This window comes from Indicator indicator, chromosome 26 (genome assembly GCF_027791375.1).
Source record: "Indicator indicator isolate 239-I01 chromosome 26, UM_Iind_1.1, whole genome shotgun sequence".
Lineage (NCBI taxonomy): Eukaryota > Metazoa > Chordata > Aves > Piciformes > Indicatoridae > Indicator > Indicator indicator.
The window spans coordinates 6,569,597-6,857,954 of record NC_072035.1 but is presented as its reverse complement, the minus strand read 5'-3'; the positions used below and the strand labels follow the sequence as shown (position 1 = coordinate 6,857,954).

The following is a 288,358-nucleotide window of genomic DNA, read 5'->3' as shown; positions in this document are numbered from 1 at the left end:
GCTTTCACATGTTCTGTTTGTTGAGCAGCACTTGCTCACTATGGGAGCCAAGGGAAGTGTCAGCAGTGTTAACATCTTTGTTTTGAGTACCAGTGCCTTTTTGTATGATAGCTTATGATGAATATGTGCAAGACAGACGTGTCCAAACTGTCCCACTCCTCCACACACATGAGGCAAGACTTTAGGAAACTCTTCCATTATGCTCTGGTATGTCAAAAGCCTTCCAAATAGTCCCATAAATAACTGGCTCTTGGTGCTGCAAAGTGAGAGTTCTGAGAAGAAAGAAAAATACCACAAAGCAAGCAAAGAAGTCCACCAATAAAGGAAAGTTTGCAACTAGGGGAGACAGAAGTTTCCTAACTTTGTGGCTGGCTGCTGTACCCTGTTCTGCATCTCCACACACCACTGGCAGTGCAGATGGCAGCCTGCCTGTATGGCACATGATCAGCAGGGGGCACATGTACAGCTGGACATATCTGGCACGTTTGAGTTTGTCCTTGCCAGCTAACCAAATTTTTTGAGCCAATCTCAGAGTTATTTCACAGAAAATAAGGATCCCTTCTCTCTCTTTGCTTTCTTCACCTTATGACTTCACCATGGGAATATGGCATAATGGAAATATATCCTTCACACCCCTCAGAGGTGCCAGGAAGCCTTGGGGTCCTAGGAGAGGCAGGCTAAGTCATGAAGAGTTGCTCAGACTGTATCATGTGCATAGAATAGTTGATGAACACTGCTTCATTTTCTGCAGCTTTTTAAAGGTCACATACCAGACATTATGCAACTGTGGTGGTAAAAAGATCAGAAATGCTCTGACACTCCTTTGATCTGTGACCCCTCATGGACAGCAAGCCTTTAACACAGAAAAATATGCCATATCAGGAACAGGGTAGTCATCTAAGCTATGTGATCCAGAAGTCACACTATACCTAGAAGTACTGATGTTGTGTCTTCATCCTGAGAAGAAAACTGCCAGTGTAGCCTGAATTGGGTATTTAAATACATTTAGTTACATCAGTCCAAAAGATTAGATCTTTTGTCTTAGCTCATACTAATTTGGGACTGCTCTAAAAGAAACCAGGTATAAACCACTGCCATTTCAGGGGTATAGAACATCATTATTTCATCTTCTCTCTCTCAAAGCATGAGCACAGATAGTACTGAGCTTGCAGAGGGCAGTGAGCAAAAGTCTACCTATATGTGAAGGGGGGAAGACTAAAACAAAAAATCCATTTTGAGTTCTTCTCTGTTAACACTTTTACCAAGGTTTTTTTCCCTTATAGAACAAGTAGACAAAATGTGATGACCTCCTGAGTAAATTAATTCCATAAACTGACAATAAAGTCAACAAATTCATGCTTCTTGATGCTCGTTATATATGAACAGCTTTTTATAACAACAATTAATTTTATTACAAAAGGAACAAGCTTACAAAAAGGGCAGAAACAAAATTTTATTCCAAATTAGCTCCTCTGCCATGCAAAATAATATTTCATATGCTTCCTTTGAATGCTTCCTAAATGCTGGCCCTACATCTCTCTGTCACAAAGCAGCTACCAAAGAACAGCCTTAATTTTCCTCAGGAGCAATGAGAACTACATAGATTTGAAATAAAGGGAAAAAGTTATGAACTAACAAATATATACATATGTGTGTATGCATATGTGTATATGTTTAGAGAACCTCCCTAAGAAGTTACTGTCAGTTGGGAGGACAACATGTACAACATTATATTACTGCCTTGGGTAAGAAATACATTTTTCATGTCCAGAATCCCAAATCTGGGTCTGGGGCTTGATTTTCACAATCTGCAGCTGACTCTTGTACTCTTTATTTTTCAAATATTGGTGAAGCAGAGAGATTTCATAGTTCTTACAGACAGACTTTATATCACAGACAATTCATTTTTTAATTGAAGATCAGTTACCTTCACAAACCATTGGAGAACATAATTATTCCTGTCTCTAATTCCTGTTTTGAACCAGTAAACACTCCTGAAAATGAAAATCAGGTTTTCTCACAGAGCTCACAGTTCAGGCAGTCTGTATTGTGACACTAAAAATGGCAGCCAACACCTACAAATGGTGTAAGAACTTTCCTGAACACACATAGGAAATTTCTTTTCCCTTATGTTCCAACTTTTCTATGCCTAAGAGGAAACTGTTTAAAATCAAATGAATTATTAGTAACTTTGAATTGTGTAGGTTTGGGTGGCGTGTTGTCTAACAAACAATAACAAGGTGCTTAACAAGCAGAATAAGTACCACCAAAACCCACTTTAATGCAGGAGAAATAAATGCAAATATTTACCTTTTGGTGTTTCATTGGCAGGAGAAACATCACTGCATGGCTTAGCAAAGCATGTACGTATAGGGTAGTAATAAGCAGGGTTAGGAAATACAGAGGATTAGTTCAGGTGTTCTCCAAAGCTACCTAAGAAGCTGAACTTTTGAATCTATAAAATCAGATCAGACATCTTCCAAGACACGTTTTTATGAATGCAATGGAAATGGGAAACGTTGTGGCTAAGACAAAAATACTGCCTCCTCCAGCATGCTCAGATTTTTATTAGTTGTTCTGATCATGATCTCTGAAGTCAAGAATGGCAAGCAGAAATAAAGGGAGAAAAATGAGCTCACCAAGAAAGAAACTTTTATTACATCCATGCAGGAATGTTATTAAAGTGAAGAAACCGGAGGGAACAAGAGCTTTGAGCTATGATACTCTTTTCTGTATAGCTGATGAAAAGAGAGAATGAAAGGTCAAACAATTCTAATTCTCCTCCCTGAAGTTAGTCATTCTTCCTGTTGTCAGTGTTACTCTGCAGCCTACCTGAGCAAAGTCAAGACTGCATCAGTTCATGGCTATAGCAAGAAAGAATGCATTAAAGGGAAGAATAAATGCATTTGTACATTTCCATTTTGCATTTCCCCGAAATGCTGACAGTCTAAAAACCAAACCTCATGCCCAGGTCAGACTTCTCTTGGACAAAACAAATGCTATGAAATGTGGGAAAGAGTCCAGGTTTGGTGGTTAGTCCATCCAACACTTCCCTGGGCAGTGGATGAGTGCTCTGAGCTACTCATTCCCCTTGCAGAGACACTGCATGCTATATTAGCCCAGCTGCTGTCCCACCTTTCTTTTCTACCCCTTTTCCTTTCTACTCCTTTTCTTTTCTTTCCCCCCATACTTCATACTACATTCAAGAAGATTTAGGAAAAGGTACAGGGTACATGACTAAGAGAGCAAGTGTGGAATCCCTGCTCAGTGAGAAACCATGAGGAGCTATCACCTTCACTTCAGCAACCTAAGAATTCCACCCAAAGCCTCAGACCCACACATACAAGAATGAATATGCATTTTAGGTGTAATTTCTAGGATTTTGTGATGGCCTAAACCAGCTAAGTACAAAGGGTTAAAAATAAATAATTAGTCAGGGAAAAGGGAAATGTATTTTAGGTTTTTTTTTAATGAGCTGTATGGCTTCTGAAGATAAAATTGGTTTCAGAACTTAACATTTCAGTGTCACAAGCATGCTGCTGAATTTCCTTTCTGTGGAACATGAAATTGTGGGTAGGCAGCTGGAGAAGAAAACACAATGTTGCTTCCTTTCCATATTCATGATAATATTTGTCATAATAATTTCGTTTTGTTTCAGTAACAGGAATGTTGGTGTTTTTCCATTTCCCCAATGCATTTCCATTTTCACACTTCCCCATCTAACATTAAATATGTTGAAAATGGTGCCAAAATATTCAACAACATTGAAAGAGCAGAGGAGAAATAAAATTATAGTCACAGATTTCATTTCATTCCTTTTTCTAAATTAATCAATATTTCATTTTCCACTTCTTTTCTAGAGAACTAGCAATATACCCCAATGAACCTCCACTCCCAAATATGAAAATTTGACAGGTTGAACTTGAAAATTTGGTTTAGCAAATAGACCATCTTGAAAATGAAACCATGGTTATTACAAGCAGTAATCGTCCCCACAAGAACAAAAGAAAGAAAAACAATTAGATTTTGTCACATCGTTCTACCACTAAAATATCTCCAATCTGAAAGATTTAACAAATCATTTCAGGTCACCTTGCCACTGAAAACACAGGAAGATTGTATCTCAGGGTTACTGACTCTGGGCAAAGGTGTGACAAAACCATGTTCATAATCATGATTAGGTAGGGCTTTTTTTTTTTTTTTTCCTTTTCTGCTCCAAAACACATTCTCCTCTCTGCTGCTATAAAGCAAAGACCATAGTGACACTTGCTGGTGCAGGAAGGAGCCTGAAACAAAATGCAAAAGGAAGCAGAGCAGACTGCAGTTGTTTTTTTATTCATATATTCTCTTGGGGCTAAATGTTCTGAGGATTCTGTTTCTTGCTTGGCAGATCAAGAGATGTACAACATGTAGAGGTAATTATTCTTCTCCCGATCTACCAGTGTTAGCACTGAAAGAGCAGCCTTGGCTATAGCAGGAGCAGTGTGCTGCTTTGCTAAACTTAGTTGAGTCTATCCTCTCTTTTTGTCCCCTTTTAAAAAGATATCTGAGGAAGAAAAATACCCTGTCCCTTTGCCCTCCTCCTCTCTTACCTGCCTCTCAAATGGCCCAGTGCTCCTTAAATAACACTGAGTAGCGATAACCTCTCCTTTCAGTGAAAAAGGGTTGGTAATTTCCCTGCCTAAATAGATACACTGTAAAAATCCATTGCCCTCTCCATCAAAAAAAAAAAAAAGTCCTTGCAAAGCATTAACTAGCTTTAAAATATTCTGATTCATCTGAAAAAATAAAGGAAAAGGTTGTTTAAAAATGTAGGGAAGTATATAATTCTGGTTTGTGTCAATACTTTCCAAATGAAAATGATTTGACTTAGTGAGTTTTGTAGCTGAGGCAACTGGACAAACTTAGCATGAATTCGTAATTGCAATCAAATGTGTTGTGAATTTACACTGAAAAATGTATGTCCTGAGATAACTGACCAATGCTAGCTGTAACACTATTATTATGGATCAGTTCTAGTTTTTGGAATCATAGAATCATTTTGGTTTGAAAAGACTTTTAAGACCATCAAGTCTAACCACTACCTCAGTCTACCAAGTCAGCTGCTAAAGCACTCAGTGCTTGCCTTAGCACAGATTACTGACATGGACACAGGGTAGTAACTCTGCTTTGTCTTGTTACAGCTAACCAACTGTTCAATATCCATGCCTGAAGGAATTAAGAATCTGCTGCTCATCCCTATGAGCTCCTATCTCTCCTTTCAAGCTTCTATGTACATCAAGTAAGATCCTTTTGGAGAGAGGATGGATAGTTTCTTTGGAAGCAAAATATGCAGTTTTGAAGCTTATTGAAGTCAGGATGTGTAGGACAAAGAACAGCAAATTCTAGTCACCACTGAAGGGTTGGCACTGATTGAGAAAGCTGTCAGGTATGAGCTCTCTGCCAGCTCTGTGGTCACTCAACTCAGAGCTCACTGTGCTCCAGAGAAGTCTAGTGCACTAAACAACTTTCAACTAGAACAAATGGAAGAATGAAATGGACCCAGGCCATGGCAGCTGCATCACAAATGGTCCCAAACAAAGCCAAGAGACTCTGTCATCAGCAGTGTTCCCATTTGTACCAGTAAAAGATTTTGAAGTATAACAAGAGACTATAGCAAATTTAGATTCTGCAAAGAAATTAGTAATTTGAAAGTAGACTATGACCAGAAGTGTATTTTTTAAATGGAGAATTCTTAGTGGTATTCTTTCAAACATATTCAGAGGAAAAAAAGGTGCAATGACTAAATCTTCTATCAATGAATTAGGAAAAAAAAAAAAAAGAAAATAATTATAGGGGATAACAAAGGTCAAAAAATACAATCTTCAAGACTACTAGAACTAGGAGTGCAAAATAAAATTCCTTCTGAGCAGGAGTGGGCTCTGCTCTTATCCATTTTTTTAAGCCATTTGGCCTTCAAGTGAATATACTATTAGGAAACCCCAAGTTATTTATTGGACTTGCAGAATGTAGGGAATCTCTTTCCCTATAAGTCTATAATTATGTCTTTATTTCCATCATGATCCCACCAGGAATACTAAATTCAACTAAATATAATTGAATTTTATTTTTTTTTAATTGTGAAAAAAAAAATTTGGGGAAAAAGATCATTGAAATATAGACTTCTAGCAAAACCAGAACAGGGGTCTTTCCTTGCAAAATACTTAAGAGGAAGACAAACACTGAAGTTGGGATGACATATTAGGGAATTATGAATAAATTATGTTCTCAATATAATGACATTGAGGTTGCAGAGAGCAGGAGTAGAGGTGAATTTGATGTTGAGAGTTTAAATAATTTGCTTGAGGTCAGATTGCAGTTCTGTGTCAGCCCTGAGATTAGAAGCCAGGAGCTATTAAATTCTCTCACTTGCCCTCAGGCTCCTAGACTAAGGGATAAAGCTCCCTGCAGGGAAGAATATTGGGGAAAATAAAAGAGAGAGAGAAAGAAGACTTACTCGGTCAGTACTGGCCCTAGAGTAAGATTTTTACACATGTATTATCACCAATGTTTCTCTGTCCTTCATGTATCCTTCTTGACCTCTGACTGACAGAATTACTGACAACTTCTCAAGAGCCATCTGATCAAAACTCAGGATCTTCTGGGGGCTGGGAGAAGGGGAATCAGCATTGGCTTTACGACTTCACCCCCTGCACCTAAGACGTTTTAGTGAGCTGTCCCTGTTAGCAGCTGGTGGTAGAGCCACTGGCAGCCTGACAAAGGCAATAACAAAAAAAGGTTCTTCTTTCCAGTCATTAGATGAAGGTAGAACACAGGCCACCAAATCATAAAGTGCTCCAGCCTCCCACATAACAGCACAGGGAGGCGGAGGCTGCGATGCGTTTCAGTCTAGCCCTTTATTATTGCATTTAGCTGTCAACACTTCAGAGCAAATACTTCCAAGATTTTCACCAGCCTTTGACTGCATTATTGTTTGCTCTTATAATGCTCTCCTTCATGAAAAGAACATGCTAGTGTATGATTTCCCCCTTCATTTTCAAAAAGCTTTCCTTAAATTCATGGAGCCCAGGAAGGAAGTCAATGTCACCAAGCACCCTTGGGATACCCTCTTGTCCTGCCTTCTCCAAGCCTTTCCACTACCCCTAGGGCCCGTGTAAGGCATACTACTTTTAACACACTTCACAAGCACTGAGGATTCGAAGGGACTAACTTTGAGGCAGATACTTTGCAATGAGGTAAACACCTCAAATGCAGCCCAAAGGGAAAGGACAGCAGTAAATCCCATCTGAAGCTATCTTCACTCTGTACAGCCCAGTAGCTCTAAGCAATGGCTATCACAGGGAATAGCACCAGTTCTTGAGTAGTTGGCTGTGGTTACAGCTAGATTCAGGAATTAAGAAACCACATTCTTATCCTCACCAATTTGAAACTCTGCATTAACATGAAACCTTTCAGAACAAGGACAGTCTTTTGACTGTATTTGAGCAGTTCCTATGCAACCACAATGATGATTTGGCCATTTACTGAGCCCCCTATATTACACTGCAATACAAAAAGTATTAAGTATTTATTCCATTTTCTCAGCATTATATTTCCCTATGCTTGAGTACTGTAAATGCAAATGATAGGTGTATGAAAGCACTAAAACATAAACACAAATACAATTTCACCTTAAATCAGCTAGGGTAAGGTGGCAGCAAAAACCTAACATATTTCAAGACTAAATTAATTAATGACTGAATGGAAAGAGGTTTTAGTCAGGCTGCAATACTAAATATCCTTACACACCTTTAAATACCTAACATTAATTACCACAGCCCCTCTTAGTACAGCATCTGTGGTCATATTTACAGAGATTTAAAGGCAGATATTGCACTAAATCCTCTGCTACTGAAATGAACAGAAGTATGCCCACTGATAGCAACACTCAGTAATGCTTGTAGTTTTTCTGTTTTCAAACAACAGGTTTGGATCTGGCCTGTTGCAAATGAGTTGATTTCACTTCTATCAGCAGAGTTTGGCTATTGAAAATCATAGATGGACTCACAGTTTGGTGTGTTGGTGCTCAGGGTCCTATACAAGAGTCACATTTTTTTCCTTCAGATGGGTTTTCTCAGAAGTTGTTAGGCTCAAGTGTATTCATTAAATAAGGAAATGATCAAGTTAATATTATTGTTAGCTTTTAACCATGCAAACACAGTTCAAGTAAAATTGGGATTTACAATAGTGTGATCACAATGTCTCTCACCTGGTCACTTACTCTGCCACAAAAAGGCTATTTAAAAATCACTGATCGTGCTTGGAGTATGTCTACCTTCCTGACCAAAAGCTGGACTCAGTTCTTTGGATTTTGTTTTACTTTACTGACAAATGAAGAACAACTGATCAACAAAGACATTCTTTTTACAGTGTTTTTTTTTCTTTTTTCCATATTGTAACAACTGAGAAAAGAACATCCAAAATCTGTCACAAAAGATAAAACAAAGTTGTCGCTGAAAATTAATATGAAGCAGCAAATTGGTAGGAGGAATAAATACTTCTTAGACCTAAAAATACCAGTGCAATGGCACACTGAAACTCTATTTTTAGTTCTACTTTTAACAAGCCTGCCTCACTGTGCTTAATAATAGCAAACTAGATCTCCAGGGTAAGACATTCAGAAAAATTATTTGCAGCATGCACTTCCAGAGCAGAAAAGCCTACATCTGTGAATCTCTAAGTTGTTATTAAACTTTTGCTGCCTTTTTAAAGAAAGGGCTTTAAAATACATTTCCTTTATGTGCATTCCTGATTTCTCATAGCAAGTGAGGTTTCTATGTAACCAAAAATCATTACGGCGTAGGCAATTTCAATGTCAGAGTCTTAATGAAAGCTGGTTTGCTTTCATTCATGCAAGTGTGAAATAAACACAATAAATTGTTGCTCATGTAAGGGAAAAAAAAAAGGGGGGGGGGATTTTGAAATTAATTCAGAGTTCGATTAAATATCTTTTATCTCTCTTTTGTAATAAATAGCTGCTTATGATCAAGTCAATAGCAAGAATGAAATCTTCTGAGCTTCTTTGAAAAATCTATATCCAATTCTTAAAAATCCATATCCAATTCTAAATGCATTAGACCACTGGAGCCTTGTCCTGGCTTAACCAGAGAGAAGGAAAAGTCTCATCTGCTGAGCTATAAGAGCTTTTAACTTTCTCTCTTTGGGAATTAGATGAAGCTGGATATATTTTCAAGGTTCTTCTTTTATCCCTTTGCAGTAGCTAATAAAAACCGAAACTGCACACAGTGAAATACACCCCCCTGCAAGGATTATGTTTTTATGTTCTACAAGGACTTCCAAAATGGAGTGAAAGAACATCTCTATGCATCTGTGTAGACACACACAAATTTTCTACCTGTATCCCAAGCTGACAGGATAGAAACCAGACAAGGCATGTCACTCCAGCCCAATGTGACTTGAGGACCTGTGGTGGTTTGAAACTGTCTTTTTAATTTTTCCTTGCAAAGTTCAGAACAGAGAAAGTGAAAGAATGTAAATAAGTCACTATTGGGTGTAAGAAAGCAAAATAACGATTGTTCTAAACACTTCCATTGGATAGATAGAAATGTTTAAGAACTATTACCCAAAACAAAGTAGGCATTCGGCACATTCTGCGTTCGGCAGTGGGGGCAGTTGCTGGGCTGTCTGGCTGCTGTTTCTTCTTCTCTTCTGGCTGAAGATAACACACTGACCTTGGCAGCTAAGTTAACAACTTTCTGCTCTAACTAAACTCTGCTTCTCTGTCCAGGGGGGTCTGGGGGGGAAGCTCCTGGGAGAGGGAGGCCCCTTTGGGAGGGTCCCCTTGGGGGGAAGCAAAGGGAGATCGGTTGTGCTTTTCTGTTGATTGTATATATTTGTAAGTGTTGTGAATTTTGTATATTTATACATATTCATTGCATTTCATCTGCTTGTAAATACAGCTTTTCATTTGCTTCCAGACTGGGCTAGCCTGGTTATTGTCGGTGGGGGGGGAATTTCAGCTCACACCGACACAGGACCCAACCCTCAGTCCTTGTCATTTTGTTGCACACTCCTCTGTTGGTTTCACTCCTGGCAGACCTTTGGTAGAGACGTACAGATGCAAGGCTGAAGAGATGAGAAGATGCCAGCACTCTGCCTACAGAAACAAGAAAAGGGAGGAAGGTGGAGATAGCAGCGTCAGCTGTGCAGGTTGCACATTGGGTGGCTTACCCTTCTGCCTAAGCTCATACACCCAGCCTTGCAGCACTGCTCATCAGCCCAGAACAGCACTGCACAAACATCCAAGCCAGAGTTGACACTCCTATCTGCACCTCTTGAGCATCAAAGGGGTGATTTTGCTACTGTAATCTCATCTCAATTCACTTGGAAGTGCTGAATTGTGTTGCTCCCAGAAAGAGCACTTTTTCAAACCAGCTTCCTGCAGTCTAAATATATTGCTGCTTAAGTGTGTGTCCAAGTACTGGAACATAAATGAAGCTACACTGGCAGTAGTTACAAACATGCATTCAAATCAAACACCCTTGTTTATTCATAACAGACCAGGATGTACAAGTGGCCACGTGAGTTAACGGAATGATATTGTGGAAAGACTCCTTTGACTTACTCAACTAGTGTTTATCAACAACTGAAATTACTCCTTAACATGAAGGACAAATGTCAGAAAGATCATCAGTATTCAGAAAGATACATGCACCCTGGAGGCATTCTTTTCTAAGAAATTCTGATCATATTAGGCATCTTAGAATTCTTGCCACACTTTCTATCGTATCTCTACACAACTGGTTTCTGAAATAATGTGTTATTGTTTCTCTGTCTTTGACTATTGGAATTTCTGGGATTTGTCTGAAGAGCAAAACAACAAAGCAACAACACAAAAAAGAACTTTGGGTGCAAACTTCTGAGCAATTGATGGCTATTGCCACAAGTTTTGAGGCTGAAGGTTTCCAAGGCAATTTATCAGCAAATGGGCAAGCCAGATTCAATAGCCTAATACTTGCAATATGTAGTTAACCACCATTTAAATCTGACTGACATCCTATGAATTCTGGAGATTTCTGATTGCTGTATTTTAATAACAGATATTAGGAGTACACTCCCATGGAAAATTACTGTCTTCTCAGCTCTCACCCTCGTGTTTCACAGCCAGTGGTTGAATTGGTCAATACTTTTTGGATTTGAGGGCAACTCCAGCTTTTACTATTGTGACCATAGACGTATTTTGAGAAAGAATTTACTCACCACATGTAAGAGGGTGAGTAAAAAATAGAGTCAGAGCAGGACCAGATGAAAGAAGAGTCAGAGATCCATGGATTGTGAGATCCTTACACAGTCATCCAGCAGGATAAAACCTCTACAGAAGGGCTCTGCAGTCTCTCCCCTACTACTACATCTCAAACTGCAACAGCAGTGAAGCACTGGGTCATTTCAGAGCTGAATCTTAGCTCCAGCAGCAGTCAGTGTCAAGCTGTTATCTGGGAGTAAGTTCTGTGTCCTTTCTGCTGGAGATAATCACCTTCCTGTAAAGAAATCTCTGTAAAAAAATAAGATACAGAGAGGAAATGATATACTTAATAAAAGTTTTGGATGTGTCATTTTTGCTTACCAAAGAAAATTACAGAGAAAAAAAAAAAACAAACTGACTGCTGAAGGGATTGTTCAAATGCTCATTAGCATCAAGCAGATTTATTTGAACAGATAATTATCCTCATATTGTGCTTTCATCACTGGAATTGTTTATCTTAAACTGTCAAGCAGCCGTTCTCAAATTTTACTCCTCGATGCGTTGAAGTTTCTTTTATGGTTGGAAAAAACAAAAAAAAACCAAAACAAAAAAAAAAAAGAGGATTTTTTTTTTAACCCTGTTTAAAGTCTTGCATGAGACTTTTGAGTTTACAGGAACATTGAGGCATTTTCATTTCAGATGTTATGAAGAACTGAACCTATAGGTCCTCCCATGGGAAACACCACACTGTTTGAGCTTCTCTGATCTGCTTTCATTCGTTCATTGTATTAGCTGGAAGGCACATGTATGTGTGTACACAAAGGAGAAGGTGCAACTTACAAGAGGCAACTTCTTTACTTCCAGAAGCTGATTATGAAGCTGACAGTCCCTCAACCTTCACTTTGGCTGTTGCCATCAGTATGTTTAGCAAATCAGTCTATTTGCAGTTACAAGTGATTAGAGCCCTACATAAGATAGATAGCAAATTGCTATGCCTAATCAAAACAAGCCAACCCATGCCTTTAGGCTACTCTTAATGAAGTTATCTGTTGCTAAAGTAAGCAGTTTGACAATATATGTGTCCTTTTAATTTTCTCTGGCTGCCAGTCACCTTTATTCTATTCTACATACTGCTCATCCACAGTAAGTCAGTTTTGTTAGCCAGTATAAATACATGTTTTCTTCAATGGCAAATGACTGAATGATGTCCAACCCTTGTTCAACATTTGATCTTTAACTATGTAAGTCTTTGAGAAATAGAATAAATTGTGGGGTTTTTAAATTGCATTCCCACCTTTCTACCTCACACAGCAAAGAGCAGAAACACTTTACAGGCATGTTCCAGGCAGATTTGCAAGTATTTCTATAGAGAACCACTGCATAACCAATCCCAACAAATCCTGAACAAATCAAAATTTTCATAATTTACCCCTTCCCTAACTTCAGCTACATGAACTCCTACAGAATTTGTTAACATGGAGAGCATTTTGGTCTGTGACTCATAGTCAGTAAGGTGTAGAGAACTATGTCTACTTACAGCACTTTCATGTAGTCCGCCTGAGAATATAACAGGTGATAGGGAAAAAAATTGTTGACCAAACTTTGCCAGGAAAGCAAGGAAAAAGAAGGATGAACTCCTATGCACTCTCTGTCTCTTATCCTCCTAAACTCCTTATTATGCATTTTCCAGTATAAATCTTCAGTCTTGAGTTTAAATTTCCCCCAATTTTGGATAGCTATCCTGGTGAATCTTAGCATCCATGTAGCTGTCCAGCATCCAAGCTTTTCAATCTAGTCTGCTGCTTGCTGTGAAAATAGATGCCTTACCTTAACGATAAAGGCTTTTTATCTTACAGCAGACATCAAATCCCATGGAGGAAACATGCAAAGATACACTAGCACCTTATAAAGGAGCATGTGGAGATTGACATTTTATCATTTCATATCCTGAGCAAGAAATCTTTACAGATCTGAGAGCTGACAGTGGCTACTGGCCCTAGTACAATTGTTATTGGCACCAGCCTTCAGACAGGGATGTAGCCACACACAAAAGCTGCCCTGTTGCATGAGATTGTAACTTCAGCTCTGATCAAAGGTCAGTCACAGGAAGTGGCTATCCTAAAGGGAAATAAATCAGGTGGTTTAACTCTACGGAGGAGAGTAACTTGCTTTATTAACTGTTGTTTTTGAGACTGCACAGGCAGTGCTTGAAAAATGAAGTGAGGAGGCTGTCTGTGTTTTGCATTATAATTCAATTTAGCAATACCACACACACACAAAGCTTTATTGCTAATGGATGCACCAAGCAGACCTGACTGCTCTACAGCAAAACAAAGAGCTACACATCAACAGTAGGCTATCATTAGCAGTAATGTTATTCCAAAGCGTGGCATATCTGTCAGGCAAATGCAACTGCATCTGACATCTACCATGGTTCTATTTGCCTGGCTGAGAAGATAGGATGCAAATTGAGGAACATCTTTTTTGGGCATGTGATGGATCATCCTCAACTATATTCCTATTTCCTGATACACTACAGGATCATACAATGGATAAAAAGTTAGACAACATTATGATCATGTTGGTTTTCAGTACTTCTGAAATTTTACATTTCTTCTACCTACAGCTCATTTCATGGTTAAGAAAATGATAGTGTTCCCAGAGAGAGGTATTTCCATTGCTAGAACAGAAAGAAGTTGAAGTAAAACTTCATCCTATGGAGATTCTGTCTTTCCCATTGACACTATGTTGGCTGAAATGGCTCACCTATCAGAAGATAACAGTTCCAGAGACATACAATGTGATACTTTTGCCAATGTCCTGATCAGCTGATAAATTATCTCACATATACTAGAACTGTAGCTGGTTGCAGGATTGTGGGAGATCAAGGAAGAAACAAGGTAAAGAATGAGTTTAATGGATCCACCAAAAAAATGGAATAAAAACCACCATGTTGCAAGCAGCAGGGAATACTGTGAGAACTGTGGTCATAGAGGAGTTTGTCAGTCAAAAATAAGCCCCTCCAATTGAAATGTAAAATCCTACACATCAAAAGAGGGATTAATATTCAGGCAACAGGACCTGACAGCATATCAGCACAGCACATGCAGAAAATTTAATGTAGGACTAGTGTGCATGTCTTCTGCATTTAAAATGAAAATTGAGAGGTATGGAGAAGAATAAGGCTGCTTGAAATTTAAGTGTTGTATGGTGAGTAGCAATATGAACACCTTCATGCCTGAGAAAGCACAATTTGCCAACACTCCAAAGAGGATCACTATGTATTTAGCTTGGACACTTGCAGATACAAAAATATTTATTTCTCAGTGGATAGTATTTATTGTATTCCAGTGCTTTGCAGTGTGAAAGAAGCACACCAGATCTTATGTGCAGTCACAAGTTTCTCCAAAGCTTTGCATGCTGACTTTAAAATGATGGTTTATACAATGTCTTCACAGCTCCAAAACAATCAAAGCTTTTAGTCTGCTTGCTCAACTTGCAGAAGGCAAACAGTTTTGCAGCTTTTGACATTCACTTCAGTTTCCATACATATTACATTCTCCTGAATCATACCAGGTGGTCTATTTCTGGCTAACCAGAAAGGTCTCTTTCAGTAAGCTTCACATCCAAACATGGATCTCAGCTTCCTTTAAATGCATTGGAATCTGAAGACAGACATTTCATTTGGGCTTCTAGGGCATTGCTCCAGTTAGGAAGTGTTCTGTCACTGGTTAGTACAAAGCAGCCTTTGTACTTATTGGTAGCATATTCAGCTTCCAAAAATGAATGTGTTGCAGCTGACCATAAGCATTTCTCCAAAAGCAAACTGCCATATCAGCAGGTCATCAAAAGTAGCAAGACCATTTACAACAGCACCATCTGGTGTCTCTGAGTGATTTTATAGTTATTGTGAGTGCAGCAGATTAAAGAAGTTAGCACAAAGAAATTAACACTGTATGAAACAGTCCTTTCCACAACTCTGTCCCAGCTCTCCACAATGAACAAACAATATTATTTGCTTCTTTCCCTGTGATCTCACAGTTGTCCATAGCTGATGAATTTAGAGTTTGCTTTGTTTTAAAAAGGGGGCTGATTTCTATTTTTTTGCTTGCAATCAAACTTGGGCTGCATGAGAGACATCAGGAAGCTGCCTTTGCAAATCAGTTTTACCGTGTTAAAGGTACATCTGGAAAAGTTGCCAGCCACCCACTCTCCTGCTTGGCTCTTTCCCAGAGCACACCTGCAAGTCCTTGCACTTTCAGAATACAAGAAAGTGTTTTTCCCAAAGGATGCACAGCTGAAATGCAGCAGATCATAGTGAACTGGACATTAGACAATGCTAAGGAAATAATTCTGTAGTTCTCAGGCAGAGACAGTGACCTTGGAAAAGTGAGCTCAGCACTTTAGTCTTCTCTGCTTGTAATAGCATTATGCTTTGTTAAGTGTGTGTAGTATCTCATCAAATGGGGACCAGCCTGTTAGAGATATGGACAACAACTTTACCTCTTTCTGAGTGTCTCCTGTGACTCAACTCTCAGAGAGCACTATTCTTGAAATTAATCTTGAATGCTCTAATTAGAACGGTAGCAGTTAGAGCAATCTCTAATGGCTACTTCAAAGAAACAATTACTGTCTTTATTATGATAACCCTGCAGATGAGATACTACAGTTGACAAAAGATTATTAAACAAGTTATTATTCAGTCAGTGACTCACTTAGCCAATAGCTTGTACATGTAGTGATGAAAGCTATCATGTCAGCAGTTAGTGTTGTAATGCAGTGGCCAACTTTTTAATACTTTTTGGACAGTGCCATATTGCAACAGATTATGGTTTCTTTTAGTAAATCATTGGTAATTCCACTATAATTAGATCCTCCTAAGATTGTAGAAGGTGTGATTAGCATACAGAATTGTAAACCTTTTGTTTCATTTATCACAGGAATTAGCATAGATAGTCAGAATTTACGACAATGGGCATTAATTCCCAAAGCAAAGAACTGAGTTAATCCAATTTGTGTCTCTTTATAGACATCCTTGTCAGTCAGCCAGAGATGTGACTTTAGAATAAGCAATGTCAAGTCTATGCTAAAATCTGGAAAAAAACATCAGAAGGAAAAATTAAATTCTGTATTTCAGTGCTCAGGAATATTGGAAGGAGCAAATAAAATCGTGGAAGGAAAGGTGGAAGAAGGAAACATTCAAAATAAATTACATGAGTGAGCAAGGGGTAAGACTGCAAACAGTGCACAGATTCTCTTTCTAGGAGGAGTGAGTTACAGGGAAATGACACTGCTCTGGTGGAGTTCATATTTTGATTTCACTTGCTTGTCACTTGGTAAATTTAAACACTGAGGACAACAGAATCTGGCATATAGTTTTCTCCCAGTTTGTGAGTACTGTGTTCTGATGGTCACAGTGTCACAAGTCTCAGTTATGTTAAATTAGACTAAAACTATATTGGGCTATTCTTTTGCAGCAACAACATTCATATCTTAATTATGCATCAGTTAGTCAGAAAGCTCAGATGGTCTGAATTTTCTGAACATTTTAGTAAAATACAGAACACAGGAGAACAGCAGAGTCCTCTATACCCTGGGCCAAGTATCAGTGCATCAAAGCCTTCCATCCCATAAAAGACAGTGACACATTTGTTTTCCTCAAACCATCTCTTGAAGTCTAGTATACCAGTCCTGATTCACATGGTTTCTCTAGAAGAAGCCTGAGCCTAAAGGGGACCAGACTAGTACAGCCATCATTGCAAGGCATTCAAGTTGTTGGGGGTACTGTGCTGCAATAAGAAGACTTTTGGACAAGACAAACCCCTTAACATTTATGGCCAACAAATTCTCCATAGCACTTTACTAAGGAAGACATGGAAACCTTACTGCTTTGCCCAGTTTTTTCCCTTATCTGTCTAACTCCCACTGCAGGTTCACAAAATAAGGGTAATCTTTTCTTGCTGTCCTCTACTGTTGCTTGTCCCACTGTAAGCAGTGCTATTTGGGCTAAATACTTTTTATTTCTACAACCCTTGGGTTATATCTATTTATACAATATCTTGTCAAGAAAGGCACTGGAGGAAAATAAGGATATTATCAAAAGACTACCTAAACCCAGTTTGCTCAGCTCTTCTCTCTAGGGACAGTGATTTGAACAAGTGAAATTTTGAATTAGTGTTGTTCATTGTAACTTCACTGGATAGTTCATTTTCCCCTGCTATGGATAGCACAAAGATACTTTCAAAAAAGACAATGCACCAAGTTTTCTAATCATTTTCTTATACCCTGGTGACCATTTTCTAACAGAACTGAAGCATGGGCTATGCAGCTAAAGTAGAATAGTCTTATAAAAATGTTAGCTCTGTGGAAGCTTATAATAACAATACTGAAATAATTACATGATGGAGAACTCACTTAGGAAAAAAGATGCATTAAGTCAGAGTGCATTAAGTCAGACTCACTGTAACTTCCAAGAAGCTTCAGGTGAGAGAGAGTGATCTATAGTTTTGTATTCAGGAAAACAGAGGCTTCTATAATAGCATCATCCAGTAGATTCAACAACAAACTTTAAAAATCATGTGATAAAGATGAAATCATTGATGTTTGCTTTACCTCATCTCACGTTGGCTGTGTAATTGTAATAGTCATACTTGAGATTCTCTAAATAGATCACTTATGAACAAAGCCTAAAATCACAGAAGCAACAGTGTAACAAATCTAAAAAGTCATTTTCTGAAGTCTGATGTCCTTCAATGCTTGTTTCACTTGAGAGTGTGCTGTGTGGGCAAACCTCCATTCAAGTGCTAGTTTATATTAACAGACTGTATTGGATTCTCAAAAGGAGAACATGGAAAGCTCAGCTGCATACTTCATTGGCATTGTCATGGCATTACCCCATTTCAGCACTGTAAGATTGTAGTTTAGTATGTGCTGCTATCAGTGCTAGACTGGAAAGACTTCTGTTGATGCCCTGTAAGGTGTGATCATAGAATTATAGAACCATAGAATGGTCCAGGCCAGAAGGGACCTCCAAAGGCCATCTAGTCCAACCTCCCCACAGTCAGCAGGGGCATCCTCAACTAGACCAGGCAGTCCAGGGCCTCATGGAGCCATACCTTGAGTATCTTCAGGGAAGGAGCCTCAATCACCTCCCTGGGCAACCTGTTCCAGTGTTCCACCACCCTCATAGTAAAGAACTTCTTCCTGATAATGATGGTAGCACAAAGTCTTGGGTTTTTAACACAGAGATCTTCAAATTGCTCCATGTAGACCCTGATAAAATAAACAATTCTCTTTAAGTGATTTCTTTCTCTTCAAATAGCACTATTTGCCTCTTTCTAATTGAAGGTATTTGTGAAATGAAGTGAATGCTTTGCCAAAATGACCCAGTGACTACCCACATTCTTGCTATATTCACTTATCCTTCCATGGGCATCATCTATCATCTGGAGAGAAGCTCACAATAACATTTTATCTTCACCTGTCTTTAGTTACTTTAAAAGGTGTGGTGAATGTGAGACAAAAATCCCCATTAAAAACGTGTTAAGTATCTTGAACAAATTAAGTGCTTGTGCCTAAGAATCCAAACCCCTGCATGGTGCTGAGTTATCACCAGCCCTTACCACAGAGCTGTTTCTCATTCATAAAAGATCTGCTTAGAAATTCATGGCACACTTTGGTCCATTACTGTTAGAAAGCCTCATGGTTATTGAGTGTTGTCCCTCCTCAAGGTTATGTCCTTACAGAGGTGTCAAGCCCGAGGTACTTACTCTCCTAAGCAGAAATTTGGCAGTATGCCCTCTTGTAGCTGGGTAACAGCTCCTGGGTAACCACTGGGATTACTTCAATATGTTCAACTGGGGTTTAGTTACTGAAGGAGTTTTTAGGATCCTTTCAATGAGATCCAAATCACACTTATTTAATAGCAAAATATTATTTGTTCACTGATACAAAGACTTCAGGACTAGTTGTCAAAGCAATTTAAAAAAAAAATAAAAAAGTCTTTCTTTTATATGCATGTTCCCAGACTAAACTTCCACACTATAATTTACATAAATCCAGATTAGTCTTCCTCTCAGGAGGAACAGCCTGCGTTGCTTGCAGCACATTCATTCTGTCTGTGAGTCTTCCCAGCCTGTCAGTTCTGTAATTGACACATTCTGGGAAACCTCTCTTGGCTCACCCAAAGCTCCCTCTTTTTTCTAGTTCTTTGAGGTTTTAGGTTTCTTTGATCCCCCACTTAGCCTTGGGAAGAGTACCCATTCTAGCCTGGATGGAGCCAGCTCATTAGCTTTTCTCCAAATGATGACCCAGCCGTTATTATCTTAACCACTTTGAAGCCAGGTATCTGAAGCTATTCTTATCTGTGTCATTGTTTTACATTTCCTCTTTGCTCCTTAACAGCTTCTTTATAGTCTGCTTTGATTTAACTCTTTCCATGCTTGTAGGAAGCAATATCGAATTGAGTAGGGAGAAGAATTAACCAACCGAACACACAAAATATATTCCTGATGAGAAAAATATGTTTTCTTTTTTTCCATCACCTATTCCATCTTCCCTCTGTAATGATGAAATCAGATAGGTAGGGGGAAGTGCTTAATGATTAAATTGGGCTACATCTGAGATTGGACAGGTGATACTCACAAGCTAGAAGACCAGAGTGAGACCCTTTTGTTTTTTGCTGTGTACATACCTGTGTGGTCAAATTCTGTGGTCCCTCTTAAAATATTGTGAAACTCTTATAAAGCCACAATCATCATGCAAATCATCAATTAGTACATTTCCTCTAAAATTCCCAACAATTGACTAATAATGTTAAGGCATTCTGAAAACCCCCAAGATCTCTGAAGTAACTACAGCCAATTGCCATGTTATCTTTAGGTGTGAGGAGGGCATTAGTATATCTAGAACACTGTCACTGTTGTTGTTCTAGATAATGTAATTACAAGAAACACGAGTTATTTTCACAGATCCAAGCTAATTAAAATTAAATGTTCAAGTTCAAGAACAGTTCAAGAAGGGCAGGGAGCTACTGGAGAGAGACCAGTGGAGGTCCATGAGGGTGATGGGACAGGAAGGGGGCAGAAGAGTCTCTCTTATGAGGAAAGGGTGGAGCTCTTTAGTCTGGAAAAGAGAAGACAGAGTGGGGATCTCAGAAATGCAAATAAATATATAAAGGGTGGAGGCTGGGAGGATATGTCTGGGCTCTTCTCAGGTGTGGCCACTGATGGGACAAGGGACAAATGGTGCAACCTAGAGCGTAGGAGGTTTCATTTGAACTTAAGGAGAAAGTTTACTTTGAGGGTAATGAAGCACTGGAAGAGGCTGGTTCTTACTTTCTTATTTCACATTCCAGTGATTAGTGCAGGAATGAAAACCCAGATTATCCACTGCTTGTTGGGACAGAGCTGATCTACTGCTATGAAAGTAGCTAAAAGGTGTGTGGAATATAATGGAATATTTCTGTCATCGCTAGGCAGAAGGCTGAACCTTCTACCATCTCCAAATCAAATCTTTCTACTTTGTTATTTTAGCTCTAGATGGCCATAGCTTCATTCCTGCAGAAAAATAAAATACAGATGTAACTACAGTAGTTTTTCTGAAAGGGATTTTCCATCTAGAAAATAAGGTAACAATTTCCATATTTCTTTGTTACTGTGTCCAGTTCTGGGCCCCTCAATTCAAGAGAGATGTTGAGGTACTGGAACATGTCCAGAGAAGGGTGACAAAGCTGGTGAGGGGCCTGTAATGCAAACCTTATGAGGAGAGGCTGAGGGAGCTGGAGTTGTTTAGCCTGCAGAAGAGGAGGCTCAGGGGTGACCTCATTGCTCTCTACAACTACCTGAAGGGAGGTTGTAGCCAGGTAGGGGTTGGTCTCTTCTCCCAGGCAACCGGCAGCAGAAGGAGGGGACACAGTCTCAAGTTGTTCCAGGGGAGGTATAGGCTGGATATTAGGAGGAAGTTCTTCACAGAGAGAGAGATTGCCCATTGGAATGTGCTGCCCAGGGAGGTGGTGGCATCACCATCCCTGGAGACATTCAAGAGAAGACTGACTGAGTCACTTAGTGCCATGGTCTAGCTGACTGCTTAGGGCTGGGTGATCAGTTGGACTGGATGATCTTGGAGGTCTCTTCCAGCCTGGTTGATTCTATGATTCTATGATTCTATTTTAGGGTCAGGTGAATGGATGCTAAGAATAGGCACAAACGTTTTCTCTACTGGGATAAGATATCAAACATGATTTTAGTTTAAATCAAGGTAATTTTCTTGATAGCTTCAACAAATTCAGGACCAGTCCCCTTTCTGGAAAATTTTACATATTGTTTTACGACTCTGTTTTTAGTACACGTTGAGGCCCATTGATTTTTTTACAGCTGCCATTATGGAAAATAAATTCTTCACTAATTATTCTGTGGGTGGGTGTGACTACATGAGTTCCATATGTTAAAATATTGCCTTAAGAGAAGTGTGGAACATAGCACAACTTGATTAAACGTGCTCCTTTTTTGATGAATGTGCCCTTCCCTGTACATCAGACTGGGACAGAGGGCTGCCTGAATGGCAAATTACTGTCATCATCGTGCTAGCTAGTCATGAAGAAAATGGCTTTCTGATTTCACTAATTTACTTTTCACTCTGTTCCCAAATGACAGATTTAGTTTATCATCCCATCTTAGTTCTGACATGTTTTCTTCCCCCTGTGGATTAAGTGTGTTAGTTATGCAACAACTGCCTGGAATTCCTACAGTGGTTGAGGTCAAGATTCAAGAAGCTTTCTGGGGCTAGGTAGAGAAGACAGAATATCAACTTTCCGCAGGGAATAACTCCAGCAGATTGTCTCTTTTGTAGGGATAGCTTCAGGAAAATAAAAAAAGTAAGTAATGTATTTTGTTGTCCAAGGAAAGAGAAATCACTAGGATTTCAAACAGAGAACTACCTCAATTGTCTAAAACATGCTTAATTCATCCTGGTCCTCATGCCTCTCCAAAAGAAGATAACTACTTAGCAACTTTCTCTCTTCCCCAAAATAGCTTTTCTACTCTTGCTGGTGTTCCATCTATACTTAACTGACATCTCTTCCCAGCAGAGCTCCCATCTAATGTAATATCTTTGTTCTGAGATTGTATCAGAAATCCACGAGGGATTAGCAAATCACAGGGCCAAATCTTCTTGCAGTAGATAAAATGTCTCACTGATTTCAGTAGGCACCTAAGTAACGTCTGCAGTATTCTTCACTGTTTTGGGGGAAGTGTGAATTTTATTTACAAGACTAATTTCCAGATAATGTCTATAGATAACTTTACATTAATGGTCAATAAATACATTCCTGAGTCCAGTCAGATGATATAAACCAACATTATTTCACAGATTTCCATGGTCCATGGCTAGAAAGGAAGAGGGCTAGAATAGTTTAGTTCACTTAATACTCTATGAGAATATACCTAATTATTATCATGGTGGTAGTTATACAAGGCCCTCCAGATAAGAAATTAGGACACATGCCACAGAACCATGTCTGAAGTGCAAACATTTCAACAACAGCTTCTCTTTAGTCTGTAGTGTTTTCTCACCCCTTTGCTTCAGTTTTGATTTGCCCACAATTAATTAATGACCTTCAGCTGGATCCTCTATCACATTATACTTAATCCATGACCTCTACCAGATGTTAGCTCTACCTTCAGCAAATGTATAGTTGTTTTATTCATGGATAATACCCTTGTAGTAATAGGAGAATGTAGACTCCCTAGGAAATATGTTTTCATTACTGAGAATTGACTTTTAGACACAAGGACAGAAGCGCACAGCATTCAAACCCCTAGTTTTAAACACCTAAAAGGCCTTTGTCAAATGCCTATGGGCATGAAGTAGTATTTGCACCTTACTTACAACTGTCTTGTCCAGTGTCTTCTCCAATGTGTTAATGGCTCAAACAATTCAATTTATGTACGAAAGTTCAAAGTGGAAAGTAGTTTCCTTTGAACATAAGCAGTACTTTTTCTGGATCTATTAGGGTATAATGCAAGTGCTTCAAATGAAGATATATGAGGAAATCACTAGTAAGAGTTCATTAAATTCTTTTACTAAATACCAAACAATCATGTTTAACTTGAAGGTTTTCATGTTCAAAGAGATGCTACTTTTATCTTCTAAGTCTCTATAAAGAATGGTATGGGAGAAAAGGCTCCAGCAATGGACCTTCCCTTTTCTTTAACTAAAAGGACAGGAAAAATCCTTCCAGACAGAAAAAAAATCCTTCCAGACAGAAAAAAAATCCTTCCAGACAGAGCTTCTTTCCCTTCTTTCTTTCTTCTACAGAAAAAATATGCATATTTCAACACATTTTCTTTCACACCTATCAGGAGATGGCTGTAACCTATCAACATGTGGTTTGTTGACTGAAAAATAGTTACTATGGCTAATTAATTTTCATAACAAAGAAACAAAGCAGATAAATACTGATTTGGGAATTGATAATCATGGAATTGTAGAATCATGGAATCATAGCATCATAGAATAGTCTGGGCCAGAAGGGATCTCCAAAGCTCATCCAGTCCAACCTCCCCGCAGTCAGCAGGGACATCCCCAACTAGATCAGGTTGCCCAGAGCCTCCTCGAGCCTCACCTTGAATATCTCCAGAGAAGGGGCCTCAACCACATCCCTGGCAACCTGTTCCAGTGTTCCACCACCCTCATAGTAAAGAACTTGTTTCTAACATCCAAGCTAAATCTGCTCTTCTCTAGTTTGAAGCCAAATGATGTCCAGTTATTCACATTTAGAATTCTGTTTTCAGGGTTCTGCACATGAGCTTGTGCTGTAGGAAAGACACAGCTACTTACATACTTTATCAATGCAGGGAATTTGTGGACTGTTTTGCTGTTGGATTTAACTGGGAATCCCCACTAACTGACAGGTGAACATTTTGAAAATGGCTGATTCAACCCTTCATCAGCCTTTTCTGGATTAGAATGGCATTAAGACATAGTAAATAACCCCCTCTCAATCTTAGTGGACCAAAGCAGGAGTTACACTAGTACTTGCATCATAAGCATGACACCTTATAAACCATTTATTTAACAAGCTGTAATAGAAAGAAATGTAGAAAGAGTGAGTTGTCCTGTTGTTCATAATTCCATGAAAAGAATTTTTTAAACAATGTGAGCACATACTTCTTGTTCTGTCTTTTAATATATTAATATTTGCAAGTGGAATACTCAAGAAAAACTAATTGAGAAATGCTTTATATTTCTTATCAGTGTCCAAAGATTTTAGGAGCTGGCCCTAGAATATGGGATTTGTCTACTAATAAATATCAAAGGACTTCTTTTCACAGCTCTGTTAAATGCTAAATATTCCCATTAGCTGAAAGTATATTATTTTGCATCCAGCAGAGTGTTAACCTTTTAGCTGTATGGAAACAATAATAAATCCATTCTTTTCTAACATGGTTTATAAGGTAAAGATGGTACTTTAATAAATAACAGTGACCTCTTTATTCAACAGTACATAAAATATAACTAGAATTTTGTTTAACAACTCGTAACAATAATTCCTTATTTTGCTACTTTTTTTTTAAAGTAATTCCCTGACCTGTTGTCACTAGTATCCATAACATACTTATGTGTAATCCTTAAAAAGTGAGATTTATCACCATGTCTTTGAAGCACAAAGGATCACAAGCCTTTTTCCTGATGGCTAAGATATATTTTTTCGAGTCAGTGAGCAATTTTTAAGTGTTTCTTTTCTTGTTCACATACCAGCAATGTCATTGTAGTCTGCACACAATAATTTCCCAGTGCTCACTATCTGTGGACAGCTGTAGGATAGGATCAGAAGGCAAGGGAGATCTTTAAGCCTGTACTCTTAGTGATTTGCCTGAGCTGTTAGCTCATGAGCTTTTTGTGAGCTATGAACTAAAAAACACTGTGCTCAGAATAACTGATGACAGTGGTATCTCAGATATTACCCACACCTCTGGCAATTACTGACTGCTTTAAAAAGAAGTTTCTCTATTACAGAACTAAATGTATTTTCTAGACTGACCAGAAGCTTCAGGTAATGCCAACAGTGCAATAGCTGCAAAGCATTTTGCAGAGCAAAACTACTTGCAGAAAGGCTTCCACAAATAACACAAAGATAAGACAGAGGTCAGACACATCTTCTTGTCCATGTGAAATTACCTAGGGATAACAGTTTTCCAGGAAACGGTTCTGAAGTCTGCGTAGTACAATGAAAAAAAAAATTTAGTTGACTGGGATAAACTTTGGGCAAATACTGCTGACCTATAGTGTCCATGTCAGCAAAACCACATTTAGGGACTGATGATAAAGGTACCAGGCTTTAAACACAAGAGCTGAAGGAAGAGTGTCTATGCTTGTTTCATTTGGAAGCCATCCTGATTCTAGATTGTTGATAAAAGCACACAGAAACACTTCTACCAAACCTGCTGCTATACCAACACAAAGTGGACAATTCAACTTGCCACTTACCCAGTATTGAAACTGGGAAAGAAAGGGAATGACAATGGCTTGAGGCAAGCCAAGGGCTGGTTTTGTATATTAGTTCACCACAAATCAATAACAAACTTTAGCTTTTGAAAACTGGGAAGGGATGGATACACTCATTTTAATAGTCCCACTTTCTTTGGAGATGGGGAGAGGATTCCAGTCCAAGCCTCCTGCTGCTCTTGCTAGTGCAAGATACAAGGGAAGAAAATTAGTAAAATGGGCATCTACAGTGATGTTTTGGAAATCAATGTTCGTACATTATCTGATTGCTGAATTCTTCTGGCCTCTCTGCAGCTGTGGTTCTGTATAAAAGCAGCTAAGCTGCAGTGTTATGAGCAAAGGTTTAACAAATAATAGCCTAGAATCTATTTATTTCCATCTGCAAATTTATACATCTTGGTATTCAAATTTGCATAATGAGAAGTATATTAGAATCCAGATGTTCATCAACTTAGATATGTATTCACTCTGTCGAAGGCATGAATTTTGATGCCTCAGCTACAAACCTGATCTCATGTTCTTGAAAGTCAATGAAAATTTTTCCATCCATTAAGTGAACTCTGTCCTGGTCTTCTAGGCTTCCAAAATTCCACAATTCATTATTTGAAGACTTTTCTTCAGCAGCCACTTTTCTTAAAAGGCTGAGTAAACTATCTATTATCCAGCAGTGAAGAAAATAGCATAGAAGAAGCTGTTTCCAGTCCAAAACCAGTAAATAATCTCACATTCCCCAAGAAACTATTTCAGACTTCCACTATTTTAGCTCCAAGGAGGCAAGCCAGGCTTTTGGATGTGCCCTTGCACTTGAAAACAGGGTCAGGTTTCTCTCCTTGTGTGTCAGTTTTATCTGACATACTATGTGATCTTGTAGAAGGTTCTTCACATCCCTGTTTTTCCTTTACTTTTCACATTTTTTAATTTGGCCGTAAACTCAGTTTGACAACTGCCAGCTAAAGTGGGACCTGAGTATTGGTCAGGACCTACTTCCACCTTCAAGAGTGAGACTGGATCAGTACAAAGATTTTACATAATTTGTTCATGCAATGATGAAATTGTTTTTGTCCTCTTCCCCACTATCTGAAGACTGTAAGGATTCACTTTATTTTTAACAAAGTCTGACACTTGGCATATCAAAGTATACTCAATATTACAAAAGATTCATTTTCACTTTGTCCCAGAGTAGCAGGATATCAGCAGCAGGGTTTTCAGATTGTTTGACACACTTCTGGTTAGAGGTTTTTTTCTTAATGCACCTTTACAGACTTTATTAAGATGCAAGATTGTGTCAGTACTTACTAATGTTATATTTTTTTCTGTTTCCAGATGCATATGTAAGTTTTCTGTGTTTCTTTAATAGAAACTCATAAAGATGACAGCATGATGACACTAAAGGCATTAGAGCCAAAACTGTGGATGCAATTACATGGAATGAATCAGAGAGTGGGGGGTTGAGTGAAACAAAATAACACACCAGAGTGAGGAGATAAAATGCAAACTTAGATGCTAACAGAAACAAGAACTCTGGGATGTGGTATCTGTCTATATCTGGAAAGGAAGATCTGGAAAACAAATCCAAAAGAAAAATCTCTGGTTGTGCAACAGCAGAAAAAGGAAATTGTAAAGGAAATAAAAAAGAGAGAGAGAATTGCAGGTTGATAATGCTCATTCACAGAGTAGCAAACTGCTATCAGAACTCTACACTTGCATGAACCAAGGGTTAACTGGGACAGTATGAGGTTGTTTGCCAGGTGTTCAGGTTAAAAATACACCCAGAACCTTTAAACTACAGATAAGAGTAAGTCTAAACTGTTATTCTGGGTAGGTAGGGGCAGCATTAACTATTTCATCTCATCTAGCTCCTTTTCCCATATCTCCTTTCCCCACTAGAACAGAACACAATGGCCCCAAGTTCATTTTCTTGGTCAAACCTTGGAGAACCGTAAGTATTATTTGCATTAGACACTCCTCTCTGCTTGCAGGCGATAGGCTGAACAGGACTTTCACTGGCATGGAGTACAGTCTCCTACTCCAGATTATGGTTCAGACATTTGGTGCATCTACTCAGGATTCCCTTCTGCCCTTTTTTGCCTCCTTCACCTTCTATTTGCTAAACCCCAAATTTTTCTTGCCAGAAATTACAGCAAGAGCTACATGACAACGTCAGTTCTGTGCGGCTGAACAAAAATGGTCCTTGAAGATAATTTAATCGTAGCATGAGGATCAGAGCATGGAAACCTTGGGGATTAGTGTTTCCAAGCAACTCTTGAAACCTCAGATTTGGACCATTTTAGATTCTGCATTTTCCCAATTCATACTAGAGAGAATCTTTTGTAACCTCTTTGGTAGTCATAAACTGTGTAGAATTCCAGTCTTGGGACACAAGGCAGAAGTTGATTCTGATACAATGCTTGATCAATTCATTTATATGTTTGCACAGCTCTCTGTAAAAATATTTTGCCAGCTGTTTCAGCCCACTTTTGATTTGCCTCTGTGTTACTAAAAAAAACCCAAACCAAAACATCCTTTTAATATCTTTTTATACATGGAATGATACCACTGTTCTGATTTTGTATATTCTGCATGGGTGTAAAATATTACATTAATTATTAGATAAGCTGTGCCTAGTTTGAATTTCTTCAGCCAGAAAATATTGTTTCTCAACAGAGTAATTAATGTTAACATAACAAAACTGCACTTCCTCATCATTTTTCTAATGGCTGGTGCTTCTGACGTGACAGAAAATGACTGCATATGGACAAATACAAGCAAGCTTCCAGTTGTTTAAAACAACTCTCTCAGCTAGCATCTGAAAATGAATGGAGCTTTTTAAAATACAATTCTTTATCTGCAGCTGTACTACAGGGCCCTCTGCCGTGCAATTCATGGAAATAATGGAATAAACATAGCAGGTCAGAAAATTATCTTCCCATTAGTTCTAGTGGTATAGGCTGCATAACTGACACGTTAGGTTTTCACTATTGTTTGAAAACCTTTTTGGGAGCAAGTGGCAAGTGGGCATTATTTACCACTCACTCTGGGTTCCTAACGAGGTCAGACAGATCGCCTAACCCTGTCAGGTGGCAAAGCCATCTGGCTCAATCTCAGATTGATCTGATTTCTGTTTCATAAACTGAACTCCACAGTCCCTTGAAAGAGAGACAATAACCTTTTCAGTGGCCTGAGCCCTTTCGCCCTTTGTTTCTCTGTTTAAATAATATATGTCTCTTTGGTCTTTTGGCAAGAATGCTTGACCTTGTAAATGTGACCATTCACAGGGCTCTGTAGTACTGGAATGTGCTTTCACAATACTTGGAGGCTTCTTTATACTATCTAAGGCAAATGTTTGTTTATGAAAGTTGAAGTAAAACATTTACACGATCAAAAGAGAAATGAACAAGCACCTGGAATGCACAGTAAAAAGAGCTCTCCTAAGAGGAAACTTCTCTTATTTCAGCTACTGTTCTGAATCCAATTAGGACAGATGAAAACATTTCACTCACTTTACTCTGAAACTAAAATAAAAACAACAGGAACTAGAAGGGGGCAGAAAAAAAGGGAAGGGGAACAGAAAAAAGACAATGTCCTAACTAATTCTCTCTCCTTTTGTATTTGTGAACTGCTGATACGTTGCTGCCAATGGTTATATTAGTTCTTTATAACAGCTGAAGAAAGGACTCTTTTGACCTCTCCTTGTGCCCTGGGGTACAGTTCCACAGTACTGCTGAGGCAGCCTAACAGCTTGCTGTACCTGAAAGGGATAGAACTCTTTCTTCTTCCCTTCTTCTCTGCTTCTTCCTTCTCATCTGCCTGCTCACAGCCGTGTCTCCCTTGCACTGGCTATGGTGCTTTTTCAGAATCTTCACTGAACTGATTTAATTTGTCAGCCAAACAGGAAAGAATTTCTGTTTTCTTTATAAGATCTTCTTTTTCTGCTGCTCCTATGAGCTGAATCATTTCAGTGGGGGGGAACTGAACATCAGCCTGAGTAGAAGGGAGCCAGGAGACACATGCAGTGCAGAGGTAAAGAAAAGCAGTGAATCTGTCACAGAAATGTGATGGCAAGACGTGAGGAGACAAGACAGTGACTGCTGCAGCTGCAAGGAGGAGCTAACCCTTATGCCCTCCTTCCTGATGCCCTCCTTCCTGGGATAAGCTCCCACCACTCACTCAGCCTGAGCCTTCCCCCTGCTGTAGCAATAGCTACGTAGCCATAACCAAAGCAGGTGGCCAGACTGGGGTCTTCTGTGGCACCTGCAGCAACCAACAATCTGTGGCTGTAGGCAGTTGCTCTGCTTAGGGCCAGCCATGCTCAGCAGCTTCAAGGTGTATTCAGCAGCTTCAGGCCTAGTACTGTACACATTAACAACCTCTCACACAGACAAACTAAAGACATATTTGAATAAGCATCCTTTGCCTTAGATAACTCCGCAGGTCTCAAGTTCATGTCACAATCTTCCAGCTGTGAAGGAATACCAATTGCTGCAGACTTCATCAGCCTTGTCTTTATATAGCCTGTGTACAGCTGAGAAACTTGTTTGGCTACAGATACCACCTACTACAGTCTCCAGTGTAAACCTATAGCTTTTGCTTTTCCTCTTTAAAATATTGTTCTGTCTGGTCACTGAGTCAATCCACCAAAATTCTCCCTCTCTATATATTTCTCTACCCTTTTTTTTCCAGTGTTAGAGCCAATTAAATGTCTGACCTAGAGGAAAGTACATAACTATCTTTGAGTCTGAATAGCCTCTCACTTTGAATGGCCATTAAGCTTCTTAATAAGGCACTGTGGATAATATTAATCTCATCTGGGGTATCTTAAAAGGTATAGGCACTTTCACTATCATAAATTAGACCAGATATGATTTCCTTTCTCTCATATGACTATTTTATGTGATTGCTGTTATTGATATTAAGCAGCTATGTAAATGCTCATACTGATGGCTTAAGCAGGTTGGGATTTTTTCTCTCTTCTGACACTATCAAGCACATTCAGTTTGTTCACTGAAATAGAGTTCTGATATTCCTAGTACTTCAAATTCAATCTGCATTAAATAAAATTCCTTTGTAATATGACCAAATTGTGGTCTGGGAACCACACGTGCAGAATTTGGAAATTACTCTCTCTAGTGTTGACAACTGCCAAGGCTAAGATACAAAGCTGGAAGATGCTTAAAAGCAATCATGCTCTCTACCCACTATTTCTTCATCTGAAGTATGAAGTTCTTCACCATGAGAGTGGTGAGATCCTGGAATGAGTTGTCCAGGGAGGTGGTTGAGGCCCCATCCCTGGAGGTGTTTAAGGCCAGGCTGGATGAGGCTCTGGCCAGCCTGATCTAGTGTGAGGTGTCCCTGCCCATGTCAGGGGGTTGGAACTAGATGATCCTTGTGGTCCCTTCCAAGCCTGACTGATTCTATGATTCTATGAACTTAGTCCTAACTGCTACAGTACCTGCGAGCTTCACAACAGAATCTCTGCAGTACCTGACAGGATAAGGACAAGCTATTACTTACTATAATGTAGAGAAATGTTTTGCATCAAAAGTAAAGACCAGGCTCCTTTAATTTGGAACCCAAATGGAACTGAGATGCTGAAATATTGTTTTAAGCTTTCTTTCCATCAAACCTTTAAAATGAACAGAACTCAGGAAGCTAAGAATAGTGGACAAAGCGATAAACCAACAAGATTAGTGTCTAGTTTGATTTGCACATCCAAGCAGTGGAATAGGAAGCTCATCAGAACAGGATTTTTAAACCATTGTCACCAATCAGAAGAACACTGTAACCTTTTGTGAACTAAGTGGCATAGGTCTGTTAACTAACTAATATTCTAGAAGACAGAGAACACTTCAGATTTGCTACTGTCCTAGCAAGTCAGGAGGTAGATTCCACAGAAATTTTGGAGAACAAGATTCAGACTGCTACTTCCAGGAGAAAGGAAAGGGCATTGAAATTTTCTACTGTCTGCTCTGCTGAGCAAAACCATCCCACAGAACAGAGCAAAGTCCTGCACAAAAGATACAGGCATGTTATTTATAGACAGGTTACAAGTCTGCAGTTGATTTTGCTTCCTTTGGATGAAAGTTACTGTGTTTTGGACAAGAAATTGCATTTGACATTTGAAATCAGAACACCGATCGAGTGTTTTGAAAGGACAACACACACTTTTCTAGCAGAAGAATACAGAGAGGTCCAATTCCTAAGCTGCTCGTTGCAAGCTTCTGTGTCTAAGACTTCTAGAATAGAGTTTTGCACCCTGTCTAGTTCAAACATAGTACAACAACCTGTAGTTGCCAATGCAATATAATAAATCTAATAATAAACGACTACTAAAATATATTCATGTATTGTGCATATTACTATTGAAACTATAAAACAGGTAATAAAAATAACAGTAAAAACACTTTTAATGCTAAAATTGACTCTATTGTATTGATAATAAAATCAAAATGTTCTAGCATGCTGTCCTATGTAGCTTTAAATGAAGCCTCGTAATAAAATTAGGAAAGAGAAGCAAAAGCTCTCACGTGTTTAACTCAGAAGCAGCTGCAGCAAGGGATTCAGGTTAATGTACTTGATAACTGATTCAACTAAATGTTAGATTTACAAATTAAATTAGCTCATAAAATGCAGGAATTTTTTCTTTGGGGGGGGGGAGTGGGGTGGTGTTTTTAATGAAATATTTTCCCAGTTATTATGAACCTAGGAAGTCATTGACAAAGAAGTTCTGTGCTATCTTGTGTGTGCTTCAAAGTAAGGCATGAGGAATAGCTGTATATTGTTACAAGGCAATTAGCCCCAAAATAGAGTTCTCTGATTTATTTGGATAAAAGGTGGCTAATACTCTGATGAATGAGGGCTTACAAAATTTTTTCTACTGTTGTCATTTCAGATGCTGTCAATATAAATCTCCTGTGGTTTTCTAATTCTACTAATCTCTTCCCCCCTCCAACAGTGGGGGTTGCCCCTTATTCATAAGGGCAATTTTAAAATTGCTGTCTTGCAATTGTACAGAATAGCTCTTTGGCCTTGCACTAATTAAAAAATTAATGAAATTCTTGATTTACCTTTACATTATTGTTCATCATTTAAATCATTTAATCATCTTTACTGCAAACCTTAATTTAACCATTGAATGTTCTTACCCTGTAGCTACTTCTGATGGCAACAGAGGTAAAATGTAAGATTGTCTCACTGAGCAGTTTTAATTTAGGATAATATGTGTTTGAACACAGCTGAGGAAATTTGGGCAATTCCTGCTTTGTGAATGAGGGGGTAGGAGGAAATGGGGAACAATACTCCTGATATTATATAAATCACTAAGTCAGCCATTAGCCAAGATTTTTGAGCAGATAGTAAAATCAAGGACACTTTAAAAAGCTCATCTATGAGTCTTTGTTTTACAGAGACTGCTTTTTGGGTTAGCAGACAAAAATTATTTCATGTGTGATCCATTTTGGGCATTAAACATGTGAGCTATAGTTTAATAGAAAGATAATTTGCAACCTAAAATGCTGAATTTCCATCTTGATGCTAAAGACAAAAGTCCTGTTCTGAGAGTGTGACATCTTTGACATTCAAGAGTTAAACAAGTATGTCTGCTTTGCACATGGGCCCTATTAAACCATCACTTAGAAGTCTCACAGTTTGCTGAATGGATGCAGCCTAGATCATGAAAGATTAGCTGTAGAACTAGAAGTTCAACCTATTTCTCTCTGGGCATCTTTAAATTTCTTTTCTACTAACTGCTGTTGGCAAAGATGTTCAAGAAAAGCAGCGAGCACTGACAGTGGAGAGCTTTCTGCCTTGATCTGCTCAATCTAAATAAAACACATTGCTTCAGGAAATTGAGCTCCTTTCTATAACCACAAAGTCTGATGTATCTGCTACTAAGGAGGGAAGTGCAGACAGACTTACACACTACCTCATGAGTTCCTATTGATCTCAGGGGATGTTATGGAGCGCACGTCCTAGTTCTATGGATGTCAGAGGATACTAAACTGTGGTCTTCAGGCCACAAATATTTAATGGGAATGTAATAAATAGTTTGTGGCTCATCTGCAGAGTCATATTGCCTTTCATTTTTTGTTAAAAATCTCATTATGGTGATAGTGATGGTGGTTTCTGCAAGAGATGCTCAGGGCTTATTGTAGACCATTGGTTCAGAGGTCTGCTTCTCTAAAGCATCTTGGGTTAAGTTCTTCCCCCACTTTAAACTCCTGCCCTTAATGCCAATGATTTCCATGGCATAGGTGACATTTACAACTCTAAATACCAGCAGGTTCCTTCTGGTTCTGCCAGTTCATGCAAATGACTCTGGAAACATATTTACTAGGAGCTCAGCACCGACAGTTACCACTCTTTTCTTTTTGCTTCTTATAAAAGAACTTAGTCATTTTTAGGTTTGCATAACAACATAAAGCTATAGAATAGTTTAGATTGAAAGAAACTTCTGGAGGTCACCTAACACAAATCTCTGAGACATGAGTCATATCAGAAGTTATTTCAGTGTTTCTGCAGAGAACTGGAATGCCCTAGTAGAAAAGCTTTGTAGCCTCTTTCATGCCTGCTAATTAATTAATGTGTAACAAAAATGCTGAAGAATGAACCTCAGTAGTGAATTTGAAAGTATTTCACTTTCTGGAGACAGTCATGTCTTAGGTCTACAAAAGTTTCATTTTATGGTATGATTTATGCACTAGGAGGAAGATTCTGAAAGTAAACAGGGAAGTCAAAATATAAAAGAAAGTCTGTGGGATCTTCAGAAGAACCAGGAGGCTGCAACCCTTTCTGCAGCATGTGCATATGCTCCTCAAAATCTGTTTAGATTGTTACCATAATCCATTAAATGCCTAAACTGTTTTTTTTTTAAATACTTTCCTAGTTCTGTTTGGCTTTGTTTTGAACCTGTCCTAACACAGGCAAGAGACAGCATTCTTATTAAACAGACAGCTGTATCTAAAATATCATTACACATCCATTTGTTGTCAGTTTCCTTCATATGATCAGGAAAACCCCAAACCAATCCCTCAAACAAAGCAGGCAGAAGTAACATCTAAAAGTTCCTGCTCTTGGCTAGATTATTATTTAATTGCATCTTTGCCAATTTACAACAGTTATTGGCCACAGTAATCAAACAGCTCCTTATGCAATTTGAAGTATTATATTCCTGCAAGAAGTATTTGTTTTGCAATGTTTTCTTTCTAAATAATATGCATTAGGTTGGAACATTATCCTCATTAGCCTAGGGGACTGCTGAAAAGCAGCAGTTATATGAAAGATTGAATTTCAGCATTTCAGGTCCTGTTATGCTAGGTAATTAAATGAGAACTTCTGCTAATTGTACTGAATCAAAGCCTGACAATGACTAGGAAGAAATGCCATGTTCCATTCATTAAGCAAGGATAATATGCTTGTTATGGCCAAATAATCCATCATGGTCGGAGCACGATCCGAAAATTGTTTATCTGTATGCCACATTAACGAGACTTGGCGCTCTCCTATTGCTCCTGAGCACCAGCAGCACAGGAAAAGCACCGGGAAGAGCAGGATGCAGCCCTGCTGCTGCGGGTCCCCCCGGCGCGGAGCACGAGGGGGCACTGCTCGCCCTGCAAAGCCTCCGCTCGCCCGCGGCACAGCAGGAGCCGTGCTGGGAAACCCCCATCCCAAACCCTGGGGCTGAACTCACTCGGAAGAGCTTAGAGCTTAAATCCTCCTTAGGAGATATGTCTCTGAACTCCGGCTCAGATGCTGTCCCCTCGGTTATGAGTGTTGGAGAGCACGCTATTACTATATCCGCTCAGAGGTACAGTCACACCAGATCTGGTTGTTGAACGCAACCTTACAGTCCAATAATAGTCACCCAGTGGTTAAAGGAATGGCTGAACTCTATTTAAGAGTCAAGGGCTTCACCTGGATTAGCAATTTATCCTGAGCACAGCACCTCGAAGCAGCTATCCTTTTTCAGAGGCAGAGAGCCTGCCACAGCTGGCTCTCAAGCATCTCACAGCCTTAACTTCAAGCAAATGAAAACATCACAGAATCATTAAGGTTGGAAAAGACCTCAAGGATCATCAAAGTCTAACCTGTAACCCAAGACCTCATGACTACTAAGCCATGTCACCAAGTGCCACGTCCAATCCCCAAACCTCCAGGGATGGTGACTCCACCACCTCCCTGAGCAGCACATTCCAACATCTAACAACTCTCTCTGCGAAGAACTTTCTCCTCACCTCGAACCTAAACCTCCCCTGGCACAGCTTGAGACTGTGTCCTCTTGTTCTGGTGCTGGCTGCCTGGGAGACCAAACCCCTCCTGGCTACAACCTCCCTTTAGGTAGTTGTAGACAGCAATGAGGTCTCTCCTGAGCCTCCTCTTTTCCAGGCTAAACAATCCCAGCTCCTTCAGCCTCTCCTCAGAGGGCTTGTGCTCAAGGCCTCTCACCAGCCTCGTTGCCCTTCTCTGGACATGTTCAAGTATCTCAACGTCCTTCTTAAATTGAGGGGCCCAGAAATGGACACAGTACTTGAGGTGCAGCCTAACCAGTATGCAGCAGTAAAGTGACAAACCCCTTTGAAAGGTTTTGTATCAGACAGAATTTCTGTTTCTTAAGTTAGCAGGTACATATTGAGACTGCACAGTGCAGAAAACATACCAGAGTGATCCACAGGGTACATATTTATTGGAACTGTGAGCTCTAGGTGAGAGGTTGGATGTGACAATCTCAAAGGTCTCTTCCAACTTTGACAGTTCTATGATTCTATAACCTAATTCTATATCTTGATTTTACTTGATGTATCCAAATATAAGAGAAGAAATAAGAGGGATCAGAAACACTTGTGGATGAATTGTTCCAAAGGTTATTCATATATGTAAATGCTACAATATACACCCATGAAGGGTGCTGTATAAAACACAGGTATTGCTGCTTTATAGACTTGTGTTGTTACAGAATCTAGAGAGCATAATTAGTCCATCATAGTCTTTCTCAAGAGTATGTAGACTCAGTTCAATACTTGGATAGAACAAAGACACGAAGGGAAGAAACATTACAGATGAAAAAGTACTGCCAGGGATTTCAGTAAGTGTTTGTTGTATAAAAACAAATACTTAGTCTTGGCTCTGTTCAAAGTCTGCTCACATTTGCTTTCCACACATGATGAAGTTATATTTGCATTTTATGTCTCTGAGAGCAAATAGTCCCAAATGTTACTGGCAATTTGGTATTTACTATGAGTATGGACATCTTGAAAATCTGACCATTATAATATGGTTCTGGAATAGAAAACATTAAAGAACATGACATCACTATATATGTAAAAAGCCACTGGTACTTGTTCTTGGAATAGATAGCAGTTTTGTGAGTGCTCAAATACAGAGATGGGTTCAAAAACAAATGGAGAAATCAGGGGAGAGAAATCCATCGAAGACAATAACACAATTGTTATTGGGAATTCATTGAGCTTCAAGTCTTTAGAGCCTGGGAAAGGACTATGGCTGGACACTTGCCCTCTTGTATTCTTCTCAAGGGATCTGGTTTTGGCCACTGTCAGAAACAAGCTAGGGTTAACCTGAGCTCTGATGCATATTACAAAGATTGTTAGCACTTTGAGGAAAAAGGATCAGATCCTTTAAAATTTCAATTACTGAAAATTTTGGGAAAGCTGTTGCATGCACATAGATTAATATAAATACAGAAAACTAAATTTGCATCTAACCAATGGCATTACTTTTGTAAAGCTGAGTGTCAGGTGAAGCCTTTGCAACTAGAAATGAAAACATTGAGAAGATTCATAGAATCCTATGTGCTTTTATCAAATGCCCCATTTGAAATGAAACAACCTTCACCTTGTAGCTGCATTCCTGGACCTGTTTCCTTGAGGTTTCTCACTGATCAGTTTGGCAAAGGGAGGAGCCAGAGAAAAGACACTTCCCTTATTTTAATAAACTACTTGTGAATAGAACTGGACAACAAACATCTAAACCCACGTTAGCCATGTGGCATTTTGTCTCCACTGCTACCAAAGTTCACCTAATCTTAGTAGCAGTGTTGAATGGTGGGACAGAAGGCCACATGTTTCATCCTTTTGGTGTCAGTGATTTGAATATCTACTGGGTTTTTACATATTCAGTTGTATTTTGAGAGTCAAAAAATCTGTATCTTCAGATCTAAAACTGAAGGATATACACCCACAACACCCCAAATTTTTGATCCGTGTAATAGATATATATTGTCTACATTGCTCACAGTAAGGAGTATAAAAACCAGGAAAGATCACAGTGACACAGATGAGCTGGGTCCTTTGGCAAATAATGGTATCAACATTTGTCAACCAAAAAGATCACAATGCCAGGCACTATGATGGAGAAATGCATTTCAGATGTACTGAGTATAACCTCGTGGCATTCTCTCTGCATGCAGCACAAGAGAATAACTGTAAGAGATACAAGTTATGTCTCTATTTCAAGGATAAATGCTGACACTGAAGTATAATAAAATCACTTTAAATGGCAATACTCCTAACTGCAAAACAAAGCACAGAAGACAGAAGAGAGATGATAATGTGCTCAGGTAAAAGTATGAGATAAAACTGAGTAAAGTTTTTTTTCCATGCTATTCCTTTATGTGATTTCAAATCTTTGGCAGAGTGAGGGGTGCAGCACTTTCCCTTTCTGTTGGAATCTTGTATCCAAGGAACAGTAAAGAATGCAATTTCAATATGGACACCTGCAGTGAACTGGCCACAATCACGTTTCAGGGATTTAAAATTCTCTGTTTAAACAGTTAAGAAAAGTATAATTTGGAATAATTACAAATGAGTGAACAGAGAGGCATACATTAAAAGAGAAAGGTGTTTATTTATCTAACCAATTCATTTTAAAGAATGGTAGAATATATATCTTTTTTTCTTCTATGTTCCCATGAACCTGATGAAACTATTTGGGGCCATTATCTCATTACACATATAAGGACATTGAGGGATAGAGTTGGTGACTTGTTTAAGGTCACAGTGAAAGACAGAGCCATTTGTATGATAGAGTGGCATGGATAAGAATGCATGGCAAGCTAAAACAAACAACAAGGTAAATGGGTCTCCCAGTAGCAGACACAGTCAGTGCTAAAGGATCACATCCCAAACCACTCACATGTATCAAGATCAATCTAGATTTTTGGCTAAATGAGGCAGTAGTGGTCAAAGACAAGTTTTCACTGCAGAATGGTTAAAATCGAGACTACAGGCTGCAATGTCTGTTATACTCACTCATGTCATGAGTGCTGAGGTGCTGGCAACATCACAAACCCAGTCTTGGGGTTGGTTGACAGGTTTTTGATTTTCTTTTGTTATTCAAGGTTGACGTAGCACAAAATCTGGTCATTTTTTTCCCCTTGAAAAAAAATAGATTTTCACATTAAGGAAAAAAAGTGTAAAATCTTGTATTTCAACTATTTTCCATTTGATGATGAGTGTTCTATATCCTCATGCTCAGTATAAGATAACTTTATAGCTATTTCACTCTCTACCAAAAACAGCAATTTGGATAGCTGCAAGTGCCTATTGTAACACTCAATCACCTCCACAATATGTTCTTCCTCAAAGTATATGATCATGTTTTCAGCTGAGAAATGTTGGTGAGATACACTGGCCATGCAGAACTTCTGCAATAGGTGCATCCACAAAATACAAATTGAATAGGCTGGACAGTTCTGCCATCAATTGTTATCTGCACATGGCAATCTAGGCCTTTATTTGATGGAAATTTTGTTTTCTGCTTTTATATTTTAGCATTGGGTCAGCGAATTGGTATGTGACTGCCAACACTGTTTGGCAAAATACAAAGAGAGGGTTGTGAGAGACCTCAATGTAGGTTGTATTTTCAGCCTAACATACACTGTATGGTGAAAATTTTAGCAGGCTAACTGACCCTGAGAAATCAGCTTTGGCTCATTGTCACTCTATTTATTTCTGAGCATGTTCCTTATTTCCTTACCCTTACTGCAGGGAATATGCTACCTTGTAAGACTGAAAATGTCTGGTTTGCCTGTTACAGGTCACAAGAGCCTATGAAGACTTCAGAAGTTAAACTCCTGAGATTCCTTAAAGTCTTGTAATTACATGAAATGTATCTGTTGAAATACTTACTGCAAGCAGAAAACAAAAAAATGTGACAAAATTGTTACATACTATTCAAATGAAGGCAAATACCTTGGCATATCATTGATAGGATGTGATGAAGTTTATGGCTAAGCTAGTGGCAGAAATTCCTGCAGATAAAAATACCTAATCAATTCTTGCACACTTGAGTAACAAGGTAAGACCTGGACTTGGGAATGAAATGTCCAGAAACTTTGGTGAAAACTCAGTGGAACTCTTAGGACTAAACTCATGTCCGTTCATGTTACATAGTTTCTGCAAACTAACCTTTTAAACTTCAGCTGGATAACCAGAGAAGGAGGAGCAGCATAATAATCGGCATTAATAAAATATCAGAATCTAACTTTAAACATACAAAACCACTCTGGGGCAATAAAAGATCACAAAAACCCAGACTCAGGAGTGCATCTAACTTAACATAGAGAGAATGTCATCACTTACCTGTTTAGAGATGTAACTTTATGAAAGGTAGCTAATGACATTTTCCATAGTTTTTCATCTCAATGTTACTGTTTCCTTTTTCAGGACTCCATAGATACTCTCCTTTGCCTGGAAACACACTCCCTCTACGGTGTTGTGTTTGGTTGCACTGGTGTCATAAACTGTCTGCAGCAATCTCTGTATTTTCATTATAAATGCATTAACAAAGAAATGGAGCAAAGTGCTTTGAATTTTAGTGTGAGTTGTGTATTTATGCCCTTTGGTTTCCTTTGAAAATGCTAGATTGAATACATCAAGGCAGAGTTTCTGCTGAAAATCCCAGTACTGAAATATTGTACCTACAACAAGAAACCAAAACTCAAGGGAATAGTTGCAGCAAACCCTATTCTGTCCAGACTTCTTCACCATATTTATCATCTTGTTACCTGAATTTTGCCTCTTATCCCTGAAAGCCTCCACCAACGGGTTTTAAGGTGCAACTTTGAAAACTTTCTTTAGAGCACATTATGCAAATAGCATAACACTCCAGATTTGATAAACAGGATATATCTTGTCAGTATTTCCAAATAATCTCATGTTCCATCTAATTTACATGACACCAAAATTTTCTTCACAATTCAAAGACAGATGTTGGTAGTTTACAAATGATGATAGGATGTTTGTGTCCCTTTGTTAAAGTTGCCTTGGAAAGAAATGGAATTTGTCTTCACTGTATCTGCTCTCTCATAAATCAGATGGATGCTATACACGTTTTACCTACAAATACAAGTGCAGGGCATAAAGGCTTGTTAGCTGCTGTGTTTTACTGTTGGCTGCTGGATTCTTATATGTAAACTCTTCTAACAAGTATTTGTAGCATCTAGAAGAATTTACAATCAAGCAGAAGAGACTTAAAGCTGTTACACATTTTTGAATGAATTTTTCACTGAGAATTGCTTCTTTACATTCATGTGAGAAAACTTATGTTCAAATTGCATCCCTATGATATCCTTTTCCTGCCTTTTCCACATTTGAATTAGCTGCTAGTCACAATAAAATCTTGTAAACCATGACAGTAAAAAGCATACTCCTGACAAAATTCTCTGCAGCTTCTCATCAGAAACCTCTACATTAAGCTAGTCTCCTTGCCCTAGCTTATCAAACTAAGAATAATGTCTTGCATGAAAAATTGGCTTTTTAGAATAAGCCAAAATATGTTTTACTCGTTTTATTTAGGGTAGTATCTAATGATAAACTTTGACACCATAAATGGAAAGAAGCTCACTGATTTTGGTTGATCAGCCAGCCATAGAGGTCTGGTTGTATTTGCCTGAAGGATGAGAGCCTAATTTCTCAGGATAAAAGCAGCAGATTGTGAAAGTCACCACTTTAAAGCATTGCTTTGTCATATAGCAAGGGATGTGTGTATTTGGGTGTCCTCCCTGCTTAGGTGATTTCTACAGGCAGTACTTCTTTCAATAAAGTACTTCAAATATTCAATACTTCTGACTAAACTGCCCCTTGTTTGCTGTATGCCACAGCTGTAGCAAACACTATTAAAAGTATGTTTACTGTTGGGCTCCAAATATTTACATATTTTGCCTCAAGGAGGAAGAGATGCCAGATGAAGTTATCTAGGATACCCAGGTGAAAGCAGCAAACTAAATTAATAACAATAAAAATACAGACTGAGAATGAGGCTTAGAAAATTGAACTCGTGAACAAAAAGAAACAAACAAAAAAAGAAACAAACAAAAACCAAACCAAACCAAAAACAATAGAAGAGGATGAAGAGGCAATGTCAGGGTGGCAGCTGGGTAAAATACACGAGGGCAAGCTGTTTTCCTCATTTTAGGGCTTGCAGTGGGCCTCCCTCTCTCTGGAGGGAAGCATATGCGCACAGTCTGATATTTTGCTAAGGTTCTTTTGGTGTCCTCTTTGGAAGAGCTGTTGCTTTACAGCGGGACTTGAGAAAGCCGGACTGCAGAAGTGGGGCAGTGAGATCAGCGATGGTCCCTCGTGTCAGGGAAGAATCTCTCCCCTCTCCAGGGCCAGCTTTCGCTCCCGTGCCCCCCTCCTGATCTCCGCCCTCAGCCCCAACCCTGGCCAGCTCGCACCCGCGGCAGGACTCCCCTCTCTCCTGCCATGCAAAACTCCTTCCCCTCTTGGCAGCCCCGGGGCTCTTAGCGGGCGTCTCACGTCGCCAGCATCCTCCTGCGGGGTAAGGGGTACTCAGTACCGAGGGGCCCGGTGCCGGGCACCGCTCACCGCCTCCCGCCCTGCGCTGGAGGCGGCCGTAGGTAGGGCTCCCCCCGCCCCCCTCCCCGCTCCCCGCGGCAAGCACCAACGGCCGCGGCTCGAGCTCAGCGGTCCCCCCGCCTTCCCCCTCCCTCCCTCCCTCCGCTGAGGGAAAAGTCTCTGTGTGCGCGCGGCGGCCGGGCCCCTGATAAAGGCTCGGGGAGGGAAGCGGAGCGGTGGCGCGGCGGAGGGCGCTCCGGTCTAGCGGGGCAGCGAGCCAGCCAGCGGCCAGGCTGCACGACCCAGCCACACCACCCAGCCACACCGGCTTCTCCCGGACCCTTCTCCGCCCTTTGCTCGCTCGCTTTGAAAAGTTTTGCCCGGGGAGCGTGGCGGTGCCGGGGTGTCCATCAGTCTCCCCAGCCCGTTATAGGCGCTGCACCCCGGGCCCGCCCCGTCTGGCGCTAGGGAAGGGAACGGAACGGAGGGGAGCGGGAAGGTGCGGAGATAAGGAGAAGGAGCGGAGCCGGCATGGGCGGGAGCCCGGCGCGGGGCTGAGCTCCGGAGCGAGGTGTGCGTGCGGAGCTCGGCGATGGCGCGGCCGCAGCGGGCGGCGGGAGGGGACAGCTAGCGGCGTCGGCGGAGCCCCCCGGAGCCGCACCCGGGAAGTCTCCCCGTGTCCTCGGCATGGCCGGGGCTGCCCGGGGCGGCGGGCCCCGCTGCCTGGCTGTCAGCCTGCTCCTCGGAGCCCTACTCTGCGGAGGTAAGCGGGAAGGCACTTGTCGCTGGGCGCTGGCGGGGCTGCGGGAGGGGAAGCCGGCTGCTGCTCGGCTGGGGTGAGGAGCAGAGTCACCAGTTGATCGCGGACGGGCTGCGAAGGGCTGGTGTGCAGCTATCCAGGCGGCGGCTTCAACTCCTTCCTAAGCAGCGTGTTGTTTTCCACCTCAGCGGCGTCTTAACTTAATTACTCCTTCTTCCCCCCTTGTCTTTTCCTATAATTCCTGCCTCTACCTCTCGCAGCTTTTTTAAAATTTTGCATCTTCCCCTCCATGTTTTTTCCTCTCCTATTTATTTGGATGGTCGAAAACCTTGCAAGCTTGCGTTTGACTGAGAGAAAAAAAACGGGGAAAGTTTCTCTCCTTTCTGCCTCAGCCATGATGATATTTACAAATGCATCTTTATTACTGCGTCGTGTTAAAGGGATCTATCCTACGGGAGAGGGTGTCCCAGTCCCAGTTTGGAACGAAATATGGGGAGTGGTGAAAGCTGTAAGAAGCACCAGGAGTACAGTGACAGTGTCCAGGAATAGCATCCTTGCAATTACACTGGAGTAGTGACTGGTTAGAAGCCCTGTTACCTGGTCTGGACAAGATGCTTGCTATCTTGATTCAAGGGACAGCTGAGGAACAGGTTTGTCTTGGCAGAGAGGTCATTTGAATGATGTGCTGTTCTTTCTCATCACTGAACTTTTGTGATCACAGAGTCCATTTGACAAAGCCAGGGATGCAAATCATGCATGATCTGAAGAGGGATTTCCGTGCAGAATAGTAGTGGTGGCTGCCATGTCTCAGTGCTTCTTGCTTTCTTGCTCAGACAAGGATAGATGTGGATATTTTCTGAAGACGTACCCTTCTTCCCCTTTGTAGGGGGGGTGAGTGAAAACTTACTAAGCTCTAAGCAATTCCTGCTGTTGTTGCCAACCCTAGGAATAAGAAAATACATTTCCCTTTTATCCTCTTGGTATTACTGATGCTGTTTGACTGATCTAAGAAGATTACTAATAAAAGACTCTTCACTGTTCAGTTTGGTCCAGTCCTACCAACCTCTCTCCCAGGGTAGTTGATTGTAGAGGCAGCCGTGAAATATTTGAAAGTATCTCAAGAGTGAAACAAGGGCGTAATCAGTAGCAATTCATAAAGGGACATTTCCCACGCTGATTGGTAGGGAAAACAAAGTGCTTGGCAGAAAACTGCATGCCCTCTTAATGCTGGTCATTTTAATATAGAACATTAAAATTAATGGACATCCAAGTGTCTTGACATGCTTGAAAAATGCTGATGTGAAGTATCTGAAATGCAGGTTTCAGTTTTGATTGCAGCAGCCTGGAGGTGAGAATTATATTGGCCTTGTACTCTCACCTTCAGAGACTGCATGAGATGAAGACTTGTAAAGAGGGTCTGGCATTGTTTTCTGAGGCAATGTGTCTCTTTTTCCATGCAGGTCTGACTGTCACAAATGCATCTTTTCCCATAGCATTTGCATTATACCCAAGGTGTAATTCAGTTGGGCACTAGTATATGGGCATTTTATATCTGAAAATATTTTTCCAAGAGATACAGTCTTAGAAACTCTTAGGTTATGCTTCTGGAGGGTGGAAGAAAGTGCTACAGAAGGAGGTTATGAACAACCCAACCTTGTTAAGCTGTTTCTCTCTGCTGGAACCTGGGTCAGTGTTGACTCAGCCATGCTGTGAGAGAGTCCATAGTGGTGCCACTGCTAGCAGCAGCTGCTGGGGGTTTCTGGGCTGTGCTCTTTAGGAATAAAAGAGAAAATATCACTTGCCTTCAGGGAAGAAAAGCAGAGCTTCTGAGTAGGAAATTTGCCTCTTGGCATTGCTGGGTACAGTATGATTTAGAAAAGAGCTGATAATTAAACTTATTAAATAAGGTGTTTGCATAGTTTCCTTGTGAGGCCTTAACAAGCATTTCATTTGCGCTCCTCTTGCGTATTTGCACTCTTTTTGTTGGCATGTTAGGATAGTGATTGTTCTTGAGAGCTGAAGTCCAACTAAATGAAAGTCACTTTATAGCTTGCAAGCGAAAACGTTTGTAAATGTGCTGGGAAACTTACTATTATAGACAAGTTGTCATTTGCTATTTAAAGAGCTATATTTACTTCTCTGAACTCATTAGCATCTCCTATCAGGCCTGAATTTCTAAGAAAATTCTCCTGAAATGTTGCCTCAGGCTTCAGTGTGCCATTATGCTGTGGTTATTATCTGGCCAATGATGTTAATTCATTCAATCTCAAGAAAGAAGCTTGGTATTTAATTTAAGCCATGCCTCTAGTCAGGCCAGGATGTATAAAAAGTCAGTGTGCAAGAGTGCTCCTGTATTTAGGTACTGAGCACATGTTTTACATACCAATTATTGGATGCCTGTTCCCTAGGTGGAGAGTATGTGTGTGAAATCATATTTACATAAGTAAATCCCTGGTGGATATATATTCCTTTCAGGAAATGACCTCTTTTCAGCAAAGTGCTAATGCACGTGCTTAAGCCTCTTTATAGCCAATAGGAGGTATTCATGGGCTTGAGGGAAGATTTTTTTTTTCTTTAAACTGTTTTCTTGAGTCAGAGCAACACAAATGTACAGATTTACTTTATAAATAAGATTCATAGATAAGTGGGAGTCCTCAGTTTCATAGTAGCTGTGAACTGGAACAAGCATCACAGAAACTGAAAATACAGGATCTCATAAGTCCTTAAAAAGAGTTTAAGGATGGTCAGACAGGGGATTGAGTTGACTGCAGAAGTAGTACATATGTGCAAGAAAGTATGGAACATGAGCAGATGTTAAAGGTGCATCCATAATATTAGGTACTTAACGAGTGTTTGGACACAAATGCAAACATGATTGCTCATCCATAGGTTGGTATAGACCTCCTTTGATTCTGCTCTTCTTTATCCCACAATAGTGGGATAAATCCTTATTTTTGTTGTACTGATGTCAAAACTGGTTGAGGCTCTTTGAGTATCATTTTATTCCAGTTTTCAATTGTTCAAGCAGTGAGTCTCTTACATCGTATTTTGCTAGTTTGGTAATATGGCTTAGGAAAAACTTCCTAAATTTTCTTTACCTTAATTTCATCACTTTGGTGCTAGCAAAGAACACAGCAGGAACTTGCATTATGTTGAATTATAGCTGCATGGAGTTGTGTAAGTGGCTAATCTCTCTTTTGGATATAACACTTTCACAATGGAGATAGTGCTATTAATATTCTAATTTACTTTGTTTTCATATTTGGGAGCAGATCCTAAAGTTTATTAGACACTGTACTTAGCTAGTAAAATACCCAGCAGTTGTATTATAAATGTCTGCTCAAGCATGCTTCTAAATGCAATATAAAATGTTACACTTGTAATTGCTTTTCTAATGCATAAATATGTGTCTGGCTCTTCAATTGGGGAAACGAAGCATTTGTATGAAATGAAGTACTGAGCAGCACACCATTCCGTTTTCTTAAATGGCTAAATATTAGTAAGTATTGACAAACGATGTTCATTGAGACGAAAGGATGGGGATTTTACTGAGAATTGGGATTTAGTTCTGTGTTTTTCTTTTTAAACTCCACTGCCAAAGCATTAGTTCAGCACCACTGGAGAGGTGGCTTGTAAGGAATAGCTAGAAACTCTATAATGGCAGATTTGCTAGAAGTGTTGGTATACAAAGTTTCTACCAAGTGGTAGAGTTTAAGGTAAAGCCCTTCTGCAGTAAATTTCTCCAAGCTGTTGTTTGGAATTGTGCTTAGGGTCATGTCTAAGGCAGACAGTCGAGACAAAATAAACAAATGTAAGTTTAAAATCTTTAGAGTATGATCTTACCACTGAAGAGGCGTCAGAGATTTGTTGTCCTAAATCCCAGTTGTCCTTGAAGCTTTGGTAAACATTTTCCTTTACTCCTATGCTGTGTGCAAGTTTGTTGCTGCCACGCTGAAATTTTGGCAGTAGTTCACATCTGGCAGGCTCCAGTAGGTGTGTCTTAGCTATTCTGAGGGAGACAAAATGCATATTATGATAAAAGATGTAAAAGTAAAATAGCAACAAGTTGAGAGAACTTTATACAAAAGATCATTTTGCAATTGAAAATCATCAAATGTGGGTGTTAAAAAGCCAAACTGAGGACAGAAAAGAAAGCAAACATATTGTGGGCAACTTAAAAGAGTTCTTGCCCATCAGTTTAAATGAGACATTTACTGTACACTAGGTTGATTTGATACCAAAGAGGAAAGTGGATTTAGTGAAGGGAAAGCTGAGTAGCAGCAATCAGACCTTGCCTCTGCTGTCAGGAATACCATGGTCTTGCTGTCAGTCATTTTCTGCTTTCTTTCCCTGCCTCTTGTCCACTGTAATTCTGATTTCATTAGTGAAAGACTTGGCCCTGGTTTGGCCACTTTGTCCAGTGAGAGCTTTTTATTTGCTTAATATCTAAGCATGGTAGTTACACAAATACAAGTAGTCTTTTATGATACTATCAAGTGTTAACTTAAGGTGTTAGGCTGAAATGTGAGTGCTCTGTCCTTCATAGTGCTAAGCAATAACTTTTTGGCCAGCAAACCTGCTTATGTCTAGTTCAAACTCTTGTCCTGACTTGCTCTTACAGGCCTGAGTCCTTTATATTTTATTCAGTCTTCCTTACAGACTCAGTACCCTAGCATAACAGTTTCACAGTGTTCAGCTCTTCAAGCAGTTGTACTGTTTTGTGTTCTGTGGACTGGCTCAGGCTCTAGTGACAGATGTGACCCCTTTGAAACAGGGACGGACAAATGGTGCATTGAAAGTTCATAGCTTCTGCAGTCTCCTCACTTAGAGGTATCTGGTAAAAGCCTGCGGATGCATCTAGCTTTGAAATAATTTCAGTCCAGTAGTGCCTGTGTCTGTTTTAGTTAGCAAATGGAAATACTCTCTCTTTATCTATTTGTTCACGTTTTTTTGGGTCAATACACAGCCTCAGGTCACCATTTTTCTTTTCAGCTGTATCTAGTGAAATGACCCAGTGAGTCTACTCTTCTATTTTCTTTGCTGTTCTACAGCATATTAATCTGTTGAGCTTGAATTCCATAAACAAAGTGTCATCCCCATCACTAAAATTACAGGCATCTTTGCAGCACTGGTCAATTAGGCAAACTTTTCTTTAGGGAAGTACATTTTGACTAAGTGGTTCTTTGCCACTACAGTTAAGAGATGTGCTAATGTTTTCCTATCGCATCACTGACATCTTGGGTCAGTAACTTTGTGCTTGGAGACAACCTCTTCTGGCATTTCTTTTGCTTGACTAACACAGATCATACTAATCGTGGTTCCACTGTCATTATCAAAAGTGTTCACTTACAACTGTGCAGTTTTAGTGGCTTGACAGATGCAAACGACCAGACAAGTCTCCTGGAGTGGACACTTCTTTTACTATACACTGCAGTAAGAGTTTAATCTGGTTTTGCCATCTTCTAGTGTTACAAGTGTCATGTGGGAGGTCAAACACCTTTTTTAATTGTTTCTTCTCACGTATTTTCCATTTTCTTCTACGGCTGTTATGGCATTTCTAGAAGTTTGTGGAAGTGTGAAACTTTAAATATTTTTAGCATAGATACATTAGTGTCTGTTGCTAACAGGCTTTCTGCTTTTGATGCGTTTAGTCATATGTTTAAGATCAGGAAATACAAACTTGCTTTAAGTTCACTTTAAGTGAATTGCCCTTTTCAATACTGTGAAGCAAATGCTAAGCCCCAAAACAGTGGTTAAGAATTTGACATTTATATGAAAATATTAGAAAAATAAGAATAGAAAAAAGGAAGGAAGCTGGCTTAATTGTAGAAAAAGGACTTAATGGTCTCCTGAGCCCATCTAAAAGTCGGTTTCTCTGTTCATGAGCAGAAAATCTTAGCTGATAGCTCACGATACTGATGCAACAGAGGGGTTGGTCCAGTAGATTCTGCTTGTCAACTCCACCATGCAATCACAGAATAGAGATGTGGAAACAGATCCACCAATACATTTAACCTTGTATTACTTAGGTAGTTGCTGTACTTTTCTGCTTGATAAAATTTTTTCAACTGAGCAGGTCTTAATTTGAAAATATTTGTGAAACTGGTACAATTTATAGAGGAATTTGCTTTAAAAATTGTACTTGCATCTGAAATTTATTTAGATAATTTAATAACTTCTGTGAAGTTAACCATTTCACGTCAAGTTATTGTTTTGACTTCTAGTAAGTGTATTCAGCTAGAAACTGATATCAGCAGAAATGCTCTGTAGAACACATAATTATTGTTTTTCTGCAGTATTGTTTTTATATTGAAATAATGAACCAGCTTTTTGTAACTGCTATGAAAAGATTTGCCATTCCAAATGACTTTTGGAGATCATTTTAACTTTATGTAATTTTCTTTTTTTCTCTGATTGAGAATGCAAGTAAATTTCAAAATGTTCGTTTGTGTCCTTGTGAAATCCCATTTTTCAAGCAGTTATATTGCCTGAGGATGCAGTTCCTTTACCAGTTCGAGCCAATGTAAATTGATGCTGCCAGGTTTCTGCCCTCTCCCAAACGGTGCAACCTTCTTTTTGTGCCAACTCTGGCATGCTTCTAATTCCTCTGGAAGCTGCTTCAGGGAGATAAAGCACATAAAATACGTTTTGTTTTGTTTTTTTTTTTTAAATATATAAAGGGTGAGTTCGTATCACCTTGGGATCAACTTGCTGCTTGTGTAAGCAAAAAAAGGGAATGGGCCTAATGGGGGAGGGATGGCTTGCACAAGTACAGTGCTGCAGCCCAGCATTGCAGCTGGGTGGCTTTAATTTGTTTCTGGGACACTAACCTAAAAAAAAAAGAGATTGTTATGAGAGTTGCTTATGTTTTATATGTAATGCAGGACATTAAACACTGAGAGTTTAGAGGCTGTTAGAGGTAAACAACAGCTTTAATTTTTGTATTGTTTTTTCTCTCCCATTTTACTGATTCTGTAACATTTTGAGCAATTAAGTGAGGCTTACATTAACCTATTGCCATTTTTTCATGCAGGTAAAATGCACTTTTAGATGCTTAACATAAACCTATTTTCCTGAACTCAAAGCAAACTAAATAGACATCATCACCACAACCCTCCAAACCCTCAACCTTTTTGTACTATTAGTACAAACAGGAGTGGTAGCACTGCTTCTTATTAGAACTGCCATTAAAAGAGTTTGGGTTTAGTTTCTTATAAATTCCCCTACCATTAACTATTTCAGCTAAAATATTCTGTGCCAACCATCTGCCACAGATTTGAATGATTTTTTTCTTTTCCAGAACTTCAGCCAAGACTTCATTGGTTTATAATAACAGAGCTAGGTGGGAAGGGGAGGGAAACTGTTGATTTTCCTTTGTTTAAAAATAGTTGCTGACCTCTTCTTTGAGCAGCACTGATACCCTGATGAAATTTGCCAGGAGATGACTGGTGAGATTACTGGAAAAAAAAGTCCACAGCTGATTTCATGGGATGTCAAGTTACCAGCATTTGAAAGAACGAGTTTGCTTGTGACAGGGAAAGACTTGATGTGTCCTTACAGCTAAACTTATCAGAACTGCTATGCACTGGGCATATGCCATGTCAGGGTGAGCTTCACTTTCCTGGCAGTTACAGATCCTCACTGCAGAAGTATGACCTGGAGCTGTGGGTAGGGATTGTGTCCATCCTTGTGCTTTCTATGCTCCATCTCCTTCCCAAGCTGCAGGGAAGGTTTCTGGAAAAGGAAACTGCCTAATTTGAATAAAGGACAAAGCTGGAGCATAAGGTGGGGAGTGACATGGGCAAAAGGAGAATAGTGCAGAAAAGTGTGGTCTGAACATTGGCAAAGGACAAGAATCAGTTTGGGGACAGGTGGGAGGGAGTGTCAGGCTTTCTGGGTAAGGAAAAAAAGTAATTGGGGGATGAGTGTCTATGGAAGGTGATGTGGAAAAAGTGAGAATGAGGGTTTGCAGCAAGATAAGAACCTTGGGAGAGAAACACTGAGGAAAAAGATCAAGGGAAAGGAACATCTCAGGAAGCTGGAGCTAGAACTGGAGTGACAAAATGAGCAGAAGTATATTGGGGAGCATAGACAAACTTCAGTCATGTTGATGGAAAAAAAAGATTCAGGTTTGAATGAAATGCGTATGAAAATACAGAGCTGCTAGAGTAAGTTGTTAATTTGGTTGATTATTATGTTTATTTTATTGGAACCTGGGCTGAAGAATGCATTCCTGTAGCAGTGATATGTTGTACACAGAGGAGAAAGAGTTGGACAGATGGAACAGTCCTACTGTAATGGACTCCTGCTCCAGTGCCCATTAACCAGGTGGAACCTTTCTGCTGTGGTCAGTGCATGTGGAGTCAGACCTGACTGTTTCCTCATTTAATTAATGATTCCAATTCTTGTTGTCTGTAGCTGAATTACTCTGTCAATCATTGTACAATGAATGCCATTAGACTTGTGCTGAGACAGTGAAACCTAGCTGACCAGCAAGCTGTGTTTACTGGGCTGCTATAGCATCTTTGTTACACTTATCTGTAGGGTTTGCTCAGTTGGTGGTGTGTGTGTGTGCTAGTGAGGAAAGTAATTACACCTTATCCATCTTTATTCTTTTAAACTTGATTTATTTTTGCATGACTTGACGTGGTGTGTTTTTTCTTTTTAATTTCATGTCTCTGTAGAAAAAGCCAGAATGTTTTTCTGCTCTGTGGAATCAAATGGCCTATCACTCTGCTGGCATGAAATAAGAGTAGCAAATACAGTAAATAACTACTGTGGAGAAGGTAATACAGTATTGACTTCTCAGTACCTGTTAATTTTCGCTGATCAGAACATTGGGGGAGAGGGAGATTGAATTTGGCTGCCCCTTAGTGAGGGCGGATGCCTGCGTGGGAATAGCATCAGCCTGAAAACTCAAGGAGGTTTCAGTTTTGCAACATATTTACGTAAAAACTTGTAGAGGAACAATTTGTATTACATTTCTGTCCTAATTCCTGGTAACTTTAGGTTGGCATTCCTCACGTTTCTGCATTTGTGAGGAGTTTAGTTTAGGATTTCTTTCTTACCCCCTTTGCTTCTTTGCTGCGTGCGGTGAAACTTGATGACATTTCACAGCTCCAGGTGTGCTGTATTGAACCCTTTAGATGGAAAAGATGCTTCACTTTGTGTGTGGCTGTGATTTGGGATTTGGAATTGAGTGGTAGAGTATAGACTCACAGAATCATGGAACTGTTGAGGTTGGAAGAGACCTCTGAGATCATCGAGCCCAGCTGCTCGCTTAGAGCTCTCAATCCCACAACTACTGCTAAACCACTGAGGGCTAAGCCACTGCCCTCAGCACAACATCCACACATCTTTTAAATTCCTCCAGGGATGGTGCCTCCACCACCTCCCTGGGCAGCCTGTTCCAACACCTGACATCCCTTTCTGTGAAAACTTTTTTCCTGATATCCAACGTGAACCTCCCCTGTCACAACTTGAGGCCATAAATATGGGTAGCACAACTAGAAAAAGGCTCCACGTTTTCTGAAGACAGCATCTGTGTTATAAAATGCTTGTTCAGTGAGTTTCTATGAGACACACTTTGGCACTAAGAGCCAGAGGGAGCTGCACATGCCTAACATAAGTGTAAAGCCTGTGCCTCTTGGAAAAGCAGATGAGACATTACATGACTTTCTGATTGCTCTTGACTGGCTCTCTTGTGTCTGTCCTGGTATATCTTTATTGTATGCCTTTGAAACTTAGTCTTTAGATGACAAAGCTCACTATTAAAAAAAAATAAATTGTATTTCATTTGGCAGAATTGTTATATTTTCTATTTTTGAACACATAAAAGAATCTTTTATGAGAGAAGCTCCTGAGCTCACAGTGTTTTAAATGCTTTTTATGCTTCTGTTATTCATAATCATCCCATGGACAATTTCAGAAGGAAATCTACTAAAGGAATTCAGAAATAGGGAACTGTCTTCCCATATATTTACATTTAGCATGCTCTCCTGCCATTCTATCTTGCTGATAAGAAAAGAGATTTTTAATGTTTTTAATAGGAAGAGTAGGATTCCCTTTTTTTTTTTTTTCCTTTAATTCTCCCTCCAGCTGTGTGTGCAAATGTAAATGCTTAGGTAACCTCTCTGATTTAATTTGTTTGTAAAGTGGGAGTGACCATAACACTTGATTACCTTTTTATGTATGTGTGTATGTATTTATTTATTACCATAACGTGGGTAAAAAAGTATTTTCTTCTTTTGGGAGAAAATTGCAAGTTCTTTTTACAATAATACCTGCAACTGATTAGATAGTAATGGGAATTATTACAGTTCCATTTTGACCCAGGGAAAACCCACTGGTATAAAACCAGTATTGCATGATGATACTCAGCTATTCACTGGAGGTGCTTATTAGTAGTGTTTTCTTATTTTCATATTGATTCTAGAAGCAAATGTGTTGTGCTTTGGAATGTCAGCGAACTAGCAGAAGGATTTTTTCCAACTGTGTGTGACATAACGGAGTATATTCTCTTTTTTTCCCCCTTTGGAGTGTTACAAACAGTCTGGAGATGAAAGCAGCATGCTGAATGGTCTTGAAAGACAAAGGTGGGCCTGGAAACACCTATAGTGCCATGTCCATCTGGAAGGCTTTATTACATTATACAGTTACTCAAAGAACCGTGGATTCATGGTGTTGCCTTGGCTATTTCACGGATTAAAGTTGGATATCACTGTATTTCAGGCTCAAAGCTTCACAAGTCCTCAAAGCTTCAGGCTTCTATTGAACTTTAGTCTTGGTTTTGAAAATTCATTTAGAATTAAATTAGCTGTAGTGATGAAACTGGCACTTCTAATAGGAATCATCAGATGACATTTAAACACAATCATGTAGTGCAGTAATGTCAGAACTGACGTGAGGTAAAAATCTTGCCTTTAGGCACTACTGTTCAGAAAAGGCACAAAATGCAAATAGTTTATTTAAGGAGTATTTGTATTGATGTGATTTTTGGTTTATTTGAGGAGATGGCAAGGTTTACCTTTTGTTAGTAGCACAGGTGTGTGAAGTTGGAGTTGACTCTACAGTTCCAAGTGCCCATAAAATTTTGGCTCCTGATCGAGATCCTAAAATTTATCTCTTTAACTTTGTATATTAAATCAAACTAACAGTAGTCCAACCCCACCTTTGGAACGTACTGACCTTTTTTGTACTTCGTGTTCTAACACTGAATGAATGACTGCCAAGATGCTGGCATAGGCTGTTAGCTGATCAAGTTCTGGCTCTTTTGTTGTGAAGCAAATTCTGCTCTGTGGGCACTCTGTCATGCCCTACATACTGCAAGTGAAATCTTGGTTCTACTTACTTCAGTAGGAGCCTTGCCATTCATCAAGTATTCAACCCACATGTATTGCTCTGTGTATGTATTTATCTAGCAGTATATGGCTGCTTGGTAAAGTGTCTTCAGTCTACCTCATTTTAGCATGCAATTTCACTTCCTATGAAGAGAAACAGATTTGATGAAGACAACATTTGTAGTGCTGGTCACAAGCAAAGAATAGTTTTGTATGAATTCTTCTTTTACAGCATTTACATATCCTTTGCTGCAAAAGGGGAGCTAGTTCAGGATGCCAGATAGAATTTGGCACTGCTAGACCATGTCAGAATTGAAGTGATTTTGGAAATCTCTCTCTTTTTCTGCTAGTTAGTCTATGTTTGTATGTGATAGGTGCAGTTCAAATAGTTGTATTTCATCATCTCCCATGGGAGGATGTTTTAAAGAATTCACCTATGTGTTCAAATAATTGAAAGTAATTTACATGTAGATGTAATTTGTAGGGTTCTTGTTTCTTTTGGGATGAAAACTAACATCACAACATATAAACAGAACTTGAAGTTAGTCTAGAATCATTCTGCCCTGTATCCTGCAATAGTCCTGCACAATTTCCAAAGGTAGAGAGATCTTGGCTGTTGTGGTAGAAGTAGTATCATCATGGCAGTTGTTTGTTTCATCAATGTCTTTATCAAATAATAGTTTATGGAGTGATTTGTGTCTTCATCTGAATGTTAGCATCCCTTCCACCTGATAGAGCTGAGTGAAATGACATGGGGGGTTGGAAAGACAGAAAAGTAGACTGTAGAGTTTGGATATTTTGATTCTTACTGGTAGTTGGGCTTAAAATTCAATTCTGGAATGTCAGTATCATTGCTCCAGTTATTGTTACTGGTGCTCTAGTTAATGGTCTTTGCTGTTCAGGAGAGTGATTCATCTGACCAACTGTAGGCAACTCCACTGTATTAGAGTGAGGTGGTTTGATCTTTTGGGTTTCAACTGAAAGTGTTGTCTGTATCTTTGACCATGGTGAAAGCAACAACTTATCTATAAATAGCTGTTGGTATTAGGGCATTGTAAGTATTGGTGAGATTAATTCAACCCATACAGACTTAGTTTTCAAAGAACACATGGCCCTGTAAAGGGCCTCTTCTCTTAAGAGGTCAACACTTTTTGGAAAGCCATCTCACTTGCCCAGATTTAAACTCTAACTTAGGCATATGAGTTAAGATCCTAAATTACCTGATGCTCCTATGATCACAGAAAAGTAAGAAATGTCTCTAGAGGGTGATTCAGACTGGTATGTTGACTCAAAAAATGGCTTTTTATTCTTCCATCATCAAAATGTTTGACAAGGTTCACCTTTAGATTCCTCAGTTACAGAGGATGGTTGAGGTTGGACACACACACCAGAAAAACTCTCAAACTTGAGAAATAATGAAACACAGCAGTTAGTGTTTCTGTCTGTCAAATGTTAGAGGACTTTACTGGAAAGTTCCTTTTTCTGTTACCTGTGCTCCGATTTCTGGATTTGGTTATCCAGAGCTGGCACTCTAATATATGTCATCCAACCTTCCACCCTCTTGAAGAGCAGGTTGTGGATTGCCAGCCTATGATTTTGTTCATTTCTCATCATCTTTAAAGAAATACACTTGGGTTTGTGTTGAAATTTCAGTTCAACACTAATATGGCACAAAAGTAAATGGCACTCTCCATAAATAAAGGGTGAATATGACTCCCACCATGCCTTGTGATTTTGAATGTATCTCATGGCAGTTCAGGGTTTAACTCCTCTTAACTGAAAATGAAATCAAACAGTGTGAGCTTTTGGGAAATTGTTTTGAAAAAACGGAAAATGCAAACCACATGGTATACTCACAATGTGAAGACTTAGTGGAAAAATCTTTCTTCATTATTGAAAAAATGAACTCCAGTGAGTTTACTAAGCACCATTTCAAAGCAGTCTGAGATGAAAGGTCTGTGGTCTAATTCATTGCACATGTGATATTTCCTATTGGATTGGTGTTATAGTGAAAAAGAAGTCAGAGAAATGCATTAAAATTGAGGGTTTATGTGGTCTGAATTGGTAGTTTAAAAAAGTTTAATCACAATTTTCTCTCTAAAGTGGCAGGTATATGTATATCAGAGAATCACATCTAGATTGGATGCTCAACAGTTTTCACTAGAATACCCTTTTAAAATGGGACTTTCTCAGGCTGCAGCAGTTTTAGCTGAAGTTTTCTGTGCTGCATATTTACTGACTGATTTGGAAAAGTTCCTGTGAAGTGGTTCAGTTGTTTGTGAGAACAAAGCCAGCTAGAAATCCTGAGTTGTGGCCAGCTAGAATAATGTCCCTGAGCAGCACTAGTTGGGTTAAATCCTGTGATTTTTCACTGTTAGAGGCAAAGATAGATGATGTCTTCCTTGTTCTCTCCTTCTGAAGTGATGAGGAGGGTGTATGAATGCTAGCATTCAGTTTTGCTAAGTAAGATTCAGAACTGCAGATAACTCCTGCAAACATTATCCTGCATTAGAAATTAGAAAGGAGATAAAAATATTTTTGAAGGCATATAGCTTTTGGTCTAATTCCATGAGAAATCCATTCAAAGTTGCCAGACTTGCAAATCTGAAAATTTGGTTTAGTCTGCTCTTAATGCAGAATTGAGAGGGTGGCAGCAGCATTATTCTTGTCTTTGCAGAGCACGCTGCGTCTCAGATACTGGAGCTGCATACGGATTTGCCTGGGTATGTTCCTGTTTAATTGTCATAAAACATCATGGGCCCAGGGCAAAAGCTGCAGAGCCACAGAGGCTCTCGCATGCTCTCAGAATGACTCCTTCCTCTATTCTCTTTCATGCAGAGAAGGAGGAGGAAGCAATCTCTGGGCATGACAAGGGTTAAGGAACAGGTGGTTATCTACGGGACTGCTGTCTCATTTTGTATACAGGATGGATAGCTTCCTGGGAAAAAATCCCAGTTTTTGTACTGAAGGAGGTTATTGTCTGTGGACTTCAGCTTCATTTGTTACAGAAGCTGGAAGGTGTGTAGATGTAACAAGCTCAGCAAGAGTTTAACCTCTGAAACTATTCGGAGAGGAACTTTGACATTTTTGAGCATAAACAGCCTCTGTGGCTGTCACTGTTTTCTCCCTACTCATAAAACGTATTTTTAATAGCCCTTCAAAGACCACAAGATTGCTCTCATGAGTCAAATGCAAACTACAGGAGGAGTATAAGCAGAGGATGTCTGGTTCTAAGCATCCTGTGTTACCCTCTCAGAAACTTCCCTTAGCATTCAGGGCTCCATTTTCTGAATCCTTCATTTATGTCTACTTGCTACAGCCAGAGATGCTGGGTGAGTTTGCAGGTTAACATGAATCTCATGGAAGGAGCAAAGATTATAGAAAGATAAAAAGCACTTCAATGACACTCTGGGAAATTATATTCCATACTTAGTGCTATCTTGGGGAGGGGGGGAGGGGAAGGAGAGATTTTTGTTATGCTGGGGTTTTTTATTTTAATTTTTTATAACTGTTCATAAAGTAAACAAGAAATTTGCTCAGAACTTGCACTGCAAGTCAGAAAGTCAGGCCACAGGTTTTCTAAATCAGAAATTGCTCCGCAGAACATAGTTATGACTTTTTGCTGTGCTGCAGTTCCTGCTATTAAAATTATCCAATGCTTTCCTGGAAGAGAGTTCTGTGTAAGTACATGTGTTCATATTTCTGAAGGGTTTTGTACAGTACATGCTAAGTTGTGAGAGTTTATCAGAATTTTAATCTTTCAGTGCAACGCTTAAATGTTGTATCTTGAGTTAAGGTACAGAGTAGGACAAAATCATACAGGAATGGTGAGCAGCTGCCCATTCTGTCAGCCTTAGGCAGAAGTTTTCTGGAAGAAATAATCTGTCATTAAAGGCTGTATCTTAATGCATATATATGTGGGGATGAATTAAGCCTAAGTCTGGATTTCCTTATTACTTTTTTAGTGCTTTCCTTGGCAAACTTAACGTTCTTTTTTTTTTTTGTAAAGGAACCTTCTTGTTCATTGTAGGCTATTCCTGCTGCTTTTAATATCCTTTGAGATTGATTCATGAAGTGCCAACATCTTGAGCTTTGGAAAAAAAAAAAGAGTAAGAATCCCAAAGAAAGACCTTGGATACATGGGAATAGATTTGAACTCGGGCTTTTATTGTGCCACTTTGATCTGCAAGAGACATCTTGTGAGTCAAAGAACCTTTACTGTTAATTGAGGCCATTGAATTCAATCAGTTCTGTTTTGAGTAAAAAACTGATAGCATAAGCAAAGTGTTGAAAGACAGCATCTGGATCAGGTTTATTGGAATGATGGTTTATTGAACTAAAAGAGGTTTCTCAGGTAACTTTTGAACGTATCTGTGTGTGATAACTACTTAGAGAAAATATAGGAAGGACATGGACCTGATGGAGAGGGTCCAGAGGAGGGCCTTGAAAATGATCAGGGGGTTGGAGCACCTCTGCTACGAGGACAGGCTGAGGGAGCTGGGGGTGTTCAGCCTGGAGAAGAGGAGACCTGATAGCAGCCTGCCGGGACCTGACGGCAGCCTACGGGAAGGATGGAGAGAGACTGTTTGCAAGGGCCTGTGGTGATGGCACGAGGGGTGATGGCTGCAAACTACAGAAGGGCAGATTTAGATTGGATATCAGGAAGAAGTTCTTCACTATGAGGGTGGTGGAACACTGGAACAGGTTGCCCAGGGAGGTGTTTGAAGCCCCTTCCCTGCAGATATTCAAGGTGAGGCTCAACGAGGAGCTGGGCAACCTGATCTGGTTGGGGATGTCCCTGCTGACCATGGGGAGGTTGGACTGGATGACCTTTGGAGGTCCCTTCCAGCCTGTGCCATTCTGTGAAAATACTCTCTGTAGATGAGCTCAAGAGCATTTTTATACTAGTGACATTCAGGTGTCCTGAGGTGGGGATAGGTCAATGTGTGCTTCCATTTCACTAGCTGGTGTTTCACCACAGGAGAATGAAATGGTGAAGAAACAAAAGAAAATGCAAGTGAGGAGTTCAGTGCAGGAAGAACTTGTGAGGTCTTTTCAGTAGGTCTTTGAACAGAGTGCAGGAAAAAAGAGAATCAAAGTGATGTTTCCCTATAAACTAGACAAGTGGCCACATTTATGACTTGCTGTATGTGCTCTGAGTTGTTCCAGAAGTAGCTTTGCTTTAGGGACACTCTTATATGGTACCTCGCAGTACTTTTCTGGTGAGATAGAGCAGCTGAAACTGTACACAGATAAATGATAAAACTTTATTTTTCTCTTAACTTTACTGACCTACAAGAAAAAAGATAATGGCTTCTCATCCTCAGCTTGGGTGACTAGAACTGAATGGAATTGGACCCTGTGGCAACACAAAGCTGCTGCTGCTGCTTTAAGGCTTGGTCTTATCAAGGTCAATGATGTTGGTATTGGACTTGCAATTAATATAGTGCAGTGGCTGGGGCTCAGTAACTTTAAGTTCAATTCATGCTGCTGTTCTGCTATAATTCTGTATCTTTGATCAGGTCAGTTAGGGGATTCTTTTCAGCTGATTGTAGTTACTAACTGAGGCATTGTCATTAAGGACCTGTCTTGTCTTGGAGGACGAGGACGAAGTTCTCTGCCTGAAAGACAGCACTGGATAGTGATTGAGGCTGGCTGAGATCTGACTCCTGACTTTTCCTGGAAGAATTCTTGTTTCTTCCTTGATGAAGTGCTGAAGGAGAATACAGTTTAAATGCATAGATTTAATGGAGTTAGTCTGTGCAGGCATTTATAATTTCCCACTTTATTGCATTCTGTTGTGTCACACTGAGTGCAGAAGAAATATATTTTTCTCCACCAGATTTCAGATGCTATAGAATCCTCTAAAGGTTCTTTGCAGCTCATGTGATTGATAAAAATGCTACAAGAACCTCTCCCAGTTTTTAATATGATGCAGGTTTTTTTCTAGGTCTGCATTGAAACTTTTTTTGTCTAGGCTCCTACAGAGAAAGCAGTCAAACTTCCTTTCAGATCTTTGTAAATATTCCTGCTAATTAAGCTATTAAGAGGGGCATTGGGAGAATATCTTTACAGGTTTTTGAATGCAGTGGTTCATGTTTTGAGAATGGCTTTGTCTTGTATGAAAAAGTTGTTTACAAAACAAAACTTTGTTCTTTGAATGTCGAAGTAATTTCCTTCAGCAGGTAGCAGAAATAGAGTAATAAGAAACTCCATTGCTTCAGGTTTTTGGTTTTGTTTGGTGTGGTTTCTTTTTTTTTTTTTCAAAAGACAGAGAAATATTAAGTCCTTAAGAGAGAGAAAAAAAGCAGAAATGTCTTCTTTTAATGATTCAGAGAAGTCTATTCAATGGCTATAGAGTTCCTGGATTCTTTCTAAAGTTCCTGTAGGTGACTGACATGATTACATTTTCATCTGTTTATTTACACATCACCAGCAGACTATAGTGCAAGAGATTCCTTAGCTGATAAATCTGACTTTGATCCTCATATCCTTCTTCCAAGAGTTCTTACTTGAAAGAAAAAAAATATTTTGTAGGCTCTTTTGTTTTTACTGTGTGAACACAGACCAGTTATTTGTTATTTTGATGCCTTGTTTCTGGGACCTGTTTTGGTTTCCTTGGGAAACTAATCTTAAATGTGATTGTCCTTCTTCCCTTTCTTTACTTTTCTCTCTCTCTCTTTTTTTTTTTTTTTCTTGTTAAATCTAAGGAAATGATGGTGTTCAAATAATTGTAACAGAGACCAGAAATCTTTGATTCAGACAGCAGAGCAATACAGTCTGTGCTTCAAAAGCACAAGCTTTCCTTTAATAAGAAGTGACCTGGAGGCTTTCTCATAAGTTTAGTGAGTGGTATGATAGCACAGAGATTGGATGCATCACACTATGTTATCAAACCCAGGCTGCAATGCAGAAGTTTAATGTAGACAGTGAACCCAGAGGCTGTGTTTCATGCAAGTGTGGAAGATGGTCTGCAAAGCACATGGGACTGTCTGCTGTGTCATAATCTAGCTCAGTGTATCACCAAAACAACATCAGGCAGCTTAGTTTGCAGCTGTTCCTATTCAGACAAGGTGTCCCCAGCCAGATACGCTTGCAAACATGCCACACTGCTTACCAATCCCTAGACCTGAAGAGCTGTGCACACACAGCTAGTGAGCTCTCAGTTGTGAAGATGTGTCCACCAATTCATGCCATGGGTGCATGTTTGGGTTCTGGCCACATTGTCCTTGAGAGGATAAAGTTTATTGGCTCTTTTTTATATTTTGCTTGGGTTTTGAAAGTGTATATTACATTGGCCAAGCTTCCATAGTAAATTATTTTTATGTACCTAATTCATTCTCAATGAAACACACCAATCCATTAAGGATTCTGCACTAAAAACTGTAGCTCATTATGTGTTCTTGTGGTGTATGACATCAGTAGAATGCTGCAAGTTAATTACATTCTTAATTACAGCTTGGTATTGAATTAGGGACCTATTATACATAGAAAATTGAAAACCTGCTGAGATCACGTCTGGTAACATCTAATTGTGTCCCGTGACTTTTTTCCTCCTAAACTTTAAATAAAACCTGCTATTTCATTTAGCATGGTTTTAATTAATTGACATGAGAAATGTAATTAGAGCTGAGGCGATGGACCAACTATCTTAAAACAGTCACTCAGAAATTAATCATATTTTGGGGAACAATTAACAGTTTCCAGAGCAAGAACTATTCTGCATTTCTGGAAAAAACCTGGAGCAGGCACAACTGAAGAACAGACCTCCTGCTGCTCTTAGAAGAGAAGAAAGATTTGAATGTTCAGAGACATTCACAGTGCTCTTTCAACCTAAGGGAACTTGATATGCTTGCAGCTTCAGGCATCAGAAACCTAAGAATAGCACAGGAAGAGAACTGAGATCTAGCAATTTCCCTGAGTATTGGGAAGGACAGGGCATGGCTGTATTGTACTGGGAGCAGAAGAGGTTAATGGTGGCCTGAAGGGCCAAGAAGTTCATTCCCAGCTTTTCTTGACTTCAGTGGAATCACCTGCTGTCCATCAAGAGCAGAAGAGTTTTGCCTCAGCATCAGTAAGAGCAGGTTGTGAGTTGGACTTACTTAACTTTCTTCTGCCCTTGCTTTCCAATTCCCACCTGTCTATATGGATGTGGCAGAAGTTTTTTGAAAGCTGCTTTGTCATCTACCATCCAAAGAGCACTACTGCAGGTAACAGGAAAAAAATTATTTCTTCTTTTCTCTCTTTCTGAATATGTTACCCCACTCTTGCCCTTAATATCAAGACTGAGTAATGAGCTAAATTAGGTAAGACCTGACAGTGAGAATGATGGTCAGTTAGTGGACCAACATGTAGTGCATCTTTTCTCCTTTTATTTGACAAAAATCTTCTGTCATATTAGACAGAGTTCACTGCGTTTTAAAGAACCTTTCTGAGGAGATGCTAGTGAACAGTATTTTCAGGGACAATTTCTGGGGCTGACCATGTAATCAGAAGATTTGAATCTGTTCTTCCTTTTCACTTTCTTTCTGTAGAAGCCCTGAAAGTTGTTTGCTTTTGTGTTTTGGTTTAGTTTTTTGGATTTGGGTTTTTTTAATGGAAATTATTATATTTTTCTGTTGTGTTTTTTTTTCATAAAGACAAAGCCTTTCATTTAAATCAACCTGCAACACAGCTTTAATCTCAAGGTGAAGAATAGTGTCTATTTACTCTTTGCAGAAAGATTTGTTTGCTTCAGGACATACAGTTGTTATTTCCTGTGTATAGCCTGAGTTTGAGGCAGGTTGTTGTTTTTTTTTTTTTTTTTTAAGATCTCTAAAATTAATGTGCACAGATTTAGACCTTCCTATAGATAAATCTACATATGCTTTGTTTATAAATGGAGAGCATATGCAAGGATAAAACTGCTGTGTGAGAGCAGGTTTAAGAGATCTCACTGTGCTTGGGCACAAGCAGAAAAACACTGAGTACATCAACTGAAAACTGGCTGGCAGCCATAGCACATAGAATGGAGGGAATGTTTGCCTAAAAGACTAGATTGTGTCAGGCGTGACTAAGCAGGAATTTTAGCTAAAATGCGTTAGCAAATTGAATGCTTAGAGGAAAATGAGAACCTTCATGGTCTTATCCTTGTTCACTTGAGACTGGATTTGCTTTTTTTAATATAAGAATCAGTGAAGGAGGAGAGAGGAAGTTGTGCAGAGTGTTTCCTGATTTTTCAGGAATGCTGATATAGGTGACTGCTGAATATTTTGCTGTGGCTCTGTTTACATTCCTTCTGGAATATGTGTGCCTTTTAATAGCCTTGCAGCTCATGGAGCACTGGGCTGTCAGTCAGGTAGTAAAATACTTTAATTGCCTCTATGCACTAGACAGACTTAGTGAGAGGAAAGGTGAGACTGGATAGGAGGAGTGCACTTCAAGCTTACTTTCTGACTGTCAAAAGAATGGTAAACTGTAAGTCGGGGCTATTATTATCCTTCCTTTCTTCCTGAATGGCATTCCTGATGGAAAGAGGTGTTGGGATGTATGTACTCTTCACTTCCTGCTCTTTTCTGAATCTTTAAGGATACGGGAATGGCCACTGCCAAATATTAGCTTCATGGAATAAGTTATCCAGCAGGTCAGACAGTGTGGAGCTGACAATGGAAGAGGTTTGCTCCCCTTGGTATGGGACCATTAAGTGCTTGTAACAGACTAAGATCATGTTCTTCCTAACCTCTTACCCTCTCTTCAAACTCTCTTCTTGTCTTTGGAAGTGTGTAATTTTGACTTTTCTTTTTTTTTATCTTGACATCAAAAATCCTTTCTCCCAGGTAGAGGTCTTCAGCAGTAAAATTGTGCTTGTGTTGAATAAATGGGAACCCCTGTTGCTGTAAGGTTTCTGAAAAGCTGTCTCTCTTAATTAATAAACCAGTAGGAAACTTTGCTGGAATACATGACCCTGCCTGCTCAATCTTTTATTCATCTTTTCTTTTATGGACTGCTATTGTCTTTATTCATTACTTTTTTTTTTTCATATTATCCTTATTCGATATGTATGCAAATTGAGGAACAAATCTCCATGTAGCATGTCATCTAGGTAAGCTTAAAGCTGCTCTGACAAGGTTCCAGAAACTCCTGGAATGTGGAAGAGAGGGCTACTGGAGCCTCACAAACTAGTTAAATGGTAATTTTTTTACCACTATTTCTCACATTCCTGGGAATACAGGGAACCAGGAGTTAACAATGAAGCAGATATACTGAGGATAAGAAAATAAAAGACTATTTGAGCTAGAAACCATTGCCTGTCACTGAGCTAGGGCACTTAGCCTAGTCTAGAATGAACTGGATGAAGCCTGGGATAGAGCTGAATGACTTGTTTCAGTGCTAGGAATAGCAATGGAGTAGTGTTGCAGGAGTCAGTTGGTGGGCAACAATGCTAGAAACTTTATGCAAAGCCTACGTGTGGGGCTCTCATTTCCAGAAAATGCTCAAGTCAGGAGATACATGGCAGGGATGTTGGTTATGCACAAAGAATGTACCACAGATCCAGAAAATTTATCATTAAGATTAGATTTCCATCCAGGCTGCTTGCACAGAATTGATGTTTTGATAAGGGGAACCGATAGCCTAAGTTGGTGAATTTAGTAAAATCAGTTTTTCTTGGCATGTGATTTCTGGAGGATTCCTGTCTTCTGAAGGTTGTAGAAGTGGGCACGTGGCATAAGCTGACAGTAATGGACAACTGTCTTTCTTCTCATCTCCCTCCAGTTTTGCTTAAGCCTTTCCATTTTTCAGTGATAATACAAAATGAAGTAGGAGTTTGGACAGCAGCCAGGTGTCAGCACATGGCAGAAGGATTTAATTCTGCTTTTAGAAACTAGATAAGTGATGTGCTAATATAAGCTAATATAAGCACAACCTCCCTTCTCAGTTGGACAGCTCGGGAGGCAAGATGATCATGACACTGCCATGTTGCAGTGTTTTGTGTTAGAGCTCGTTAAAGCTCTAATTATTACAGCTGTCTCTGTAACATGCTGCCTCAGTACTACAACATCTATTTGATTATATGCTGTGACAGAGGAACTAGATGAGCATTAATTCCCTGTGAAGCTTTTTGTCTCATGATTATGTACCCTTTTTTCCTGGTTGGGTTCATATTCTGGTGCTGCTTAAGATTCATAACTGGTGGTGTCCTTTTTCACTCCCTCACCTGCCAAATTCAATGCTGAAAGCTGGGTTCATGAGTAATTGTCAGGTTGGGCATTCAGTTGCATCGTCTCTGAGATTCTCTGATTTCTTCAGAAGCATTGGAGCCACGAAGTGTGCTGTAGCTTGTGCACAGAACAAACTGATGAGTGTATGCATTCAGATGACCAGTGAAGACATCTGCTTTCAGTGAAGAAATTCAGACCAGAATGCCTCTGAATGTGCAAATTGACTGAAATTAGTGTTCTTAACATTAAGCAGTAGTGCTTCCTAGCCTCCTTATTCTTTAGGGATTTTAACCCCTTCTACTCTTCAACAAATCTGTGCTGGAATTTATGTCATTCTCTGCAGTAGAAGGAAAGGTTGCATTGTTTTTTGGCTTCTAATGTATTTATTTTTATTTTATTAAAAAATTGGTGTTTTTCACTGCAGTTGTGTGTTTTTCACTGCAGTTGTGTGTTTTTCACTGCAGTTGTGTGTTTTTCACTGCATTGATTTGTATTTTTATTTACTTTTTTATTTTTTTTAATGTGAGATTACTGTAAGTTGTTTTTAGAGAGTTCAGTGAAAAGAAAGTGACCCTCTTTTCCCTTGTGAGACTCCCTGTGTTACAGAACATTAGGATTTCACCACGCTGTGCCAGTTGCAGATGCAGTTAGAGATGCAGTCATTTGACACATTTTTGGCACTGAGGAATTTTAGAATCTGAGTCTGGATTTGCACAAGATAGCGCTGCTTAGCATGAATTAAAGAAAACTGGATCTCAGTGGTCTGACTACAGGAGTTCTGGATGGGTGCATATCAAAACCTGCTGTGCTTCTCAGCGAGTCAGTTGATTGAATACAGGACAAAGCTGTGACAGGACCCTCGGAAGTGGTCTCGATGAGTCCTTTGCCAGGCTGCTGTTTGCCAGCTGAATGTAGTACTCTCGTTCCTCTGATCAATGAATAGATTTTCCTCAGATCCTCTCTTACTTCTCAGCTTCCTGTCCAGCATTTTTTTCCTTTTTTTTTTTTTCCTGTGGAAGATGAAATCTATCATGGGAGCTTAGATTTATTAACTGCTGCCTGATTCGCTGTGTGTAATGTCAGGGCAAAAGAGGAACTGACTGTGTCCTTAGAACTAGCTTAACAGAAAGGCTTTGGATAATTCCATAGATTTTTAAGAGGTTAGGTTGGTTTAAATGATTAGTGTGAAAGCTTCAGAGAAGGCTAAATATTTAAGGCTCTATTCTGCCCTTTCTTTTAACCCATGGATATCTCTGGATTTTCATATTTGAATGAAAAAATAATTCTGTGTCTCTTTCCCTCTGTCCCTTTTTTTCCTCTTTGAGATTGCACTGAGTTGTTATTGTCTCTCCCAGCAGTTGGTGGGTGTCTAGGGAATATTGCCAGGTACATGGGGATAGGGGAAGGCAGTGTGCCTTCATCAACAGTATTCTTACAGATATCCTTTAAGTAAAAGATCCCTTCACCTCTAACATTTCAGAAATGCACTTCATCTTGCTAACCCCGTCTATTGGAAATCATCACCTCCCCTCCTCCAGCTCTGTTCTGGTAGAATCTGTTTTTGACTCTTCCATATCCCTTTATGAGCTGCCACTTAAAACTATTTTTTGTTTTTTTTTTGTTTTTTTTTTTTTTTTGTTTGTTTGTTTCATTGTTTTTTTTTTTTTTGAGGTAGTCCATGTGGTGAAAGAGAATTTTGTCAGAGGCACTGATCCTTCCTGTAGTTAGCATGGGACAGTTTTGCATGGGACAGGCAGATGAAGACCAGAGAAACAAACAGGGGAGTCTTATCCCGTGCTGCTGAGACATCTGCCACCAGCTGAGGGTCAAAATCTGTGTGATGGTTAAAATAACTTGGTAGCTGATTACAGAAACTTTTGTATAGGTAAGTGGGGTGTTTTTTTTTTTGCTTGCATGTGACATACAGTAACAGTTGTGTGAGGAACAGAAATTTCATCTTTCTCTACCTAATGCTGCTTCTCAAACCACGCTTCTACTCTTGTGTTTGAGTACTTAATCATCTGCCAGTTCCTTCTAATTCTTTACTGGATGCATGGCTTAGGGGAAAAGGGTTGGTGTGCTGTTGTTAAGGCATCTGGAAACACAACATAGACAGAAACTGGCAATCATTCCCACTTGATTGGGCTAGTACCTGGCACAAAGCAATCGTGGTTCTTGATAAAATGTTTTAGCACTGTCGTTAAAATGATTGCTGAAAGCTATTCTAATCATGATCCTATTTGCTATCTGTGGCAGTGGTGTAAGTTGGAACTATTCAGTCAAGATGAGAAGCTCACTTTTTACAGTCCCAGGTGTAATGTGTTCATTAGTGAAGTCTGAATCCAGTGTGGGAAGAACTGACTTGGTCTACTCTGTTCCCATGGAGTATTTCATTAGTAAGTGCTTTTCACAGTTGGGTGTGAGCTAAGCTGTGGGTTTCATCTATGCTAAGTAGGTTCTAGTTATTCCTTTGACCTTCAACTCCTCTTTCAGAAGTTTATGCATCAAGGAATGTGCTTTGATGCAGTTCTAAGGCAAATCTGTGTTCCTGGGTTTTCAGTACCTTCACTGCATGAAGGTACCATTCTAGGCAAATATCTAGGCAAATTGGCAGCATGACTGGACTGGATAACACAGATAAATCCTGTAGGCTCCAGACAAGGTGTCAGTCTTTGTCAGTGAAGATTGCTTAAATGATCAACAGGTGTCTTTTACTTATTGAGTCTTCCACATGGTGACTCAGGAGGCTGAGGAGGTTGGGTGAATTGCTTCAGACTAATTGCATTAGTAGTAGCCAAATAGTGCAGCTGCTTGCCTTTTCTCTTTCAGCCAGCCCTTCCTGACAGGTGTTTTCATGCCATGTGAGCCAGGGCTATGTACGTTGCTAAGTCCAAAAGTGTGATGTAGAGAGATGCTGAGTATTCCCCTCACATCAAATTGCCAAGTACAGAAAACCCTTGAAAGAGCACTCCTGGAATTGTTTAGAAGAACTCTTTGCTGGGCACACTCAGGAGTTACAGTAGAGATGCTTTCATTGAAAAGGGTCTGTTCAAATGTGTTCAGCTGTGGAGCTGATGTATGCTGTTCTGTGACCAGGTACATAATGCAGGATTCTGAAAGGATTCTCTCAAATGTGTCTTGCATGAAAATTGATCTAATAACTAGTTCTGAGACAGGGTATAAGCTGAGCATCTAGTTTGCAGTGTGGTTTGTTTTGACCTCTGTCCAGCCACAGCAAAAGGTTACTAATGTGCAGTGTAGAAAGGACTGTGTTGGCCGTTGAAGATGTGGAGGGAGTTTTACCTCTGAGAAGCCTAGAAGACATTTTGATAGTGACTTTGAAGGACACAGCATTTGCTATGATGATTCTTCTGCCAATTTGTAGTTTTTTTCTTTAAATCTTTTTTTACTTAAGAGCATTGCTTTTCTCCCAGCTGTGCAGAAAGTGAATCTGATTGCTTTCTGTTGTTCCTTTGTGGAATTCATTTATGTTCCTGCACAGTAAATGGAGAATTGACTGACTTTTCATTACACTTTTGTTGGTACAGATTGACGTGTAAGGCCCTTTTTGATCTTCTGTGAAATGGAATCATGTTATTGATGAGAAGGAAGGTAGAGGGGAAAAATCTTCTAAGATGTCTCCCACCCCCTGCCTGAGTGCATTTAATTATTTGCTACTGCTTAATAAAATGACTTGGAATATACCACTAAGCTGACAACTGGTAGAGCTTTTGAAGTCTGTAGAGCTTTGGTGTTGATACTGAAAGGTAATGAGCTCTGAGTAAGGTCTGACCTCAGGAATCCTGGATCCAGAGAGGGCACTAGTGTCTATGGATGAGTTGCTAGATGCAAGTGATGCTTTGGAATAACATGTATTATAGTCTGGCTCTTCCTCACCTGGTACTTGAAAATAAAGTAAAACCTAAACTGTCAGTGTGCTTTACGTGTTGCATTGGAGTGAGTAAATTTGCTGAAGTCCTTTATCCTTTTCCTTTTGTAAAAGGATGAGACTTCATTTTCCTTTACTATAATCAAGCTAGAGAAACCAGAACATTGATTTAGCTGTTTGCCATTTTTTTTTAAATGCTAAAAAGACAGAGTTAAGCTGGATCCCTGACTTTTCCCTTTGCTCCTTCTCTTTCTGCAAAACAATTCCTTGTGTTGGTATTCAAAACATGTATATGTGTAAATAAATATGTAAAAACAATTTTGGTGAGCTACTTCTGTGTACATTTGACACGAATAAGTTTGTATGTTGAAAGGTGGTAGGGATGTTACTGCAGCTTTGTTTGCTTAATGGTGCACTGGTTTACAACCAGTAGGGATGAGGAATCGGAAGGTTGCTTTTAAACTCGATGACAGATTGCCAGGGGAACGAGGGCTATAAAGCCATTCATTTGGCTGTCCTCTGGGGAGAGGCAGCCATCCATCCAGCTGAGTCAGCCACAGCAATAAGGCAGGAGAAACCTTCCAGCTAGCCAGCCATTTAGAAAATGTGCTAGCTGCTTCTGGGGATTAATTTAGTTAATCAGATTAGTTTAGCAAGTGTCAAGAAGAGAACTGACCAAGTGGTGGCTAGATAAAGTAGCCCATGTGTAAAAGAAACAACCAGTGACAAGTATAATAACTAGTATTTGTCAGGAGTATGTCATTTCAGATTATTACCACTCAGCAGCACTGTCTTCCACTGCAGTTACACCTTCATGTTAATACCTGTAAGTGGATCAGTTTGGAAAGGTTATGACTTGTATGTTGGTTCTGAGCCCACTTCTTCCCAGCTCCTCCCATGTTGCTTCTCTTCATATTGTTTTCTATACTGCTAACCGTCCCCCATCAATGACTCCCTTTTCACCTTCTTTAAAGGCTCATAAGTTTGAAGAAAACTTGTGATAATTTCATATGTGAAGCATGGAAACACCTGCATTCCTATCCATTATTGTTTTGTGGGATTTTTTTCTTTATCCGTCTTCTGTCAGTGAGGACACAGGCCTGCTCCCACTTCGGTTCATGGGAAGCAGGAGGTGGGTGAGGATTTGCAGGCTAAGAAGAATGGCATTCAGAAATGGGTTTATGAGCTCAGTGGAAATTGAATAGCAAAAACTAGGTTCCTAGCAGCATCAAAACCATGATTTATTTCTTTTCAGGTGGAAATGGAGAACAAGTAAACTGTTGAGATGCTGCCTCATTTATCTGTATCTCCTGTAAAACCTTGTGTATAATTAAAATGCCACAAAAGTTTAGCTGGAAGAAAAAATATGATATTTCTGTTAATGTTGAAGGAGCCCTTTGACTTACACCAATTGAGAATCTGGTGCTATATAAAAGGCTGTTAATAAGGAAGATACTTAAAAACTGGCTATTTTTATACAGTTTTTTAGTGGAAGAAGCCTTTTTTTTTAATTGCTGGCATTAAAATATTGTAATTGGCTATAAATAGTGGTTAAGAAAATGGAGACATTCATACAGTTGTGTTTTCTCTCTTGGTTACTTGAACCTCTTTTCAGTAAAAACTCTTCAAATGCTACCTCAGTGAGATTTCAGTCTTTGTCATTATCCTGGTATCACGTATTTCACCAGAAGAGTTTCAACAGAAATCAGTGTAGGATTTTGTACTCATTAGAAATATTTTGGAAGTGTTTTATTAATGCTAAGGAAGCTTCCCTTTCCCCCAGAATCTTTGGCTTGCTTCACTTTCAAACGTTTCCTTATTTTGTGACATCTTCATTACCTTCATTCTGTAGGAGACTAATTGCATGAGTTCACATATTTTGTGTTTTGAGGAATTAGCCATTAAATAGCAACGACTTGAAATCTTCTTTGATGGATTACATGTAACTGTCTGAATTGCAACAGTAATTCAATGTAACAGCCATTCCTTATGAGGTGTAAAGTAATTTATCCCACTAATAAAACATCATTGTGTGCTTCCTGAGAGAAAATATTAAATTCATTCTTGTTACTGTGCGTTTTTATATCGTAATTCTGCTCAAGTTTCTGCTGTAATATAAAGAGTTCTCAATCGAATCTTTTCATGAAGATGACTTTGAAATCCTTTGCAGTGGAAGAAAATCAAGACAAAGACCTGCCAAACAGAAGTTGTATTCTGTGAATGTAAATAAGTTCTGCACCATAATTAGTGATTTTCTAGGGCTGGACCGGGGGCCCTGTATTTTCATGGGAAAATCCGTTTGATGTGTACCATCCCTAATTTCTGCAGTACTGAATAACCAGGCTCTAATTCTGCTGTAATGAACCATGCGTTAATGCTACAGCCTTCTGTCCAGCCAGAAGCCAAAACACCATGTCTGACTTTGTAATGAATCTTGCAGTTGTCTTGTTGACTCCATGGGTAGGCTTTTGTTCCAAAGCTGTCCTCAAATATTGCTAGTTTGCATTGAAACATACAAAGCATATCCTACATTTGTGCTTGGCTTTACTCAATCTGCTAACTTTCCTGGAAAACTTGAACACTTCTTATCCTTTAGAGAAATTCTTTGTTTCCTTTTGTTTCTTTTTCTTTCTTTTCCCCCCCCCCCCCCCCTGGAACCATGGGATTTAAAACAGTGAAATGGACTGGAGCTGTATATATGTTACAGTTTAGCTTTCTTTTTTGAATTTGTTTGGGTTTTGGGGGGATTTTAGTTGGTGTTTTGTTTGTTTTGTTTTAAGCTGAGTCACAGCACAGAGGTGAGGGATTGCTGTGTATCCCTTAAGTGGAAAGGTTTATTCCTGCAACCACCAGTTTCTTGGTAGGTTTAATACATACAAACACTTCTTTTTGTGTTCTGATCAACAAGTTTTGCATGTGTGTTTTTTTTTTTCTCAAATGAGTTTTATTTTCTGCTACCAATTTGGTTGTTTTTTGGTTTTATTTCCTTTTACCTTTAGTTTAAAACTTGCAAACAGGGCACATGGTTCTGCATGAGTACAGTTAGAGAAAGATGATATCAACCAAGTACAGAGTGTTTGGTGTTGAGAATAACTTATTCAAGTACACAGAGCCTCAGTAAATGGAATCCTTCCTCCCCTCTATGAAAGACAGGTGAGAGCAGTTCTGTTACACTTCCATGCTGCATTGAATCCTACAGTGGCCAGAGCAATGCTCTTCAAGAATGTTGCATCAATCAACAGGTCAGCATACTGTATGTGGATGGAGTGGTGGCTCGGTTGAGGTCCCACTGAAGTGACCATCCTTGCACGGGCACACACGCAGAGTGTGGGGATTGTACTGTCAGGGTTACAAACTAATGCAAAGGTGGTTGTTGCTTGCACAGAAGTGTTACTGGTGGCTCCCTCAGGATGTAGGTAAAGACTATGTGAATGTCAACTAATGGCTATTGTAAACATGGATCCACGAGGTAGGTTTCCTCTCAGTTTTGTTGATTATCAGGCATGTGTATCGCACCCTTGGTTTACATATAGAGAGTCTAACCCAATTCAAGTGAGTGCTTGTATTCTTTGTCTGCACAGCTTCTCTCCATTAGCATAGTTGTTACTCCTGAGAGTATGTGTTCATTCATTGCATCTCAGTGTGGCAGTCAAAGAATTAATTACTCTGAGAAGGGACAGGCCTCTTCTAAAGAGTTTCACAACTTCAGCTTTTAATGGATCTCTCTCCCCTGCTGAGGCTGCACCGCAGCTTGTCAAAGCATTCGCGGCGGCTCCACGGGTCAGTGGCTCCCAATGGAGAGACAGTGTTAGAGGAACCGTGACACTGGTTCCTAAGGCTGATTTACTTGGAGTTGAGGGGGGAGTGAGGGAAGAAGGAGAAGGGAAATTGTAAGCCCTTGAGTCATTGTGCACAGGAAGCAGATTTTGAAATTCTCCCTTTAAAAGCAGAAAAGTAGTGCTTTAAGCACATGTTACTTGCACTCTCGAACGCTAACCTCACTGCTTGCTTCCGAAACTGATTGCCTAAATGGCCTGGCTGGGATGCCGCTGGATGTTTGTTTCATTAGATAATGTCACTTATTGATTTTCATTAAAAACATGTCAGCATTGATTTTTCTAAAGCACCTTCGGAAATGCATTCTGACCCTTTTTTATGTTGAATCCGCTGCAGAGTCTCCCACTGAATCAGTCTAAAGCAGGATTATTTTCTGACTGAGAAATGTTGATTAAATATTTTGATGTATGTGTGGTTAAGACTGCTTTAAGAACAAAGCATGCCACGGGGAAATGAACTGAGACAAGGGAAAAGCTGAAAGGGAGGATGCTATAAAGCAGGCACTTTGTTCATTCATGCATTGTTATTTAAAGTTAGTGATGTAAATCAGCTGAAGATCTGGTCCTGTGGAGTGGCATCAATTCACACACCAGATTGTATTGACATGATGCTGATATGAGTAAGGAAATGTTATTTTTAAGCATACTTAATTCTGAGCTCAGACAAGTATTTTTTTTTTTCTCTTCCCTTCTTCCCATGAGTTTTGAGGGAGCTTGGAGGGAGCTTGGCATATTTGTTCCTAAAGTTTCAAAATGCTGGCAGTCACAGAGCTTAAACTGATCAGCTGGTTTTGTCATGTGCCTGTGGGATTTTCCCCTGCTTTCCTCCTGCGGCTCATTATGCTTATTTTTCACATATGAAAAATCAGTTACTAGACATGTATGGTGATGTGCAATGACATGGGAATGATTTTTTTTGTGGACCCTTAAAGTGGTTCTAGCACAGCTTCCTGTGACTGCAGGACACTGAGCTTGCTGCTCCAAGATTTGTGCTTAGATCCTTGCATTTATTAACACTGGGACTTCACAGCACTGACACCCAGATGAATTTTGGTGACTGGAAAGTTCTGGTACTGGTCAACTGGGTCTTGAATTTAAAGCTGTGGGCTGGTTTGGCTGGTGGTGGGCCATAGAAATCCAAATTTATGCCTGAAAACAGGAAAAGGGTTTTAAAGCTGGCTTTGTGTGCATCTACTTTCTAAAGATGGACAGGCTGGTTTCCTTCTCATTTTGAATTGCCCTCACTAATATGGATTTTGAGTAAATCATCTCTTACCTAGTTTTCCTCTAGATTCCTGTACTTTGTGGCAGAATATGTGCTTGTAGATTTCTGTACAGCAGATTCTAGTCTCTGAGAAATAGCCCATTCATTAGGTAATTACTAGTCTTGTTTGCCCAGCTTGCATCCCATGAATTATGAAGGGAAATTTAGCATCCAGGTTGTTGTGGAGAACATGTGAATTTGAAGTGTATCAAGAATATGTTACCTGAATGCTAGTGACATGGCCAAACCTGGTGAGGTAGAGTGAAGTACCTTACTGGCTGAAGGAGGCAACTCTTGTGTTGCTTCTGCTTAGTCAGTTAACCACTTCAAGGTAACTGATACACTTGTAGGAAGAAAAAGTGTCATTGATAGAAAGGAACATTCAGAAGCTCAATACAGATAAACAGCTCAATGCACAGAGGTCTCCAGCTCCATGACATTGTTACCCTGTCCTAATATTCCTTCTTTTTAGGAAGAGACTGTGTGGGAAAAGTACAGTTAGAGCTTCTTGGTAGGGGCTATTTGTTTGCTCTTTAAAAAGTAACACTGGCCAGGTGTGATTGTGTTATCTGCACTACAAAGCTGTTAGGTGTAAAGCTCAGGACTCTCCTTCTGGGGGTGAGGGTGATAGATAGTTGTGCCATAGCGTCTGTTGCAGTAGTTCCTGACCTTTTGATCAGAGATACAAATACCCCAAGGGGGAAATTTTTGAGTGCCTTTCTGTGAGTATCTCAGTGGGTGCCACATTTTATCTCCCTATTCAGTGTGTACTGTTTGGTTTTGTTTGTTTTGTTTGCCTCTTCTTTCCTCAGTTCACATTCATAAGCTGTCTGCCTTTCCTTCAATTCCTCTTTTAATCTACGTGCATTATATTCATTGGACTTTTACTGCTAGTAATGCTTACTGTTTTGTGGCACAGTAGATTTTTAGGGTAGGCATCCTTTCAAATACTTTGCTGGATTCCCTAAGGGTTTGAAAAAGCATCTGTTTAAGTGGGACCAGCTGATATACCCAGTGCAGCTGAAGCCTCACATCCACCATCTCTAGCAGGTATGTAGGTCTTTAAAGGCAGCTAGACTGCTGCAGTTCTCTTGCATAGTATGATAGCTTCTACAATTGCACCAACTTCTTGCCTCCTCATGGTACAGCTTTCATGTAAACTTAGCTATTGTCTCACAAAGCTGGGATAGAGGAACAGACGAGTGGTCCATCAAATCTGGTGTCCAAGCTCTGGAGGTGGCCTTTTTCAAACATCTTGGAGGAATGCAGGAGAAACCCCCTAACGTGCCCAGCCAATTGTGCAACTCTATACCACCAGGCTGCAGGGAGGGGACTGGATTTCTTCCTGACCCCCACCTGTCAGTCAGCTTAGCCCTGGAGGATAAGCTGATCTTTTGAAGTCAAGGCTTAAAATTGTTGAGACTGGAGGGCATTTCTAATAGGTTACTGGGTTAGAAAGGAAAAGCAGTGGTGCTGTGTATGGTATCAGCTTTGCTTTGATCAGATATTGTAGTGTTGTGCACACACACACACAGACACACGAATTTAACAGCAACTCCTTAATGCATACCTATGCTGTCCATATTGCTAAATTAACCAGAGAGTGTCTGCAACACAGTCATCTCCTTGAGCAGACACATCTGAAAGCTTTTTCTGGAACTGGTGGCTAATGAAGCAGTTCTTTTTACTGATAAAACAGTGAAGGAGCAATGCGTGTACTCTGGCTTTCCTGTAAGTGTGTGCAAAATGTTGTGAGGCTGCCCCAATTTGGAGATTTCAGTGCTAGTGAAATACAAATAATAAAAGTGCAAACTGGCACTAATCTACCAAGAGCAATGCGCTCAAAATACGACTTGTGAAGGGGAAGCACCTTCTTCTTCACCCCTCAACCAACCACTCCATAAATATTCTCCCTCTTTTGGTTTTAGTGCTGTTGTAAAAAGCCCGGGCCTGCTTTAACAACCTGAAACTTTCTCTTACAATGGCTGGGGCTGAGCTTTGAGACACTGCCACAACTCATTGTCTGGGGAAGAACCCTTGCTGGGAAGGCTGTGATTTATATCAGCCTGCCTGTCATAGGGTGAAAGGAATGCCCGGTTTTTCATTTTGATCAAATGTTAGGTTTGAAAACCACCCACTGCTGTAAACTCAGTTGGAGTGGAGAGATGAGATGGAGCACATTGCATGCTTTGTTGCTGAGATAGTGTTTTAAGGCTGTCTGAATCTGTTTCCCATTGCTGAGTGGAGGGAGGAAAGATGTGGATTTAAAAAAGGGAAAACCAAACTGAGGACTTTTTTCTTTCTTTTTTTTTTCCTACTCTCAGTGAAGCAAAAAATGTGGTGAGGGCAGCTAAAGAATATGTACTCTTTTTCAGTAAAGACACTAATGAAGGCAAAATCTTTGGAATTAATTTGGAGCCTAAGGCGATGAACCTGCAGAGAAGATGGGGATAGAATTTTCCAGGGGACTCTAGCAGTGATAATATCACCTAGTTCTTACTGAAAGCTGCTGGACCTACCCTTCAGCCTAAAACTGGGAGGGTGACACCAAAACAATTTTGTTCTATAATTGGATTTATTTTCTTTTATTAAATTTCTCCAGTTCCCTCCCTCTGTCCCCTCCTCCACCCCCCCTTTTTTTCCCCCTTTGGTCTCCCATTCAGCAGCTTTCACATGGACTTTCTTTTCTGTAAGGATGGCTGCTGATACAGTACTAGAACCACAATATTCTTTCTGTTTTAAAGGCTCAGTAGTTTCTGTGGCTTTTTGTTCTCTTGACTGTGTTGGCAGCAGCACACAGGACTTTCCCTGGTTTCAGGTTTCATCCCAAATTTTCAACTTGGACTGCCCTTAAGGTATAAAAGCATCTGATCTGAGTTTATAGCTTTGAATTTAAATGATATTCAATTTCTGATCTCTCTTAGGTTGGATCTCATTTTGGCTGAGTTTAAGGATGTGAGGTTAACATTTTTACCACATTCATGTGTTATTTTTTCCCACAATGAGTAGTTAAAGTTAGAATCTGAGATTCTATTTACAGGGGTTGGAGCGATCTTCCCTATGATTGTAGTAAGTAAAAAATTGTTATGTACCTATGGACTCCTGTGTTAAGAGCATAAGAAATTCTGTGCAGTTGACCCTGTCTGTAGACTGATGATCATGGTCCTCAGTCTGTATGATGTGAGCAATTTTTATGAGAGAGTTCACTACTATGAGTAAGAAAAACTTCGTATCTTATCTACCTCTGCTGGCAGTACATTTGGAAATGTAAAATTAGATGATGTAGGTAATTCCCCTGCTCTGCCACCACAAGCTGTGTAACCTTGGGCAAATCATGTCTGTGTTCACCTGATATGAGAAGACAAAATATAGTCTCATAGGGGTGCTTTGAAACTAAGCACGTTCAAGATTAAAATATTATCGTGACAGTGGTGAAAAAATATCCAGTGTACTTTAACCAGTATATTTGATCAGTCCTTAAGGTCAGAGCAGATTTAAAGGCCATCTGTGGTATGACTCCATTGACTTACATAAACCAGGATCAAATGTGATTCATGTATTTGTGTGGTCTGACCCCTTTGAATTCTCTGGTCAAGTTATGCTAGGAGGGGAGAGAAGCGCAGAGGTTTTCTGTGGTTTTTATGGGTCTGTCTTTAAATAAAACAAAACCCTGTCAACAGCTGACCAGAAGACTTGCTTTGCAGTTTTTTATCACAGTTTCAGGGATAGGAATAGCAAGCTGTATATTGTAATATCAAAGGAACAACACCTCTCAAAGTTTTAGGGCTGTTAATATGGGTGTTATAAAGTAAATTATTCCCCCCTGTCCATGCAAAAAAATCCTAACCAAAACCAATCAACCAACCAGAAAACCTAACCAAGCAGAAAAAACCCTCCACAAACCAAAACACTAACAACCCCCCCCAAAAGCAAAACTCTAATGGCAGAGCTGTTGAACTAGAACTCTAGTTAATTATTTTATTAACATATTTTAAAAGCCTTAGTTTCCCCTGTTTTTCTTTTTATCCACGGATCATCCCTTTATTGGTTTTTATAGTCCCAGGCATAAGGGGAGTTATCCTGTGGCCATGTAATTCTAGTCCCAGCTGGAAATGACCAAAAGGATTGGCTGATTAGAGCACCTAACAATGCTCTGTAAAGGTAGTTTGCAAACGTAGGAAGAAATCCAAGCTCTGCTTCACCAGGGCATCAAAGGCTTGGGTTTCTAAGCATCACACTACTAATTCCCAGCTGGAACACGTTAACCACAGCCATTATTGTTAGAAATGGCAAACACCAGGTAGTGTTGCACTGTGGAGCTGGAAATGATTCTCAAACTTGCTCTCATTCTTAAAATCTGCATCCTGTGTTTTCCACATAAAGTTCAGGTCTGGATTTCTTGCTTTTCAGTAGTAACTGTGCTTGTTCTGTTTAAGATATGACTTGGACAGAGTACCAAATGCCAGTGTTTGGAGGAGTTTTTGAGTGTTTTGTCAGAGATGTGGTTTCAGGGTAACATGTGGTTCTTCTCTGTTTCTGTGGTATATTGATTTAAGCTGACTGGCCCCACTAGAAGGGACAACAGATGGGGGACAGGGCTACCCCATACCCACAGTGGCACAGTGACAGCTAGATCATATATTCTACACCATGCTCACTGCATGACAGGAAGGGGTTGCCCAGGGCTTATGGGACCTGAAATATATTCCATAGCTTGTAAAGTTTCCTGCTGCAGGTTTTTATGGTTTCTTCCCTGGCTTCTGGACAGGGCTGCATCCCTTTGTTTGTTTGTTTCGGTTTGCAGCTGGGTTTGAGTTCTGTAGGTCTCCTGCCTGTGTTTTTTTCCAGTTTTGTGTAATCAGATATCCCTGCAATAGAGTAGTAACGTCCTTATCTCAACTAACAATTCTGCATCCCGGGCCTTTTTTCTTCCCATCAGAAGGAGGGGAGCTTGTGAGAGCAGGCTGTGGTAACCCAGGATACATGGTGAGCCTGTACCTCTAGTATCAAGCAAAGCAGGGTTGAGCTCTGCCGGGTATACAGGGTATCTAGCTGAAACTGTATTGCAGATAAGGATTTTAGAGCTTGAATTTATAGCCCCTTGATTTTAACAGCTGTTCAGAGAACATGACAAGGCTTCTGTCAGTCAGAGTTCTCTTGGTAGTAAGAGCAAAGGCTTTGTGTGTATGGGCTGAAGCATGTTTTTGGGTAGGAATGCTGTTCGTACTGTCACCCCAGCCTCTGTAATAAAAGCTTGCACAGTGCATCTTGATGCACCATCAGTAAGATCCTTCCTATTTGACAGAAAGAGATTACAAAATGAAAAATACAGTGTAAATTCTTTTAAAATGCTGCTTATCAAGGAGAATTATTTGGGAACTTGGTATTTGTGCATTTTTACTATGAATTCATATTTAATTGCTGCTTTTCTATCAATCATCTCCATGTATTATCTCATTTGTTTCATTTGTGGGCTTTCTAAAAGATGCGAAACTCTCCACAGCAGAACTGGGGGAAAAAAAAAAAAAAAAAGGAAATCAAACCAACTTTGATGTGCTAGAATATTTATTACAAACTTATGACTGGAATAGTACTTACGATTAATATGCCTACATGTATATCTGATTCCTTCATACTAGGTTAAAATGTTTATGATAACTATAGCAGGATAAGATGGTACTTATGAATACCAGCAAAGGAAAACATCTGAATTTATTACTGTTATGTTCTGTTCAGCTAAATGGCTGGGGTAAATTAGGCAGTCCTTTGAACCAGTCCAGTTGGGCCCTGCAAGTTTGGGAACCTTAATATTTCATAGAAGTGTTTATGCCACAGTCCTCTGATGGAGAGAGATCTGGAAATAGCTGGAGGGGTCAGCTCTGATCTCTCTTGTGAGACTGGAATTTGTTCAGGAGAGTTCTTATCTATGATGTCCCCTCCCACACCTAAGTTTTGTTGCGTACATTTTGCAGAGCAGAAAAGGAGTGCTTCTGAAAGCTGTCTTAAAAATGCAGACTCTGAAGACACTGAGGGAAAGAGGGCAAATTCTTTTTAATCCCCATCTGTACAAATGATTCACAGATTAAGGATTTCAGACCAGAAAGAGGGGCTGAAGTCTGACATGTATAGCCCCCATGCGGGATTCGTACAGAGCAGCTGGACGCCACTGCATGGCTTCCTCCTCTGTTCTCAGGGAGATGATGAGGAAGAAAAAAGACCATGACTCTGCAGCTGATTAATCACTGGGAAACAGTAATCACTAGTGCTGTGTTTTGGATCATTATTCAAGGACTTTCAGACAGAAATAAACTGGAGAACTACAACAGTAGCTTTCCCTAATTATTTTTCTGTGCTTAGCCCTACTTCATGTATTGAGCAAACCATTTCTCTTCTTCCAATTTATAGTCAATGATCTCTAGGGCACAGAATCAAAGCATCCTGCAGAATTTATTCTAGAAGCTGACTTGATGAGAGCGTATTTATGTCTTTCAAAGAGGCTATTTATTGTGGAATGAATTCAGACTCTAAAATCATAGCTAAGGTTTTATAGCATACTTAAATGTATATATCTGCTTGCAAAATATCTTGAGATATATCTTTACCATGTGCAAACTGGCACAGTATCTCCAGAGCTGAAAGAAGCTAAGCTGATCTACACCCACTGAAGTTTGCACCCCTTTGATTTTTCTTTACTCTTCCATGTGTATAATGCACTGAGAAAGAAGACAACCCTCTTTAATCTGTAGAGAATTTAGACACTAATCAAGCACTAAGGAGGCACCACGCCGAGGCTGAGCGCTAAAATCCTAAGGATGAAATCAAGTAATTGCTTTATCTCTTTCTTTTCAGGCATGTAGAGAGATGCTTAAAGGCAAAACTAAAAGTAAATGAATGAATCTGGCCAAGTGGATTTAGCTGCTGATGGATGTACTAAACATCCACTGAAAGTAGCAGCAAGTAGGTGACATCCAGTATGGTTTACGAAGGCTAATGCTAGGCCACACCAGCATTCAGGCATCAGTGAGGTTCTCTCTAACTTGGTATATCCTGTAAGCACCCAAATTGAGGGAGAAGGGGCTTAATTTAGAGGGGAAAAAAAAAATTGATTATGGGGTTAAAAGTAGCTCATAATCAAGAAACTACCAAAAATATTAAGTTTGTTTAGTAGATAACTATCTAACTATCTTTGTCTGTAACTTCTCTGAAATGCCTTTGTTTGCCCAGACCCTGAACAATTGCAGCAGTGATTTTTCTCATGGATATAATTTGTGAGAGGCTCATGCTCTCAGAAAAAAAGCCAGCCAAAAATCTATGGGAGGGAGAGCAGGGAAGAGTTGTTCACTTGTTTAAAATGAGCTATTGAGTCTGCATAACAACCCTGACCATTTTACAGTTACATTCTGTTGCAGCCAGTTCTTCATACTTTGCTACTGATTGGGATCTGATTATTGGTACTGGAGGGATTATTTATTTATTTTTCTTAGTTTTTCTCATACAGATGGTTTTATGCTTCTCATCTAGAGTAGAAATAATAATAATAAAATAATAAATTTTTACCAGACTTGAGTAATCAAGCTGTTTCCATGGGGGGAAAAAAAGTTTCAGGTTTGGGTCTTTACAACTGGACAAAGAATTTAGAGTGTTTTTGAGCTCACTTTGTTTAAACTGGTAACTTCATGGAGGATTAGAAATAGAAAGATGAAAAAATTCTTGTCTGTACTTTGAATTCTTTATAGTGAGGAGACTCCTTGAATATCAGCTGCTTGTCCAATATGTGGAAAAGTCATTTATTTCCAACTGCAAAACAGGGAGTTTACACTACAGGCTGAATTTTACTTAAACCCCAGAGGGCAGATTTTCAAAAGAGCTTAGTCCAAGCAAACATGGAAAGAAATGACCAAATATCTCAAGCCCTGTAGGTTGAGTTTCAGAATTACTGCCACTGCTGCTGGCTGCTACTGAACTCCAAGTGTAGTAATGCAAGTTAATACCTGCAAGACTGCACCCTAGATGTGTTGTAGGTTTAATTTTGGTCCCTGAGAAGGGCAATTATCTCACAGAGACCTAATGACAGCTCATCTGCACTTTAATTAGCCAGGGATGCTATCATATTTAGTACAGGAGCCATACTAAAATGCCACTCACATTTCACTTTAAGTGTTCTGTGTCAAAGACACCATCACCCAGGAATGAACTGCTGCTATTAAATTTCATAAACAATCATTTGAAATAAAGAGTTGTCACAGAGGTAGGCTTAAGCAGCATTTTAATGCAGTATCAAAGGCCAGAATTACAGAATTTTCCCCTCCAGACAGAAAGGAAAGGTCATCAGATCTTGGTCACTGACCTGAATGGCCAGGTATTACTTGTGCATGATTTATCTCTTCCTTTTGGAAGTTAGAGGGATGTCACTTGTGAGATTGTGAGGCGGCCAGACCTCTCCTGGCATCTGCCCTGGAAACACGCTCGAAGTACGTGTCTCAGTTCTGGCTGGTGGTAAGAGCTATTTCTGTTACTGGACTGATTCTCAACTGTAAAGAGATTCTCAGCAGTGGCAGCAGAACAGTATTAAATTCAAAACAATGAATGTCATGGCCAAACTGGAAGAATATTTACATTTTCTTTTCCATATCCACTTTTTCAGTTGTATGACTGAAGGGCACTATTATGTTGTATGCTTCTCTGACTTGACTAGGAGATCTGAGTGCTTTGAGCACTCACTAACTGATTTTAGATCCTGAAAATGCATTTTCCTCTTACGTAGCCATTCTCTACTGTATACCTTCCCCGTGCAGTGATCAGCAGCCAGCCAGCTCATGGGGAGTCCCTACAGATACTGCCACTCATTTTAGAAGTTGGGGTTAGAAAGCTTTGAGTAATGGTGGGAACTCCGAATTACTTTGTGAAGAAATCACGTGGTCCGTGCAGAGGTGGCCAGAATGCAATGCCTAGAAGCAGTAATCACTGTATGTCAGATGCATATCTTATTGGCACATTGCTGGTCTAATTGCAGTGTGTCTATGTTTGTCTTCTGCTGGACAACTTGGAGCTGGATGCAGTAGTGCTGGTTTGGTCTCACTGGTGCAGAGGATTGTCTGCCTTAACCTGCTAACAAGACTTTGGTCAAATCAAGGAATAAAATCACTTTGACCCTCATCTCTAGAGCCATGTATTCATGCTAGGTCTCCCAGTAGGTGCCTATGTGAAAGAGGCATCAGCAATTCTTCCACAACTTCCAAGTCCCTTTCAAGCAGCAGATTTGCCTAGACAAGATATCAGGTCTGTCCTCACCCCAGCAGAGTCTTCCACTACATCTGGTGCTCCAGTGTGGTTTGGTCTTAGCCAGCTCTGATGCTTTGCTGTACAGACTTCCTAGCCCTTCTGCTACTGCCAGAGCTCCCAAGCTTCCAGCTTTTGCTATCCTGAAAGTCTCTATCGCCCTGCCTGATAAGTGCATGTCCTGCCTGCTTCTCCTTCAGTACATTTATTTCCTCCATTGTAGCAGCATCAGCAGAAATAGAAATTTATGACCCTTGCAAAAATGAGATACATAACTGTACCTCTGAAAAGACATCACCTTGCAAGTCTAGATGAGAAGTAAATCAGACTTAGTGTTCAGCTGCTGTCTTGGTTAAGTTTATAGGGAGTGATGGTATTTGGGATTCTTGTTTGGGTAAATCAGATCAGGGAATGAAAAATGCAAATGGTCTGTTTGAGGAATTTGCAGTTCAGTCATGGTTTTGACACATGTGAATCATGTAATCAGAGAAGTGGAATTATACCATTTGACCTGTGCCTACTCAATGTAGTATGGATTATGAATATTCACACAGTTTATGCCTATTGGCATGACTGTTCTCTGCAGTAATATATAGTTTCTGATAATAAATACAGAGTTTTTTGTTAATATAATAGTAAGGAGTACATACTTTAACTACATGGTCACTTTTAGAATTACTAAACACAAACTTCTCTAATTCTTAAATCAATTAAGTAAAAATACTTCTTTTTGACTGCAGTAAGACTGTCTAAATTACAATGAGTTTTATACCTTGGAGCAAGCTAATGAATGCTATGAGGATCTGGCAACGCCATCTAGAGTCAAGGCAGCCTGATGTTTCTTATTGGGCCTTTCTCTGTTGTCCACATCATAAGTGGAAATTAAATTTTCTGTACCAGTTAATCTGTCTCTGGCTGAATTTTACATTTAAAAAAGTGAGCACTATTCAGTTGAAGGAAGAAAACAGAGGAAAACTGTTTAGTCTGATAACCTTTATTAATAACTTTCCATTGAGACTCTTCAAAGCCTTTGTGTTCCAAAGAGAAGGGACTTTAGAAGTGGTGGGAGGGTTTGCTTTCCTGTCATTCTATTCAGTGCACGTGGGTACTGTGAAGGTGGTGGGTAGTCATGTAATTTAGATTTACATAGGGGAATTGCACATAGATCAAACTCTTGGACTTACTAGTTTATTGATTTTTTTTTTTTTTTTTTGTCACTTCTGGCTCAATTTTTAGATGTAAGTTAAAATATGTATTCAGAATTATGTTCTGTAGCACCTGTGCAACCATAGCCTCTAATTTCATTTTTATGTGGGTAGTACTGGGCTTATTGTTTTTATTCAGGTATTGTGAGGTTCTGGGTTGATTCTAATATTTTCTTTTGGATTTCTAGCGCAGATCTAGAGGTTTCTAAAGAATGCTAGGAATTGTTTTTATTTAGAAAAAGGGGCAAAACCCCATTGTGAACACTCTGAATGTAAACACATTGTTAGCTGTTTGGGTCTTAGAAATCTGTAGAGTGACTAGTTTTTTTCTATTTGAATGTAGTGTAATGCAAATAACCAAAAACCAGCAGTAAAATGAATGATGTGTTACACTCTTTCCCTTCTAACCATTAAATCATCCTTGAGTTCAAAGCTATTTCTTTTCACCCTCAGGATATTTCTTTTCTCCAGATCTCCTGAGCAGGTCTTTTGAAGCAAGAGGCCACTGTGTTATCTGGAATCCCTTAATTTCAAGGCAAACACTTTTCCATTTAAAAAGAAGCAATAAAAAAAGAAATCATTAATGATGGGAGGGAACTATCAGCACGAGCAGCAAATAGACTAAGACAGTCTGCACCTTCTGCTGCACTTCAGAGACTGTTCATTTCCAGTAACACTGAAGTCTTAACCGCTGCAATTACCACTGAACCTTCAGATTCCTAGCAACTAGCAAACGAAAAGAGAAAGCAGTTATCTGGGTAACTAGGGAATTTAACACAGGAACAGCCTTCTGTTGCACTGGCACATTAATGTGCAGTGATTGCACACCCAGAGACAGAATTTAGCAAAGTTTCTGATGCAGGCACGAGCTGGAGCAGCAGTAGTCTCAGATGCGTTTAAAAGAAGAAAGTGGGGAATTCTGTAAATAGTTGGGATAGGATTTAGGTTTTACATCTGGCTGTTAACTTCCCTGTGGTTTAGGACTATCTAGAGGTTTTCTTGTGATACATGTAAAAGAAATGAACGTATTTTGATGTGTATAGATATAATTGTCCTTTGGGTAACAGAAAAGCTGCTAAACCCAATATTTTTCTTCCTGGTGTCTGAAGTCTTGTGCAGTTGCTGTGTCTGTCCTTCCCTCCTCCTTCTGCTTAGATTTTGGTCTTGTTGCTGCCATGAGCTGGGCAAGTTTTCACCTGTTTCCCCAGTTTCACTATCTGTGAAATGATGGAAATTATCCTGAGTTCCACTGGGAAGGGAGGTGATGCTGAAGCATAACAGGTGTTTACATCAGGTGTGTATTTCTTAAGCATAGCTGATGTATCCACCAATATACCTAACTGAGAGTTAAATAGCATGACTTAATGGCACTTGTAAATAAATGAAGGACATGTTTATTTCAGAGCTCTTCCTTTATGTGGAGGTGCAGACATACCAATACATTTACTCCAACAGTGGCTGTATGTGAAGCTTGGACAGATATAAATAATGGAAGAAAACAAACCAACCAACCAAACCAAACCAACCACCCAGACAAACAAAAAATACCAAAAGTTCCCAAAACAAAACAACTCACAAAAAACAAAAATAGCTTTCCTGCTGTAGAGTGGATCTTAATTTTTGCTGTGTGTATTAAGCCTGGAGCTGATGTTGGAAGTAGTTTGCATTGCTCATCTCTCCATCTAGCAAAAGTTAAAAAGCCATTGATTCAGTTTTAAAATGCTAGAGTGCTATGCAGGATTTTAATTTTGGTGGCAGTCTAGCAGTTGTGTCTTCAATTTTTTTAGTATCTAAGCAAGGTTCTAGTTTCCTTTACAGTGTAGATGTCTAAATAAGGAAATACTCAATGCAAAGTTCACAGAAGTTCTTTGGCAAGGCATACTGTATCAGAAACAAATATTATCCATTAAAAGTGTGCCTTGTGAAATCTCACAGGCACACTGAAAAACAAGAGATATGCTACAAATTCATTCTCTTTGCTTATGGGGATGGGTTTAATTTTTCCTGAAGCAACTGTCTCTCTGCTTCTTGAACTCTTCTTTGCTATTGAGTGTCACATCTGGTAAGTAATCCCTCTCTCATCTGTAGTTATGAAAACCTAGGCAAATACAAACTTACCATGGAAACATGCTGGTTTAATCATGAATTTGATCAACTGTTTTGCTTTGCTCTCCCAAGTGTTTCAGGATGCTTTCATTGTAGAGGCAATGGAATTCTAGGAGATGAGAATAAGGATTTATGTATAAAATGGGGAATTTGAGGGAGCTTAGAAAGAAATATTGGCTGGGTGAAATGCTTAGATCTGATGTTTTCCTGCTGAGAATGCATTGTTTTCCATTGGGATGACTGTTCCGAAGGACTGAATCAGTAGTAGTGCTATGTGTGTCCTTGCTCTCTTTCCTGCAGCTTGCTGAAAGCATGAATGGAGCCACGGCTAGGATGGGAATTATCTCATGATAGCAGGAAATTTGTTACTTGCTACATGTCATTCATCCTGCTTTGCATGAGGAATACCATCCTGACTGGTAGTAGTTACTACTTAGATGAGATTGAAAACAAGCAATATCTAGTGTTTTAGTGAACAACCTAGGTATTAGGAATAAAATCTCCATGTGTCAATTTACAGTTTGTTCCTCTGACCATTAGTTTTGTTTCAATTGGCAGCATTTCTAATGAGAATTGCAGAAGCTTAAAAAGCCAAAGGAACATATATCTTCTTCAGTTACTGAATTTTTTTTTTTTGCTGTGAGTTTGTTAAGGTTCAGTAGAAGCTTTTAGAGTTGGTGATAGTGTTGAGACTGGGAAAAAAGAATAGAAAGTGTAGAAGAGAAGGAGATGTAACAGGACAAAGTTGTTAGTGCTGTTATTTGCAGCTGCAGGACTTAAGTATGCCAAAGAAGTTCCCTATTTGACTATGTAATAATATTAATATTTCACCAAAGGGGCTTGTTTCTGCTGTTGTATTAGTAAGTTTTAAAAGTGCTATCAGAAAGCCATTTATTTACATTAAATAGTGCCACTAATATTTCATTAATCTGTTGTGGTTATGGCTTGTTGCTGTCTAAAGAGATATGAAAATTCAGGTCTATTAGATTGAAAGAAAATTGGGAGAGTTGTTTTTCTTAAAGGAAATGAATCTGAAATTTTCTAGGAAATGTTTCCAGCCCTTATCAGATTCAAATATTGGTTTATGTGATAGCTAAGAGCTGATCCTGTAACTGCAGCTATAGAACAGATATTTGCCAGCAAATATTCAATAGTTTTTTTCTGTCATTCTAAGTACACACATTATCTAATACAACATGTACAGGAACCACTCTAGATGGGAGGAATGACTAAGGAAGCTGAGTCCTGTCTGTGCATGGTTGAGGTTGGTAGAATCTGTCAGAAAATACAGATCCAGTTTGTCTGTAAGTACTGGAACTTTACAGGTAGCTCTGACAACTGCCATTAATCTTTCAGAAGTCAGTAGCATGCTTAACTGGTCAGTATGGATGTATTGAATAAGATGAATGTATTTAAGACTAGCCTAGAGGTTATTTCATGGGTTTTCATCCATGAGAAATAATATGGCTTAGGAAATATCGATTAATATTTATTTGCTCCTGTTTTCTGCTTAGTTACAGGTAAGACTTGCATTTTTATCTGGCCTTGTAAGAAAATAGGAAGTGAATCAGGGGCTATCAAACTTCTTGTGAACTTAGGTTGCTTTCTTAAACATGTCAGCACTAGTCTTCTTATATTCTAGTTAATGGACATCAGGTATTAAATGACTGTTGCTGTGGTTTTTGCATGACCAAGCATACCTTGTCTGCTAGGGGATTGAGCAGGCAGATGGAAGAGTCTCAGTAACCAGAAGACTGCCCTGCATTAGCAGGCATTATACAGCAGTGCTTTGCAGTATCTAACAGTGCAGAGGTTTCTTCATAGCAGTTTGCTGTGGTTTTTGCGTGACCAAGCATACCTTGTCTGCTAGGGGATTGAGCAGGCAGATAGAGTCTTAGTAACCAGAAGATTACCTTGCATTAACATCATTATACAGCAGTGCTTTGTAGTATCTAACAGTGCAGAGGTATCTTCATGACAGTTTGGAGTAGGAGAAGGGTTAACGCTCAGATAATTTATGGAAGATGTATCTGAGTTAGAGGTATGGAGGTGGACCAGTTTCATTGCAGCGTGGTCTGTTCAAGAGGTAACCTTGGTGTTACAGGAAGGTTGATGGTTGAGTTACTCAGAGGGTTTTTCTGTGGGCTGATAGCCAGGGCAGGGCAAATTCTTGGCTGCAAAACCAGCTGTCTTCTTGCCATGTCTGTGTCAGAATTGAATGTGCAGTGAGGAAGGCCTAAGACAGACTGAGGAGCTAACAGTAACAGGGCAGCTGTGAGTCAGCACCTTAGTTGTTGTATTTGGCTTTGGTGTTAGGGCAGACACCTTTAATAATGATCTTTGGTACCTTATTCAGCAAACAGCAGTGTTTATAGCTTCCAAGTGGAAATCCCCATATCCACTAATCAAAAGCAGTATCAGTGCCTCTAAAACCTTTAAAAGTGAGATAAGGCTGGTGTGGCTTTTTGAAATGCTGAGCAGTAAACATTTGGCTTAAGTTTACTTCTACTTAATTGAATGTGGGCAGATTTATATGCAAATTCCATCAAGCACCAGTCTTTATTCGACCATTGCTATGTGGATTTTTCTTTTCCATCAATTTGAGAGCATTTAGGAAAGGAAAAGAGCCAGTGTTTTTCTAATTGGGTAACCTGAAGTAAAATTGCTAAATCCATATGCAAGCACCACACTGATTTGTTTCTTAATGGGGCAAATTTTGCTGAGACTTGAGGGACTTTGGTGTCTAAAGTCAGGCTGCCTAAGCAGATGTTTAACACAAAACGAAGAGGCTGGTCCCATTCTTAGGTGGGGATGCTTACCATGGGGCACATGAGTTGCATTGGCATAGTGGTCTTGGGGAAGCCAGGTTATTTTAATGAGAAGAAAGCATAGCTTTATGTATTGGAGAGGGCTTTTTAAATTTATCTTGCCTAGATTTTCACAGGTCAGTCCCAAGTAGCAAGACACTTAGGAGGAGTAAATTCATCATCTTAACTGGATTAGTACCGTGCCATGATCCCTCAAAGGAATCAGTCTTTCTTTGCCTACTATAAAACATTAATGAGAATGAAATTTCTCAGTGGCTGGTGTCAAATATCTAACAACCTTTATTTTCTCTTCCTCTACATCCTGTATTCATATTGGCATCCTTCATCATGTGGAAATAAATGAATGAAGTTTTATGAATATGTGTAAATATGCATTTTATCTTTGAGTTGACCATTGATGCACACATTTTCCAAGGTCCCAAACTGTTGTTAAGGCTCTAGGTATTTCTTTCTACAAAAGAACTCTTCCTTATATTACTGGGGGGGGGGGGGTGGGGGGAGGTCTGTCCACTCATAAATGAGTGGTCTAAAATAATTCAGCAGATGTAGAACTGCAGATTCAGTGCCTCTGTTTTGGGATTACTTTAAAATGATTGTGTATAACAAAACTTTCATCTGAATTCAGAGTTCACCATCTTAGTGTAATTACACTGTAGAGTTGTATAGTTTATTCTTGACCAGTTGATCTGAAGCATACTGTTTTTCTGATGACCATTGCTTCCACAAAGTCACTTAGCTTTTGATCACTGCAGGTTTCCAAACTACAGTTTTGGAGAAGATGGTGCATTTTAAATATATTTCCAGCTCTTTTGCATTTGAAAGATCTTGGTCCTATAAGAATATTTCGTATTCATTCTCCCCTACTTACCAGCATGAAATCTTTCAGAGGAGCAGAGCTGACAAAAACCTCGTGGAACAGCAGGTCATTTGGCAGCTACTAAGTTCATTGTGCCTACTGCTGAGCTATGGGAGGCTGAAGCAGAAAGACAAAAACCTGTGTGGAATATATTTACTCTTTACCTGTTCTGCTGTGGAGCAAATGAGAGCAGATTTTTGGCTCTGAGCATCTGTGCATGAATTCCATCTGAATAAGAGGCAAGTTATGACACGAGATCAACTCTGAAAAATTATACTAACCACAGCTGATTTTAAATAAGGAATATAAATTGCTACCTTTTGAGCAGCCAGGGAAAATTAGAGGCTTGTGTAGGCTCTGAGATTTTGCCTGAGTTTCTACTGAGTTGCATTAAGGCTAGTTTTCTTCAAAGTTTATTTCAAAGCAGGTGTGAGCTCCTAAGCATTATGAGGAGATATGCACCTTAATCTGACTACAGGTACAGAATGCTGTGTAACAGCATTAGTTTAATCCACATTACTAATATCTCCCCCTCTCCTGACCTGAGGAGACTGTTCTGACCTTTCTTGCTCCCCGAGTGTGTCTCCATTTACCTTTTCTGATGTAGGCACAGGTTGTGCACTAGCCTTGGTGCACAGATCATGGGGAAACAGTTACCAGGCTGATGCAACTTTCAGTTACTGCCTGGGTGGACTGGATTTGAACTAGGCATCTGGAGGAGAGAAATTCTTCTTTTGTTTTGCCAAATCTTCTGAGCATGAGGATGACTGGTAAGGAACAGAGACAAAGAAGAAAAGTATACTAATTGTGTGAGGTGAAAAAAACCAGTGACAGTTCATAACAAGTAGTAGCATGCCATTAGAGATAGTGCTTACTGTGCAAGAGCATCATCTTCTATGCTTGATGAGAGTCAACTCTCATCCTGAGAGACTCCCTGTAATGCTTTCCCAAAGTGTGGTGTGTACATTGCTGGTGGTTTGCAGGCCACTTCAAAGTGAAACTCTGAACCCAGGTCTCTGAATCCATGCAGGCGTGTAGATCTAAAATATACACCATTCTCTTTTGAAATTTCCTGCAAAGAATTCCCACAGCTCTCTTTACTGCAGGGGGGAGACCATGCAGAGGAACTGGTTTCCAGAAGCCCAGATTTCTTTGCTGTAGATTTTGTGTAACACTAGAGAAATTATTTATTCTATCTGCATAATGATTCTATTACTGTAAAATAAGGAGAATGGGGCATCTCTGCCTCCTGCAAGCTCCCAGGGATACAAACTGTAAGATATTGTGGCAGAGGGAAGGGATGCTTGATTGTTGCAGACTGCCACAGCATTCCATGGTGTTTATCCCAAGTCAGGACTAAGGTTCAGAGGCAGAGAGCATGCAAGCAAATCTGCAGAGTGCCTCCACTATAGCTGGTTCTAATTAGTCATTTTTATGAGCTCCAGAGTCAGACAAAAATGAGGAGCCCTCCCCTCGTGTAGTTTCCTGTTTGCTGGGTGCATGTAAAAGAGATCTGGCCCTGATGTATGTTAATAATGAGCTGATAATGTAAGCCAGCTGAGAGATGTGGAGTTAGTCTGGTATGCTGCCAAGTGGGAGGTGAAAGTTCAGGAACTGACTCATGTTGCCAAGACCTGGTCCTGTGGAGAAGGTCTGCCCATTAATAGATTGAGTTTCTCATTAGGGCTACACAGCATATGCTTACAGCTTTGGGGTTTCAGGCTGAAACCCAATACCAGTAAAAGCCTGCTGAACAGAGAGGCAGATTTACTGGTAAATAAAGGATTAAAGGAACACTTGGCAGGGTTGTTGGACTGGAAACCTGACTGGCCTTTGAAGATTTCTCCATATTGTAGGTCTTCCCTTAAAATGTACACCAAGAAAAGACTTGTTCTGCTCTTTACCATGCAGCCCACAAGACAGGAATTTTATGTGGTCTGCTCTGTATCCATAAAGGGTAGAAGACACTTATATCTGTCTTTTAAATCAAATACTGCCTCTAAAGTAAAACATCACAAATAATTTGTTAGCCCAGAGAAGTCTGGTGCAAAGAGGCTTCCTTTTGACCCCCTACACCACTGGCAGGCCTGTCTTTATGTGGAGAGCAAGTGCCATGCATTAGTGCTCACAGTGAGCAGCTCAGCATTTACAGCATCTCTAAATTTACTCCTCTTCTTTTTTTTTTTTTTTCCCCAATGAAGATCCCCAGCAAACTAGCACAACTGCCTGCTTTGGTTACAGCATGTGACATTTATTACATCTGGCCACAAAAGAGGTTCATTCGTAGCTAAACAGCTCTAGCAAACTGAAATGTGGACAGGTTTAAGTAGACTTATAAAAGAAAATATATAGCAGTCCAAAAGCCCTACAGCAGAGAAGGGTGTTAATGCAGCACCCTGGGACTTCAGGGTGGCATTGGCTTTATACTTCTTTATTGAAGGCAAAAATTGTTTCCATTAAAGTTTTTGGTTCTTGAATTTGCATGACATAATGGCTCTTATACCACTCTGCTTCATCTGGCTCAACTGATCTGAGGAGACATGGAGTCAAAAGGAACTGCAGCATAGGCATGGCAAAATGGTCAGTATAGTAGTAATCTCCTTTTTAATTAATCCATGTCTGTTTTGTTAACTAATGAAGGAGACAAAACTATAAATGTGGAGTCAGCAGTGAATTTTATCTAGCCCCTTTTCCAACAGAAAATTCCCTTTGTTCCTGTGTGCCCAGAAGCCACAGGCGTCTTTAATCATTGCTGAAATCGTATTGTCTTGATCCAACAGCTCTGCTAGACCACAGACTTCTGATGTAAGACATCTGGCTTCAGCAAAGTTGCAGCAGGGAGAAGATCTGGCTTTTTCCTTGCTCAGACAAGATGTGACCAGTCAGTCTGAGAGTTCGAGTTGGGTTTATGGTTTATCATATAGAAATGAGTTGTATTTATGTGTGTGCACAAGGTAGATATTGCATGAATGCTCACACATGCACCAGTACATATTTCACTCTGATGAAACATACTACTGTTGTTACATAAAGAGCTATGTTATTTCTTTTATGTAAAATAGATTCTAACAAAAGACATTTTTCTGACTCCAAAGGAGCCTATGTCTGATAGCATGTTGTGGGAGTCCTCTAGGAACTTGAATTCACTGATGAAATTCCTGTATCAGAAAGATTTTTGAGAAACACTGCCTGGCAATGAGCAGTTGCAGTCCAGCATAGGTAGGTCAGTGTCAGAAAATACAAGTGAGTGTGCACAAGCATGTGACAGGCTTGTTTGTGTCTTATCATAGGAGTGCCAGGGGCCTCCCTCCCCTGTGTTAGTGTGGAGAGTCACCACTGCTGGCAGTGGGGACAGCTGTGAATGGTGGCTCAGGGGCCAGCTGTAGGGAGAAATGTGCTCAAAGCCAGGGTTTTGCAGCCTCTTGAGCTTTGAATGTGACTGTCTTGTGGCATCTCACTGATAATAGAGCCCTGAACACCTCTGATGAAATCAGTAGCTTTTATGCAAGTGTAACCCCATCCTCTGCTGCTGGTCTCTTCGACAGAAGAGCCACGATGGCTGCCTGCTGCAAAGCCAACAGTGTGTTAGAGCAGGCAGTGCTGCCAGGAGAGACTGGACAGCATTCGTTGTATTGAGATGTATTTAGCCAGTCATGTCAGCCTCCCTGTCCCTCAGAGGGCAGATTAAAACACTCCTAATGCTTAACAGCATAAATCCTGAGGAGATCTTATGTAAACATATTCAGTGAGCACTCATTAATTTCCCTTAGGAGCCAGGCTGAATGAAGATGATTTTCAAAGAAAGGGAAAAATTAATTTTGTCTTTAAGGACTGCACCTGTTGGAAAAAATTGTAGGAGGCACTCTGTGTGAATCAGAGATATGTGGCAGGGACATGGGGGAGGAGAAAGGTTTGGAAGTTATATTAGGAAAGGACAAAAATAGTCCTCACAAAATGTATAGCAAAGCTCTAGTTCATTGATCTGCAGGGAGGTCTCGCTGATGCTTGAGCAACAGCACATTAGGAGCATGACACATTCAACCTCTTAGAAAGATGGTGCAAGTCATTTGCTCTATGCAATTTTGTGGTGCTCAGCATAACAAACTTGCATCCATCATCATCATTTGTCATTGTCAGTGACTTTAAGGACACTTGAGATGCAAGAGTAACGTGGGATTCTTAGACAAGGATTCTGTTTTCTACTGACCCCAGAAAATATAGATTTACTCTTCAAATATGTGTAGCCCAACTTTGCTTCATTCATTAACATACTCCATCATGTCTTGAAGATTTACCTGACTGTTGCTCTGCTTTGTACACTTGATTCCAATACTTGTATCTACATCTTAGGCATGCCTTCCTTTTGGTTTCTAACTGGATTCCTTTGTGTCAAACTTTGTCTTGGAAAGAAGAATTTAGTCTCATTGGCTTCTACATCCTAATTCCAAAACTGGAATTGCCAGATGTCTTCTTTCTTAGACACTTTCCTCAGGTATGGCACAGGTGGTGTGTTTTAGTTTGACCCTTTCTGGGCAACAAGACTATTAGAGCAAATAGACAGGTAGAAGTCCCCCTCTAAGGTCTACCTTAAGCAATAAAACCAGAATAAATATACAATTAAAACCATATGTACATAATTTTTCTGAATTTTCTCACTATGTCAGGTGTGCTTGTGCCCCTCTGGAGGATTCCTTCATCTGCATCTCATTCTCACTCTTGTGTTTTTGACTTCCCCATATCCAGTACTAACACAACTGATGTAGTGCTTTTTCTTTCTTCACCCACTCACTTCTTTGTTGCAGTCAAACTGGAGAGAAGACATCACAGAATGGCTGAAGTTCAACTGCTGTGGGGACTGAGGCTTAAGGACCCTCTTTCCTCCTTCTTCTGCCCCTCAGTACTAGTAGTCACCAAACAGACACCCAGTGACTGCTGTGGAGAGCTGGGGTGCTGCCACAAAGCTTTTGACTTGAGAGAAGCAGCAATTTGGGCTTTAGGAGGCAACTGCTCATCCTGCTCTGTTAGAAGAAGCATCTAGGTCACGTTTTAGGAGCTGTAACCTTAGAACCAACCCTTAGAGGTGCTGTGACCACAGTGAGACCAGTGCTCTAACCACTGCTTTTAATTAATCCCTGGGAAAGAAGGTGTTTAACCAGATAGATTTCCGCTTGGTTTCTGTCCTGCTGCTGTTCTGGTATGATGAGTTGCTTTGTGCTCCTAACAAAGAATTACTTGGAGGTTAAAGGTGACACTGAGTTCATTTCCTGAGTGGGCAAGGCTATCCCCCACCCCCTTGGCCTCACTTCTCAATTAATCTCCTCATAAATCCTCATTGCATTTTTGAAATGGAGATGATTAGCAGAGTTGTAGTCAGGATATTGGGATGTTCTGGCATGTTTTAAGTCACAGCAGGCATTCATGCCAGTATTTAATACATGCAGGTATTAAAAATTATGTGCATGCATTACATCCAAATTTCTCCATGGAGAAAAAGGAGGGGGAGAGAAGGATCTCTCTCTCTCTTCACTCTTAAATTTTCATATAAATAATATTTTTTTATTATTTTTTTTTTTCTCCACAGAAACCAAATTGGAAAAAATCGTTGGGGCTGGGACCATTGCTCCAGTGTAGCATATAGGTCGAGGATCTTAGTTATTTCCCAGATGAGCTGACAGACTTATCTTGGAAGCATTTGCTACCTTGTCTTGTCAAGTTTCATACATTAATAGTAAGACTCTTAGACTAAATTATCTTCTTAGACTGACCTGCTCTTGTGTGACTCTGTGTATAGATCTTATAAACTGAAAATTACTTTGAGAAGTCTACTACCAAGCTTGAGCTTTGCCTTTATTTGGGTCCAGAGTCTGCAAACAAAACAAGGGGCTGGACAACATGTACTGAGCAGGGCGACGAAAATAGTTTTTGCTAATACTGTTTTTCTTTTTGCAAAAGGTAAAACTCTCTCAAGACCATAATATGGGAAGCTGAAAGGTTTATTGAAGACATTTGTTTAAAACTACCACTAATCCAGGTCACATACCCCTTCAGTCAGTTATCAGTGCTCTTGTGTAAACGTTCTCGTTATGATGACAGGCCTATGCAAAGTGCTGCTGAAGAAATGAAACTGCTGTCCAGGAGGGGTTTTCCTCTGTTGCAAGTTTCTGAGGGTTGCCAATGTGTAGTGTGTTGGAGCATGGAAAACTGTCAACCATCTGAACAAGATGTCAGAGAATCCATGTGACAGTTGGTACATTATTTGGCCTAAAGATAACTTGGATCACCTTTAAAGCATAGGATGCTCATGTTAAAAAGTAGGCCACATAAGGCTAAAACCTTATTTTAGCATTTCCACTGGTGTAAAGCTTCCTGGTGTATTTTAAATCCAAGATCTTGAAAACAGTTCTTTCCCAGATGTAGCAACCAAATCTGCACACGTCAGGAAATCCTGATGCTGCAGAGTGTTCCTATTTGCTTTCATTAAATTGTTGGCTGTTTGCAGGAGCAGGTAAAGATGAAGCTTCTGACATGTTTGTTATCAACTGATGTGTAAAAGATGTTTGGGAATGGAAGGAATAGATTGGTGGGTCACTGTGTCAAATGAGCCTAAAAATGTCTGACTTCTGTGCTTAGCTCTGATACAAACTCGGAAAACTCAATTTCGTTACACTCGACTGTTCCTTATCTTGATGGTGGGAAAAAAATTCTTCCATCTGTTGTATATTTAACTGCTGAGGTGGGATGATAGGTCTGGGAATGGTTTATTTCATGGCAGGGCTCTGAAAGTACAGGCATTGAAACATGAGATGCCAGTTATGCACATGTCAAGATGTATGCCAGAAGTACATTGTTAACCCCAGGAAAAGCTGGGTCCAGATCTGATGGTATGAAATCCTTTTTTTTCTTTTTTTCGTTTTCAGCCTTGGCATATTTCAGTGCCAGGTTACACCTAGCTCTTTGAGTGATATCCCTTGGTTTTGTGTAATGCAGAGCACAGTGGAGACTGGATCTCAGTGAGGGCCTTTTGGCACTAATGTAACACAGAGTCCTGTTGTTCGTGTCGCTGGTTAGCTTTATTTCTAATTAGCTTCTAAAAATGTACCCATTTACAACAAAAATTATTCTCCCTTTTTCTTACTGGTTGGTTAATGGGAAAGGCTTTGTAATTCATGTATTGAGTCCTCTGTGTCCTCTTCCTACACCTATGCAGATCCTGCATGCATCTGAGCGCTGCTCATGCAGCGCTTTGTACTCTTGGTTCTTGTTGATTTTTGTGACAGTGGAGAGTGCTGAGCAAATTGCACCATTCAGGCTCTAGGACCCTAATCTCTTTTTAAACAAGGAGCCTGTGTAAAGCAATTTAATGTCTAAACAGAGGAGTGAGTGCCTATCAGCATCTAACAAAGACTTAAACAGCAGAGGAAAGCACAGTGCTATTAAAAACTAGAGAAAGGGACACAGGGCAAGGAACTGATATACTGCCAAGGCAAGAACCATTTGTTTGATGTTTGTAACTTAAATGTCCCCGTTTTTATTACACTTCAGTAATTAATTTTTTTTTTCTATTTATGATATTTATGTAACTGATTGTTCTGACATTCTGGCTAAGCTTTAAAATTTTGTGGGGATTTTTTAAAGCCATCTTGCAGGACTAAAATGGAGTTGTAAAATGGAGACATCCTCCATCCTCTGCAGAGACCTGCCTTTCATGTGGGTGTACTACCATGACAATTAGACCTCTTCAGCAGGATATAAACAGTCTAGATCTCTGAAAAGTTACTGGTGAAGTTAAAAAAAACCCTGACTGTGTTCTTTATTTATTCTATGCTTTCTGACTTCCAATGGGTTGTTTTTTTGCCTTCCAATGGGTTGTTTTTGCCTACTTTAAAGACAGAAGTAGAAAAATCACCTAAGAAATGCCTGTGTTTTACCTAGTCTTTTTGTCTGATGAATTCAATGTGGTTCTCAATCATAGGTCAATCAAACTTAGCAACAAGCTTCTCTCATTTCATTGCTGGAGAAGCTGGGTTGTAGAGGTTTCCTATGGCTAACATGTTTTTGCTGGAGCTGGGAACAAACTCTGGTGTCCTAAATCCTCCTCCTCTCTATATCTATCAGACAGAATCAGCTTAAGTGTTATTTACTTTAGACTTCTGGTGCTGACACAATGAATGAATGCAGAATCCATGGAGTTCACAACAATGAGGCAAGCAGCATTGGAACGAAAGGCCATCATATGACATTTTACCTGCTGTATGTTGCTCACAGGACGCTGACATTTGCAGCTTCTGGCAAGAGGAAGAAAGCCTAAGTACCTGAATTGTGTCTGTATAGGTTTCCAACCCTTATCTCTTAACAAAAGCTTTCATTAGCAGAAATTTGAGTTCCAGATATTTAGCTTTGGTTCTAAACAGCAAACGAGCTTAAATATGTCAGCTGGCCTCAGCAGTACAGACAATCAGTAATGTCAGCAGGAGTGATTTTTGGAACCTTCACTGACCTTTGCATATACACTCTTGTTTTACAGACTTTTCAGGTCATCAACCAGTCTGAGAAAACAGTTTATAGATTTCAGTGCTGAATGTCAGGCAGTCTTTGACTAACACGTCTCAGTTATATGAATTGGGGGCAAGAGAGAAGATAGGTTTGCAATGAAAAGATGTTTTGGAATTCCTGCAGTCAAAGGGTGAGATGCATAGAGCAGCAATCATCAAAAACTGGAGCTTGTAGGATGTCACTGAAAGATTAAGAAAACTGCACACAGAAATACGTTTCCAAAGTTTTCCTTGGTTTTCCAAATTAGACTTTAAAGATTCCCTTTCCTGTTTGTGACTGAGCTGTAAATTGTGAAACAGCTGCTTGTGCTTTATACACATCTGTCTGTTGTGTCATTAATCCTGAGGAAAATGGAACAACCTGACAGATGTTGGATAATGCTTTATAGTGCATAGGTCTAATCCTGGTTTCTAATAGATAAATACCAAAACAAGGAGTTTTACATATAGTTAATGACATTACTCTAGATGGTCTGCATGTCTTTCCAAACATTCAAATCATCACTTTGAGCTGGACTTCTTGGCCTCTCTGCCTTCCTCCCTGGCAATGAGTTCTATCATCTAATCACATACTCTATGAAATATATTTTTAATCACTTGGAATTCCCATAATTTAGTTTCAGTGACTGTGCCTTTGGTTTTGTATTTTAAAGAAGTGCAGGAGTTTCTGGTGTACCTTTCTTCATTCATTGCTATAGTTACTTTGTCATTTTCCTAACATGACAGTTCTGAAATGACTGTGTTCTGCCTGTGCTGGAAAAGAATGGGGGAAGTGTTCATTTCTGCACTAAATCCACAAATATCTGCTGTGCTTTAGTCAAGATTTAGGTGCCATAATATACAAAGGATAATTTCATTAAGGCTTTCAGTATATGAGAGAAGCCTATTTAACAGAATATTATTGCACTTTTTCATTTAACAATATGCTGAATAAAATAAGTTAATCTGTCCAACTGAAATAAAATAGGAAATTTGGTCACAAAACCTGATTATTCTAGGGTAGTTTAGGTTGGAAGGGACTTTAAAGATCATCAGTTCTAAACCCCCTGCCACAGGCATGTACACTCTCCACTAGACCAGGTCACTCAAGGCAGGACCCATGAGTGGATCTTATTGGACCCCATGGACTTGTGCACTTTCAGGTTCTTTAGATGGTCTTGAACCTACTTTTCACTTGCAGTGGGCAGATCTTCCTTTTCCCACTCCCCACATGTGTTTTCTGGAGCTTAGGTGGTACAGCTAGAGATCTTGCCAGTGAACCCTGAAGCAATATAGTCATTGAGCCTTCTCGTTATCCATTGTGACCAAATCTCCATTCTCCTTTGGGAGAGGCTCCACATTTTCCCTAGCTGCCTTTTTGTCCTTGATGTACCTGAAGAAATTCCTCTTATTCCCCTTTATGTCTCTGGCCACATCGAACTCTCTTTGTGCTTTTGCTTTCCTAACCTGGCTCCTGGGTGCTTGGACAGTTTCTTTGTAGTGGCCCCACGTGGGCAATTCTTGTTTCCATTGCTTATAGACTCCCCTTTTTTACCTAAGTAAGTCTAGGAGCACCTTGTTCATCCATGCCAGGCTTCTGGCACTCTTGCTTCTTCCTTTTTGGGATGCACTGCTCCTGGACTTGCAGAAGATGGTCCTTGGATACTGACCAGCTTTCTTGGGCCCTTCTTCCCTCTAGGGCTTTATCCCATGACACTTTGCCAAGCAGATCCCTGAAGAGGATGAAGTCTGCTGTCTTGAAATCCAGAGCAGCGAGCTTGCTTTCCACTCTCTTTGATGCCTTGAGGATCTTAAATGCTGTCATTTCATGGTCGCTACAGTCAAGGCTGTCCTTAAGTTTCACATCACTCACCAGTCCCTCCTTGTTGATGAAACCAAGATCCAGCATAGCACCTTTCCTTTACCACCTGGAAGAGTGGAAGAGAATGCCTTTTTGAGGGTCATACAAAGTGTGGATAAAGCTTCTCACATTACTCTTCCTTTTACATAGGCAGATGTCTTCTGCTTCTCACTGACTTTCTTTGGCTAGGAGCCTTCTGGCTGAGGGGACAGGCAGATGGTTTCCTTGAAGGCATGGTGGCTCATCAAACATCAGTCAGTGAAGACACATGGCAAATGGCCAGTAATCTCCCCCCACAATCTAAACCCTTAATTCCCAGTCCAAAGGAAAGTTGTTTCAAACCAACCTCATAAAAGAATGGCTTAAAAATATTAAGCTTTTATGACTGTTCCAGCAAATCCAGCACCCAGGGCTCCAGCTCCATATGCAATACCCCTGAAGAAAATTCCTCTTACACAGGAATCCAAGAAATGATAATGATGCAGATCAGAATTCATCATTTCATATCCAGCTCCAAAACTGAACTTGCTAGGTTACAGGAATTTGAGCTGGTCTGTCACACTGGAGCCAGTGATGTGCTTAACAGATGTCGGTTTGGGTTCAGATGAAGTGCTGCAGAGGCATATGATGCCAGAAGAAGGATTAAAAAGTCAGCAGGCTGTTACAAAGGAGGAGTAATTACTTGTAAGCCTTAACTTTTGTTCTTGGCTAATACTGGCTTTGTTTGATGGTTCTTAATCTTTTCCATGCTGGACTTCATCTCTGGGCAAGTTGTAACTCTTGTTTGATAACGCAGAAGGGTAAAGCACTTGCTGCCTACTTGCAAGTCAGGTCTGCTGTAATCAGTTAGTCTCCAGCACAGAAAAATCCTTCATTTCTGTTCTCACCTTTACCCACACTCTTCATTTCCATTTCAGTTTGTAAAGCCCTCATGCAATGGGAGTTTCATCTATCTGAACCCAACTGGAAAGCCAACAAACACCTTTCTTTAAGGATCAGGACTCTTAGATGAAGCATCCAGAGTTTTCTCAGGATAATTACACCCATCCCTTACACACTTAGTCTGAGAAAATTCATCTCTCACGGTGTAAGTTATATTTGTATAAATGTGCTTATCGCACTGCTGACACAGAGCCCCAGTTCCATGTTGCTGATAGAACTGTGCCCATTTCAGAGGCTGAAATGGCAGTGAAATGTTGCTCCCAAAGCTGGTACTGTCATAGGGATAAAATGCTTTAATTTTCACTTTGCTTTAGCATAAACATCTGGAATGGTGTTTTGGTGGTTGAGCTGGAAAAAAGGTTAAAATGCAGAAATCTTTTGCAGAGCACCTGAAAGCACTGATGGGCATGGCTGATTTTTTTTTTTCTTTTTTCTTTCTTTTTTTCCCCTAATAGGCAGTCCATTTATTTTTCAGGTAGGCAAAGTAATCTTATGTTTAAAGATTTTTTTTTTTAAATAATAACTTGTACCATGAAACTCAGAAAAGCATTGGCATCTTGTTTAAATGGATTCTCTGATAAATTAAAAAACTTTGTAGCTGAGATGATCAAGCATACAGAAAACATTGGTAATTAATTATACCAGGACATGAAGGTTACTGGGTAGAGATGAAGTGTATAGAACAAATCACTTAAATGATGGTCTGTAGTTGCTGATGCACATGATTTGGATTCTAAAATAAAATGGACAATTTTAACCATCAGTTTTATCAGTAAAAGGCTTGAAGTGCTTAAAGAAATTGTCTAAAGTACAGCCATCAGTATAGAAATAGACTACTCCATTATCTGTGGCATGAAAGTGGGTGGAAGTCTTCAGACTACAATAAAGAAGTGAAGCTTTCTCTTTTTTGCTGTCAGTCTGACCACATAAGTTTTGCTGTTTGCTTTCAGTTTATTAAAGCAAAAGTTGCATGGCTTTTTCTCTTAGTATTGGGCCAAGTCTTACATACCTCAGCCATGGGATTGATCTGGGATGAATGGGGTGCCTGCAAAAATGAGACCACAGTCTGTCTGAAGACAATGTGCTACGTGAAGTCCTGGGAATTGCAGAAAAACAGCTGTTGAGTTTCAAGCAAAGATCCTCATCAACAGTCCTTTGAAATCACAGGACTTCATTTGTCTCTGCAGCCTGCTGAGTTTATCTCTGTTCTTTGCAGTTCTCTTCCTTCGGCAGCAAGGGTGCCAAACCCAGCGTGTCTCTAGTCTTGGAAATACTTCAGCAAAATGTACCTGTGTGCTGAAGTCAGGTACTGCTTACATTCACAGGAGTGCTGCTGTGCTTTCTTTAACTAGAGCAAGCTATCCTGAACTCTTGGCCCTGGGCCTGAGACAAGGAGATACCTAATAAAGAAATGCTAATGATTTGTCCAGTCATATACAGTAGCCAAACTGACCAGGAAGAAGCTGACTTCTTGAGTAGCAAGCCAAGATTTTTTTTTAAAGGAATGGTGGTATCCATCATGTCAGTGTCATTGGTTGCTCTTTGAAAAGGTTGCAGGAAACTGACCAAACCTCAGCAGCCTCATCCGGGTCAGATGAAGGAGTCTAGAGGAAAGTTAGACCAAACTACTACTTCAGTAAAACAGGCTCCCATTCTCCTCCTGGACCAGAAGGAATATGTAGCTTTGTGCTTTTCTCAGAAGCTCCATGGTCCAGAGTTGATCTTCTTTCCCTTCCTTATGTAAGTGTTACAGCAATTTTGAATGTAACCCTAAGAGATTCATATTCTGAGTCAGCTCAGGAGGTGGCATTTGTAGATTCCTTTCAAGCAGAATGTGTGCCAAGGATTGGAGACTTGCAGGAATGTAATGGTGCTGGTCTGCTGTTGTGTTTTAAATGTGAATGTACTTGACAGAGAGGGTGTTGTGCTGGCTCCCTACATGCTCATGTTTCATTGAGAGGCCTTTTCCTCTTTTTGCCTTTTAATTTTTTAGTTAGTTACTTATTTTTGTCCACTCCTGGCAGTTTGCTCGGTTAGGAGAACTAATTCTGCCATCCATGAATTAGACATGAGTGAGCACATCTTAATTTCTTATTTCAAATTTATGGCTGCCATCCTCTGAGACTTCTGTTTTCCCTCTCCTCCAGGTTTGTTTCTTTCCTTTTTTCTTAATTGCCTCACACCTGCTTTCTGAAGCAATCTGTAAGCTAGCACCAGTGGTGCCAGCGCACTAGTGATGTGCACGCACAACAGGACTGCAGTGATGTAGTCTGTCAGCAGTAGTCATTTGGTGTGATGACAAATATTGATTAGTTATTACTTGAAAACATTTAATGGAGTTTGGCTAGGTAATTAGCATGCTGGCAGTCAGATATACTAGAAGCAGAGTGAATCTATTATTTGCAAATCCTCAAGCTGCAGACCTTTGTGAGAAAGCTGTTGAGAGTCTGTCTCTGTAGGCTTTTTAGAGATCTCTTAGGTGTTCCTGCATATTATGCACTGTCTGCTTTTCTTCTTTAGAATCAAACTTACACAGAACTTTTAAGTCCTGGCTGATGGAATTCCCCCAAGACATTGAAGCTGACATATGTCTGAGGGCACGGTCTGCTTTTAAATACTAAATGCAGTTTAACAATAGATGCATCATCATTCATTTACATTCTCTACCTATAGTTAATCTTTTCAGTATGTTAGGAAGAGGGGTTGTGAGTAGTACTGTATAATCCACATGTATTTTAACTCTCCTCCATTGTTACCTACCTTAATTTAGGTAATTTTATCTTTTGGCAATATTTGTTGTTAATTGGTATAACGGCAAAACAGCACTTAAGTCAAACGGAATCTGATATTCAGCTGGAACTTGAGATCAGCCAGTGTATATTGATTTCTCTGCCTGCATCTTATATATTAATAGTTGCTGAAGTATTTCTAGCCTGTGATGTGCATCTGCATTTAAATAACTTAGAAAGCTGAAGCACTGTCAGTTTGAAATTAGAGAGGCGCAGACCATAGTGCTAGAAACAGTAGCATGAGAGCAAGGTTTCTTGACGGAGGAAGAGAAGGAAATGTGGTGAGTGTCAGGACTTGGAAAAGCAGTTTCTGTCTGGCTGTAGAACAGAAACTACCTTTGATCTCTTGGCCAGTGTCCTGCAGGGGCAGTGATTAGCAGTCCTTTGGGGGTTGTGGTTCAGTGGGCCAGACTGACATATCGAATACCTTGTGCATGCTGTAACTGAGCAGAGACATGGGGAAGGCAGGAGGGAAGTTTCTAGGTGGGCAGAAAGTTTAGAAGGGGGTGGTGTTGTAAGTAGAAAATGAGATAAAATAGGTGAATAAATAAGTATTCAATAGAATAGGTCAATGAAATAATGACTAGAAGCATGGGGAAGGTGAGTGAGTGTTTACTTATGGAATTGCTTTTGGAAGGCTTTGACTTTGATTTGTGGCCAATCCTTAAGAGCATGCTGTGTGCATACTTATGTAAGCTTTGCTTGAGCTTCTGTTAGGGAGATGAGACATTGCATAGAAGTGACAAGTAACTTATTTCTCATCCAGGTGATAGTCAAAATATTAAATGAGTATTTTATAGATTTCTTGTGTATTAGTGAAGCACTGCAGCGGTTCAGTTCAGCCATGGGGAATGGCTGGTGGGAGAAGCATTGCTATGTGCACCTTCTTTCTACTTCCTCTGCGGGTACAAATACCTGATGATGGTGAAGACCTCCTTTTGTACATCACCTATGTCACAAAACAGTTCTCATGGTTAAATGCAAGAGAGCATTAAAGCCTGGAGGTTTGCCTTTCTTTTGTGAATGTAATGTAAAGAAGAATTAGCTACATCTGAACAGGTAGCTGCACATTTTTTGCATGCATAAGTTTCCCTAACTTATAAGATAGCTCCACTGAAGTCATAGCTAATGTCCTTTGGAAACTGCAAGCAGCTTTGCTCTAACTTGTGTCACCTTTTTCTTTTATTAGTGACGGACTGTCGAGGGGTCTCGGACAATAATCAGAGATTTGCTTCATTACCAACATACCTACCTGTGAGCTATCGGATCTTCAGTGCTGAGACAACTTTCTTTCTCAAGGAAGCCAACCAGGACTTTATGAGAAATTCCAGTTTGCAGTCCAGAGTGGAGTCATTCTTCCCATACAAAGCCAAGAGACCACCTATATTAAATGCCAGCTATGGACCTTTTTCTGTGGAACAAGTTGTGCCCCAGGACCTAATGTTAACTTCCAACTTTTTTGGATCTGCCAACAAGTTTACTTATAACTGGAAGCTTCAGGCCTACATAATGAGCAACAAGATTTACCTGAGCAAGCCGAAAGTCCAGGTCCTGTTCTACATCGTGGGCCGGGACTGGGATGACTACAGCACCACGGAACGGCTGCCCTGCCTGCGGGTGTTTGCCTTCCGAGAGACGCGGGAAGTCAGAGGCAGCTGCAGGCTGAAAGGGGATCTGGGGCTGTGTGTGGCGGAGCTGGAGCTCCTGCCAAGCTGGTTTAACCCCCCCACGGTTGTCATGGGCCGTAAGAAGCCACCAGATCAGTTTGAAGGGAGCCCTGTGGAGCTTTACTATACTATTCAACCAGGAGATGAGAAGGGAGAGTGTACTGCAGAGGATATAAGGAAGGGAAATGCTATCCGGCCAGGAAAAGATGGCGTGGATGAAACCATGTCCCACTTGCAGAGGATCGGATCTGTCAGCCTCTATCGAGGCCAGGAGACTTCTCGGCTAACAGAGCTGCGGCTGGATAGCAACATTGTTGTCTGGCTGCCCTCGAAGCCTGTCAAACAAGGAGAGGTTGTGAACGTGTATGTGACCATTGCCAACAATTCTACAGTGGATCAGTTCATACTCAGGTACAGTAGGTTGTTTATGTATGCTTCTGATGTGGTAGCACACAAAGATGGTGGGGACATGGGATGAATCTCAACCACTTTGAAGTTAATCCCCACTGAAGGTTGTTCCTAGGCACTAAGATACGTTATTTTCCTCCTTGAATGCTGTGAACAGGATCGAAAGCCTCCATCACTAGGAGGCTTTTAACATCTCTGCTGTGCCCATTTATCCCATGCCCACATTATGCAACAATGAACAAAATGGCAGTTTGCTGCTTTAGTTGGGCCATTTCTGTGCAGTGACAAACAGTAAGGAACCAGGAAAAAAACCTCTCTGCTTTACAGGGCTTTTAAAATCAGGTTTTTAATGCACGGGCATGGAGCTTAAATTTAGCAAAACTTCAATTACCTGCTTTTTTTAAAGTGGTCTGGCACTGCTTTGCCTCTCCCACACAGAGTGGTTTTGTTATGTGAGCTCTTGAGGGAGGGGTTTAACTATCTGCTGGTAGTTAAGTAGCGTTTCTCTTTGCCAGGTCTACCTTTTAAAATAAGGCCTAATGTGTTTGATATTGGTCTTGATTGGAAGGGACTGTTAGAAGTGAGTGCCATTATTTTGGACAGGAATATAGGACCTGGGAACACAAGAACTGCCTTACTGGGTCAGATACCTTTCTTTTTATTTCCTCCTTTAGCAGCTTCCCTACTGATCAGATGATAATCCTTGGAGGATGAAAAAGACTGGGAAACTTGTTAATGAGTGAAATATTTGATGTATCTTTTTTTTTTTTCTTTTTTAACTTGTCACCAGGCTTAAAATTCAAGGGAAATTTCCACAGTGGTAAGCAACAATTGCTCTTTAAAGCCTCAGGGAATCAGAGTTTCCCAAAAGATTCTGTGCATGAAAGTATTTATTTCTAAGGCTTATATGAATTAAATTAATACATAGTTGACAACTACTCAGGAGAATAGCCTTTAGAACAGGAAGTGTCGCTTGGCAGATAAAAGGCTTTTATTTTAAAAAAAGGGGGGAATGTAGACATCCCAGAATTGTTCTGATGTTTGCAGCTTTGCTTAAGTTGGTGAGATAATCTCCCAGACACCTGTTTATGACTGAAACCTCCATTACAGAAGTCTTTTCTGATAATTTGCTGATCTTTTATTGAAAATCCTTTTCCACAAAGCAGTAGAAACAGAATAGTTTCTACAAAACAAGCATATCTGTGGTGAAAGAAGAAATCCAAAGGCAGTGAATTGGGCATTTGAGAGGCTGATGGGTGAGGGGGGATCACCCTTTGAAGGTCTGTGTCACAGTCTTTATTTTCCTGAAAAGTGATTGAAGATAAACAAGCTTGTTGAAATCTGGTGATGTATTTCTTTGCTCAGAAATGAGTCTGACTGCCTGGGCAGGGCTATCATTTGACAGCCGAGAGGTGCAAAAGATAGAGATGATAATGTGGGACATCAGTAGTTGCCTGTGTGACTTGCTGTTGTGGACAGAATGGATTTGCTTTGGTTTTAAGAACAGGTGACTGATTTCTTTGAAGTGAGTAGTCTGACATTTGTTAGTTTATTGGTTATTCTCTGTTATCACAAATGCAGAGCCCAGGTTGTGTTCTGTTGCTGAAACATCCTCTTGGTGAACGGAGGATTTGCATTAAAAAAAAAAAATTAAAAAATTACTTTGAATCAAACACAAGAACACAAGAGGGTAAAGGAACCAAGGAGGTGTGGGGGTTTGTTTGTTTGTTTGTTTTTAATTACTTTTGCTTGCTTACAGTGGGGTTTGGCAGGTGGTCAGTGTCTTGAGATGTAGTACAGAGTTTAGTCACATTCTAAAAATCAACACTGTTCAGTGTGCTTCCTTCTTTCCACCACTGAGGGTAAGAAAATCAATGTGATGCTCCAAAGCAGTCTTGGTTTTGGAAACTTTGTCTTCCAGGCATGTCAGTCTCTTATATCTACCAAAGATGTTGATGTGTGCTGCTGTTAAGGCTTCAGATGGAAGCTTTTCTTAATATGTACAGGAGGGTAATTCTGTGTGAAAGAAAAGGGACTGGGTTTTAACTGTTTTTCTGACACTGCACTAGGAAGGGACAGCTGATATCCACTAGTGACAATCATGTAGCACCATCCCATGAATCATGAACTTGGGGGCCTGCTCTGTTGGCTGTGAAAGGGGGTGGCAAAGGGCAAGTGAAAGGTTGGAAAAGCCAAGCTGAGGTTGCTGCTTCTGTGATGAAAATACGATGTCTTCAGTGAAACATCCTAGGTATGAAAGAGAGAATTTGATCTGGGAATCTGTGGGGTTCCTGTATCTTACAGGGGGGAAAAAAGTCAAGTGAATACAGCAGTCATGGAGTAGCCAGTGCATATGCTGGGTCTGCCTAAGGGCTTCTTTAACCTTCTCCATGGCCATTTGCCTGGTTAGACAGGGCTGTATGCTCTCAGACTCAGGGGTTCCCAGCAGAGCAATCCCTACATCCTATGACATGCATTCACATTTAATCATCCTAAAGAAAAACACACCACACATTATCCCCAGGCATAGAGGATTTGTTTATTTTCTGCTTCTTGTATATTATTCATTGAAGTATTGCAGCATCCAGTGCTGAAGCAAACAGCATGTTATCATTGCTTTGGCAGGGAGGGGGGCAGAAATAAAAGCTACAAATCTTCTCTGGCAAGAGGAAAGCAGACTGGTCGAAATGACCTCATATCCACAAATCATTGCAATTGAAACTGTGTTCTTAAATTGTGTCTTAATTCAGAATCCTATTACTGTATCTATAAATTTATCAGCCCAAGAACACCAGTAAAGTCGAAGAGAATGACTGATATGACAGGGAGTGAAGGGAATTATGCAGGGTAGTACATTAACACAGTAGGAGCACTGTGTGAATAAACACAGAGCTTCCTTTCTTGCATCTAGTCAGCATAGAGCTATTGTGAGAGCAGTTCAAACAATACTGATAGGTTCTAGGATATAGGTTGTGTTAACAGACCTGTTCCTGTCCTTCTGTGTCACTTCTGTACATCTTTACATGGGTTATCTATATGCAATGTAGAAAATGCAAACAGTTGGTCAGCAGTTGGGGTGGAAAGCCTGCTGCAGTCTGTACCTAAAAGACTGGCATCCTCTGATGGAAGGAGTTTCATGTTTGCTATATATTATCAATGATAGCATAAATGGGAATAGCTTGATAAGAGAACTGAAGAAATAGAGAAGGGGAAAGAAAAGACTGCACTGCATTGCTACCATTGAGAAGGACTTCTGGGCCTCCCAAAGAAAGAATTACGCTTACTGCTGACTGCTCAGTACTGTTACCTCTAGCAGCTGGGTAAACTATGAGCAGAAGAAAAGTAGAATAAGTATGGGACAGAAAAGCAAGAAACTAGCAGCATTTAAAATAAGGATCACTTAGGTCTTCTGTGCGCTTCCCAGGGCTGTTATAAATAAACACCACTGGCATCAGCAGGCCTGCCATGATTGATTGTCACTTCACCATGTGTGTGCACATGCTTTTCTAATCAGAGGTATCATTTTGGGCATACAGTCTGTAAGGGTTAGAAAGCAAAAATCCTTAGGGCAAGACCCTGCTCTTGAATGCTTTTTTGAACTGCCCTCACACCCAGCAGGCTACAAATCGGGGGGAAAATCATAACCGTACTAAAAATAAAGTGTTCTTGTGAGGCTAACATTCAGGAAGTGGCACGGTGCTACATGTGTGTGCTGAGATATTTGAAGGTAAGTAGGAAGCTGGCCGTGATTTCTATTTAGAGTGCTGGAGAGTTGGTGAGTTGAATGCATTAGGCAGCTTTGAAAAGGCTGGCCTGTGTGCATTGCTGTGTTTGTTCTGTAGCTCTAAATACTTTTGTAGCTACTCCACCATTAAAGGATCTTTCCATCTGTTTTTCATGGCATGACGTGCCACATTTGATCTGGCAGAGCGCTGTACAGCACAGGGCCAAGGCAAAAGGTGTGGGAGTGCTAAGTGGGTTTGTTTTATGTTGCTCTGCTGGGCAGTTGCTAATCTCTAACTCACTCTAGAAGGTGCTGAACCATCAGCTAACCCGATTTACAGGAGATGTCGAGCAGGATAAGTAAAGGGAAAGAGGATGAAGTTGTTACTTACCCTGAGTAGAGAAGAGGTGAAAAACAGTAGTACTTTTTTCCCCTCAGGCTTCTTATTACAGATTTTGCAGTCCTTCTCACTGCACCTGTAGAGAGTTGCTGAGTTACCTTTGTCCAGCAAACAAATCAGCCTAAGACAATGGGTGATTAGCACTGATAATAAATCTACAGATTGGAAGAAGGATAAAGAATAAATGTAGTGAGGAAAGCTACTAAACCCATCAGCTGAGGCAGTTTTATATGTCAGTTCCTAATGAGTATTGACAGCAGTGCTGCTTTAGGTAATTCTGAGAAGAGCTAAAAACCCAGAGGAGGATGCACACAGAGTAGCCCTACAGAACAGCTAGAGTAGATAGTTATGATCATGACATTGGTGTGCTGCTTGTAAATCTTACTGTTGCAAAGCCTAGAATGTGATCTGGCCATAAATAATAACGGTGGAGGAACTGGTGGTGGAGAAGGTGAATCTCCAGCAGTAAATATGCCTGTTTTGCATGCAAGACCTACTTGATCCTCCCTAGGGAGTGAGCCACTCAGAGCTGTCTGTGCTTGGCACTGCCCTCAGCTCTTCTGCTTGCCGTATATAAAAGAAACAAAAGTAGTAATATTTTCAGGCAATGACTATTTAATTTTAGATACTGACATTTTATTTTTACCTTATGATGAAGTAACCTCTAGTACTGTGAAATTTACCTGTGCTTAATTGTTGGTTTATCAGTTTCAAATGCTGTGGGGTGGTGGTGTCATCTCTGCAAATGCAAGTATCACTGTAATGACTAACTGAAGCTGAAGTTAACCACAGTATATGAAACCAAAACCAGAGGTGAGACCACTCTGTGTTATGTGTTAACCCATAATTCAGGACATATTATCTCAAGTATCTATTTTCTGCAGTAAATGGAATGCCATTTTCCAACTGTTAAATGAAGAGTGTGATTTAAATACATATATCAAAAATTTTTAATATACTATGGAGCAGGTAAATGAGAGAAAGGTAGTGGTCTAGTCTTTGTTGTGCACTAATCATAGAGTGGTTTGGGTTGGAAGGGACCTACAAAAGTCACTTAGTCCAACTCCCCTGCTGTTAGCTGGGACATCCTCTGTTAAGCAGGTTGCCCAGAACCCTGTCAAGCCTGACCTTGAATATCTCCAAGGATGGGTGCTCAACTACCTCCCTGGGCAAGCACTACCCTCATGGTAAAGAACGTGTTCCTAATATACAACCTAAATCTGCTCTTCTTTAATTTCAAAGCATTGTCCTTTGTCTTATCACTGCAGGCCTTTGTAAACAGTCCCTCTCCAGCCTTCTTGCAGGCCCCCTTCAAGTATGGGAAGGCTGCTGTGAGGTGTCCCCAGTGTTTTCTCTTTTCCAGGCTGAACAGCTCCAGCTCCCTCAGTCTGTCCTTGTAGGAAAGGTGCTTCAGCCCCTTGGTCACTTTTGTGGCCCTCCTCTGGACCCGTTCCTAGTTCTGCTGAGGATTTCCAGTGTTACCTTAGGCATATCATTTCATCCCTGCTTACATCTTCACCTTCTCAGATTGCTTGTTTATACTATGCACAATTCAGGGAAGAGACTGGGCTGTTCTGTCTGTGCATCATTCAGTACAGTGAGCCTTGATCCCTGGGAGGCATCTGTGTGTTACATAATACAGGCAGCACTAAATCATACCAGAGTTGTTACACTGTGGGGATTATGGGTTTTGCAAGTAACAAAGTGTAATAGCACTTTGCAAGAGCTTTGTTAAGATTCCTCCAAAGTAAATGTGTGGTTAAAAATTCATAGCAATCATCTGCTATCATTTTTTACATTCTGCTTCAGTAAGCAAGGGGAACAGAGTCTGCTGAAGTATTTCTCATTGTCATTTACTAGAGAATATGACAGTAAAAGGGTAACTATTTCCCAAGATAAGCTTTTAAAAAAGCATTTGTGACGTAGAAAATACTTTTTCAAAGAGGAAAATGTGTTAATGGTGTTTTGAGAATGGTATCACACCCCAGTTTGATTTCATTAGCCCTCAGCAGGCATTTTTCATGGACATCAGTGTCCTACCAGAAACAGCTGAGTCCTCCAAGCAGATGACTCATTCTCAATAATGTGAAGCTAGTGAGGATGTCATTTAAATAGAAATTGTAAGGTGCTCCTCACCAGAACAAGTGAAGAGCTGAAAAACTCACTTTAGTCTGTGGCAGCAGTGAGTCAGGTTTCATAACGTTTTTTTTAAAGATTATTAACTTGAAATCAAAGGTACCTAGAAAAGGGAAGGCAGGTACTCTTCCCCTGATGCTCTTTAAAAGCTTTTGAAAAGAATTAGTGCTTCAGAAACATCCTGAACAGTTCTACTGATGTCCTCAATGCAGTGTACTCTTCAGTGCTGAGTACAAGCTATGGATTTGTTGTTATAAGGCTGAGTCTGTGTTCCTTACTTTGGAAGTCATTTGCTGATTGACCATGACAGAGTCACTGGAGCATGGCTTTGCATCCAGGGAACCAGGAAGAGACCTTAGACCCTGCTGTGTTCAGGAGTTCTGTAGTGAAGTTGGGTGATGCTTAAGTCCATAGAATACTGAGCACTGAGAATCAAAAATGATAGCCTCCCTTTTGAAAACAACATCCTTAACACCCTGATCAGCTGCCTGTAGACAGGAATTCCTATCATGCACAAGTCTTAGAAGAATAACTGAACCAAGGGTGCAATACTTGTAGGGGGTGTTCTTTGTATTGTGAAAGGCATTTCCAAAGTGTGTGTTCAACTGAAATCTGTGGGCTCTTTGAGCTAAATTCAGGGCCATATCCGTGTGATTGTCAGCCTTCCTGGTAATGCCTGCATTTTCCTAGGTGCAGACTAAGGCATGGAATACAATCAGCCAAGCACAAACAAACCCAAGCTGTATATATAGTTTGTATGATGGCTTTATATAGCCCAACTATAAAAGCTTTCCCTAGTATGTTGACTGGAAAAGCAGAAGGAATTGATGGGGGCCATTTTAGGGGTTGATCATAACTAGAAGAGGACAAAATGATTGCTTCAGCAGTCAGCCCAAGAATTCCTAGCTGTCAATGCTGCTGCAAGTGCTGGAGCTGAAGGGGTTTGTTAACTTTTGGCAAATTCATCTGCATATCTTTCAGAAAGTTCATATTGCAGTATCTTGTTAAAATCCCCTCATGTAAGTAGTTTTCCTTCCCATCCCCTTTAGTCTTGACAAACTAGTGAAGTCATTCCTGCCTTTTTTTCCAAGTACCCTGTAGCAAGTGTTGCTAAATTCACACCGGTGCCTTTGCTTCTTGTCCTGTTTTGAGAGGCTGCTTGGAGGTGCAGTGTGTCTCCTGCTAGCATCTTCTCTGCCTGACCTTTGCAAAAGCCTCTGCATGAGCAAGGCTGCTTAAAGATGAGATAAGGCATCTCTACTTAATTTCTGTTTAGATTATTAGCCACTTGTGTGACTCAAGTTACAACAGTTAATTAAATCCTTGGTTACTTGCCTAATTAGAAACAATGGTGGCTCATTAAAAGATCATACCATATAAACCTCAGTCCTCCCAAACCAGTAGTAAGGAGGAAAATTTCATACTACTGGGAGTGGATTTTATTTGAAGCAAGATAATGTTTTCTGGCTGTCTGGAAAAGGCTGTGATCTGATGCATTAGGGAATCTCCTGGGAATCCTCAATGTGATTATCTGACAAGCTGTTGGGTTCCAAGGCCACTGTAAGTAAGCAAATGTGTGAGCCTGTAGGTCTGAATGGAAATGAGTATCCTTAAGAAAAATTGCATGACAAGGCTTTTAAACCTAGTGCATCTGTTAATGCTGTAAAAGCACTAGTGTCTTGCTGGGATGCTACTGGGAGGGACATTAGCAAGCCGTAGCTCAAGGGTTGTAGGGAGCAGGATTTGGAATGGAGTGGAAATATGGGGAATAATCCAAGAATAGGTACCTGGCATCACAGAACTGTAAAATCTGATGAGTTTATCTGTATCGTTTTATTGGTGCTTGTGGGGCTTATTATTCAAGACAGAAACTGTCAGAGTGATTGAAGTTTCTGTTTTGGCAGACTACTGCTCCTCACTCGTGACAGCACATACACAAAGAACTTAACTTGTTTGTATGTTCTTATGGCACTTTACAGTTAAAACTTCCACAGCAGAAGTGGGGATGATGGCAAGTGCTACTTTGCACTTCAGGGTTAATTTCTGCAGAATGCTGAGCTTGCCTGTAAGGTATAGAGCATTTGATTCCTATTTTTGTCCCCATTTCCTTTGGAAGCCCACTGGGGTGCTCTGTTTCCTTGAAATCCCACCCTGCTCTATGTGTGCTGCCTCTCTGCAGAGAGGTGTGTGCTGTTGTGTGCAGTAGTCTTTTGAAAAGAAACTTGCATTTCTAGAGATTTTCAGTGCACAGAAAACCTGATTAATTCATAGTTTAGATGAGACTGGGTTAAAAAGAAATTCAGCATCTTTTACTGTTTGTTTGTCTGGTTCCTGGTGTGTTACAAAATGTCTCTATTAGCAAAGCTGCTGGGGGGTTAATTTGCACTAACAGCCTAATCATCTCCAACATCATTTTAGGTTTTCATATTGCTGCTTAGATCAGCAAGACTAGAGAAAAGACAACTTGAGAAATGGTGCATATCTTAGGAAAGAAAAGAAAAAAGCAGAAATTGGGGAGGAAGCATTTCGTAGCCCTCTGCATTCTCAGCTGTCACACTGCTTAAAAAGATTTGCTTTTTCTTACAGGCTCTGGCTCTAAGATGTAAGCCTTGATTTCCAAAGTGCTGTGAGACTGAGCTCTTTGTACAAGACAGACAGGCTCATTAAGGGGAATATGTGGTACTTATGCACCAAAGTCTAGAGCTCAATTCTTCAACCTCTGATTAGTCGTTAAACAGAACACACAAATAGTTGTGGATCATGAATCACAACTTGGAAAGAAGGAGTGCCTGCTAAACCAGAACATAAAGTCATACTTGGTCTTTCACTTGTCCCAGGAGTGCCTGGGAAGGCAGTTCAGCCCTACAGGTGATCATTAAAGCACAAATGCTGTTGCTGACCAGCCTAAGGGAGCTTCTTATTTGGCATATTGGACATTTGTGGATCCTGTTTTGAGGAAGCAATTTTCCTATGGGTTGCATGGCTGCCTACTCAGTGCTCTGAGCTTTGCTATAGCTTTTAAAGAAAACCTAGTTGCTGTGATGCTAATTACTGGAGTCACTGAGTCACTTGATGTGCCTGGTCTCATTAGGTTGTAGAAATACCAACACTAGCAGCAAAAATATTTTTTTGCTTGAGGTTATGTCTAGCTCTGATTGCATAGAAAGTTCTTCCTATGGAAACACCAACCCACAGCAGGAGGCTGTCACTTAGAAACATACCCAAATTTAGTCCTGTTGAAAGCAGTGAGACTATTCACAGGCTTTAGGCTGCTTTTTACTCCTCAGGGTCCGAGGCATTCATGAGGGGCCGTGTTAGCAGCAGCCTCTGCTTTTCTCTCCCATAGGAGCCTGATTATAGTTATCCAGTAGAAAGGAATTTTCGTGTGTGTGTTGTTGGTTGGATGATGATGATGGTGGACAGTGTACACTTACACATCATAGAATCATTAGGGTTGGAAGGGACCTCAAAGATCATCTAGTTTCAACCCCCCTGCCATGGGCAGGGACACCTCACACTAGATCAGGTTGCTCAGAGCCACATCCAGCCTGGCCTTAAAAACCTCCAGGGATGGAGCATCTACCACCTCCCAAGGCAACCTGTTCCAGTGTCTCACCACCCTCATGGTGAAGAATTTCTTCCTAACATCCAATCTGAATTTACCAATTTCCATCATAGTGTTGTTTACTGAGACAGCAGGTGATAAAAGGATGATGTTCAAGTTGTAATTCATTTATCTACTCAGTAGACTGTGAAGAGAACAGAGCTGGTCTGAATGGAGAGGCTCAGGGCAAACAGAACAGAGCAGGTGGTGTTAGACGAGTCAGCTGTAGGGGCAGGAAGGCTGCACAGCCTTACAGGTAACATCATGGCAGCATTCAAACCAGTGATTTACAGCCTCGACACTGGGCTTTGATTTCCTGGGTGATGGCATGTGGAAGTGGTGACTGCAGACCTAAGGAGTTCAGCTCCACAGCAAAGTCTCTGAAGGGAAGTTAGAGCAACCTCGTGCCCTAGGTTCATTAAGGTCTGCGCTAGGCGACATGGAGCTTCAAAGCAATTCCCCAGTGACTTTGGTGAAGTGTTAGTATCTTCTATCAAACTGTTCAAAGCCCATGAAGGGGTATTGCAGGTGGCAATCTAGCTTCGACAGAAATGCCTGAAGATGATGTGTAATCTCCATTTTCTAAGACTCTAGGGTACTGCTTAAGAATTTTTCTCTTGTCTGCCTGAGACAATGCTTTTGTAGTTAACACTGGGCAAAAATATTGACACAGTTGAGCAAAGATTTTATCAGCTGGCTACAGACAGTGATGGCTGGTTAATTTTGATGTTTTCTGAAGGATCTTCAGAGACATTCTGAATAGCTGTTCAGAAATTACTATGTCTCATCTCCGTGTTACTAAAGTATGTGCTGTCCTCTATACTTTGCATTCTTTCATTTTCATAGCATCTCAGGTGATGTGTACTTTGTCCATTGCTATGGTAACAGCTGGGTTTTTTTCTTACTCAAAGTAAACATTGACATAAAAGACACTCTAATGTGTCCTTTTTATTCATCCTGTACACCTAATGGATGCCATAACTGCAAATATGTCATGATTGTAATGGATAGAGAGCAATAAACTGGAAGTCTACTGCTCTGGTATATAACTGGTTTTGCCTTTCAACACAGGCATAATTTTATGTCAGCTACTTCAACACTCTTTTTACTCCTACCCATGTTTAATTATATTTCAAATACTTCAGGGTGGAAACAGTCCCTGACTATGTGTTGGTGAGTGCTTAAGGGAGAAGGGATCTAATAGCAGATGAGGCATGCTAACTTTGTTTGTGCTCTTAAACAGCTCCATTTTGAAGTTGAATTGATCCCATGAACTTTTGGCAGTTGTTCAAAATCCCTCCTATCCTTTTTATGAATGCTAATGGTGGGAGTAGCAATTCTTTTCCTGTATTAATGCTTTTATATTGCTGCCTTAAAAATACCCAGATGTCTCATGAAAAGCTGTATGAAACTGTGGTAGCCTCAGTCCACTCCTTGAGTTTCTCTTAGCCAGTTCCCTTCAAACTGGAATTCCTCAGAAGCTGCGTGGAATGATGCAAATGCAGAAGGAAGAGTTAATAGTTCCCCCCTCAAAGGGGAGGGGATTTTCTTCCAGTCCTAACCACCAGCAGCCTCTGCCCCACACACTGGGGAGAGCTGTTAGGCCTGACTCTTTTTGAAAGGGAAAATGCTGTTGGAAATTTCCCTTCTGCAAGTGTTTTCTAGGGTTTTCCCTGCTCCCTATCACAATTATCTGATAAATTTAGCAATTATCTTTTCTGGCCTAGAGTGGAAAAAAAAAAAGGCTTAACATGTTCTGTATTTTATTCTACATGCTTTTAGAGTGTTTCAGATGGAACCTTATTAAAAACCTTCATAGCCCTCTTTGGTTCATCTCTATTAACTATTATAGGGATTTCCCATGAGGGAATGACTCTGTACAGCCTTGCATTAAAATCAAGCACAATTTAGTCTGCTAGACCATTCTATTGGGAGTGATGACATTAAAAATGCTATGCATGGATAGCAGTGTTTGCAGGATTGAAGCTCTAAGCCCCAGTTCTGCAAAAGAAACCGTTCCTGCACTTAACTGTGTGCGCTGTGGCCAAAGTTAAACACATGCAGTAACTTTAGAAACCAAGATCATGCTTTATGAAATGCCTTTTGATCCTGCAGATGGGAATCTGCTCTGTACTGCAACAAATACTGTTGAAAGGGGTTTAATTGCTTACCCGTTTGATAGGGATTGGATAATACTTTCCTGATACTTCTGCAGAGTGCTTTTTATGTAAAAGAATCATATAGTTAGCTACTCTTCAAACATTACTGATTATTCTGGTTTGGGGCTAGCATTCCTTGCATCCATGGTAGTAAAGCTAATAGCAGAAGGTGTCATTTTTGGGGTTGCCTTGCCTCACATTGTACAGTAGGCATATTAGGTAAGAAAGCTCAATAGAAAGAGCCACAACAACTCTCTTGTTCTCCCAGTGCTAAATGAGAGTGAGTCATGGCTAGATCTCGGCTGGATGTAAGAGCGATTCCTGGGAATGGGAAATGGTCAAGAACTTCTTGTTCTGGGAAGCTCTGATTGTTCAGAAAGGCAATGATTGTCTCCTTGTTTGCATAATTATATCCGCCTCCTCGGATCCCACTGCTGCTCTTGTGTCTTTTTTTATTTAAGTCTTAGCTGTTGAAGGAGCAAATTGAACAGATTCATGGCGAGAGCAAGTGAACATCCGTGCATCCTTCCCTGCTCAAAAAAAAGTCTCAGTGGATAAGGAATGTTACTATGATAATTGTTTGAAGGGTGCTTAAGGGACTCTCTGGGCTAGTTGTATTTGCTTTGTGATTTGCCTTTTTGCCAAATACTCAGTTAATTCAGAGTCAGAAGCATGAAAGAAGAGGGACGAAATGCAAAAGGTTTGTAGTAATTGAGTCTTTACAAACAAAAGGAAATTAGTCATTAAAAATCACAGTTGTTGCTCTGAAATGTACATATACTCAAGTGTTCAGTGGATGGCTGTTTTCACCTTTTATTTCTCTTTACTGCAAATGTGAAAAAGAAAAATTAGAACCACAAACTGAGGTTATATTCAGTCAGAGCATATTCTTATGATCTGGAGGGGGGAAAAAAGGTAAACTGTTCTCTGTTCCATTCTAGAGCTTCATCATTCACAGAAGAAAAAAGCCATTCATGGCAATTCATTCCAGATAGATATATTGGAGAAATTTGGAATCTGGAATAATTCTTATTAGAGAATTCATAAATCTTACCATTTCTGCTTCTTAAATCTTTCTAGTATGCTATCTAAGTCTTGAAACAATCTTAGAGAAGTGTTGTAAGAGTCCAGATGAGTGTTCCTGACCTGGCAGGTAATAGACTTTGGTTTTCTCTTTACCATCAGGAATAAACATCTTAATTGTCAGCCATGATTAAAAGTGACTTGGTGGTGTTTAGGTCAGGAAATCCTTATATCATCAAATTAGATTTATGTGAACAATTTTGGGGCATGTTCTATGGATACAGATTGCTCATCTGAGTCAAGAACCCTGCATAATCATACTTCTCAGATGGGGAGGAGTTTTGAAGTGCTGTGTCTTCATGCTGTTTTCAAATACTTTAGAAAGAGGGGACCCAGAACAAAGATGCTTAGCTCAAGTTAGTGGATAAGTGCTTAAAAACTCAGGCACACCTCCTCAAGAAGAAGTTTTTCACCATGAGGGTGGTGAGACACTGGAACAGATTGCCCAGGGAGGTGGTAGAAGCCCCATCCCAGGGGGTTTTTAAGGCTAGGCTGCATGTGGCTCTGGGCAACCTGATCTAGAGTGAGGGGTTGTAACTAGATGATCTTTGAGGTCCCTTCCAACCCTAACAATTCTATGATTCATCACCATAAATCTTTTGTTCATAGTCTAGTGTTACTGTGTTATTCTTTCCAGTACAGTATCCTCTGGTTTCCCCTTGTCACAGTCAATCCACCATGCTCTCTTAATTACAGCTTGGGCAAGAGACAGCTCATTCTCTTCCTCCATCATGTCTGTGGGTCTATGTCTGTGGAAGGCTGTCTCAGACCATGCTCAGATGTAGCAAGTGGGCTTCATGGACAGCCTATTGTGTGTGCTTGGGATAGACTTATCACAAGTCTTCAGCAGAGTTTGCTGGGACCCCTACCCTCCTATGAAATATATTTGGAACAGATTTCTTAGAGGCACAAGAATGATGTCATTGCAGAAGTGTGACTGTCAGATGTGGATATGTGGAACAGAGATTGGGAGACAGCAGAGCAGCTATGAAATGCGTGCTTTTTTCCACACTTGGGATGATGCTTTCCAGCTTTTCCTAAGTTAAACCTTAATTCTTGTGTTCAGCTTAGTCTGCTTCTTGTGCAGATATGAATGGGATCATTTCAGTTAAGCTTTATGTTCTGATATGAGTAAGTTTATGTAAGTGAGTAAGTGCTGATTGTGCTATAACTTGACATTACATGAACACCCAACTGTTTGGCCTAGTCTTTCTTTTTCTTTCCCTTTAAGCAACCTATTCATTTTTTTGCTTTTGCTTTATCTGCATCTTCCACTCCTTACATTCTCACTGGAGAAAGAAATATGGAGATCGGAACTGTAATCTCTCTTGTCTGATTAAATTCAGTGTGAGACTTGCATTTGATAGGACCCTGCTTGGGCTGTCTTATAGAGGAGTAATAATATCTTTCCTTGGGCTGTCTCACAGAGGAGTAATAATATCTTTCCAGCATGTGATGGAGAGGACAAAATGTTATCACAGTTCCAGTGTTTGTATATTAAATTTCCACATAGTCAGGCTTGAAAATAACAACAGTGAGAATGGCTCTGACTTCTCTAAAAAAACAGTCTTCTAGACAAGTTCTCTCTCTTATCCTTTCTTGTAATGAAGAGAGTCTGTTGTATGCTTATTACATAAATACATATAAAAGTGTACTGCCTTGCTGCAAGTGATGGTTAAAGTCATGGAGTAAGATTCCATCCCCAGAGCCACGAGATGAGACTGCAGTCTTCTGTCACTCTTTTGACACTTTCCATGTCTCATGTCCATCAGCATGCTGAGACTGTAGCGCTGAAACTACTCTCAACAGATCTGGTGATCATTCTGAGAGGGACTGTGACTGTTCCATCTAAGTGTACAAGGACTTAGGAGAAAAAGAATTGTGCTAGCCATTTTTCCCCCCTCCTTTCCTATTGTTGCATAAGGTTTAGCTGCAAATCCACTCCTTGACCTACCTAAATACAAGGACTGGTAGAGGCCACCACGGACAGCTGACAGATTGTCCCCAGGAAGCACAATTTATAACCCTATCCACTCTGCACCAGGCAGAGGAGCTGGAGGTTTGCAGGCAGCACCTTTCAGATGACTCTGCAGCACTGCCAGAGGCACTGCACCTGTTTTAGCTGAAGGGCCTCTAGAAAGTGCCACCACTGCCACCACAAGCAGCAGCTGCAAACCAGCAGCTCCTCAACCTTTGCACTCCTGTGATGCCAATATATGGACTGTGCATCGGTGAGAGGCTACTACCCTGTATTATTATTTTTGCATACCACAAGGCTGCTTTTGGTGTTGGGGGAATTTATTTCCCTTGGAGCACAATTACAGCAAAGTTTGATTTGTATCTTTTCTGAAGTGCATTCTTTAACACACAAAATCCAATGCATCCTTTTGTAGAGCCAAGTGGACTGTTTTGTTTTCTTGTTTGATTTGTCTTTTCTCACTTAATCTGGAGCTGTGCCAAACCCATGAATATTCATGACACTGTTAAACAAGTTTTTTATTGAAAACAAAAAAATAGATCTGAAGTCTTTCATTTATCATTCTGAACTCAGCTAGTGAAAGCCCAGTGAACAGGCACATTTATCAGTGAGGTTTTCTTGGGGTTTTCTGGTTTTGTTTGCTTATTGAATAAATATTCATTACAGTCAAAGAATATGGCTGGCCAATAAGCCTAATGTAACTGGTTTTAGATATGCATGCTCATTTATTTTGCAAAGTGAAATTGTTGAGGTAGTGCTTAGGGAGATGGTTTAGTTGAGGACTTGTCAGTGGTAGGCTAATGAGTGGACTCAATGATCTTAAAGGCAGTTCTGTGATTCTGTGACTCCCCAGAGAGCTATGAGCTATCTGTTTCATCCTGCAGCGCAGGCTATCTACTGTCTTCTCCTATCTACTATCTTCTCCTTCTGTGCACATTATCTAGGAGGACAGTTTCAGGAGTAAAATGTCTGGGGATGTGTTTTTACTGTGTCAGGTGTGATGGGTCCTGGATCCTGACTGGGACCATTTCTTTCCCATTACAACTTTTTCCTTAATGCAGTCAATCCCGTATTTTCGTGATGCATTTGCACTTCACAATAATCTGGTCCCTCTCATTGGAATAGGTATTACTAGAAATTATTTTGGTCTAATGACATCACCTGTTTCTGACCCAGAAATTTTTGGGTTGTTGTGATAAAATTCAGCTTTGTTGTCATAAAATTCAGCTACTGATGCATGTAAATGCTATTTAAAGTTTACAGTTAAGGACATGGATCTCAATTGATCCAGAATGTGATCCTATGACAGTTTAAATCTGTGTCAAAACTTCCACTGACTTCCACCAGGACGTGATCAGGTCAACAATTGAGTACTTGTGCGAGGGTCTGGTGCCTGTAACACCACACTCCAACTCCTGGTTATCACAGTTTCCTCCTTCAGCAATTAGTCATACTGCTAGGAACAGTTAATTAGAACAAGACATGTCCAGAAAGAGAAGTCACTTCTGAAGTGCCAGACTCCCTGCAGAGTTGTTCATACAGGAGTGCTAATGAGGGCAGAAGGACAGAGTGAGGCTGAGCAGAACCAAGAGAGATCTGATACAGAAGTAAAATGGGGAAGCACGACCATAATGTTTTTGTTAATTGTAGATTGTTGGAGGTCCCTAACTGTATTAGCACAAAATACATGGAATAAGTGATTACAGCTCTAGAGTACAATGGGGTTAGCCTTTATTTCTCCCTGTGGGGTGTGGGCATTACAGTGAAGTCTAAATTTGCTGTTGCTTACAAGCTAAGGGTTAAAGCCCTTTAAATTGCAATCATGATTTCCTGCTTGTGGATTCAGAGGTCTCATGTTCAGTCCTGCTAGACAGTCCAGTATGGTGCTTTGGAAACCCATCACCCCATGTGTTAATTTGGATGGGGTTTATTTTCTAAATTACCAAGGATGTTAGCAAGCCAAAAGTTGTGTAAGCTACAGTGAAACAAGATTGTTTTCAGATATCTTAAAAAATTCTTATCTTAGCTAAAGAAGGAGGGGTAGAGATAATTCCACACAAAAGCTTGAGAACAAGGGGGGGAAGTGCGTCAGTCAGTGTGCAAGAAGAGAATCACAGAATGCATTGGGTTGGAAGGGACCCTCAAAGGTCATCTTGTCCAACCCCCTGCAGCAAGCAGGGACATCTCCAACTAGATCAGCTTGCTCAGAGCCTTGAATGTCTCCAGGGATGAAGCCTCAACCACATCGCTGTGTAATCTGTTCTAGTATTTCACCACTCTCATTGTAAAGAAGTTCTTTCTCATGTCCAACCTAAATGTATCTTGTGCTAGTTTAAAACCATTGCCTCTCACCCTGTCACTACAAGCCCTTCCCTCCCCAGCCATTCTGTAGGTCCCTTTCAGATTTTGAAATGCAGCCACAAGTTCTCCCAGCAGCCTTCTCTTTTCTAGACTGAAGAGCCTGTCTTCATAGGAGAGGTGCTCCAGCTCTCTGGTCATCAAGAAGAGAGAGAGAGAGAGAGAGAAAAGTGCAAGGGATCAATAGATAATCCAGAAGTGAATCCTGGGTCCCTCTACATTGCCACTAAGATTAACTTTTCTTTCCAGTTGCTATGATGGCAGTGCAATAGCTAAGGTTTGCATGCAGAACTACAGAAAGGGCTTAGGGCATCCTGCCTGGAGAAGCTGTGTGCAAGGATTGAAGATGACTTTTGAGCCCTGGCTTCAGAAACCAGGGAGGCCTTCATGGTAGAATTGTGGGAAAGTATTGCTGTAACAACAAAGTATTTGCTCTTAAATGAGGGGAAAGTATGTAGCACCATCAAAGAAGGACAAGGATTCAAAAGGAAACATGTGTCTAAAACATAGGGTCAAGTTTATTTGAAAGGAAAATTTGTTTGCTTTTGATTCTTTATAGCATTTCCCATGGAGACTAGCAAGTATAGCTGCCACATTTTTGGCAAAGGGGATCTTCTCCTAAACCTGAAGCACTTGAACACACATACTCACACAAATGTGGTCTCTAGGAGTCTCAGCCCTGTGACTTCCAAGTCCTGCCTTGTGTAGGCATTTTTTTGTTTTCTCTTATTGGCTGTATTTTAAGCTTAAAATGGGATTGTTAACAAGAGCAATATTGATGTGATTTCATTCTTTTTTTAGAAAGAGAAGGACAAGGGGACTATAATAAGTTTTCTTCTGTGGTTATCTGTGTTGGCAAAGATCTGTATAGGGACACTGGTGACAGACTGTACTGTAAAAGCTTGCTGTAGAGTACAGTGGGCCTGAAACCATCTGAGAATTGTAGTTAAAGTCATCATTAAAATTAGTTGGCTATTGCTGAAGACATTTGGGTAGCAATAACTCAGGAGTCCTCTCTGGTTGTGCTTTCCAAACAGTATCCATTAACAGAGTCAAAATTTGAAGGTGAGGTAAGATGAAATCCAATCAGTCAGGCCCTACTCACTGAACCATTCTGGTTCTGGTGCTTTCCCTGGGCTGGAATAAAGCTCATTTTCTCCCAAATACTGGTGCTGAATACCCACACTCACTTTGATTCAGTTAACTTTGTTTATTTTTAAATAAACATATGACACACTCCTCTCTCACACAGGCACTAATGTCAGGGGGAGCTTCACCACCTTCAAGATGAGAGGGTCAGGATCAATAAAAGAATGTCTGAGAGCTGGCCAGGCTTACATTCCACTCTTCCTAAGCATATGATAGTTGGAAAAGCAAACAATCCACTGAGACCTAATCAAGTTAAGTGCATTTAAAACACTGATTGTGACTGTCATCAGGGGATTACAGTCAATAGAATTGATACAAACCTTTCAAAGCCTTGGTGCATAAAGATGGACAAGTTCATAGATAGAATAATAGCCTCTAGCCTGTAATTGAATGGTTTCTGTCTCCTGGGGATAGATTTTTCTTACCTTGGTGCTTACTGAAATGAATTTGGTTGTTTGCATATATTTATTATTTTTTAAAGCACCAAAAGTAGACTGTTGATTTAAATGCATATAAAAGGCTGATACCTCCTCCTTAGGCATCACTTTTGGATCCCCTATCAGCATACTAGAAAGCACTTAGAATTAGGTTTAGACAACGAATAAGGCTTAGGTGTCAAAGCATTTGCCTCCCCCGCCACCCAGATGCTCTTCTTGCCTCCATATGTATGTTGCAATACTTTTAATAGCTGAAATGAGATAGTAGTGACAAACACAGGGAGAGGTGCCAAGGTTGTCTTGGCATTGTTTCTTTCCTTTCTCTGGCCCGAAATATAAGAGGAAGAGAAAGAGCAGAGGCTTTGGCTATTTGCCAGTTTGCTTAGTGATTTGCAGACAGCAGACAGATCTGCCTGTGAAGATGGATGTTGCAAGCACTTATTAGTGTGTAGTGCCAGTGAGAGATCTCAAGACAGCAGACTGTCTTTCTTGCAAGAGCATTGGTTACCCTCCTTTGGTAATGAAGTGACTGAGTCTTGCTGCTCAGACTTTTGACAGTGCCTCGTTGTAAGCGGATATGAAATGACCCCTAATCAAGTTAAACAAGGTATGGCATCCACAGTGGGGCTCTCAGGGCATTCTCTGTCCTAAAATCTAATTTTGCCTTTGTAATTTTTACAGGGCTGTGTCCTGTAAATGTGCACAGATTGTGTTTTTACACATGTTGAGATAAAAATCCCTACCACTGCTGGGCTGCTTAACCAAAAGGAAGCATGTACGTTCTTCAAATACCCACCCACAGCTGGTGCTAAACTGGAGCTGAAAGATTCAGGAGTCTGCCAAAGAGGCAACGTTTTGTGTGCAGATCTCATGTGAAATGGAGTTTGATCTTCTGTATTTAACGTTGCTTTTACAGATTGTGAGGTCTCCTGAGCTTTCAGTGTCCAAAATGGCACAACTATTAGCTGAATTGGAGATTTTTATTATCTCAAGTGATAGAAATCAGTTTTCCTCCTAAGACTGAATCAATTCTTTTAGGATTCCCTAGATTTGGATCTCATCTTCATTCCCTTTAAGTTCACACATATACATCTCAGTGTCATAACAACCGTAACAATTTCATTTTGTCAGTATTAGTTTTCAACCTTTCAGCTAAAGACAGATTTAAGAAAATTAATTTCTGCTAACATAAGGATGTGAAGAGATTCTGAGGTATCTCCACAAGCAATAATAAAGGGAGGATGAAGCATTGCAATGAGCCTTTTCTAGTGGGACTTCTCTCCAGAGGTGTCTAGATTTTGCTTAGGAAATATGATTTCCATAATAATTTAAAATCTGTCAGACTCCCTTCTCAGACTCATTCTGACTGTGTTGCACAGTAAATCTGAAGGATGATCTCTTTTTTTTTTTTTTTTTTTTTTTGAGAACAGCCCAGGATAAAAATAGGATCTTTCTCACAGAAATGGGTGAAAGAGTTTTCACAGGCACTGCCAACAGTGTTCCTGGCTCAGAGCATTTCTATTTATCCTTCTCTTCTAAAAACACTGGATTCACTTTCAAGTTTGAAAGCATAAAAAAATCATTGGAGATCCAAATTTGGTGATGAACTTGAAAGATCCACTAGACATTCCAGATCCATCTCGTATTTGGGTTGCTCAGAATATTAAGCACCAAGAAGCCCAATTATTAGATGGCAGTGTTCCCATTTGCCTAGCAAGCTTCTCCACATAGGAAAATATTTATGGGATCTGCAGGGACCACAAAATGAATTGTAATAAAAGGATTCTGCCCAGTTTGGCTATGCAAATTGGGGACATATGGTTGGTATGGCTGATGATGGCAAAATCCTTTGAAGCCTCCTTTTTAGATCTTCTTACTGCCATCCATCACACTTCCACATAGTGGCAGGAGATGTCAGCAGAAGTTGCTGCTGCCCTTAAAATAAACTTGGTGCGTGTTCTGTGCTCAGGTGAAAGACTGTAGCTTGAAGCTAAGACATCAGAGTAGAAAGAAATATGAACACTGAGCTCTGTTAGTATCTCTCTGTATGCTGTATAAGTACATAATACTTATGGCCAGTTCTGAATTTGTGGCTATACCAACTTCTTGGGGGAGTTCTGGGGCCCAACAGATGTATAAATGTGTTTTAAATGTGGAATAATCCCAGTAAAATCACAATGAAAGGGAACAGAATTTGGCCTACTATACCCTGATTAAATCACACTGGAAAGGCAATTAAAACTTTAATTTTGTGTTGATTGCTTTGTTACTGACTTTTTAAAAGCTCTCTTCAGGAGGAACACCACTTTGGCTTATTTCAAACTTTTTTTTCCAGCGTGCAACGTAGCTAGTGAAAAGCTAAGGTAAAGGCTGCCCCAAATCACAAACTCTTGTAATTGTTTATTTTAAAAATCTCTGTTTACCTCAGTGGAAAGACATTGGCTTTTGGGAAAGTGAAATGATGAGAGATGTAAACAGAAACATCCTTCATTGTCAGAGGAGCTTGACTACAGAAGCATGTTCAATCACCGCTGGTTCCTTCTCATTAAATGGTGTCACTTAATTACAGCTCCAGGTGAAACAAAATGATTTGCAATAACCATGTCAATTTAATTAGCATGATACAAATATAAGCCTTTTGTTGTTGTTGTTCATTGCATAATGCATGGCCGTGACCTCTTTAAGTGTATTTACTTTTATCGACGTTTTAATTGGCCGCCCACATACAGTTTCTCTATGCAGTGATTTCCATAGTAACAAAAGACAAATGATCATGCCACTCAGACTGGGAACCACATCAAATTGCTAGTGCTGGCCCCTTCCTGCTTCTCTTCCCAAGGGGTAAAAGCCTCCTTCAAAATCAAAAGAGCAAATAGGACAAGAGCCACCCTACGCTTGGGGTTCTGTATTTTAGCATGGCCTAATAGGTGAGCTACAGTTGGATGTTAGCAGGGTCCCTGACAGAACTTCCTGATCACTGATGTGGGAGAAATTGCAGTGCAGACATACTGCTGCTCCCAGAGCATGGGCTAGGCACATTTATCTCTTTTTAAAAATCAGACATGCTTGAAGAGAATCTACATTGTAGCATCTTCTCCTTCATCTCTAACTTTGTCCTGCATTGCAGTTTGGAGATATTTTTGCAAAGTCTTTGAAGGTTAGGGTCATGGAAGATTTAATCTCTTATATTTATTCCCCTGTGCAATATGGAATAGACAAACTTGTAAAATTAAGGAAGCCTAAAATCTGTTTTTTCATTATTTAAACTTTTTTTCCCCTCTTCTTATGCTGGAGAGTGCAAGTCAGTTCCATTTTTCATTCTCTGAGAAGGGTTGCTAGATGCTACCAGGAGACCCTGAGCTCCCCCTTCCAACAGCAGTTTTTATTATTAAATCCTGATGAAAACACATCTATTCCCCTAGAAGCTGGATACAGTATTGAAAAACTGAAATGCAGGTCCTTTTCATTATGAAACTTTGGATCAGTTTTTCAGAAAGTTACCTTTTTGAGATGCCTGAGGAGAGCTTGTAAGATGGCCATCACAGAATGAGTGCCTAACTCCTCATAGAACTGGCTTTTATATGACATCTTTTTCTAGATTTTTAACTGACTTTATTTTGTGATCTGTGTTTTTAAAATTTAGGTTTTGGAAGTCTTTCTTTTTATGGCCAAGGTAAGATGCTCTAGCAGGAAGAGCTGCACATCATACCCCTTTAATTTCTCGGGTTCTCTCTCCGAGGTGCATAGTCACTATGGAGAACTGATCTTTTGGGGTCTTTTTCAAGCTTTTTTTCAGACTGGGAAAATACTGTCTGGAAATTAATGTTTCTAAAGACTAGTTTTGTTTCACAGGGCACAGATAAGATGAAAATTTGATTAGTTCACACAGCATCTACATAAGAGATATGAAGTATGAATATTCTATTAACAGCTTTGAACTGAACAAATGACCATGTCTGCTAGATTGCAAGCAATGCATTTCACAATCACAGGAAACCATTCTGTTCGTAGTAAAGGGTGATACATAATACTAGATCCAAGTATTTATCACTTTGCAATGCCATTCCTAGGACAGTTCATGGTCTACCACGGAAGCAAAAAATGGAGGCTGGCAATGTGAATGAGAGCAGGAAAATTTAGAAAAGTCTCAACTCTCTTGCCTCAAGATTCTCATGAATATAATGAGATGTGCTTGGTCCATTTGACTAGATAAATGAGGACTGTACCATATATCATGGAGGTACAGAGTGCATTGAGAGAGAGAACTTTTTCCTCTAAGTATTTAAAAGTATCCAATTCTCATGACACAGGCTGATTCTTAGGTGAAATACAATCTAAATCCTCGCTAGCTGTGGTCATTTAGAATCTCTTTCTTGCTCCTTTTCACAAGTAGGATTTAAATGTTAGTATTGTCTTTACCTCAGATCTCTTATCTTCTCCATCTTTTCCACAGCTGCAATTCTATAAGTAATTCTGCACTTGCCCCTAATACCATTTCTATGAAATGCTATATAGCTATAGCTCCTTCTTTCCAATAATGGAAAAAACTTCATTGTTGTGGTGTTTATAGCTCAGGTTTATTAGGAGCTGAGTTTGGCTGAAATTCTTGGCAAAATGATGTGTTCAGTGAAGAGTACAACTTCAAGGCAGCCAAAGAAATTAATATGTCAGATTTTAATTTAAGAAAGAGCTGAACAACCTGAAAATGAAACGGAGCCTTTCAGTTTATAAAGGAAAAAAAAAAAATCACTTCATCCAGTCACATTTTTTTATGAATCCTCTGGTGAAATGTTTTTCTGTGTCTGAAAACCTATCTTCAAAAGCTTTTTGAGCCCTCCAGAAAGGACTACATAGGTCAAATAACGACACTGGATTTTTTTTTTTGCTTTAAGTAGGATGATTTCTGTGTTTATTGCTGTTCTGGTTTTGGCAGTGTCTCTTTCAGGCTGACTAAACCCAGCACTTTGTTTAATACAAAGACTGTCAAATACTCTGTTTTATACTTGATGGTGTAGTAATGTGCAATAGGTATTAAACTGAACACAAAAGCAGCCTATTTCATTTAGGTTCCTCAACAAAATTGGAAAGTGTTTTTATGGAGAGAAAAAAAGATTTAGCCTTTTGTTGCACTTCCAGCTTGCTTGGGATGAAAGCAAATACTGTGCATGCAATGGACATGTTGCAGTGTAGGGTTTCTATTCCTTTTTGATAGATGCCTCTGTAAGTTTTGATGGGTTGCATAAATGATTGTAGGTTATTCTTACCCCTATAGCTCTCTGTGGGCTCAGCTATCACATAGACCTTCGCTGCCTTTTTTCACCTTCCTCTCTGGTGCACATTTTGCTCAGTGAGGAATTAGCTGTATCTGCACTCCTCTTTCCTCCTGTGTCCTCTCCTGATCAGAATGTCTGGTGGCACTGTGGGCTGTAAGTTTCTTTTGGGTTCTGTTCCGTTTCAGAGCTTGAATTCAGTTCATGGCCTTTCCAAAAAGAATACAAGTTCTTGCAAACTATACTATTAGGCTTTAAATTATTTGAGTGATAGAGCTAGGGGTAAAAGAAGGATAGAAGGGTATATATTTAGTCTGACTTTCCATTTTGGAGCTAGCAAGTAGGGTTTTCTCCTGAGGTGACTGTTGCCTTCCAGTGTTGTCATGTCTGAACTTCTGTACCTGAAACATGTAAGTTCTGTCCTGTTGAATGTTTTTTTTCAGAGGTAGTATGGTATGTTAAAAGTACCTAGGTGCCTTCACACACATTTTCTTGGGTGAGAGTAAATGAAATCTAAACAATAGTTTTATTCCCTTGGTTATTAGAAATCTTGCGAAGGGTGCTTTCCAAAAGTAGAGAAAATTCTGACATCCCAAGAGGAGAAGTTACAATGCAGTCACTTTGTAATAGTCTGTATAACATTTTTTTTTAATAATTTTGAATACCTGAGTAATGTCCTATTAGGTGCTGCTAGGTGATGAGTTTGCATGGTAAATCTTTGATGGGCTTCTCTTCTGTCAAGAGCTCTGTTTGGAGTGGAGAAGAGCCACTTCAATTATCAGGTTTCCTTGGTTGAAGTTGGCTTTCAAGTATTACTTAGACTTTATGAAGTTGGTAGTGTTCTCAGGACAAAGAGAAAAGTCATGCATAGCTCTGGGTCAGTGTCACAGTAAGTGGAAGTGTTTCTGTTTCATGGTCTTCCAACCTAACTGCTATGCAGCCAAGTCAGTTTCATTCTCCAGTATCAGAGCACTGAAGGAGAGATTCTGCTTTCTTTGTGCATGCTGTGGTATTGCAGACTTCAAAGAGCTTTGAGAGAGGCTTTTGTGAAAGGGACATATTTGCAGTGAAGATAGGTAAGTACAGCAGATTCTGGGTTAAACTTGGAGATTGATTTGAATAGTAAAGTTCAGTGTTTACTGGACTTACACCAGTAAACTAGATGTTCATACAGCTACTTAAAAAATATAATGGGGCCAAAATTCAAACTCCATAGCAAGACTAAGAGAGATGAAGGAAATGAGAGAGACGAAGAGAAAACCGAGGTGGAAAAAACCCAGCATCTCTGTGCTGGATGGAGACAGATATGGAGAGCAGTGTCTTCTTTCATCACAGATGTGCATGTTTTGGTAGAGAAATAAATAGCATTTCTTTTGAAATTTCCTCCTTTGATTTCAAAGTTCTTTGCAATCAAGTGGGTTTACATTATCATCAGCATTTCAGAGAAGGAGGATGAGGAACAGAGAGGTTAAGAGGCCTCGTCCAATGTCAGACAAGAAGTTGGTATCATATCCAGGAATAGCTTCCTATCCATGGCACTGTGCTCTGACACAATGCTGCTATATAGAGAGGAGCTTACTGTGCATCTGTGATACATTATGCAGCTGCAGAGAGCATTCAGCATTTGAGATTGCAATAGCACAGATAATCTAAACATAGAAGAGATGGAAAAAGTCAAGTGATAAAACCTGCATCTTTATAACCTCCCCCAGTGAAACAGCAAATCAAAATGTGCCTAGGTGATGGCACAAGATCTTCTAAAACCTGGAGTCAAGCAGAATTTGCAACAAAAAGCAGCAGTGTTAATAGGAACCTCAGTAGATGCATTGATTATATTCTGGTTCAAACATTCTCCTTCAGCAAGAAAAAAAAAAGAATCTCTAGAATTAAGGAATGCTAACTCATGATGAGGCAGGGCATAGAAATGAGAAGAGAGACATTGCCTCAAAAACTTCTGCAGACATTAGAGATTAAAATATTCAACTGACAAATGTATAAGCTAGTAAATGAAATCTTGCTTCTGGCAAAGCTAGGCTTCTTTATACCCAACAGCAAATAGCAGGCAGGTGGCCATGATTTGCTCTGCCACTCTTGGGGACTGATGGGCTTACCATGTCCAAACAGCAGAGCATCAGAAGTGAGCAAGAGTAGGCCGTTGTTCTTGAGGACCAGATGCTGCAGAACTTGCAGTGTGTGTGTTTTGCATATTGTATTGAGAGAATATCCCTAGGTTCCTCTTCATCTTACTGGTGAGAGGTCCTTCCTTTTACTTAAATATTAAATAAACCACCTCTGCTACATCTACTCAAGTCGTCCAAGCTTTTTGTAGTAGTTTTCTTTTTTTCTTACAAAACTAATTTCTCTCTAAACACCTTTGGTGAGCACTGAAATATTGGCAGGAGATAAGTTGTTCCACAGCAAATTGCACTCTCTCCTCAAAGCAGGTGATTTGGAAGTCTAAACCCTTCTACTTTCTCCTGCACAATTAAATGGAAGATGTTGTTACTTGAAGGCATTAATACCTGCTCTTGTAACCTGAGTGTCCAAAGCACAACCTATTATGAAAGAAACTGCATTTGTATACAGATCAGGTTAAAGATGGCACCATGTAATTAGCCTGGAGAACTGTCTTGATGCCTGTGTATGAAAGAAATCTAAATGCTGTTCCTTCAGCACCATTATGCTGGCACACACTGATCTCAAAGGGAAATTTTGTAGAGATTTGACTCTTCCATGTGGATTTTCTTCTTTTGGAAGGCAGGGCAAGTTTCTGCTGTTCTGTGTAGTACTAGCCCATGCTTGAGCCAGTAATACCATCCTTTAATCACATTACCAAACTGGCGCAAATGAGAAAGAAAAATGTAATGCAAGCTTTTGGATGAGAATCATGAGATGAAGATAAAGCACTTCCTGGCTCCCTAATGGCTTTATTTCTTTTCAAGGGGAAAAATATGCTTTTATCAGCTTTGAAGGTCAGGTAGTAAAATGCAAAGGTTAAGCAGTTTTACTTTAATTTTGGATCCAGTACCAAAAATTCTCTGGGTAGAGCAGCATCAGCAGTCAGTTCTGCTTGTTCATGGGTCTCACCACTGGAGCACAAGTCAAGAGACCAAATCCTGTGGATGGTTTGGACCAAGGAATTCTGCTGTTCTGTCCCTTTGATGGAGCTGTTGCCTGGCAGTGTATGCGAGCACAGGTGTAGAGGTTTTAAGGCTATTCCTTTAATTTCTTTTCACAGAGTTCGAGCAGAAAAGTGAAAGAATGTAAATAAATCACAACTGGATGCAAGAAAGAAAACTAATGGTTATTCTAAACACTTCCATTGGAGAGAGAGAAACCCTTAAGATTCAGTTCTCAAAACAAAAGTTCAGAGTTCTCTCTGCAGCATTCTAGCAGGGTGTTTCTGCTTTTCTCTTCTGGCTTTGCTTCAGAGATAACACACTGGCTATTGACCCTGAAAGCTAAGTTCGAACAACCTCTCTGCTTCTTGCCTTCCTTTCTTTTGCCCAGGGGGGTCTGGAGAAGGCAGGGAAGGGGGAGGCAGAGGGACAGCTTTCCTGGCTTTGGCCAGGAGGATTTTGTGCCGTTTTTTTAATTGTACATATTTGTAAATATTGTAAATAGTGTGTATTTGTACATATTCATTGCATTCCATTGTAGATTGTAGTTTTTGCTTGTAAATACAGCCTCCTTTGCTTCCAAACTGAGCTAGTCTGGTGGTGTTAATGTGGGAAGGGACTTTCAACCCACCCCAACAGGAGAAAAACCTGTGGGTTTTTTTTTCCCCCTCCCAATTACCTTATATTACTTTATTATCTTATTTTTGGTGTGATTAATTTTCTCTTCTGTCTCAAATAAGCTTCTCTCTTCTCAAGGTTTTTGTAAACAAATATTTGTAGTCCTGGGTGAACTTCATCAGGGTAAGTTTTCTGTTATTTCTTCATCTGTCACCTCAGCTCTTCTCATTTGGGACATCTCCCTTTAAAGTCAGAAGTTCAGGCCAAATTCCAGAAGCCCTCAAAGCCAAGTAAGCAACTTGGGAATACAGCAGGTTTGCTGGTTTCCACATTGAATTCCTGCTGCAAACAGATATAGTTACATTAAGCTAACAAACTGCAGTGCCTTGCTGCTATTGGGAAATATGTAGCACTGGTGGCCACTATAATTCCATGCCCTGTGGAGCATGTGTGATCCCTCTGGGCTCCAGTCCTTCCACTGGTCTCAGCAATGGGGTAAGGGTACCTGCCTGAAATTTGGGAGTTTTCCTGTCTTGCTACTGTTATAATGAACAAATCCCTTGAGTCCTTTTATTCTTCATGAGTTTTTCTGTTACATGACAGCACTGAGCTATTTAATGAGAGTAGTGTGTGACAGAGTCTATTGATGATTGTGATGAGGCCCATATAAAGCCATTGCAATGGCTAATTTGCTGTTACTGCTCTGGAATCAGGCCAAGGATTAGAGAACAGAGTTGCTCTTTCTCAATTTGACACCAGAAGGTATTACAGCAGTAAAACAAACTTTCTTAAATTCATCTTGGCTTCCCTGGTGAAATTGCTGTGATCTGTAACAGCTATAGGACTTGAGAGCAAAGTATGCCAGGTGATGAGCAATAACAGAACTGAAGTAAGAGTCAGGGCTGCAGCACTGAAAGAGCATTTCACACACAACACCTGGAGCAGCACAGAAACTGTATTTTGTCCTTTGGAGACCTAGTACTTCAAACAGCCACAGCAGCTTATTCTTAAAGTACAGCTAAACACTGTGAGAAGCTCTCTTTTGGCTGATGTTGCATATTTTGGTTTTCAAATAAGATTATTTAGACCCTTCTTAGAAAATCATTACAAATGGCTATCGATTCCTTAATGCCTTCTGCTGCACAAAAAAATATCCATAGAAATATTGTGCTTTAGGAGAACCTTATGGGTCCCAGACAGGCTTGACCTTCTGACTCTGCTCTGAAGAATTTGCTGTGATTTATCTCTCATCCTGGCATTACAGAATGATTTACAGACTGATTTGGGGATGGCGTGGGGAGAAGTGTAAGAAGCTTAGAAACCTAAATAGTTCTGACAGGAAAGAGTTCTTCTGCATTTGGGGTAGGGTGGTTGAAATTTTCCCTTTTTGTCCTGGTTCGCCTGCTTATTGCTCTGTGTTCTGTAGAGAGACTCTTCAGTTAGATGCAGAATGGATTCTTTCCTTGGAATTCCATGAATCTCTGCATCAGGCTCTACTGTTTCCACTCAGATAATTCTATATTAATGAGGTTAACTGAAAGTGCAGTTGTGCAAATTCAGATTGTCTGCAGTGTTCCCCATGGACTCTTTTAAAGTTGGGCTTTGAATCTCTCTGACTATCTTAAAGCAAACACTTTAAAAATAAAACCATATTCTAAAAAGTCAGAGCAGGTCTCTATTTTGGCTTTCCTTCTTTGCTTCCAGCAGTCAGCTGTTTGTGATAACAGAGCAGGGGAGGAAAGGACAAGGCAGTTCTTTAGCAATTTAACATGCAAATGTATAGGTTAGATAAGCAAAATTCAGGAGCATTTGAATCTCAGTCTGAGGTTCAGAATCCTTAGGTTTCCTCAGTAGGTAGAAATCATAGCAATCCTGTAGGCATTTGAAACAGCAAATTCTCCTACCAGGATGGTGTACAGTAGCTCATTTCTGCAGTTATTCTACTTACCTTCATCTGATTCCCATTGAAAGTACAGTACATTAGTATCTACTTCAGATATTTCAGAACAAAGTTCGAGACCCTCAAAACCCATGAAATTGGCTTGACAATCTTTTAACAATGTGTATTTGAATTTGTTGTTTTTTTTTTTTTTTTGGTTGGTTGGGGGTTTTTGTTTGTTTGTTTTTGGATTTTTTTAAGGTTTAGAAATATATTTTAACAACTACAGCTGGTTTTCTGGTATATTGATGCAGTGTTTCTAAGTGTATTGAAGGAGACACCAGATACTACAAAATACTTGTCACTGTGATTCAGCAATACTATTCATAACCCTAATGCCTTTTACAGAAAATTACAAAATCTTCTAAATTATGGTCAAAGCAACAGTCATGGCCCTGAGCAGCAGCTGCCAGAGCTGCAAATAAAGCACCACTGAGTGTAACTTGTGGACTTTCATAGAAAGTTTTTCAAGCAGGTTATCTGCATTTCTGAGGAGATGGGGGGGTTGCTCTGTTCTCCCTTTTTACTGTATTCCCTCTGCTATGCTCAGTTTTATGTTTAGAATGAAGACCGCTTCTTCCCCCATTGTTATGCTGCAGAATAACATGCCTCTCAGTTAGCCTCTCCATCTGTTGCCCCAAATTGCCACACAAATATGGCTTTTTAGTAGGTTCATAAATGCCCCAAGTATGCCCATTTTTGATCTTCAGGTGCCACCTCTGTTATTTAATGTCTTTTTCTGTCATTCATTGGTGGGTTCCAATTGAAGAGAGTAATAATAGGGCGTGCATTAGAAACACTTAGTGATTTTGATTTCCTCAAGATCCTGCAGAAGACCACCCAGTGCCATCCAGAGTGGCAACAAACACCTGGGACTGATGATACCTAAAGCATCAACTGCTCTGCAGTGAACATATTGTAAGGTCCCAGAGGCTTGCCAATGCAAGGCTGGAATCAAGATCAGAAATGACCTAAGTAGTAATAGTTCTCCTTCCAATCATGTTAGTTTGAGTCTTTCCTTCTTGAAGTATTTGTCAAAAGTGAGTATTAATGTGTTTATTAAGTGGGAACAGTGAATCAAAAAGAAATGCATAAGCAAGGGCTATCTAGAATCAGCTCATAAGTTGCCCTTGACTGGACTGGGTACATCTTCATTTCTTTGAGAGTGTTTGTGTATTGAGTGACAACTGGCACTTCAACAGCAAATTCTGTTATTTCCTTAGAAGATACTGACAGGAAGATGGGGTTTTTCCCTTTCAATATTAAAGGAAATTACCTTGAGACTTATGACACTTTGATGATATGATGTGTACTAGTTAATAGCTCAATTCAAACTCCTTCATCACTAATCCTAAAAAAAACAAAAAACCACCACAAAAACCTTTCTGCAAACTCTCTTCATGAATTTAATGTTGCTATGTAGTCAGGGGAATGCACAGTGATTGACAGAATATTTTTTAAGGAATTACTTTAAGAGTTTCCTACAGGCTTTCAAGGAAAAAAGTTCTAACTATTATTTATTTTGAAGATGCTCTTTAAAAGCACAGGAAACCAACACCCTACATTTTCAAATGTCCAGCTGTTTCTCTTAATGTTCTCATTCAAAGAACTGAAATGCCAAGAGTACAAGCCCAGCACCATTTGTGTTTTTGAATTTCATACATGTCATGCTATGGCACTGACCTCTCAGAAAGGGAAGAAGGACTCAACAGAGAGGCTGCACAGATTTCTTACAGTTCTGAGAGGTGATTATAAGAAAAAAAAAGTCAGCACTGGGTCTATTGATTCTGCTACAATACCTTGTTGATACAAACTGTGAAAGAGGAACCCCAAACTGATGAATTTCTACTTCTCTCAGATGTATCCATAGGATCTTGTGCTTTGCAAAATACCTCCTTTGCTCCACAGGTTACCACAGTTGACTGGATGGGCATTGATTGCTCAAGTTTTCACTAATATTTTACATCTGGGCAAAAGGGGTGTGAAAAGTAGTCTGATTGGGAGACTAGCATTACATAGCAACTCAAGTAGTTTCAAGGAGGTACCAGTGACTACTTCTGTAGGACAAGATCATGTGAGTAGATTCAGATTGGATATTAGGAAGAAGTTTTACACCATCTGAGACACTGGAACAGGCTGCCCAGGAATGTTGTAGAAGCCTCATCCCTGGAGGTTTTTAAAGCCAGGCTGGATGTGGCTCTGAGCAACCTGATCTAGTGTGAGGTATCCCTGCCCATGCAGGAGGGTTGGAACTAGATGATCCTTGAGGTCCCTTCTAACCCTAACAATTCTATAATTCTATGTTTGGGGATTTTATTTTAAATCTCAGAATGATATAGCAGTAAGGTGGGGGGAAGTCCTCCTCCCAACTGCCTTCTCATTTTACATTTCAGACACTTTCCCCCACTTTTATAGCAGCAATGGATCATATTTACAACATCTAGCATTTCAAGGTTAGATGGCCAAGTGTTGAGTCAAGAAAATATTGCCTTCCCAGGGATACTCAAATATTTCAGTTCATGTTTGGAAACCAGCATTGATGCGCTACTGGTTGATTTCATTTCAGAAATGCACCGCACAGTGATTCATCCAGACAGAGTCAAAAAGCTGATCTCAACCTTAGTGCTCACTTTTCAGACATAGTCTATGATCAGATGTCTTGTGTGCAGGCAAGGCATTTATTTACAGTGCTGCTTCTGGAGTTTTTCCCATTTTTCAAACCAGTGTGGCACTGTATTTCAGATGCATGTCAGTAGGCTAGGAGTCCTCACCAGCTTTTCCTGTGTACAGTGTCACTGAGATTTTCAGATTCTGCTACAAGGCTGTGTTTTCATACTTGCTGTAGGAATTAAAGTGCAAGACCAGAAGAGGGAAGGAAGTAAGTCTATTGCTGGAGAGTACTGCAAATCAGTTTCCTGTGCTGGTAGCCTCTGAGAGGACAGCATCACACTCTTGAGCTTGTGTGGCCTGGAGAAAAGGAAAGACTGAAAAGGGAGCCCCCAGAGGCTATAGTATTTCTGTCCTTGAAGGATTTCATAACTCCAGCAGCATTGAGCACCCTGGTCTGAATTCAGTCTCAACCTTGCTTTGAGGGACTGGATTAAATGTCTCCCAAGGTCCCTTAACCTGTATTACTCTGTGATGCTACAGAAAGAATGTTAATAAGAGAGGAGATCTGGATAAGGTTGGAGGAGGATGTGAGTACAGATGTACAAAATCAATATGAGAGCCTAAAGCTAACTGTAATAAAATATGGATCACTTAAAAGTTATCTATCTTAATGCATCATCTTTTCTTTTGCCAGTTAGTATAAAAAGTAGATCAGCAAGTTAAGTCAGACCAGGAATTGCCAGTGACTTCTCTAAGTTCTGACCCTTTCTTCCCAAACAGCTGTGACAAAAGGGCTTTTGGCTACCACATTTCCATCTTTTTTTTTCAATCTCTGTTGAATCTCAGTAGAATTTTAAGGCATCTATAAACATGTAATGATCTCGGTGTTTTGTTTTGGTTTTCTGTTTGTCTGTGTTTCTAACTTTAAGTAGTTCAGTCTAAAACCTGCCATTTCCAGCACATAAAAACCTCACTTTATAGCAGAAAAGTGATGGGCTTTGGTATCCCTGCAACACTCCTTGGGATACAGGTTCTTAGCTAGCAAGGGCTTAATTCATCACACAGGAGTTCTGGTTCCCAGTGTACTGGTAAGAGGAGGCCAGTGAATCTGGGCAGCATCCCTGGTGAAGAAGTAACTGCATAGCCATGACCACATTAGTAGCTTGTGCTGGTCGAGGGACAGGCTCCCAAAATTTCCCTGTTGAATCTGCACCTGTAGAGTTTTCTTACTCAGACTGCCTATGCCCAGAGCTGGCAGCAGTGCCTGCAGGTAGCACCTCTGCAGATCATTCTGGGCAACAAAGGGTCCTGTTGAAGGCTCACACACCTTGACACCTCCTTTGCAGCACACTGGCTGTTTTACAGAGAGCAACTGTCTTGCTTCCCCATCTTTTGTAGCTTGGCCAAAGAGTATCATTGTAGTTGAGGCTGCTCTCCATGGCCTGAGCTTGATTTAAGCTGTTATTATTTATGGGTTTGCTCCATTTCTTTGAATCACTGAGGGCAAGCTTTGGTGATGGTAATTACCTTTGGGCTTTAACGTTTTCCAGCAATAATTTCAGAAAATTCAAAGGAGGCATAAACAAGTGAACATGGCAGCTATATTATTGCAAATAAAGATGCTGTAAAAGGCCTATTGTGTGTTTTATGCCTTCAGTATTGATGGCTCTTCCCAGTAAGGTGTGTTTTAGCCCACAATATTTACTACTTCTTTTGGATATAAATAGTTGCTGTGCTGGTTTCTGCTAATATTTATATATTTGCTTATTGAAGCAAGGCATTTATCAGACAAAGGTGTAGGCACCTGGCCTGATTCTGTTATGATTAAAACAAAAATAAGGCTAAATGGTGCATTGTTAATAACAGAGAAAAATTCTGAAGTAATTGAATGGACTAAGAATGTATTCAGAGGGAAATTAATACTTTCAAGGGGAAAATAATATCTTAAATCTAAATCTCCTGAAGCTGGGAATTATTTTATATATAACCTATAAATTAGACCTGTAAAACTACTTTTTCAGGTGATAATACAGCTTCCAGGAATATAGGAGAATTCAGAACAGGCTGGATTTTTTGCACACAATGATAATTTTCAAATTTTTCTTAGGCATCATTACGATGACTTTAGATTAAAAATTAAATATATTCTTGTCAGCCTCAGAAGCACACATCTGTGGTATTTCATGTCCATGCCTCTTCTGCTTAAAGGGCATAAAAAGATGGAACAAGATGGTTGTGGGGTGAATGAATGGCAGGGAAAGGAATAGACCACATTGGTCCCAATCCCCAGCTCCAGCTCTGTGATCAAAGATGAGCATTCTTGAACTATAAACATGCCAAGCTGTGCTCTCATTGCAGGCCTTGGATCAGGACAGATGTCGAATCTTGCTTGCATAAAGCTCTGCAAATGTCATAGATCGAGACAGTAGATGTCTTCTTGCACCCAGCCAAACAAAGCTGTCAGTCTAGGACCTGCAAAGTTATTTCTCAGTCTCTAACTCTCAAATTTTAAAGGGCTTGAAGGGAATTTCTGTTCAAGAATGCTTTGTGACAAATAAACCGTTCTTGCTAATAAGGTATTATAAAATTTATTTTAAAATTTACATTAGAAAGTCACCAACCAGCTCATGCTCATCAGTATCCTGTTTTCCCTGCAAAGCTGCATTGACTAGTGCTTTAAATTATCCCACCCTAAAAATGGTGTACCTTTTTTAACAGTTGAAAAACCTTTACAAGCCTCGTAAGGGTCCTTGAAGCATTTACCTTTGAGCAATTACAGTGGATTGTTATAAATTTTCCATATTGTTTTTATTGCCTCTGTGAAGTGATCTGGGATTTTATATCACTACTTTTTCATAGAGCCTGGTTCTCCTGGCAGATGCTTGCTTACATCTCCCAGAACTCTAATGAGAGGCAGGCGTGTTTGTGGTTTGGAGACTAGACCTCCTTGTGCTCATACTGCATTTATTCTTTTTTCTTCTCAAACATTCCATGAAATTAAAGAGGAGAACTAGGACAGCCTCATTTCATTCTTAGTTGTCCCATTCCTTCTCTCCTATTTTGACATCTCCTCTTCAGTGAATTGCAAATTAGTGTGACTAGTTTGTAGTTACATTTTAGCTCTTAAAACAGTATTTCTCTAACACTTTACAAAATTGAATTAATGATAATAAGCTGATACTGCACTTAAGGGATTTGATGTCCAATTCCTCTCTAACAGTCAGGAATAGAAGGCTAATATTTTTACAGTTTTCCATTTATCTACTACTTTCTTTGATGTTCTACTCCCCCCCCCAATCATTAAGCAGCCATCTAGGACATGTAATTGTATGAAGGGCAAGAGGTGGTTCCTAACAGCTTTTTGTGCACCCTAGATAAATAACTACTCTGTGTGTGCAGATTTTTACATCATGCACCCAGCAACAAACTCGTCTGTACCAAACTTCATCAGGATCTGTTGTACAGGTAATTCGTGTACGTGTGGCAAATCCAAGGCGTTCTGGCAGGCAAGGATGTAGGAAATAGGGGTTCAGTTTGCATTTCTCCTGCAGGCTGGGGCAAGTTAGACAAAGCGGTTAAGCTCTCTGGGCATGATGCTGCATTCTGTGTCTTTTGCATTTGTCATCTTTGATGAGTGGGCAGAAACCGCTCCTCCTGAGCAACGATCTAGTGTGAGGTGTCCCTGCCCATGGCAGGGGGATTGGAACTAGATGATCCTTGAGGTCCCTTCCAACCCTAACAATTCTGTGATTCTCCTATGTGTTTGTCTAGTATTTTGATTGTGACTGGTGCCTCTGGGCATATAGTACTACAGAACAAAAAAGCCTACCTATGAGAGCTGATACATAGGGAAAGTCCAGCTTGTGGTTAAGCTCCATTTGATGCACAGGTCTCATGAGACCTGGCTTTGTCATTTAACCCTACCTTTATCTCTCTTTGAACTGCTTCTGATATTTATAGTAGTTGCAAGAAATCTAATTAGCTAATGCTTGCAGATTGTGCTCAGATCCTTAGATAAAAGACTGCACCCCTGAAGTGCCAAGAAGTACTGTTTGTAAACTTCTGTGTAGCAGGGTGTATGTTTTGTGATGATGGGGTGACCTCCAGATTTGGGGGTTTATATGTTTGCTTATTAAAAGGAGTTTGTTTGCTTATTAAAAGGAGTAAACAACTGCTAATTAATGTGGGTTCTTCATTTTTTCTCCTTTAAAGCCCTTTGTTTGTGTGGTCTGGGTTGCAGAGACTGTCAATAACTGCTTCTCAGTTAGATCTATTTAAAGGATAATATGTAGTAAGCTATTCAAGACTGGCTTTGAGTACCAACTCAAAACCAGTTAGCTAAAAAAAAAAAAAAAACCCTCTTAGAATAATGATAAGGCAAGAAAAACTCATCACTTAATTTTCACTTCTGTGTTTCTGAGTTCAAATCCTGTCTCAGCACAAAAGCAAGCAGTCTTTTGCTGCTCAGCTTTGTGGAGGTCATGCATTCTCTGTGGTTGGAGCTGTCTGCTCCAAAGGCTTGACTCGACCCTGTTGAGAATCACAGAATTACAGAATTTCAGGGGCTGGAAGGGACCTCCAAAGATCATCCAGTCCAACCCCCCTGCCAGAGCAGGATCACCTACACCAGGTCACACAGCAATGCATCCAGGCAAGTTTTGAATATCTCCAGAGAGGGAGACTCCACAACCTCCCTGGGCATCCTGTTCCAGTGCTCTTTTTCACCCTCACAGTGAAAAAATTTTTCCCCATGTTTACATGAAACTTCCTGTGCCTCAACTTCCACCCATTGCCCCTTGTCCTGTCATTGGGCTTGGCTGTAATATTCACTTCCCTTAATGCAAAAATTCATTAAGAAACTCAATGGAAAAGGCAAAGCTTCTGTGCTACTTAAATTCCCTGTTTTGATGGCTAATGATCAATAGGCTTCAGGGTGGTGGTGTGTAAGGGAGTGGATTTCACTCTAGGTAAGGTAAAGTCTGATCAGAATTGACTGCACTAAGCTTGTCCTCTTGCAGCTCTGTACTGTTCATTGCTGTTCATCCTGCAATGGGGAGAGGAAAAGGCTGCACAATTTCTACATTTTTTTTGGAAATTCCACATCACCCAACTATGTTCACAAAATATTTGACATGCTGAACAAATTTGATCATCTTATAAAAGTTGTCATGGGTTTCATGAAAGACTGACAGTTCCATAAATTTAATAACTTGTGGAGTAAAAGAGAAAATTGACCATGTCAGTATCAGTTGGAACCAGGGAAAAACAAAAACAAACCAAACCAAACCAAAACAAACCCAAAAACAACAGATAGATATTCTAGACCAATGGAGCTATCAGAAAGCTCATCTTTCACTATTTGTTTGTGCCTGGGATTGCACAATTGGTTTGGGAAATGCATCAAACCTGGAATCCTTTGTCTGTTTACATGGCTGTGGAGTATGCTGAGGTAAAGCTTTATGTTCAATCAAGTATCTTACCTGGGCATTTCATAGCTGAAGTGGAGTGGTCTTGCTTTACTTTGTCATTTTATTTGCTCTTTGACCTTTGCTTGTAGAGTCTAATAAACAGGAGATGTTTTCTGCTGTAAGTGGACAGACTCAGGACTCAAATATACAGACCAGTCTCTTCTTAACATTAAATGTCATGGTGTATAACAGAATGTGAGGGGAAATCAGCTGGTTTGGTCCTTTATTTTAGACAGTGTGTGACCTTGGATAAGTCGTTCAACCTTTTTGAGCCTGCCCTCTACAAAACACTGCTAGCATGGCTTGGGTCATAACTAAAAATACTACACCTTTGATCATCATCTATAAATAATATTAATATGGATCATTTTTGAGTTAGAACCTTAGCAATGAAAAGTCAGCATCAGCACCAAGGACTGCCTGTGCTCCATTCTCTTTCCTTTTTATTTATATGCATTGGATTTATCAAGCACTTCAGGTAAGACAGAAATGCTGAAATGCATAAATGCCTCTTAATATACCCTGCAGTTCTCTGCTTGCTTTGCTGCTTTCTGCTGAATAGAAAAAAATGAGATGTCTGTGGCCATTTTATACATGCTCTATGGTCTTGATTTTTCCTCGTTCGATGCTGTTCATGTGATCACATATAGTTTTGTGAGAATATGTCAATCTTAAGGCAGGGTAATGGACATTCACTCAGACATCACTGAAAACATGAAGTGTAAAATCAGATTCATCGCCTAAAATCTTGGAAGGGAACAGGACATTAATCGCAACTTGGCTTGTAAAATTTTGTTGTTCATTGTCTCCTCCATTTAATTAATTATATTTCTGCTTCAGGGCCAGAAGAACAGTGTCCTGTCAGACAGTGTTAGCTACCCATGGAATCTAAAGTTTATGCAAAATGTTTTTTTCCTGCCAAAACATTTAAATAATGCAATCTTTTAATACTTTCCAGTTCAGAAGGCACGTTTCCTGATGCTAACTGTTCTACATAAAGTACCCCATATACCATATAGACACATGCTGTAAACATGAGCTCCTGATGCTCCATAGCAGAGAGGAATCATCAAATAGGTTCCGTGCTAGGTATTTATTGAGGAATCTGTGACAGTGAGAAGGGGAGGGTGGGGGATAACATTCCTATATTTTATTGGAACCAATGAAAAGAAAGCAAAACTCTTCTTCTGTATTTTATTAGAACCAGGAGTTTTGAAACATTTAGGAGTGAAGTTTCCAGATATTTTGCTCATTAGTTGATTAAGTTAAGATCTCTTATAAATGATACATCAGCACAGACAAGTTTTTTATTGGTGGTTTTTTCCTTGGTTTTTTGTTAGGTTTTTTTTTGTGTGTGTGTGTTTGTGATAGGTAATGCTTGGACTTGGCTGGTGCTACATGGTGTTCTCTTAACTATCTTAAATATGCCAGTATGATGTTTCTTCATGAAACCTTTCTTTTTTTTCCCCCCAGGGGGCCGAACAGTTCCCAAACCTTTTCTGTTTACCTTGGAGCAGAGGATTTTTTGCCACTCTAGCCCATACTGTCTCTGCTCAGTACGTTTTTATGCAGGTTTTCAGACCTTAAAAACATAACTCTTGTGTCAAGGCAGCAGTACCTGGCAATAACTCACTGTCCTGGATGATAGGAGAAATCTACAGAGATATGCTGAATTATTCCTGCACTGCTGTAGCCCATGACACCAATTCTTTGAGTTGTGCTGTGGCATAGCTGTGTGCCCAGAGGTGCTGGCACAGCTTGGTTCTGAGCGAGGAACACACCGTGAGACAATGTGGCTCCATTCAACACATGCAAAAGATACTCTGGGCTTTTTCCTTTGGTTGTTACTCAAATGATGGTTCCCACTTCATGTTACTCAACCTGAGTAAACGAAAACCTGAACTGTTGATTTATTGGCTTGGAAGAAATAACTCCACTTAAGATTGTGTTAACTGTTTCCTAGTGAAAAGCAAAGCTGGAAAGATAGCTGTTTGATTTCTTCTTAACTTTTGTGGGGGGAAATACACAGGGACTGTGGATCGCTGTGTAAGTCACGAGCTAAAATAAGAGCCAGTGATGTGTACTGCAGTTCTAAGTGGTTTGATGTTGTATCAGACTGTTTGTTACAAAACATTCCTGTTTTATAGCATTTCAGTGACTCTCAGTCCTCTCTCTGCCTTGGTTTTCAATTAGCCACTCTGTAAGTGTGAAACACAAAGCCAGAAAACACTTTCCTTTGAAACTGTTGACACTGTGAGTTTCAAATCAAAGTAGAATCAATGGAAGTTAAATGGTTGGGCATTTTTTAACCAGGCAGGCCCATTGCACTGTGGGTTTCAAGAGGAAAAACCTTCTTAAATGCCTCAACTATCTCACTGGAATGACTTTTTTCCAGGTTGTTCAGTTTTAGGTTTTGCTAGATACTGGGATGAGAATGGAAGAACATAATTTTTTATTGAGCATAAGACAACCATATTGCTTGCCCAGGGCTTTGCATCAAAGATGTTCAAAAGTAAAGGTAATCTCAGTGCCTGAGGCTCTTCTCTAGTCCTTGTACTTAAAAAGCTTGTCACTTCTCTGCCCAAAAGCTCTTCACTAAGACTGAATAACAGGCTACAACACAGCTCTGAGGTCAGGCAGTGAAACTGCCTGTAGGAACATGGAGAAATTGAGGCAGAGAACTACCTAAAACAGTTAGCACTTGTGCTACCTTTCAGAATTTCTTAAAGAATATCAACCTCAGAGATTATTTTTATAGGGGAATCCACTGCTGTAGACACAGGGTGTCAGGAAGATTGCAGCTTCCCATCATACAATGGAGTTTTGAGCCTTTATGTTTGCAGAGGAAACTCAGAGAAATTTTCCCAAGAATTTCACTTGAAGGACAGATGCCAAAGTGGAGAACTTGGAAGGAAACAAAAAGAGCTCTGCATCTCATTGCGTTTTGAACAGCTGAGATTATAAAAAGTGTCTGTGGTTTTTGGGTGCCTCTATTTCAGACCACCCCCTGTGAAACACTTTACAGGAACATGTGCACTCATGTCATGATCTCAGTTTTATTAGAAGAACAGCAATAACAGAATAAAATCTCTTGCCCAAGGCGTATTCCATATGTTACTTCTCAGTGCTTTATTTTTCAGGCCTGCAAGAGACAAATGCACTTATTCCATTAATAAAGCCTGGGACTTAAAGTGCAGTTCTACCCAGGAAGAAATAGAAATGTGAGGTTCTAAGTTCATTTTTCCATCAATAGCTTCTACACAAAATTTATTCTGATCACAAAGAAAAGGGTGGTGTTCTTTTTCAGATCATGTGCCTGTAGGCCTCAGCCTTGTCTGTGGAAGCAGCCTTTTCATTCTCATATGGAAATCACAAAAAAGAAGGCACAGAGCAGCTCACGTGCTTCCTGCTGCCTCTGCAAGGTGACTTCGTATTTTACTGAGGTTCACTTTGTTCACTGCTGCTACGAAGCCTCGTGTCATGTGCATATAGAGGGCAAACCCTAATAATCAAAATACACCATGAATATTCAGCTAAGGGAATAAAAATACAATTTGCCTGCTTTTCTTCCCTCATTTGACTCCATTTGTAAAAAGTTTTAACACAACTGTAGAAACACAATTTTGTTCTTTTAAACCCCACTCTCAGCCGGTACTGATTTCATAACCTCCCAGTCCTGAACTCTCTGCCTTATAACTAAAAAGTAAATCTCCCCACTCCCATTCACATGATGGATTTATTGCCTTTGTGAACCTCGCATTACCCTTGGTATTACTGCAGCTCAGCTCACAGGCCCTGTTTTTACCAGAAGCTTTAGACAAATGTCATTAGCCCATAGAGGATCCAGCATGCACTGGGGAAGATGCATTCATCCTGGGGCCTTAGGCTTTGTGAATAGCAGAGGTATAAATACAAAATAAAAAATAGGTCGTTGGTTTTCCAAATGCCACTCTTGCAAGCAGAGGCTGGGAAAGTCCAGCTAGTGGGGCTGCAGAAAAAGGCAAAAATAAGTACCTGCTCCCAAATAAATTTCAAAGTGCTGAAGAGTTTTGGAGGGTTGATATGGAAAGTCATTGTTGCGAGGGGAGAATAAGGAACAGAAGCAGGTGATGGGGTGATGTCTGTTTTCTGAATCAGTTGCAGCAAACCCTTTTTAAAAATCACCAATATAATAGGATTAGGAGGGCAAAGGTTCTGAAAAATCAGTAAAATTGGATTGAGAGAGCAGGATGGTAGTGAAAGACTAAATTAGATGGCAACTAAAAGCACACTTTAGTAAGTGTATTTCAGTTGACTGATGAAGAAGCTGATCCTGCAGCCATTCCCTGTAGGTCAGATGTATTTACTTGGTGCGAGGGTGGGTGTCCTACACTTACATGCCCAATCCAGTATTAATTTTAAGATACTTTTCAGATAATTTCTGCTACTGCTTTTTAGTAAGAACAATGAAACATTTGAAACAGTCTATTTCATTTTCTTTTGCCACTTTTTATATGTTGAAAAGATGGCCTTAAAATATCATAAATAGGCAGAAAAGAGTCTCCCAACATATGACAGAAAATGAAGTCAGAGATGATCTTGTGGACATGTGTCCTACTGTTGGATAGCTCAGTATTACAGCACCACAATGCTGGTTTCTTGCAAGGCTGGCATGCTCCCTGCATGTTAACTGCATGGCAGCTTTGTTTCATGTAACGCAACCATACTGTTAATATGTATTCAGCTTAGTGGTTCTCCATGCTGAAAATTAGCACCCACTTCCTCTCAATGACAGAAGCAACATTTCTGTGGGACTGTGTTAAATTTTCAGCTCCATCTGCGTGTAGTAATACCTAGACCTTAGGTAGTTTGATCTAAACAGAATTAGGGCTCTCCCAGCAATTTATTGTGTGCATTTTCCCATTCCTTCTTCCTTTAACAAACCCTTTTGGGGTATAAACTCTCTAATAATGCATCAGTATGAAGGCATAGCAGAGCTTCTGGCTTTTTCTTGAGGCTGCTGTTTCAGCTAATAATGATGATATGGTCCAATCTCCAGTTTTATCTAGGTTACCGTATCACCTGTCTGCTAGAAGTGTACTCACACTGATGTGATTGTATTTACATTAAATTCAACACTATGAGCATTAAAGCAGAGCATATAATGGGTGCAGATGAGCTAGCTTTGGTGTAGAAGTGTTATAATTGCATGTATGTGGTGTATTCTGATATAGCAGACATTGCAGAGAGCTAGTAAGTATTCCCAGCTTCAAGTTCATGGGGACACATGAAATGGAGCAGAAGAGGAGAAGACGTAGTGATAGACGAAGAGAAGGTACTGTAATTTTAAGACAGCTTGGGTAGTAAAGGCCTGAACTGATTATCATTCACAGCAAGGCAGAATCAGAGCTGGCCCTGAGTTTTATCTGCATGAAACTTCTGTCACTGAGAGAAGACTTAGTACCTGATGACCAGAGTTGTCCCCTTTGAAGTCAGCAACACGAGCTGCGTCAGACCTAGAGGACAGGAGATCGAGACCATCGACGTCTTGCTTGACTGAAATATGTGTGAAATTTTGTGGAAAGATCTGTGAGACCTAGTAATTTGTCTCTCCCCTGGGAGACTTCAAATGTGAAAGGGTCTGCTGCTCACAAAAATAATAAATGTATAATTGGATGATCGGCTGATGAAATCAAAGTGAAATTGCTAGCAGCCTTCTTCCTGCCCTCTCTGTGTTTTTCTAGCATTAACATTCTAGCTTTGTCACCTCTGATCAGGGAAAGATAAATCCTTCCTTTTGTAAGGAGCAGAAACACATTCCCTCAGTACATAGAATAATGGCCTCTTCTGTATATTATTCATATTCCTCTCTTTGTACTTGTCATTTCTCTATAGCCTTGGTTGTTGTATACCTCATAACTCTTAGTGGTTTCATCTAATGCCTTTCAAATAAGGAATTGGAAGGCTTAGGAGATGGGTGGAGGTTTGCTAAGGCATTAAATAGACTGGTGTATGTAAAGTGCAAGTCCAGTAACACCACTGTGGCTGCTGAGCAACCTCATCAGCTTGCTGGTAAATAGGGATGAGTGCTAAAACATCCCTTGCAATGACAGGCTTGTTGTTGCTATAACAAGAGGATACCTATAGGCCAAGTTTTTCTCTCCTATTTCTGGACATACTTTGAAGAATAACATAGAAAGGGAGGGAAGGATCACTGCTTTTTTCCCCTTCTTGGCCCAAAAAGCAACGTGCAGAAACTTTTCCAGTCCTGAGCATATGAAATTTATGAATTAGGTGCTCCTAAATTAAAAGAGAGCAGCAGGAGGATGTATAAATTATATATATTAATATATTTTTGTTCAGTGATGACTGCTTGAACCATTATAGTGTACTCAGGACATTTCCAACCTTATCTTCACAACCTAAGACCCTTGTCTCTAGGGATGACTTGAACTATAAACAGAAATTACATGGTTGGAGAACTTCAGAGGACGTGACTGAGGTTCTGTAGCAGCACTTCAAGTCTGATGGCAGGGGAGGGTCTCTGTGTGTGTTCACTTCTCCATGCATGTGCTGCTTTGCCCACCCATTCATTTTGAATGCTATTACTCTGATACAGACGGTGTTGGGAGTAGCTGCTTCAGCATTTTCAGAAAGCAAATCCTTTGTTGCTGCTGAAGCCTGTGCAACCCTAAATCAGGTGCTTGTGTTGTGTCCTGTCATATGCTATTTAGGTCTGGTGCGTTTCTGCTGCATCAAACTGAAACAAAATGATTTTCATCCCTGCAGTTAGTAGCTGGCTGCAGTTGGATGAATTGAAATGACTTTTGGGGAGAGTCATCGAGGGGACAAAAAAAAAAAAGAGACCCCAGGACATAGTAAAGGCAATGTGACTTAGGTTGATTTGCAATCCTCACAATGAGAAGGAAGAAGCACAATGAGAGTTACAAATGTATTGATCTATTTTATCTTGTGGGTGTTTTTTCTTGTTTTAAGTATATCATGACCTTAATACCTGCATCTGGGAACAAGCTGTTGCCCCTGGCTTTCACTGACAGCAGTTTTCTTTTGATACATCCCAGAATCTTCCTGCTGATTCCTGCAATATGTCAAAGGAGCTCAGCAGACTGTTGACCTCTCAAGACTTCACTCTTCATTATGGCTTCTTGTTCACAGTGGTCCTCAACCTCAAAATAAAAAAAAAAAAAAAAAAAAAAAAGGTTCCTGAAAAGGTCTTGTTGAAATGGCTGACAGCCCAAGGGATCTGTTGTCCCTGGGCATGTCCAACAATGGTCATTGAGATAATATCAATGACCTAAATGGGCCTGGCAAATTAAAGGTGTATAAATTAACTGCACAGCAATAAACAGTAGATTTGGGTTTCTAGTGCACAGATGTCTGAATGCTCACTCCTAGTCCACCTCATCACCATGCAAAAACTTCTCATCCTGTTGAAAATGGTGAATAGTCCATTATGGAAAAAGTGTCAAGTCATGCATTTATGTGGATTGCAGTTCTTGCTCCCTCTCTTTCTCACTGGTAACTTTCTATAAGAAAAGATAGGCTGTAACTAGTACTAAAGATGGCCTTGACAGCAGAGGTCAGGGCTGGTTGAGATGCTCTGCAGCAGTAATTGCTGCTACACGGGATACTTGAGCCTGGAGTATGACAAACCGAACATACAAAAGGGAAAACAACTTCCAGGTGGACTGCTGCCTGAGCTCTTGTACCTGATCCTTTGTGTAACAGTCCCATGGCTGAAAAGGCTCTTTTCTCTTGCAGTCAATATTGATTCCTGGGTTTCTCCAACAGGAACTGGATGCCTCTTACCTAATGTAGAGAGACTTTAAGGGGCTCCCTTTGCTCTGAGACAAGTCAGCTTTCTGACAATGTATCCTAAAGCCAGAAAAAGGATGTCCCGAAGAGGGGCAGGTAACTGATTAGGAGAGACAGCAGCCAAAGTCACGAGGTAAAGACATAGTTTCTCCAGTGAGGAATTGTGTAGGAGTTGAGAAAAAAATCTTCATTTAACTTAGCAAACGCATTTGGACATTAAAACTTCCCAGTCTAAGGAGGACCCTTCATTATCTGTGTTTTTTTATCATCTGCCAACCTCGGTGACTTGGCCATCAGTCCACACTTATTGAAATCAACTGTTATGATATTTCTTGGCTTTACATTTCTTTTGGAGAGCAAAATGAAATAAAATAAATACCTTTGCATTGTGAGGTGACACAAATGGCAAACCAAGGTCAGACAAATAAGAAGCTGAAGTCCTATGTCTGGATCCAGGATGCCCTTTAAATGCAGCTAAAGGAGAGCAGGGATAGATGGGTTGGAATTAGAACTGTAACTCACTGGTGACTTGGCTGGTTGGTTTGGTCAAATTTCTAAATGAATGAGGAAGGTGAAAACAAATTTGAGAGAAGTGCAAAGGGAGTATTTCAAGAGGAGGTGCAGAGGTTTGCAAAGCCAAGAGAAAGCCAAAGTGGGAAATACAAAGTGGAGAGAAACAAGCAAAATGATGTTGGGTTTGGTTTTTTTTGTTTTGTTTTGGTTCGGTTTGGTTGTTGTTTTTTTTTTTTTTTTGTGAAATACTCTGTGTGTGTATCTTCAGACAAGTGCATATAGGTACATATAAGGTAAAGCCCACCAGGCCTTGAGGTATTTCTTAAAGATGAGAAAATGATAGTTGTGTCTCCATGCAGTCACTTCTGGGGAAAAAAATTAAATCACAAGAGAAACTGTAGGTGGATGATAGTAGTTTTCTATGTTACTTGAACTCCCTGAGCCACATCACATCCACAATTTGTTAGCTTTGCTTTCTCCCTCCCAAGCCATATGAGCTTCCATCATGTGCTCAGCTGTGCTGCCAGTGCCTACTGGCTCTGGCAGGCCAGGTGGTGACCCCATGGAAACCCATGTGTGTTTCAGGCATCTGTTCCAAGGCCCTTGAGGTCAGCAGGCGTATTTTTTTGCTGACTTAACTGAAGTCTCAGGGGCTTCAGATCTGTATCTAAATACACAAACTACCAGCACCTGCCTCAGGGCATAGGGATTTGTGCTATTGCTGGGCAAACTTGAAGCATGAAAGAACCCCATTTGGAGGCTATAGCACAGATTGGTGCCAGCATTTACTAGATTAAGACTCAGTTCAGACATAAAAGCTCAAAGTTCTGTGTGCTGTATCCTGCAGACCATCCTAGCAGCATTCCTATCACACTCTTGCATGCAGATTAGAACACAAGGTGTGCTTGTTCTGAAACAAAATTTGGAATAGCAGCAGTTAGTGTGCATCACAGTGACTAAATACAAGTCTGAGGATTATGCTGAGCAAATCAAGAACCGTTACCAAATACTGGAGTCATTGTAGAGGGATATAAAGGAAACATGTTGCCATCATTCTTGGTTTATTCTGTAGTTATCTTAGTCTTTCTGCTTTGTTGATCACAGTTTTGGCACTCATCTATGCCAAAAAGGTTGCCCCTGGCTGGTGCTGCTCTCTACTCCAAAGAGAACAAGAGAGGAGATAGGACTAAATGGATGGAAGCATGTATTATAGCACCTGCAGAGTCAGCAAACTGCCTGCTCTCTGGAGGACTCCTCCTCAGGGCAATGGTAAAATGGCCTATCCTTGAGTCAACTTAAGTTAGATTAATTAAGAGTACAAAAGAGGCAGGGCTGCGTTTTGGGAATGCACCACCTCATAATCAGCCTTTTCTTTCATCTTTCATACAAATAACTAATATGACCTCTAAAATTTGAAACAATTGCTTGACTGAATAGCTTCTCTTTCTTGATGGACACTTGCCCCTTCCTTTGTCTAGCAGTAAGTCCTGGCAATATTATATTTCTAAAGGGAAAGGAAACACATCCCTCATAGCTGCACAGCTTATGGCAAAAATGTATTTGTAACAGCTGCTGAGGGGGGAGTGCGGATGGGATTAAAAACACAAAGGGACTGCATGGGAAGATTACTTCAGGAAGTCACTTGGGGTCTAAGTAATAATCCTAATAACCACTGCAAACAGTAAGTATTTTCCTCAGCACCGCTCTTGCTCTGCCAGCTGGAGGAATGTCACAAATATGCAGCTTAGAGATTTCTTTTTGTAATGATAAAAACTGCATGTAGTAGAGAATATAATCTTAAAGCATTTACTTATCTAAAAAGTGTCTCTGGTCCTAAAAAAAAAAATAGATCTGTGGAAGCAATGAGCTTGTATTTAGTGTGTGCAGCTAAATCTGCACTCTGGATTCACCCCAGTAGGTTTTTTGTTTACTCAACATTCATCTCTGTCTTTCTCTTCTGACCCTCTCTGCAAGCATGTGTTGGTGTGAGAGAGATGATTATTCCAACTCAGTTTTCAGCAGACAGCATGGTGTATAAGGAATTCCTTGTATAAGGAATTTATAAATGAGCGTTCATTCAGATACTGATCCTGTAGCAAAGGCTTTTCAGGAGATTTACCTAGATGTGATTATGCATCAACTTATTTCCTTGCAAAAGCCATGAGATGGATCTTTGACTTGTACTCATTGGTTATTTTGAATTTCACATTATGAAAGAGTCTTGCTATTAATTCACTTTTCAAGGAAATGGAAAGGGAAAGTCATAAGCTTCAAACTCAGACTGTCCCCTGGTCAGTTATGGTCAAGCATCTAAATTGCTTAGTATAAATCATAGAATCATAGAATCAGTCAGGGTTGGAAGGGACCACAAGGATCATCTAGTTCCAACCCCCCTGCCATGGGCAGGGACACCTCACACTAGATCAGGCTGGACAGAGCCTCAAGAGTACATGAAGAGTACAACAGTTCTAACACACTTCTGCAAACACCTCTTGGGCACTCTAAAATTTGGTCTTCGCAGTCAGAGCTTCCCTTGCGTTTCTTGTGAACCCAGAATTTTTGCTGATACCATGAATAAAGGGCAATGAAAAAGGGGTTGAAGAGAACCTCTTGTGGTTTTGTGCTTCCAAATTATATGTTCTCATTTGCCAACTAATACTGATATTGTAAACTGAGGAAAAAGAGCTCTTTCTGCACCATACTTTGGCAACACTTATCACAAGGGGATCTTCATCCCTCCTAACAGGAATGGGATTTTGTGTTGTGATATGCTAACCTCAAGTGTTACCAAAACTATTAAGGATGACAAGAACAAACATGGAGTTCTTGTTATGGATAAAACTTTTAGTCTTTTTCTTTCAGTTTTCCCTTTTCCCCATCTCATGGCAGCTGTGAAGATTCCTTCCAAATGACTCTGGGAGCTGAGGCTTCATGTGGGAGTTGCCAACAAATTTCCAAAGAAATTTTTGAGTCTGTGGATTGGGGAGTTAAGAAAAACTGAACTGGAGCTGTTTGAATTATTTTTCTCTCTTCTACCTTGGACCATCTTGTCTCTTACCTTGTTACTGCACTGATAATTTGAGCTGATACCAGTGGGTTTGCCACCTAAGTGACCCCATAAAGTAATTAGCCAAGGCAGAGAGCAAGGACAGCTTCTGGTAGCCATTGCAAGAGCTCTGTTCTGTTTTGAGCTTGCATCAAGTTTAAATACTCTGCCTGAGCAGTGGATTTGAGAACCCCTCAGTAATATCTGGGCTGAAATGTGATTGTTTCTCTGAAAGCAGGATGAGCTGGAGTTAAGTGCAGTAGCAGCCCTCTGACAGCTTCTGTGAAAGTCAGGAGTTTACAGTGTTTATCTTTGCTGGAGGCAGAATGTTAGCAGGTTGTAAATTCAGATTGGGTTTCTTCTCTGCTTGGAAGACAAACCCAGGTTCTCTGTGTTGTGTAGTTCCCTCCTGCTTTTATTAGTGTTTTTTTTTATTCTTTTATCCTCCTGACTTTCTTGTAATCCCTTAACTAGTGCTATTAATATTCAGTGCTAAAGAAAGCAGTTTTGCCATGAGGTATATTAGAAGGTTAAATGTCTGTCTCTGTAGCTTAAGTAGTGGAATCCAAGCTTCACAGAAATCATCTCTTTTCCCTTTTCTTTTAAAATAAATAGTAGGATACCAAACACCTCAAGAGGACTGATAGCAAAGAGTTAACCACAGAAATCAGTCCAAATTAAGGAATTCTGTGACTGGAACATCCCAAAGCAGATTTGATATCTTTTTTTAGGAGGAAAAAAAAAAAAGAAAAAAGATATTAAAAAAATACAGCTGACAGCATCCACCTCGTGCCTTGCAGCTGAGCTCTTCAAAGCTTCCTAAGGGATCTGAAGCACCTATTGCCATTGAAATGAGAGCTTATTTTCTTAGTGTCTCAGGGAATTTTAGTTATGTAAGAAACACGACAAAAGAATAGCGCCTGAGCAATTTTGAATCCCAGGATTTCTCACTGGCAATGGAAGGAATTTATATGATTTTGATGGACAGTGAAGTCACCAAAATATGCAGTTTTGGGGAAGCTGAATTTATTCCAATTCAGCTGACAGGGGAGGTTTCAGAAATACTGGGATTTGTCTCAGCTGCTTGCAGAATTACACCTATATTCCAGAAGCTGAAGTGTTCTGGTTTGGAGATTCCTAGGGATTTGATTACTGCATTTTCACAGTAAAATACTCAAATTTGTTTGTTTGTTTTGGCATGGCTTTCCCCCTACCTCCCCTTTGGAAGTTATTTCAAATAGACCAGCATTCAAAGAAGTGAAAGGAGAAGGGGAAGGAGTGCAAAGGACTAAATACCTGAAGATTAGCTCTTTTGACATTTTAAAGGATGTTTACCATCTCTTTTACAAAAGCTGTTTCCTGAAGGCCTTTTCTTGGATAGTCCATGAGAAAGAAAATGCCTGGAGGAGAAGGATGCTCTGAAAATCAAGATCCTCCCTTTTATAATGATTAGCCCATGATGTATATCTAGAAATCAAAGAAAACAGAATTCTTATCTGGATGCCCCTTCAGACTGGCCTTCTTAATGGGAACCAAATCTGCCATACTGCTATTAGCAGTAATTTATTACCTAATAAATTTAGTACCTAAATCCCCCAGCTGAGGTGGGACTTCCTTTTGCTCTTTACCTGTGCATATGGCTTGTAAATGAAAACCTCCATGGCAAAGAAGTGGCCATGTGAAGCACAGGTGGAAGTCTCCTTGCTGGGGTAGGATGGAGGCAAACAGGGCTCCTGTGGCTTGTATGGAGGCATGCAGGAAGCTTGGAGCTGATACCTGATCCCCCATATTCCCTCAGCAGAGCCATAGCCACTTAATCACACTTACTCAGTCTGCCTATTTTGCAAATTAAAGGAGCACATTTGAAAGGTCGACATGCCTAACCAGGTCATGTTCTTCTGTTCTGCTTTTGGCTTCTCAACTAAGGCCAGCCACAAGGCCTTTAATGAATATTGCTTTGCCAGGCAGATGCCTGTCCTGTTCATTCAGAGCTGTGGTGAGATCCAGCAACTCATTTCACATAGCAAGATGAAAGGAAAAAGATTTACTTAATAAAACAAATTTTGCTTAATTGCTGTGGTTAGTCTCCTGCCTGGGTTTTATGGGTTCCTGCAGCTGGCTTTAATCTCCTGATTTACCCTAGGAACAAAGAAGGAAAGGAGTGAACTTAAATCATGACAGGAAGAAGTTGAAATCTTTTTGGCAGAACTTGGGAAGGTTAGAGACTTACTGTAAAGTGCAGCCCAGAAACAGGCCACCAGGGTTTTAGGAGACACAGTAAAATAATTTCTTACACTGTGACCTTTACAGTCAGTAATGTCACAGGCTTCTACTAGTCTGGGCAGCAAATGGAGGATTAGCAGAGCTGCAGGAAGCATTGAGGCTCCAGAGAAGACTGACCAAAAGGGGTCACTATTTGTTAAGTTGAAACACCAAGTTCACAGATGCAAGCAGGCAAGGATTTACGGGTGGAAATGCAAAGGCTTTAGCACCAGCATCCACTCCCTTGCCCAGCATGGTGAGGTGCAGTGTGCCCACACTCGGCTCCTGTGACCCAGCTGCTGCCCTGTGGCTAAGACGATCCCCCCAAGTTAGACTGAGCCTGCATCTGTCTCGAATATTTGCATTTCCAATGCTTCCTATGAAAAGGCTTCTAGCACAGCAGCTTGGACAACAGGCGTGAGCTGAAGAGACTGTCTGTAGAAAGCAGTGGTCACTGATCTCAAACCAGCCTGCTTTGAGATCAAGTACAGCGTGCCAAGAACAGTGTGTCGGTTGTGAGGAGCACAGGAGATGCAGAGCTAAGTATAACTCTTGGAAAATAAGCAGAAACCAGAAGGTTTAGTGTCTGGGAAACCATTTCAGATGCTACAAAACTTACTGATTATAGGAATTTACTAATGATTTGGCTTTTTATTCTTTAGTGCAGCCTTGTCTACCCAAGCTTACCCAAGCTGCTGTGTAAGCTTTCTGTTGGAGTGCAGTTTGACAATTTTATAATCCACATAAGAGGTACCTGCTGCTGCTGAGGGTATTGCCCTGGTCCCTGGCTCTCTCCACTCCTCTCTTCATGCTTCTGCACTTCCTTGGCACGGACATTGCTGCTTATCTCATCTTCTAAGTGAACCATACAGGAAGCTAAATCCTCCACTGATGAGCACTACCATCTTAGCTCGCCAGTGAGTCAGCCAGACGTTTGTGCCAGTCTAAAGGGAATTAAGGCCCTGTGCAGCCAGGGACTGCTAATCAGCTTCAAGTGTTGTTATCTTACCTGTAATTTCTTCCTTTGCTGATAGATTACTTATCTATATCACAGCACACCCAGGCAAAATATTCATGCAGGTGTCTGCTTTGAGATGACTTTCTCTGCAATAAGAGAGGTGATGCTCTTTAGGATTAGCATACATCAGCAAAAGTCATTCAGCATGTGAAGAATTATATGGACTACTCAGTGGTCCACCCTCTCTATACCACTGCTGCAGGTGGCAGAACCCTTACCTTGCCATAGCAGTTAAGCAAGATTAAGATTTACATATGAAATTATAATTTGAGATCCTGAAGTCCTAAGTCACATCTTCAGCTCTGGCTGTTGCTGATTCAATTGCTTCTCAGTTGCTGTCTTTGGCAACTATGTGGTCTTACATCTAAATACTACTGAGATGCCTTGCACTTTGAGGACAGTAAAATGGAACAGCTAGAATTTCTTCTGTAGTTGATCAAGATGTAATGTATTAATTAGAAACATCATTTCTAAGTTTGACGTTAGGAAGACATGGAGCTAAAGAAAAAGTAAAAGGTTCAATTTGGAAAGGAAATATTTGCTTGGAAACTGCACACTAAAACAAACGCATTTGCTGTGAGATTGTGGAAGAGAATGTTTTTTCTTGATTTTGACAAAAATTAAGTAATGATTTCTAGGTAAGCAACTGGAGACTTTTCCTGTAATATCTTTGAGATGTTGCTTGTTCTGTATGCCAGCAAAGTGTTTTAATTCTCCATTTGAGAGATTTAAAGAGAGTTATTTTGAGACGAGGCTGAGGCAGAGATTTCTTGTGCCGTGAATTAATCTTAGAAGTTCAAGCAAGAAAAGTCTTTCACTCTTCTGGTTACCATGTGTTAATAAAGCTTCAGAACCCCATTCAGATGGATTCTTGGAAGCTGACCTTTGGTATTCTGTGCTATTCTTAATGATGGTCTTTCTTTCATCCTTCTTTTGCAAGGTCTGCTTTTGTCAGAAGATCAAAAACTGTGCTTAAGTTTCAGCACACAGACAATCAAACTCAACTAAATGAGCTGCTGTCCTTAGGTTCTGTGCATATGTAGGTGATTTGCTTAGCAGGGTCCGTGTTTAGATCCAGAAAGAGGGAGGGGTGTTGTTTGTTACCTGGGGTCTGCTTTAGTTACTGCTACTGTGGAGAACACATAGCTGAAGTGACAGAGGTAATTTAGTGCCACCCACTGAAAATACCATTGCTGTCTAGAATAATGTTGGAGAGGAAGATTTTAACTCCACTTTGAGAATGGAAGTCCCAGCTGACAAGTTATGGCTGGTGGATACTTTCAGGTTGCAGAGCCATGCAGAAAAGCCTCAGCATGAGGACACCTATCTACTTGTAAATAAGCAGACATGGCTAAGAGGAGAATTTATCAGTTGGAGAACCACACACAAAGGAAATCTAGACTACTTCAGCTATTTGTCATCTCCATTTATTGTCACTGTACCTGCCTCCCTTAAGTAACTGTGGTAAATGTAGATATACTGCATAACTCAGGTGGGTAAATACAGGAGACTGTCAAACACTTTGGCTGCCAGGTCCTCAGTATCAGGGTTTGTTGAGGTGGTATAACTTAGAAGTGTTTATGCACAAAGTTTGCACTATTGATTTAAAAATTAATATTTAATCACAAGCATACAACAAGGTCAATGAATCTTTGGTAGGGAATTAAATAGACTTTTGCTTGCCAGCACTCAAACACTAAGTAAATAAAAATTTAAGTGAAAACTTTGTAGCGTATGCGTGCAGACTGGCTTTAAAAATGTATGGGGCTCAGTTCTGATTCATCCATTGACCTTGTTATATAAAACTCAATGCCCTTTTTAGAGGGAGAGTTGCAAATTGTACTTCTGCATATTTATTTAGGAAGGTCAATCTTCTGGGTGTTCATACCCTAATTCCAGTGCTAAGTGCAATCACAACATTGATTTTTCTCACTAAACATAACCTACTTTACCCTGGGATGGAAGTTTTTTTTTTTTTAATGGACTTTATATAACGGCATGTGTGAAAACCACTCAACTTAATGCCCCATACTGTAGTTAATTAACAAAATGGCATTGTAGCCATGGCCTTTCATCCTCTGGCAGTGTGTTTTACCACTAACCTTGGCCATACGAAATGTCTGTCCTAATTAACAGGAGTCCAGGTATTGACTATGTCAAGCTACATGGTGGAAAGAACAATTTGCAACTGCTGACAAAGTTTAATTCTGTTGAAAATCTGAACAGGAGGAAACTCATTTTGACTAATGTTATGCCAGTTCAGAGCCCAACTCAAGGAACAGCTGAACAAAGTAGCTAAATGATCAGTTTTTACTTTTCTGTAGTTGCTAAATAACAATACCCTAAAATACATCAAAATATGTCCTAAAATATGTACTACCAAAAACTTCCTGGTGGATTTATACAGATTTCAAGTCTGATGCTAGTGTTTCCTTATTAATGAGGTGTTTATTTATTGATCATTTATTTGAACTGTAATATGCTGGAAAACTTAGTGAGGCTTAGATCTTTAATGAGTCTTCAGTAATGGATTTGATTCTCCCTTTACTTTTTCTGTTTTCATTTCTGAGTAATTCAGCTGAAGACATTAGAGACTCATCAGGTTTGTGCAGAGGAAGAGAGGAATCTGTGAAGCTCTGTCATGTTTCATGTTACAAATGTGAGAATTAGGCACTTGTGGGTTTGTACTAAGGAAAAAAACTCCTTTTCAAAACTTTACATTGTGTTTTGTCTCACTGTTGAAAATCAGCAACAAGAAGACAACTACACTCTCAGTCACTTATCACTACACTTTTTAAGTGTTTTAGTGTCTAAAGATGCAAAAAGATCTTTTTTTTTTTTTTCCCCAAGGAATTTGGTTGCTGAGCCTTAAATGTCAAGAAGATATCATCATCTCATTAGGTGATGCTTTCTGCTCAATAACTAACGTTTTAGTTATTTAGTTATTTAGTTTAGTTATTGCATAAGTATTTAATTCTTTTTCCCCACTGTGCTTTAGCCTCTTCACTATGGTGAAGACAGTTCCAGCTGAGTAGAGGCCCTAGTGGCTGTACTCTGATGGTGTGAAGTTAAGCAGCCCTTTGCTTTCTCTATCTGATGCTGATACCAGGCTCCTCACAGAGCCATGATACTTAGAGTTGGCATCCTGTTCCCCACTCATCATCTTGTGTGAGTCTGGTGGGCTGGTGGAATTTTGTCCCTCGTTGTCTTCTGAGGAGAAAAGCTTTGTCAGTATCTTTAGTTCTCATTCCAGGTATTTTGTAACAGAACTGAAGATCAGCAGTTAAACATTCTGCACCCAAACAGCATCTTTGCTGGGAGTCCTTTATGCAAATCCTCCTTAATTAAGCAAGTGCTCTTTAATTAACCCTCCATACAGTTATTGCTGCTAATAGCATCACTAGATAAACACAGTTAAGTTTTCCACAGGACCTAACAGTGGTAGAAGTTTGCATCCTGTAAGAACATCTGAGTTACAAAGTCTTGTGTTAACCAACAGCTATATTCTCCCCAGGCTGGAGAGCTGAAACAGAAATTTCCTTGGGAATCTGTCACAGAGAGGGATTTTTCAGGCAGAAAAGCAACAACCTTTCCACTGATATCTAGAATAATATCATATGGAATAAAAAGATGTTATTTTAAAGCCTCCAGGGAAGTATTTCTCTGTGCAACGATGAAGCACAAGTTTGTCTTGGTAGAGATGAACAGAACGTTCCTGAGGCTTTTGTGTTGGGGCAAATTTATCTTTGTGAGAAATTATTGGCAAAATAGAGAAAAAAGATGAATCTTGAGTGTGCAGGTTTTCCTCCACTTAATCATTCCTCATCATAACTCCAGCCTGCTGTTGGCAGAACATGTAAAGGCACACTTCTGTCCAAAAGAAGGTCTGCCTTGAAGGTCTTTTCCAACCTGAATGATTCTATGATTCTAAGTGATCTGTTGCCTTAAATCTGCCTTCCTGACACTACTCTCATGTTTACTAACGGATTAGAGACATATCTAATACATGGCTTTAAGGTGATGCATTAAGATTTCCATACTACATTTGGAAGATCATGGTCCTGAATGACTCTTGTAAACTTTTTACAACTGCTATTTCTAACAGGGCAAAGGTGAAGAAAGGTGTGAACATTCTGAGTGCAAAGACAAGTGACCCCCGGCAGTGGGACGTGAAACAAGAGGTGGGGAATGGTGGAAAGCACTCAACCACAACAGTTATTTGTCAGAGGATAGCACCAAGTTCAAGGAACAGGTATGAAACCTCATATTCTCAGCACATTAAACTCATTTATATCCATGATACCATTCATTGGTTGAAAGACCTAGGGCTCATATTACCACTGTTCAAAGCTATTAAACCTGCAGCCTGGAAATCTGGAGATACTTATGTTAACTATGGTACCATCTGCTGATCTGTAACAGGGCATCTCGGTTTCCAGGTAATAAAAATTCATCAGTTTAAATTAAAAAATGAATTGAATAGGCCTACGTGGGGAGGGAGGGCAGGAGGTGGCATGAATGTGAATATCCTTAATTTTAAAGGTTTTTACTGAACCTTATTTTTTGGCTTGATAGTTTTGACCTTGTTTCTCTGAACATATCACAGCCTCTGTGGCTGGTTCATCGAGCAAGCAATAAATTCCTCCCCAACTTCCAGGCACTGGTACAGGATAATTCAAACCTTGTGCTGTTTAAGTGTCTCTTATGTAATACAGAAAAATCCCCTTTTGCAAACAATTACTTCTTCCAGAACTGGAGGTTCCTTTGCTAAGCCATTCACTGGTAACTGTCAGAGGCAAAGCAGTGCACCCCAGGGAGCACTGGTATGAACTGGCCTGCCAGAGCCTGCTTTCCTGTTTCATATGTTTTTACTGAGGCTTGGTCTGGTTATTTCATAGACATAAAAGCAGTGCTTTTTTTAGTAAGTATGATTGTCTCCTGCAGCACATAGTAAAGTTGTATATTGCAGCTTTCAGTGGAAATTATTTTGCTCTTGCAGGGTAGCATCTTAAGGAATTCTCAGCACCCTGCTCTACATTAGTCTACGCAGAGCATTTCCTTGTACAGATCCCAGCAAAGCTTGTGTAGTGCTATGCTTCTTATTAGCTTCAGACCTGGGCTCATTGAAGAGTATCACAAAATCTTGGGTGGATGCTGGGTTGCTTATTGCTTTCCTGTGAAGTTGTTTTGTGGTATCTTCAGGCACAGAAAAACTGAGCAGATTCTAACATTTGTATTCTGTGCCCAGTCAGAATGCCTGGGAAATATTAGACTCCTGTAAAGTGTGGTAATTTCTCTTGTCATGAGCAGCTCACTGATTCAATGTATTTACACTTAGTATCACTGCAGTTAGTGAGATTTGTAGGGCAGAGGCTGGGAGGGGGGGAGTGTAAAGGGAAAAGAAAAATGTATCATTTGAGCCTGCCAGAAGTAAGAAAAAACAAAACCAAAAAACATTTTAGAAGGAAGAAGATGGCTTTAGGACTCTGCAACTGCAGAACTATAATAGTCAGGTTGTCAAACCCCAAATTAAATTTTTTCTCAATCCAATTTGCATAGAGTCTAATTAACCCATACAAATATTTTTAGCACTAATTATGCAAATAAAAGCCAATGTTTTAATTAATACCTCTTTCATTCTCTACGTAAATAGTCACAGTCTTCTGAAAGCAAGACAAACCTGGCCTTGATTTGAAATGTTTGTGTACCAGGAAGAGCTGGATAGGGAAACCTGGGCACTTGTGTACAGAGATCCTAGTGGGAAAGCCTACGAGGTAGTGGGCATTACAGTTACTGAGTTTGTATGTGGCACACAGAGCCCTCTGTGCAGAGCACAAATATTCTATTAAGCTAATTTAATTTGGTTGAGAATTGCAAGTCCCTAATGGGATCTTTTGGGACTGTCACCAGCTTTTTCAGGCTGGTTTAGCAGTGCAGTTCAGTTGGGTGATGTGCAGTTCTGTAACAAGGTCAGCACAGATGTGAGGGTGCTGTGCATCAACACAGGCTAATTTTCTCTTGCAGCAAACTCAGCCAGCTCATAAATATATTGGTTAATTTAAGAAGAAAGAGGGGTTTCCCACTGTCTTTGCAAAAGAGCTTCTGAAAAGCAAGTAAATGAAAGTTTGTAGTTCTTGACTGTTTTGTGAATGTTCACAGAGCTTGTCAAGAAGACGATAGTAAGCTGTTCTTTACATGATCAGCTATTTCTAGTACAGCTCGGAGAAACAGCTAACATGAGAGGAGAATGAGAGGTCTTCTACACTTGGGCCTTACTCCTCTGTTGCAACCAGCAGGAGTAATTTGGCTCTCCCCTTATATTGTCACACATCCCCAGTTAGTTGTGAAGTAAGTCATAATGTTACTTACATTGGTAATAGATTCTCAGTGCCTTGGAGTGCTGCCTCCTACGAACTATTTTGTGGTAGCCAGATAAAACTGCATCCAGGATTCATTCTGGCCATAATGGGGAGAGTGATATAGTGAGTTGTTAAGCACATGAACAGGAAATTCTGGCCTTTCTCTGTCTGCTCTTAGTTACTTGGAAATCTCCCTGATGCACCGTGGAGAACCATTGCCCTCTTGCCTCTTCATATCCTCGGAAACAAATCCCTACACTCAATAAAACTATTCATTTCTGTTGCCATGTTGCTTTGCTTTTCTTGCATATTTCTACTATCATTAGTGTGTGGATATAATTGCATAGTAAGCACTTTGAAACAAGCAATTTATATCTGAATGCAACACTACTTAGAAGCCTTCACATTAGATAAATAATAAAAACCAAGGGACATATTTTAGATACATCACATCAAGAATTGTTTGCCATTACATTTTGACAATTTAAGTGGGTCACTCTTGCTTACTTTTTTTTTCTAAGTAATATTTGTTCTCTTTGAATTTGTGCTCCTAAAGCCAAGAGCCATAGCTTCTTAACTTAGATTTATTCAGAAAGACTTTGCCACTGAAAACAGCTTGAAATCAGCAGTGTTTGTGTGCCTGATAATGCAATTTGTGCTGAGATTCAAGTAGCTATTGATGAGAATAACAACAGTGTTGATTAGTGAAAACAAGTCTTAGACTACTGCTTTGTCACTTGTTTTTCCTTGTTTCTTGTTTCTGGAGGAAAGCTGGTAGCTTTGAAATGTGTCCTTGGGGTGGAAGGAGAGATATTTTTGGTTATTGTTAACTGTTTCCAAATCTTAGTATTGCCTCTGTTTGGTTCCAGCCTCATTCTTGTCTGGTTGCTTTATGATATACCACATCTACCCTGGGAACAGCTTCAGTGAAAGGGCTTGTAGGACTTTATTCTGGATTGGCAACATAAGGTGTAAGAGCTGTTCTAAGGCAGAAAAAGGGGTATTATTAACCTAAGTACTTTTTATTGGGGTTTAAATTATGATTATTATTATTATCATTATTATCATTATTATTGTTTAGTTTGTTGGTTGGTTTGCTTGGTTTGATTATTTGTGGTTTGTTTGTTGTTGTTTATTTTACTGGCACACCTCCACCTGCTAGTGTGCTGTCAGCATAGGTTAAGGGTAGGAGCAAGGAGGGTTAGGGGAATTTCTTAAACTGGCTTCTCTGCTAAAGCCAGATCATCTTACAACTGCACTGTCAAGAACTAAGCAGCAGTGATTGGGACTAATCTAGGTCCAACTCCTTCTGCTCCTTCATACCTGGAAGTGGGCTGGAGCAGGCTGCTGTGTCTGCCTGTGCACGCTGTCCTTTGGTTTTGGAGGAATGGAGGCACCCAGTGCTTTTGATTTCTGTCAACAGGCTGGAGAAACTGAGTGTGGGAGAACGAAGACATTTAGAAAAACTGACATAATGGAAAACTGCTGTGATATAGCACTTTATCCTCTTGGCCTTGAACCTTTTGAGAGGCCCATGGGCTTACAGCTCTCCAGCCATCTGTCTGATAAAGAGGCGGGCTTGGGAAGAGTGCTTCCAGATGTTATGTTTATGTTTCAGACTATGTCCCAATCACTTATTCCCCCTCACCACATGCACACACATATTGTTGAGTTTGGTTTTTTTTTCTTTCAAAGACTGTCTGGGTATCATTGCATTCACAAGGAAACAGCTAACGATGTTACCAGGTTGTGCTGCATATCATCAGGAGGAAAGCAACAAATCCATTACAATTCTGGGCAGGTCTCTCCTCTGTCTGGCAGCACCATATGCTGCCAAAGGATGTCAGTGAAGTGAATTCTCTTGTGAATGTAAAAGTGTATACCTACAACATGACTCAAGCTTGAGAAGCTCTAAATGGTGCAATGTGTGTGGCTGCCTATACCTGAAGACAGTCTGTGCCCAACATATGGACACAGAAAAGAGTGTTCACACATTATGGGCAGGGTAGATGTTATTAATTCATTTGGAATCTGGGTCATCTTTCCCTGGCACAGTTTTGGGTCAGAAGGGTTTGCAGAGCTCAGCAGAGTGGCAGTGGTGTCTGCTGACCTCAAAACCGTGCAGAGTGCGTGATTTTCACATGGGCACAGATGTTTGGTGGTGATGGTCAGGATTTTTTTCATTGCTGTTCTTTATCCTTCTGACTGAGACAGGATCAGAGCCAAGATGGCACACACTCTGCTCTAGTAGTGGATGATGGGAAGTTGTATACATCTTCAGGAGGTCACATCTATGTCTGCAGAAAAAGATTTGTGCAGACTGTAGAGATACTTTGAGAGCAAAGTGTCAGCCGTGGGTCTCTTTTACCATTAAATCCTGAAACAGAAACAATTTCCACTAATTTATGAGGAAGTCACATATGAGCAAGCATTATGACCTCCTGAGTGTTTTAAGCAGCATGCATATTTTGGTGCAAATTAGGTGCAGTCTTTTAGGCTGCTGGCAAATTACATCGCAGCCCTCAGAGCTTCCAAGGGGAATCGTTCTTGTGATGTGCATCTGTCTGCTTAAAATGACACATGGGAATGTTTGCATGTAGCTGTCAGTAACAGTATCAGGAATAATATAGCTAAGCCTTTACCTACTGCTTAAAAGATCCTTTCCCTCCACCCTTTCTCATCTGATTTCCTGAATAATTTATCTCTACCTGCTGCCTTTGCATTTTAAGATTTCTCTCTATCTTAGGATGCCTGCTTCAGGTCAAATTAGGGCATAGATGTCTCTAGCATACACTGTAGGTGCCAAAGACACACTGGACATCTGCACATATGGTGAAGGATCAGCCAGCTGAGCCTTGTAACAAAATCTTTTCTGGGGCACAGAAGACTAGGGTTAGAAGGTTGCTTCCCAAAGGAGCCTTTCATATGGCTCCTCTTTTGCTGCTTTGAATGTGAGGAGTGTTTATCTAAGCCTCGAGCTGGGGAGGGAGGAAGGATGAAGAATGTCTCTGGTGTCTCTTTCAGAAGTAGGCTGGTGCAGGAAGGAGGCAGATGCTCTGTTGCCGTCGTCTCGCTCTGCTGCAGTGTCCAAGCAAGCGTCTGTACAAACTGTCTTGGAGGGAATACTTAGTTTTTACTCCTTACTTTCCTACTGGGTGCTTGTGGGAGCAGGACAATTTGTTGAACCTTAGGAATCCTGAGTGATTTTGACTTAATGGGCAGCCTTCATTGCATTGAGGAAAAGTGAATTCTGCAGGAGCCCTAACGGGCAAGGACTCTTGCTGCACCTGAAGGACCCTTTCTTTTCAGTCCTTTCAGTAATGCAAGTTCAGAAGGATCAAATTTGAGAAAACTATAGTAATAGTCATAGCATCAACACTCCTCTCTCTAGTTTTCATCTAGCACCTACCACTGTGAGGCCCTGATCCATATCTAGAGTATTGGCCTTACCATAATCCAAATAAATAACACAGTTATCATCAGTTAATTGTTCCAGTAGAAATTTGTGTTGAACTTGGCATCAGCATAAATACCTGCTTTGTATCAGACCAGGGCTGAGGCAGAAGACCAACAGGGTCTGCACAAGTGTTGTGGAAGATACTAAATTGAAAATATTTTCTTTCTTATCAGGTGTGTTGCAACAGTCTCTCTTCTGTTTGAAATTCAAAGCAAGGTATTGTAATCTAAGGCGCAGTTTGTGAAAGCCTGTTGTTAGGCACTGTTGAAATGGATTTTCATACTGGATTTCAACCCAAACCAGTGTTACACTCAATCCTGACCATTCAAAAAATTCTCCATTAGTCTTTATAGTTAACATAGTACTAGCCAAAAAATAAGGCATTCCTGTGACTTTTATCTTCAAGAGAATAAATTAATTAATAGATATAAGATAATGAAATACATTAAATGAGATTGCTACAGAAGTTCCAGCCTAGTTAAAAAAAAAAAGTATTTAATTTATTTTTATTTATCCTTATTTATTTATTATTTTTAAAATGTTTTAAAATTTTGTTTGTAATCACTTTGGACTTGCTGGGGCTGTTGGGAAGGAGAAGGACTGAAGAACCAGAGAAAAGTCATTCTTCACATATTTTTTGCTCAAGTGAAAGCATCACATTTGTTTGTTCAGCAGTTCTCTGTAGTTTGGAAAAGCTTTTTACATGCTTATCCAAACCAAATGCTGGAGGCTTAGCCATTGCTTGCAATGATCCAGCCTTGCTGAGAAAGCTGCTGTCGGCGCCTTTCCCTCCTTTCCATACATGTTGGATATATTGTTTTATTTCATTATTATGTAAATAGAGCACAGCCCCACACAGAGTGAATAGAATAAGAAGTGCAATCATGGAGTAACGAGACAACAGCTTTTTATCCATTCCAATTGATAGATGGGCTCGATAATAGCTGTAATTCCTGATGTCCAGGGTGAGATGATTTTTTGGTATCTGACAAAGTAATAATTTCTTGGAGAGTGACTAGAAAACACAGAGTCTATTTCAGCCTGTGTTTTGCAGAGCTCCTACACTATGCAGTAGGAGAAGCTAGTTGTCCCACTTGTGTCTTCTGCCCAAAGCTGCTGTGTTTCACAGAATCACAGAATTTCAGGGGCTGGAAGGGACCTGGAAAGATCATCTGGTCCCCCCTCCTGCCAGGGTAGAATCACCTGCACCAGCTCACACAGGAATGCATCCAGGCAAGTTTTGAATATCTTCAGAGCGGGAGACTCCACAGCCTCCCTGGACAGCCTGTTCCAGTGTTCCATCGTCCTTACAGTGAACAAATTTTGTCTCATGTTTACATGAAGCTTCCTATGCCTCAACTTCCACCCATTGCCCCTTGTCCTGTCATTGGGCACCACTGAGAGGAGCCTGGCTCCATCCTCTTGGGACTCACCCTTTACATATTTATAAACATTGATGAGATCACCTCTCAGTCTCCTCTTCTCCAAGCTAAAGAGCCCTCGTCTCCCTCAGTCTCTCCTCATACAGAAGATGTTCCACTCCCTTAATCATCCTCATGGCTCTGTGCTGGACTCTTTCAAGTAGCTCCCTGTCTTTCTTGAACTGAGGGTCCCAGACCGGACACAGTATTCCAGATGTGGCCCCACCAGTGCAGATCAGAGGGGGAGGAGAACCTCTCTCCACCTACTGGTCAGACCCCTTCTAATCCACCCCAGAATAGCATTGGCGTTCTTGGCCACAAGAGCACATCGCTGGCTCATGGTCACCCTTCCATCCACCAGGACCCCCAGGTCCCTTTTGCCTTCACTGCTCTCCAGCAGGTTCATCCTCAACCTGTACTGATGCCTGGAGTTGTTCCTTCCCAGGTGCAAGACTCTACACTTGCCCTTGTTGAACTGCATCAGATTTCTCCCTGCCCAGCTCCCCAGCCTGTCCCAGTCTTGCTGAATGGCAGTACAACCTTCTGGTGTGTCAGCCGCTCTGCCTCTTGCACACAGCAATCCCAATTGCTTTCCATGTCACAAGCTGTAACTCATAGTGAGGTTATCTGTGCAAATCTCTTCCTGGTGCAGCACATTCAGGGACTGACACTTCTGTTCATTTTTTTTTTCTCTTTGCACTTTAAATTGTGAAATCTAGTTTGTGGTGAGGTCAGTTCTTAGTTGTGTGAGACAGTTGACATTGTTTGGATGTCTTAGCAGCTATTGTAATGTGGCCTTGGCTGTGATTTGCAGGCAGTGGAAGATAAGAGACAAAAGATGCACAATTGTGGGGGGAGGAATGTCTGCATGTGTATTTCTTTCTCACACTGTCTTTGAAGCAGAAACATCTGCAGAAAGCCATAAACAGCTGAGTTCAGCGATACCACATCATACTGCCAAGCAACTCTTCTTTCCTCTGTAACTTTCACAGCAGAGGAAATAAATCAGTCAGGCAATAAAGAATGAAGAAAATTTAGGAAGAAGCACCAAAACCCAAACTTTCTAGAATGAAGTGATTAAGTTATTTGTTAGCATTCAGTGGAGCAAATTGAAATAAGCTTTTTACACACATCAGCCCTCTGTACCATCACTGCTTGAGGAATTTCATAATATCAAAACTGAACTCAAGATACTTAAAAGTAGTCAGGGGAGACCTCTGAAAAATAAGCTATGGTCTCATAAAATAGAATTAGATGTTTTAAAACATTTTTCCAATCTCATGCCTCTGTTGGATCAGTACCAGCTGAAAGTGGTAAAGTATCATCATTTATCTGAGACCTTTACATTTCCTTAGACAAAGCACAATATATTAGGCAGGTTTCTGCACTGGCTTACTGAGATTTAGTTTTCCACTCAAAATTACTTTAGTTTGATGTGTTGCTGCCTATTTAAAGTTCAGGGAGAAATCTCTTCTCTATTTCTTTCTTTTGATATACAATAATGATAACTCCTCTATGATGCAGATGGAAAATTATTATATAGATGCTAAATCTTTGTTGTGAGTTTTACAAGAATGGTTGGTAAGAAACCCAGCAGCTCATGGTAACTGCTGACTCAGAGGATTTTACAATGGGTTGCTGGTTGTGATGGCTCCTACTCCCCACTTGTAGCAGAGCTCTCCCTCCAGTCCCCACTCTTGGCTGTCACTTTGGTTCAGATTGTTAGGTTCTGTTCCCAGTTGACCTGTGTGTGTAATTATATCAGTGATGTCACTTGTATACCTGCAGTGAGGGATGGTTAAGCACTGCTCCTCTTCCTTCAGAGGCCACATCCTGTGTCTTTTGTTGTTGTATCTCCAACCAGGCCTAAACAATAGAAAGGCAAAACTTGGGTGGGTTTTACACACTGCATTTTTCCCCCTTCTCCTTTATAAAATTCAAAATGAGTTTAAAGGCATTTCATTAGCTTCTGCCATTACATCCATCACATATCCTGCAGTTGGAGATCATTTTAATGTGCTTATAAAATTACATTTTTTTTGTTACAACTAACACTTAAAATCACTTGTATGATTGATACTGGATTTATAGAGGAAGTTGAGTCTTCATAAACATTTGGCAGACTTAACTGTTGTCTCATTAGCACCAGTTCTACATTGGTTTAGCTTCACTGAGATGAATGAAATTATTCTACTGATCCTCACTATTGTAATTTAAACCAGGATCAAGCCTTACATGATCATAAGATGTTTGTTTAAACTCATTTGTAGTATCCACCTCTGTGATGCCAAACCTACATGAAGTCCTGAACTCCCAACAGTCTACAGACCTGATCTGTCTGTGCATCAGTCCAGGTGTGTTCCTTCTTTGAGCCCCTCACATCTCAGGCTTAAAAAACCTTGCTCTTCTTGAGTTGTCTTCAAAAAAAAGGTTTGCAACAATTGGGATGCTAGCATCTACAGCTCTTGTTCTACTGCTCCTGTACTTCTTTCAGTATTTGCATGCACTCTGGTCTGTCTGTATCCATCTGCTGTCCTCCTGCTACAGCAGTGGGCAGCATGTTCATTGTACAATGTGAAGCAAAATCCTAACCAGTGACAACACTCCCTCTCTTAATAACAGTAATAAATAATCACCTCCTTTGTCTGAGTAATTCTGTGTCTCTGCCTGAAAATATTTGAGTGCATCCATTCCCCGGGGTGAAGCATGTTTGAAACTTCTGCTGGTTGATATGGGGATAATAGTAACTTGTTGCATAGCTACTAACAGGCCCTGTTATCAGTGTTTCAGACTGAGTGAAGCAGCATCATTATTGTTCTGCAAACACTTTACAGCATATGAGCACTGTTAGCAAACATGACAGTTTGGGTAATTCAAGCTGGACATAACACAACTCAGCAAACCCAAGGACTGCTCACATTTTATTCTGATCTGGATCCCATTCAATTCCCCCTGCACATTTTGCATAGTAGCTGGAGATAATAAATTTGTTTTTACAAGCCAAGAAAGTAAAAATCTTTGCCTGTTATAGACAAAGCGACTCCTGCAGCCTACAAAAAACCAGCTTGTATCAGAGATCATTGCAGTTCTCTACAAGTAACTGACTTAGACAAAAAAAAGAGTAGTGACTCTATTGGCTTCTCCAAATTGTCATTTGCAAGTTACAATTTACCTACAATTCAGGCTACAGGAAGACCTCAAGTATTTCACATTCTGGGAATGAAGTAAGATTTTGTTTTTCTTCACTATCACTTCATGGTGAATAGCAGCAAATACTGAAATTTTAGAAGGTAACTTTATATATATATATATATTTATATATATATCTCTTTTTATATATATAATTATTATTATTATTTAGAGCTGTGCAGTCCCTGAAGTGTAAATCAGTGTAGAATTTGTCTAGCTGTGTCAAATGCTTTTACAATCACTTGGGTTGAGTTGTTTTTTGTTACATAAATTGGTGGGTCAGAGAGGATGTAGGAAGTGTTTGCAGGATGCTGTGTATTTCCTGGCAAGTGAACAAGGTAGAGGTGGGCTGCTTTTTTGAGAGGTAGTAGGTGTCTGTGAGTTCTTAAAAAAAATATGGTTATAGTCCATCAAATCCCAGCCTAATAAGACTCCTGGGGTTCCATTTTGCTCAGCAGACAGTACTGGACAATGAGGATTTGTTAAGCATGTTCATTTGTAACACCTTCAAAATTAAGAACGAAAAATAAAGGGAGAGTGGCAGTATTATAGAAAAGCTGCCAATGCTTTTTGAATACTCTTTATTCCTTAAGCAAAGGAGTTCAGTACTGTGTCAGCCACTAGTGTACACCAGTGTAGGTCTGCTGAAGCAATGTCTACCAGCCTGTCCCACTACCACTGGCTAAAAACTCAGACGACTTTGTTGTTGTTATTTTACCAACATATGATTTCTTGGGGAAGTAAGTTTATTAAAGAAAACTGTTGTAGAAAGGGTTGGTTTCTTTGTTGATAGATCAATGCTGATTCCTGATTGTCTGCCAGGAATTTGAGTCCCAGCTAGATTTCCAAGGAAGTAACCTTAGCTTCGTTAAAGCAAATGGGAACATTTCCTTTGCAGTCTGAATTTCAGCCCAAGTTTAGACTAAATTTTTACTCTTTCCTCTGACACACAGCTCAGAAAACTAGAGAATCTCTTTCCAGTGCCAGGCTGTGAACAACAGCTTACACACTCCCCTTTCATGTATATACCTGCATACATGATGGTAATTATTACAAAAGGAGTTTTAAGTAGCACCCCATTGATTTTTGGTTTCCAGGCTGCAAATTAATGGACTGAGCATCCACTCTTTGTAATCACACTGGTAGAAATTCAATAATGACTCTGCCAGAGTACTTGAATGACCTCAGCCACTGAATTCATTCTGATTTCCACTGTTTTTAATGAGACTGGCATATTTAGCAATGCCTTTGGATGGCTTGAAAGCAAGGTGCCCTGTCAACCAAAGCATTACTGATAGGCCAGCTAACAGGAATTTCAGTATTTGCATCTGTTCTCTTAGCCAAAATAGTTTACAGCTTCTGTGTGGCCATGTTCACTGGGATGTAACAAACAAAAGAGAGGTCTGATATATATGATTTATATGAAATATTGTATTAGAACTACTAGATTTAAGCCAAATCAGAGCTGAGCAATGCCTGCTGACAATCCCCAGAGGAACAGAATCTCTCTGGTTAGTTTAGCAATTGTTGAGCTAGGTTTAAAGGTTTTAATCGTATTTGATTATCATTTCTGATGACATTTTTGTCATCTCTGAAAACATGTGCTGGGATGATGAGACTCTCCACTTGGAGATGCTATTTGTCAATTTGTGTCTTGACAGATGTTCAGAAATTTAATGAGACTGCCTGGGAAGGAATATTTAAAACCAGATCTTATCCATTGCTGCATATCTGTTTGGGTATCTAGGCATGTGTAGTTTCCCAGTCTGGCTATACCTGCTGTGATTTCTTCCCAATAAGCTAACAAACCCCAGTGCATTACAGATGAACCCTACTTGATCTCATAGTAACTACAAGCCATTCCCAAAGGTACCCTTACTTAGAAAAGTTAACCTAGCAATGTCACGGCAAGTGTAGGGGACTTGATCACTAAGAATTGGCTAGAAACTCAGCTTTTGCTACCATTAGGTCCAGAACCATCTGAGAAAAGGATTGTTGCCATGATCTGTTAATCAAAGCTATGATAATTATTTTAAGAGGCAGCCTCTCCTTCTCTTTTCAGTATTCCTGGGACTGGTAGAACTGCTGAGGTGAGATGAAACACGTAGTCATAAAACAGCATATAATTGTCACATCCTTCAATGATGCAAGTTAATAGAGATTTGTTGTGCTTCACTGTGCATCACATAAAAAATCACTATCTGGGTGTATTAAAAAAAAAAGGAAAAAAAAAGAAAAAAAAAGGGGAAAAAAAAAGAAAATAAAAAGAAAAGAAAAAAGGAAAGAAATCTCAGAAGATACCCTCAGAGTCATGGAGCAGACTTCCATTTGGAGCAGAACCCAGAACATTTGAGGCCAGTGGTTTTTACAAACCCTGCTGCCCATGTTGTGCATAAATAGGCTCTGATGTCGTGGGTGTTTGAAAAGTGAGAACTCTTCCCCGTTGTCTGCTCCTAGAGGAATACTGATTTCACTGGCTTTGCCTTGAGTGCCACACCTCAACAACAGGTCTTGAAAAACTGTGTCTGTAATTGACAACAGTAGAACTTACAGTTTTGTACTGGCAGTTAATACCTAACTCTCAGGACAGAAAGAAAGAACCAAGTTTTGAATTTGGAGCCTGATTCAGCATTCAGTGAATCAGAATCACAGAATTATTGAGGCTGGAAAAGACCTCAGAGATCATCAAGTCCAGCCTATAACCTAACACCTCTACATCAGCTAAACCATGCCACCCAGGGCCACATCCAATCTTTTCTTAAAGACCTCCAGGGATGGTGACTCCACCACCTCCCTGGGCAGTCCATCCCAGTGCCTAATCAGCCTTCTTGTGAGGAAATGCTTCCTAATATCTAACCTGAACCCTTTCTGTAAGGAAGTGCTTCCTAATATCTGACCTAAACCCTGGGAGAAGATCCCAACCCCCACCTGACTACAACTTCCGTTTAGGAACCGCATGGAAAAAGTCCATTCCTGAATGAAGGAATAACATTCAGTCCAACAAATGGTGCTGTGAAGAAGGAGAGATTTGGAGTTTAAGAATTCATTGTACTCCTGCAATTCCAAGTCATAGAGTTGTAGAGTCACAGAATGGTTTGGGTTGGACAAGACCTTAAAGATCTTCTAGTTCCAACATTCCCACTGTGTGCAGGGGCACCTTCCACCAGAGCAGCTTGCTCCAGGCCTTGTCTAGGCTGGCCTTGATCACCTCTTGTCTGGGCAATCCATGCTGAGAATTGAGTGCATTGGCAGGTAATTAATTCTCTTTATGAACCAGTTTCCAGTTGAAGGTGATCCATTGTCTTTGAGTTCTGCTCTTGATCAACAACTTTGGAACAGCTTATACTTCCTAAGTATGTTGTAAGAATAGAGCTACCAACTATGTACAATAATCCAGTAGGGAGGAATATAGTTTAAGTGAATGGAAGTGATTGTTTGATGCCAAAAAAAAAAAAAAAAAAGCCAAAAGTCATTCTATCTTTGTTACCTAAATGTAATTTAACTTTTAAAAGAAAGTATTGAAATTGCTACTCTTGGAAGGGAATCTGAAACTGTAATGTTTGTTGTTTTTTTAAGAGAAGTCTTGTGGCTAATATCATAAGGTTCTTTGTACTGAAAACAGCATAGTGCTATGACTAGAGATCAAAGTTATTAGAGAGAGAGAGAGATACTTTAACTATATAACTTTGTAGTTTACAGTATACCATACATGCTGTTGGCTTCCATCTGTGCATTCCTACCCACTAGGCTGTGGAAACAAAGTTTGTACAAGGCAATGTATATATCCGAACTCAAACCTGAAAATGAATTAAACTGAAAACTTCAGTTTGTAAGCCTGGAACTTGAAGGCTTTTCCAGAGTTTCCTAAAAGTGGGGAAAAGTTAACCTTCCAAGTCCTTGCAGGACTGGTGTCCTTCTAGTCTCCCCTGTAAACCAGTTTCCACATTTATCTGTCTTTATACTCTGCCTTAGACTTATTGAGGGGGGTACAAATCACCTCCCTAACTTCTCCCTTTTGTGAGATATAGGCTGGGGATAATGGCCATTTTTCCTTTACTTGACATTCCAAGTTAAAAATACCAAATGCACTCAGCTCAGTCCTCCCTCTAGTTCCAGGCAATTTGTGGGGAGGACATTGATTTGATTAATTACCCCTTTGCAGCCGAAATGCACTGGAAGTTGCTTGGGTGACCTCTAGATTATCTAATGGCTGATCCATGGGAACTCTTCATCACAGGCAGAGCTTTGGCCTGTGCCAATCTCAGGGTCCACAGTGTCAGGAGGAGGAAATGGTTAGTATCTTATGTCCATAAAATTAACTTTAACCTCAGTGAACTTCGTCCTAGGTGCTGCATTGTGGGATAGCATCCAAACGTTTCTTAATTCTAAGTGTTGAGCATCTTCTGAGCCATGGGATCTGCCACACAGTATAATGAGCTTTCCCTGTGACCTGAAAGCTGTTGGTGCTCTGAGAGTGTTGTGCTATAGAAGAGCTGGGTTGTCTGTCACAGGGGATGCAGAAGTAGCCTCAGCAGAGTCCATGTATTAATGACCCATTGGCACTAAGACCATCCAGGCTTGTCTAACACAACCCTCCTTCATCCAGATTGAGTTTCTGTTAAATGCTGATTAAGCCCCTAAAGAGATGAACTTTGCTCTTACGTGAGGTGGTTGTGGTGTCTGCACTTTATTGCTAAAGCTATGGCAAGGAAGGGAAGGCTGTGATGCTAATTCTGAGTATATACATACTTCAGCTCTCTCCCTCTCACCAAGCTTTAAGCTTGTTGCCTAAAAAGTGCCCTTTACAAGAAAAATCTATAGTGCAGCAGAGCTGGTTGATTTGCTGGTGACCTGCCTGTAAGGACTGCATTACTCACTTGTCCTTTGAACATGAAAAGACAGACAGGTGGAGCCTGGGGTATTACTTGGTACAAAGCAAACATTTAAAAAGCACAAAGTTTCGGGTCCTTATTGGTAATGGAAAGTGCTATTTTCAAAAGTGCCATTTGACATTTAGAAGATTAACTGGTATTGACTTCCTGTGTGAGTTGGGCTCCTGAGTATCTGAGTCACTTTTGGAAACTTGAGTTGGCCATCTGTTTCACTTAGGCTTTGCAGTGCCAAGTGAAGCAATGCATAAATACTTTGATGACTCTAGTTTGTAGTACCTACACTTTTAAAAAGCAGTTATTTCATCAGCCTGACACCTATTGGAATTTTCAGAAGTTCTGGGGCCTCAAATTCCCTCTGCCTGGGAGAAAGCAGGTATGTTTGAATGCGTCTGCAGTGTGAAAGCAACTCATGCATTGGGAAACCCCAGAGCTACCCCATCACTTCTGGAAGTGGAACTAAGGTACTTCCAGGAATTTCACCTGCCATCCCAACCAGGTGTCTGACAGCCGCACCTGAAAGCAAAGAGTATTTCTTAAAACCAGGTGGAGAAGCAAGATGTAAAATGGCATCATGAGATGTAAAATGATAGCATGCATAGTAGGAACCTCCTACTGCAAATTTGGCTATAGGTTCTGGGAATGTGTATGGAGAACACAGCTGAGACTGAAAACATAGGCATCTGGGGCACTGGGGAAGCTCTTTCTGTTACTGGCTCAAACTGAACATGGGCAGGAAAGGCAGATGTGGCTATAATCCAGCACAGAGAGAGCATGCCAGCTTTTGAGTGGTGCTCTGGCATGAGAGGGAGAGCAAGAATGATTTGGGAAGAAATTGGCAATATAAAAAAGAGCTCTATTTTGAGCTTGAAAACAGAGAAGACAGAAGAGATGGAGGAGTGCAGGACATAAAAGGATAGGTGGTTTAGAAGCCTATCTTAGGAAAAGTAGTAACAACATCCATGAGATGCCTGAGTCAGGGAGCTATTTGGGTCAAAGCAAGGGGAATGCAGTGAAAGTACTGTACCCCTGAAATGGAGAAGGTAAGAGGAGCTGCAAGGACCTGCTCCAGGGTTGCCAGGTGGAGCTGTGTTCATGCTGTGCTGAACATGTTCTGGAGCAGTGGATCACTCCTGTGCTTACCTCCCAGAGTGCTCTAGATGTTGTCCATGCTGTCTGAGGCAGGAGGGGGAACAGCAAGCAGGGAGACAGCTGAAAATCTCAAAGTTAAGGTGAAGCTGATAGTTGGGGTTGTTCTTGTTCCTGTCTAGCATAAGTAGGTGACAATCCTCATTCCCATCTTTCAATCTCTGCTGTGTGACTTAGCAATAATAAACTCTTTCTTTAATCTCAATAAGGATATTCATAGAAACTTTTTGTTGCACCTCCTTGGTTTAACTGGAGTTCCTCACCACCACATTGTGAAGCTGGGCCAGATAAGGAGCAGAGCAGACCCATCCATCACTGCTTTGATTGTGTGCCTTGAAGGAAATGCCTAGTCTAGGGAAAGAGCAGAGAACACAGTTTGAACAGCTGTCTATGGGCCAGTTGGCATTGGGGGAGGCTCATCAGGGGAGCTCTCGGTGCCCTGGCTCACCTTCATGATATTTCAATACCCAGTGTTATTTGGGGTGGTCTCCATAACTTCCCAGGATTATGTCACCTTCCTTCCTTTTGACAGTGAATTTGGTGCTGCTGGGGAGTGGCTGTTTTGAGAGCTTTGGAGACTGTAGAGATTTTTTTTCAACAAAGACCAAAGAAACAGCAGCAGCTTCTTAGTGGTCCTGCCCTGTGATATTGCTTGACCAGAAGGATAGTAAAACCTGGAAGTCCATTTAATTTTGAGCTCTACATTTTATTTTAATTTTTTCATACCTGCAGTGCTTGATGGGAACAGTTCTGTTTGGATGCCATTGCATTTTGCAAGGACAAAATTTCAGTTGCAATTGGCAAATTGCAGTCAGTGCTCACTCATACTCCTGAGGGATCCAAATGATGTCCATACAAATTTCCAAGGGTGATTACAGTGAGGTGCCAGTGGAAGCCAGACAGGATGGTAGTCTGAGTCTGCCCCTGGTGCATTTTACTGCATGCAGGTCGTAGCAGCTTTTCCTGTTAACATTTCCCACACCACTCAGCTTGACCATATGCAAAGTCTTTGATAGATATGTGTGACAGTTTAGGCTGGGTGCCCCCTGCCACTGCCACATGAGATACACCTCTGGTGTCCTGGGTGCCCACCCACAGGGGTGGACACAGGAAACGACGTATTTCTACCCATAAATCCTGCACCCTATAAGGCCATCTGCAAAGTCATTCTCTTCCTCTTTCTTCCCTCTCTGCTCCCACGGGAGATGTCCTCTCTTATCGGGTAATGCCGGGGGAGTATCCTCAAGGCCTCTTAGGGCTGTCTAGGCCTAATGCCAGGAGGAGAATGGAGGGGGGGGCAGTCTCAGACCTGGCCAGCCTGAGACTTGCCTAGCAGTGGGGGGGGAAAGAAAGAGCCCTGGGGGGTTTGGGTTTACCCTCAGGTGGGAAGAAGGGAAGGATTGGGAAGCCTCTGGGAATTCTGTGAGGGGTTCTGTACGCTTTGGGATACTCTTTGTCACTATGCTTTGTAGTTTGTAGGTTTTTTTTTTGTAGCTTCACCAATTGCTTTTCCATTTAAACTTTCCATCACTCTCCAATCCGTTTGTGTGAGTCTCATTCTTTTGTCCCTTTCGGGGGCAAGAGACAATCTGTCTGGCCCCAAACCAGCACAGTATGATTGAGAGAGAATGTAAAATGCTTATGGATATGAGTGTGGGTAGAAATTTTTCTGTAGGAAGCTGTGAGGGCTTTATTGGGTGTGTTGCATTTCTCTTTTTCAAGAAATGTTTCCCCCTTTCAGGACTTAAAACCTTTTAAGCTATTAATTTTTTATTAAAGAGAGCACTGCATGGGATTTTGTTAAACCATCATAGTTGCCTTTATATTGATGTTGAGGAATTTAAAAATTGTTAGGGAATTGTTTAGAAGTTGTCAAGGAATTTAGAAATGGAAAGTGGTGAAGTTTATTCCCACAGATGGATGAGGAATATAGAAACGCCTTTGTTTTGTGATTTCTTAGCATTAACATGAATTAAAAATTCATTGCACTCCCAGGATAAGACAGAACTGGACTGGTTAATGTGCTAGTAGATGCAAATAATTTTTAAAATATTTTGTTCCTACTACATAACCTCACTGATTTCCTTCATAGCAACGTCAGGGTACTCAAAGCCTCACTCACAGAGCAGGCAGAGCTCTGCAAAATCCTCAGGACTCAATTTAAATGCACCTTTATTGTTTGTGTCCTCGTTTCTCCAACAAACTCCAGTACGACCTTGGGCAAGTCACTTCATTTATCTGTTCCCCAGCTTGTTTATCATAAAATAGGCTGATAGTGCTATATTCCCAAGAGCTGTGCATAAAAATTCTGTCTGAAAGCAGTAAGGGAAAAGTATTGCTATTGTTGATATTATGTATCTGTCTAAGCACATGTCATTATGGTCTTATGCATCATATGAGTAGACCCACTGAAGGCAGCAGGGCTGTTTACACGTTGAAAGTGGTTTGCTGGACCATGGCCAGAAAATAGGGATGAACCTATAACTAGTAGATATTCCCCAAGGCATTTAGCAGCAGGAATTATGGTTCAGAACCCTGTTAGGAGGGTGGATGGATATATAAATAATTGTCGTCAGGATTTGAAGTCATTCAGGAGGCATAGTCTACTTTGCATGTAAACAAAATGTAGGTCTTGAGGGATTCTGTGTCTTGGCTAAATCTGCTCATGTATAAATCCTCTTTTTTAGGCTTTATATTTTGTAATCATTGTAATTTAAATTCAGCTACAGTCCACAGGATTTGCACATTTTACCGCCATTAAGGCAGTCAATAGGAGCTGTGCATCGCACTCACTGCCATAATTAACTCCTTCCCATCTCCTAAACCTAGAGGCAGGCACAGTACCAGCACTGGAGAGACAGCCTTTGAGAGCAGTCAGCCTGGGAATAAGCATGTGAGGGACAATTAATTCAGCTATTTTGTACTTGTCTTCCTACTTCTGTCTTTCTCTTTCTGAGCTACTAAGCTGCTGACTTTGTTGTTGCTGGGTAAGCATCCACTCCTGCAGTTGCCAGAAGGTTGGCCCATCCCCTGGTGACTTCAGTGCCAGGGGATCAGACTGCCAGGCAGCATGTTCCCTGAGCCCTTCACTTTCCTTCTGATGTTTATTTGGCATCCTTCCCATCACGCACATTACATAGCATTAACCAGCTGCATTTGTTCTCCCAGCTAAACAAATTCTTCAGATTCATCACTGAAACAAACTGATGCTGGGAGATTCAGCCCCAGATGACAAAGCTTTCCACCAGAAAAGTTCCATTCTGCTATTATCCCTTTGCAGTTCCATCAAGTGTTTTCATTTTATATTGTGATTGTTCTGTAGTAAACAACTTTCCAGGAATAACAAATGTTGCTTTGCCCACTGAAAAGAGGAGACAGATGTTCCACAGAGTAGGGGAGAGAGAGAGAGAGAGAGAGAGAAATACCCAGGCTTTACCAATCTGCCATGTTTGATTTTTTTCCCCTTTAAAGTGTAGAATTGAAATCTGCAAAAGAGGGGTGTTGAACCTCAGTCATCCCTGCTAAGTGTTACAATAGCAAGAAAAGGATCCTTAATACCCCTGTTGCGTTTTATTAACTTCAAGAGGAACATGGGGTTGGCTTTTTATTTTTTTTTTTCCCCTGGAGGAAATGGTAAAATTTGACAGGTAGTTTTATAAACAAAGACAGTAAACAGCTGCTGAAGATGATAATGTCTGAGTGGTTTTGTTGCTTCTTTGAAAACTTAGTTACACTCATTTTAGATTAATTTTTCATTGTCTTCTGTTAAATGAGAATTGCTTACATGGCTGCTTCAAATGGAACCTTGATTGCTTTCCATCTACTGCCAAAACCATAAAAGACCCAGAAAAATCAAATGCATAAAAACATTTATGAGTAGTGATACAATAAATTTGTGCTATAGTGCATTTTAATTTGATAAATTAAAGTTTTGCTCTGCAGTAGTTTGTGTTCATGTGTGAGAGAGGCATATTCATTAGCTGTTTAAATTCAGTACTGTGTTAAACAGCAGTAAAAGCAATTCTGGCTGCTAGTGGGAGCTTTTTGCTGTGGTATTATGAGATTTCCCAAAAGTCTGAGATGCAGTGTGGGAGAAATGAAATGAAATGCACTCATGGAAAAGGAAGTGCAAGGACAGTCTTGTAGCAAAGCCACCAAACAAGCATTTAGATGGAGCTTCAGCTTGCACATCACCCACAGACCTGTGTTAGCTTTGCCAGTGCTTCTCAGGAGTGTGGAAAGAAGGGGCAGCCCTTTCAATGCAGGCACAGTAGTGAGGTAGATTCAGCTTCAAGCTGCTGCAGATACTTAGTGCATTCTGGAGCAAGACATTTGGTTTTCTCTGGGCCTCCTTTTTCAAATTATAAATGGAAGTAATAAATATCCCTTCACTCTATTTCTTGATTTGTCTGTGTGGCCCACAAGGTCTCCTGCTATGTGGTACCATCTTCTACTGTGCAGTATAGCACTCAGCACTATGGTGTGACAGTATTCAGTGAAATACTGTAAGGAGAAAGAAAAAAAATAGTTACAACCAGGTTAAGCCATAATTCAATCCTGCTTTGAAGTATATTAGAGGCATCTAAAGCTTCTGATGACTCTCTGCATATGGATGATTTCACCCAAGATGGATATTTCTGAGGCTGAGAAAGTGATCAGGATCCATTGTTTGAGAGTTCACAGAACTATCAGGCAGGTGTGAATGAAGGTCATTTGTTTTGTTTGTTAGTTCATGTACTTAAAACACTTGAGCCCTATTATGACCTTTTGCAGAATTTTCTTTTGGCATAAATGTCAGGAAATACAGCTGGGATGAAAATACTGCTAAATATATTGCCAGGTTTTAAACTGTAGCTTAGGCTTGCTGCAGAACAGGTATTTGGGCAGCCTTAGTAATTTTTGAAATATTTCTCCTCACCCAGTGGTTGATATAAGTACTTGTGAAAATGTTTCTAAATGCACATCATTTTCCCTTTGCAAGGCTTCACACCATGAAAAGCAATGTTCAGGAAGGAAAGTCACTGCCTCTTTAACAAATTGATATTTCAGAGTTCAGTGCAGAGTCAGTTTTTATAGCTTCTTCACCCAAAAAAAAGAAAAAAAAATTCAATTCAGACATACCAATACATTTTTAAGGAGCTCCTGTTTTTCTTCTGTTGAGCCAATTCTCTTGACAGGCTTAATAGAAGAACAGGCAAGACAAATGGCTGGTGTGAGATCATACAGTTAGTCCATGACCCCAGAAAGGGCTTTGACACAGACCCTTAACACCAGCCCACGTGGTGCTGCCACAAGCCAACAGCACAGAGCTAGCAGAGCTGCTGCCGCTTAACCCAGGGCCAGTTACCACAGCTTTGAAGTAGGGAGAGAGAAAAGGGCAGCAAGTGAGCAAGAGACTTCATCTGTGAAGAGAGGATCTGATCTGAATCCCCTTTGGCAATCTTCCCCTGCATGGAACGGGCCCAGGTTGTGTGGTTAACATCAGGGGAGGTTGATGGTAGATCTTGGCTCGCTAAGGATAACGTAAATCTGATGCATAATTGGGGAGCTGAGAATGGGAAAGGGAAGGAGGTGAAACTCAAGCTTGGCAAATTCAGCCTGTCCAGCACGTTTCCCTACATCTCTATTACTTCCCACTGTACACACATGTATGCACACATACACACAGCAGTTCATTCACAGGTTCTCTGTTTGGCTTGCCACAGATGTTTTTGTGCTTGCCACAGATGTTTTTGTGCTTGCCAGTAAATTACATCAGTGGTGCCAGAAGCCTTTTCTTTTTTTTTTTTTTTTTTTTTGTCTGCTGGCACAGGTAGGACTAGTGTACACTAATGTAATACAGCCAGCTAAGATGATCTCTGGTTTTTCTCTTCCTTTTCTGTCCATCTCACCAAGACATTTTCATTCTGAGAACCAGATTGTCAGCAGGAGGAGTTGAATAAGAAAACCACTGATATCAGAGCATAATGTCAATTGATGCTGTGTGACATCTACTGAGGGTGAAAAGACAATCTCCAATAGCCTAGAGCACCTCTGACTTCCCAGTATTGCCTTAAACACAATTTTCTCTTTAAATACTCCTTTAAATCCCTTTTCCTGTATTCAAAATGTTCCATCTGCTTTGGGAAACCCTTTGAATTAGTCATAAAGGCCAAGTCTCTTTATAGAAGTAACTGGAGAGCACAGACATCCTATCTGCAAAAATAACAGCTAACTTCCTAGTGAGATACAGTTCTTGGAAGAGCTGGCAATGCTGCTGAGAATTATTAAGAAAATATTTGTCCATTTTCAGACAGCTTTCTGATTGAATGTCTTGTTGATATGGGCATGTTTGCAATGTGTAACAGGTTCTGAAGACCATCCCATCCAGGATACATTAACCTCTTTGTTTCTGATACAAATTGTGTATTCTGCAGTCAGCAACAGTAGGATAGTTGCAGTAATTTGCAGCCCAACATTCCCTGGAAATTCAACTCTTAATGTCAGACTGCTCTACAGAAATTTTGTCTCTGCGTTAGCCCAGATTTAAAATCTCTGGAAGTGAAAGTTTTTGTTCAGGGATTTTAGCATGAATTCCATTGAACCTACAGCAGCCAGCTTCCTGTTGTGATACTGATCAGCATAGTTCAAGTAACCTGAACAATTCAGGCCACCTAATGATTTAGGTAACTTCAGCTACAACTATTTTCCTATTTTGTGACCAAAAAAATTTGGGCACAAACCTTTGTACTTCTTATGGCCAAGCATGGACAACCACTCAGCTGTGTGCATTCCTCAACTCTCTGTCTGCTAAAATAATCCCCAAGCAAAGAAAGGGTTAGTTATCCAGTCCTGTACAGCCTGATGCTGAATATTCTGCCAGGTGATGCTCAGGCATAGAGTTTGTTCCAGGTAAAGTTAACACAAAGATGCAGAACAGAGGAGAATCAGACTGTGACCTTAGTTCATTGAATTAGGGGGAGGAGAGGGACAGCAAAAAGAATGTCAGGTAGAGATTGTACTAGGGGGGGTGGAGCAAAACTAGAAGTGGGCAGATTCAGATTGGATGTTAGGAAGAAGTTTTACACCATGAGGGTGGTGAGACACTGGAACAAGTTGCCCAGGAAGGTGCTAGGAGCCCCATCCCTGGAGGTTTTTAAGGCCAGGTTGGATGTGGCTCTGAGCAATCTGATCTAGTGGTGGGCAGGGGATAGATGATCCTTGAGGTCCCTTCCAACTCTGACAATTCTGTGATTCTATAAAACCCATCTCAAATGCAATGCAAGCCAGGTCATCTCTGGGAGCAGAGCATAGCATTACAGTTGGAATATTCAATAGCAGCCTTGTAAGCAGCTCTCTGCTGGTGGAAAAGGTCATCTCTTGGTTTGCCTTGGGCATCAGAAAATGCTTTGAAATTGCCCTGGCTTCTCTAAGCTGACAGTGCTGCTGGAGAGAGTGCCCTGGGGTACAAGAGGGGTGACAATGGACCAGTGGCCCCATTCCCATCAATATCAAAAGCAGAGCACAGACTGACTTGAGTGAAAGTAAGGTCAGGACCAGAGTGTCACATGTAACATATTTCAGAGTTGTCATCATACTGATTTTTCAGGCACAGGAGGGTGGTTAGCAGTATTCATTGTGCAGCTTGAAGAGTTTTGAGGGACGTTAACAGAAATTTTAATAGGTGGATCATTTCCTGCATACCATGGTTTCTGTATTTAAAGAAGTGTGGGGTATTGAGGTGAATAATAACATGTCCATGATTCTCCTTTTAGAATCTTGTTCTGAAGGGGGTTTATCTGACAGATTGCTACCCCAGGAAAATTGGGGTGGTTCAGCCTGGAGAAGAAAAAAGCTCCAGGGAGACCTTATAGCAGCATTTCAATATCTGAAGGGGACCTACAGGAAGGTTGGTTAGGGACTGTTTAGAAGAGCCTGTGGTGCTAGGATGATGATTTGAAACTAGAGCAGGGTAGATTTAGGTTGGATGTGAGGAGGAAGTTTTCACAATGAGGGTAGTGAAATACCAGAACAGGTTGCCAAGAGATGTAGTTGAGGCCCCATCCCTGGAGACATTCAAGGTCAAACTTGATGGGGCCCTGAGCGATCTGATCTAGATGGAGATGTCCCTGCTCACTGCAGGGAAAATGGATAAGGTGACCTTTGAGGTCCCTTTCAACTCAATTCATTCTGTGATTCCATAGAAATAAAACTGCTAAGGATCTGTAGCTGGGAATAGACCAGAAGGGGCAACCTCCTTTATATTTGTGTTGTTAATTTCCAAGACTGCCCAGTTCCCTGTTTCTGACTTTTTGTCATATTATCCTTGCAAGGCTGCTTTATGAAATAAAAATCCATGGCAGTATATACATACCTCTGGAAGCACATTTTCCCATTGGCAGTTCAGATGAGAGCATGGCATTGCTTGGGCTGACAAGGTGTCTAACAGTTATCTTTAGCAATTGTCTCTCATCTGACATTCACACAGCTCAGGAGTCAGTTCTGCTGGTGTGCTCATACAGGAGTAATTACCAAATTTAAGAGGCAGAGGTGTAAATGCAGTAGAGCTACCCCAGCTGAAGTGAACTGCTGGGGCTCAGCTGAGCACCAGTTTGTTGCCAGTCCACAGTAACATGGCCCAAGCCTTCTCACCTGGGCTTAAGGAAGAAATTGTTAATGACATCTGTAATTTTTAGTGTCTGCTTCCTCCAAAGCTAGTGGAGGCAGTGTTACAGAGGGGCAAATTGGGCCAAGAAGTGTCTGACAGATACATTGGTAGCATTTGAGATCTAGAGATTTAGTAGAAAGATCTTTAGAAATGGATACTACTGACCCAAATTAAATCTTGCTTGTAAAATTAAGGAAACCTTTATGCACAATTTCAGACCACCTGCAGTGTAAAGTGCAGAGCAGTTCTTTGAAAATTAATTTCACCCTTAGAAAGTGGCAAAGAACCTGAGCATGTGGCACTCTCACCCCTGCAGGTCTCATCAGCTGCATCACCTCTTGTAAGTACCTTGCAGGAGAAGTGGACTCTCAATGTGCTAATGTGCACCTTCGTGAGGATTTCCCTGTAGGATTGATTCTCCACTCTTTTCCTGCTCCACTTAGAAGATAACCCTTGATTTTAGTTTTGAAATTCAACTAATTGGACTTCCTTAACTCCTGGTTAGATTGAAGCAGCAGAAGGAAGCCTTTCTGTGATTCAGGAACAAGTTAGCAGGCATTATCCTTGTCTGCAGTCTAACTTAGAAGTCAGCCCTGGTACCTGGATTTAGGTAGAACAAATTCACACGGTGGTGAATTTCTCCCCACAAGTCACTGCAAAACACTAATTTCCACTGCTTCTTAGCACCAGGAGATACAGGCTGCCCAGAAAGGTTGTGAAGTCTCCTCTGGAGACTTTCAAAACCTGCCTTGATGCATATCTGTGCAGCTTGCTGTGGGTGATCCTGCTTTGGCAGGGTAGTTGGACTCAATGATATCTGGAGGTGCCTTCCACCCCCTAACATTCTGTGACTCTTCCCATGCATTCCAAATACTATTTCAGACCTCACCTGCCATCAGCCTGTTGATGACCAATTATGATTTGATAAGGAATAGTGTTTTCAGAGATGTGTTGTCTTAAACTTGTGTTCCTCATTAATATGATCCCTCCTGCTTCTGTGCTCTTCCTCATCTCATTGAGCATTGCACCGAGCAGTGTGTGCATAGCTGTGTGTGCAGATGAGCTTTTGCTGATGGCTTTGCATTTCTTCAGAGCCTTGGAAAGCTGGACATTCATCAGTCTAATTTCACCTGGCTGATCCAGCAAAGTGTTGAAAGTCACCAAAGAGCAGGGGCAGGGGCAGTGACTAATATTGTTGAAGGTTTCAGTAACAAAGAGAAGGCTTGTTGAGAATCTTTTTTTCTTTCTTTGACAGTGTCCCCTAAATGTCATTTATGTAATTACACAGAAACCCTTTTTGATTCACCTGCAGAAAGGCATAGAAGGGTATAAAAAGGCAATAATGGACTTTTAAATCTTTGCTTTGGGCTGTAAGACAAATGTATAACTATATGGTGCATAGAGAGATTCTGTGCTAGACTCTTGTTTATTACTTTCCACAATAAAAAAAAACAACTTGCTATTTAAAGAGTGTTCTGATACCATGCAGCTAATGGTTCCCTCTAGCACTCCTATGCTCTTTCTGGGTTCAGGTTAAGATGAGATTTTTTTCCTAGCAATAGAAAGTCACCTCTATAAAGCGTGACATCCCTCAAAAGCCTCATCCAAATCCATTGTGTCCTCTGGCTTTGAAATGGGGTCTGATTTGGCAAATTTGAAACTGAAGACTTCCCAACAAACTACACATAGCTATTTTCTAATCAAGGGGCTGCAGGGAAAAACTCAGATTTGGACAGGACCAGAGATGTCAGAGTCATCACTTCAAAGTTGCTCTTGGAGTTTATCTGTAAGTGTTTTGTCAGTCGAGTAGGCACTTGCTTTTCTCACAGGCCATTTAGCATTAGGATCGTGTCTCCTTCATTTGTCTTCTTGAAATATTGAGGACACATTGCTCTTCATGTGCCTGACAGTCAGACAGGAACATCTGCACTCGGCCTGAAAACTGATGCCTGCTATCAGCTCGTAGAAGAAACATTCTAGCTGCAAATACAAAAATGCAGTTGTCGTCCAAAGAACTCTTTTAAAAGTAGCTGGCATCTCCTAGAAACTTTGGTGAACATTTTGCTAAAAGCCAGTTTTCCTACTATAGTGGATATCTTCTGTATTTTCCTGCTTTTTATTCTATTAAGCAGAAGACTCAGATACAACTGCCAAGAAACCAGGATCCAGGACTTCTTTTCTCCACACAAACATGCTGAGTCTAGACCTGAAGTCTTCATTCTGCTGATGATGTCTTCATTACTAATACAGAATGACTTTGCTATTTTGTTAATTCCACTCTAACACTGAACTGCTTTTGCCCACAGCTGACTTCTTTTTTTACTTCAAAGTAAAATATGTTTTATTGTGAAAATTGCAACTTGCTTGAGGAAAGCAGCACATTAAAAAAAAAAAAAAAGAAACCTTTTTGGATAGTAATATCCAAAAATGTTTCCTTTTTTGACATTTTGCTTTCCTCAAGTTGCCATTGGAATTTGACATGATGTTGCAATGGGGGGAGAGAGAAGTCTGTGGTAAATACATATGGTACCCTCAATACACTGGGCATAAAGAAAAAGATAAATATCTAGCAGTGAAAGGGTGAGCTTGCTAGGGAGATGCTGAATTATGCAGAAATCCAAACATAGGTAGTTGGTGTAATCTCAAATCTATCAGCCTTGACAGTATCTTTTTAAATGACTCCTTAAAAATGTTAATTGCACATCATAGGCACTTCAGCAGTGACATTTCTGCCATTGAATGTCATGGGGACATTTTTCCTTTTATTATCCTTGAACAGGAGAAGTGAACTGCTGGTGTTAGCCACCAGGTGACTGTATCATGAAACGTAACGGATCTACCTCCGATATTTGTGTTGCTTCTGCTTTTAGTCAGCTGCTTTGTAAATTTACCATGAGAGCAAGCTTATGGGTGGTATTAGGAAGGCAACATTGTTAAGCTTTGCTTTATGAACTGTAAAATAAAGGTTTGTACATCAGAATTCCAGAACTACAGATGCTGAAAGCCCTGGGGTCCATGATTTTTGTAAATTTGAATAAGAGTGGTTTGCAACTGCAGACTGAAGAAGTTGGTCACATTATTGTCTTAATTTCTGCAGGGTGTTCGCTAGCCTCAGCTCTCTCCATCATACATTTTTGTTTTAAACATGCAGAGAGAAGGGGGAGGGGAAAAGAAAGGGAAAACAAAAGGGAAGAAGAAGGGAAAGTGGAATAAAACATCCCAGCAACCACTGCTGGCATTTTAGGATTTTCTACTGTGAACTCAAAAAGGAGTCTAAGATGGCTTCTGCAGCTTCCTCTGCCCCTTTACACCTTCAACTGAAGGAAAAAGAGAGAAGAAGCTAACTCTTCCTTTCTGTTGCTATCTAATCTAGATTGTTTCTGTATTACTTAAGGAAACTTCCTTTCTTATGATGGGATGTTTGGATGTTGGTGTGAGATGCTTGCCTCACTCTTTTCCCCATCTCAGTTGAGTTCTTTGATTAATGTCAGCGTGCTCCTTATCCTACACTTTTCTGGCACTGGATGTTTTTTCCTTTCATTATCTTTTGTGGACAGCTTTGGTGAACTGCATGCATAATGTACATTGAAGGCTATTAAATGCGTGTTTTTCCTGCATATCTAAATTTTTTAATCTTTTTTTCATGGTGACCAGCCTGACAATAGCAAAATAGTGAACTGTGGGGTGGAAGGCTTAAATGTGAGCAGCACTTTCAAAACTCACCCTGCCCTCCTGTCCTTCACTCTTCTCCATATACAGCCTTGATTTTACAGTGCTTGTCACAGCTTTATCAAGTCTCAAGACACTGCAGAAAATCTATGCCAAGAGATGGAAAAAGTGTTCCTTTGCAAATCTGACCTTGCAAGATCATATCTCACAGTTGCAGTTTACAGAGAGTGTGAAACAACAAAATGTTTTGCTCTATTGTGATGATAATTAGAATAGGTTGCCCAGGGAGGTGGTGGAATCACTGTCCCTGGAGGTGTTCAAGAAAGGTGTGGACATGGCACTTCAGGCCATGGTTTAATGGCCATGGTGGTCTTAGGTTGAAGGTTGGACTCAATGATCTTGAAGGTCTTTTCCAACCAAAAAAATTGTATGATTCTATAACTTTTTTGGACATATGTATTCAGAGTGGACCAGTGCTGACAATTTTCCAGGACAGTGTCCTAAACTTCAAGTGTACCTGCAAATAATCAGTAGATCTGACTTTGACCACCATACCTGACTCTGCTGTCAGTTTTTACCCATCATTCCCATTTACATGGGGTTTCAGCTGAGCTCAATATTTTTATCCACTGTTCACTCTTCAAACTCTATTTCCTTAGGCTAGTTTGAGTTTCTGCCTTACCCTAATTGTATTTCACTTTGGCATAGTAAGAACCATTTGAGTAGCATAGAACATTGAAGAGAATTTGCATGAAAAGAGTAGGGTTAAAAGAGTGTAACATATGTTGTACAAATACTAATAAGGGAAATAATGCAGTCTGAGACGGGACATATGACTTAAGATTAGGGAAAAGGGATATATTCCTGATGCAGAGTGTTCCTTAGTGAAGCTTGCAAAACTATATTGACTTTCTAGAAATAAATCTACTTCTTCATCTTCCCCAGTCTGATGTTCTCTAGCTTAGATTGTACACAGTATTATTCAATTCCCTGCAGCTTCTGGTCTGAGGGACTCTACACAAACTGTTTGGTCTGTGATGGAATTGCAGCTGCTGAACTTATTTGTCAAAGGATGCAGCTCATTTCAAGATCTTTTACTCTCCGTTCAGGCAGCTTCACAGACACCTGGAAAAGCTCTTCAGCAAAACTGGATATCTCCTGCACCAACCAGTTGTTGATTATTGGTTCTGATCTGAAAAATCTCCTTACCTTCTTTGTGCACTTGAACTTGAAAAGCTGCAAATGTGCCTAAATGGAATCTAGAGAAGAGCATGGAGCTGTCATCCACAGGCTTGACTTTTTGTTACCCCATGAACTTTGTTCATGGCCAGCAAGTTTGAAAAACTACATTAGTTCATCTTTGGGTTATTTCTTCATTTTTTCACCATAATATTCAACACTTGCCTTTTTTTTTTTCTTCCCCCCCCCCACTTACTGTGCTTTCTTAACGTCCACTGCCACTATGAAATGCAGATATTTTATCAGCTTTGCATGCCTGAGGAATGGTTAACTTTCTTGGTGCTTTTCCAGCAGGCAAGTGCAACTACCCTGTTGACAAGTAGTGGAGATCTTTATGCACAAATACTTTTGGAATTTCAGGCATAGCCCAAAGGCAGATATGCTAGCAGAGCAGTAAAATAAACACAGTGAAGACTATAGGAACTGGAATCTGAAAACACCTGACTTGTAAATTAGGTGTGCATAACACACAACTGATTTACATATGCAGTTACATATAAATGTGATTTGTCTTGCCAACTGATTCATAATGCAGTTTCATCTTCAGTTTGTTTCAAAACAGGTGCAAATGCCTGATACACTTACATCTACATGAGCAGTACCTGGAGGGATGTTATGAATAGCAATCAGCAGTTAGGCTGCAACCCTTTCTTTGATCAATGTGGCATTTGAGGGCATAACAGACCACAAATGTCTGGCACAGTCCAGTATCAGTAACCAGTTAGTACAGAAATCAGCTGGTCATGGCAACTGACACATCTCACTGGAAGGGATAGCCTGTTTAGGGCTACTCCAGTAACCAGACCCTTCTATATCTCTGTGCCATTTTGATTATATTTCAAAAATTCATTTCTAATTGTGCATAGCTCCATTTTTTTTTTTTTTAATATTCCTCCTGGGTAATACCAGTTTGGCACCTGGGATAACATGCTCATGAAATCGATGACCTGTCTCTTGAGACATGTTGCAAGTAAGTCTTGGTATGAATGACAGACAGAAGTGGAGACTGAGTCTGCTCAACTCATAATGGGATTTAGTAAATGGAATACTTTGTTCTGTGTCAATTCCAGGCACACTGCTGCTTGTAAATGGAGCGAAACACCCATGGAAGATGTTAGTTGGAAAAAGCTGTTATATAGGCTGCTTTTTCAAAGGTGTTCTCTTGACTCTGAATATGTTTCACTGGCTGCTCCCAAACTATTGAAGTAAACAATTAGAAGTGAAGATTAAACATGCTTTTGTGTATTTGATCTCCCTGCTTTTAGCAGGCTGAAAGAGCCATATAACCTAATGCTGATGATCAGAATGTTTCTGACTTGGTTTCTCCTTTTGAAAGCACTGCGTTTGAGTGAATCTCTCTGAAAATCTCAGACTCACAGAATAACACAGAATTACCTAGGTTGGAAGAGGCCTTCAAGATCACCAAGTCCAACCTATCACCCAACACCATCTAATCAACTAAACCATGACACTAAGTGCCTCATCCAATCTTATTTTAAACACTTCCAGGGACAGTGACTCCACCACCTCCCTGGGCAGCCCATTCCAATGGCCAATCACTTTTTCTGTGAAGTATTTCTTCCTGACATCCAGCCTAGACCTCCCCTGGCACAGCTTGAGACTGTGTCCTCTCGTTCTGTCACTGGTTGCCTGGGAGAAGAGACCAATCCCCACCAGGCTTACAGCCTCCCTTCAGGTAGTCGTAGACAGCAATGAGGTCTCCCCTGAGCCTCCTCTTCTCCAGGCTAAACACCCCCAGCTCCCTCAGCCACCCCTCACAGGGCTGTGCTCCAGACCCCTCACCAGCCTTGTTGCCCTTCTCTGGACATGTTCAAGCAGCTCAACATCTTTCTTGAACAGAGGGGCTGAGAACTGGACACAGCACTCAAGGTGTGGCCTGACCTGTGCTGAGTACTAGGACAGAATGACTTCCCTGCTCCTGCTGGCCACACTCTGCTCAGGGTGTCCTTTCCAGTAATATCTCTTGGAAGATTTTCAGTGCTTACATGTTTGCTGTCTCCAGAACAGGAAAATACTGCTTACTTAGGGTGATTCTGGAGAGATTCCAGTGCTGAATGAATACTAAGTAGACAATGTCCTTCTTGGAGGCAAGAAGGGATGATGAATCACTCTGAAAGCTTATTTCTTGACCAATCTGCCTACGTATTTTGTTATCTGAAATTATAATGAAGACATTAGCAGGCTAATATCTTGCCCAAACTGAATGGAAAATGAAATAAAAGTGGAAGATGATGTTAGCTGGGATTTGCATATAGCCTTTATGCAATGGCAGCAGTCTGAGGCAGAGGGAAAAGGGAAAAATCAATCTAATCTACTTTGTGCTTGAATGTGATGTAGCATCAGAGAAGACTGATGAGCCTGCTATCTTGACTACAGCACTTATTGGTGATTAGTGAGTCCAAAAAAAAAGTGCTCTGCATGGAAGGAAGAAATTGGTGAGTTACTGTGATCCCCAGTCAGGTCTCCCTCCTTTAGGGGCTATCTCACTCAGCTTTCTGCCTGTCCAGGAGAGAAGCATTTCTGCGTTTCTGTACTCCAATTAGCGACATGACTTTTGCTGTTTGTTCTAGAATAGCAGTGAATGTCACTGAGACTAGTATCTGTGGGCAAGGCTTGTAAAGAGCAGTCAGAGAGACACCACATACTCATAACTTTTTTATTGAGACTGGAAGAAAAAAATTTTTCACCTTGTTCAGCTGGGAACTAAGGGCATAGAAAGGTTCTCTCTTTCCCTTATGCTATCCAGACATTTCATATGGTGTCAGCTAAGAATTTCCCTCAAAAGTGGGAGCTCTCAGCCTAATGCAGCAGTTGAACCATGAGTGCCTTCTACCTCTTTGCTGTGTGGCATGTGGATGAACACAGCCAGGATCTTGGGACTCAAGACCAACAAGGTAAAGGTACCATATTCAGGTGCCTTAAGTAGCAGACAGACACCAGAGGGTTTTTAAAGCTCCATGATGTGTAATTCCTATTGATTTTATTGTAGCTGTAAGGATCACTATCTTCATGTCTTGCCTGAGGTCATTAAAGGATGCTGTGGAAGATCTGGGAAGTGAAATGAGATTTCCTGTCTCAGCCCAAGAGCTTAATCAAAAAGCTATGTTTTATATCACAGTTTATGACAAGAAAGCTAAGAAACCTTATTAACTAATCTGACCCTCATCTGGACTGTATGAAGACATCAAGTACAGCATTATATCATCCCTTTGAAGATATACATGTATATTATGTTATGTTGCTCAAGAGTTTGCCAGGTTATACCTTGGATATTTTCCTTTGAAGATCTTCATAATACTTTTAATGTGTTAGTTTTCTATGAAATTATGTCCTTCCCTATCTGTTAAGTGGCAAGACAGAGCATCCTTTTCTTTATCCTCTACTGGTTTTGTACATTTTAAAGATGAAAGTTAGGCTAATATCACAAAATAAGAGCTGTAAACTGCATTTTGTCTCCAGTAGTTGGCATTCTTCCTTAATTACTGCATCCTCTTTACAGCTGATCAAAGGGATTAACTTTGTAACAGATCTTATTAAGGACCCACTGAAAGAAACTTTTGTTAAGCACTTGTACTCCATTTGATCAAGTGTTTCAGAAGGGAAATGGATGGCTCAAGGTCCCAGTGGTGGATGTGACAGCATTTAGCTTATAGGTGACTGGTTCAAAGCAACCTGAGCTGCTAATGATCCACCCTTTGTTAGCACTGAGTGCTGACTTTGAAAGTGAATTGATGTGTAAAGACCTGCCCACATAATTTCATCATCTTTGAAGTCATCATCACTCACACTTTACAGATCAGCTTCTAATCTCTGTGCATTGTTAAGTTTTCTTAAATTGCTGTGATTCATCCTGGTCCTGGGGTGCATCCACTGAAGATCCTATGTGGTTAGGAAAAGGTAAAGGAGGAGCAGGAAACTGAAAATAGCAGGAATGGAGGAACATATGTCCTGGAGCCTATTATGATATTTTCCAAGATGAGAAGAGTCCTTGGTGTGTACATCTAAGTGGCCTATAGTACAGATTGCTCTGCAGTCCAGTTTGACCGTTGGCTTCTGATGAGAGCTTGTGCATGGCAGTAACATACTTCAATTCATTCGAGTGAGAGGTGCAGCACAGCTGAAGGATAATGGGGTTTGTACCCTTTTCAATTTTTTATGTCATTTGGTAGGTGCTGAGCTTGCATTAAGATGTCACTGTCAAACTCGATGGCATTAAAAAGGAAAAGAGTTGCTAAATTTTCAGCAGGTCGAAGCATTCTCAGATCCCTAGGCGCTTTCAGTAAAAATCTGTTGGAATAAAGGATGGCTAAAAAATGTTTTTAATCTAGGCTTTTTAAAATTTCTCTTTTGAGAGCCCCTGTAATAAATCGAAATTATTGATTTTGCCTGTAGCAGTCCTGAGATTCACTCATTTAAGAGTCGAAACTGCTCTATTACTCAGAGCAATAACCCAGTGCTTTAAAATCTCTCATCAGAGACTCCTGGCCCACACATGTAGACAGGCATTTGACAAAGATTTCCGTTTGTTTATGGATCTGACATCAGCTGAGATCTCTGCACTGCTTTTCTTGGTAATTATCTGCCTGCCTTCCTCCTGCTGCACCCTGTGGAAGCCTTTGCTGCATTGGGCCTGTAGGTCACTGTTTCTGGTATCAGCTGAGCCCTGGCCCCTTGTGGCCAGTACAAACTGTTTCAGCATTGGCAAGTTTGACATTATTCCACCTCTTACTAGATCTCTGCAGAGAAACAGAATGTGGTTTGCATTCTAGCATCTGTAGAATTATCCACATTGTGAGTTTGTCCATGGACTTGATACCATGTTTTAAATCCCCTATGTGGAAGGGAGGATTGAATATGGTTCTTGATACAGCCAGTCCTGGGTATCTTGAAAAAAAAATCTCCTTCCCAGGGTGAATCTCCTTCAGGGCAAGGGAGTGCTTAATATCATACTCAAAAATATGGTAAAACCAAGAGTCTTGGTTAAATTAACACTAACTGATACTAAGAGTATGTGTTCTGTCCATACAGTTAGCAAGAGCTGGTGAATTCCATGGCAGTTTCCGCTATGTCACTTCTATTTTGCCTTTTATGCATTTTTTATTACATTTCCATTAACAGAATATTTCTGTTCCACTTTCTTTTCCTAAAGCTGTGCTTCTCAGAAGCATTCACACAGCGCTGCGGTACAGTTCCTTCCTCCTCATTCTTCTGGGGCAGTAATTTGCTGCTAGCCAATGCCAGTGCTAAATTACTAACTCCATCACTAACTTGTTGGGTCAGCTGCTTGTAACCAATAAGTAGCACCTAATCACTGCCCATCTGCTCCAGCAAAGGAGTAACTGGGTTGAGTGCTCCTCACCATGCCCATGTGCTCAGACCCAGAGCCAGAGCAGCTACTTAGCAGATCAAAGGCAGTCCTTACTCCCCTGTGCAGCACATGGTCCAGCCTAGCCCTGAATGATTAACATACTTATAAATTAAAATAAATCCAAGGAGTGATCTGGCCCAGGGCAGCTCTCAATCCAATCAAATTAGACTCATATATCTACCCCTGAGCGATTCCTTAGAAGCCCTGCCTTCATGAAGCCTCATTTGTAATCACTACGTGCTGTGTACTTTAGAAAAGTTTTATAATTACTTGCTGTTCCGGCTGCTGAGCAGTTCTAAATGTTAGATATTAAGGAACTGCTGTTTCAGTCAGTGAACAAGCTCTGAACATTAAATGTGCTTCATGAGAAGTTTTTTTCTCAGCCATTACACATCTCTGAAGGCGTATTTTTTTTCAAGTGGCTGCTTTCCCAGCTGTTGATCATCTCTCTGTTTCTTCTGTATGAAGAGAGAAGGAGGAAACTGATGATAGTGTGATACTGTGTAAAGGCTTTATCGCTGTGGAGGGAGAGGGGTGCATTACTCACGAGTGCAGGCGTTGAAATAATTGTGCAGGTCAACCTGAGAAAGTGCCAATAAAACCTTTATCTTCCACCATGTGTATTTGTCAACATTTTGGTGTCACGTATTTTGCAGAAGAAATATTTTAGCAATGCTTTACAGAATATGGCAGAAGTATTGCGGTGTACCATTCCTACGTTGCTCCACTGCTAGAGCTTGATGGCTTGGGAAGAAGCAACCTGTCTTTGTCATGGGTCAAGAAGATACTTGGTTCAATGAGTGTTACCAAGTACTTGGTGAAAACTAGAAATCCAAATTAAGCAGATGTTTTTGAGGCAGGGTTTTTTTTTTAATGGTGATAGCAGTGATTTCTTTCACAGCTCATCAGTTGTTCGAAGTATGGCTTTTGTACATGAGGGTGATCAGAGGGCTGGAGCACCTCTCCTGTGAAGACAGACTGAGAGAGTTGGGGCTGTTCAGTTTGGAGAAAAGAAGGCTTCCAGTATCTGAAGGGGGCCTACAAGAAAGCTGGGAAGGGACTTTTTAGGGTGTCAGGTAGTGATAGGACTAGGGGGAGTGAAGCAAAAATAGAAATGGATAGATTCAGATTGGATGTTAGGAAGAAATTCTTCACCATGAGGGTGGTGAGACACTGGAACAGGTTGCCCAGGGAGGTGGTAGAAGCCTCATCCCTGGAGGTTTTTAAGGCCAGGCTGGATGTGGCTCTGAGCAACCTGATCTAGTGTGAGGTGTCCCTGGCCATGGCAGGGGGGTTGAAACTAGATGATCCTTGAGGTCCCTTCCAACCCTAACAATTCTGTGATTCTATGATGTTAAAATTTAAGATGTGTACACAGAAGACCATTTAAGGCTTCAGAATCAAGTACTGTGGTTTCCATTTCCATTGAGAGCACGATGATGGTTGAGTGGTTAGCAAGAGATTTGGAAAAGCATAGATCAGTTCCCTACCCTGTCCCAGTCCTTCATACGAGATTGTGTGTTTCACATAGCCTCTCCTGCAGTTGTTGCAAGCAAATCTGAGATAGCTCTATCTAGAGTGGGGCAGAGAAGAGATTTAGGAGTGGATGAACCTCAAGCCCCACTGCAACAGATGGTATATAAATAGTGCATGGACAGCAAGTCCCTCAATTTAATCCTAGATGATCACACAGTGGCAGATGTAACTGTCAGTGGTGGAAGAATGATTCTGATAATTCTACATTTTGGAGGAAGGAAGTGAGTTTATGTCAGGCTTTGTTTATGGACTTTAGTGCTTCATAGAGATACAGGCTGTTGTTTGTGGCTTCAGTGAAGATAATATTGTCAAGGGTGCAGCTGGGGCAGGGACAGTCAAGTGCATTTTACATTAGTTGTGTAGTTTGCCATGTAGTTCTCCAAATGTATGTGTGTTTGCACAAGAGATGACAAAAAGCTGAGATTGATTCCAATATTCGAAGTCAAAAGTGATTAACTCATTTTCTTCAGTCCCCACAACTGAGTGTCATGGGCTTGAAATATAAAATCCAAAAGGTGTAGTGAAGTTCTCTATGTATTATTAGAATAAAAGAAGTATCCCTTCACGTGTTAGCTACATGTGTATGAAATACGGAATAGGAATTCTGACAGACAGTAACTTAAAAAATATATGTCTACACTGACAGCTGCCTAGTCTCTGCCTGCAGCATGGTGCCTGAAGAACTTCCCAAATGGGTCTGCATGTAGTAGCCAGCTGTAGTAGCCAGCCTGAACTAAAGTTCATGCTGCAGGTGATTTGCAAGAGTCATGTGGAAAAGATGTGGTTACCTCATACTGCCCATTTTCAATCATAGGACATCCTTACAAGAGTGTGTGGCTGCATAGATATAGACAGCTACAGCAGGCTGTGGGCTGTCCACACTGCAGTTCAGAGGCTATGAAGTGCTACTTGGAAACTGGAGGCTCAAAGATTTTGTTCTGGGTATTTCCCCTGGGTAGCTCAAAGCAAGGCTCAAGTGTGCACTGCAGGTAAACAGTCTGAACAGCTCAGGAGCAGAACGCCAGGCAACTCTTAGAAATGGTGTGAAAGGATCAAGGGAAATTAGATGTTGTGAATCAAGAGCTGGGAGCCAAAAGGAGGTGATCAGCCCTCACCTAAGTCAATGTATCAAGAATCAGTGGGCTGGCTGGAAATCATAGACTCATAGAATTGTTAGGGTTGGAAGGGACCTCAAGGATCATCCAACCTCCCTGCTGTGGGCAGGGACATCTCACATTAGATCAGGCTGCTCAGAGCCACGTCCAGCCTGGCCTTAAAAACCTCCAGGGATGGGACTTCCACCACCTCCCTGAGCAACCTGTTCCATGAGCTTTGTCCCACTTATAGCTTCCCTCCTAGAGCTCTCTGATCCTGCCTGTAAAGTTGTGAGTAAAGTAATACATTTCACATCTACTCAGAGGCTGTTTAAAGAAGTACAGACTTCTTGAGCAGGAAAACTTTCCTGACATATATTGTCTCTTAGAACAGCTTGATGTGTGCACAAATTTATTCTCTATTTAGCGTAAGTGGAAGCACTGAGATAGTCAATCACACGTAAAACTTTTTTTTTTCTCCTGTCAGTTACTAAGCATCAGATCTAGAAATGGTGAAAATAATGGCATTTCAGGTGTCATTAATCTGAGGCATAATGGTGCCTCTAACAGCTAAATGAATACTGTAGCTTAGGTGATTCAGGTACCTTTGCATATAATCATGCTTTCAACTATATTGCAAAGTTCAATCCAGTACGTATTCATTTGGTGGTGTCCCAGAAGCATGTAAACTACAGTTATCACAGTTGCCTGGTATTTACAAGCTGTAAGATTTATTTAGTAGGAACTCTTCAAATGGGAATAGGCTAGTCTTGAGTTATGAATTGCTAAACCCATCCATCTATCCCATTATTACACAAAATCACCCTTTAAATGCACGGAGGAAATACGGCGCTCTTGCAGAAGTGTTACAATGTCTCGCTTTTGACACAGCAAGGAAACAGCAAGGAAATGAATTGAAAGCATTAGGCTGTATTAGGACTTTTCAAGAGTAAGCCATCCAAATGAAAACCCATAATCAAAATAATAATTATCAGGGGAATGCATTTGCTTTCAAAGTAATCACGCAAAGTAAAGCATAGAATACGTCTTAAGTAGTAGGAAATGGTGGTTTCAGTTCAGAGGTGAAAAGAAAGTCTAGCACATGAGAATGTAAATGCTGTAGTGCTTTGTACATGATCAGTTCTTGATGGATTTTCTCAGAAGTGGGCCTTCATGTATTGTACATTAAAAAAAAAAATAGGAGGAAAAATTGAAGCTGTTATGTGATGAATATATCCAAAAATGTGATGAAGCTGGGAGTTGGTTACTGAACCTAGGAAGATGCCTATCTTCCTCTTCATTTTAAAAGTATTACAGCATAGGGTTAAGCTGAATATTCTGTGAAATATTAAGACTTTCTATGCTGTGGAAAGACATTTTGGAAGGTCCAGAGAAGTTCCAGAGAAGTTAATGTGTAATTACTAATACAAATAATTTGTACTTCTTTTTTTGTTCTTTTTTTAAATGAAACTGGCAGACAGTCCAGGAGGTTTCTTTTATATATTCTTTGTATTCCTGACATAGTTACAGAAATCTAATGTGAGGGGAAGAATTTCAGCATGCCTTTTTTATATTTGTTATTCAAAATATCCAATCCTCCTGACTTTATAGTGCATTTTACCTGCCATAGCTTTGTTCTTTCAACCTGTTTTCAGCTACAGGGGGGGGTTTAATTTCCAGAACATACACTGAAGTTTAAACTAATATTGTCATTTTACCATTTAATCATGTTGATTTTTTTCATGGCTTTCTATGCAGCATATATGAACCTCAGTTACACAGAGTTTCATTGCTAAGGATTTATGTGATTTTGATGGTGGATATATACAACAAACCTTGGTTTTCTTTTCTGGGTTGTTCAGTCTCCATGAGAACTGGACTTAACTGTGGTTGGTCGAGGTCAAATCCATCTTGCACCATAGCTGCAAAATCAGAAAAAGCATGTAATGGAATAACTCTATTTTGCTTCCATCAGATACAAGATCCTTGATTTTATCCCTCCACATAGTGTTTATAGTAACAGCAGCTGACCCATTTTGAATAATTCCAGTTTGTATGCTCTGAAGAAGTTGTAGACTGGAAAAGGCCTTGTGTTGTATCTGCATATAAATAGCTGCATTTTCCATTAGCTAATATTTTTCACTTCATTTGCCTTCTTCAGCAAAAGTAATAGCTCTTCCCTTTCCCTGTTTCCTCTTTTCAGAAGTAACAGCTTATTCAACGAGGTCGTGCAGATGAACTTTGAAATCGCCAGTTTCAGCAGCCTTTCTGGAACCCAGCCCATCACCTGGCAGGTGGAATACCCTCGGAAGGGGACCACAGACATAACCTTGTCTGAAATCTTCATCTGCCAGAAGGATCTTGTTGGAATTGTTCCACTGGCAATGGTAAGAAACTGTTTCAGCATGTTGCTCCCTCTGATCCATATCCTCTGAGAAAATGTACGCCAGACCTGCGCTGGAGTTCTCTCTGCCCTACCTCCCCATTTTACAGCTGTGCAGGACTGCTTGCTAAAGTCATGTCCTCACCTAATGCTGTGTGCACAGCACACAATTTCAGTTCTTGCAAACTTAGCAGAGGAAGGAATGCTGCCACTTTAAAAAAAGCTCTCTGGAACTTTAAATCCTGCATTTCTGTCATGCATGGTTCCCTCCAGGCTACCAGCTGGTAACACAAAGCCAAGCAGATTTACCTTCCCATTTCTAATTGCCATTACATGGTTTCAACTTGCAAGCTGTAGAGTGTCTTCAGAAGGCCCTGAACACCTTCTGCTAAAGTCTAAGTTTCCTTGTCCTTAGTAGACTGGGGCTGATACTAATTTTGCTGGCTGTTTCCCTAATGGTGTAAAAACCTGTGGTTTCAAGGAAGAAACAGAAAATAATAATAACCTCAATAATATATTTAATAAAAATGAAGTTTAGACTTCCATGTGGAAAAATGTCTTGGGTTAAAATCTGCTTGCTCTGCTCAGTGTTGTAGCACCAGTTGTGGGGTGGTTGCCTCTCCTTGAAGTCATGCCTGTTGCTTGTCTTTGCAAGGCTCACAAATGGGATTTGTAGAAGCAGTGTCCTTCTCTTCCTCTAGCCCATTGAAGATGCAATCACTTCTGCAAAGCAAGGCTGGGACAGTGGGAGCACTGAGACTTGGCAGTTAGGGCCCCCTCTTGTGAGTGAACAACCTAGGATTAAATTCCTGCTCTGAGGCAAGCAAATAAGACATTACATTAGAGTCTCCCAACATCTCAGGCACGCTGCTTATAGGTAGACATTTTATTTTCTGTGGGATTTAGGTACATGCTGAGAACTTTTTTCATGCTGACAGGTGAGGTAGGAACTGGGCATTTATTTTGGGAGTCCTGCTGAACCTCATGAAAGAGAGAGAAACAGAGCTGCCAGCTGCCTAGAACAGGACCAAGTGCAATTAATAGAGGAACTGTTCATGTTACCATTAGTCAATGTCAGGACTCAGGATGTGGGAGAAGAGTTAGACAGATCCATCTCACTTGTGAATTTTGCCTCCCCTGTGCATAATTTTGATGGTGAAATTCTGGCAGTCTTTTCTTTGAACAGTGGTTTGCAGCAGATAATTAGATGAGTACTATTTCCTGGAAGTCCTAGTCTTCAATATATTCTTCCCCTTTGAAGAGTAAAACTGCTGCTCATATCAAATGAGGTCATGGCCAGCAATTTCCTCATCCAAAGTCTGTTAAGTCAGCAGAAAGTCTGTGCTACATGCCAGATCTGAGAGGGAAATAATTGTGCTCATTACCTGTGGAGTTGAACAGAGAATATGTATTTGGGCTCTGTCATTAACAAACTTGAGAACGTGCATGAGGAAGGATTTTGTGGTCAGATTTCATTTTGAGATAGATGCCTTCCAATATCAAATGACAGACATCTGTCTACTGACAAACTTGACATCTTGTTCATGACTTGAAAGTATTAATCAGCTTCTCAGTATTCCATATCTGAGGGAATCAAGATTTTTTTTTTTATTATCTCTTATGAAGGTCTAAAGCCTTTGCACTTACATAGAAGGTTCAAGATTTACTTCTCTTCTAAATTAAAATTCATCTATCTGCAAGGGTTCCTTTAAGAACTGGAGGATTAAATGAATTTAGTGTTGTATAAATCATATAAGGTGAGACTCTTTATTCCCAACAGATGTACCACTAGGCACTCTGGGTTGTGCAAAGGGTTCAGACAATGAAATCTTTAAACCTTTCTTTCTGAAAAGCTTTTTTGGTGTTTATCTTATTTCTGTACCTTGTGATAACACTTGGCTGGAGCCAAAATAGACTGTGTTAATGGAATCCAGTTGGATGGGACACCAATGCAAATTGGCTTTGCTAGCAGGATGTTAGTAGATAAAGGGAATTTTCAGAGTTTTCTATTAGCTAACCCTGCATATCCAGCCAGGGTGCTTTCTTCATTTGGGCATTAATCTCTTGCTGAGCTGATTACCTGGCAGTTCTCCTGCTCAGAAACAAGAGTCACACTGAAAAGAGAGAGGGTGATACTGTATCTGCTGAGAAGTTGGCCCATGCCCTTTATCTCAGCTGCACACTGTAAAGCAACAGCACACTACTGGGCACAGAAATTAGATCTCAGTGTTTATCAGCAAGTCTGTTTCATAATCCTCTAGAGGGTAAAGTAGATTTTGTTGATTTAAGCGTGAAGCAGAACTGCTAACATCAAAAGTTAAAACCTCTCATTCAGAATTTTTAATGGTGACCAAAAAAAACGGGGTGTGGGGGTGAGGGAGAGTTGGGGGAATGGGAAGAAATTGCTGCTCAAAGATATTGTACTGGATTGAGATGCAAGATCTCATTCAGCCTCTGCCATTGGTCTGATGGACTCCTTGTCAGTCTTTTGGGGATGAAAGCAGTGAACTTTTCCTTGGTTTCAGTATAACATAAAGGTTGTCTCTGACTCACAGAGTACAGCATGTCTCACGTGAGCCATTCCAAACTCATGAAGCAAGAAAGATCATGTATCTTTTATTGCCCTGTGCCTGATTCCATTATGAAATAGCAGCAAGATCAAAAGCAAGTGGGGGTCTTCAAAAGGTTAGTGCAGTTGTTGCTACAGTATTTTGAAATGAAAGAGATGAAAGAATTGATACTGTCAGTAAGATCTAAACCTGGGATTTTAAAAGAGCCTTATAGGACTTGGGTCAGTGGAGCAAGTGGTAGGTTTACAGCTGCTGGAAAAATCAATGGAAATTCATCATACAGTCAAAAGGCAATCCATATTCTGTGTGCCTAACTACTGGGCTAAATAGTGTGTATAAGTAAGAGACAGCAACACAGTGATGTTGCTTCAGTGAGCACTACAGTGAAATAAAAGGAGGAAGAGATACCAGAATTACTTGGCTGAGAATAATAACTTTTTCCCAGAAAAAAAAATTATATAAATTTGTGGTAAATATATTTTTTTTTTCCTGAGCTCAAAAGTTAATCAGTCTGAGTAATTTTGGAGGACATTTCGCCCTTCAAGGTATTTAGAGAGAAAAATGAGTCAGAAAAGTTAGAAAAAATGTAATTCTAACTAATTCCATTGTTTTTTAACTCTCACATACCAGAATTTTAGTTAAGTACTGGTGAAGGGAATGCATCAAAATTAGATCCTAGTCAGACATATTTAGTACTCTCACTACCAAGCTCTTAAGTATGGCACTTGGTGCAACCATCCACTCCATGTATCTTCTATGCAGACTGTGTAAGAGTCTCTATGTCTCACTCTAAGTATGAGAGTAACTTTATTTATTATTTTTCTGTCCTTGAACAGCAATAATTAACTGAGACATGATTTGTAAAGAGTTAATGTCATTTATTAGACCATCTGATGCAGATGGAGAAAGCTGGATGCTCTTTCAGACACAGTCCTTCCTTCAGATCTCTTGACTCACTCAAGTCACAACAGCTGCAAAATACTCCAGCTACAGAAACTGGGGTTTGTAAAATTCAACAAGTAGGAGAGTTAAATAAGAAAATTAAAAGATTTCTTAAGCCAAACTAGAAAATATATCCCACTGTCTGCTGACAGGAAATATCTACCCCAGAGATCTAATCTTCCAGTAGAAGAGATCTACTGAGTTGTGCCCTCTTCTGGCATTTTTTATTTCATGCTACTTGTTGCAGGATCAATTAGTAAAAGTGCTTTTATAGGAGCTTAACTAATTACCTGCTAAGCTGCTTTTGAAAACCTCCACAATGAATCACAAATAACCTGAGAACTTGCCAGTGAAGGTGTACAAGGTTGCTTAACTTACTTCCCACATTTTCCTCAAGTTTCTCTCCTGTCATGAGCAAATGCAGCCAACTGTATTGATTTTACCATTTGACTAGATTAACAAAGAAACCAAAATTGTTTCACATTTGTAGCATGCACTGAAGTAGTCTCTGTGCTTGTGTTCAACACAAGACCACGTTTTGGGAAATGTAGCAAGAGATTTCTTTTCATGCTTTAAATGGATAACGCAGATTTTTTAATGCTATTAAATTTTGCTTTAGGGTAGAACTAGATAGAAGACCTGTGTATGAGTTCATTGTTTGATACCAGTATAACTCACATGAGTATTAAAGGAGAACTCCTTCATGGGATGAAGATGGGGAATCAGTGCTTTAATATTTATGTAAGACCATCTGGGTCCCTGTGTATGGAAATAGTGTAGTAGTCCTCCACAGCAGGATAAACTCCCTCTGAATTAGTTTCTCCCTGACTGTTATTTGCATGAAATCCAGTTATTTAAAGTGCCAAAACATAAACCCAGTCTCAGGAGCCTATTCTGAGAGTTGTAGTCTGAATTTACACTGAAAGACATTTGTCACCATGGGAAATGTCCTCATCCATGTGTGTTTCCTCTTTAAAGTAGCAGTAATACTGCATTTTCAGTGGGTCTTTCAGGCTTCACTCATCAGACTCTGTACTCCATTGATAACTGTGTACAAGCAAATGGAAGCTGGGACAGCTCTCAGGCATTTCTCAAAGGTGGTTGTTGCTGCTTCCCACCTCACATCCTCAGAAGTTTGTCCTTTCTTCCTGGCTGTATCAATAGGGCTCGTAGAAGGTATGATCTGTCTCTACTTGTCCTGCCTTTATACTGATGTAAACTGCATCTTTTCCTTGTGTAATAGCATCCTGTGAACTGCTGGTTACTCCAGGTTCAGAGGTTTTATGTGGAGTACCCAGGCAAACCCAGCAGAACAGTGCAGCCAAGATTCTCTCCTTGACTTCTCATTAGGCAGAACAGTTCCACACATACTCTTTGCTCAGTGGTAGACTATTTCAGTAGGAAGTATTTGGTTTTGGTGTACCTCTCTTTACATTCAGAACTCAGTGTATTGACAGTTCTGCTGCAGAAGTGAATGGACTTCCCAGATGCAGAGCTGTGACTCAGCCAAAACCAGATTTTGACATTTTTATGGATGCTTGTTAACTTACTTTCCATTAAAACACAGGTGATTGAAGAAATTTTGCTCCCAAAGCAATGTTTGGTTTATGTACTCATTTATGTGTGCCATTCCCTAAGGTAAAGATTTTTGAAGGTATTTCACTGTAATGAAGTCCTTGTAATGCCATTAAAATGTAGAGCTAAATAAATAGAGTTTTCATCCCTTCACAGTCTGTGACTTCACACATAAAGTTCTGTTCTTTCAAGGTCATGGAAATGCAGACTTCTCACTCCTGTTAATCTTTCAGCCTTGAATGAAGCAGAGGGGCAGTAGGCACTGAGGAGCTTTTCAGAACATAAAACCTAAGGCTGTGTGAACACATCCATCTCCTGATTTGCATATCACAAACAGCTAATCTATGTATCAAACTTTTCAGGTGTTATCTCAGATCACTTAATTATGAGCCACATTGCATAAACACTGTGAGTTGAAGGAAATTTATTTGATGTATAACTGCTATTGCTAGTAGTAGTACTAACTGGGACAACTTAAATCAGCTGTAAAGCCATGAGTAATACCATGAAGTCAAGAGTTCAGTTACAGACTGAGTGCAGAGCTAGAACCTTTTGATGTTAGGGAGAAGCAGTAACTGAGATCACTTCTATGCCTACAATTTCCATCATGGCAGGTTACAGTTGTTTAAAGGAGGATAGCATTCCTTCCTTTAGAATCATGGTGGATATAATCTGACTAAATTTTGTGTCATTGCTGTGTATTTATACCAGCTGAACTCAGGAGCCTGCATCCCTGCTCATAAATTGGCTGTGTCACGTAGTGTGCTGAGCTGTGACTATCAATGGGTATCGATTCATCTTATCTGTTAGGAATTGGCTTTTTTGTTGTCTGCCCATCACGAAACAAAAGCAAAAAAAAAAAAAAAAAACCACAAAAAAAAAAAACCCAAAGATTAACTGTTGTTCATTGATCTTAAATTGGCCAGAAGATACAAAGAACATAGAGTTCAAAATGGCTCAATTTAACAGTGCCTTTTTAAGCCTCAGTTATCATTTCTACAACCCCCGCAGTTTTGCCTCTGGTTTCTGTTTTCCTTTTCTTCACTACAGTTGCATTCAGTCCTACCTTTGCAGGAAATGAGAATGGATCAATAAGGCTATCTCAGCTGGCTGGAATTAATTTTTCCTTTGGATCGAGTCGTATGTCATTTTCTATGCAGCACAACAGTATGTATAATTTCCTCTCCCAGCATCCCTCAGATCTGACAATGCTGTTGAATGGATTACTGTCAGATTTTTTAAAATGCTGAGGAGAGATGGGGTCATTTGGCTTCCAGATTTTCAAAAGTCTCTGCCATATAGAGAAGTTTTGGGTTTCTTTGCTTATTTTCCTGCCTGTAGAAGAGAGATATTAATATGAAGCTTCCTGTATATGCTTCGCAGCTTCTCTCGCAGGAGAGAAATCCTGTGAACCAAACAAAAAAAATTGCAGAAAAATGAGAATGTTCAGTGACTCAATTATTGGATGCTTGGTGTTGTGGTAATACCTAATTGCTTCACAGACAAATGACAGAGAAGTCAGAAACCTCTAGAAAATTCTGTCTGCAAGACAAGCTGATGGAAGGCTGCATGAAACTGAGCTCCATGAATGAGAAAGGGAGGAACAGCACCAGGACATAGGATCACACTTCTGTGGTAATGTAGCAGGCAGAGGGATTTGAGATCCCCCAGCCAGTCCATGCTTGATGCTGATCACTTGTGCTCAGTTCACAGAAAATTACTGTTGTGGGCTTGCTCTTCTGACAGCATGGCACATTACAGGGCTGCCTGGAGACAGCCAGGTGCTTCTGCTCTGATTTTGAGCATTGCAAGTTAGCCTGAGTCAAGTCCACATTCTACTGCAGATAGTCTTGGTGTTGGTTTGTGGCACTGCATTGTGTAGTGTGAAGTTTGGAGGTTCTTTTGTTCATGTGATTTATTGGGCAGGATTTGGGGACTGCTTATAAGTATTGGTTTGTATTTGTGATGCTGCTCCATCAGAAGAAGATATCTTAAATTATGGTTTATATTTGAAATGGCAGCTGATTAAAATTCTGAATGTTTAACATAACCACAAAGGCAATTTCACAGCTGCCACATGTGTGTGAGCAGAGACCATGCAGAGCTGTAATAATGAGCCAGCAGAAAGTGAGCCCTGGACCCAGATGATAGTGTTTGAGAAGGACATTCCAGGGCTGTGTATTTTGCTGCTGTAACTGCTAAGGACTGTGTTCACCCTATGTGCCCTCCCCTGCTGCCTTCACTGCCAGATCAGATGGAGGAGGGCAGAGAAGTGCTTCTCAGCAGGAACAAGAGACCAATTTCAGAGGCTGATAATTTGCAAAAGTTTGCAGCTGAAACAGAACTGGAATTTAAAGGCAGAGAAGGTACTAATTTTTAAGACTGCAGTATGACTTCAGCTATTCCAACTCGGACCAGAGTTCACCCATGGCCAGCGATAGGAGGCAAGTGCTCTGCCTGATTCGGAGCCCCATACAGCATTGCACTTCTGCTGCAAAGCATCTGAAAGATACATGAAGGAGATGGAAGAGCACAGCATGACTTTGTTCATGATGTACTGGCAGAGCTGGAAGGCGAATTGAACTCAGCAGTCCCAACTGATAGACTGTACCCTCTCCTACGGTAGTTAATACACTAGAGTTTAGAGTTATCCCTAAGCTAGTGCTCGCTCATTAGCTTAGCTAAAAATCAATTGTCTTGTCTTAACTGATAAATGCAACCCCAGGCACTGCTCAGACTTATTCCAGACAACAAACATTTGTGGTTTACCTTAGAGAGTAAATGGTCTACACCTTCTCATGCTGTCACTTGAAAGAGATGGCAAACTGGACAGTGTCTGCCAGATCAGAGCAGGTATGTTTGCAAACACAGCAGTTGCTCAGCCATCTTGAGCATTAAGTGGGTTACCTGGGACCTGTACTGAAAAACAGGAGCAAGTTCTCTTAATTGGCATCTCCTAATGATGATTTTGATCTGTAAAGAGAGTTTTAATATTTCTGGGGAGCACCTCATTCTTCACAATCCAGAGAAACAGTTACCTAGCAGAATTATGAATTGTTTAAGCTGGACTCTAATTAATGAGGTCCTGAGGTGCTCCAGCTTCGACAGGGAAACTATCTAGACAACAAGGAAATGCTTTACCCTAATGGAAGATAATGAGTGAGTATGGGGAAGCAAAAATCACCAGGACTTCTATAAGCCTCAATGTTATAATGAGCTACCCCAAGCATTAAAAATCCCAGCAACTTCTCACCTTGGACTTGCTATTAGATGCATGTTTGTCTTACCCTGCTTTCAGATTGCTGTTCATTATCCACCCAGACTCTCATCACTGAGAATGTTTGTCATGGAATTCATTAGGAATCTGTACTTCAAACTCAGTAGCTCTGCCTGAGGGAGATAAAACACTAAAACCTGGGACAGAGTCCAGTTGCATCCTGGGGAGAAACCTCGCACCATTCTTCTGTCTCTTTCTCTTTTCCTGCATAGCAACTGCTCTAAAGGCATAGGGATCAGGAGAGGCAATGGGGTTTGATCCCAAGACTGCACCAAAGCTTGGGCTACAACAAAACCTACATTGCTGAGTTAAAGGGGCTGTATGCAAAGGTCTTCTTGCAATGCTTGAGCTCTCCAGGTTGATGCACATACACTAAATGAATTATCAGACACAAACTTCTCTCCTGTGGCAGTGGCCCCATTGCTGTGGTGGGTGCTTTAGACCATAGTTAAGCTGTAAGGCCTGGCAGTGAAAATCAGCATAGAGAGTGAACCTATCAAGGTTGGTTTTCCCCTCAGAAAAAAATCATGCCTTACATTTAAAGCACCAGCACCACAGCATGGGCATCAGCAAGCCAGCAAAGGGCTGAGAGAGGGGATTTCAGCAAGCAAATGGAAACAAAAGTAACACTGACATTAATTTTAATCAGGTACTAGTCATCTGTTTTGTGCTATTTTTTTTTCTTAGAAAAGCTGATTGTCTTTCTGCAAGATTTGTTACCTCACAGAACAATAATACAGTCTGTAATGATGTAATTTATTGCTGCAATTTGCTTTTGGAAATCCTCTATTAATGAAAAATAGCAAGAGTGCAGTTTTATTAATTACAGTAGTTGAATATTGAATGCTGACTGTCACTATCAGGATTAGTGACTGTGCTGTACTCTGCTCTCCAAGGCCCTGTGCATGATTTGGAGGTTGTGAAATGAGTATTTTGATTAAACTAAATAAGTGTAAAAAAAAAATTCAAGTTCACTGGGGAGTTTGAGAAAATGATAGAGGGAAATACTAGCCTGTAAATTCAGCATTGAAAAACACACCAGTGTGTTCCTGCCCTGCACACACTGTGCTTACATACAGTCTGGTTCTGCAGCATAGAGCATTTATCTGTACCTTCCACCCCCAAACTACTTCTGATAGTGCAAACCTGTTCATTACTGAGTTTTACTCTCAATATGCCATTTTAGGGAGTACTTTATATGAGGTTTTTTAATATTTTATTTTCTTCAATGTGAATTTTTTTTTTAGCTTGGCATAACACTTTTATTTTCATTTGCATAAACCAGATTGTACCAGGATGTGGCTGGGCAAAGAGCATGTGGACACAATCACCTTGTGTGATTTAAAGGTGAACTCCTTTTTCATGTTGTGAAACAGTCCACAACTGAGTGAAATTCAAAAGGCTTGCTATAACCTCTTTGTGATCTTGAGTTCTCATTCTGGAGTGCTAACAGAAGGTAGAAGGCCTCCTGCTGTATATATTATGTCAGCAGCAGAAACCAAAGCGATCAGTCTAAGACCTGGATGTACTTTGGAATCATTTTGTGTGGGGTACTACGTGTCTGTGTGCCAATACCAAGAAGTTTTTTATACAGCTTGAAGCTTCAATGGTGCCAGCAGAGAAGACTATGTTTTAGATTCTGGATCTGGGACAAAATGTCAATTGCAAGCCTTGAAAAGCAGTGACTAACAGTGGAGCTGCCAGCTGGCACGAGGTATCCTGCGGCATATGTTTTAAGAATGCCTGGAAGCTTCAGGAGTGAGCTTGATGCAGTAATAAATAAGTCATTTGAGACTCAGTAATTCCTCCTCACTGCTCTTACCTCATTCAAATTATGGAGTACTCATTAAGCACTGGGAGACTGATATGTAGAAACAGGAATTGTCTGACGGACTGGGAGCCACACATCTGAGGTTAGTTTCAGCCTCTTTTGGAAGGTTGGCAACACTCTGGTCCACAGCAATTTACTTATCTTTAAAATGGACACAGCAGTTGATATTTCCTATGTTATAGTGGAAGAATTTGGCTTACAAGATCACTCTGTGTAAAGAATCTGATGATTCTTTACACAAAGAAAATTCCCTGCTTAAACATGAGCGCCAGTCTCCCCTACTGGCAATGTTATCCTAGTCCTGAAGAGCAAAAATCTAAGTGAAGCAAGGTTTGTGGCTGGAGGTAATGTCTTTCATTAGGCCATTCAGCAGAGTTAGGAAAAAAAAAAAAAACCAGCCAAGCTTTCAAGCACACAAATCTTTTTTCAAGCATCTTTCAGTGTTGTAAGTTGCTGGGAGATGCTCAGATAAAGATAATGGCCACTGTGATTGCCCCAGGTTATACTAACAAATGAAATTCTGCTTTAAACAAATCAATTTGATCCCTTTATCCTTCATATCACTCACTTGTACAATGATCAGGGGAACCTCTTTCAAGGATGCCTTTTAGGCCATGGACTTCCAGCCAGCATGTTCTTGCAAAGCAATTCCTGAGGGTAAAACATGGTTTTGTTTGAGTAAGTAGGAAATAATTGTGTCTTTGATTATATATACATTATACATTTACTTTGCCTATGTATACATATACGATGGGTTTAGTTCCTATACATTATAAGGCCCATCACTCTGTTAGGCATATGTCTGGTCAATAATTTAATTTTCCTGTGTCACTCTCATCTTTTTAACTACAGTTCCTGATGTCTGTACAGTATCTGCTCTCATTAATGCAGTAATCTTGTTCCTGCCCTCTATGTGCTTTGCTTATGTGGACCTGCTATGAAGTCAATGAAATCAATACACTATTTGAAAAAGGAAAAGTAATCTAGAGGCAAGGACAGGAAATAACAATGACTATTTTCTTCATTTTTATTATTACTATTCTATAGCAGTTTCATAAGAATCTCCATTGTGGTTTTGTTACAGTTTTTCCTTATCAAAGTTAAAACTGTAGAGTGAAAATAATTAAAAAAAAAATACATTTTCTGTGGCTGATTTCAAAATAGATTAAATTAAATTGAAATAACTTAGCAGAAGCTGCCTCCTCCACTTCCACTCTGGTTTAAATACAGTTTTGACATCCACAAACTTAAGCCAAGTTGAGCCAAGTGCTCATGTGCCCTCCACAGCCAGAAACTGGGGACCTTAAGGAACTTGTAGAAGATGAATACTGCCTATTAAAAGGAGAAAGTAACCCATTAATAATCCATGACATATTAATCTACCCAAATAAAACAAGTTCACAACCCTCCACAGCAGCCATAAAAATCATCCATGTATCATGCAGTACCCTAGTTACTTAAAACAAGAAATTGTCCTTGGACTTAAACCTTAAGGTCCATAAAGCATTTAAAATTGCTTCACCCTAGCTGTAGAGTGCATTCTACCCCCCACCATGGTCAGTACTGTGCCATTCCCTGGAAATGAGCAGGCTGGATAAGCTTTTCCAAACTGAACAGTTTATTCATCATCAATATGACTTTTAGCACTCTGAAACTTGGTTCATATTCGGTAGAACATGGGGACTCCACCCAAAATTTTGTATTTCCATTCACTGTTAAAGAGTCTCATCATTAAGGATGAGAGTCCAGGCCATCCATCCATGACTGCCAGGTATGACAAAGGACCTTCAGGAGACTTGTGCCCTTATGGAAGAGCATCTGGAGGCCAGGCTTGATACCTGAGAGGATGTAAATGACACTCTGTTCTTAGGCACTGCAGTCTTTTCCTAGAGCTGCAAATTATGAATTGGATCTGTTGTGAAGCTCATCCCCAAAAATGCCTTCTTTTTCTTTTTCTTTGGTTGTAACTCTGGGGTTATCTTTAGTGCCTAGTTTAATTTATCAACCTATACCTCACTGGCAGCTTTGCCTGCTGTTCCTGTCCAATACAGCACTACAAACAGAAGCAAATAGTGTACCTAGGTATTTGTAAACATCAGGCCCTTGTTGTAAGGCTTCTTGAAGCTGCTGCTTGGCTTCCATCATTCAGAAACCACGTTAAGATTTCCATCTTTGCTGCCCAGCGTGGCTTTGTGCTGTTGTGCTTCATGCCTCTACAGATTCCACCTGTGTCAGTGATGATGCTGGTTTCGTATCTACCACAGACATCTTCAACATGCTAAGAGAGAAACTCACAACACAAGTAGCACTGTGATCCAGATGACCACAAAGTGATGGAAAACCCCTTGTATCTATCATATCTTATTAGCATAACAGCCAGTTAAATCAGAGAATCACAGAATTAACCAGGTTGGAAAAGACCTTCAAGATCATACAGTCCAACCTATCACCCAACACCATCTAATCAACTAAACCATGGAACTAAATGCCTCAGTCACTTTTGTCTGAGGAGTAGGGTGCGCCTCCTTCAGGTGGAAGTCAGCACAGGTTTGTAGAAGTGCTTGAGTCTGGCTAAAAGAGAGCACATTGGAGAGGACTCTCTAACAAAGTTTACTCCAAAATGCTTGACAGTGGACCTTAGCTTTCCTGCAGCCCCTGGCAGAATCCCTGTTGATTTCAGTGGGATCAGGCTTTAAAAAATGATGCTTGGCAAATATTAACAGTAAGAAATATTTGGGGTAGAAATGTGTGCTGTCTAAAATGGAAACTACTCCCTCTCTCTGCTTCTAATCAAGTCTTTGGCTTCCATTTACACAGAATACTTCATAATCTTGTTTCTATTATAGCTGTGTATGTGTTTGGGTATGCATAGATTACTCACACATATACATGTAGGGTGTAATTGTGTGTGCATCCATGCATGGCTCCTAATATGCTTGTATATTTTCAAGCTGCAGCTGTCTATTGATTACAGCTATTACAGCAATATTATTACAGATACACAGCCAACCATCTAACAGGGCCGCAGGTTTAATTGAAATGAACATGGGAAGAATTTCAAACTGCTAATGAAAATTGCCTTTTTACTACCAGCTCTGTTCCCACGGTCATCACAGGCTGGAGACATCACCAGAGCTCTGCTGGTTTTGCTTTAATGGTGGAGCAAACCCAGTTTAACTGGGGGTCCATTTCCAACCACATTCCTCAGCCTCACGAAAAAGGCAAGTCAATGTGTGGCAGATATTGAGCCCAGAAAATGCCCCTAAAACTGACAAATTTCACAGATTAGTCTTTTTGAAACAAATGAGGACTGTAAGCCATGACATTATTTCAGTAAGAAGATATTATATAGCTCCAGCCATGGCTGCTTAAGCACCCATGAACTATTCCATTATGAGATCACCAGGTGGCTATTGCCTTTCTCTCCCGTTCAGGCTTTACCAATATTCCCACTCCCATCTGTGATAAACTTAATAGGACCATTCAGCAATGGAGAAAACATGAGAGGTGTTCATCATGGCTGAAGGCTTTCTCAGACAATTATTCCTTAGATGTTTTGAGTAAATGAAAAGCTATTTTTTGTGATTAGAAAGGATAGAATGTGTGGCAGTTTCTGAGGGCATTTTATTGGCGTAGCTTTTGGTACCCCTAACAGATATTTATCCCTTCCTGGGAATGTTGTAAGCAGCTACAGTCACTGAACTAATGCTCATAATATGTTTCTTTCCACTCTATTTTCCAAGCATGTGGCTGCTCCTCTAAGAGTGCTTATTAGATAAAAAATCATGTGTATGAGTAGGGATTGTAGGTGTTGTCATATGTCTACTAGAGATGAAATATGTGTAATTTATGCACTGCATAAATGTATAAAAACATAAGTCTCCAAGAGAACTTAGGACAGTTTATTGCTTGTACTCATCAGCTGTGAGTATATTGGTAAGTATCTGTAACCATATCCATAAGTAGCAATGCTCTGAAACAATATCAGTGATGGTTCTCAAGAATGTCAATCCCAGAATAGGGGCTTTTAACCTGTCACTTTGCAGCTTTTCATCTGTTTGCATTTTCTAGGCTCAAAATAACCAATAATGATGCTGGAGTTGGAATATCTCAGGTAATCACTCACATTTCAGCTCATACCTACGATTTTTTTCTCTCTAGATAATGTGTTTCCTCTGTAAGTGCCTTCATTTCTAAGACAATTTAGCAAAATAGGGAAAGCAAGGAATGAAATTTCACAAAGAGGAGCAGGTAGTTTCCTGTGTTACACATGTACCTCTTTTTGGAAAAAAAATCAGACTTTTTGTTTCATTTCTGTCTAAATATAGAAAAATTACATGTGAGCTTCTGCTCCCCATCTTCTCCAGTCATTTCTATGTCCTTATTCTCTATTTTATAAAGTGCTTACAAAAAGATGAAATACGGCTTTCTGCTTCTCAGCTCCTACAGATGTCCTTAAAACTTTTTCCACCTTTTAAGTGGTTCCAGAATTGTTTCCTTTGAAGTCATTTTCAGTTACAGACTCTACCTCCACAAAGCAGGAAATACCATCTCTCTTTGAAAACACTTCTTGGCCACTGGGTCCTGGCACATCTGTTGTAGTCAACAGGAAACAGAGACAGCTTTAGCTCAATACTTGGAGTTTAGTGAGCGGAACCTAAGTGAATTCAGTATCACAGCTCCTACAAAACAGAGAGGCCCCAGCCAGAGGCTCAGTCACTGTTGATACATTTTGATTAGGATTGACATTTAAAATGACAAACTGTGCACACTTCCAGCTTTTAAGATGGCAAAGGAAGACATAATTAAGCTTGAGAATGTTCCACTGATTTTATTTCATGTCCTTAATTTGTCATATGTGTGCTAAACATTGTCTTGTGTGAGCTAATCTTTGTCTTGTGTGAGCTAAGCATGTTCCCCTGCATGATTCAAACAGTGCAACACTTCCTGGGACAGGTGGAAGGAAGGAGTTGAGAAGATTGTAGGGACTGTGTGACATCTTGGGCATATCTGTCTGACATCTTCTACCTTGCAGAAGGTTTGCTGGTGGTTGCTGCAGTAGGAAATGACTCTCCAACATACTTGACAATTAATTTGCTCCCTCAAAATACAGGTATTTAGATCTTCTACAAAGATGCAGGTTCCCTAAGGAGTCATTGCTTTAACTGTACCCATCCTCTCTGTAGGAAAAGGTCCATATGTTTCTCATTCCACCTTGTTTTATCCTAGGTAAAGACAGGTCTTAAGACAAAACATTTTATATATAAAAAAAATAAAAGAGATATAAGGGATCAAATCAAGATCCGTTTAGTCAAAGTGGTATTTGGGGGTCCATAATTTATAGTAATTGGATTTTTGTTTGGTTTGGTTATAACAGTGGGAGTATTTCCCCAAATATTCTTGGAAAAGAAAGTGGAAAGAAAACTAGAACATTTCAATATTTTTGGAGTATTTTATTCAGCAAGAAAACCAAAATCAAACTGTATCAGGTGGCGTGGGAATGGTTTCTCTCATTTCTAGATCTCCTCAGCAAGCAAGAATCAGTTATTCATCAAGATGTGCTGAGAATCAGTTGATCTTTTCCTTCTTGGTGTAGAAACTGTCTCTTCTTGTAGTCCATGCTCAGCATATTGCCATCCAGCTATCGCACAGAGCCAAAATGGGGTTATGTTTATACAAAGAATAAATACGAGTAACACTGATACTCAAGCAGTGGAACATTACAGGTAGAAATATTAATAGAAGCACTTGGAAAGGAAATAAGATTTTTTTTTTTTGTTAGTCTCAGTGCCTATGGCAAACTATTACAGCTCCAAAAGCAAGTTTTGAATTGGTATTGTGAAATGCCTGTGATAAACTTAGGTTAAGAAATACAGTACAGTAAGCATTTACTTCTGAAATACATTTGTTTAAATAGTTGGAATTTAATTCTCAGTTGTTCAGAAGTGGAAGAAGTGGCAGGACCCTCAGTCCCATGATACCTTTCTGGATATACTGACTAATAAGGTTTCTTCATTCCACCTGGTTTCAAACACTTTGGAAATGCAGAGACAGAGACAAGGTGTCCCTCTTCAGTAGATCACAGAAAGCTACCCTGTCTGCTAGTACAATTGCTGTTCCCATAGGCTCTGAAGAAAGGACATTCAGTAGCCTGCAGCTTGAAGAAAAATGTTTCTTGCTGTCTATTTTGTAAGGTTCATCCTTATTCTAAACCAGGCTGCATCTAAGTGCTCGGTTTTCTGCTAGCCACAGCACTGTTTATGGATTTTGCAAATGGGAAGGTTTTGCTTATAAGGTCTTCTGTTTTTTTGTTTTTTTTTTTTAATTCAAAATCACAAGCAATAAATGAGATCCTGTTGTTCTAATAATCTGGGTAGTGTCCAAAAGTCTGTCTCCATGTGGATATACAGATCTGAGGAATGGCTTTATAACATTTTCCCATCATTTTCCATCAATTACTGTAAACAGAACAAAGCAATTGAAAGCGTAGTTAGCTTTGTTCATTTGTTCTGGTCTCTTCTTACTTTTTAAAAGAGGTGCTTACTTTTGAGTGATGATGGAATCACATTTAGCAATACAGCCTGCATCTGCTAAAACAAAGTAATCATTGGCTGTGGTCCCATTTTGCACATTCGAATGCTAAGAGGGTAGGTGCACTGCAAGGAAAGTGTGGATTAGTCATCCAAGAATCCAAAGATATTTGTCTGCATCCCTATCTGTTAATATATTCCACATTCCCATTTTCTGTCTGCAGAGCATAATTTGTCAGGGCTCAAAAATTCCACTAGCAGGGTATTTGAAAAGTGTACAAGCACAGAAGAAAATGGAAAGGTTTGTTGCTAATGTAGAGGGGGGGCAGTAATTAAGATTTATCTCAACATGTAGACTGAACAGAGACAGGATCATTGATTAAAAAGGCATTGCACTTGCAGAACACTGAATTACCCTTTTTAAAAGACACTGAGATCTTTGTCATAAGTTACGTGGTCCACAAAAACTACAGAGAAGATTGTTCTGAGCCCAAGACCTTCCCATCCCAACAGAGCACCCTTCTGCCACTGTTTTTCTTGCTAGTGGCCCTGCCCCAGGAGAAATATGTGAGAGGTCCCAGCCCAGCCAGTACACTGATGGGCTTTACCTGTGTGCTGATGATGGTCAAGGACACTCTTCTGGAAGTGGGAAATATGAGTCTGAATTCCTTATGTCCCTGTTCTCACATTTCCTCCATTTACCTTCTTTAAGACTCCTAGAGATCTGCAGACATCATGTCAGTCAAGGTCTTCAAACAAATGTTGTGCATGCTAGGGACAGAACAATGCCAACATCCACCTTTGGGTCTTTCCATGGGTGATGTATTATCTGTGTTTGACTTCTGCATTATTTGTTCTTCAGGGCAGGTATTGTCCTTAATTTTTGTGCCATGTTCATTGCTGGCCATTTAGCAAAGATTTAATGAAGATACCTCACAGTGTTGTCGTGTGTCAAAAAGAATTAGCATCCGTAAGAAACTTGTAGAGCTTTTGCTCTTCTATCTTTGTCAGAAACAGACTGCAGAAAATGGCAACTTTTATTGAATAAGTTTATGTCTTATGTAAATTTTGAATGGCCTCATTTTTCATCACTGCTAGTTTGTTCATTAGTTTACATTTTCCTTTGTAATAAGGACCTGAGGGTTATGGAGTAACCTGAATTCCACCAGGATTCATGTTTGACTACTGAGAGATGCTATTAAGTAAGCAGGTTGTACCCCTTTGGTTTTACTGCTCAATAACATTACCCCACTTCTTTTGCAATGTGATATTACTCCTGAAGTACAAGCCCTCATGTTATAAACTGATGAATGAAACCAAGCAGGCTTTACATGTCATGAGCCAATTGCATTGGAATCAAGTGAAAGAAAAGAGCAAACCAAAGTCCAACCAACTAAAATTCCCTTTCCCCACTGCCTGCCATGGAGTGAATCTGCCTCAGCGCTCCTCAGTCCTGCAAACTCTTTGGTCTGTAGAAACACTTTTGTTCTTCTGAAGTGTATGCTAAGAATTTAAAGGCAGAATGTCAGCTTCCTGTATACACCATCCACAACTGTGGAGTGTCAGAGAATCCCCTTGGCAGGAAGCACAGTGTGTAATTTACTTTTGATCACGGGATTATGTAGATAAACAGAGTCTGCTGCCCAACAACGCTATTTTGTTAATCAGCTGTAATCTTAGTAGCATTAATAACCCAAATCTACAGCCACTGTGTTAAGCAGGCTCACAAATCAGCCTAACAATTGTCTGTGGTGAAGTGCAGCTCCGTGCATTGCTCCAGTGGAAACTTGTGATGCATAACTTGGTGCTCATCAGCAGACATTTTGTTGTGTTTGCACCTGACATATGTGGAGCTTACTGTATATCTCCCACATCTCCATCTTCTTCTCCTGTAAAAGTGTTGCCAAGGTGTCTCTGTTCATCAAGGGTGATGGGTTGAACAGTAGTTGGAAGCACAGTGTCACTCCCAGAGCTCTCCTGCGTAGGCTTTGTCTCCACTGATTCAAGTGCTGCCAACGGCATGCAAGGGCTTGCTGCTTCTGTCCTTCTTCCGTTAGACAGACACTGTTCTGATTTTAAGGTGGCCAATAGCCTCTTTTCCACTAACATTTAAAAAAAAAAAAAAACCTTCCCTTATAACTTAAAATACAATTGGGGTTTTCTGTGTCACTCCTTCAGGTGTGCAGCACAGGTTTGTTGCCCATGAGGAAGCGTGTTTGTGTGAAGGAGAAATCTTAATGCCAAGCTACAATTAACGTCATTCTGTGAGGTTCCACTTGCAGAATTTTCAGCTTGTAAACAGGACCATTCTCATGACCTCAGGCTCCCATGGATTTCTCTTGATAACACCATCTAATCGGATTTAGAGTTTAATTAAACAGCTGTCACTTTGCTTCCTCATTCTGCCGCAATTTGATGTTGAATTAGTTCCTAAATTAGTCATGGCTGAATGCTTGCCTTCTTACAACTGAGAGGCTGGATGAGCATAAGGTTTGCTCTTCAGCTAAACTCAAGCAACTAAGCCTGGTATTCTGTATTCTTGCTCTTTGCACAGAGCTCCCAGTGATGTTGGTGGATGCTCCCTGACTGAAACAGGGCTGAAGTAACATGTGAGATTCCTGCAGAGTCAACCATAGTGCCTTCAATGCACTTCAATGCACTAACACTTAGTCACCTTCAATGACTAAATATGAGGACAGGCTTCTTCTCAGCTCTGGCTAGAATACCTGAGCTTTATGGATGTTATTCTCCCTTTCTAATAAACCCCCGATTTTTCTAAAAGCCAATTCTGCTGAGTCTTCTGTGAAGTAGTACAAAGAATGCAGCTGTGGTAGAAAATGTTCAGGCCAATACTAGTGCTAGTGGACTTTGTCCAGATTAACCCTGATGTAACCAAGACCAAAGTATGAACAAAAGTTTACGGTACTCTGAATTGTAATATCAGCTCCTAGCAGGAAACCTTAGAGACTTCCTGTAGAGTGGTGATGCATCAAATTCTGTATAATGGTCTCAATGAACTCAGATCTCAGTGTGCTATGAGGTAGGGTCTGGATCCCTGCCCAACCATCTTCTCACCGTTTTTCTTTGAAATGCATCAAGAATGCAGGGAGATGAACAGGAGTACCCCTTTGTCCTAACTGGTTGCACTGGAGTCATAACTTGCCAGGTCATATTAGTTGGATAAGGAAGTGTGAAAACCACCCTGCCCTCTTACTTTAAAGAAAGTAAGGACTGTCTGGGGAAGTTGTTCCTGCTGTGAGGATTTCATACCACACTTGCTACATACACATGCCAGCAGAGAAGCTTTTCTTTATCTGTCATAGGTATCAGGTTGTGACCTTAGGGCATAATTTCTGAAGGCACTGAAGCATGCTGAAGGTTTGTATAGAGGACGTAAAATTCTGTTTCCGTGATCGTTTAGGTCGTTTCAAAAAGGTTGGGATTTTGAGCAAGCAAACGTGCTGCTGATTTGAGCTGGACTGGGAAAGAGTAGATACAATAGTGGGATTGTTTAGGTTGGAAAAGACCTTTTAGGATGTTTTATTAGATGTTTGTTAGACTTAAAAGATGTTTTATTAGCAGGTGATGAAAATGCTATGTTGGGTGAAGACATTTACTCACTTCTGTGAGTTTCAGCTTGAAGCTGGAACTCAATAACTTTAAGTAACTTCTTATGCACACAGTTCAGTGGTTTGCTTTTGAGTATCTCCTTTGATTTGAGCTGCTAGCGTCTTCCTCTAACCATCAGAAGAACAAGAAAAATGTTCTTTACTGCTACTGTTTGTTAATTAAATAAGTTTAAATAGTAGTAATTTCTTTCATATGTTGGATTCATTGAAGGGATGCCCTGGTGACAGCAAAGAACTGTCCTCACTGGGAGTTTGTGGATGTTAGTACAAGAAAACCAACTCTGTCCCTGCAGTCATTGTGCTTCAGACAGTTTGAGGCTTACATGGAAGTTCAGATCTCAAGTCTCCCTTCTGTGTCACTGAGAATGATACCTGTAGTTTTCCATTTCCACTTTGGAAATGAGAGCCCTTGCTTTTTTTAGACTTTGTAATACACTTACAGAAGCTTCTTTGGAGCCTGGATATTGATGCTTGTTTATGACTCATCCTCTTTCTGTTTTTCCCATTTACTTTTCTTTCCCCATTTTTGAATTTATTGGGAACAAGTCCAAACATTGCTATAAGATGCTTTCAGTCTTTTGCCACACAAAATAAATTTGATTTTGAAACTTTAGTTGCTGCCTGCACAGAAAGTAGATTAGTTCTTGGGGGATTTTAAAAATTAAAGCATGTGGAAGTGGCCAAGATATTGCCATTTTGAGAAGCGCCTACAATTTAAATGAGTTCTTAGTCTCTCCAAAGGTTTCTTTGGAATCCTATTTGTATACTCCCAAATTAGCTTGCAAACAGAGTGGTATATTGCATGTCAAAATAGAGCATAAAAATCACCACCTATTCCAGCATTTCCTGCTCTGATGTGAAAACAATTGTTTTCTTAATGTTGCTTGACATATTCTCAAAGGTTCAAGCACTATTTCTGCCTGTCAGTGGATAAATAAGAGTTGACAGGAGGCAGCAGAATGCAAGGAAAACAGGATCTGTATCAGAGCCCCCTTCCCTGTGGTGCACGTTTAGAGTGCTCAGTATTGCAGGACAGACAGACAGAAGGAGTTCAATTTAAGCTGCTTTTATGAGTTTTATTTCAGCTTTTGAGGAATCTTGAACCATGGAGCCTTTCATCCACTATTTAGAGTTTTCTGCCTAACAGCTTGTGTGGGGGTATGGACAATGGGTCAGTTCTTTGTTCCATTACAGCCTTTGGCTTTATTGCAGCAATATAAAGGGAAGGAGAGAAGAAGCAGAAGTTGTGCCGTAAGGCTGTTCCATATACAGGGATATAGGACACACATTTTTGGTTTTTAGTTCTAAACAAACCACAAAGGAATCAAGAATTCATTCTTTGGTCTTATTTATTTGTTTGTTTTTCACCATCACAGCTGAATAGCATAGGGCACTTACAGGCTGAGTAAGGGAAGTGGCAGATATGAAGATTGCTTTTAACATGGTGTGTAATATATTAATTGCTCATACTTCACTATTTCTTAAACTCTGTAATACTAATGAGTAATGACTGCTTTCAGAGGAGATGAAATCTGAAGGTTTCCATTTCAGCTCAAAGCTGTAGCTACGTAGTTGCAAATTGCCTCCCAGTGCTAAGGATCTCTAACGATTGTGATGGGGCTGGCTGTGAAGCCGTTAGGTAACATCGACAGCATGTTTCCATCTGCTGAATTTGAAATTCCTGATGTTCACATTGGGCCACAGAGAAGGGATGTAAAATTTCAGGAGCCCTTTATCATGACAAAAGATGCCTTTTACAATTTTTGGGGCAGGTGCATCTCTGAAATAATTAATCAAGATAAATTCATTCACTACTTCCTTTAATGAAACCATTAGCAAAGGGCAGAAGATTGAGGTTTCTAATTGCTGGTAATGTACCAGTGGCTAAATTTCCTCTCTTTTTTCCAGAAAGGTCTTGGAAAATTTGAAAAGGTTTTTTAACCCATGTAATAATGGCTTTATATTAAAGCCACTTAGAATTCAGATATGCCAATAATGACCTTTTGGAGAGAGAGAAACAGAAGTGACAGATTATTACTTGACAATTGGTACATCAGCTCTGCTCTGTACAGTGCAGAAAGCAGGAGTATCAGTCATGCTTGCCTGTCAGGCTTTTCCATTTTACAGATACAGATCATCTTCTTTTGTCCAGTGAAGAAGGATCACATTATCTGGGATGGGTGAAGCAGAAGAGGGTTATTTTGAATACAAGATATATGGGTTATTGTGTTATCATTCAATGTCAAAACAATGGAGACTGCTAAGGTACAGGAGTGGAGGCAACTACAAGAGGTCATCTGCTCCCTTTCCTCCTCAACCTGACTCAAAGAACCTGTGTTCTTTCTGAATGATACATATAACCCATTCTTCAAAGATCTCTTGGGCTAGACTGCATTTTCTTCTGCCCCTGACAACCTGTCCCATCAATTTGCTGTCACCCTTTTTAGAGCAAAGATTGCCTTAAAGTCAAACAAATCTTCCTTGTTGCAGTTTAAGCCCATTACTTCAGGCCCTGTCCATGAACATGGAAAACAGTGTATTCTTCCTCAATTTTTGAAGAATTTCCTGTATATGGAGACAGTAGTTACCTTTCCCCATACTATTTTTTAGGCTAAGCAATCCCAGTTCTCTCAATCATACCTCATGGATCTTATTTTCTAACCTTTGTTCTCCTTGTTCTTTTTTATTTCTTTTCACTTGAGAATGTTTTTCTTGGCAGTATGGATCTCAAATCCAGACATGGTCCTTTAGCTAAGACTTTGCTACTGTTGAGTACAAGGTGACACTCCTCTTTATGCAGTCTCCTGTGGGAGAGTTCTTTCATTGGTTTGGTTTTGACTTTAACCACAGCAGTGTGCAGTTCCTGACTTACATTAGGATTGTGATCCAACAGAGTCTCCAAATACTTTTCTGAGAGCAGCTTTTCCTGTGGAAGCTTTTCTGTCCTGTATTTATGGAATTAGTTGTTTCTACAGAAAAGAAGCAGCTTGCCTTTAACTTCATTGAACCCTGTATTTTTTTAGACCCTGTCTCCAATACTGGATTTTAATTCTGTCTCTATTATTCTCATGGTGCTGTGGTGCAGGCTGAGAGCTTAGCTGCAGCCATGGCTGGTGGTGCAGCAAACATGATTTAGCAAGATACTCCTAGTAGCCTTGCCATCATCCCAGGTACTGCCAGAGCAGACTAAGCAGCTGGTCTTTTTCTGATGATTTCTGGGCTGGGAAATCAGGAGCACTGAATCCTCATGTGGGTCAGAGTGCCTTGTGGGCTTGTGTGCTGGGCTTCCCACTTCTCTCCTGTTTCCCTTAATATTTGACTTCATGTTGAGGCCACTGATTGCTTCATGCTGTAAGCATGAGCAGAGCTGAGTCAGACAGATTTCCAGAGACTCCCAAGTGGTTTATTGCAAGTTAAACCTGCCGATGAATTAACTCTGCTGCTTGTGGCACAGAGGTTTCACCTCATTGCATCACTAGGTCTTTGTTTTTATCTTCTTGGCAGTGGTGCAGGGCTGATTTCCTTTTTGTTTTGTGTGTCAGTGATTTGCTGGTTTGTCTTGAACTTCATAAATTACCATTAAATGCAAATGTGGGTAAATCCCCAAGCCACAGAGTAGGTTCTGTATCTGAAACTCATTTCTATTTATGGGATTTCTCAGAACCTGTCCCTTTAAATTAGATTCCTCTATCAGTAATGCGTATCAGTTCCTAAGGAAAAACTGAATCTGAGTAGAATTATTTGAAAGCAGAGCTGAGATAGCCTGAAAAGATGTCCTGTCAGTTCCACAAACTCTCTTGCTGCTCCTTTGCCCTGGAGTCCTTAGTTTGCAGTGTTTAACGCTCAGAGTCACACAAAATAAGACTTTAAGGGAGCAAGGCAAAAGATTAATTTCAAAAGACATAAAGCATTTGCAGTAGCCAAATACACACATAAAAAAATAAAGTTAAAAGTGGTGAACCTATGTGGGTTATTCAATGCTTGTTGCTTTAGAAGTCTGCAGGAAGGAAGAGCAGTTGGGTTTGTAACAGAGGGTTTCTTAGGTTTTGGGTTTTTTTGTTCCCCAGATGCTGAGATCTGCTCCTTTTCATCTGTTTCTGGACTGACCAAAATGCCAGTACATGGGAAATAAATACATTTGGAGCAAAATTTTCAAGTTTGGATAGCAGAAGTTAATCTCCAAAGGACATGAATTTCACTGCAGCACTCAAATGCTCTAAAATGCCCAGTACCTGGCAGAATTTGTATGGGGAACAGCTGGGGATGGTTTCTACCTTGGAAAGTCAGGAGTTCCTGAGAATGGCCTTAGACTTTTCAATCATGTTATTTCTAAATCTGTCTCTGCTTTACTGTGTTGAGTAGCTCTGTTTTCATATTTATTGTAGGAATTGTTGAGGGTTCTCACGTTTCTAGAACAGCCAACATTCCTTTTTTAACTGATTTTTTGAAGTTTGATGGGATTTCTTACAAGAGCTGTAGGAGAACCTGAGAAATAACAGATTACAAGATGAAAAGAAAATCTGACCTAGATTTCAGACTCATTAAACTTGAGTTGAAGACAGTATCAACAGCAGCAGTGCTCCATTTTGCTACTGTTGACATTAGTGCTGAGGATTCTGCTGAATATTTTGTTCACATTATACAATTGGAAGTTGAAATGCTGCAGAAAACTTCCAAGTTCTTCTTGCATGGGAATCTTGGGAATATGATGATATTGAAACAGTTCAGGAGTTAGAAGAGTTGACGGTGCATTGAAAGGCTTTTTTTTATAGGCCATGACCCAAGTTCAAGCTTCAAATTTCCTTGTTATTTTCCCTGCAGTTACTAGCATCACTAACTATTCCTGGATTCTTTACATAGCTTCATTGACTATATCAAAGGAAATTAAATAATCTTGAAACAGTTCCAGAGACAGAGTTCACAGAGAGGCCCTGCCTTTAGGCCTTGATTCAAAGAGCAATATTTCTTCCTTTGGAGGCTCTTGTATCCTGCCCCAAATATTTCCCATCAAATCCAGTGTAGTGAAAACTCTGAGCTCATGTTTTGAAAGCTAAATATTGGGGAAAGCCCTACATACTTTGAAAATAGAAGCTAGCTGTGGTGTGTCTGGACTGAATTTAACTGCAGTCATGTTGTTTGCTGTTTTATCAGTGTGCACTGCAGCTGACTGTGGTGTTTAGCAGAGACAATAAAACTGGAATTTTGCTACATTTTACCAAGTTACACCTGTCTGAAGATGAGTTAGATCTTTAGCTGCAGAATCAAAGAATTATAGGGGTCAGAAGGGACCTCTGGAGATCATCTAGTCCAACCACAATGCCAGAGCAGGTTCACCCAGAGCAGGTTGCACAGGATGGTGTCCAGGTGGGTTTGGAATGACTCAAGAGATGGAGATTCTGCAGCCTCTCTGGGCAGCCTGTTGCAGTGCTCCACCACTCCCAACATAAAAAAGGTTCCTCTAATTCATCTTTCTTAAGTCCAGTTGAAGAGCTGATGCTTGCCTTTTAGGAATCTCTTTAGCTGTCTCTGAGCATGGCTGTGCTTTGTTTTGTGTGCAGGACACGGAAATTCTGAACACCGCAATCCTCACGGGAAAAACAGTGGCAGTGCCCATCAAAGTGGTCTCCATTGAGGAGAACAGTGCTGTGACAGACATCTCTGAGTCAGTGGAGTGCAAATCCTCTGATGAAGACGTCATTAAAGTAAGTTCATGCCATGTATTGGTTTCTGAAATGTCATGTCTTTTTATACACAAAATTATAATAGCCCAGGGACAACCACCGAATCTGCTCCTGCAAATTAATTCTACAACTGTTTCAAAAGGATAAGGAGAAAGATTTATAAGAAAAGAGGAAGTTAGGTGCAACAGTACAGCCACCAGACTGAGTTTCAGTAGAATGTCAGTGTTTCATTTTTATTCGTGTCCTAGTTTTGAAACGCCGTGATAATGTCACCTCAGGTCCGCTGTGCACAGAGTTAATTCACTGCAAAAACAGCTCTGCTCTTAGTACTGCCTCTCCAGATGTTCCTTATCACCTTTCCAGCTGTGATTAGCACCTCCACAGCTGCATCAGTGGAATGGATTGGTTGAGCATTCCCCAGCAACTGCAATGCAAAGTCATCCTGGTCGACTTAACGTTCTGCTGAGAGCTGTTTTGAATTAGCAATTTGCTTCTGTACAGAGGAGGCTAGAAAGCATTCACATAACCAGCCCATCGGTTTAGCACTAGCAGCTGAATGTCACACAGAAACAAACACCAGTGAGCTAGTATTGTCTTAAGGCAACACAGCTATTTCTGCTGTGCATAAGTAGTCAAAGCCCTGAAGGAAATCATAGAATCAGTCAGGGTTGGAAGGGACCACAAGGATCATCTAGTTCCAACCCCCCTGCCATGGGCAGGGACACCTCACACTACATCAGGCTGGCCAGAGCCTCATCCAGCCTGGCCTTAAACACTTCCAGGGATGGGACCTCAACCACCTCCCTGGACAACCCATTCCAGGCTCTCACCACTCTCATGGGGAAGAACTTCTTCCTTACGTCCAGCCTGAATCTCCCCACTTCCAGCTTTGTTCCATTCCCCCTAGTCCTGTCACTACCTGATAGCCTAAAAAGTCCCTCCCCAGCTTTCTTGTAGCCCCCTTCAGATACTGGAAGGCCACCTCGGAGCCTTCTCTTCTCCAGACTGAACAGCCCCAACTCTTTCAGTCTGTCCTCATAGGAGAGGTGCTCCAGCTCTCTGATCATCCTGGTGGCCATTCTCTGGACACCTTCCAGCATGTCCATATCCCTCTTGTAATAGGGGCTCCAGAACTGGACACAGTACTCCAGGTGGGGGTCTCACCAGAGCGGAGCAGAGAGGGAAAATCACCTCCCTCAACCTGCTGGCCACACTTCTGATGCAGCCCAGAATCTGGTTGGCTTTCAGGGCTGCAAGTGCACACTGACAGCTCATACTGAGCTCAGTTGTGCAGGGAGTCACTACGAAGACAACACTCTGCATGGATCCTGTTGCACTTGCCACAGAGGACTTGGCATGGTCTTTCAGCAAGGGTGATGTTCCCCTTTGTCTATAAGCTCTTTTGAAGAGGGATTTTATTATATTGGATGATTGTACAGCATGCAGCACTGTGGGCTTTGTGATGATACTCATTAGGTGTCTTTACTAGGCTGTCAGCTCTCTTGGATGTATAATACACAAATAGTAACACCACACTGCTACATATTAGTCAGTGCAGTTTGTAGGTTCATGCAAAGCAATAAAACAACTGTGGGCTTGCAGGATCCAGCAGTCTGCTGCACTATTGAGTGTATGTGGAAGCATTTATTATACCAGTAACCAAGTAGGTGGGAAAAAATAGTTATACTTTGAACTAATGAAGCCATTATAGAAGACTTTTACAGAAAGCTTTCTGCTTTCAGTGGATCCTTCGGAGCCAAAAAAAATCTCTCCAGTTTGCTGGAGCTTGAAGTGCTCCCATATATCAAATGCCTCACAAAGTTTTTAATCTTCCTGAATTCCTGTTAACCTTTACTACTAAGGCAGCCACCTAATTGCAAATCGAAGTAAAAGCTGAAATTTAGTTTATCCTGATTGTAACCTTATTGGAGAGTCACATTCCTGTGTGATAGAAAACAGAAAACAGCATTCACAAATTTAAAAACTAGATTCAGAAAAGGACTACTTTGATCATCCAGATTAGCCATCCTGCTTAAACAGCTTCCAAATTATCACCAAGTACTTCCAGCCTCATGGGGATTTCTTCTTTCCAACAGTGAAAATGCCCAATATCTCATTCTTCCATTCAGAGGAAGACTCAGACCAGGGGAAAAAGTATTTCTGATGGGCATTTGTTACACCTCACCAGATGATGCCTAGAAAATGACAGCACAATGATTGCCCAAATAAAAATCCTTTTGCAAAAATGATTTCTGTTTTGTTTGTTTGGGTTTTTTTTTTTGTAGCTTCAGAGCACATTGATCAAGGAACAAATGAAATTCCCAAATCTTACCCAAAAAGGAGTGGGTTTTGCAGTAATTGCAGCACAGCCTGGACTATTGCAGGTCTCCAACAATTTGTTTGAAAGTAATGTTTTCTTGAAGCACTGTGTCCCTTTATTAGCACTTGGGACCCTGCTGTGCTCTTCTTTTATTTCCTATAGAAATAATTTATCTCCACTAAAAGGGTTTCTTCAAATGGAGCCTGCCTGCGCTATCAGAACATTTTAAAGCAGCTTCTAGAAGCCTCCCTGTCTGGCCACTCTGAAGTTGCAATGAAACAAATAACTGGAGGCTAACACATGGTGTTTATTGGACCAGCTAGAGAAATTTTTCAGGTGCAATTTCTTCCTCTTCAGAAGTGTTTTGAAATAGCTCAGATGAAGAGAGAAGCTGTCTTCTTGTGTATTTAGAGCTCCATGCAGAACCTCTGGAGGGATGTGTCGGTGACACGAGCGCGAACCGCTATGAAACATACGGCCCGTTAAAAAACAGAGTTCAGTGAAACGCTTTGACAAAAAGGCTTTATCATCTCATCATAAAGGAAAAAGGGGTCTTTATTTCATCTAGAATATTCCTGCTTCCAGGAAATTTCTTTACATGGGGAAATGAGGTTTGAGTTTCAAGTCAAATTGACGTGTTCATATTGGTTCTGATTTATAAAGCACTCGGAAAGCTTCAAATGGAGCTCAGAGGCCTTTCATCCTAATTAATTTTGAAATTTCCCATCAAGCTTTTATGTTAAGTTCTTTGGATATATCATTTTCCTCTGTAATATACTCTTTTAGGGACCTTGTTGGGAGATTTTTTTTCTGTTGGGGAAAAAAAAAAAAAAGTCCAGTCATAAATTACATCTGTTGGGAAAAGATCGTGGTACCTTCACCAGAGAATGTGTGCATGTGTTTATAGTTCTTATTCTTGAGTATCCTATCATAGCAGAACCAAAACATGTTTACAGGGATGAAAGCCTGTAGGTTAGTTTAAACCACAGACTAAGAAAACAGGAGAGTTACTGAGAGCTATTTAATACTTAGATGTGTTACTGTGTAGAGGATCACACAGATCTTTTTTTTGGTCTCAATCATGTGGAATTTCTGATAACTTGGGATTCAGGTTAGAAGTTGACGGTGATCAATATCTGTTAGGACTTGGCTTGTAATATTTAGGCACCAAATGAATGTCTATTTGTGTGGTCCATATGAAGAGCCTAAAGGTAATGTTTCTGCCCAGCAATTTGAATGGCCATCAGATGAAAGCTTATTTAGATCAGTTTTTACAATGGCTTCAGTTTGGCTGCAATTGCATTATGCTCACTAACAAAGCCCAATGGAAATCTAAACCTAAAATATATCTACAAATAACAGGTAATAGTTTTCCTGGTGATAAGCATGGTCTGAGGCAGCTCAGTGCACAGCTTGTGTCCTGTCTTAATCTGCTGACTACTACTCCTTTTACTTTTTTTATTGTCTCATAGTTTCAGCTCTTTACTTCCAAATTTACAGTTGATTTAATGAACTTTCAAAGTCTTTGAATGCTCTAGACCTTCACACAGTGGTCCAACCTTTTAAAAAAGTGGACACAAAATTTATTATGGCACTAAAATTGTAGCAACAGTCAGATTTTACTTTGCTAAGCTGGAATTTACCAACAGGACCCATATATCTGGATCCATTAATAGTAATTGCAGCTGCAGGCATAGGCTCCTTTGCATCCTCTGGAAATTCAAGTGGGACATGGCTGCTTTTGCCTGGTGCTTTTGTCTGCTTTTCACAAGAGCAAATAATGCTCTGGGTTCCCAGGTTACTAGAACAGACCTGGTTTCATGCTGTGAAGAAGAGCCACAGTTTCAATATCTTGTGCTGCTTGGAGTTTGAAAATACTTGATAGTGCTCAAGGATTTATTTACTATTTTTTTTTAATGAAAATACCCTGAGTTCAAAAATCTTCAGTGCATTTTGGGGTTGCATTTCATGATTCTTGGACTCATTTATTCCCTCATGTTGCTGCATGAAGGAATGCTGTATACATGGCATTGTGTTGTATTGCTGTTCTTTATAGTTGGTAAATGAAAAGCTGGATACTAGTCTCAGTGTATTAGCCTTGAACCATCCTCTAAAGACCTTAGGTACTGCTTTCTTTTACTCTTTAAAAGGCCTTAATAGTTTTGAGATCAATTCAGATCACAACAGGGATTCAGATAGCACTGGTCCACATGTTCATCTGCTCTGGTTGTCACTGGAAACAGAAACACGGATCCTACCTTTAAGATGGCCCTCAGTAGTTGTCAATGATCAGTGGGCTCTTGGTTTCATTGGGACTGATGAGTAGGGGATGACATTAACCTCAGGTAAAGGCCACTGCAAGCATGCCAGGAATTTCCGTTAGGAGCTAAATTCCAGGACAGTGTTACAGCTGTCCCTCTCTTGTCACAGTGACTTGTAACAAAATCCCAGATCAAAGCAACAGTAAACTGCTGGGGGCTGAAAATCTGAGCAGAGAGCTTTATGGCTGAACTCTAGCTTAATAGCTAGGAAAGACTGGAACTACTGCTGGTATCAACACTTTCAGAGCAATAGTGATGGGACTTATGACACCTGTCAAGGTTACACATCTTCTTTAAAGGCCCAATCCAGTAATCATTTACACACATGAGTAACTTTATGGTGAATAGTGCTGACATAAGGGAATATATTGATATGAAATAGTCATTTAGGATTCATAAATGTCTCAGAGATTTTGCCGTTTGTGGCAGGAACAGTGTATGAAATGAAATTAATTCTTACTCTATAGACACAAACTCCTGCTGAGTTGTCTGCTGTCCATTTGTGAGTCTGTTCATATTAAAGGTCAGTCTGGATGCTGGGTAGCACATGATGCAGGAACATCTCTCTGCCAGTAAAGAAGCTAACGGATGTATTCATAACAGATAAACAAAGGGTTGTGTATTAATTGTAATAGTTTATTTTAAAATTGTATGTCTGGAACCATATCACAACACCCAATTTATTAATGAAAAGTCATCCACACTTTATAATTTAGATGGTACTTTGCTGTTGTCTTAATATATCCAAGCTTACACAAATAGCTATACTTCAACCTTTTGGTTGTTTAATTACAAAGACATTTCAGTCCTCTTCCTTGCTTTCCAGTACTTGCAAAACTTGAAATGCTTTTAGAACAAAATACAGAAGCGCTGTTTTCACTTTGATTGGCAGAGGAATCACTAGTTAACAGCATCCATAGGTATTTTTATTACAAGTTGGGTTGGTCACTTTTCTACCAGTAGGTTGAATGCAGGGCCAAGCTGAGTGGCTGAACTACAGGCAGCTATTAAAGAACTCTTTCAGATTTAGTCCTGCACTCCTTAAATCTATCAGGAAGGCTCACCCTGAATTTTTAATGCTATGGGGAAAGTCCCTCTTAATTTCTCATCAAAGTACCACAGCTATTCCAGAAAAAGAAAAAAAAAAACAGTTTTAACAAAACCAAGACCTATGGATGCTCTTTCCCTGGAGGTGTTCAAGAGGGGATTGGACGTGGCACTTGGTGACATGGTTTAGTGGTCATGAGGTCTTGGGTGATAGGTTGGACTTTGATGATCCTTGAGGTCCTTTCCAACCTTATTGATTCTGTGATTCTGTGATTCTTTCATTGTTTAGGCACCAAACAGAAAGATATTTTGACTCTGTTACAGTGTGGGAGCTGAAATCCCCCTCCCACAATAACCAGGCTAGCTCAGTCTGGAAGCAAATGAAAGCTGTATTTACAATCTATGATGAAATGCAATGAATATGTGCAAATACAGACTCTTCACAACATTTACAAATATGTACAATCAACAGAAAAGCACAACCAAGCCCCCTGGCTTCCCCCTAAGGGGTCAAGCTGGAAGGACTCCCCCCAGGCTCCCCTGGCAGAAGGCAGAGAGAGCCAAGAAGCTGCTAGGCTGTTGTACTTAACTTGTCAAGATCAGTATGTGGGTGTCAGTGTTGTCTTCTGAAGGCAGAAGGAGAAGCAGAAAGAAGCAGAGCAAACTAAGACTGAGTGACTTTGTTTTGAGTACTGATTCTTAAACATTTCTATCTCTCCAATGGAAATGTTTAGAATACTCATTATTTTGCTTTCTTACCCCCAATAGTGATTTGTTTACTTTTTTCTCACTTTTCTGCTCAAACTTTGTGAAGAAAAATTAAAGACAGTCTTTAAAACCATCACAGACTCCAATCTGTAAGTGCTAAAAATGGTCCCTGGATGCCTTTGAACTTTCCAGACATGCAACCACGAGAGAGCAAAAGAAGCTCCCAGGGAATAGTTACATGGGGACAGGTGATTTCAGAAATATTGCTGTGATGGATGGGTGTGAAGTGTTACGTTAAGGAAAGTGCTAGTGCTATAATACATTGGTCTGTCAAAACCTGTATGAAGATGTATGGGAACCAGGGTATGACTGTTCTTACCTGGGGCACTGCAATGCTCAAGGATATGGAAATGCTCAAGACTGTTAAAGAAGGGCCTAAATACCTGCTGTGTTGCTCTCCACAAGGCTAATTCAAGATCTGGTTCTTTCCCTGCTGAAATTAAAGTGTTGCACCATGATCGCTACAGAACTGATCTTGTAGTAGATCAGTACCTCTGGTCCTAAGCATACCTTGGAGATAATTGTACTTGGTTCAGTGAAACATTATAACAATACTGCCAAAATATAAAAATGGTGAAACTCATAATTATCTGTCAGAAGAAAGCCAAATCTGTTCAAAACAAAGCTTCCCATGGCATCCCGTTTCTTCCCTGTACTTTCTCACTGACAGCATCTGAAGGCAGATAATGACATGGTGTGTTGTGAAGAAGTGTGATGCAGATGGTGATTTCAAGGGGAAGCAGAGTTTCACAAGATTTTTTTGCCCATTAGAATCATAGAATCAGTCAGGGTTGGAAGGGACCACAAGGATCACCTAGTTCCAACCCCCTGCCATGGGCAGGGATACCTCACACTACATCAGGCTGGCCAGAGCCTCATCCAGCTTGGCCTTAAACACCTCCAGGGATGGGGCCTCACCCACCTCCCTGGACAACCCATTCCAGGCTCTCACCACTCTCATGGTGAAGAACTTCTTCCTCACATCCAGCCTGAATCTCCCCACTTCCAGCTTTATTCCATTCCCCCTAGTCCTGTCACTACCTGATAGCCTAAAAAGTCCCTCCCCATCTTTCTTGTAGTCCCCTTCAGATATTGAAAAGCCACAATAAGGTCACCTCGGCGCCTTCTCTTCTCCAGACTGAACAGCCCCAATTCTTTCAGTCTGTCCTCATAGGAGAGGTGCTCCAGCCCTCTGATCATCCTGGTGGCCCTTCTCCGGACACCTTCCAGCATGTCCATATCCCTCTTGTAATAGGGGCTCCAGAACTGGATGCAGTACTCCAGGTGGGGTCTCACCAGAGCTGAGTAGAGGAGGAGAATCACCTCCCTTGACCTGCTGGCCACACTTCTCTTGATGCAGCCCAGGCTCTGCTTGGCTTTCTGGGCTGTAAGTGCACATTGACAACTCATGTTGAGCTTCTCATCCACCAGCACCCCCAAAGTCCCTCTCCTCAGGGCTGCTTTCTAGCCAGTCACTGCCCAGAAACCCTGGCACATCACAGGCACATTACATTTCCCCACACACACCTTTCAGCTCCTGCTGCACAGGGCAGGGTAGGCCTCCAAACGTGCCTTGTGTTTCTGCACCTCAGCATACATTCTTCATAGGGGGCTTTATTGCAAAGCCTTCAAGGCTTAGAGGATTTAGGGCTTCACATTATGTTTTTAGTGCATGATATAGGAAAAAATAAAAACAAGGGGCTGGCTAGAAAGCGCTGGTTATTCCTGCCAGCTCTTTTCATCAAAGAAGAACACTAACTTCCAATGAAAAGCTCCTACAGTGAATATAATGCAATTGATTTATTGCTCATTTTTTACTCAGATCAAATAAACTTCTATTTGGAGTTGGTCAGCCAGGTGCAACTGTTGTAGAGCTGAGTGTGCTGAATAACAAGTAGGTGGATAAACTTGTGATTAAAATGGGTCTCATTCCCTACTCAGCCCTGTAAAACAGAGGGAGAAATGCAAAGTCACACTAGATGGGCTTTCCAGGAATCCAGTGTGGTCTAATAATAGGCAGGCCATATTCTGTGCAGTCCCTTTAATGTGATGCTCTCTTCTGTGGCTTTATGGCAGTCCTGCAAGATTCAGTGAAAGCATGGAGAGGTCAATCTAGACAGCAGCACCTACTGCCAGTCCTCCTCTACTGTACTATGCAGGCAGCCACTCATGGAGGATTAATGCCCCTTTCAGATGCTTCAGCCCACACAGTCAAAACTGTGGCAGCATTCTCATTCTAAAAATAAAGTAGTTGTATAACTTTCTGGAAGTGGTGTAGAACAGTTGGACTCTTCCTTGTAAGGTGCCTGTGTATTCATTCTCAGGCTTGCAAGTTTTCCTTTGGCTAGCTCCAGAATCAGGATCTAAAAGCTCAGTCCATGTGACGCCACGCTGAGAGCTGGCACAGCAATGCTGCTTTTGAATCCTGAGCTACGGTCTTTGTGCAGGGCTATAGGGCACACTAGCAGGCTCAGGACAAATATGGGATGTCTGTCACATCCACAGCATGGTGCAGATACCCCAAAGAGTCACCACAGATGACCTTCCTGAAGTTTGTGTTGGGTAGCTGATGAACCACAAACACAGTTGCTACTCACCACACCCTCTTAGAGCCTTGAAAGCCTTCAAAAGCAGACCCTGTATCTCTTTGTTAGTCCAAACCCAGCAGTCTATTCCTCTGATGGCTCCTTTTTCCTCTTCTGATACTGTGTGATCCTGTGATTTGTGTGAAACTGAAAAACTTTAAAACCAGGAAAGAAAGTCACAGCGTGGAGACTCCATTGTTTTGCTGTTCTGAAGCCCTGTGACTTTGTAGGCTTTTATTCTGGTGAATCTAATATGTTATGTTACATTCTGAACAGAATTGCAAATAGAAAGTCCACCTCCTTGCCCTCCTCCATACTTTCATAGTCCTGTGATTTACTGGGATCAATATACATCAGCAGAGCAGAAAAGCTTCAGAGGAGCTTTAGAAAAATGAAGCTCTGCCACATGTTTCTGGCAGATGCAAATACAGCATATAGGCCAGCAATATGTGGAGCTTTCACAGAAGATGTTATATCATTTATGTATACCACTATTCCCAGGCAGTCAGCCTCTGTGGAAATTGAAACTCAAAATGGACATGGTCTGAGGTACCTAAATTCAGCAATAAAAGTTGTAAATACCTTGCCATCACATAATATGCAAAACTTTTAAGGGCAACTGGAGAAACTTCTAAACCATATCCTTTCAGACTTCTTTCCCTGTCATCTCACGCCTTCACCCAGCTCACTCCCTGCATTAGTGATGTCAGGATGGAGAACCCAAATGAAAAAATCAAAGCTGAGTAGCAATAACAGTTCCTCAAGTTCCACAGAAAGTGCTTCAAAATCAACTTCAAAGCTTAAGGATCAAGACCAGGAAAGTAAATGGAAGAAATAACTTTAGCTCTTGTGACAGCTGTAGACATGATGGGAAGATAAGCAGTTTTCTCCAGATCTGTTTGAGTAATAGAGTCAGAAGAAATGATGGTTCCCTTCTCCTTTCCTCTTCTGCCAATAGTTGTAATTTACAGATTGTGAATTTGTATATTAAGTGAGAAAACGACTCAGATTGTGATGTTCTCACATGTGCAACTGCTGTCCCAAGTGTGTGGATGGAAGTAGAAGTCCCTGCACTCCCCCTGTGGTCCTGCTTTACCAAGCAAGATATTTGGGGCTGTGCTGCCAATACAGCCTGGCATATCCCTAGGGAGTGGGAGCCCAACTTTCTGTTTGGCCCCATTTTTAGAAATTACTTGTCTGGAGAGTGCACAAAACAAGACAGATTTTGTTTTACGTGGTAATGCTCTCTGCAGAGAGCTCCTGTGGCTCAGCACAGCTACAGTTCAGCTTCAAAAACTGGTCATTTGGGAGCAAAGAGATGCCCTCCAGTCTCAGCTGGCATTTTGTGCCCCTTTTACTCTCTCAGTTCTGTCATTGTGAATGATACTCAGTTAGTTAAATGTACTGCTTCTGCTCTGCAAAGCTGCCAGCAAAATCTTTGTAATGAGATTAGATAATGTACTGCCTTTTCCCTAAGAAATGCTCTCTAGCTTTGGGGGTTTTCAACTTCATTTTGCTAATCTGACTGCTGATACTGAAAATGCAGACCCTTCCCAGCAAAGAGGGCCCAAATTGCTTCTAAACTATGGCCCTGGTTTTACAGAGTTCTTCTCTCCTTCAGTGCTCAGGGCTCAATCCCATGTTATTAGTGCAGGTTGTTGGGATTGAAGCTGCATTTGGAATGTGGCAGCTGTTTACAAGCACTGAGCAGCAGCAGTGCACCAGCCCATTGACATCTGCAGCCAGACACTTCAAAGAGAAGCAGATGAGGCTTAGATCAGTTATTACAGTGTAATACCTGCCCTGCTGCCTCCTCACAGTTTCCAGGATGGGATTTTTTTTTTTTATTTCATTATTCCTCAGCTATTTCAGGAAATAAATCCATTTGCTATTGGTGGGCCACAGGGAAAAACAACTCTCAGAGCTATTCCTGCATACAATGTGAAAAATCAAACCTTTCATTTATGAAGATGACAGTCTTAGCTGTGTTAAGTTTGCATTGCTGCCTTACCTTTATGCTGAAGGGAGTTTTTGGCTTCACTTTCTGAGTCACTGAGCACAGCTTCAGTTGTGGTCAATGGCAAGTGAAGTCATACCAGCAGTTAGCAACTCCTTTAATGGATGCTTCCACTTTAAAGGCTGTTCTAACAGTGTCTGTGGGATGTAAATATCATTCCAAAGACCATGGAGGAGCTCAGGTCTGAAGCTTTAACTCTTACCACAGTTAAGTAGTTTAACATTTCAAAAAAAATAAAAAAGAAGAATAGGATGCACCTTGAGACAGCTTCCATTTTCCAGTAGTAGGTTATTGATTATTCAGGATTATGCAGCCAGGCATTGAAGTTCTTCTTATCACAGAATCACAGAATCAACCAGGTTGGAAAAGACCTCAGAGATCATCAGTACAACCTATGACCTAACACCTCCTGAAAACTAAACCATGGCTCCAAGTGCCACATCCAATCTTTTTTTGAACGCCTCCAGGGATGGTGACTGTACCACCTCCCTGTGCAGCCCATTCCACTGGCCAATTACTCTTTCTGTGAAGAACTTTCTCCTCACCTTGAGCCTAAACTTCCCCTGGAGCAGCTTGAGACTGTGTCCTCTTGTTCTGTTGCTGGTTGCCTGGGAGAAGAGACCAAACCCCTCCTGGCTACAATCTCCTTTCAGGTAGTTGTAGAGAGCAATAAGGTCTTCCCTGACCTGAGCAGTTGTTCTCAATGAATCTTCATATAACACAGAATTTCCTCTTTAAATAAACCCATGGTGTTTAATTAGAATCAAGGCTAGAGAGCTGTATAGAGTCTCTCTCAAAACCTCTAGAATTTAATAGAGGATAATTCCCTTTCTACAGAGGATGTTGTTTAAAAAAAAAATAAAAAAGGCTTAGAAGAAATTCTCTAGCAAGGACATGAATACTACAGAATTCTAAAGGACTGTCCAAAAAGCTTGTGGAATGGTTATCACTGCCTAATATTTTCTATATATTATGTGTCAGTATATTCAGTGGATGAGTCACCCTGGTGCTCTCTATTCCATAATGGGATGAATGATTTTGTTCAAAAAGCTTAACCTCCACGAGCTTCAATTGCCCTTCTGGTATGTAAGAGTGATGAGACTGAGCTGAAATCCTGGGACTGTCATATAGCTGAAAAGTGCTGAACATCACTACTCTTTACTAATTACCCTGTACATTTTTTCACTGAAATTGAGATTCCATTATGAAGCATTGGAGGGAAAAAAAAAATCTTTCTTCTCATAGACTTGCTTTCATAAATATTTAAACATGTATGTAACTTTTGAATGTTTTAGCAACATTTACATTAGTCTTAACAGAAATGGGTAAAGGGGCTGACACACCAAAATACAAGATTCTGAACCTGATGAATCCAAGCAAGACATCTACCATTATCCTACCTCCTTATTTCTCTTCAGTTTTAAAGTTCTGAGACTTTTAAAACCTCAGGGTATTTAATTAAGGGCAAACCACACAGACTTCTACCTAGAAAATCAACTTATACATCACAAATTTTGAGTGTGTGTGAACTTGACAGGATTGCCATATTAAAATTTTCTCTTTTTTGTCCTTCAGAAACTGGGCTGATGTCTCCAGATGTCAAAGCCTGCTAGGAGAATAAACAAGCTTAGAGTAGACTGGACTCACAGAGTCAGTAGCTCTCATTTATTTTTAGGTTTTACAGTTATTGTTCTTTCCATTCCTGTGTACAACAGATAGCAGACAGAACAAACAGTGTTTTGAGTTCATTCTCTTTTGAAAGACAGTCTTAACTTATATTTGACATGACATTTGTCTTTTGTAAGCTGTCTGCCTCTACCATAAAGATTTCTCAGGCATCTGTACCAGAATTTAACCCAGAAAAAAACTGCATTCTTACACAAGTGTCAACAGCTCCTTTCTGGCTGCAGAGTCCACAGCAGTGCATTGTCACATCCTTCCTGGTGACCTCAAGCTGCTCGTGCTTCCTTCTTGCAATTCTGCAATAAAGAGGTGAGGGTGGGATCAAAACCTTAATCTGAAAGGAGTAAGTAAAGGGAAACCCAGAGGTTTTGCATTTGATTGGTAGCAGCATTAGGAATCTTCTTAATATTCACTGCAGCTAATCTGTTCATTATGAGATGAAGAGGTGCATCCACTCTCCACATCACAGTCATGCAGTGCCATAGGTAGTGCTTCAGGAGCAACTCTTGATTCCCAGGCAGCACTTGTCTCACAGTAGTTTCTCTCAGCTCAGTAAAATGTGATTTGTTGCAGAGAGAATCTATCCAAGTCATTTAGAAAGGCAATGGACTTTGTTACAAAGGGGCACAAAACTATAATCTCAGGGGAAAAAAAAAAAAAAGTCAAACAAGAATCATAGAAACATAGAACAGTTTGAGCTGGAAGGGACTTTAAAGATCACCCAGCTCTAACCCCCCTGCCATAGGCTGGGACACCTCCAACTAGACCAGGTTGCTCAAAGCCCCATCCAGCCTGGCCTTCAACACTTCCAGGGATGGGGCATCCACAACTTCTGTGGGCAATCTGTTCCAGTGCCTCATCACCCCAACAGTGAAAAACATTTTCCTTTCATTTGATGTAAATCTACCCTCTTGCAGTTTAAAGCCACTGCCCCTGTCCTATCACTGCATGCCCCTGTAAAAAGTGCCTTTCCATCTTTCCTGTATGCTCCTTTAGGCACTGGAAGGCTGCAGTAAGGTTTCCCCAGAGCCTTTTCTCCTCATCTTCCTTCCCTGTCCTTCCTGTCTTTTGCTGTCTAGATTCTTTATGGTAGTTTTTATCTGGAGAGAGGAGTTAGAAAAATAGGGGGAAAAAGGAAAAGTAGTTGAATGCAGCTTAATAATGAAAGAAACTGCTGAAATAGCATCAGAAAACTCTTTAAAATGCAAAACTTCTTGCTGATCTTCTACACAGAATAGAAAAAACCCAATCACTTAGAGGTGGTGGCTAAGCAGGCTTTCCCTTCATCATTTCTCACTTCTTCTGATGGCAAAGATAAAAAGCACTTTCAGAGGGAAGATGTTTTCATAGTAAAAGAATAAATACTACAGGAGATGAGAGACAGATCACTGTTCACAGTCTCCAGTTTCTATTAGAAATTTCCTTAGACTACTATGGGCAAGACTCACAGATCAGAGCTGGTCATTTTACTGCTCAGTGACCTTCCAGAGCATTGCAAAACCCTGGAGGAAAACAGAGAGATGCTTTTGTCTAGCAAAAATGCTGAAACTAATATACCTTTTTGATTTAAAAGAATTTGAGTTTTGATATCATGCAGTTTAGTTTATTACTCTTTTTAATCTCCCTTCTGTCCTTTCTCCATTATTCTATGCAACAATGTTTTCAGGTTGTCCCTACCAGTCCTGTGTTTCCATCTCTTTTAACCACAGATGAGATCAGATCAAAATAGTTTTGCCAAGTCTGCATTGAATATCCCAAAAGACGTTGGCTGTGATGTTATTTCCATCTGAGTTCATCTGAGCTAAGGGGGGCTGTTGTAGCACCATATGACCTCTATCCTTCTTTTGGTGAGAGGTGGCTGCTTAACAAATTAAACCTTAACAGGCTTGGAGAGGTGAACTGTGGCAGAATCAGGACATCTGGATTTGTTCTCCAAGGCTGAGAAATCCTTTGTATTTATTTTTTAGGAGATGCCATGCAAGGGAAGCCAACCCACTTGGTCTTATTCTGCCAGCCTACTATAGCTAAGCTTAGATGGGAAGCATTGCTTGCAGCAGCTGTAGACTATGTAATAGCCTTAGGTGGAGGTTTCTTGAGAAGTTTTCTTAATCCTGCACGTATGGACAGCACACACACCCTGTGAACTGGACACTGAGATGCCTTTTTCCCTTTCATCCCATATATAGCACTGGTTGGGAAGTCTGTTGCCTTTTTTCATCAAAAGCAATCAGTGTTGCTCCAGGAATGGCTACCTGAAAGCATTGTAAGTTCAAATGCACAGAGTACTGCAACACAATGTCAGCTTTGCTCCTCCTGCACTCTCTGTGTGCTACCTCTTTATCAGAAATGCAGGAACAGAAGAAAGAGCATGTGTAAGGACATTAGCAATGCTTGTACTTGGTGAAGAGAGTCATGTTTTTCTCAACACAACTCATAAAGGCTTGCCACTATTGCTGATGCATTGCCAGTAATAAATAGTAACCTGTAGCAATTTTGCAGCCTGTGTGGTAGCTACAGCAGCCATCTCCTCAGGATGCTGTATGTATTTGTTTAGCTATTTGTTTGCTGCATGCCCAGGAAGGCATATAGCAGTTTTACAAATACAGATGGAGATTGGATCTCAGCCCAGGACCATTTAGGAATTGCAGTTTTGCTGCTATTGTTATCGTGGGTTTTTTTTCTCTGACAGTCACATTTGTTCCATTGCTAACAACTCTGGGTTTTAGATACTATTAAATCATACATCTAGACCAAACTTGGTCAGTCTGAAGCTGAGTATGTTAAGAGAAATTTTGTATCAGCATGTGCATGTGGTTTACTATCTGCAGAAATAAGCAACTTGTACAACTAACTCAGGAAGTTCATTCATTTGTCTTTGGAATCAACTCCGTAGAAATTAATGGGATGGAAGCAGTTTCAGGATGGCAATGGTTACTGCTCCAAGCAAAATTTAATTAGATCTTACTGACAAGCCTCCCAAAAGGTTCTGCTCAAGGGAAGATAGAGCTAAGCAAAGAGGGAGGAGCCTGTATGAAGCTGCTTTGTCATATATTCCAGACACGGGTCTTCTCCCGCAGGCTCACTCACTGCTTTCCATTTGGCTCTAGAAGTAGTTCTGTGCTCCGAGTGCAGTGCAGTTCTCTGACTGTTGCTGAGCAAGGATCCTTGGGTTGTGTTGTTTGTACCAGTGAGAGAAAATGGACAGAAAGAATTGAAATTACTTTCCTGAGATTTCCTGTGTCAGCCAGGACTTCCTTGCACTCTGAACTTCATCGAGGACGTTGTGCCATAGTAATATCCATACATGGGATATTATTTAGATGTGAATTCCCTTTTCACTTCAGCCACTTAAGAATTAGTATCTGATCTAAGATACTTCTCAAAGTCTCCATCTTTTGTGGAGAGACCCAGCCACCTTCAGGGAGAAGGGTGGTAACACTGACAAGCATCCAGAGATTGACAGTCACCCGTGGGCCATTTCTGTTCCTGTGCAGCTGAGACAGCAGTGAGACAGGCTTGGTTAGACAGCAGCAGCTCATATACAGGAGCTGAATGCCCTCAATACTTTCTACCAGCTGTGTACTGAGATGTAGTCTGTCCTTGCCTGTGCAGTTGGAATTGTTTTCATGAGAAACATTTTCACGATGTTTCCTTTCCCAGGATGAAGCTGATGCAGTGGCACCACAATGAGAAAGAGCAGCCCATCTAGGAAAGAATTCTGAGTTAATGCATGGTATTAGCTGGTGAGGGGTCTGGAGCACAAGTCCTATGAGGAGAGGCTGAGGGAGCTGGGGTTGCTTAGCCTGGAGAAGAGGAGGCTCAGGGGAGACCTTATCACTGTCTACAACTACCTGAAGGGAGGTTGCAGCCAGGTGGGGATTGGTCTCTTCTCCCAGGCAACCAGCAACAGAATAAGAGGACACAGTCTCAAGCCATGCAGGGGGATGTTTGGGCTTGATATTAGAAAAAAGTTCTTCACAGAAAGAGAGACTGGCCATTGGGATGGGCTGCCCAGGGAGGTGGTGGGGTTGATGTCCCTGGAGGAGTTTAAGAAAAGACTGGCTGAGGCACTTAGTGCCATGCTTTAGTTGATTATATAGGGTTAGGTGATTGGTTGGACTTGATGGTCTTGGAGGTCTCTTCCGACCTGGCTGATTCTGTGTAATTCTGTGTAATTATATATTGCATTATACACCTCTGATGCATCGTACTTTTAGATCAGATCAAAAGGCCATTCTGAAACAGCCTAACATGAACTAAACCTCTTTCTGTACTGCTATTCAAGTTAAGATATGTACAAATGGGGCATGACATGCATAGTGATAAAATGAAGGCATTTCTACCACCTTCAGACTTTTAAACCTCTTAGATGGCCTGAGGGAAAAGCCTAAACAGGTTGGTCAGGTATTGTAGTGTGCAGCATTGCTTTCAGGCAACAGAGCCCAGTTACAGCATCCCTCATAGGGATGAGTGCTAGGAATGTTTGGATTGCTTTCTCTGAAGTTTCCTTTTGTGATCTCACCATCAAATACTTTACCAGAATGTGAGCAGTGCCTAAACCTGTCTGCAAACAGGGTGTGAATGTCTGTGGACACAAAACTGGGAACAGTTTATCTCCTGTACATGTGGTCATGGAGGACATCCATCTGCTTGATTAGCCTGGGGACATTAGCATTTCCATCTGATAATCTTCATTTGAATGAAATGATATTGGGAATGGGAGCAGGTGATAATATGTGTTCAGGTGGGAGAGACACATTGCCACCACTAATGACAGTCCTAGGGGTGATGAAACAGAATGCTGCCAGGATGAGAGCAGAAGCAGGAGTTGAAGAGATCTGCTGGGTTTACTGTTAATTTCTGCAGATATATCAGCTCATTTAGTAATGTAACAGCTCCCATTGGTCACCACTTAGTGTGTGATTAATGTGCCACAGGATTTCCCCAGACATTTATAACACCTTTAGGAATAGATATGACAATGACTTTATCACATGGAATCACTTCATACTATCTGCATCCCTCTTAATGATTTATATATTCAGGAGTGATTTTATCACTAGTACTCAGTAATGTAATAAATGAGAAAACTCAATGGTCTGTAAATTACAACATTGATTAAAGAAGTGATTACTGATGTCACTCTTACATGGCTATGATAATACTTGCTTATATTTCAGGGCAGCATTTACATGTTAATGATAAATCTGCTGCAGTGTTTAGAAACACTTCACAGCTTTAAGCAAAATGTAAACATTTATAAACAGATAATATTTATTGTGGAGGAAATGAGTAGACTTCTGTTAATCTTCAGTGGATGAAATCCACTCCAGAACCAGCTTTGTACTGACAACCTCTCATGAAGGTACTCATCAGAGTAGAGCTTTGATTTGCTGCTTGCTTCTATTGAGACCTCTTGTGGTTTTCTGGGTTCCTCATGACCAAGCCATGAAGGAGCCTTGCTGATTATAAATTCCACAGCACTCTGATGACCTAGTGGCTCACTGCACAACAAACAGCAAATCAGCCACCAGCTCCATAAGCAGTATCAAGTCTTCAGGCATCTCCAGCATAATTATGCCTTCTGAGCCAATAAAGGATTTTTGTGTTCAGCTGCTCCCATTGTAAAAGGCCATCATTAACATGCATAAAGAGGAGGGAGCCTTTTTCATTTGCTTTTGGTTTCAAGATGCCAGGGTTACACTTTGAGCTTGTTTTGTCGCAGTGATTACCTTTTCTTCTTTCTCTCCCTCCCCCCCCCCCCTTAGGTTTCCGACAGATGTGACTATGTTTTTGTCAATGGCAAAGAAATGAAAGGCAAGGTGAATGCACTTGTGAACTTCACCTATCAGTATCTGAGTGCTCCTCTGCAAATCACAGTCTGGGTTCCACGCCTGCCTCTTCAGATTGACATTTCGGACACAGAACTGAGCCAAATAAAAGGCTGGCGAGTCCCAGTTGTTTCCAACAAAAGGTAGGTTTGAGTTGCTAAACTTCTTGGGTATATTTGTAAAATGAGTGGAGTTGATTTTAACTCTCAGCAAGAACAGCTGCAGCACCTGCACTGCAAATGCAGCATCTTTCCCTGGGGAATTTTCCAGCAGCACTGGCATCTCCAGCTTTGCAATGGACATCTACAGGTATAATAAAGTATTTTTTAATTTGTGGGAGTTTTGCTTCCGTGCTTTTGTCTGTCCTGTGCAACAGAGTACAGTGCAGTGCTCTGCTGAAGTCCCCTTAGGGAGGAAAAAGTGGAATAGTCCATTTGTATGGTCATTCCTCATGCTAGCTAGCCATAAACCAGCAAAGGACTGGGGAAAAAATAGAATAGAGGGCTGTTATTTATGGGAGTGTTGATTTTCACTCATGTTCTTGAAAACAATTCTTCATGCTTCATTTCCTTATGAAAAAAAAAAAAAAGACCTACCAGAGACAGCGATGATGAGGATGAAGATGAGCGCAAAGGAAGAGGATGCACTCTGCAGTACCAGCACGCCATGGTGCGAGTCCTCACGCAGTTTGTAGCTGAGGATTCCAGCCCCTGGGGTCAGCTGAGCTACCTGCTGGGCTCAGACTGGCAGTTTGACATTACAGACCTGGTGATGGATTTCATGAAACTGGAGGATGCTCACATTGCCAAGCTGCAGGAAGGCAGGATTTTGATTGGACGGGAAGTAGGGATGACAACGATTCAGGTACTGTGCTCTAGACTGCCATGTTCTGCCATCCCTCTGGAGAACCTGGGTGTGGGATAATCCAGGATAGTGTTCTGCTATCTTGAAACAGGATGATTTCCCATTGTTTTCCTGTGACCTTCTAGAGTATCACACAGAGCATTAACTGAACCACAATGATCCAAGGTGTGCAGCATGGTCAGGAGCTGGAAGATGTAGAGCTTTCAGAGATTTTTAAGAGAGGCAGTATGTCCAAGCTTAGTGAGAGGGCAGACCTCTTGGCCTCTTGGCTCACATGGATGCAGGTTAGCCCCAGCCAACTGATGGGCAGCATTTTGACCTTTTGAGACAGAGATCTTTAGATTGTGTCAAGTTTCTTTTGATTTATTTAAACATTAATTCAGAAAAACAAACAAGCAAACAAACCCCAAAATAACAAACCGCAGCATGGTTAATAGCCCTGAAAGGCACAAGTGGCCAACACCATATCCTTCTTCTACTCCAACTGAATCCTTGGTAATGCCAATGCACAGAGTGAATAGAGTTAATCTAGGCTGTAGATATGAGATGAGGAAGGTGGAGAAGACAGTGTGTATATGAAGTTTCCTAAAGATAGCAGTATGACCCTCAGTTTCAATAAATGGAAGGATATCCTGCTACCTTGATATTCTATCAGAAACAGAAAAGACAGAGAGATGAGAATATCCAGGCAGAAAAGTGAAGGACAAATCCTAGATGCTGGCTAATTTCCCTTTGAAATGGTTGGGAAGTAAGTCTGATGAGCTCATCCATACTGGGGGACACAATAGCAGGGGGAAAAAGTTTTAAGTCAAATCTTCTAGTGAGATGATGCAAATAATACAGCTGAGATAGTACAGCTCTCAGTATTAGATGCAATGTTCTAAGCCATAACCTCACTACTAAATGTTTCTCCAAGGCCACTAATGAAGTCAGGCTGCCTTTTCAGTGTGCTCTGCCATTTCACATTTCATTTCTCTGCATACAGCTTTGGAGACAAGAAGGGATGATGACCTTAGGAAAGGTTATTTTAATTGATCAGCCTTTTCCTAAATTGATTCTTTTGTGTTTCTCCAAAGGTTTTGTCTCCTCTCTCTGACTCCATCCTGGCAGAGAAGACAGTGACTGTGTTAGATGACAAAGTGACCATAACAGACCTTGGAGTCCAGCTGGTGGCTGGGCTTTCACTCTTTCTTCAGCCAAGTGCAGCAAGTAATCGGGCTATTGTGGCTACAACTGTTGCCCAAGAGTTGCTTCATACTCCTAAGCAGGTAGAGTACACTCTGCATATGTTGACTTTTGGGATGGGGCAGTGTTTTGTCGATGTGAAGTACTGATGATAACTCATAACAGGTTTAAAAGTTGAAGCGTAGCTGTAGTACATGTCCGTTTCAGTTGCTTTTCTCTAGAGGTACTCTGGAATTGTCTTCTCATTTCTTCCCTTCAACTATGGACTGAATCTGCAGTAAAAGTTCTGACTACAATGAAGTTGATAAGATTTACATTTTTAATATCCTTTCTTTAAATGATACAACATCTGTTATTTTTGCAACACAGGCAGTCTTTGGACAGTGATCCCTGTTTGCTGTGTGAGCATGCCCTCGTTTTCCATGCCAGAGAGCACTGAGCTCAGTGTCTCACAATTGGATGCTTTGAAGAGCTATAAAATAGAGGCAGAAGATAGCCAAATACGTTTCTTTTTTCCCTCCTGGAGTCACAGCAGACTGCCAGGCTCCTGTCTTTTTACTCTTTTGGTGGATTTTGGGGGTGTTCATCATTCAATTCATGGGCTGATCCTATTTAACTTAAGCCAGTAATATCCCATCTCTGTAAAGGGACTGTTTCAAGCATCATGTTTCAGGTCACAACCCACATGGAAAAGAAGATTGGAGAACACTACCAGATCAAGGCAAATGGTTGCTCTGGAACAGATTAAAACCCAGGGTCAGGAGCAGTGGAACAAGCTATATGTTCATTGCTCTTTCAGTCAGTTGATTTGAAGAGTGGCACTGGGAACTGTGCAATTAAGTCTGTCCACAGCTACTGCTGCTCTCACAGAAACTACATTTCATCTCACACAGATAGGGAGAGAACTTGAGTCAAGTTTTATGGCCCATTTTCATGATTATTGCTACCTAATCTTCTGCAACATAAAAATAATTTAGATTGTTTTATAACTTAGTGACAAGAAAATGTCCAAACTAGGAGGACATGCTTCCCATCTGTTCCATTTACTACATCCTGTAAACATAAGAATCTTATGTAATTAACCCATTTATAACCTTCTCCAGGGCTTTGAAACCATGCCTGACATACTGTCTTCAGACAAAGACTGTCCAAGCAAAGGCTAAAGCATGCCTAACCCAATTCTGTTACTTAGGGCAGGGAACCATTTGTCCTGGACCACCATTGGGAGAATCATGGCTTTTATTGCAGATAAAAGAGCTTGTGAATCTGGAAAGGTTGCTCAGACTCAGAGGTGATCTGTCCTGGGGATGCAAAGTTTTTTATCAACATCAGGTCATGGCATATCATGACAGGATATTTCAGTAGTGCACAAGATGACATCTCCTGTTGCATTATGGTATGGCAAGATGATGTGACATGTCATCATATGGCACTACAGGTGGCAAGGTATGGATTAATATGAAGGAGTAAAACAAAAAAGTGTAAATGTGCTTTGTTTTTAAATTCTTTTCCCAGCTTCCTGTGTCAGGGAATGATTTCAGTGATTTCAGTGATTTCAGTGATTTCAGTGAAATGTTGTGTTTAACACTTTTGATACAGGAGTGACTGAATGTCTCAGGCTCTCATTCTGCTGCTGGTACTGCTGGGCAGTGTGGGGTGTTGCTGTCCCTGCTGTCCTCTTCCTGAGTCTACAAATAGTGCTACTGGAGATACCAACTAGAAGACTGGAGACACAAGAAAATCAAGCACCTTTTTCTCAGTAAAAAGAAGTTTAAAATCTGTTGTTTCTTCTCCAGACTCCATCTGGGAGAAAACCCAGAACTTATACTCTATTAAAAGGCAGCGGAAAATCTTGTCCACACCATGATCTGGAATGCACAAGGAGATCTGGTTGCTTAGTAATTGTACCAAATTAGCCAGTTTTTCCCACTCCTTCTGTGTAAGTGCCTTCTGTCCCAGTTTCCTGAAAACACAGAGCAGCAATGTTTTTGCAGTACCCCACTTCAGTCTCTGCCTCTCCTCCCAGCTCCTCCAGTCTGGAGCCTGCCCACTCCCATTGCCTCTGCTTGTCTTCCTGCAGCCTCCTCTTTACCAGGAGTAAGAGAAGTGTCCTGCCTGCTTCCCAGCTGAAGGCTTTGCTGGGAGCATCACTCCTCACTTTGGGGGATTTGTGAAGGTCAGTTCCTGCTCAGGCACTGTGAGTGTTTGCAGTCCTGATCCTGGTGATGCTGGGCCAGCATGGATCCTGAGCCTAGTCCCTCTGGGACACTTTGGCAGTGCCTTCATCCCAAGGGCCTGAGCTGATTCCACTTCCTAACTTATCGTAAGCCACTTATCTTACTCAGCCTAGAGACAGGACTTACCCAAGCAAGACCTGAGGGACTTTGTATTTGCATCACTGTAACAGTGTGTTATCACCCAATAGTGACTTATTTACATTCCTTAGCTTTCTCTGCTTGAACTTTGAGAAGAAAAATTAAAAAGACAGTTTTAAACCATCACAAGCAGCAAGAAAATAAGACAGGAGTAGATTTCACACTAGAAAATATGTTGAAGGAAATAGTCTTAGCACAGGGGTGGCCTGTAGAGTCACACACATCTTTCATTCACAGCTTGAATGAAGGATATAGCAGTTAAGTCACTTGCCCTTAGAAGAATTAATGCCAACGTAGGAATACTTGTGGCTAAATTTTCTAGAAGTGACTCATGATTTGGAGTATGTCAGCTGAGATCCTTTGCTGAGCTGGAATTCCAGAAGGCAAGTGCTGAGTGTTTTCTGAAAATCAAGCCCTTTTGAAAGAGTTTTTTTCAAGAACTAAGCATATACTGGAATCTTGGAAGGGCAAGTGTGTCCTTTGCTCTTAAACAAGTTTATAAAAAGTCCAAATAAGTCATGCAAACCTTTTTGATGCAACTGAAAAACAAAGTAACAGTTAAGATAACCAAAGGTTTTCTTTTTCTCAGGAATGATTGTGTATGTCTCAGCACTTATATGGAGAAAAGAGTCAATGTGTTCTTAGTCAGATATTCTCCTGGGCTCCACTTTAGCACCTTCAATAGCCAAGCTTCTGCATAGGTGAGGAAATGCCCTTGGGTAATTGGTACTCTGACAGGCACAGTATTGTCCCTAGCAGATAAAGCAGTACATCTGTAGAGTGCAATGGGAGGCATAAAGCATTATACAGATTGTGCTATTACAGATCTTCCAATACCATGGGGATGAATTCAGTATTTTTGCTGTGACTTCTAGCCTGGTTATTGTTGGTGGGGGGGGAATTTCAGCTCACACCGACACACTTTTTATTTTTGGCGCCCAACTGGGGCTCGATTGCTTGTTTGATTTATTTCTGCTCAGATTAGGAAGCAAAATGAAGCTGTTTTGGATTCTGAGTCATTCTATTTCATCTATTATCAGTGTGATTGTTTACAGATGGGCCATTTCTTGCATGATAGACAAGATTGTGAGATATGTGGCATATAAGTCATTTCTTTGGGTTAAGAACAAGTTACTGAATGTTGGTGAATTCTGTTGTGGTCTTATTGGGCTAAGAAGCTATGGTAACTCAACTATGGATCTGCTAGCAGACACATATGAGTTTGTTACTCCTCTTACAACTACAGAGGGTCTTTGGAACCAGTGGTACCCTAGATATCTTGTGCTTGCCTTAATCTTAATTTGTTGCTTCTTGGAATAATCATATGGCTACTGATAGCACTGTATCAAGAAAGACATAAGGCTACTTGCTCTTCCAACTCTGCTGTGAATGTGAAAACCAAGCCAGTAAATTTGGTGGCCACTGTAACCAGAAAGCGTAAAGGAGCTGCAGGAGGAGATGCAGATGCTGCAGGAGATGGTGCAGATGGAGATGAGGGTCCTTCTACTCAGGGTCCCTCTCTTAAGAAAGATCCTTCTGATGAGGAAGAGAGGGTTAGCCTTAAAACTCTGGTAGACCTCTTGAGACCCCACATGGATGATGGAGATGTAGGTCAGGATGTAGACCCTGGTAGATTAGCAACTGCTGGTAGTGCCTCTGAACTCAAAGAAATTCAACGGAGGATTAAAATAGGATTATGGGGACAGCGACCTCAGGATGATGATGATGATGATGATGAGGATGACATACAGTCAGCTAATGCACCCAGACAGGAAATTAGACATGTGAGGAAGGATTACATCAGAGGAGATAATGAGCCAGTCCTGTCTTGGCTAGCCAGGTGTTTTGATATGGGAGCCCCAGCATTGGTGGTAGGTGACAAGTCGGCCTCTCAGTTGGGGATGCTCTCAAAGGATACAGGCATAGACAGGCACCTAGGCAAGTGCATTGGTAAAGTTTCTCTGTGGGCACGCCTCCTACTGGCAGTCTCGCTGAGGTACCCCAGCAGAGATGATTTACCATGGAACCCTAAGCCTTGGACCACAATAGCTGAGGGAATCAAGCGTCTGAGAGAGTTTGCTGTGAGAGAAGTAATGTATGGAGATCATAAGACTCTGAATCCTGATGAAATTCCTGTTGGAACAGGCCTTGCCAAAAAGCTCATTAAGCTTGCTCCTCCTAATTATGCTACTATTCTGGCAAGCAGGATTGTGGCAAGAAATTATGGTGGAGCACCTCCTACTGTTGGCCATTTCACTGACCAAATGAGGCAATTGGAGGATAGTCTTGCACGTACTTCTTTGGTTTCAGCCATTGAAACTCTGTCTGGAGAAATGAAGAATTGCATGAAAGAGCTGAAGGAGGAACTTAAAACCTCCATATCCAACTTGATGAAGGGGGATGATTCTAATTCCTCTTCCTCCAGATGGATACAAGTTTCAGCTGTTAGGAACAGACGTGCTCCAAGGAGGCCATTCCAAATAGGTCAAACCAAAACAGACAGCAGAGGCAATCACGTGGCAGTATCTGGATAACTCTGCGTGATCAGTTTGGTGAGAACATGAACAGATGGGATGGTCAACCAACTTCTGATCTTTTCAAGAGGTTACGGGAGCTGCAGAGGGGCAGATCCCGAGGTAGCAATACCAGGAGGGTAGCTGTCGCTTCCTCAGTTTCCCAGAACAACTCTGATAGCTCCAACAGTGATCCTAATTCTGGTGCTGGACGTTGTGCCAGCTGTACATGTGGAGGTAATCCCCACCATTAGGGGTGCCCTGCCTTCCGCCAGGGGGAGGTAAGGGATAATGGAGATAACAGAATCTATTGGGATGTGTACATCCAGTGGCCTGGCACTTCAAAATTTCAGAAGTACAGGGCCTTGGTTGACACAGGAGCTCAGTGCACCATAATACCATCAAATTATCAAGGGGGAGAATCTATAACTATTCAGGGAGTCACTGGTGGATCTCAAGAGTTGTTTAAGATAGAGGTTGATATAAGTTTAACTGGGAAGCAGTGGAAGAAACATACTATTGTAACAGGTCCTAATGCACCTTGTATTTTGGGAATTGACTTTCTGAGAGAAGGGCGTTTTAAAGACCCTAAGGGTTACAAATGGGCTTTTGGAATAGCAACTGTAGAAATTGATGGAGGAAAATTGAAGTTGTCCATTAGACCTGAGCTTTCAGATGAATCTGCAGTTGTGGGACAACATGAGATAGAGGATGTAAAGCTGCCGGTTGCTTCTCAAACTGTGCATCACAGACAATACAGAACCAACCGTGACTCTTTGGTGCCCATTCAAAACTTGATTCGTCAGTTGGAGAGTCAGAAGGTCATCAGCAAAACTCATTCACCTTTCAACAGTCCAATCTGGCCTGTGAGAAAGCAGAATGGAGAGTGGCGTCTGACAGTTGATTTCCGTGCCTTGAATGAAGTAACTCCACCCATGAGTGCAGCTGTACCAGACATGATGGAACTCCAATATGAGCTGGAATCCAAGCAGGCCAAATGGTATGCTACCATAGACATTGCTAATGCTTTCTTCTCTATTCCCATAGCAGAGGAATGCAGGCCTCAGTTTGCTTTCACCTGGAGAGGCATTCAGTACACATTCAATCGTTTGCCCCAGGGGTGGATTCACAGTTCAACCATCTGCCATGCAGTGATCCATGATGCTTTGGAGAAAGGTGGAGCTCCAGAACACATTCAGTTCATCGATGACATCATCGTCTGGGGTGAGACTGCTGAAGAAGTCTTCGAGAAAGGTAACAAAATCCTTGACATTCTCTTGCAAGCTGGTTTCGCTATCAAGCGAGACAAGGTGAAAGGACCTGCCAGAGAAATCCAGTTTCTGGGAGTGCGGTGGCAAGATGGTCGCCGTCACATCCCAATGGATGTGATAAACAGAGTCTCCACCATGGCAAATCCCATCAACAAGAAAGAAACTCTGCGTTTCTTAGGCATAGTGGGATTTTGGAGACTGCACATTCCTGGATACAGTCAGATTGTGAAACCTCTCTATGATGTGACTCGAAAGAGAAACAGTTTCCAATGGGGTCCTGAGCAACAAGCAGCCTTTGACCAGATCAAGCGAGAGGTAGTCCAAGCGATGGGTCTGGGACCTGTCCGAACTGGTCCAGACATTAAGAACATTCTGTACACGGCCGCGAGTGACAATGGTCCAACCTGGTGCTTATGGCAAAGAGCTCCAGGGGAGACACGAGGACGTCCTCTTGGTTTCTGGGGTCGTGGCTACAGAGGCTCAGAGGCAAACTACACTCCAACAGAGAAAGAGATTTTAGCTGCTTATGAAGGAGTGAAAGCTGCTTCTGAAGTGATCGGAACTGAGTCACAACTTCTTCTAGCTCCTAGATTGCCAGTTCTGAATTGGATGTTCAAAGGCAAAGGTTCTTCACCACATCATGCAACAGATGCTACCTGGTCTAAGTGGATGGCTCTGATAACACAGAGAGCTCGAATGGGAAATCTCGAAAGGCCTGGTTTGGTGGAGGTGATCACAAACTGGCCAGAAGGCACAAGCTGTGCTAAACCTCCAGAGGAGAGAGTAACTCGTGCTGAGGAAGCTCCTCCTTACAGTGATCTGTCTGATGATGAAAAGAGATATGCTTTGTTCACAGACGGTTCCTGTCGTCTTGTTGGGAACAAGCGGAGATGGAAATCTGCAGTGTGGAGCCCAACGCGCAGAGTTGCAGAAGCGAGAGATGGAGAAGGAGAATCCAGTCAATTTGCAGAGGTAAAAGCTGTCCAGCTAGCTCTTAACATAGCTGAACGTGAGAGATGGCCAAAGCTTTATCTCTACACCGACTCGTGGATGGTAGCCAATGCCTTGTGGGGTTGGCTGAAAGACTGGAAGAAGAATGGCTGGCAGAGGAAAGGAAAGCCAATCTGGGCTGCAGATCTGTGGCAAGACATTGCTGCTCGCATTGAGAGAATCCCAGTGAAAGTGAGACACATCGATGCTCACATTCCTAAGAGCAAAGCTACTGAGGAACAACAACACAACCATCAGGCAGATCTAGCTGCAAGAGTTTCCCAGGTGGACACAAACTCTGATCCTGATCCTGATCTTGACTGGAAACACCGAGGTGAGCTGTTCTTAGCTCGGTGGGCCCATGACTCGTCAGGACATCAAGGCAGAGATGCAACCTACCGATGGGCTCGTGACAGATCCATTGACATTTCCATGGATGCTATCACACAAGTCATCCATGACTGTGACATTTGTGCTGCTATTAAGCAGGCAAAGCGGATCAAGCCCTTGTGGTACGGTGACCGATGGTCCAAGTACAAGTATGGTGAAGCCTGGCAGATTGACTACATCACTCTACCTCGTTCTCGATCTGGTAAGCAGTATGTGCTGACTATGGTAGAGGCAAGCACTGGATGGCTGGAAACTTATCCAGTTCCTCATGCAACTGCACGTAACACCATTCTTGGCCTGGAGAGACAAATCCTGTGGAGACACGGAACTCCAGAGAGGATTGAGTCAGACAACGGAACTCATTTCAAGAACAATCTTGTAAAAAACTGGGCCAAAGAGCACGGCATCGAGTGGATATTCCACATTCCCTACTATGCACCAGCTGCAGGGAAGATCGAACGCTACAACGGTTTGCTGAAAACCACTCTCAAAGCCATGGGGGGTGGATCTTTGAAAAACTGGGAGAAACATTTAGCACAAGCAACCTGGTTGGTGAATAGTAGAGGTTCAGTGAATCGAGCTGGACCTGCCCAATCAGATTTGTTGCGAAAGGAAGAAGGTGATAGAGTTCCTGTTATCAGAGAAAAGAATCTGTTAGGCAAAACTGTTTGGGTATTTTCTCCTTCAGGAGAGGCCAAACCTGTCCGAGGGGTGGTTTCTGCTGAAGGTCCTGGTCACACCTATTGGGTGATGCAAGAAAATGGTGAAATTCAGTGTATTCCACAAAGAAATCTAACTTTGGCTGAGAGAGGTTAAATTCAGAGTGTTGCGCAGATACAGCATCGCGCCCAAGAGGAGAGTTCATGAGATCTACGGTGCACGAACCCTGAGAGCCCTGAGTCACCTGAGAGTCCCTGTTCCTTTCTTCGCTCCATCTGCGAGGAAACAAGCTGTTTGCTGTTTTTCCTGTGATTTGACTCTTTTGAATCATCTACATCTGAAATAGCCGGAATGGACTATGGTCTTTATTCACCTATTGTTGTAGATATTATTTTAGATTAGATAAATGATAGTAGCAGCCAATGGAATTGTTTAGAAGGGGTGGACTGTGATGGTTTGAAACTGTCTTTTTAATTTTTCCTTGCAAAGTTCAGAACAGAGAAAGTGAAAGAATGTAAATAAGTCACTATTGGGTGTAAGAAAGCAAAATAACGATTGTTCTAAACACTTCCATTGGATAGATAGAAATGTTTAAGAACTATTACCCAAAACAAAGTAGGCACTCTGCACATTCTGCGTTCGGCAGTGGGGGCAGTTGCTGGGCTGTCTGGCTGCTGTTTCTTCTTCTCTTCTGGCTGAAGATAACACACTGACCTTGGCAGCTAAGTTAACAATTTCTGCTTAACTAACTCTGCTTCTCTGTCCAGGGGGGTCTGGGGGGGAAGCTCCTGGGAGAGAGAGGCCCCTTTGGGAGGGTCCCCTTGGGGGGAAGCAAAGGGAGATCGGTTGTGCTTTTTCTGTTGATTGTATATATTTGTGAATGTCGTGAATTTTGTATATTTGTACATATTCATTGCATTTCATTGTAGATTTTAGACTCTGCTTGTAAATACAGCTTTTCATTTGCTTCCAGACTGGGCTAGCCTGGTTATTGTTGGTGGTGGGGGAATTTCAGCTCACACCGACACACTTTCAATGGATACAACGACTTGATTAGTTCCTTGATTATAATGTCTGCACAAGCAGCACAAAGCAGCCAAAACACAAGTCCTGAAAAGTAGGCAGTTTCTCCAAATACCTGGCAATCTAAAGAAGATAAGCTAAAAAATGTTTATCTTGGATGCCTGAAGTTAGATATCTTTATCTATAGTTGGGTAACTAATTACCTGAGGTGACAAGGTGACCTTGAGGCATGCTGAGCCCTGCTTCCTTTTTTTCTTGTTTTTTATTTTGATCAATGAGTTGCTTATTGGCACTGAAAAGTGGATCAATGGTTGAGGTGCTTACAAATAAATATCACAGCTGAAATATCTTCTGAAAATTTGGAAACTGTAGCTGTGAGCTGTCTATTTTTAGTGGCCATCTGCTCAGGTGGGGAAGCTGCTCCATCTGGCTTGCTGAGGGTTGTTAAAATTAACACTGCCATCTTAAAGGCTTCTCTAAAATGTAAATAAAAGAAAGCCTACAGCGTTAAAGTGTTTTTTGATCTGAGTGAGCTTCAAGGACTCTTAAATTTCAGCTGGCCCTGCAGGGAAGCTCACAGTCATAGCATGGCTTTTTCATCACTGTAGGATATTGCACGTGGTCTAATGAACTGAAATGGGAGAGGGAAGAAAGGAAAAGGCAGGCCTTTAATAAACAGCTGTGAGCATTAATGTATCTCTCAGTGCTGCTGGAAAACTGCAGACATTTTCTTAAGGAAAACAAGCAATGTTAGTGTTTTCTAAAGGCCAAGCCCTCCTCTTTCACATGGATAGCTCCTGCTGACGTCAGTGACAAGACCCAGTCCTGTGAGGGTCTTCCACCTGGTAGGAGGTGATGGTGTGCAGCACGTCTGAATCAAGCTTACCTGCTTATCCCTGCCCTTTGGATTGACACAGTACTGTCCTGTTTCAGCTTGTGTCCTTCATGCGAGCTAGTTCTGAGAGTTCACAGTTAAGTAACACAGTAGGAGTGGGTCTGTGGTGTGGATTCTTTACCCCGTCCTGGCAGTGTGTTACACTTAAATTGTGTTTATGTACCTTCTTTAAACTGACAGAGGAGTGTTATGGCTCACAGGTATGACAAAGGAATTAAGCAGCATGGGAAAGGGAGAAAGGGTGTATTGGTGTATAAGAATCAGAATTCTTCCCTTGCAAATACAAGCAAATTCCCACTGGAAAGAAATGTCACATTAGTACATTGGACAATAATGAGAGGATGAAATACACAGTAGGGGAAGGCATGGATTCAATTAAGATCTGACTCTTGGCTGTCATTCATTTCCATATCTTAACCATCAAGCTAAATTTTTACTACACAAGCCACAGGCTTAAAAATAAATACACATATAGTACTTTGATATTGCATGTGATAAAATGACTAGGGAGATCCATTTCAGCACTCAGGTCCCCAGACAGAACAATCAGAACTGCTCTAATAGAAGCTGCTGAGAACACTATTCCCTTGCCTTTATTTGAGGAAGGGATGCGTTTGTTTTCTGCAGAGCCATCCAATTCTTTCCTTTGGTGGCCTGCCTTGCCCCAGAACTATTGCAAATTACTCCAGAAATTGAGGGCTTATTCACAAATACTATTATTTGTCTTTTAGTGAGCAAAGACCATTAAAAAGCATGGAATGAAATCAAGTATAGTGGTCAGTTCTAAGCAGCAGAATCCCCTAACATGCAACCACCAGTCCTCCACACTTCACTCCCCCAAGATGGTGTGCCCTGGTATCAAGCTGACCCCAGCTCTTTTGAGGAGGTGTTGAAGGACACTTTGTGATCACCAACTGGGATGCTACAGATGGGCTCAGTGGAACATGCTAAGATAAGCAGACTTTCAAATGCTGTATGATGCTTTAGAGGGCAAAATAATCACTGCTGTGGCTCCCAGGTTTTCACAGGCCATTTGTGCCAGCACCAGCATGGGGGGACTCATTACATCTCTCTGTGATGGACTTCCTTCTGAGCTTCCAAAGCAGCTCTGCTTCCAGCATTCAGGTTCCACCCCTTGTTTTATCTAGGTGGAACAGGGATGGCCAGCAAACAGTCATGTTTGTGGTGACTCATACAGCAGGGTTTGAAGTATTCCAGGTCAGGCAACACAGAGTTCCTTGGGAATTGGTAGTTTCCATTAGTGTCATGTTACTTCTGGACCCTGGTAATTTCCTTTTTTTTCCCACCCACCTAAACATAACAAGTAGATAACAAAGGAGATAAAACTGCTAGCAGAGAGCAAAATGCAAGTTTATCCAAGAAGATTTATCAAGTGGTAAGCATCAGTGTAATTCAGAGCCAAAAGTGGTGGAACTGGATCAGATCAAGAACTGGCCAACTTGCTGAAATGATACCTGGAACGGAGGAAGAGAACAGCAAAGGCACAAGGGAAAATGTAAACAAAATGTGTTTGATAAAGAGAGGATTTTATGTGTTAAGGAAAGCATGATATTTGATAATTGAGAGTGGTTGTGGAAGCAGTGCCTTCATCTCCTCTGGACTGGATTTTGCTGTCATTGGCACGATCTAACGTACATTATTTGATTCACTTCACATCATCACAGTCACAAATCATCCTGTTCTCTAAGAGACACTGGCACTAATGTGTAGTTGTGGTGCATTTGTTCTGGAAGTGCAGCTGAGTTTGTGCATATGTGGAAGAGACAAAAAGTGAAATTAAGAAAATCTGGACAGCCAGATACTCACCCAAACTGTTTATGCTTGGTAATTAATGAGCACAAGCATTTGTCACCTCAGTGTTGAGGGCACCAGACTTGGGGCAGCAACTCTGTAGGTAAGAAGGCTCCAATCCATCTTCATCAGCTGATAGTAATTGGAGGACCTTGTCAGATATTTGGAGGGGATTTATTGATGCAGTACATAGGACTTGCAGAAACAGCTCTTTGAAGGACATGGTACTAAATCATTTCATTTTTCTTTTTTTTTTTTTTTCCTTTTTAGCTTTGCAGAATTTATAATCATTTGAGAAATTCACTTCCTTCCCCTGCTTTCAACTTTCCTTTAACATTGTGAATGAGAGGAGGTGATCTCTTGCCAAATAGAAATGTTGGGCTGGCACAATAGACTTTGACAGGATTTGGAATCATCTCCCTCTTCCTCTCATTTGTTTTTTTTTTTCCCTTTTAATTAAAGTTGTCTGTAGTATAAGCATGACAGTGTTGTGTTGCGAAAAAAAAAAAAAAACCAAAATGTGGTTCTCCCTCAGAAAAAGGTCTGAGAAATAAAAAATGTCAATGCTGGCTGAAAATAATAGCTAAGGTATTGCACAATTATCTGTAGTAAAGCACATCAGCTGCCTGCCATTTCATTTTTCTCTGTCTCTGCTTCATTCAGGGATGCAGAAGAGTGGAGAAATAGTGTAAAGAATAAAAGTTATTTTGAAGTTCCCTACAACTTTGTCACAAATTCTAGCCATTTGGACCAGAGTTTTCTGTGTTGGTTGCCTCTTAACCTGAAAGATGCCTCAGGGCAGTTAAAGCAGAAGGGCATCGAGAAAACCAAACAGGGATCTTGAAGAAGACAGGGAAGAAGAATATATGGCTCCTTATATGAGTTCTTCTCCAGTGTCTGGAAGGGAGACTCTTGACCTCTCAGAGGTGCTGTTCTATCACAAAGAAAAAAAAAAAAACACCACAAAACAAAACGAACAAAAAAAAAACCCAATCCAAATCCCTTGTGAAGTAAGATCTGGGGCTTTGCAGCTCTAGTATGCTGCATTTGGCTGTTAAGGAATGCACAAAGGAGGTACTATTGTAAATCCTTCTAGAGTGACGTGGAACTATGGAAGTCTCCAAAGGAGCTGGGAGAAGGCACAGGCCTCATAATTTCTGGCCCTAACTGTACAAAATTCTGCACTGATTTTCTCATTCTGCTCTCCAAAAGAGACCACCACGGGCAGACAATATCAAGCCTGTTGTGATATGTGCTTGAAATGATGCTGGTGTTTCTTCCTTCCATAGACTGATGAAAAGTAAATGTATTTCACTTGCCTCCCCAGCTGTACAAGAGGCTATCCTCTTGTTTTAGGGAGAAGGAAGGCAACAGAGGGTTGAATTGCTGGAGGAGATGCATCTTTTTTCTCTCTACACATATCCATTAAAAAAAAGAAAAATCCACTACTTTCCCATGACTGGATGTGCTCTGGTCTAGATTTCTATGATATAAGTTCAAGCTGTGCCCTGCAGCTTTATGTTTTTGTCTGTTCTGCCATTTCAGGGTTGTTTCTCTAATGAAAGATCAGCTGGTTTAATTTTCTTACACAGTTCACCCTCCCAGCTTCTGAGCTACCCTGGCTCCTTTTCAGCTGTTTGAAGTGCATTTGAATCCCTGAGAACTTTGCTTTCTTTCCTGTTGTGCCACAACTGATTTTTCTTCTTTCAGCCCCTCAAGAACTTGATGATAACACTTGGAAAATCAGATATTCATTATAGTTCAGCCTCCTGCACAGCTAAATGCCCCTTGCTGTTTTCATTGAAAAGCTTTAAATTTAACTAGAAGAGCAGCAATTCCCTTTGTTTATTACCACAGTGTAACAAATTGTAGCCAATTGGAAACCATATTAGGCTGTAGATTTGTCTTATGACTGGACCTTAAGAGGGTGGCAATGTTTTTTTCCCTGATGGTGATTTTCAGCCCAGTTGTTCTGGTGTACCCAAGTGTAAAGTTATTAGGACCATCTGTGGTTTAAGAACTTCAGTTTTGTGTGAAGTTGCACTCCAGCAGTCTGCCCACAAGTCTGCTGGCTAAACAGGCAAGACAGAGAGCAAATGGAAAAATAAAAAAATCTCCTGCAAAGAAAGCTACTGAGACGTGGAGAAGTAAATATCTGTATCATCTGGATGGGATTTCAATTGGCAAAGAGCTGACCTCTAGCTTTGTGTTTGCTTCTAGTGATGACTTCTGACGGGGCTACCTGCAGAGAACAAAGCCCAATTAAATCCAGGCTGTTTGCATTTTTATCATAGCAATCATACCAGAATCCCCATCCTCCTCTCCTTGATGCAAAGATGTGATGGACTTTCTAATTATCTCAAGGATAAAGTGTGTCTTACTTAAAACAAACCTTCCTCCAGCAACATGGCAATTGTTCTGTGAGTCTTTTTCTTTCAGGTGTATCTTGCTGCTCCAACCATTTCCAAGATACTGCAGTAGCTCCTTATTGCTGCTAAGATATCTATGCCTTGCTTAATTTGACAGCTCCCTGTGACACCTCTGCATGGGGAACATGAGGAAAATAAGTGTCCTGTCAAGTGCCTCTAGTAATTTTCTGGCTTTGTATGACAAGAATTACTTTCTTTATAAATCATGTAAATTGCAGCTTGCTAATGAGTGCTGTGGTATTACAGACATATCAATTATTTGATATGTTCTTTTGCAAAACATTTGCAGGGAGGATTACAGTGGAACCTTTAGTGACAAATGTGACCATTTTTCTGCCCCATCAGTTGAAGCTTGGTTTGCTTTAAACGCAGTGCAGAGCCATTGTCTTCCATTTCCTCCAGCTGCCATTCAGAGCTGGAAGATTGATGAGCTGCAATGGGCTGAGCTGTGTTATTTAAAACCCTGTCTTTAACCATATCCCTCTCTTTGCAGGAAGCTGTAGTAAGCACCTGGATTCAATTCAGTGACAGCTCTGTTACTCCCCTGGACATTTATGACTCTAAGGACTTCTCCCTTTCTGCTGTATCATTAGATGAAGCCGTTGTCTCGATCCACCAGAACGCTGCCTTAAAATGGCCAATTGTGGTAGCAGAAGGTGAAGGTCAGGGTACGCTAATCAAGGTGGACATGATGATTTCTGAAGCCTGCCAGAAGTCCAAGAGGAAAAGCGTCCTTGCTGTGGGGAACGGCAACATCAAAGTCAAGTTTGGCCAGAATGATGCAGACTCTGATACAGGTGGAGACTATGATGGTGATGAGATTGAAAACCACGCCAGTGACCGACGGCACAAAGCCTCAGATCACGAACGGTACGGCCAGGAAGGACGATACTATGGGAGCTCCTCAGTAGAGCGAGAGGAGGGTGCCATCAGGAAAGTCAGCACCACAGCAAAGTCTGTAATAAAAAATAAAGTCATTAAAAACAACAGGCTGGACGGTGGCAAACTCTCAGATGACAGCCAGCTGCAGAACATTCCTATAGACTTCACTAACTTCCCTGCTCAAGTAGACCTACCAAAGGGCAATGCCGGCATGGAGGAAAATGACCTGGTGCAGACACCTAGGGGCCTTAGTGATTTGGAGATTGGGATGTATGCTCTGCTAGGGGTCTTCTGCCTGGCAATTCTAGTCTTCCTAATAAACTGTGCAACATTTGCACTGAAGTATCGTCACAAGCAGGTTCTGGTGGAAGGACAGGCCACCATGACCCATTCCCATGACTGGGTCTGGCTGGGAAATGAAGCAGAACTGCTGGAGAACACAGCAGATGCATCACCCCAGCAGGATGAGCACACGACTATTATTGATCGAGGCTCGGGTTGCGAGGAGAGCAACCAGCTCCTCAATGGCAGTGCTCAGAAGAACATTCAGAGCCAGGTTCACAGGTGTGCTGACTCGGGGGGCAAGCCTGGAAAGGAACAGAAATCTGAACCTTTACACTCGCCGACATCCAAAAGGAAGCGGGTAAAATTCACCACATTCACTACCATCCCACCTGACGATGGCTGTCCTACTGTCAACTCTATCCTAAGTAGCAATGATGATGACATTAAGTGGGTGTGCCAGGATATGGACCTGGGGGACTCCAAAGAGATACAAAACTACATGGAGAAGTTCAAAGACAAAGTGTAGCTCCTTGCTGGGTTTGGTTTTGGTTTTTTTGGGGGGTTTAACCACACCTTGATGCCTTCAGTTCTACAGTATATATTGGGACAGAAGAGGGGGTGGGGAAGCAATCACCAGGAGAAATGCTGAGGCAGATTTTATAATCAGGGAAAGAAATTTGCCAAACTGTCCATGGTTTGGGTTTGATTTTCAGTTTGTTTTGTTTTGCTTTGTTTTGGTTTTTGTCAGCAGTTATTCTGCTACTCATGGATCTAGGAGGTGGAATATAAGTAGCAGAAAGGAAAGAGGAAAGGGTTGACCAGTACAATGAAATGGGCAAGATGAGGTAGTGAAAATTTGTTTCATGGGTCATGCAAATAGTAATGATAGTCATGTTGCAAAGTACCAAAACTATCTGTGAAAGGGCAAGAGAGAATATAAGAGCATGAAAAGAAAAAGCAAGAGACAAACAAGAACTTGCCTGTCTTTCTAATAAAACATCACAATTATGGACATATGACCCACAAGAAGACTTTTGAGATTGTTACTCAATCCATTGCTTTTTATTCCTTCATTTGAAGTGAAGCTGTGTCTTTGGTATTACATGTGAAGGAGGAAGAAAGTACCTGGTATGTTTATTTTTAGTTTTCTGTTTGTCTTGTAAGTTAAACCAGAATAATTTTCCCTCTTGTATTTTTCTTTTAAATATCTTGAAAGCAGGAAAGATTTCAATTCGCTAAGTTCACAGTAGACCAAGAACATTTTGTGTCTCTTTGCTATAAAAAATCTCCTGTCATTTAAAGAATTCAAAGGATAAGTATTGACTAATAATTTCCATGTGGTCTCTCTTCTGAAAGCCTAAGCCTCCATTGCTTCACCCTAGCTAGAAATAGGTTCTGTTTGGAAGTATTCATTTTACTTTCAGGTTTGGATTGTTTATTTAGTTGTTTGTTTTAAAGTTCCACAACCAAAGTTCCCGTCTTTCACCAAGGGAAGAAGGTGCTGTTTTATGGTAGCTTTTAGAAGTAACAACTGATGGGAGTGCCCCACTGGTGCATTTGAAATGTACCTGGAACTGAAACCATCACAGGCCAAATATGTACAGCCTGGATTTTGTTTTTCTGCCAAGTCCATGAAATCATAATTTTATGCTGCAATTTTCTGTTTGTTCTACTGTCATCAGCTCTCATCAAGCTCTGAAAGCAAGGAGAAGAATGGACAGCCTGACATTGATTGTCCCCAAACTTTTATGTCCTTGTACTGGGAGAGCTGGCCTCTGGACATACTGTTGGAAGGGAGGGAAATATTGCTGAAGCAAGATGAAGAAATGTCTGGAGCTATTTTATTAATTTTTTCAATTTTTTTTTTTGCTTTGGCCATTGGACCACTTAAGACTGAAAATTTTAGACTCGATTGTAAAGTTGATGTTTCAAATAAAGAATTACAAACCCAGGAACAAATCTGAAGCAAATACAAACCAGAGTGACAGATTTGTGGTGCAAATTGGCAGGACTGTGCTGACTTGGTGCCAGTTTGCACTAATGGAGAACACAGACCCAAATCTATATGATGAGGAAACCACTGTCATCTAAAACCTTTTGTAACTAAAAGGAAGATAGTATATCCAGCCTTTTGGGAAGCAGTATTATATCCTGACTGTTAGCCAAAAGCACTTGCATTGTCCTGTCTTTACCATGGTTGGGTTTTTTTTTTCCCTTTTTTTCCTTTTTTTCTTTATTCCTTTTTTCCTTTTTTTTTTTCCTTTTTTTTTTTTTTTTTTTTTTTAGTTACTAAACTGAGTAGTTTGGGTTTTTTTTTCACTTGGACAAAATCAATCCGGCCACCCAGTAACATAGATGGACCTTTTAACAAGATATGCCTAGTATGCATTGTAGACTGAAAGAATGTAATATTTATTTATACATGTTATACAAATTGTAATTAAAAATGCTTTACATGGCTTGACAAATGAACCTCTCTTTTCTGAGGGGAGGGGGGTCCTGCCATTTCTCTGCTTCAGTACTGCGTCTGCAACCCAACGCCTCAAACCAAACTGGCACCTCTTCCTGCGGAGAAGAATAGAGATGTTGGGAAAGTTTTACACTGCTCTGCCTCTTCTTTTGTGAACCACTTCCCCTTGCCACCCAACATGTGGGGATGATGATGGATGGCAGGGGAAGACAGCAGTCAGGCACAGTTCAGGGTAGTGTCACTATTCATCTTGCTCATCTTCATGCCTACCATCAGCACGAATGAGTCCAGGACCCTTGCTTCTGATGTGTGCAACTTTTGAGCCACCCAGTCATAATTAATTATGTTGCTTCTCTGATTGATACAGTAGGTTCAGATGGAAGCAAGTTTCACTGAACCACAACTGACATGTACAAAGCACCCTGTGTCCCAAAGGACCCCAGGCTGCTTTACAAGCTAAGCACAGTGATGCATCAGGCACACCTCAGGGATCAGTATATCTTCCTGGGAAAACGCAGGTGTCTCTGAGGTGAAAAAGGCATTTTACAGCATGGAGCAGCAAAATGTGACAGCAGAGGAACAGGAAAAATAATATGGGGCAAAAATAACACACCCTGGTAGCACAGAATGTAGTTCCAAATGCATTTTTAGGAAGGCTGTTAATGTGCTGAACAGCCCCTGCTGCAGCCCTGGGGCCCCTCTGGTCACCCAGTGCTGAGCACTTTCTGGGACACTGGAACAGCACTGGCTGCAGAGGAGAAGAGTGATTACTAAATCGCTGCTTCTAGCCCCTCCACCCTCACTTTGCTCTTTGCTTTTTGCAGCTGAAACTTCATAGGATCAGAAGAGAAAAGAGTAGCTCCATCTAACATCAACAGTAGGCTACCAAGAGAAAAGCTTGTGAGGACAGCTCTGTATTTTCATGATGCCATGTGCAAATCTTTCTTGGTCTTGTCTTGCTATCTCACTGCATTGTCTAAGAAAATTATTCCACAGTGACTGAAGACATTATTCCTAATTCACTTCCTCTCCAAAAGCTCAAGTGCTTTTTCCAAGACAGAAAATGTGTCTTCCTTGAAATTAAAAGGGGGCAGGAATCAGTTTCCCATGAGAAAGGATTTTGCAATTCCTTTTTGAAAACAGTGATGTAAAATTTTATTGCAAGACATACTCCCATATTATTAAATCCAACACAGACTGGATTTAACATTCCCAGCGAGGAGCGGAGCTGTTATGAGTAGAAAAAAATTACAGCTTATTCATTGTTTCAATATGCATTGAAATAATCACTTTTTGGTTTTTCTTTTTGTTGACTGCATTTATAGTTCTCTGTTGTCTGTGGATTCATAGAATCATAGAATCAGCCAGGGTTGGAAGGGACCACAAGGATCATCTAGTTCCAACCCCCCTGCCATGGGCAGGGACACCTCACAGTAGATCAGGCTGGCCAGAGCCATTCAGACTTAGCTTGTTTGAAATAATTGCACTTTGGAAAATGTAATGTTAATTTACAGCCATGATCCTTGTCACAGTGGGTGGTACTCCATGGTCACAGAATCATTTTGACTGGAAAAGACTTTAAAGATCCTCAAGTCCAACCATTATCTCACTCTTACTAAGTCTGCTGCTAAACCCAGGTCCCTCAGCACCCGATCTCTGTGCCTTTTTAAACACCTCCAGGGATGGGGATGTCTCTAGGGGAGCAATATTTCATTGATGATTAGCCACGTGCCAGTTCTCAGTGACACTATTTTGTCATTGTATGTAAATTAGAAAAAAAAAAATTTAATAGTCTCTGTCTTCCCAGAGTGAGTGGTTGCAGAGACTTGCCCACGTAAAGCCCCTTGACTGCAGGCTGTGACGCTGGGCTGGCCACTCGCCACGCACAAAGACAGGCAGCGTTTTCCACGGGCTGCGGACTACCGTGGGCATTTGTTACTGCTCTGATTTACTCTTTATCCTCTCTGTGCCAGAATAATCACTTTGCAAATGTTGATACTGATGTACAGCTGCCAATGTGAGCTCAAGGGAGAGGCTCAAGCAGCAGTTTCTTATGTGCTTCTTCAGGGGCAAGTCAGTGCAGCTTCTTCCCCAAAGCAAATTAAACAGCAACGTGACACCCCCGAAGCACACCAAGTGGTTGCTCTGTTGTTTTGGTTTTTTTTTTCACTAACAAGCCTGTTACTGATGTCTTTTAGTTCCTGAGTTATCAGTCAATGGACTTCAGCTAATCTCCACACTGGCAACACGATGGGGTTTTAAACCTGCAGGAGGAAGACACCTAACGTACTGCCTCTCGTAATATGACGTGGTACTACAGCAAAGAAGAACCACTGCCCCAGGTTCTGTGCCACCCCTGTGGTAGCACTTGAAATGTGGAAAATATGTTCAAAGAGGGCATGATGTGTTCAACAACTGGCCCACATGATGCAAGGCTCATAATGCTTGGGGGAGGAGGACTCAGGAAGCCTCTCTAGTCCCAAGGTCCTGCTTCAATTATTTTGTTAGTCACAACTACAGCATTTCTGTCCTGTAAATCTTTGTATCTCCACTGAAGCCATCGGGTAGAGCCTTGCTAGTTGACAGCAGCTAGTAGCCTGGACATGTTTAGGACTGTTTAGGAAAAGTTTTCAAGCTGCTTTTTTGCAATTTATGGAACTGAATTTGTGTGCTTCACAGGATAAGGGATTTGTTTGCCCCTGCTATGAAAGTGGGACGAGGTATACCAAGTGTGTTCTGGAGACTTGGGCAGGACAGGGACAATGTGTAATTCTCCTGGCACAGCCTGCTGCCCTCCTCAGCAGCAGGAGTTGTTTTGTGCATCTTGATATATCCTTTACTAACAGCTACTGACCTGACTGGTTAGGATGTTGTTTTAAACAAAGCAGGGAGAGCATCTTCTGTTGCTTGCTGCTACCTGCTGCCTAGGTCTGGGCTGGCTGAGTTGCAGAGAGGTTTGTTTGCTCTTCCAGAAATCTTGGCACTGTGCTGCTCTGTGTTCTGTATAGATCTTTGTCATGGCTTAACCCCACCCATCAGGTATGCACTGTGCAGCCACTCGTTCATTCCCTCCCTGGTGGGATGGGGGAGAGAATCAACTCTTGAGTTGAGATAAAGACAGCTTAATGGGTAAAGCAAAAGCTGTGCATGCAAACAAAGCCAACCAAGGGATTCATTCACTCCTGCCCATTGGGAGGCAGGTGTTCAGCCATCTCCATCTTCAGGGCTCTACCACACATAATGGTTACAATGATTACAACAATGTTTATAACATAAGACAAACATCATCACTCCAAACGTCCCCCTCCTTTCTTCTTACCCCAGACTGAGCATGACGTTCTATGGCCTGGAATATCTCTTTAGTCAGCTGGGGTCAGCTGTGCTGGCTATGTCCCCTCCCAGCTCCTTGTGCACCTACATACTGGTGGGGTGGGCTGTGGTAAGAGGCAGAAAATGCCTTGACACTGTGTAAGCATTGCTCAGTGATAGCTGAAACATCCCTGAATTACCAACACTGCTTACAGCACAAACTTGAAACATAGCTTGCACTGGGTGCTGTGAAGAAAAATCAACTCTGTCCCAGCCCAGAGCAGCACAGCCCAAAGGAAACTTAGAAGATGCCATTGACTGACTCCTATAACTCGTGGCTGAGCAGGAGGACAATCTTCAGAATCACATGGTCTTTGGGGAGGAAGAATGTATTTGAAGAGACAACAGAGGGAATTAAAAAAAAAAAAAAAAAAAAAAAAAGAGAAAAACTCAGCCCTGCCTTCACGTTTAGTTTTTCTGAAGCTACAGAATGTGGTTCTTCAGAGACAGATGCAGATACTGAAATTTTTCACTTTATCTTCCACTGACCAAAAGTTCTGTCAAAGCCCAACTCTGAGTGAGCCACTGTAAATGATCATCTCAGCAGGGAGGAAGCCACCAGGCTGTGAAATATCATTTATTTGAGAAAATCACCTTGGGTCAAATGCCAGGATTTACATTTCTTAAGCTTTGCTGTGCTGCGGTTACAAAGGCACCGGGACGGGGTGCAGAGAGCTGCTCTGAGCATCATTCTTGGCATTGTGCCTTCCTTGCCAGATGAGGGAATCAATGAGTGCCAGGGGTGCATGGCTGCAAAGATAACAGGCTGCAAGGTACATTTTTCTGTCAGGGAGCCAAGATGGAAATTCATTAATAGTAATTTGCACTTAGAGGAGAGCCTTTCATCTGAGAAGCTCGGTGACTTCCAGTTGTTAGTAAAGGGTAAAAATGGGAGCAGGCTGAAAGGGGCCTGGTCACACCAGTGAGACAGTGCCAGGTGAACTGGTTTGGGGTTTTTTTTAATTACTGGGTTGTGTTTGGAGGGAAGGAGAAATCTTATTGCTTGCTTAGGTGTCCCAAGTCTAGGGCAAGAGAAATTGTGTGTTGGACATGCCTTACCTTGGCCAAGAGAAAGGGAATAAAATGCAGTTTACCTGGCACAGGTGCATGCAGCAGCACAAACTGCCCCCACCCCTCTTCCACAAGCAATATCCTCTGACCAGGTGGGTTGAAGCTTGCTAGAGGCTGATAAAGGTCAGCCCTTCCTTATCTCTGCTGCCCCTCTGTCTTTTGTTTGCTTGGAGAAGCCAGCTCTCCAACTAATTGAGTAGTTGGCTACAGCTGAACCAGCAGAGCTATAAAAGGAGTTCTGCTATGGCAAAGAGCTCTTTTGCTCTTGCACCACAGAAGCAGCCTTTGCAGCTTGGAACTTCTCCCTTCTAGAATGGAACCTAAAGAACATTCCCCCCCCTGCTTGGTGAGTACTTATATACCCTCCATGGGAGGTTTTCCTCTTCTGAGTGAATTGTGTGCTCCTTTTTGGGTCATCTCTCCAAAGAGTTTGATAGTTCAATTAGCTGTGCAACAGTGTTTTCCCACCCAGCATCCAAACCTGTAATTGTGTTGTGTTGGAAGGGGAGCAGATTTAATTGTAATAAATCAGTGGCTGTTAACAGCCTGGTTTGTCTGTCTCCTTCACAACACTACATTGGGACACCTGATGGTGCAAAGTCAATGTGGTACCTCCTGGATCAGATGCTGGAGCCTGAATCCATCTGATGTGGCTTAACTGCTAGGAATTCCATGTTCCTTCAACCAGTGAGCACACTGACTTGCCCTCAGCTTCTAGAAATATTTGATGTTGATTAAGTTTGAGAGATGACCTGGAAAAAAGGCTCTCACTTTTGGAAAGCATGGATGCAGTTGGTTCTTGGTGCTACATCCAGCTTGCTGGGATGGAAATAGGGTAGTGACCCCCTCCAAACCTTCCTAGTGCTTGCACATATATTTGTTCTTCCCTTCTTGCTGTGCTCCAAGACCAAGTAGCCATAGCAGCAAGTGTTGCTTTGTTTTGAAACTCCTAAACTGGATTTCAGTGCTTAAAACTAAGCTGTCAGCAAAGATGCAGCAGCAGACAGAGATAATGATGCAAATTACCAAATAACTCTCCCTCTTGATTACTTATTTTGGACAAACTCAGATTCATTCTTTTTATGCTTGTTTTAGGGAGGGATTTAAGCTCTTTGTATGAAGCAATGGTGTCAAAGCCAGCCACAGGCATCTTGGAGACAATATGTCTGATGTTCAGCTGAGCTGTATCAAGTTGCAAAGCATAATCATCCCCTTAGCTGCTGGAGGAGTTGCTTGGTGGCCCATCAGGCACATTGCAGTCAATTGTCCATCTTTCAGGATGTGCAATAGCATGTTTAGAGACAGATGGTAGCTTCCTTCCCCTCTATTTTCCCCTCAAGCCTGTGTCTAAAGGTTTTTCAGTCTCCAGTGTGCTCTGTGGCTGTTCAGAGTGGTGGCTGCAGGAGACACTGATGTGTTCCTGTGCTCTGGCTGCTGGAGCAGCTTCTCAGCCCTGCTGAGCCTTGTGCTGCCAGGCAGCTGCAAGGGTCAAATTTAATCCCCTGAAATCAAATTGTGGGAGTAGCAACTGAATCCCTGAAACCATGGTCTAGATTGAGTCCTTCATAAACAGGTTGCAGCCCCACAGTTATCTGGGTACTTCTGTCTGGCTACAAATGCAGGACAGGAGGGCAATCCTAACCAAGGCTTGTGGTAGTTGTGCCACTGTCTCCCACATGGTCTAGTGGAAGAGGCAGCTGGCTGAGAAAAGTCCTTTCTGCCACTGCCTGTTTTCAATGAACTTTGCTCATTCACTGCTTGCCTCTTTCACTATTGGATATTTTAAGCTGCCCTCTAGCTTCCAGAGATTGCTGATTTAAATTTTCCTATTGCTAGTGAAAAGCCTCTGGTACAAATTCATATTATTTACATCTCCTGTGGAAGGTGGGGAGAGGGAAGGTGGAAACAGACGTGGACACTTTATGTTGTTTGTCTCTGAAGGTGTTCAAAAAATGTAGCTGTGGCACTTTGGGACACAGTATATTGGGCATGTTGAGTAGAGGTTGGACTTGATCGTGATTCTGTGGCTCTAATGAGAGTTTGCTTTCTGTAATGCATGTAAAATTTCCCTGACTGTTGTGGTCTTTCCTGGTTTGGAGTGATAATTTTCTTGCTTTAGGGGCAAGATCTATACAGGCCCCTTGAGGCATAGGACAGATGTTGCCTGGCTCTCCTTACATGGAGTGGGAGCAGCACAGCAGTTACCAGAGCCTCCCCTCTTGACAATCTATGCCAACACCTGAGGAACTACTTGATGAACAGTGCTGTTGGTAAGGGCTGCCCATACAATTGATAACCTAAGTGTGTGTAGGGGCAGGTCATTGTTGTATGTTTTCTGATGGCAGGGAAGATTTTGATTCCCAAACCGAATTGTGCCTCTTATGAGGTTCCTGTAGGCAGCTGCACTGAAGGCAGAAACCCCATTTGAGACAGAGAGGCACCCAAAATGCTGTGTGACTAGCAACTGTCACTTCAGTGTCATTTAGTAGCACTTGCTGTAGGAGCAGAATTATCTGGGGCCTCTTCTTTGGTTCTGATGACACTCTGCATCTTATAAATCTGAGCAAGGTTACCATAATGACGAGACTCTATTAAATTTAATATGATATTGCTACAGGGCCTCTTCATGGATTGTCTGAAAAGATTAATATTCTTTAACAGAAACATTTTGGCAAATCAAGTCACCATTTGCCATTCTTCCACTCCTCCCCTGCGTTTTGGGATCTGCCATTGACTTTGTCCCTCATGCCTCTAGGTTGGTCACACCACATCCATCAGTGTGGCACAAGTATAACACTTTTTTTTTTTATAGCACTCCAAGAATGTCTTCTCTGCTTTGTAGGACATTGTGTTTGGCTATTTTAAAGCCTACCAGTATGAAAATTAAAATGCCAGCTCATGTGGGCGAAGAGGGAAATAAGTGGGCATGATAACTGACAATTTCAGGGCTTTTTGGAAGCCCACTGAGCAGACTACAGTGGAAGTTTCCCCCCAGAAGCAAAGCACAAGGGATTTCCATTAGAAATCCACAAGTCTTCCCCCATGCAAGAAGTGATGTTCTCCACAGCTCTGCAAATGACTACCAGAACTCCAGTGTTATTTGTAGGCTTGCACTTCCCTCTGGTATCACAGTCTCACAGTATACCAGAGGTTGGAAGGGACCTCAGGAGATCATCAGGTCCAACCCCCCTGCCAGAGCAGGATCACCTAGGATAGTCTGCACAGGAATGCATCCAGGTGGGGTTTGAAAGTCCCCAGAGAAGGAGACTCCACAACCCCCCTGGGCAGCCTGTTCCAGGGCTCCGTCACCCTCACTGCCAAGAAGTTTCTCCTTATGTTGAGGTGAAATCTTCTATGGTCAAGTTTGAACCCATTGTTCCTTGTCTTATCACTCTGAACCACCCAAAAGAGCCTGGCCCCCTCCACATGACACCCACCCCTCAGATATTTATACACATTGATCAGATCCCCTCTCAGTCCTCTCTTCTCCAGACTAAATAGCCCCAGAGAACTCAGTCTCTCCTGTTGGTAGTACCAACAGGAGACAGTTGCTACAGGTGGGTATGTGAGACGGAGGGGTTTGTTGCTGTGTGAGTTGCAAGTGGCTCTGAGGAGGCAGGGGACCCCAAATGTCTGTGCTCTGACTTCAGCTCCTGATGAGGTCCCTATGCTCTAAATAAAAGCTTGTGGACTCTGGTGATACAAACTGGCATTGTCCAGACACTTGTGGCTAAAGGGAAGCTTCATAGCCAAGTGCTAGTGAGCCATCCAGCTCACCTCCAGCAGGAATAAATTCAACATGTAGGTAAGAATCAGGAGCACCTCACTCCAGAGGAGCAGCTGGGGTGAGCTGTCACCTGTGACAAGGTGTGACAGGAGTGCTGTGGTTTGGCACACCAATGAATGCTTACCATGTGTAGTGTTTCCCATTATGTTTTGCAGAGGTCTGTGAGTACAGAGCTCTTGCAATACAGGTTCTTGGAGAGCCCTCTGCCTCAAGTTCCTTCCTGGCAGTCCTTACAGTAGCATCATCTGTCCATGAAGTGATTGCTGTAACAGAGCTCAAACTTATTCAGCTGCTACCTATCAGTGGAGCAGATCAAAACTCAATTCTTCTGATTAGAAAAAGCAAAATATAGAGACTTTCCCTGCCCCCTCCACCCCCCAATAGTCCTCTGCCTACAACAGGAACAAGCCAGGCTAAAATATCTAATTCAGTCCAAGTCTTCTTCTACTTCTACCTACAGCAGGAGCTAACTGGGTTAAAATATCTAGTTCAGCTAAACTGGGGTAGCTGGAAGGGCAAGGCTAAAGATGCAGGTGTCCAGTGCCTCTTCTCCTTGCCATTCTGCTCACCAGAGCAGACACAGAGATGTCCCACAGGTTTCAGTGAACTAAGGACTGCTGTGGTAACCTCTGCCTGCTAGGATGTGGGACCTACAGGGCCAAGACAATGGCCTGATAGAGCTCCACATGTAGGGCACAGCCAGCTGCACAGTATGTAAATATTCCTGCATTTGTCTGGTCACTAAGTAGGTTAACAGATATTGTGTGGGCCTTAGGTTCCATTTGCATATGCTACTGGGGAGTGTTGGGGAGGAGAAAATAGAAGTGTGCATGGAAAGGGCAGAGGGAGGAGAGAAGTCCTGCATGTCTTCCCAGCCTTTGTCATGCCTCACTTTAGTTCAGTATTTTTTAATACCCTAATTTAAACTGCCCTTAGCCAAGGATTTATGAACCAGGTTATACCCTGATAAAAATGACCAGCCCTGTGTACTTACAGGCTTTATTAAAGAGATGAGCAAATAAATATAAACCCAAATAGGCATATTGCTAAACTAATCCAGTGCAATTTCACTAAACTACTGGAATGGAATAATGCAGCAGTTGCAAGCTGCTATTAAAAACTGAATCCATAAATCTGTGAATTCAAATTAAGAGTTCACTGAATTAAACCAGCAGGCAATCAAATTCAATGATAGGTTTGCTGCTAAGAGGAATTGTTCTGTGTTGGTCTCGTTGGAAAAACATATGGAGAAGCCAGGCCCTTCCAATTGATGTTATAAATCAGTGCTTTGGCCAGTATGGTCCTTCAGCTGGTGAAGGGCATCAACACATACAGCAGGTACAATGGGACATTAAATTAAACCCTTCCCATGGATGTACCTCAGGGCAGACATGCATTTGCCTGTGTATCTTGCATGAAACAATCACCATCTGTAGCCTCTTTGGGTCTTGCCCTGTTCTGATGCTCTTTTACCTTCATTACCACTGAATCTTCCAGCAGACTTGCTCTGGAGACAGTGATGGAGTTGCAGGCAACCCAGTTTCTCTTTAGACCTCTTGGTGGCTGAGCAAGGGGGAATTTCACAGCCTCTTGTTCTCTTCTAGGGTACTGCTGCTAACACCAATCTCCACTACAGACCCATTCATAGCAGAAAGGGGTGTAAGAGGGAGAGGGAGGAGAAACCATCGTGCTCTGTGATGTCTTGAGGCATGATGGTAATGCTTCGAGAGGTTTGGGGAGAGATGAGGTGGCCATTTCCCACCTTCCCTGCTTCTGGAGGTGCCTGTGTGAAGCTGTCTCCTGCCTTGCCAGTGTGTGCTGAAGGTGGTTATAAATGACCCTTGTGCTTCACAAAACCTGCTCAGTTAGCAGTAAACATATGTTCTTTCACAAATACTCTGATAACTGCATGAGGGCACAAGGGAGGAGGCCAGCCAGGAAGCTTGATGTCAGCCTTCTAGCTGAGGTAATGGACATAAAAATCTCCATATGCTGAGAAGTCACTTTAAGGAAAAGTATTAACCTAATTAGCCCATTTGTCTCTTCTCTCATCGAGCATCTTTCTAACAACAGTTATTTCCTGCCTGGAATTAGGAAACCAACTCCTGTTTTGGAGTTAGGTTGTCTTGCCCTTTAGAATAAATTAGGAATTAGGAAACCTGGAATTAGGAAACCAACTCCTGTTTTGGAGTTGTCTTGCCCTTTAGAATAAATTCACTCTGAATTCTACCTGCAAGTTGTCCACTTCATGTCAGCATGGACATGGGGATTTCTTTGCACTAAGCTGGTACAGTGAACCCAAGATTCAGAAACAAATCTATCTCTCTTTAGTAGGAAGGTCAAGACAAGCCAAATCATCAAGAAAGTCAAAATGGAGCCTTTATTGGAAAGTGGGAGTTCACTTACAGGTAATGCAGGAATTGCCCCAAGGAGAAGCAGCTCTGCTTGTGTGTTAAAAGGAAAAGGGAAGGTTGACTAAGGCTTTATGCAATTTCCATTCTAAAAAGGCCTGCAAATACACTTGCTAGCAATTTCCCACCAGAGCCCTGTGGCTTAATTAGACAAGTTTAATTAGTTCAGTTCCATGCAGCATTGCTAATCTGCAAGAATTGGAAATTCCTGGATCTTCCTCAGATACTGTTGGTGCATTGGTTAAAAATGAATCTGAAGGCTTTTGCAGATCTTTAGGCAATGCAGAGTTGTAGGAAATGCCTCTCTTCAGCTAGTGGTCAAAACATGGGTGCCTTAGGAATGCTGCTGGCCACAGAAGAGTGAGGGCTATTTTGGACACAAAGTCTTTCACTTACAAGTGCCTAAATCCTTTGGTTTAAATGGGATCTTGGTGTTCCTGGATTCAAGGATGTAATCTACTAGACAATTATTAAAAGCAATGCCAAGTATCCAGTTCTGAGTAAGTAAAACTCAGCTCCAGAAAAGCTTGCTTCTTGAGCTCATCTCTCTGAGCTCTCCATTTAGCAGAAATAATAGCAATTACCTGGCAGAAAAATCTTCAAGCTGAAAGAGCTGGACTCATTTGGCATTGTGCAGTGCCCTTTAGGACTGGGCACTGTCTGTCCTGGGCTTCCATCCAGAGGTTTCGTCATGATGATGTTTAGGAAGAAAAATTCTAATGCATCTGTTATAAGAAAAAGATAGTCCCAAGATTTCAAGGTTAATTAAAAGCAGGCTGATAGCAGGGAAAATCAGGAGCTGGTGTGTTGCTAAATGGACAAGAAGGATTTTCTCAGTAGGTGCTGAAATTTCTCAGTGAGTGCTCACCTAGGCAGAAATCTTGGCCAAGCCTGCCGGGGCCGATTGCTGCTTGGCTGGTGTCAAGGCAGCTGCTCTGTGTGGGAGTGCAGGCGTGCAGTGCTCTTTGCCAGAAGATGGCACTCCAAGCCATGTTTCAGAGGCTGGCTGCTTGCTCCTCGTCTATTGCGGTGTAGTTTATGCACATGCAGACCTAAAGAAGTCTGTGATCCTGGAAAATTGGGTGACTGGGGGGAGGGGGAAACAAATTACTGCTGAAATCACAAAATGTTAGGGGCTGGAAGGGACCTTGAGAGATCATCTAGTCCAACCCCCCTGCCAAAGCAGGATCACCTATACCAGGGCACACAGGAACTCATCCAGGCAGGTCTTGAATATCTCCAGAGAGAGGGAGACTCCACATCCCCCCTGGGCAGCACTTACTTTGCCTTGCTACTGCAATGACAGACTCAAGGTTTTGTTGCACAATTGTAGCACTGCTCTGTCTCTCTTGTGGAGAGAGATCTGTCCCTGGCATAGCAGAGCTGCACAACAGTGGAATTCTTGTCTGCAAACACATACAGCGTGGTCAGTCTTTAGAGCTGCACCTCCATAGAACCGGGGGTGTGCCAGTGTCAGGACCTCCTGGAACAGTGGGGGCAGGAACAGTGTTTTGCTGAATGAATGACAGTTTAAAATGAAGATGAAAAGAGTTAATTATGATGGAGATGTGTCATAGCTAAGGTGCTGCTGCAGCTCTTAGCAGCAAGAAGGCATTTCCATGAACTGCCACTGGAGCGTGTCCAGAGAAGGGTGACAAAGCTGGAGAGGGGCCTGGAACACAAACCCTATGAGGAGAGGCTGAGGGAGCTGGGGGTGTTTAGCCTGCAGAAGAGGAGGCTCAGGGGTGACCTCATTGCTCTCTACAACTACCTGAAGGGAGGTTGTAGCCAGGTGGGGACTGGTCTCCTCCCAGGCAACCAGCAGCAGAAGGAGGGGACACAGTCTCAAGTTGTGCCAGGGGAGGTATAGGCTGGATATTAGGAGCAAGTTCTTCACAGAGAGAGAGATTACCCATTGGTATGGGCTGCCCAGGGAGGTGGTGGAGTCACTGTCCCTGGAGGTGTTCAAGAGAAGTCTGGATGAGGCACTTAGTGCCATGTCTGGTTGATTGGATAGGGCTGGGTGATAGGTTGGAGTGGATGACCTTGGAGGTCTCTTCCAACCTGGTTGATTCTATGATTCTATGAACTTCACAATGTGTCTTGTCAGTGGAAATATTACTTGTAAGGAGAGGACAGGGAAGGAGAGACCTGTAGAACTCCTCTGTCTGCTTTGTGTTTGATGGGAAGAACATCAGAAAAGCTTGGGTTAGTTGTTCATTGGCAGAATGCAAATACTTTTATAAAAGCAGCAGTTTTCAGGCTGTTGGCTCTCTGCCTACAGCTGACTGAGAACATGGTTTGTGAACAAGGAGGGAAATAGAGCTGGGACTCAACAGCAGGTGAGGTAACTTGCTGGTGGCCATGTGGGTCCTTTTACCTCAGGATTACTATGCTGCTGATGTAGGGAGCTCTTATGTGATCCTTGAGGAGAGGAAGCTGTCCTCAGGCTCCATGGAGCTAATGCTGATATTTATATCTGGATGCTCATGAGCTGAAGGTGTAAGGTAGAAAGAGTTCTTTCCCCAATTAGTTTTCTGTTCAATTTTGAGCAGCCTGAGAGACAACTTAAGAACAGAAGTAACAGCAAAGACACATCCCTGGGTTATCAAGGGTTTGTCAGCTTTAGGCTGATCAGGTTTCTGCTTGGTAGAAGGGCAAAAGTGATTGAAGGCAGAGCTCCACTCTGTCATTACAGCTGAAGCTTGAACTGTGTCACTGGTCACCCGTGACTTCCCTGCAGGTTCACAGGCACTTAGTCCTTCTTCAGCATCCATTTGGTCTAATGGGTGGGTTTACTTTTCATTTTTTCAAAGAGCATATGTGACTGTGTGTTCTGAACAGAGATTATTTTTTTCTACAAATAATCCAGGTACTGGGTGCTTTTTTTCATTTGGGTGCTCCAGAAGCATTTAAGTCTTCAAGATCCACACAAAACAAACCTTGGATAAAGCAAAACGAGATGCTGTGTTACAGGAAAGATAAGGGGAGATCTAAAAATGAGGCAAATTAGAACTAGGGAGGGGGAAAAGACCAAACGTAAAAGAAATACCTTGACCTCTTCAGGAAGGCTGAATTGTGATTAGTCTTCTGAAGTTTGATTTCCACTTCTGATTCCCCTCACTTGTGATTCCTCTCCATGACTTCACATATGTCTGTCATTTGATCTCTGCCCCAGCTGCTAGGGTATTTTTTTTTTCCTCGTTTTTCTTGATTCTGCTCTGAAAAAATTTAAATCTTTATTCTCTTTCTTCCATTAAAAACTTCTGGGATTTGGGTTTTGAATAAAGATGTTGGCCAAAACATTCAAACTCTGAATGCCATTTGGGTTGCCTGTGCCACCTGCAGCCTCCCTGATACATCCCCACAGGAAACCTGCCTTTGAGTTCCAGCCTTGGTTACAGTTCTTGTGACATTTGGTCACCATTTGCAGCTCATTATGCCACTCTATGCCCACACACCTAGTTTGATCTTGTCCGCAGTATCTCTTGGGGTGTTTCAAAGGCAGGATTGCAGGCAGCATTATCCAGATAGTCTGTAGATAATGCAATACAAAGGCTTGGGGTTGATAAATTTGTCTGGCTCCTTCCAACAAAGCCTGGCCAGAGAAGGCAGGGCTCTGCTGTGTGCACCTCTGCCCTGGGGACCCTGCCTATAATTACTTTATGGCCTCAAATTGTGCCAAAAAAGGCTTAGAGAGGATATCAGGAAAACTTTATTTACTGAAAGAGTGGCCAGGCATTGGAGCAGGCTGCCCAGAGAGGTGATGGAGTTACTGTCCTTGGAGGTGCTCAAAAAACCAAGTAGATGTGGCACTTGGAGACATGGTGTCATAGCCATGGTGGTGTTAGGTTGATGGACTAGATCTTACTGAAGCAATTCTGTGATTCTGTGCTTCCACACAGGGTCAGAACCTGACATCTCTGCTGTGTTCAGACAGCTGGCAGCAGTGTAGCTAAACCTGATTCTCTCTGAGTGCCTGCTCTGTGTGCTTGACTCCACCGAGCTCTAAGGCTGGTGTATGCTAAGTGCATCTGCAGTGCACATACAACAGGATCTGGTAGTTCCAGGAGGAAAGGAGGAAAGTAAGAGAGGAGGTGAGCATTTAAAGTGATCCAGGGGCCCAGGTAACAAATGAATCTATGCCTTGAGAAGTTCTTTAAGATGCCATGGTTTTCCTAGGAATGATTCCAAAATCCTGCTCTGTTGCTATTGTTGTCTGCTGGAGTTATCAGAGCAGGGTTTCAGTCACTCTTGCAAACAGAAATGAGTTCTAAACCACCTCTCACTTCCCTGTTTTACTTGGAAATGTGAGAAACCTTTTTTTTTTTTTTCCTTCCACCTTGAGGATTGTCACAACAACAAAACTGTCCTGGTGACATTAATGTGGTATTCTGGTAAAGCTGCAGAATTTTCCTGAAGTCTTGCATATAAATCTTATGGATGCTTCACTTGTTTATGTGGCCATTGTATCACCATGCAGAATAAATACCAAACTTTGCTATTGTCTTCACTGCTTAGGCTATCAAAGGGAAGTCTGAACCTGAATATGCAGCAGCATGACAGGAGTCCTTCTTTCCTGCCTCATAAAAGCAGAAAGCTTGGCAAATCTTAGCAGCATCATGCTGTAGATGTAGAGGAAAGGCTGCTTTTGGAGAATGATCCTGTTACATTTAGTCATCAAGGTGCAAAGGGAAGAGTCAAACACTGAGTCCCTTCAATCCCCAAGGTATATCTGCTTTCTGAAAGCTTAGTTCCACAATTGGTTGCCACAGTTCTCTGTGTATAAATCCATAGATTCATGGATTCATAGAATGGTTTGGGTTGGAAGGGACCTTAAAGATCATCTAGTTGAACACCCACCCCCACCTCAATAGCAGGGACACCTTCCATTAGACCAGGTTGCTCAAGGCCTCATCCACCCTGCTCATTCTGGGGTTTGTTTCATTTTGAGCTATAAATAGTTGCAAAATAAAAATGCAAAATATTGGCAGTTAAAGGAGAAACAACTTTTATGGATGAAATAGATGGTGTGGTGTTGATCATGTAGGTATTAGCTTAATTATTGTGCAAGTGCTCTCTGAAAAGAATCATGCAGCAATCTGCTCTCATAAAGTGGATTAATTTCTGTACTGGAGGTTCCACGCTCTGTTTCTTAAATCACTTGTAGTGCATTAGATAATAGAAGTAGAGCAATGGTTTGTCCAAAGGTATAATTCCCCTTGATGAATGTTCCTCAATAAGTGCCTTCTTGAATCTGGCTTGGCTTGCATTTAAAATCTTCATGAATGAAAAAATGCCTGCCTCAACCCAAAACCTGGAACAAAACAAAAGCTGTTTGGGAAAGTTTTGTTTATTGTGAGGTTTGGGAACTCTTTAATGTGTAACAAGTGACTAGAATGAGAGAGTAAGTTTCTGGAGAGATTCCATGCAGCAGGTGAATGCTTTAGGGTTGATTCTGGCTCATTGCTCTGATATTTTTGTTGTTGTTGTTATTTTTGTTTAGTCTTTAGGGATTTCTGAGAGTTCAGGCAGCAAATGCTCTTGTAGAGTTTGTGGGCAGCTCTGGTTAACACTGTGCTAGCCTTAACATGACTGCTGTACCCAGGAGCCACCTCCTTGGAGAGGATGCTGTTGGATGGTGATGGGTATATGTAGCAGGAAAGCTTTTCCCAGAGAGGCTGCAGAATTAAGAAAGCTTGAGGGGAGGCTGGCAGCTCTCCTGCTGCTTTGAACAATAAAACAAAGTACAGAGGAGTAGAAAGGGGTTTTGATCATGACTTCCTCCTCTGCAGGATTTAAAGGGTTTTTTATCAACTTGGCAGGTATTAGTGGAAGTCACTTTCCTGTGGTTTCAGGAAGAATCTGGACCTTCCTGTGAAGCCTTAATCACAGATTGACCTCTGAGGAGAAAAGGTGCTACAGAGGGCAGGAAGGGGTAGGGGTCTGCCAGGTCTGGCTCTACTTCAGCTTGGCCTCAGACATCATAACAAAGGGTGTCTAGCTCAGGATCAGCCAACCAAAGATGTGAAAGCTTTGTAATTTGATGGGCAGACCACATCCTCTGTTATGAGCCTGCAACTTTGTCTGGCATGAGCTGCTCTGCTCATGAGCTAGAAATGCAGCAGCCAAAGCCACACATCTGAACTGTGGAGGTGACAAAGGAAATCATTTCACCCCAAGTACCAGTCCAGCCTTCCTGCTGCCCTCTGAACACAGCCTGTGCCTTGCCACGCAGGGTCACTCCTGCAAATGGGACAGAGACACATGGTGCTGCTCGGGCTTAATCCCACCAAGGTCAGGAGACTTTTGATTAGGCTGCTGTGACCCACTAAGGTTTTTCCACCCATTGCTCCCCAGCCTTGCTTGGGCTCAGCTGCTTCTTGGTAGTCGTGAGAGCTCTGCCACAGCAGAGGCTCAGAAGATGTCATATCTGGGACCAGGCTTTGCCTTTACTGTGGACTGTTTTTATCTCCAGGGTTTTGACCTTGTGTTTTGGTCAACCCTGTCTGAATTTCTGCTAGATGGAAACACTTTTAAAACACTGAAGAAGCTCATTAAAGAGCTAACTGCTTTTACTTTTTACAGTGGAGGAAGACTGAGGCTAAGGTGCAATATTACTTCCCTCAACATCAGACAGTCCAGAGCTGCTTCAGGGTAAGGCTGAGTGCCTGGTCCCTGAGCCCTCTCAGTGCTGCCTCTTGATGCAAAGACATGTTGAGGTTCCTGTGGCTGACCTAGAACAAAATGACTTTGCAATGTGTGCAGGCAGGACCAGCAGCATATTTTCACTGTGCGATACTCCCAGCTTCAGACACTCGAACAACTCCCATCTAATCAGAAGACCTCTACATTCTCCTCCCCACCTGAGAGGCTCTTCAGAGAGATTACTGCCACAATAACTCTGCTTTCTGTCACAGAGGCTTCACTGTGCCATAAAAATGTCACCTTGTGTGGACATGTGTGCTTCTCTGACACACTCAGCCCCGCGGGGCCAGCCTCGTTCCCCAGCTTCAGAGCATCCTCTGCTGTCTCCTCCATCGCTCATCACCAGCCATGCACAGATATCCGCGCAGCCCAGCTAGAGAGAGTGATTATTGTTGGTTCTGTCAGGCACATTTAAATGCTTTCCCTGGTTGGCAAATCGCAGCCGGCAGCCTCGCTCCATCCGTCCCGCTGCCTCCCTGGGGCGGGGAGGTGGTGACTAACAGCTGTTGTTTTTACTGCCTGCCTTGCCTTGGCTGGAGGAAAACAAAGGCAGATAAATGTCGTGTGAGTGGTGGAGTCGCTTAGTGGAGGCTTGTCAAACGGGGGCCATCCAAATCCCGGTGATAAACAGACCCTTTGCTGGTTTGTGACCAACGGGGGCTTTTTGCACTGCCAGGTTCAGCTCCTGCTTTGGGGAAAGCAGTTTATCCTCACCCAAGAGCACCCTGTATTCCCCCTGTGAGCAGCATCAGGTGGTGCAGGTGTTGAATTAAATCCCAAGGCTTTGATTTTGGAAGTAGCTCTGTCTCGTAGATGGAAAGCACATTGCAAGCGGCTTGCAGAAGGCTGCCTGGTACTGAGTGAAGAAAAGCCTTGTTTGGTCCTTTTCTAGTGTCCTTGGGAGGGTGAGAAGAGAGGAATCACTGCTCAGTGCTCTCTGAGTCTGTGGGAAGGCTCAGGGTTCCTGGGCATGGCAGCTCCACAGTTTTGTCAGATGGGTGGGGAGTCTGCATTTCAGTTCAAGTCTAGCTTGTCTTCAAAAAAATTGCCTAGTGGGCATCCAGCAGCATCAGGTACAAGCAGTGACCTTGTTGATGCCAACAGACTGCCTGGCCCTGAGCTGGAGAGAGTTCCCAGGAGGTTATTCTTATAAATTACTTAACAAAAGAGAATGCAAATCACAACAAAACCACTTCAGTCATTTCACCTGTAGCCTGGGCATTAAACAAACCTCCATTTCCTCCAGCAGAGCCCTGCCCTTCCCCATACCCTCTCAGCTCTTCTTATATCCACCAACACTTGCCTTGCCCAGCCAATATTTCTTTTTTTTATCCTCTCCATGCCTGGCATAACATCCAACAGTCCTCATTGATGTTCATGCTGACAGCTCAGTGTCTTTTGGCCTCTGTGGAACTCGAGGGAGCTCTCCTGGCCAGCTGCCTACTCACTGTCTGGGGAATGCTGCCAGCATCAGGAAGCACAGATCTGGGTGCTCAGCTCACTGCCAAGCTTCAGGCTCCTGTGAAGTTTGGAGAAGCTGATGATAAGTGCTCCTTGCTCAAGGCTCCTCTCTTTCACACTTGTTTGCCTCAAGCAGTTCTAACAGCACCTTTTGCTCTGCCCCCATCATTTCATTAGGCAATAACAAGCCATCCAGGCAATTGAGTTGGAGACTTTGACACTCAAATTGTTTCGATGGCAAACTTGTTCCTGCACAAGAGGTTTGTTGCCATCAAAGCTTCTTGTAAACAGTCTTGGTAATTACAGCTCTCCACAGCTGACTGAATTTTCTGCTTGACATGCTGATGGCCTTAAAAATTAGGAGAGAAAATGACTGCTAGAGGGCTAAAAAGCTGCTTTCTAAAGCACCGGCATGTCCTACAGCTTGCTGGTAGTGTTCTAGTAGCAATTCTGTTTTCAC

The 288,358-nt window shown here is 40.9% G+C and overlaps 1 protein-coding gene across 1 annotated transcript; it reads left to right on the top strand.

Moving 5' to 3' along the window:
* Positions 1–76,051: 76,051 nt before the first annotated feature.
* TMEM132C (transmembrane protein 132C) lies at positions 76,052–267,147 on the top strand. Its single transcript, XM_054392737.1, has 9 exons — positions 76,052–76,153; positions 106,427–107,316; positions 164,125–164,271; positions 204,261–204,444; positions 230,353–230,496; positions 248,985–249,190; positions 249,638–249,911; positions 250,988–251,179; positions 265,948–267,147. Exons 2-9 carry the CDS (start codon positions 106,556–106,558, stop codon positions 267,145–267,147), a joined length of 3,108 nt encoding a protein of 1,035 aa, XP_054248712.1. The 5' UTR covers positions 76,052–76,153; positions 106,427–106,555.
* Positions 267,148–288,358: the final 21,211 nt, after the last annotated feature.

Coding starts and splice junctions, on each gene's coding strand:
- TMEM132C (XM_054392737.1), top strand. CDS start 106,556: ATGAGAAATTCCAGTTTGCAGTCCAGAGTGGAGTCATTCTTCCCATAC. Junction 107,317..164,124: donor GTGGATCAGTTCATACTCAG/GTACAGTAGGTT, acceptor TATTTCTAACAG/GGCAAAGGTGAAGAAAGGTG. Junction 164,272..204,260: donor GCACCAAGTTCAAGGAACAG/GTATGAAACCTC, acceptor TCCTCTTTTCAG/AAGTAACAGCTTATTCAACG.